Genomic DNA, 279,023 nt, shown 5'->3' with positions numbered 1-279,023 from the left:
CATTTTATTATTCTTAGTTTGTTAAATTTATTTCTAGTCTACATTTTAATTTTCCTTTTACTTTAAATTTTATCTTTATTATTATTTTATTTAAAATTATATCTAGTTTTATTCTATTTTACTTTTTACATTTTGTTAAGTGCCATAGTGTGTATATACTGTATATTGTACAATTATGTGCGCTATATAAATGCTAATAAACTTTAAACTTTATAGGTTCTCTCTCAAGACTTAGGGGTTATTGTTTTCTGCCAGAGGACCTTGAGTCACTGGTTTCAGACATGACACATGGAAGGTTGGGGAAATGTGGCAGTGAGGTGGAAGTTCCGGTTTGTAGGATACCTCACTGATGCGATGTAAGATTTTGTATGGGCTGATGTAACATGCCTGGAGTTTCTTGCAAGAATTCAGTTCCCTTAAGTCATGTGTGGAGACCCATACCCTGTTCCCAGGCAAAAACTCAGAATTTTTTCCATGGTGCTTGTCTGCATATTCTTTATACTTGGCATTTACTGCTTCAATTATTTGATGAACCTCCTCCCATATTGCTTGGCTTCTAGAAAACCAGTTCTTGACCAACTGTACCTGTGCAGGAGTGTCATCTCATGGGAACAGAGGTGGCTGGTAACCAAGTATGCACTGGAACGGTGTTAACTGGGTAACTGAGTGCTTGAGTGAGTTTTGTGCATGCTCTGCCCATGGGATGAAATGTGACCAGTCCCCCTAATTCCTCATGCAAAAGATTCTCAGGAAACAGTCGAGCTCCTGATTGGCCCACTCCACCTGGCCGTTGGACTGAGGGTGATAACCTGATGTGAGGCTTACTGAGATACCCAGACACTCCATAAAACAAGTCCATAACTGTGAACTGAACTGTGGACCATGGTCACTGACAATATCCTCCAGGATACTAAAGTACCTAAACACATACTGGAACAGGAGTTCTGCTGTCTGAAATGCAGTGGGAATGCCTGGTAAGGGAATGATCCTCAAAGCCTTGGAGAATTGGTTGACTGTCACCATGATGATTGTGTTATCCTGGGATGATGGTAAGTCGGTTATAAAATCTATGGCCAGGTGGGACCAAGGTCTCTGAGGTACAGAGAAGGGACATAGGTTACCAGAGGGAGGGGTTCATGGAACCTTTGCTTGGGCGCATTCAGAGCAAGAGGCGATAAAGTGATTGATCTCAGTTCTCAGGTTTTCCCACCAGTACTTACTTCTCGACATCTGATAAGTCCTTTGACTACAAAGATGTCCCGTAGGAGGAGATGCATGTGCCCATTTGATAAGTTTACCTCAAAGGGTTTTGGGGATGTATAGCAGTTCTGGTGGACAGTCCTCTGGGTGCCTTCAGGGTTGAGAGTTTCTGATCTCTTTATCTAGGTTCCAAGTGACAGACTGCATGAAGCATTCTGGTGCAAGAACAGGATGTGGTTCAGTGTTGTGAGGAGCAGATCTGGAGGTTCGGGATAGAGCATCAGCCTTTGTGTTCCTTGACCCTGGATGAAAAGAGATTGTGAAGTTGAATCTGGTGAAAAAGAGGGCCCATTGGGCCTGACATGGGTTCAACCTCTTTGCTTTCTTTAGGTATTGTAAGTTTTTGTGGTCCCAAAATCACAAAGGGGTGTGTAGCTCCCTCTAGCCAGTGCCTCCATTTCTCGAGGGCAAGCTTAATGGCTAGTAACTCAAATTCCCAACATCATAGTTCCTCTCCACAGATGAGAGCTTCTTTAATGCTACTGGGTGAAGCTTTGGTTTCTCGCTGAAACATTGAGATAGCACCCCTCCAACTCCTGTTTCTGAGGCATCCACCTCAATAGTGAACAGTTTGGCGGGGTCAGGATGTTGCAGGACGGAGGCTGACATGAACGCAGTCTTAAGTCGGCTGAAGGCTTCCTCCGCTGCTGGGTTTCAGAGGAGCCATTTTGTACTTTTTTTAAGCAGGGTGGTTAATGAAGAAGCGATGGTACTGAAACCCCTGATAAATCGTCTGTAGAAGTTTGCAAAACCTAGAAAGCATTGAAGTTCCTTAACTGATGTGGGTACAGGCCAAGACATGATAGTGGATACTTTGGAGGAGTCCATGTTGACTCCTTCTGCACTGATGATGTAACCCAGGAAAGAGATCTGATATAAATGGAACTCACATTTCTCAGCTTTGATGTAGAGATGATTCTTGAGTAGGCGTTTTAGCATGGATCGGATGTGTTCCAGGTGGCTTGATTCATCTGGGGAGTAGATCAGAATATTGTCACTGTAGGTAATAACAAACTTCCTCAGCATGTCCTGAAGCACATCATTGATCAGGCATTGGAAGACACTTGGGGCCAAAGAAAGGCCATAAGGCATGACCCGGTACTCAAAAGGGCTGGTGGTGGTGAGTTACTAGAATGTAGAGCTCCTACTTGGATGCTGTCTTCCATTCATTACCTTCTTGAATTTTGATCAGGTTGTATGCACTGTGCAGGTCAAGTTTTGAGAATATCTTTGCTGAACATAGTTGTTCTAACACTGAAGGGACAAGTGAAAGTGGATACGGATACTTTACACAGGGATCCCAGCAGTAATTGAAAAAAATAGAGGAATGTAAGAAACTATCAGCAGGGGTCAAGGGGGCTGCAAGCCCTTTGCAGGGTGCAGGGGCAGTGCCCCTGCTGGGGGTACAGGGGGTGAAGCCCCCTGAAGCTGTTGAGATTTTAACATTTAAAGATGCTATAGAACACATTTTTTACATAGATTTAACATAGAAAAGCAACAGAATTTAACAATAATGTGTATCTATTTGATGCCATATTTTGTAATCAATGATATAAGTGGCAAAAAAAAGGTTATTTATAAAAATTAGATGAAAATGTAGCTTTGAAGAATATACTTCTAACCCGGACACTGTTCCGCTATCTCTTTTATGGACGATATCTTTTTTCCATGACATATTCAGGGCTGTGAAATTGTAAATAAAAAATCCGAGGAAAAGGGGGGGTCTGGGGGGCACAGCCCCCCAGCATAAGCTGGGGGTCTGGGGCCCGCAGGGCTCCAGACACCAAGCCATTTTAGGTGTTATATGGTGTATTCTGAGCATTTCCTGCAAGTAAAAAATTGATCTCAACAAGTAAATATTTGACTAGTCTTGGTCTTCATTTTGCCATATAAAATACCTATCAACAGTTTTCTCTTTTAAAATGAAAGATCCATGTAAAATACCTTGAAATATCTAATAAGTGCCTATGTATTTTATCTCTTAATCAAAATAAAAGTTAAAAAAATGTGTAAATAACAATTTAAAGAAATGTTAATAAAAGAAAATTTTGATGGGCCTTTCAAAATGACTTTGTGAAAAATCATGCTCAATATTTAAGTGAGAGATACCTGTTGTCTTCCAAATTACACTTAATTCTTGTATTATGTCCTGGCTTTTTCCAAGAATCTGTCACAATGTCTCTTGTCTACAGAGCAAAAGTTTAAAAAAACTAATGTTTCTTATCTAATATATTATTTACATCTTTTCTTTTACTTCTGGCTCCTTCTATTCCTCTTTGCATCACTCCCAGCTATTTCTTTCAATTCATCTTTCAGTAAGGCTATTAGTTATTAGTTCTATAGTATTTGCATTCCTCTATTAAAGCTATTTACAAAATGTTCATAGTCTGTCAAACAGCATCTAATGAAAGTCTTTTAATTTTCTTTTCTTCAACACCATCTCTTTCAGTTTTGCAAACTTGTTCTTTTTCATCTTTTCCTTCAGTCTGTCTGTGTTCTTTTCTAGCCCTCTTTGCATCTCTCTCAAACACCTCCTTAGCTTTCCTTTTTGATAGCATCTTAACTATGTCTGATCTTACACCCTGTAAGTACAGAATTCACGTACGCGGTGCCAGGTCACGCAATAGCTATTTTTAGCTCTGTCATGCACTCCTGAGCAGTGTTGCCAGATACTGCTGATGTTTTCCAGCCCAAAATATGTTCAAAATCCACCAAAAGGCACTTGAAACCGCCCAATCTGGCAACACTGCTCCTGAGTCGCAGTCAAGACGTGTTCCACGCTCAGCTGGCATAAAACTCCGCGAGTCCGGCTGTATTGAGCCACCGGTCTCGTGCAAGGCGATTAAAACCGACTAGACCCCCCCAATGATTTTTAATGCAAAAATAGACGTTTTGTGAAGATAATATTTTTTGCGACAGAATCCGCGGAAATTTCACAGCCCTGCATATTGAATTAAGTTCAACGCATTAGAAACAAAAGCACGAACGGAGTTAAAACACATTTTCTAGCAAATGGGCGCAGCCATATTGTTTTCTCGTTCTATCGCGTACAGTCTCGCGGTATTTACATCAATTTAACTTCCGAGTGTTCCCAAATGTCAACGAGAACAAACGAAGCTGACAAAAACATCGCTAAACAAGCAAACCAAATCAGAACGTATTCTGCTGGTCATTTTACTTAAACAAACATATTTTTAACTGATATACAAGAGATTTAAAAAAAAAAACACCACCACTTTGGCTAGAAAAATAGCGGAATTCCGCTAAATAGCGGACGTCTGGGATCCCTGTTTACAGATACCTGATTGAGTCCTCTGTAATCTATGCATGGACAAAGACCCCCTCCTTTCTTCTCCACAAAGAAGAAGCCTGCAGAAGCAGGTGACTTGGAGGGATGAATATAACCTTGCTTGAGAGCCTCCTGAATGTACTCCTCCATTGCCGCTTGTTCTTTCTGGGAAAGTGGGTGGATGCAGCTGTGAGGAGGTGATGTACCTGGGAGAAGGTCAATGACACAATCGTAAGGGCAATGTGGAGGTAGGCCACAGGCCTTGCCCTTACTGAAGACCGCTTTTAGATCAGAGTAGCTCTCCGGCACATTGTCTAGGGAGTCAGGTTGAGGACTTTCTACTGAGGTCGAGGAGATGCATAATTGAGGATGTGACAAACAGTTCTGGAAGCATGTAGGGGACAATTAGAGGATTTCTTTGTGTTGCCATGAAATCAGAGAATCATGGAGCTGTAACCAAGGATAACCCAGGATGATGTCGTGATTGACCGTAGAAGTCACAAACAGTGAAATGAGTTCAGAATGTAGAGCTCCTACTTGGATGCAAATTGGAGTGGTTCTAGTTGTGATGAGACCATCTCCTATGGGTCCTCTGTCAATGGTCCTAATGCTGAGTGAACTTTGCAGAGGGGTTGTGGACAGGTTGAACTCCTGGATGATGGAGCTGTCAAGAAAGTTCCCCTCCACCCCTGAGTCAACAAATGCAGACAGTACATGGGTCGAAGCTGGCAGTTTCAACAAGACTTTGAATGATTGTAAGTTCAATTTCCTTGTAGAACTCACCGCGTCAGGAACAGGTTCAGGGTTATTGTGATTTCTAGTGGGACAGACGGGACACTGAGAAATGTGATGGTTGGAGCTCCCACAGTAAAAGCATAGACCCTCATGTCGTCATCTCTCTCATTCAGAGCACCTCATTCTGGTTTGGGAAACTGCCATGGGTGAGGACACATCCATAGACTGAGCTGGTCTGGTGTCCTCTTTGAGAGAAGGATGGCTGGAGAGTAGGTGATCCAGGCGAATCGTGAGATCTATGAGGGAGTCCAATGTGAGATGTTCATCTCTGCAAGCCATTTCACTCTGAATCTCAGGACAGAAACCTTGACGGAACACTGCTTTCAGTGCTGGCTCATTCCATCCACTAGCGGCTGCAAGAGTTCTGAAGTCAAGCACATATTCGGCTACTCCTCTTGTTCCTTATGTGATGGTGAGCAGGCTCTCACCAACTTCGATCCCCTCAGGTTCATAATCGAATACTCACTTGAACAATTCTAGAAAACATTCATATGAAGTGGTGTGCTCCTCTCCACTTTTCCATACCGCACTAGCCCACTGTAGTGCCTTACCAGTGAGAAAGGAGATAAATTTTGCAATTTTGCGTTCATCAGAAAGATTTGGCAAACCCTTTTTCTAACCCTTTTACTAAGTACATGGAGCATTGAAGCAGAAATCCCTTACAGTTGCGGGCATCACTGACATATTTTTTGGGAGTTGGAAGAAGTTGCACGGGAATAGAGGTAGTTTCAGAGTGCATTAGGAAGGCCTGCAACATTACAACAGTTAACTGTGTTGAGGTCAGCGAGCATCTGCTGATGTTCTCCTAAGAGGCATCCCTGAGCATTCAGAGCTGTTTGCTACACCTCCTCCGCTACATCCATAATGAGGCGAAGTATCCTGTCAGATTGCAGGCACTCAAGGATGTATGTGCAGGACAGAGCGGGGATGCAAACAGGAAGCATAGCCAACTCAGTGAGCAAACTCATAGTCAAAGCCAGGCAAGCATTAGCCGATTGACGAACGGAATATCAGAGAGAGGACAGAGGCAGATAATGGGAAAACGTAGCAAAAGTCAGAGATGGGGGGACTCGAGTCCATGACTTGACTCGAGTCTGACTCGAGTCGCCAGATTTGTGACTTGTGACTTACTTGATCAATATTAAGAAAAGACTTGACTTGACTTTGACTTGCTTTTCCTGACCTGCGACTTGACTTGACTTTTGTCATGTGACTTGACAAGTCACATTACAAAAACCTGTCTGGTTAAAACATGCCTTGTTAAACAAAACAAAACAAATAAATTATTAGATCGATATTGCTTAATTGTGCGCGGGTGTTCCTGGCCTGCTGCATATCAGCAAACCTGGCAACCCCACTCCTCCCAACGCAACGTGCAGGCATGAGCGATCAGATGGAGAGATGGCGAGCTCTTCGACCAACACCATCCCGAAAATTATACATTATGGATTCAAAGACTATTGGACAACACAAAATAAAAGAGGAGCGACATGCAACATCTGCGATGCTAAAGTTTCTGATACTGCAAGCACTACATCAAATTTCATCAGACATTTCAGGACAGCTCATAGAGAAAGGTAACGATGTGACTTTTGCTGCTTGGCTGCTAACATCTGAGACTTCTACAACAGAGACTACTAAGCTATAGTGGCTTGATACGTTAATATTTTAATATTAGCTAAAAAAACAAAACGTACCGTAGAATGCGAAATAGCTGCAAGCAGTGCTAACGTTATGACTAACGGTTAGTGCTAGCAGCGTCTGAAAACAATGTTCTGGTGTTACAGCTAACTTAGTTAGCACTAACGTTAGCGCTGTTTGCAACTATTTAGTCCACTACTTTGTGTTTTTTAGCTAATATTAAAATTTGGCAGTTTGGTGATTAAGCTCATTAATGTAAACACGTATGGTCAAAGAAAGAGCTAGTTGAGGCACGAGATTAAATTTAACATAACGTAAGGACAAGAGGGGAAGAAAAACAACTGCAAACAAAATTTGAACGATGCATTTGCACAGAGACGGTTGGACTTTGATTTGCATCCCTGAGCTTAAACACCAAAACTGGCTAGTCATGAATGTAGTCCTTTGCACAGGGAGCACTGGCGTGCACACGCGCGCTTACATTTCTCCAGTTGGAAACCTGCGAGCTCTTTCAGGGTGAAAAAAAAAAAAAAACAGCCCAGCACGCAGTTGCGCACTTCTTGTTCAGACAAATGATTTCGTTTTATCAGCAAACCCAGAGGATTTCACACACTGCTCAAATGTAACGAGTAACGACTGTATGGTACTTCAGTAACTAATGATGTTAAGTAAATTGGAACTGCAATGTGTTACGTTCCTATGTTCCATCCTGACAAAATGTTTAGATATGAAGAGTACCTCAAAGGTACTCCATCGGTCGCAACTCAGTGCAAGGGTTTTAACTAGTTTGGTTTTTTGCAAGTGTAATGGCCACTGGTAATGGCTCACAACTCAAGATATTCTGATGCTTTGTTACTGTAGGCTCACATTGTTTTTCACATTGCTCTCTCTCTCTATCTCACACACACACACACACACACTCTCTCACACACACACACACACACACACACACACACACACACACACACACACACACACACTTGTTGAATTAAGCACATTGTTCTTCAACTGTTCCTATGTTTCTTTTTATATACAGTATGTGATAATTGCCACAGATACCCGACCACAAAATGAGCAATCCAGTATTTCAGTGTGTGCACATTTAGCTACAGTGCTTCACTCATTCACACACACACACACACACACACACACACACACACACACACACACACACACACACACACACAGGGAAAAACAACTGTTGTCTTCTGACTCAGGATAACAGATTTTCATATTATTATTAATGTATTATCATACATTGTTTAATTTCACATACAGTAATGAGATTATTTCATGTGGTGTAAGTAATAAAAATCTGTTTTAGATTCATTCATTTTCAGCTGATTCATTAACTCGTTAGTGTGCATAAAAAAGATGGTTTTGGTTTGGTGAATACAGACATTTGAAAAACTAATGACTTGACTCGTGACTCGACTTGACTTGCTTGACTTAAGCTCTGCTTGGACTTGACTTACTTGATCCTCCTATAGAGATGACTTGGACTTACTTGAGACTTGAGGGCTAAGACTTGTGACTTACTTGAGACTTGCATGTATGGGACTTACTCCCATCTCTGGCAAAAGTTCAATAACAGGAAAGCCAGTAGGCTAGAAAGGCTTGGTATGACTGGAAAGACACAGAATGATACTTCGCACTGAAAGAGAGTGGGGGAGAGGCTTAAGTAGTGTTGCTGATGATTGTTAATGAAAGACAGCTGAAGTTAATAAGATGGAGACAGAAGGTGCTGTGAATCTTGGGTGTTGTAGTCTTGGGAAGCCATGTTTGTAGTTTGCTTTGTGTTCTGACTCACAACGCCATTACTGACACAAGCAAAGATGGGACAAGGATCAGTGCTTTGTAATAAAGTGTGGGCGAGTAGTCCAACAGTTTAAGAACAACATTTATTAATGTATAATTATACAAATCCATAATATCATCAAAAGATTCAGAGTATCCAGAGACATCTCTGCATGTAAGGGACAAGGCTGAAAACCAACATTGAATGCCCATAGTAGATTTTTCTAACCCTTTTACTCATCTTTACATGGCTACCAATAATCATGGAGGGCAGGGGTTGAGGGTTCTATGCAGTATCTTACCAGCTGTTCATGGGACTGCACTCTTCTGGAGAGAGACCTCAGATGTTGTACCTGGAATCTGCTGGAGCCACTCTCCCAGTCTGAGGATCACAGCCCCGAACACTCATCACCATTGGGACCACTTTGGACTTTACCTTCCACATCTCTTCCAGTTGTTCTTTCAGTCCCTGCTACTTCTCATGTTTCTCATGTTCCCTTTGCCTGATGTTACTGTCAGTTGGGTAATATGCTGTGTTATAAAATCTTCAACGTTGGTCTTAGGTTCAGGTAGAAGGTTCCCACATATGTTGCATGTAACCTGTAACACAGTTCTTGTCCATGTATATCTTGTTCCATTAGCCCATTTGTCATCAGCATGTCCTGGTCCCCTAACATCTGACACTGACCTTGTTGTGCTAAAAATATAATGAATTTCCTGGTTTCACAGTTGTACTTTGTGACTATATAGGACACATATAATCATGCTATCTGTTATCACCCAAATGAGGATGAGCTCTCTTTTGAGTTTGGTTTCTCTCAATGTTTCTTTTTCATGTCATCTAAGGGAGTTTTTCCTTACCACCGTCACCACAGGCTTGCTCATCAGGGATAAATAAATTTATTTGGGATTAAATTAGCTCATGTTTAAAGTCTTTAATTTTCTGTAAAGCTGCTTTGCAACAATGTCTGTTGTTAAAAGCAATATACAAATAAACTTGACTTGTTACTCCGGATGATGTCTGAACTGTTATAGCTTTTTTAGTTATATTTTATATTTAAATAATATTGGCTGGCTTTTTTCTTGGTATATCAGATATATTCCATAAGGCGCCATACCATAAATCCGGGGACCCGGGTTTGGTTCCGACCCAAGGTCATTTCCCGATCCCTCCCCGTCTCTCTCTCCCGCTCATTTCCTGTCTCTACGCTGTCCTATCCAAATAGAGGTGAAAAAAGCCCAAAAAAATCTAAAAAAAAAAAAATTGTGATAACCTCAATTGTCTTTTTGCACTACTGTGAATGCCACTGTTCAGCAAAAAGAGAAATCTATGTTGGCAGAATGAGGAATTGAAAATTGACTTAATTAAGAATTCTTAATAAAGATAACAGTTTTATCATAGTTTGGATTATCATGGGCACATCGTTGGCAAAACATAAAATTCTTAATGCAGACGGTTGCCTTGAAATTTCAAGTATTCTCAACTATTTTTTTTTACAGTGTGACCTGCTGTTCCACATACGTCCTTTCTGCTTTTGTCGATTCAGGGGCAGAGGGAAACTTTATCAGCAGTATGCTTGGTCAGATTTTCAACCTGCCTACCACCCCTCTGCACAGTGCACTCAGAATTAGGACCATCGATGGAGGACCCATAGGAGATAGTCTCGTCACCACACGTACCATCCCAATTCATATCCAAGGAGGAGCATTGCACAAAGAACTCATCTCTCTATTTGTGACTACAACTGTGGATCATGATATTATTCCTGGTTATCCCTGGCTACAACTGCATGACCCTTTGATCTCATGGCAAAATAAGGAAATTCTCCAATGGTCACCTGTTTTCAGAGTTGTCTCTCTCATCCCCAGGTCAATGTATCTTCCACCTCAGTGGAGAGTCCACAACCAGACTTCATGGACAATGTTCCTGACTGTTATTGGACCTTCAGCGTTTCTTGGGCTTTGCAAACTTCTAGCACTAGTTTATTCAGGGTTTCAGCACTATTGTGGCTTCCTTAAAGGTCCCATGGCATGAAATTTTCACTTTCTGAGGTTTTTTAACGTTAAAATGAGTTCCTCTGACCTTCTTAAGTCACCCCAGTGGCTAGAAATGTCATAATGTGTAAACCAAACTATGCCCACCCTTTGTCAACATTTGAGAATGGCGCGTCAAAATGGCGCATTGATAGGCTCTTCCCTTTACTATGTCAGCAAAGGGAGATGATCCCCACGCCCCCCCTCTGGATTCTCACCCACTGTATGGATTGCCCGCCCAGCTCAAAAGTTGCCACCATAGATACATCACTTCAATTTTGTAGTGAGGAGACCATAGAGGACACAACAACATGGCACCACCTAAGCGAGCGAAACATGGAAATTGCGCTGTACATGGATGTGACAACACAGAAAGGAGTCTGTTTTTACTGCCAACGGGAGAGCCCCTGAAGAAGCAGTGGCTTAATTTCATTTACTCCAATAATACGCCGTCGAGTCTACCTAAGATGGTGTATGTTTGTCGGAAGCATTTTCCTGATGAATGTTTCCACAACTTGGGACAGTACAGGGCAGGTTTTGCACATCAACTGTCACTGAAGCCTGGGTCCGTACCAAGCATCCCTGCCGCATCAGCCACAAACAGCGAACAAGTAAGTGTATAACTGTTAAGTCGTTTTGCCGTGTTTTGAAATCGGTGCGTTCGCCTTGCAATGGCTACATTAGCTGTGCAGCTAACCGCTTCCTGCAGTTAGCCAGGTACTCTGCGCTACAAAACCAAAAAGCATGCAGCATGCTCTGTTAAACTGAGTTTAGTCTGGAAATTGACTGTAACTTATGAGCTTATGTTTGACTATTGCTCCGCAATGCATGTCTTCTGTTGGATAAGCAATATGTTGCTGTAGTTGCTGCTTCTATCCTCTTTGGTTATGGAGTGCTTGTTCAAGCCTAGGGTATTATACATTCATAAACTACCACTCCGAACACTCTCACTCTCTGTTCTCTGTGTCACGTTGAGTTTACGAAAGGAGTCCGAGGGAGAACGGGGTTTTGTCTTAGCAGCGTGGCTACAGGCGCTGATAGCAGCGAGCATGTGTGTGCGCGGCTTGGTCAAGCCCCTCCCCCTCCCTCCATGGCCCGCCCCCACCCTCTACCCTTCCCCGCCGCCATGCTTCTCATTAGCAAAACGACGCACTGGGAAAAGGGCTGAAATGGGGCTTTCTCCCAGGAGGCTATATCTACGTGCCGAGGGTTCATTTCGAGAAAGGCTGCGGATATAACATCCAGAAACCTCCACGAGCCCATTTAAAGCATCAACAAACCACCATGCCATGGGTCCTTTAACAGCTTTGCTAAAGAAGGGACCCAAGCATCTCCAGTGGAACTCTGAGGCAGAAGAAGCTTTCAGTTGGCTCAAGCTAGCTTTCACCTCAGCCCCTATACTTCAGCATCCCGACCCAACCAAGCCTTTCATCTTAGAGGTTGACGTGTCTGATACAAGAGTGGGGGCAATCCTTTCTCAACGTTTTGGGGAGAAAGATAAGCTACACCCAGTAGCTTTCTTTTCGAAGAAACTATTTTCAGCAGAAAGGAATTATGATGTCAGTAACAGAGCTGCTCGCCATTAAACTAGCCCTCGAGGAGTGGCGACATTGGTTAGAGGGATCTACTCACCCCTTTGTAATTCTCACAGATCACAAAAACCTTGAATATCTCAAGAAAGCCAAGAGATTAAATCCACGTCAGGCCAGGTGGGCACTATTTTTCACCTGATTTAATTTCACAATTTAATTTTGTCTAGGCTCCAAGAATACTAAGGCAGATGCCCTATCCTGAACCTTCAGTCCATCTCACCAAGATTCAGTTATCCATCCCATCCTCCCACCACAGTGTTTTGTATGATCTATCACAGAGGTGGGCAAACTACGGCCCGCGGGCCACATCCGGCCTGTTGGCGTTTTTAATCCAGCCCGCAGAAGACAATCATATAAACGCGATTGAGCAGATCTATAAACTATAAGCTTCAGTGTTATCACGTAGACAGGTGTTCTAGAGATCCGTCTTTCCAGTCAGTCGTATTCACGCGAGATTACATTTGCAGAGTGGTGCAGCGCGTGCCATGGAAGTCATTCTGGCGCCTGTGCCACTGATGATCTCGAGAACGCAGGATAAAGCTTTACAATGAGTGGTCCTAAAAAAAGAAAAGTGGACAGTGAGTGCAGGGTGTTCAATAAAGAATGGACAACTAAATATTTTTTTGCTGAAGTCCGATCAAAGGCTGTATGTCTTATTTGCAAAGAAACCGTTGCAGTTTTATAACATCAAACGGCACTTTTCCTCCAAGCATGCTAATTATGCTAACAACCAGTCAGCGCAAGCACGGACGAATACAGCTCAGCAGTTGCTGAGTGAATGTGAGTATTAACACTTTCTCTTTTTAAAAATATGTTGGAGCTGTAATAAGATGGTAGTCACATGTTTACAGACATAATAATATAAAAAGAATAACTCTTAGTAATTTTGGTTGTCGTGGGTGGCTGCTGTAGTGCTGGTGTTTGTTTTTAAAGCCTAGGTCACAACCAGCCGTACATGCTCCTACAGCCGGTCTACGTGCAAAAAACCAAGAAACGCACGGAGGGTGCGCGTGTGACGTGCTGATTTTCGAGCCGTAGACTGGCCGCAGACTGGCTGCAGAGGTTCTTTGTCATGTCAAACAAACTCTATGGGCGCTTACATTTTTTTCAGGTTGCAAGACAAACTTACAGCCAACGCGCGTTTTTCTCCACGAACAAAAAAAATCGCACGCCCAAAAAATCGTATGTCCGGTTGTGACCTAGGCTTAAGTACCATGTGCTTTTGGGTGTCTGCTCCGCCCCTCATTTATGTCCCTGTCTATTATGAGCAGCTGACCTTGCTTCTGCTTATATCTGTTCCTGGACTTTTGCCTGTGGAGGTTATTCTGATCTATGAGTGGCCTTTTGGAATATGAAAACCTGTTTGGAACCTGTGTTTTGATTTTTTGAGGACTGGAAATATTTCAGTGAGTGACTTTGAACCTGAAAACCAGTTTGGAGTTTTTTGCTTTCTTGAGCTGTTTTGTTTGATTTTGTGGGCTGGATGGATCCAGTGCCAAACCATTGAATTGCAAACATTTTGGAATGGTGTGGTACCTCTCCTACTAATGGTGGTTGGTTGTACTGGCAGGCTGGAAGTGGATGGTTAAAAAAAACACTCAGGTGTAAATCTACGAGTTCAGTGAAATGTACAAAAATGATATGTACTGATATGTAATTTAGTTCAATTTAATGATATGCAATTTAGTTGTATGTATAAAATGATACAAATATACAAATACACTGGCATCCTACTCATCCTGGCAGCTCAAAGATGTAATTTAAGAATTAAGTGTGCTACTTTTCTTACTGTCACGTGTGTGTGTGTGTGTGTGTGTGTGTGTGTGTGTGTGTGTGTGTTACTTTTCTGGATGGATCCAGTGCCAATCTATTGAACTGCAAACATTTTTCTGCTCTGCCTTTGTTGACTGAGAACTAAAATAAATGTCAATCTGATCTGCATTTGGGTCTCTGTCAGTGAAGGCCTTACAATAACACTAAAGCTTTTCCGGTTTATGTTCGATATGTATGAATTTGGTGCTGGCCCGGCCCGCCTGGCAAATTTCAAAAGTCAATGTGACCCCTGAGTCAAAAAGTTTGCCCACCCCTGATCTATCACCTGGGATCTGGACAGAGAAATAAGGAGATCACAACCACAAACCAGTCCCATTCATCTCCCACCTGGTCTTCTCTACATGCCTAAGCATCTTCACAGCAAACTCATCACCTGCACCCACACATCTCTGGCCATGGGGCACCCTGGCAGTCAGCGCACTCACTAATTTAGCTAATTTAACCCCCCACTGGCTAATTGTGCCCTCTCCCTATTCCTCAGAGACCCTGGTCCCACATAGCCATTGACTTTATCACAGATTTCCCTCCCTCACAAGGCAACACCACAATAATGGTAACTATCGACTGATTTTCAAAAGCAATTAAACTCATCCCATTTACCTGGCATCCCCACAGCTTCTCAAACCGCAGAATTACTGTTTCACCAAATCTTCGGTTACTATGGTATTCCTGAAGACATAGTCAGTGACTGGGGCTCTCAATTTATTTCATGTTTTTGGACAAGCTTCATGGAAAGTTTAGGGGTATCATTTAGTCTCACATCGGGCTACCATTCCCAGTCTAATGGCCAAATAGAGAGCACTAACCAGGAAATCAGCTGTTTTCTGAGGATCTACTGCATGCATAACCAGGGGGACTGGGCACGCTTCCTTCTGTGGGCCGAGTATGCACAGAACTCGCTCAAACACTCTCTGCAACCCAGTTAACATCATTTCAGTGCATACTCAGCTACCAACTGCCCCTGTTCCCCTGGAACGACACACCTAGCCAGGTACAAGCCATAAATAACTGGTTTGCATGGAGTCAGACAATCTGGGAGGAGATACATCAATGTCTAGAGTCAGTCAACACCAAGTATAAGACATATGTGGATAAACATAGAGGAGATACTCCAAACTTTTCCCCAGGCAACAGAGTATGGGTGGCCACCAAAAACCTGAGAGAACCCAACGCCTGTAGAAAACTCCAACCATGTTACATTGGGCCATTCAAGGTATTGTGTTGTATCAGTGAGGTCTCATACCATCTTGAACGTCCCCCTCACAGCCAAATATCCCCAACTTTCCATGTATCCAATCTGAAACCTGCCATCCCAGGTCCTCTTGCTGGAAACATGCCGGTCCAGGAGCACCCAGTCCTCAACTTAGAGGGTAAGCCCATCTACCAGGTAAATAAGATCCTCGACTCAAGACGAAGAAGAGGCCAAGTCGAATACCTGGTAGACTGGGAAGGATATGGACCCGAGGAACAAAGTTGTGTCATGGCTAAAGACATTCTAGACCCGGTCCTCAAACAAGAACTTCATGCCCTATATCCCGACAAACCAACACCGAGAGGTAGGGGTCATCCCAGAAGGAATGTAGCTCCCAGAGGTAGCTCCTTGGGGTGGGGTTCTGTCAGTAAAACTGTTGAAAACAAACAAACTACAAACATGGACATCTTGAACTACAGTTCCCAAGAATCTCCGCGCCCCTGTCACCAGCCTATTGAAATTAGCTGTCACTCGTCTCCCTAGTTACCTGTCTCCCTATTTAAGCTTCCCTCTCACACCACTCCACTGTGAAGTATCATTCTGCTTTCTCAGTTCATACCAAGCTTTGTATTTTTCTGACTGCCTCTCATACCGTATTTCTGACCCTTTGCTATTTCTCTCACATTTTTGCTTTTTGTCTTCCCTTTACTAGGTTGTTCACCCATTGCCCGACCCTCGCTAGTTTACCAACTCCAATTCCAGTCTCACGTCTTGGCTTTGTTTACAGTTTGCATCTGGCTCTCCTCTGCACATACATCCATAAGTGCCTGCATTCCGACACCAAGCACAATTCCAGTTCAAAAGTCTTTTCTCAGTGCTACTGTTCCTCAGAACAAATGAATCATAGTTTGACTGTGGTTGTCTGGGCTATTATTTAAATAGGATATTTGCACATCATATCACATTTAGCTGACTAGAAAATATTTTCTGCTGGCATAAGTAAATTCATTTATATGGCCTCATTTTTACAATATAAATGCAGATGCAAATGTTACACATGGAGCCCCAACTCATGTTTAAACATTAATTTGTCATGTGATTTCATTGATTTTTTTTTTTTAAGTTGTGAAGATAGAACATTTACAGGTGCTTGCTTCTTAACCTTTTTAAGATGAAGTGTATCATGTGTACAAGTCATGAATCAGTTTTAGCTTTGAGTGCCTCTCACAATACAGGATATTAATTGCACAATAGTCTTACAGAAAAAATATGTTCACATGCAACTTATTTTCAGAACCTTCTATATGTTAAATATCAACAACTTGGCACAATCTTATGTTGCACAACAATGTATCAAACTTTCACATGAATGCTCTGTATGCCATGTTCTGCATCAAAGTAATTTAACCAAGCTATCCTCTACCAATACACTATTTGAATAAAATAAATATGAATAATAAATAAATACAAACAACAAATACTTTTACGTCTTCTTTTTTTCCCATTTCAGGCATAAAATTTTGGCTTTGCACAACATGTGGTTAGTCAAGTCAAGTCAAGTTTATTTGTATAGCACTTTTAACAATAAGCATTGTCGCAAAGCAGCTTTACAGAATTTGAATGACTTTAAACATGAGCTAATTTTATCCCTAATCTACAGTATCCCCAGTGAGCAAGCCTGTGGCAACAGTGGCAAGGAAAAACTCCCTCAGACGACATGAGGAAGAAACCTCGAGAGGAACCAGACTCAAAAGGGAACCCATCCTCATTTGGGCAACAACAGACAACATGACTATAACATTAACAGTTTTAACATGAAGTCAGTTTCGTTTATGTTATAAACTCTTCATTGATGGAAACTTGAATGCAAAACTGTTCATGACAACTGCAGTCCTAAAGTTAGCAAGTCAACTGCAGTCCTCAGCCATAAAAGCATTACTGTAAGAGTCCAGAGCGTCCTCCTGTCCACATGGGGCCGTCCTCCACAGGAGCGATGCGATGAGACTCCAATCAGACACAGGGCACCAGGATGGATCAGGCAGGTTAGTCACATGGTATCGCACTATAGTAACATGGGTATTGTCAAAACACAAAACATCTGCATATTTTCAGAATTTGCAGGTTAAGCTAAAATTATCACATTTTGAAAATACCTGTTACTGTAGCACATGACTCTTTTGTATTTGCAGAGAAGTGGACAAATTTCATGAGTGAGATACGCCTAATCATCTGTTGTGAAAAGCACAAACTTTAGTGGGCAATGCTCAATATGTTAAGAAAGAGCTAAAATTATCCATTATACATGTAGCCCTTCCCATCATGTGGTAAATGATAAGTGGACTGGTGTTGGGTTCAGTAACCTAGACTAATAAATAAATATAAACTGTATCTGAATCCTAATAGCTTCTATCCCAGCAGTGAGTGGCAAATATCAAGCAGAAAATATATCTCAATAAAGTATTTATTGACAATACCCAAAATATTGATGCTGTCCCAAAAATTAACTAAGAAGTGCCTAGCACCGTGAATTTTAAACTAATAAACAAACCAAATATATACATATATATACATAAATTCTTTTAGCAGAAAGTTGGTCCTATCCAACCACTCATTAAAAAACAAAAAACACTGCCCCAAACCAAAAAGATCAAAATAGGCAACACTCAGACTGTGGTTAATAATAACTGGACAGTAACGATTCAACAATGATCAACATACCCCACTAATATTACCTGTGCAGCCACACTCAGAATCCTGAACTTAGTTTACTTGCCATGGCATACCCCACTTAAATATCCAGCAGCCAGCATAATGATAAATAAAAACCAAAAAACAAACAAACAAACAAACAAACAAATAAAACGTTGCAGGCCTGTTCAAAATTCTGGTTACTACTCACAACTCCATTGTCAATAGTCTTTCAGTCGAGCCAGAAAAAAAACGACGGAAAAGATGTGTCAGTCTACTGCACAAAATGGCCGCTCCCCTGATTGTTACCTGTGCTCCCTCGTAGCTGGAGGAACCACTGACTTTCCCGGGTCACCAGTGGCGCTATCCGGGTAGTGTAGTTCCCACGTCGGCCTACTCAGTGGAACCACCAGCGTCCCGGAAGCCAGTGGCGCTAACTGAGCAGCAAATACAAGTGCAACAAACATCTGTGAATTTCTGAATGCGAAGATCATCCAGCAAACAACTGCTTAATACCAGCAGTATTGCAGTTACGAGATAGACTATCACATTAAAATGAGAGTCGGCTACCCACTCCGTACATGGATAACTTTACGAATAGCCCACCTAATCGTAGGTTAAACAAAACAGCGGTGTTCTCCCGCTTACTACAGACAACTAGTCCGGAGTTTTCCTTCTTCTATAATTAACTAAAACATGACTAAAGGCCAATTTATGCTGACAACCCAGTCCTCGCAGATGGCGTCGCAGATGGCATCTGCGAAGCCCCCCCCTTCGCAGACGCTCTGAGCGCACCGCCCAAAAATTGTGACCACTGCAGACAGCCTCGCAGACAGCATCGCAGACAAGAGGGCTCTGATTGGTCCACTCTGCATCCGCTGTACACGCACTTCCGCTTCCCTACTTTCCTGGTTTGTTTTGTTTTCACGACCGCCATTTTTAAAAACACGAGCGAAGATGGAGCAGCACGAAGAGCGGTTGATCGAGGAAGTGAGGAAGTACGTACATCTATACGATTCCAGTTCTAGTCTTATAAGTAACTGGAGGATAAACACGCCACTAACCACACCCACCAACTACTCCTAGTGATTTCGCGACTTTGCGCCCCCTTGCGTTGTGGCAGTGAATAACATCACACACTCCTATTACTCCCCGCTCAACGATAAATTACAACTGTCTGTGAAAAGCTCTCTGCGAAAGCCTTGTCACAAGAGCATGCAGAGGCCTTTAGGCTACAGCGCTGTATGAATTGTTGGCCTACTCGTTGACCCAACATTCAATCTCCTTTCGCCATATAGACTTCTCCCTTTCTCTTTAGAACTGCACAATTCCTTCCTCTCTCGTTCCCCACTTCCCCCCTGCATCAAAGGTACTCATTGTCGGCAACTTCACTCTTAAACCAATGATCCAGCGGTTAGCCAGAAAATAAATAAAAAATAAGTTGGTGTGATGTCTACATCTTAAAATTTTAAACTAAATGTAGATTTATGCCAACACTAGAGAACTTTGTGGCATGTTGTACTATTTTAGCGTAAGACTTAATAAAATATTATTGAGTCAAAACACTAAAATATGCTGATAAAAATTAAAAAAAGGAAAACAAATACTAAGTAACCTCTGGGTTACATACAGTATATTAATCTTATTCAACTAGCATATTGGTCGAGGCTAGCTTGGTTAAATAACACTGGTGCAGAATGTGGCGTTAAGTGACGTTGCGATGCAGCATATGCTTGTACCAGAAAACTGAAATCCAACATATTGAAGTTGCTGCAGATAAGCTGCATGTGAACACTTTTTCTGTGAGACTGGGTTCAGAATTTTTTTTGATTAATTGTTTGATTAATATGTTAATAATACTAAAATGTCCAAGAGAAAGCCATTGAACAATGTCAACCTCTGTACATGGTTTTTGTAGACTTCTCAAAACCTTTGACACCATTGACCAAGAGATGCTTTGGAAGATACTACACTGTAAACCCAGATATCAAATGTACTTTTAAAAATTAATTAAAATGCACTTAAAAATATAAGTTTGATGACATTACTGGGAAATACAGTACTAAGTATTGTCAACTTATTTGTGGAAATAGTCGTTTAGATGAATACATTTAAGTTGAATGGATTAAATTCATAAGTTTTGTTTATGACCACACCTCTTTTTCTTTAGACTGCGTCAACTGGCCTCTACCCAGAGGTGGGCAGTAACGAAGTACATTTACTATACTGTACTTAAGTACAGTTTTGGAGTAGCCTATTTGTACTTTACTTGAGTTTATTTCTTAAAAAATACTTTAACTTTCACTTCACTACATCTGAATGACAAATACCATACTTTTCACTTCACTACATTTCTGTTAAGGCTCTCATTACTCGTTACTTTTCTCAGATATCAGGCACACGCACACACACTTAAGTATGACCATTAAGGTGTATTTCACTTCACTCCAGTATATTTAAGAATATATATATTTAAGAATATACTCCAGTATATTTATTTCGTGGCTCAGATGGCTAAGGCACCATACCATAAATCCGGGGACCCGGGTTCGATTCCGACCCAAGGTCATTTCCCGATCCCTCCCCGTCTTTCTCTCCCACTCATTTCCTGTCTCTCTACACTGTCCTATCCAGAAAAAAAAAACAACCCGAATAGTAAACAATAAACATGGAGTCGTTAGTGTTGCTGGTCTTGGTTCTGTGGCTTGTTGACAACGCCAACAGATACTGGCAAGAGCGTATATATGAGGCGAGGCGCATAAGGCTTCAGAAATTCTTGTAATTATTCTTCTTCCGGGTTTACGGTGTGTTTTGCTTCGATACAAGTGTTGCCTCAACCAAATGTTCCAAGTTTAGTTCAACCCAAACGGACACTCAGAGTCCTAAAAAGAATGTTGCGGCAACAACAGCAGAGAGGTTGTTTTTAGACCTTTTGTTTTGTGCAAAATGGTAAAATAAAAATGCAATTTTGATATTTTAATTTCCTGTTGTTTTTCTTCTACTTTTCTAGCTAATCGGTTACAGAGATGGAAGTTAAACATAAAGATAACATAACTAGAACAACAACAATGGTTTTCCCTTTTAAGGTGTTAAAAGGTTAGGTGCCTTGCTCAAGGGCATTCAGCTATGGATTTTTCTTGCCGATCCAGGGAATTGAACCAGCGACCGTTTGGGCCCACGGCTCCATCTCTAACCTTTATCCCATGACTTCCCCAGCTAAATTTGCCCTCTAGTTTTGCTAACTAGTTTTCTTGGTAATATTTACCAACTATAGTTTTGTGTTCTGCGGCACAGTGGTGTAGTGGTTAGCGCTGTCGCCTCACAGCAAGAAGGTCCTGGGTTCGAGCCCCGGGGCTGGCGAGGGCCTTTCTGTGTGGAGTTTGCATGTTGTCTGCGTGGGTTTCCTCTGGGTGCTCTGGTTTCCCCCACAGTCCAAAGACATGCAGGTTAGGTTAACTGGTGACTCTAAATTGACCGTGAGTGTGAATGGTTGTCTGTGTCTATGTGTCAGCCCTGTGATGACCTGGCGACTTGTCCAGGGTGTACCCCGCCTTTCGCCTGTAGTCAGCTGGGATAGGCTCCAGCTTGCCTGCGACCCTGTAGAAGGATAAAGCGGCTAGAGACGATGAGATGAGGTGTTAAAAGGACTAGGGAAGACAGTAATGTTGTAAGTGGTTTCGAGTTCAGTCAACTTGGAATTTAGTGAATGTAACTTAATATTTTATGTGTAATAACTATATATAACAGTTGATCTTACGAAAGATTTTTAGTTTGATCAACTTGGGATTTAGTACATTTAACTTAAAATTTTACATACAATAACTATATATAACAGTTGATCTTACAGAAGATTGTAAGTTTAAGGTACTCAATTCAATCATTAATAATTACTTATTTTTTTTAAGGCAACCACTTTCCTCAATTTTTTTAAGTAAACTCAACTTATTCGGGTTTACAGTGTAGAAGTGTATGGACGTCTGGAAAGACTGATACAGCTCATTAAGCTCTTCCATGAGAACATGTCTGGGAAGGTTTCGATTGGAGGAGACATTAGTGAAGCTTTTCCGGTAACACTTTACATTACGGATCGCTAATAAGGTGGTAATTCTATGGTAATTTTGATGTAATTTCATGGTAGTATTGCCTTTGTAACCGCTTATATCGAGTAATTTCCATGCAATTTCCAGTGCAATTACTCTGCAGTTTCTAGGTAATAGCAATGTAAACAGCTTTCATTTCAAGTATAATAAAATGGTAATTATTTGAAATTAATCTGTAGTTATTGAAATGATGAGTCCAGGATTTACTTGTTGTTTTTGTTTACTTACCTGAAAAACAAGGAGGTAATTTCCAGGAGAATACACAGCATCAGGGCCGTAATATGCATTATCACTTGTTTCCACTCAATTACTTAGTTATTACCAAGAAAGAGACAAATCAAGTCATTGTAGTAGTAAGATGGTAAAAAAATACATTATTTGCCTGTAACTACACTGGAACAAGTTTAGTAATTTCATGGAAACTACATGGTATCAGAGCTGTAAAATGCACTATTGCCTCTTCCTACTTAATTACCTAGCTGTGTTGATAAACCCATCAATTATCTCATTCATCTCATTATCTCTAGCCGCTTTATCCTTCTACAGGGTCGCAGGCAAGCTGGAGCCTATCCCAGCTGACTACGGGCGAAAGCCATCAATTATCCTTATGACATTTTTAGTGTTGTTTTTGTTTAATTACCTGAAAAAACAAGGAGGTAATTTCCAGGAAAATACACAGCATCAGGGCCATAAAATGCATTATCACTTATTTCCACTCAATTACTTAGTTATTACACCTCTGATCTGAAATAGTTACCGTGCACTGACATCCAAAACACAAACACATTTTGAGCACAACCTTTATTACTTTATTAATAGTAAGTAATTGAACATTTTAAAATGTTTAGTGTAAACCTACCAAAACATTAATTATAGCCCTATCAGTCTAAACCAGTACTTGTGAGAAATACATATGGGACACATTAGGATCTTGCTGGAGTCCAGTAGCAAGCATGGATCACACCACATACTGATAGATTGCTGCAGCTGCATAAAATATATTTGTAACCCATATAACTTTATACACAGCAACACACACACACACACACACACACACACACACACACACACACACACACACGCGTGTATGCCTGAACACATACGCAACCCTTTTACTCAAATTTTGAAATATAACACACACACACACACACACACACACACACACACACACACCCGCGCACGCGCACACACACACACACACACACACACACACACACACACACACACACACACACACACACACAGTTGCCAAATTGTCTTTCAGGAAACCTGTCCCAATTACACAAACAGGTACATGGGTGACTTGTTACAGATGAAATTAGCCCTGGTGGACCTGTAATACAAACATTTAGACGTGGTAAAAAAAAAATAAAATCAAAAGAAAGTACAGAAGGTAATACTGATACACTCTCTGATTCACACTCTATATGTGTATCTAATGTCTTCGATGAGCTGGCCAAGAGCTCCATTTTTGTTTTTCTTGGCCAACCAATAATCCCACTCAATAAACGGCAAACATTCTTTAAGTTTCTGCTCAGTCATGTTGGCCCTGAAGTGATACACATCATTTTTTATATTTCGCCATGCTCTTTCAATGTGTTGTGTGTGTGCACCTGTTGTGGGATGTATGAAAAAACGGCGGTGGTTCACTTGATAGTGAATGTATCCATTTTGTTGAAGTTGTCTATATGCAGGCCAAGAATCTGAAAGGACGTCGCTCCCAGGTCTCACATAACGTTGAATAATAGGCATGAGGCGATGCTGTGTTCTGCGTTTCACAAACTTCAACACAGGGCATCTACGCTGGCCTTTCACCTCCAGTAAGCCAAACACCCATCCGCGCCTCCTCCAGCTTGCACCAAAGCGTCCACGTCCATACTAGAAATTTGGAAACACACTGTTACAAAAGTCTAGATATTACAATATTTTAAATACATACTGTACCTAAAGGTAATACAATAAGATGTTTAATTAGTATGTACCATTACACATTTGAACTGAATGATACAGTATTTACCCCTACTCTTACCTTTCTCTTGTGGCAGAATTTACTTTCATCAATAACAATGAAACTATTTCGTCCTCCAATTCTCCTACCAGTCCTCCTTTCTAAACGCCTAACTGAACTGGTGCACACGCCTCTCAGTTTTGCTGACATCTTTGTCAGACTACGGCTACTGAGGGCAACATTTTCATCAATCAGATCAATCTGCCGTTGTCTGAGGCCCTGTGAAAATCTAAAAAAAAGCCAAAAAGCCAAAGTCAGCTTCAAGACATATTTAGCACAAATACCCTTTTTTCATTTTTATTGTAGGCTGCATATTTCGCAAGGAATCAAAGCCCATGTACCCTTTAAGCCCACTTTCAACTTTGAGGTCAATTTAAAAAGGGTCCATTACTTCATCCAATTAAATGGTTTGCTTACTGCCACAATGATTTTTATTGCATACAAATAACTTTTTTTTATAGATGATTTTTACTGTATGAGCTAGCACATAGGCTACTTAAATGTCTAAAACCCCACTGAACACTTCTGGGGCATCCTCAATAGAATAGAATAGAATGCCTTTTATTGCCACTATTCACATGTAGGCTACAATTTACACGATACACATTCAACACAGTGGGCTATTTACAAAAAGGTATATAGCCTATATATATAACAAAAGGTGTGTATATATATATATATATATATATATATATATATATATATATATATATATATATATATATATATATATATATATATATATGAGAGTTGATCAGTATAGAAGAATAGCTGATAAACTTACTTTTTCTACTTTAAAACTATGATAACAACATGTTTAGATCCTAACAGCCAGATTAACAACCACACATTGCAAATCTAATATTGGAGGGGCTGGTAAGACACTTATAGGTGACCTCAGTGGCTGCACTCCTCATCTCTGTGAAGGGTGTTTTCACCCAGGTTGTCTTCCTGATGTAATTACTTGGCTTTCCTACAATGTATATGATTAACAATAAAACCATTTAATGTAATATTTCACTTAAATATGTTTAAGACCTAATTGTGCAAAAAAAAAAAAACATGCTTACAACAGCACCAGGACCATTTTTTCCCCCCTTTTTGGCAATGGGGGAATGGGAAGGGGTTGGAAAAAATATGGTTATGATCACATATTTGTTGCAATACCTAGATATAGGGGGTGTTTCACATTACTACACCCCCCCCCCCACACACACACACTGACTCCTTTTGATTGTACCAAAGAGTCAAATCTTCGGTGCTGTCCCATGAAAAGATATAATTTAGCCTAATATCTAAGGGTTTACTTTTCTGAGAGGTAGGGCTCAATATTGAGTGATTCCCTGCTTGGCTTGTGCTTTGAAACTTTAAAGGATCACTTACCTGAGCATGAATGTTAGCCAAGCAGATAATTTCATGTGTGATCTTGAGAAGATGGATTTGTCTCTCACTGATTTCGAGATGAATTTCTTATGTCTTCGACATACCCTAGGCACACAAAAAAGTTGTAAACAGCCTTACTGTAATGCAGTAAAACGTACGCCTACCTAAATCAGGCTGTAATGCAATAGTAACCTTAAGTCTTACCATTTACAGTATATCCGTCTTTGACGTTACTCCTTTTCAGTTTCAGTTTCCGTCCACACAAATGGCATCGTTTTTTTCTGGCTAATAATTTCTGTTTCTGCATCCAGCGAATAATTTTTTTATTGCTCTTTCTAAGAACGTCCACGAGCCTTCTGGTGAGGGACATTGTCACTCTTGCCAAAGTTTGGTTTTCTACCATGCACTGGTCATTCGACGAGCAAACAAAGAACCACAGAGCGTGCGCAGGAAGCAAGTCGGCACCACTTCAGTGAAGTTCCGAGAAGGTAAGGAGGAAAACTTTCTATGAAATACGGATGTAATGAAGCCACGTTTCGAATTCGACTCAATAATTCTGTTTGTATTCTGCCTTAGAACAATTGAAGGATCCGAAACCCATGTAAAATGTCTTGTTAAAAAAGCATTTTGTGCTAACAACCAAAAAACAGACAATAAGATGGTCACCAATAATGTAACCAATAATGGTTAGCCAGCCTGTTCAAGTTAGCTATATCAACCTAGCGGACTTAGCTAGCAGTAGCAGCTATGTAAGCATACAGTAAACCAATGTGTTAAAGATACTAGTCACATTTCATACAATTTCAGTATCTTGTCACAGTATATTCATTTAATTGTACAACTAATGAGTAATTGCCGCCCCCCCTTCATGTTTTCATTAGCTTCACCGTGTATAACCAAGAAGCTATGTCTACTATTTACAGATTTTGACTTGGTCATTTTATTGAAGGGTATTGTTTTGTGTGTTACTGTATTACAGCCATGGCACCATGCGTCCAAAACGCAAAAGAGCTGAAGCAGCAGTACCTCTTGATGAACCTGAGGATCTTACACAAGGTAGTGCATATATGGGACAAAATACAGGTTTTTACTTGGCGAGGGAGCATGCACAGCTGAATTAGGTAAGGGATAACGGCCGGCGGGGTGTCTGGTTAGATGAAGTTAATGGCAATGGTGAGGTGGGGGCTCTAGATCAGAACTCCAGAGACAAGACATTAACCATCTAACCGGTCGACCTCGCTGGCCATTATCCCGCTTATCTCCCATGAATGTAGTGTAATTTTATCTATTATATGTAGCACAACATGCAAGACTAAAAGACAGAAATTGGGAAAACAATAGAAATATGTATTCAGATAATACTGTACTTTTTGTTTTCATTACACAGGAGATGTTGAAACTCAAGTGGATGCTCCAACAGCCCAAACCAAACTCAAGAAACTCCAGGAAGAGGTCAATGCGCTGAAGGAAGAGCAAGATTTTTTGAGGGAACAACTGAAGGCTGCATTGCAGCACCCCAGTACCTCTTCACACAGTTCTCCTGGTAAGTGGAACTTTAATATCATTAATATACTTGGATTTCAAGAGGCATTAGGCAACATTTTCGAGTTAATTAATCACTGTCACAAATTGCTGTAATGAGTCAGTATACGGTAGATGACTTGCTTCCGCTGTCTATGGGCAGAAAACCCCAGTTGCAAAACATGGTCTGACATCCCTAGAGGAACATTGCAACAGGGAGGATTGCCTTACAAAAATAAACTTGCCCTAAGTAACTTTGCTATTGTGTACCATAGTATGTATGATCACATTTGTATTTGCCAATGTTCTGATCAGCTAGGTTGAAAAACATATCGAACTGTGATGGAGAAGGGCAAACATTTATTTTCATGAATGAGTTGTTTTGGGAAACCACAAGGAGTCCACGTTGCCTAGCGCCCCTTTAGATGGTTTTCACTGTATGTTGTCTAAATATGCTGTATTCCTGTTGCTTGTGGTGTTTACACCAATCTATATTACTATACTGAATTACATGTATCCCATTATGCATACAGTATGTAGTGGTAATTGCTGTTCTTATTATCCATATAGCTGCACACCCAGGCCTAGGAAGAGCCTCGTCTCCTCGAGCCCGTTCTTCTTCTTCTTCCTCCTCCTCCTCCTCTTCCTCCTCCTCTGAGCGAGGAAAAAAGAGGAAGAAGAAGAAGACGTCTAAGAAGAAGAGGACCACTGCAAAATTTGGGAAAAGAAGTAAGTGTTACTGGCTACAATGTAAAAAATGGAGTGGCTATATTCCAGAGTAAACTTATATTCAGACAGAGTATTTACAACACTGTGCAGAGTCAAATTACTCTAACAGTTGCAAAAGTCAGTGTAAAGTTCTGCAGACGGCCAGTCTAAATTCAACTCTAAATCTGTTAAGCTATTTTACACAATATTGAGTAGAATTAACTCTGGAAATGTTACACTGACCAAAGAGTAAAATTAATATTATTTTTGAGTGGGATCAAATGTTATCTGAAATGGGGTTAATTTCAATAATTTTTATATTAACACTGGTATTTTTACTCTGTAATGCAATGTTTGTTCATTATTGTTGAAGACTGTACTTACCTTTTTTTTCTTTGCGGTGAAAACACCAGAAGATGTACTCCATAGGTACAGGGCCCTATTAAAAACCTTCGCAAAGACCAGAAGTCTGGGCAACAGCTGCCAGCGACACGACGTGGACAGAAATACAATCGCCCTGACAGCTGTAATAGCTGAGGTCCTCATTGCTGTGGGTGAGGAGGAGAGAATGCCCAAGTTTACAGGGCAAACATTGAAGCAATTTGCAAAAGAATGCAAAGAATTTGTCGATAACGAGCCAGGGCTAATGGAAAACATTTAAAAAATGAAAGAAAAAGGAGAATTGTTGCCGTTGACCTATAAAACCCAAACTGAAAGAGATCAGTGGGTTTGAATGTTTAGTGTTATGTTTTTCCTTAAACATAACCATGTTAAAAATTAATGTTTGATAATTAAAGAAAATATTTTCATTTATTATTTGTATTATATTATTTCAGAATTTAATTATGCTGTTTAATTGCAGTTGTTGCAAATGTTAAACACAGGGCCGGTTCTTGTCAGTTTGGTGCCCTAGGCGAGCACCCCCTTCAGCACAGCTGATCTAGTACCTATACATACACATACGTGTATACTGAGGGCCCATGAATAATCATTGTCAATGTAAAGGTTAATGTTTTATTTTGCTTAACGTTCTAATTCTGTGGGACTTATGAGCGTTACTGGCGCCCCCAAGACATTTGGCGCCCTAGGCGACTGCCTTGTCTGCCTATGCCTAGCATCAGCCCTGTGTGAAAACAATGTTTTTTTGTTTGTTTTTTAAAAAACAAAGTAATAAAGGTTGTGCTCAAAATGTGTTTGTGTTTTGGATGTCAGTGCACGGTAACTATTTCAGATCAGAGGTGTAATAACTAAGTAATTGAATGGAAATAAGTGATAATGCATTTTACGGCCCTGATTAGGGATCGACCGATATGTTTTTTTCAGGGCCGATACCGATACTGATTATTATGGAATTGGGATGCCGATAACCAATATGTGCAACCAATAAATGTAAACATTATAATTCACATGAAATTAAACATAGCACACACTGAACACAGACCTTCATATCCATGAAATGTATGTTTAATTGTAAAATTGAACATGAAAGCTTGTGCAGCAGGGATCCCAGACATCCGCTATTTAGCAGAATTCCACTATTTTCTAGCGAAAGTGTTTTTTTTTTTTAATCTCTTGTATATCCATTAAAAATATGTTTACGTAAAATGACCAGCAGAATACGTTTTGATTTGGTTTGCTTGTTTAGCGATGTTTTCGTCGGCTTCGTTTGTTCTCGTTGACATTCGGGAACACTCGGAAGTTAAATTGATGTAAATACCGCGAGCAGTGTTGCCAGATTGTGCGGTTCTCCGCCCAGTTGGGGAGTTTCAAGTGCATTTTGGCGGGTTTTGAACATATTTTGGGCTGGAAAACGTCAGGAGTATCTGGCAACACTGACCGCGAGACTGTATGCGATAGAACAAGAAAACAATATGGCTGCGCCCATTTGCTAGAAAACATGTTTTAACTCCGTTCGTGCTTTTGTTTCTAATGCGTTGAACTTAATTCAGAGCACTGCAGGAACATCAGAAAAGCAGAAGGAAAGATCAGAGAAACAAAAGCAGAGAAAACTGGAGGAAAGACAGAATGCACCCCAGAAAAGAGCATTAAATTCCTTTGCAGTGAAACCTTTCAAAAAGAGAGGTTTAAATCAAATATCTCCAGTATTTGCTGTACATATGTATATATCTAATATTACTGAATCATTGATTTCTGCTCATATTCATGATTTTTGAAAAATGAATGTGGCTTATATTAGACTAGCTTTGACATTAACTTGAAAAAAAAAATAAACAAATGAGATGAACTATGGATACTATTGTTATAACAAAATCAGTGGAATATTTAGGCAAGTATATTTTTCAAAGCTACATTTTCGTCTAATTTTTATAAAAAAAATTTTGCCACTTATGTCATTGATTACAAAATATGGCATCAAATAGATACACATTATGCTTAAATTCTGTTGCTTTTCTATGTTAAATCTATGTAAAAAATGTGTTCTATAGCATCTTTAAATGTTAAAATCTCAACAGCTTCAGGCAGCCCCCTTGACCCCTGCTGATAGTTTCTCATCTCATCTCATTATCTCTAGCCGCTTTATCCTTCTACAGGGTCGCAGGCAAGCTGGAGCCTATCCCAGCTGACTACGGGCAAAAGGCGGGGTACACCCTAGACAAGTCACCAGGTCATCACAGGGCTACTGTGATGACCTGGTGACCTGTAAATAGACACAGACAACCATTCACACTCACATTCACACCTACGGTCAATTTAGAGTCACCAGTTAACCTAACCTGCATGTCTTTGGACTGTGGGGGAAACCGGAGCACCCGGAGGAAACCCACGCGGACACGGGGAGAACATGCAAACTCCACACAGAAAGGCCCTTGCCGGCCACGGGGCTCGAACCCGGACCTTCTTGCTGTGAGGCGACAGCGCTAACCACTAGCCTACACCACCGTGCCGCCCGGTGATAGTTTCTTACATTCCTCTATTTTTTTCAATTACTGCTGGGATCCCTGGTGCAGGGAGATGCCAGCAGCATCTGTACAATAAAGTCAAACATTAGTTAGAATAAAATGAGAAATAAAATAAATATTCACCAATAAAAAAAAAAAAATCACTCCCTACTATATTACAGCTCACCATTTTCAGTGGAAAATAAATGAAAATACACTCTGGATTCTTTTACACTAAGAACTAAGTAAGACTTACCAACTTCAAGTAGTTTTTAAATAACAAATCAAGTGTAGGGAGCTGCCTGCAGCATTTTTTAAAAAGTAAAATCAAACATAAAGTAGGCTATCACTCCCTATTATGTAACAACTTAACAAGTAACCATTTACATTCTAATCCTTTTAATGCCCAAGCCTAATATTCCCAATTTAGGATTATATTGTAGTGAAGGAAGCACAGTTGCTCTGCATGTTAAAAGCTCTGGTTAAAAGTAGCGGCTGCTCCTTTAAGAGTACATCGCTTTCCGAATCAGAAGCGCTAGCGAGGAGAATCACTTGCGCAAGAATTATAAATACTAGTGGAGTACATTACAGCGCAATGTGAAGTAGCATAAGAACATTTAAGTCAAGAGTTTAATTGATGTATTTCGTTCATTACCGTTTATCCAAGCAAGTATGCATCCACGACACAATTAATTACTGAGCCCATAACAAGCGTCCTGACAAACTCCCTACAGTATTACACAGCCTACTAGCGCCATATCACACCTGGCTTGTTTAAATGTTCAAATAGCGCTTTATACAAGTGCAATGCGCTTTCTGAGCACGAGTCACGTCATGAAGTTTACTCATCACCATAACAAATAGCCAGTAGGCTTGCGCTAGCCTACAGAACACAAACACTACGTTTTATTTGGTCTTCCCTTGACCACCTCTCTGTATGGCTGTCATTCTACTGTTCGAGTAGAACTACGGACACATTCACAACGTTTCCAGACGGGGATTTAAAAATGACTGCAGCCTATATTATGCTGGGGACTGCTTACTATGGACAACATTACATGTAGTTTCAGCGAGACTAGTTGGTTGTAGGCTAATTCAAGTGCTTCCTTCCGTAAGCTAAGTTTGCCTGGCTACACAGATGCAAATGGACAATTTTAACGAGTAGTAGATGAAGAATGTAAACATATAATGATGTTGTGCTTTTGCAACTTGTGTGTTTGTGACTTATTGCGGCAAAAGTAGCGTGTCCTTACCTTGAAGTGGGATCTGCTTCTGCCCGAGTGCCCATACGGCCGCCTTGAAACAGTTCACAGCGTTTAGCTACGCGTGTTGATTGGCTACATCTCTTGTGCCAAACAAATCAGATGTTGTGGTTGGCGGGACCATGTTCTTGAACTCAGAGAGGCGAGTGCAGGAAAGGACGTGCAGTGACAGTTGCGTTAGGAACGAAATGGCTGCAAAAAGGCATGTTATCGACATATCGGTGGAAATTATGGCCGATACCGATAACCCTAAAAATGCAGAATATCGGCCCGATATATCGGCCAGGCCGATTATCGGTCGACCCCTAGCCCTGATGCTGTGTATTTTCCTGGAAATTACCTCCTTGTTTTTTCAGGTAATTAAACAAAAACAACACTAAAAATGTCATAAGGATAATTGATGGGTTTATCAACACAGCTAGGTAATTAAGTAGGAAGAGGCAATAGTGCATTTTACAGCTCTGATACCATGTAGTTTCCATGAAATTACTAAACTTGTTCCAGTGTAGTTACAGGCAAATAATGTATTTTTTTAACCATCTTACTACTACAATGACTTGATTTGTCTCTTTCTTGATAATAACTAAGTAATTGAGTGGAAACAAGTGATAATGCATATTACGGCCCTGATGCTGTGTATTTTCCTGGAAATTACCTCCTTGTTTTTCAGGTAAGTAAACAAAAACAACAAGTAAATCCTGGACTCATCATTTCAATAACTACAGATTAATTTCAAATAATTACCATTTTATTATACTTGAAATGAAAGCTGTTTACATTGCTATTACCTAGAAACTGCAGAGTAATTGCACTGGAAATTGCATGGAAATTACTCGATATAAGCAGTTACAAAGAATATTACCATGAAATTACATCAAAATTACCATAGAAATTACCACCTTAATGAAAGCTGTTTGCATCGCTATTACCTAGAAACTGCAGAGTAATTACACTGGAAATTGCATGGAAATTACCTGTAATAAGGGGTTACAAAGGTAATATTACCATGAAATTACATCAAAATTACCATAGAATTACCACCTTATTAGCGATCCGTAATGTAAAGTGTTACCGCTTTTCCTGTCAATCATGGTGTCAAACAGGGATGTGTTCTTGCCCCGGCATTATTTACAGTCTCCCTTACAGCAGTCCTAGAGACTATGGGCATTAACCTAGATAAAGGAGTCTACATCAGGAGTCAATCAGAAGGCAAACTCTTCAATCTTGCCAGACTCAAGTCCTCAACCAAAACTCGGTAAATTTGTGTGCGAGAACTGCTGTACACGGATGACTCTGCATTTGTAGCAACAGATTTGGATGACATGCAAAAAATCATTGATCACATTACCACAGCTGCAACCCTCTTTGGATTGAAAATCAATACCATAAAAACAGAACTCCTGTACCAACCCTCACCTGAGCCACAGGCAATGCCAAACAATATTGTTTTGGTCAATGGAATGCCTCTTAGGAGTTCTGAGAGTTTCATCTACTTAGGGAGTGCAGTTACCAACACAAACTCATCAGACTTAGAGGTAGACTGCCGGATTCAAGTTGCCACCAAAGTTTTTGGTGCATTACAAAAGCAACTATGGTCTCACCATAACATCAAGAGAACCATCAAGTTGAAAGTATACAACACCACAGTCTTACCATCTCTGCTTTATGCCACTGAATGCATGACGATCTACCATAAACATATTTCAAGAAACTGACCAGGCTACAACTCCGACACCTGCATCAAATCCTCAAAATTAGATGGCAGGACCGATATGATAAGCATGGAAGCCCTGATCACAGCCTCCCAACTTCGTTAGGCTGGACACATCTGGCGCATGCCTGACACGCGGCTACCAAAACTGTTTTCTACGGAGAACTGAGCCAAGGAAAGAGGAGACAAGGAGGACAGAAATTGAGGTACAAAGACGTCTTGAAGAGGAACATGAAGAATGACGGAATTATTGATCAGATGTGGGAAAGGGATGCCTCGGATGGAGAAACATGGTGAAGCATAGTTAAAAGCTCAGTGTCCACAATTGAAGACAAGCATCAAAGGGAGTATATGAAAGCTCCTGAAGCCAGACATTCCATAATAGCTCAACCAGGCCATTCATGCCACTGCTGCAGATGACTCTGTCGCTCTGGTGTGGGCCCATCTGCGTTTCTATGCATCATAATGAAGTAGTCATCATCGCTAGCGATGGAGAGCTGACGATGATGACGAATATGTTAATAATACTAAAATGTCACGTCAAATATTTGGTATCGCATACATTTTTTTTTTTAACACATGCATTCAGTGAATCAATAATTATAACAATATAGACCCCAAACATCCTGCGTATGCTCTTGCTCTTGTGAAATGCTCCAGTCATCTGACGGAATGAATCACTTTAAAGTAAGTTCTTTAATTATAATGCTGCATTCACTGTGAAACTGAGATTAAAGAAAGCGTTGCAATTTTCAGTCATTGGCGTGGAATGGTGTGGATTCTTTCTGTGATGCAGACTGAACTGCTAATTCAGCACTTTCTACATTATGCAAGTCTTTGGAAATGGGAAGTAACAGCACATGTTTTATCAACATTTCCTGTGAAAGACCTTTTGACATGTTTTATCACCATTTCCTCTGAAAGACCTTTTGACATAAGCTTTGGTTAATGTTGCAGACTGATTTTTTTTATTAGATTTTTTTAATAATAGAATTTTTTTATTATTATTTGGAACCCCTCTGAAATATTTTCCAGTTCCAAAGGCTTAATTTGTGACTATAAAAATCTGTAAAACACTCTGAATTGTGCTATAATGATGTTCATAAAAAGTAAGAGTGATTGTTATGATTCCATATTTATCTGCTCCAAATATCAAATGAATATGTCTGTTTGCTTAATCACATTTTATCAACTACCAGCTTCTATGCTGAAAACACCCTGGAGTCTTCCTCCTGAAAGAAGCCCCCAGCAACCATAAATATCATTGCTCATGGCATGGATAAATGTAATATTGAATGTTTCTTATCAGGTGATTTATTTATTTTTTAATGAAATGATTAGCAAACTCTATTCTTAAAAAAGAAAAAAAAACAATATAAATCTCTCTTTCACATCTTGACATGACAGTAAATTTATTTTCTTTGTTTTTTGTACTTATTTTCCTTTTTATACTCACTTTTTTAAATTTTGTTTGTATTCATTCTATTTACAGATCCACTGCAACCATAGACATACAGAAGATTTCATCTGAAGTTTGAAATGCAGAATATATAGAATTTACAAGCAAAACCATAATTCAAGCAATATCCAAAAATGAATCATTGTGATTTGTCATATTCCCTGAAATCCAGTGGCTTTATGATGAAATCAGTCACGGGTTAAAAAGAAATACATGTGTCATAAGATGTGTGCCCTGCTAGAAAAACAGCCACCAGTGCCAAAGTGACATACAGTAGTGCAACTTGGACAAAGGCAGGTTTGACACAGGATTTGGCTTGTTGTAAGGCAGAAAAAAAGATGATGAAAAGCACAGCAGTTTTTGTGCTTTTGTGTATGATAACATACTGCTTTGCTCATCTAGGTAAGTTGCCTATTTATTTACGTTATAATCACACTGCTCTAAAATGAAGCATTTCAGAGAAATTAATAAATGAAGCCTTTTAGACACATAAAGAAAATGCATAGAAACTATGGTTATTAAAGAAAATAAATAGTAGTTTCACAGTTCTCTATTTAAAATGGCATGATCATAATTTATTAACAGCAATAAGACAATAGCACAAAAATAGTATGCAAACAGTTCAAAATGTGAAGTTATATTGTTCTAGTTTTTATGCAGTGCATGATAAATTATTTTTATAGATGGAAATTTTTTGATCTACAATGCACATAAGAACAGATGCCTGACGGACACCCTGCGATGGTTAGAGCTGTGTAACCCTCTCAACATAAAACAGCAGTTTCGCTGGACATCTGAGGACCGAATCTTTAATGTTGCCCTGAAGAAATGCCTTGGCGTAGGGGCCAAGAAGGAGGGCAATAAACTGCAGTGGTACATCTGCAATGCTAGACATAGCCTCCAAAAGTGGGAATGCAAGAACAATTCACAGTTTAGCCTGAAGAATGAATCACTGTACTTGTCCCTTGAGGGAGAATCTAATGCTCTAACACTATCCAGAAAGCAGGAAGACAAGAGCCAGTGGACAATACATGGAACAACAGACAACATTTGCTCTCAACCATATGAAGGTATTTATGAAAAATAATAATTAAAAAAATAAAAAAGATCAGTAATTCAGTAAATATGACAAAACAAGTCTGTGCAAGAAATATTAATTTCTTTTCTTTTAATTCTGTACTAAATTAATTAATGTATGTGTTTTAAACCCAATGTGTATATTATTTTGCTTACTTTACTAGGTTAAATTTGCTATCCTTTCCAAGTGCTTACAAAACTAGAAAATAATGTTTACTTGAACAGGTTTCATACAAAAATGGAGGCGTGGTTTTTGAACTCGATTTGCATGTGTTCACAGAACTTTAACCTGATTTGATTTTGAGGATTATGGATGAGTTGTTTTCAGTATTTCTGGTTTTGTGTCCACTTTAAGGCCCAACACTCTTACATTATGAAATGTTTTGAAAGATCAAGTGTTTCAGTAAAGTTTTCTTGGTTCACCCTGTACAGTGGTGTAGTGGTTAGCACGGTCGCCTCACAGCAAGAAGGTTCTGGGTTCAAACCCAGTGGCTGGTGAGGGCCTTTTTGTGTGGAGTTTGCATGTTTTCCTCATGTCTGCGTGGGTTTCCTCCAGGTGCTGCGGTTTCCCCCACAATCCAAAGACATGTGGTTAGGTTAATATGGGACGGCCTTGTGCTGAGGTGCCCTTGAGCGAGGCACCTAACTCCCAACTGCTCCCCGGGTGCTGTTAGCATGGCTGCCCACTGCTCTGGGTATGTGCGTGTGCTCATTGCTCACGTGTGTGTGCATGTGTGTGTTCACTGCTTCAGATGGGTTAAATGCAGAGAGGAAATTTCACAAGTGTGTGATGAATAAAATTGTGCTTTCTTTCGTTTCTTTCTTTCTTTGTGTTTCACATCCACAACTTAATTGATTATCTTAGGTTCTGCTTGTGTAGACTTTCTGAAGGCTGATGTAACTGCATTTACTTATTGGCATGCTACTTTTGTTTCAAACTATTAAGTGACCATTCAGCAGTGTTGGAGTCGAGTCACTAAACCTCAAGTCCGAGTCTAGTCTCAAGTTCCCAGTGTTCAAGTCCAAGTCAAGTCCAAGTCATTAAAAAAAATTTTTGAGTTGAGTCCACTATTGATCCTAGTCAAGTCTGAGAACAAGACTCCAACCGCACCATTTGACGGTGGCTGTTTTAGCACCATTAACATTAGTTTGTTCCTGAACATGACGTATGAACAGGTGAATGTGGATTCTCTTTGTCAGGGAGTGTGAAGTATTCTGTCAGAGATGGTTGGGAGATGGATGTAAGTGCAGAAGGTGCATTTATTAATACAAGTGAAGACAGGTAAACAATCCAGAACAGCAGGCAAAATCATAAAATAGTGAAACAGGCAATAGGCCGAGTGAGGCACAAACAGGCTATCATGGACTTAGCAGAATCAAAGACGAGAAATGGGAAATCAGGGATCAGGAAACCCAACAAGGAAATAAGGCTCAGTAATGTGTCAGCAACACAACTCAATACTTCGCAAAGTAAGTGTGTTTTCACAGTTGTTATATAGGCATACTGATTGCACCTTAATCCTGTGCAGGTGTGAGTTATTTACAGCGCACACAAGAGTCTGCTTGGTGCATGCGCTGTCTGGAGTGCGCCCGAGAGTCTATCTGATGCACGCACCAAGGCACACAGGTGTGACATGCTTGCATGAAATTAGTACAAAAATTCATCATCTTGGTTGTCCATCATTTTCGATAATGACGCTTTGTGTTTACACAATTCATCTGTTGTGGACTCTCATGTGGCTGTGGAGTCCAATTCTTGAGCGGCATGAGCATTCCCAGTGTGGGCAAGTGAACTGCCCTGGCTCAGCTGGTGCAGCAGCAGCAGCCTTCCGTCATGCTCGGGCATCAGCAAGGCTTGTTCGCCAGGCTTCCTCAAAGCTGTTGTGGGCTTGTCTTGTCAGGGCACACCAACAAACTCTGTCTTGTGCACACTGCTCCAGCTGCTTTGGAGTGATCTTGGCATGGGCGATATTGGCCTTCACACAGTCTTTGAATCGCTTGCGAGGCCTGCCTCGGTTTTGCTTGTCAGTGGAGAGCTCGCCGTACAGCAGCTGCTTTGGCATCCATGAATCATCCATGCGGATGATGTGGCCGGTCCATCGAAGCTGGTTTTTCAGAATCATGGCTGAGATGCTTGTGATCTCTGCTCTATCCAGGACCTCCAAGTTTGTGACCTTGTCCTGCCATCAAATGCCAAGAATTGACCGCAGGCTATGCATGTGGAACTATTCCAGCAGTTTCAGGTACCTTCTGTACAGTGTCCACGTCTCACTTCCATTTAGAAGACTGGAGAGATCAATGGCGTTGTACACCTTGAGTTTCGTGGACTGCCTGATGTTGTGCTGGTTCAACACACATGAGTGCAAATGACCTAGTGCTTGGCTGGCTTTGCAGATCCTGGCATTGATTTCCTTGTCCAGGGTTTTGTTGCTGGAGAAGACACTGCCAAGGTACTTGAAGGCCTCCAGTGACTTGAGCTCTGTTCCTTCAATGGAGATTGAGGGAGGACGAGCAGTAGAAGCTGGGGCATGCTGCACCAGAACCTCCGTCTTGTCCAGGCTGATGGTGAGACCAAAGAGACGAGAAGCTTCAGCAAATTTGTTGACGATGAGCTGGAGGTCTGACTCCTTGTGTGCCATAAGGGCACAGTCATCAGCAAATAGTGCTTCTAGGATCTTCTTTTCTATCGTCTTGGTCTTTGCACTCAGGCGACGAAGGTCAAATACAGATCCGTCCAGCCTGTACCGAAGGTACACTCCCTGATCCAGTTCACGGATGGCATGGCTCAGCACACAGGTGAAGAAGAGGTTGAAGAGAACGGGAGCCAGCACACATCCTTGCTTCACACCATTGGTGATGTCAAACGGCTCCGACGCTTCTCCACCAGAGCTTACTAGACCAGTCATGTCGTCATGGAACAGGCGAATCAGGTTCACAAACCACCTTGGACATCCAAACTTTGACAGGATGATTAATTAATGTAGATATAAATGTAGATAAATGTAGATATTTAATGTAGATATAAATATCTTATGCAAAATTATTATGGCATGTTACAAAAAATAAAGAAAACAATCCAAGTCCTCATCTCCAGTTTACAAGTCTGAATGCAGTTAATGCATGAATCCAAGTCCAAGTCATCAATGCTCAAGTCCAAGTCAAGTCAGGAGTCCTTAAAATTAGGGCACAAGTCGGATTCGAGTCCAAGTACTGGACTCGAGTACTACAAGCCTGCCATTAAATAGTAATGATAATGTGTAGGTGATATGTACTTTTATAGCGTTAAGCTTTCTGTAGTTCATTTAACTCAAATTTTAATAAAATTTACTTATAAAGCAAAACAACTGCTTATTAAATATACTTATTTTTATAAAAGAAAATAATCCTTGGTGCCATGTAAACCTTGCTGAAAATATGGTTAGTTAAATTTACTAAGATGTGTTTGTAGGGAAATTGTTACCATGCTTTTTTTGCGCAAATTTCACTACAGTATTTTTTACTTCATGCATTTGTCCCTATAAAATATGTTTTTTGTGTCTACTATGTATTACATTGTATTACTATGTCATATTAAGGCTGAATAAGCAATACTCCAAACTTATAATCAGATTATATAGAATTTGCTGCAAACTGCATTGAGACTCCATACACCTTATGAAATTGTAAAGTTACAGTAAGTACAAGAATAACATCTTTTCTGTATGTTCACAGAATTATATTCACTTAGAGGAAATGGCTTTGGACGTCCATGCGCTTTCCCATTCAGGTACAAAAATAAATGGTATGCAGACTGCATGAAAGAAGACTCCCAGCACCTGTGGTGTGCAACTGAAAGTATATATGAAGATAATCAGATCTGGGGTTATTGCCCGACAGGTCAAATAGGTACAGTTATATTACTTTAGACAGTTGTGTAATTAAAAAAAAAGTTAATAATGAAATAAAATAAAATATAACAATTAAAAGTGCTTATTTATAGATTTATTTTCTTTGCAGAAAATTTCTGGACCAAGAACCCTCTCACAGGGAGGTATTATCAGATAAACAAAGATTCTGCACTTACCTGGTATCAGGCAAGGAAAAGCTGTCAGCAGCAGGGGGGGGATCTGTCAAGCATCACTGAGTCCCATGAGCAAACCCTCATATCAGGTACTATTTGAATATATAAAATATGTGTTGCAATAAAACCAGATTAAATGTTTCGATATAGTAAATATACACATCAAAAATAACAGAAAAGAAAAAGTAATATTCATATGTTAGCCATTTGTCCTGTCATAGAAAAGTATTGGCTTTGTTTACATAGGTTTGAGTCAGGGGAAGGGTCCAGAATTATGGACAGGTTTAAACAGTTTAGATTCCTCAAGTGGATGGCACTGGATCAATGGACAACCTTTACGTTATTTAAACTGGCTCACTGGTGAGTATTTAGCTGTACTATACAGTCCCTGCTGAAGTAAACCAGGAATACTGCTAGTATTCAGTTTGCCATAATACAGCAACATTTATCTAATCTCCGAATTCATTCATTCACTTCTTCAATCTTTTGCTTTGGAAAAGGGCAACCGTCTTTTCAACCAGACCGTAATTGTGGAACGATAAGTCAGCAAGATGATTCCAAATGGTCCACTGATGTTTGTAGTGCAAGACATGGATACGTCTGCCAAAAATCCCTCTCCACTCCCACTATTCCACCAGGTAAACGGTGTCTTCATTATCAAATTAATTATGTCGCAAAACATAGCTTGTCTTTGCTTGACCTATCATTTTAAATGTCATTTTGTGTCATGTCTTGTCCAGTGGTGCACACAGGTTCTTGCCCAAGACCATGGATACCTTATTTAGGTCACTGCTACTTACTTAACCGTGCCAAAAAAACATGGTCAGAGGCAAAAGACGCATGTCGGCGTGATGGTGGAGACCTGCTGAGCATTCTCAGTATTGAGGAACAAAGCTTTGCCATCTCGCAACTTGGCTACTGTGAGTTCCCACGCAGACACTTCCCAATATTTCTCAAAATTAAATAATTTTGTGTGAGCCATGTAAGGTATGAAGAAACTGAGAGTTACACATAAGAAAAAAAAAATGTGTTTGGACACTAGAATATTGTGCATTATCCAATTTCACTTGTCTATTCAATTAAACTATGCTTTTGGTTCAACTAATTAATAATTTTAAAATACTTTGAAAATAATAGTATTTAAATTAATGAATTAAAGCCAGTTATAAATAATGAAGTTTACATCGCTTGATCCCCTGACTTTAAGTTAATTAGTTTAATATAAATAAAAAGAAATGACCAAATGTAACTAACAATGTATGTGTGTGATTGTAGACAAATTCATTTCATGAATCTACTTTCAAAAAAAAAAAAAAAAATTAGTGAACCAGAATCATGAAAAAACAGAACAGGAAAAAAAAAAAGAGGAAGCTTTCAGTTTCTGCAAATAAATGTGGGTGATTCATTCAAGCAAATAATCTAGCAAGAATTTCAAGGGCATTCCAAGGTATATTACAATATTTTTTTCTTAGAAATAACTAAGTCAATGTACTGACATTGCACCTTAGAAATCAGTGGCAGCTGGTGGTTTTTAAAATAGGGGAAGCACATGTGTCTGTTATACATTGATGAGCCATAACATTATGACCACTGACCGGTGAAGTGAATAACATTGATTATCTCATTACAATGGCACCTGTCAGTGGGTGGAATATATTAGGCAGCAAGAGAACAATCAATTCTTGAAGTTGATGTGTTGGAAGCAGGAAAGCTGGGCAAGTGTAAGGATCTGAGTGACTTTAACAAGGGCCAGATTATGATGGTTAGATGACTGGGTCTGAGCATCTCCAAAACAGTACATCTAGTGGGGTGTTCCTGGTATGCAGTGGTTAGTACCTACCAAAAGTGGTCCAAGGAAGGACAACCGGTGAACTGGCGACAGGGTCATGGGTGTTGAAAGCTCATTGATTTGCATGGGGTACAAAGGCCAGCTCATATAGTCCAATCCCACAGAAGAGCTACTGTCGAACAAACTGCTGAAAAAGTTAATGCTGGCTAAAACAGAAAGGTTTTAGCATTAACTTTTTCAGATAATCAATGTCATTCACTTCACCTATCAGTGGTCATAACGTTGTTGCTGATCGATGTATATGTGTCTCAGTGATTAGTAGTTGGTTAACAGGTTCTACTCCTTTAAGAAGAGCCATGTGTCTAGGCAGGACAAGTGAACAGTGCCCTGTCCAATAAACCTATTGATAATTATCTTGCCTGCGATGGAGTCAGCAGGACGGGGTATTGTAATCAGTGTGGTTTGTTTGTTTGTTTGTGTCTGTCTGTTAACAAAGTTGTGTCTAGACGGTTGCACTGATTGACTTCAAATTTTCAGGGTAGGTGGGCAATGATCCATAGATTACCTGATTAAATTTTGGGGGTAATCAGGTCAAGGTGAAGGTCAAGGTCACTGGAAAGATCAACCTTTCATTCAAAACAACATATTTTCCATTATAACTCAAACAGTTGCCGATAGACAAATGTTTACTATTATGAGCATATAGGGACTCCCATATTGCCTTTCATTTAGCACCATGATCTTTGACCTTGAGTGACCCTGAAAGGTCAAACTCAAGGTCACAGATTTTCAGAGGGCTGTAACTTGAAAACGATTGATGGTAGACAGATATTTATCATTATCAACTTATAGCAAGTGCCATATGGGCTTTCATTTGCCATCAGGATCTTTGACCTTGAATGACTCTGAAATGTCAAACTCAAGGTCATGGATTTTCATGGGACTATAACCTGACAGCTGATGATTGAGAAATATTACCATTATCAACATATAAGTATAAAATAAGTGCTGCCGGGCAAGGTTTGTTTTGCCTGGCAACACTTGTTTAAGTATTTTCTTCTATTGAAAAAAAAAAACCTGCCCACAAATTCACCCACAGAGAAGACACTGAAAACAGTTTGTGTAAAATAGAATGAACAAGGTGATACTGCAGTGAGACAGTTGATCATTTGATTTGCTAAAATATTGAATTTCACCAACATAGACACATTTAAAGTAGTAACATTTCCTTACGACGTTTTAATGGAATTTCAGGAGATGCTAGACTTCTCATGTCATCTTAAAGCAATTGCCTCTGTTAGAAATGATGCAGAATAGTGCCATGATGCTTTGTCATTTGTTTCAATCAAATTAAACAGTAAAGACGGACGAGTTGTGGATTGGCTTTAATGACCTCAAGACTGCACAGTTATTTGAGTGGAGTGACCAGTCTAGTGTCCCATTCGTCTCATGGGAGAAGAATGAACCAAGCCACGATGCTAACAATAAAGAGGACTGCGTTTTAATAAGAGGAGAGGTATATTCACTGCTTACTCCGAGCCATCAGTAGTTCTGTGAAGAATAGAGATATTCTTATGTAATATATAATAAAGAATATAATATAAACATGCGTAATGTTAGGAGGTATGATGGCTCATTCAAATGCATTTTTTTTTTCCTAGGAGGGCAAGTGGGCTGATGAAATCTGTAAAAATAAGTATGGATTCATCTGTAAGAAAGATACCAATTCAAGTCCATCCACGAATGATACAGTTGTCACAAGTCCTGGCTGCAAGCCTGTAAGTGTTTGGTTTAGTTTTGGAATTGTCAGTTTTGTTTTAGTATTTTATTTTCTGTCACATTCTTGCAGAAGGAAATTGTGACTTTACTATCACATTATAAATGAAGCTATAATTAAATGTCTGATTTTAATAATAAGTATTTTAATAATTAAGGGTTGGACCAGATATGGGTACTACTGCTACTTCATAGGAACCGAAACTAAAACCTTTGAAGAGGCCAAACAAATGTGTGTGAAAACTGAATCTTATTTGGTGGACATCACAAGCAGGTCAGAACATTTTTGTAATGGAAAGTGCCAGTTTTGGCCATGAATATGTAATAAATATAATGTAATTCATAAAACTTTTTAAAACCTGTAGGTCAGACTTTTTTTCATTCTTTATTTCTGTATCTATTTCTTGTCCTATCAGAGTTGAAAATGCTTTCCTGGTCAGCTTGGTAGGTATGCAACCAGAAAAGCACTTCTGGATTGGGCTCTCTAATAACAAGGATCGGCATAATTTTGAGTGGACGAATAGCAAAACGGTTTCGTACACTCACTTCAATGCTGGAATGCCAGGTAAATACTAAATATGAAATGTGATTCTACTGTCAATAACATTGTTCCAGGACACATTGCAAACTTTACAAACCTGTTAATACTTGTGTAGTCAGTGCTATAGAGCTAAACATGCATGCAATAACTGTCTTCAAACCACAGGAGGGAAACAAGGCTGTGTCGCCATTACCACAGGGACACTTGCTGGATTGTGGGATGTGCTAAGTTGTACTAACAAGGAAAAATATATCTGTAAACAGATGGCTGAGGGTTTTGTCACTACTCCAGCCCCCATAACTACCCCTGCTCCCAACTGCAGCCATGAATGGTATCCAATTACAAACAGAGACTTCTGTTTCAAGGTACATTGGAGATGTATGACCATGCGGCAATTGTGTAGGGTTAGAATTTAAAAATATATATTAGATTTTTTTTTAATTCTCAAAATAAAGAATGCTCAGAGAAATTCAGACTGAAAATCACCAGGGGAAAATTCTCTAGGGATATTTTACCAACATGTTTCAATATGTTGATGGGTTTCAGTAGAACACTTTCTGGTGCACACATTTAATAATGTACATACTCAGATGTAACTGGATGCTGGCCAATGAAACCCTTTGCTTTTGTTCAGCTATTTGGAGTGGAAGATGAAGAAAAGAAGACTTGGTCCGAAGCTCTCAATTTCTGCCGGGAACTTGGTGGTGACCTGCTGAGTATCCACAGTGATTTTGATTTGCTCCAAAATGTCAATACCTAGTAAGATTGCATATATATTTATATATCATCTCATTATCTCTAGCTGCTTTATCCTGTTCTACAGGGTCGCAGGCAAGCTGGAGCCTATCCCAGCTGACTACGGGCAAAAGGCGGGGTACACCCTGGACAAGTCGCCAGGTCATCACAGGGCTGACACATAGACACAGACAACCATTCACACCTACAGTCAATTTAGAGTCACCAGTTAACCTAACCTGCATGTCTTTGGACTGTGGGGGAAACCGGAGCACCCGGAGGAAACCCACGTGGACACGGGGAGAACATGCAAACTCCACACAGAAAGGCCCTCGCCGGCCACGGGGCTCGAACCCAGATCTTCTTGCTGTATGCAAACAAGATCTTATTATTATGGTTAACATATTAGAGTAGTGTATACAGGTATGTTGGAAAGAGAAGAACATATGTCAAGTTTTGTTATGGTGAGCACCGTTACATGCAGAAATTCTGTCCACATACAGCATATTGCTGGATTTCCCGTGATGTCACATCCGCCTCATTAGTTATTCAAAACTTTAGCTGGTGGTCTACCAAAGCGTTTGTACAGAGAAGGTACATTGCTTGCATGAAAAATGCCTTACGCTTGCATTGTTTTAGGTTGTTTGAATCGATCAAACCGTGAAACTGATAAAAGTTTCTTCAGGGTTCCCCATGAACTAATAAAAAAGTGTGAACAAGCACAGGATTTCACAAAAAGACATCGAGAAAGGTGGCTTTTGAACCTCTCGCTGAAATCGAAGGGAGCCAAGTCGAAGCATGCTCGAGTTTGCAGTGATCACTTGGTGAAAGGTTTGTATCTCCCTCTCAGCTGTCCTTAGTGTTTTCCAAGTACTTTTCTTGCTATGTGTCATTATTTTCCTGTACTTTTTTTAGTCACAAAGCACTTAAGTCTCCAGCTGTTTCTTTATTTACTCCTCACAAAGTCCATATGCGTGAAGGTCGTGGCAAAATTCTTCCCCAGCCATACAGTTACAATGCACCGTGATCACTTCTCCATCTTGTTTAACTAAGATCCAGGTCTTTAAAGGGGTTTCTGATGATCTTTGTGAATGATTTACCTGAGAGATAAGAGCCAACACAAGTGAGAATCAAGCGAACTGTTGTTTGTTTACACTTCAACTTGCAGCGCTTCATTGTAAAGATGCGAACAGAAAGCTTAAAAAAAACATACTTACATGGGCAAAAACAAAACAGGATTCATTGGGCAGTGACTTGATACCAAGCTCCTTTACCCAGCCACATACAAAAAAGTTGTAAGCCTCCATACTCTTCCACGCTTTCATCTGTTTTGCGGTGTAGAAGGACGTCTGCAACACCAGATAGTTCGAGATGTCAGGGAACTCGACTGAAGGGTAGTTTTTGGGATCGTATGACAAATCCGTCTTTCCCAGACTGTACGGGTCAATTCCGTTGCACATAGCAATCTTCTGAATAGATCTAAAGCCAGCAGTGGCGTCTGGATTACGAGCGTACTCTGATAACTTACCGCTAGCTGTTCACACTACGGCAGCCATTTAGACCATCAGCTATTTCACTTCCAGTAAAACCGCTAAGAAAAGTCATGTGACTGAAACCCAGCAATAGAAGAACAGAAAATCAAAATACACAGAATAATATAGAAAGACTTTTTTGTTTAAATTAAGGTTGCATACTGTTAAATTTGATCATAAATTATATCTGAATGTTTTAGCTCACATTTAGATAACATTTTGGTCACCTTTAGATTGCATGTAAAAACAAACAAACAAACAAACAAACAAACAAACAAAAACTTGATTTCTGGCTTTAAATTAAAAAAATCAGTGTCACCAGTAATTATAATGAGTAGGCTTCAGTATGAAGAGTAGGATAATAACAAAAAAGTTGGATAACCCTTGTATGCAGTAATGCAATTTAGTGGCCTTGTGTAGCTTGTAGAATGTAAAGACATTAATTATTTAAAATTACCGACATCTCTGTTTCACTGAGCCATTACTCTGTCTCAGGTCTCTGAGGTCTTTAGATCAGTTCTCATTGCTTGTTCCATGTAGACCGAAGGCTAAGGGGGCAGTACCTTCGCAGTGGCTGTGCCAAGACTGCAGAACAACCTCCTATTGGACATCTGTAACAGTTTTAAATTGAGACTAAAAACATGTAATTTCATATCCCCCATCACCAAACTCAACCTTTGGCTTCCAATGGCAGTAATTCCCTTGAGCTATAAGCTAGAGCTCTCTGTCCCTCTGCGATATCACTGCAGTGACATGGCCACTCTGATGGCTTTCCTTCCAGCCATCAAATTTTCTAGGGAAGAATTACAGTAGTGGTTTTCCATTGCCTTCTACTGGATTATTATAGAGTTTTTTTCCTTTCAACCATTCACCTATGGGCAATTTAGAATAGCGAGTTAATCTAACTGCATGTCTTTGGACAGTGGGGGCAAACCAGAGCACCTGGAGGCAACTAACACAGACACATGTCATGCAAATATGCAAATTCCACAAAGAAAGGTCATGAGGTTCAAACCTGGAACCTTCTTCCCGTGAGGCAACGGTGCTAACCACTGCACCATCATGCCACCCAAGCAGGAGCTCTAAGCTTTTAAAAGTGAATTATCAGCCTACAGATGAACCCCATACTTGACAAACATAAACATATTCTTGTCTTAGCAAGGGGTGCCCAGGCTTTTGCTTTCTGGAGAGGAAAGACCTTTCTAACAAAAGGGCTCTTGAGTAGTGTAGGTATTTATTCATCACAGATGCTTCCCAGTGTTTGGAGAACAGTGTGGTTCCACATGAGCACAGGGGGCATGTGGCCCCCCAGTGTAAGATTAGAACACATCAGCCAAGTGGAATTGAGGGTGGTCCATCTGTTCATTTTTATCGGCTCTGAGATGTTGGCACATATTGCTTGCTAAGGGCATATTTTTTAAATAAAGCATAATTCTTTGACATTCCAAACCAGTTTGGACCTGCACCAGTTTTATCAAACCTAATGATACTTTGTTAACCTAGGCCTGTTCTAAATACAGTGGTGCTTGAAAGTTTGTGAACCCTTTAGAATTTTCTATATTTCTGCATAAATATGACCTAAAACATCAGATTTTCACACAAGTCCTAAAAGTAGATAAAGAGAACCCAGTTAAACAAATGAGACAAAAATATGATACTTGGTCATTTATTTATTGAGGAAAATGATCCAATATTACATATCAGTGAGTGGCAAAAGTATGTGAACCTTTACTTTCAGTATCTGGTGTGACCCCCTTGTGCAGCAATAACTGCAATTAAACGTCCTGCACACCTGCTTGGAGGAATTTTAGCTCATTCCTCCGTACAGAACAGCTTCAACTCTGGGATGTTGGTGGGTTTCCTCACATGAACTGATCGCTTCAGGTCCTTCCACAACATTTCGATTGGATTAAGGTCAGAACTTTGACTTGGCCATTCCAAAACATTCACTTTATTCTTCTTTAACCATTCTTTGGTAGAACAACTTGTGTGCTTAGGGTCGTTGTCTTGCTGCATGATCCACCTTCGCTTGAGATTCAGTTAATGGACAGATGTCCAAGACATTTTCCTTTAGAATTCACTGGTATAAACCAGAATTCATTGTTCTATCAATGATGGCAAGCCGTCCTGGCCCAGATGCAGCAAAACAGGCCCAAACCATGATACTACCACCACCATGTTTTACAGATGGGATAAGGTTCTTATGATGGAATGGAGTGTTTTCCTTTCTCCAAACATAACGCTTCTCATTTAAACCAAAAAGTTCTATTTTGGTCTCATCCGTACACAAAACATTTTTCCAATAGCCTTCTGGCTTGTCCACGTGATCTTTAACAAACTGCAGACAAACAGCAATGTTCTTTTTGGAGAGCAGTGGCTTTCTCCTTGCAACCTTGCCATGCACACCATTGTTGTTCAGTGTTCTCCTGATGGTGGACTCATGAACATTAACATTAGCCAATGTGAGAGAGGCCTTCAGTTGCTTAGAAGTTACCCTGGGTTCCTTTGTGACCTTGCCGACAATTACGCGCCTTGCTCTTGGAGTGATCTTTGTTGGTCGACCACTCCTAGGGAGGGTAACAATGGTCTTGATTCCCTCCATTTGTGCACAATCTGTCTGACTGTGGATTGGTGGAGTCCAAATTCTTTAGAGATGGTTTTGTAACCTTTTCCAGCCTGATGAGCATCAACAACGCTTTTTCTGAGGTCCTCAGAAATCTCCTTTGTTCATGCCATGATACACTTCCACAAACATGTGTTGTGAAGATTAGACTTTGATAGATCCCTGTTCTTTAAATAAAACAGGGTGCCCACTCACACCTGATTGTCATCCCGTTGATTGAAAACACCTGACTCTAATTTCACCTTCAAATTAACTGCTAATCCTAGAGGTTCACATACTTTTGCCACTCACAGATATGTAATATTGGATCATTTTCCTCAATAAATAAATGACCAAGTATAATATTTTTGTCTCATTTGTTTAACTGGGTTCTCTTTATCTACTTTTAGGACTTGTGTGAAAATCTGATGATGTTTTAGGTCATATTTATGCAGAAATATAGAAAATTCTAAAGGGTTCACAAACTTTCAAGCACCACCGTATGTTCCTAAAATGAGGTATTGGCCATTGTTCAAAAAGACATCAAGCTAGCTCTGCAGTTTGGCCCTAATCCAGTAATCCAGTGTGAAGAAGGTACAAGCATTATGTACATATTTATATTTGCAGCACCTCAGGAGCATGGATTGGATACAGTATCCAGGATCCCACTGTTGGTTATGTATGGAGTGATGGATCCTCTGTAAGTATTTTTTTTTAATCTTCAACCTATTACTGAATCTTAAATTGATAGAAGAGTATAGGCTTGTATGGACTGTATGTTCAGTTTCAATTTTGTCTTTCATTCAGACATCTTATGTAAACTGGCAAGAAGATGAACCAAACAATTACAACAATGTGGAAAACTGTGTCGAGATAAAATTTTGGTGGTATGAAAGAAAAGGAGAATGGAATGATGTGCAATGTCAAGACAGAAAGGATTGGTTTTGTGAGATTCGAAAAGGTAAAAAGACTATTAAAAGTCACATACACACATACAAAAAAAACTCACACCAAAAGATTTTTTAAACTCCAGCATACTTTACTGAACTTTTGCAAACATTATTCAATTAGAACTTAACAAGACCATATTATTGTATATGATTAGATCCATTTATATCAATGATTTCAAGTCAGAGATTTCTCAGACTGTTAAACAACAGGATTAGCTGAGGTAACTTGGTAGTGCTGTAATATGTCAGTTTCTTCTGGGGCTGTAAGCAGACAAGAATGCATGTAATTAAAGACTGTTTAATAGAGAGCAGTCCCAGAGAAACTAAAACTGTCTAAAGCTCATATTGTACCTTTTTATGCAAAATAATGTATAATAGAGGCTTTTCATGGCAAAATAAGAAATGGGGCACAACATCAGACTTATGCACAAGCTACCCTGGGCTGGGGTGCCCAAATTGATCAAAATATACTGTCTGAATAAATATCTCGGTTTTCAGAAATATTGGTACTTGTATGTTCCAATTTGCTTATGTTTATTGGCTTAGGTTTTAGACAATGGGAGGAAAAGCAGGTGCAATTGTGTGCTTTTAATATTAGCTAGCTGACTGTCATAATATCAGATAATAAAATATATATAATAGATTTTGCTGAGGTGGATTTTTCATGAACTTTGTTACAAACCCTGATGACATAACATAAAAGGTAAGGGCTGTCTTTGTACTTTATTTTATGGATTCAATCTGGACTACACTGTAAAAAAAAAAAAAAAGGCATGTCTAGGGTATTTACCTGAAACACCGGGGTATTTAAATAATAGTTCAGTGTCTTCTAGGAAGACATGGGTGTATATAGAGGATGCAAGAAAACATGCATGTCTAGTATAAAGACAGCAGCATCTATCAGTAGACACAAGACATGTCTTCCAGGCATTGCTACTGTAAATACCCTAGATATGTCTTCCAAGTATTTTTAATACCCAAGAAATGTCTTTATTATTATTATTATTATTATTATTATTATTATTATTATTAACTAAATGTGAGTGTGAATGGTTGTCTGTGTCTATGTGTCAGCCCTGTGATGACCTGGCGACTTGTCCAGGGTGTACCCCGCCTTTCGCCCGTAGTCAGCTGGGATAGGCTCCAGCTTGCCTGCGACCCTGTAGAACAGGATAAAGCGGCTACAGATAATGAGATGAGATGAGACATTTAGCGATATTTTAAATAAGACATGTCTAAGCCCTTTTTATTTACAGTGTATTTTTGTCATGGCTTTTGTTATGGATCATAGCTGGCTGAAGAAATAGAAAGAAGACTAACAAAAATGAAATAGACATAAAGTCTGCCTTATACAGTATTTTGCTTGTTACTTTCACAGGTTTATAATGTTGATATTGAATTTTATTCAGTTTTCAAAAATTATTTTTTGTCATGTTTTAATTTTTGTAAACCATCACAAAATATGATTGTGATCTGTGAAGAAATATGTGCTCTGCTTTCCTCTAGGAGTTACACCAAATGAAGTGGAAATTACAAAAAAATGTAAATATTCTACAAAATCTGCAATGTACTTTACACTTTAATTTTTGTATAACCATTGATTACTGAAAAGATTTTCCTAAATTCTGTCTATTCTGGTACATTTGCAGCATATAATAAAACAGATGATGGCTGGATTATATACAATGATAATCAGTATTATTTCAGTGAATACATGCATGTCTCTATGGAAGAAGCAAGAGGGTTCTGTAAACATAGGCATGGTGATCTTGTGACCATCAGTGATGAGAATGAAAGAATATTTGTGTGGCATCAGGTAATTTTCCTAATAAAGAGCTGCAACACACACACACACACCTATATCTATCTATCTATCTATCTATCTATCTATCTATCTATCTATCTATCTATCTATCTATCTATCTATCTACACACACACACACACACACACACATATATATATATATATATATATATATATATATATATATATATATATATTCATATTCCTGTAAACTGTGTTTATTGTGTAACTTCTGTTTTGCATTGTTTTGTGGTTTCTGTGTCTTCATTACATATTTATTATTTGTTCATTTTAGGCAAACCGATATATTGGTTTTTATATTGGCATGATAGTTGATCTAGATAAGTCTTTCACGTAAGTTGTTAAGTTAAATCCTCTGATATTAAAGCACATTAAATATATTACCAAACAAAAATAAATTATTCATTACATGTATGCACTACAAGGTGGATGGATGGGTCTCCAGTTGTATTCCAGGCATGGCAAAAAAACCAGCCCTCTCTTCTGAACAATGAGGAGCGTTGTGTACAGATGACTTATTCTCAAGGTAAGTCAATCATCTAAATTCATAAATAAAAGTAAAAGTACATATACTGCATATAATGCATCAAAGCTGTGTGGACACCTGACCATCACGTTATAGCATTAGGAATTTTCCTTTACTGGAACAAAGGGGCCTAAACTTGTTCCAGCATGACAGTATTTATGTGCCCAAAGTGAGGTCCATGGTATGGTTTGCCAAGGTTGTTGTGGAAGAATTTGCACAGAGCCCTGACCTCAACCTCAATGAACACTTTTGGGATGAATTAAAATGCTGACTGCATCTCAGTCCTTTTCACCTGACCTCACTAATGCTCTTGTGGCTGAATGAGCAAATTCCCACAGCCATACTCCAAAATCTAGTGGAAAGCCTTCCCAGAAAAGTGGAGATTATTATAACAGAAAGGTAGACTAAATCTGTAATGGGATGTTCATAAAGCACACATGGGTGTGACTGGTCAGGTGGCCATATTGGTGTTATATCTGGTATTATTCTAGTATAAATCATATTGGTTGTAAAGAAATCTTGGAAATTCTACAACTACAATAACAGACTCATGTCTTCTCAAGGGCTCTGGGAGAGTATAAATTGTGGTGAACAACTCAATTTTATCTGTAAACGAAGTGGCTCTGTCAAAGTCAATTCAACTGCTGCCCCCACTGAGGCCCCTAGAGGAGGCTGTGCTCCTGACTGGGTGAAGTTTCAAGGAAAGGTAAATGAGACTTTGCATTAAATACATTTTTCGCTAGTATATATGATAAATTATATCATATTATGGTAGTAGTAACTGGACTACAAACATTGTGCAAGCTCAGGGGTGGGTTTCCCAAAAGCATCGTAGCACAAAGATCATTGTTAAATGGTAGAATGACCATAGTAGTAAAATAGACAATTTGATTTGTCTTCTTTTTTTTCGGGGGGCAGGTTAAAGGCAAGTGCTTTTTTAAGGCAAAGATTTAGACACTAATAAAAAAAAAACACCACGTAATTGAACTCTGAATATGAATAACTTCCAACCCCCCTTTGAATATTGCTGCAGCTTTTGGGCTCCAGTTCTAAATACAGCTCTAAGAAGTTATAATGTTAGCATGTAAAAATGGAGTTATGCTAACATGAATAACGTTATCTGAAGTCCTTTCAGAAATATGTTTCAGCATAATCTTGCCAAATAAACAGACTGTAGAAATCTTTCTGTTCTAGTAACGTTAGCTACCCAATATGATTTCGAGTTTGAAAAGAGTTTGCTAGCATGTCAGGTGGCGCTTCACTGACTAGCTAGCTTAACGTTAAACCACCATGATGGCACAGCATGCGTTCATTTTGTGAATTCACATTTCTGTCTTTGGTAATGGCATTAGGTTTTGTAAGCGTTGTGGCAATAATACAACAATGTGTTGACAGAAAATGTACTTTTAATATTTAAGTATTTTTAAAAGCAAGTACTTCAGTGCTTTAACTTAAGTAAAAATTTGACTGGACAACTATCACTTGTATCAGAGTAACATTTGACCAGTGGGATCTGTACTTTGGTACTTTGTCCACCTCTGGCACTGGCTGAAGTGCCCAATTTGGGTAACCACAACCCTTAAGGGCCTGTTGGACATGCTTTACCTCCTTAGTCCTTTATTTAGAGTCGGCCACCACCATCTTAGCCCTATGAAAAAGGGTTCTAACCACCCCTAACGTTACTTAGCATATTTTATCGGGCATGTGCACTGCATGCTCGAAGGAATGACATCACTTCCCATCCCTGATGAAGGCTCCTGAAGGAGTTGAAAGCTTGGGTATGTCCAAGAATTTTGTGCAGTAAAAAGTTTTAAACCTTTCTATGGAATTGATTGCTGTATAGATGAAAATCTTCAATGTAATTTAATGTTGTTGTTTTAATATTGAAGACTTGTGTCATTTTCTGTTAATTTCCCCATTATTATTGCTCATTATTTGATTGTTCATAGACCACCCAAAAAGTATGAAATCTACAAATATGTTTATTTGTAATGTTGACCTTTAATATTGACCTGCATAAATAAGTACTGCATGAAAAAGTCTAGAAATCAAATAATTACTGATACTGAATGGCCATTTACTTAGAAACACAGTGGCGGTCAAAGTAATGAAGGTATGTGCATAACAACTCTGCTTGTTTACTGACAGTGTTACAAAATAGGACTGGAGCTGAAAACATGGACAGAAGCCAGATCATACTGTAGACATCTTGGAGGAGATCTTGCTTCTATTTTTAGCAGACTTCAGCAAGGTCAGGTCTAATTTCTGTAATCATATTATGAAATAATCATACTTAGTTTTACTGCTTTAATTAATTAAAAGTTTTGGTAGTCTGGTGACTGAACAGATAAAGTAGGACCCTACAGAAGTACCTGGAGGATTTGATCAACATTCTATTTCTCTTAATTCCAGAATGTTTGGAAAATATAAATGTCTTACTACTGTTTGGGAGATATGCATTTTATGTCACACTAGTAGAATTAAGCATACTTACAAATATGAGTCTAATTTTCTGATAAATACAGCAAATAATTTAATAATTGACTACCATGGTGGCGTAAGTGGATAGCACGGTTGCCTCACAGCAAGAAGGTTCTGGGTTTGAGCCCAACAGCCGGCGGGGGCCTTTCTGTGTGGAGTTTGCATGGTCTCCCTGTGGCTGCGTGGGTTTGCTCCGGGTGCTCTGGTTTCCACAGTTCAAAGACATGCAGTTACGTTAATATGGGACGGCCTTGGGCTGAGGTGCCCTTGAGCGAGTCACCTAACTCCCAACTGCTCCCGGGCACTGTTAGCATGACTGCCCACTATTCTGGGTATGTGTGTGTGCTCATTGCCCACGTGTGTGTGTGTGCATGTGTGTGTTCACTGCTTCAGATGGGTTAAATGCAGAGAGGAATTTCACAAGCATGTGATGAATAAAGTTGTTGTTCTTCTTCTTCTTCTTCTTTTTCTTCACCCCTGGTAGATGGGGAGGGAAATAAGGACAAGGGAGGCAGGCTCCAGAAAGAGCAGTGTTTTTTTTTTTTTTTTGGGGGGGGGGGGGGTTAAGTTATTTTTATGTACTGCTTGACAGTAGTGATCTAATGAGCAAGAGTGAGCTACTGAATATGTGTGCTATTGAATATGTTGTCATGCACAAGGACAGAGCGGTGCAGACAGATAGGGATGTGAATGCTTTATCTGACATTACTTAGCAAACAAGTCCAAATCAGCAGGCAGAGTACGTTAACATTAAACTGGCACAAGATATGTCAATCAGCAAACAGCAACCTAGGATGGAATCCAAACTTGTGGCCAAGGGCAAAACAGGTTTCACAGGGGTGAGCTGGATGCTCAAGGACCTGAGATGACCGGCTTTAGCAGTGACACATGGAAGGATGGGTTCAGCTGACAGTGCTTGGGCAGGTCCAGCTTCTAAGTGATTGGGTTGATCTGGCGCAGGATTCTGTAGGGGCCAACATAGCAGGCACTGAGCTTTCTGCAACTATAGAAAGGCCTCAGATATGCTTCGTGGCTAACCTTACCCAATGAAATTTTTATTTAAAAACAAAAAAGAATGTTAATGCCCTCAAATCAGAGGGGGGCAGTCCCCCTCTCCCAACCCTCACCTTTGAATGGAAGTCTGTGAAACCATGCTCATTTTGAGATATATAGATTGAGACTCGCTGAGCAACTCCTGCCTCACACATCCACACCTTTTTTGTGTATAGCCTTTCTAACCTTATTGATGGATGATCATGACACTGAAGATTTATGGATTGGCTTCAGTAACTTGGCAAACAGAGGATTTAAATGGACAGATGGGACTGTCATCCATTATACAGGCTGGGCCAAAGGACAACCATCATCAAGCGAATATGTGGTAAGATGACAAATTCCTTTTTTTTTCCAAAAAGTAAAATCCGGACACTGTTCTGCTTAATAATTTTGCCTATGCACTTTTACACACTGGATGTCCATTAGAACATTAGACCTTGTCAAAATTACACCCTCAAATTTCAGGATGACTTTTACAGGTACTGATTCATGTAGTGATGTATCACAAGGCCATTACGGGTAATCACATTTTATGATATGGTATATTGCTACCACACAAAACACACACACACACACACACACACACACACACACACACAGTATATATATATATATATATATATATATATATATATATATATATATATATATATATACACACACACACATACACACACACATATTATATATATATATAATAGAGAGAGAGAGAGATATGAGTTAGTTAGTTAGTTAGTTAGTTAGTTAGTTAGTTAGTTAGTTAGTTAACAATCATTCCTCAAAACCGAGTCGTACATGAGCTGATAGCCGATGAGGCGCATAGCACCGAGTTGGCTATAAGTCATGTACGACAAGATTGAGTGGAATAATTGTTCTATTTCCTTTCTCCTGACCGCCAGAGGCGGTGCTTTAAGCACCCGGATGTCCATCACATGCGCATGCAGTTCGAGTGTGTATACCAACAAAGTCGCTTGCGACAGGGGTGACGGATGTCATTGCACCGGTACTTAAGGTGCGTTCACCCCGGAAGCGTTCTCTTGCATCTTCTCGTGCAGAGCAGGTTTTCGAGTTATATTATTGTTCTAAGAGCAATCGCTGGAGTCTTGCAAACCCTTAACGGGTTGGAGCTGCGGTTTTTTTCGCCCTCTTAAGACTGCGATTTGCCATTTGGTTAAGGTAAGAAACCATTTATGAGTAAGTTCGCTGACTTCGGCAGCTAGCAACTTCTAATTATAAATTTCAGTTTCACTGTGATCATAGGGGTGTTTTCTCGCCTTGTAGCGATCTAATAAGAATTGTTTTGTTGCAAATATGACACTTATTTGGTGCTTGTGTGCGCTTCTGATTCGCACTGTAGCTTGTTTACTTCAGCTGATTGCTGAGTGAGTTTGCTCTGACTTCGGCAGATAGCAACTTCTAATTATAAGTTTCAGTTTCACCGCGATCATAGGGGTGTTTTCTCGCCTTGTAGCGATCTAATAAGTATCGTTTTGTTGCAAGTATGATACTTAATTGGTGCTTGTGTGCGCTTCTGATTCGCACTGTAGCTTGTTTACTTCAGCTGATTGCTGATTACCTAAACGCGGCTGGGTGAGTGTGTCCGCTCCTGACTCCGCCACGGATATTTCATTTTGGTTGCTTGGCTCTGTATTGGTACTTCGACACTGCTTGTTGCCGTCACCTAATCCATATTTAGGTAAGTAGAATAAACAGCGGTCATGTTTATGTGCTGATTGTTTCAAAGCTTTAAGGTAAGTAAAGTATTTTCAACTAAATCAGTTGAGTGACTTCGCTCGGACTTCGGCAGCCAGCAGCTTCTAATTATAAGTTTCAGTTTCACCGCGATCATATGGGTATTTTCTCTCCTTGTAGCGATCTAATAAGTATCGTTTGGTTGCAAGTGTGGTACTTATTTGGTATTTTTGTGCGCTTTTGATTCGCGCTGTAGCCTGTTTATTTCAGCTTTGATTGCTGATTACCTGAACGCGGTTGGATGAGTATGTTCGCTCCTGACTCCGCCGCGGATATTTCGTTTTGTTTGCTTGACGCACTGCTAGGCTTGCTCAGCTGGAAAGCAGTTTGGGCTCTCGACTGCCCCCAGCACTGAGCGACTACGCTCGGCCTCCTAAGTCTAGGAAGCGCCCTAAGCAGCCGTCACGGGAGGCTCCCTGTAGGCCCAAGTACCAGAAGGTGGACCCCTTGGCGCAACAAGTGGGCACCTTGGCTTCTTTTGTATTGTATTGATTTATTTCGCAATAAAAACATATATATAACATGTAAACATATAAGATAAATATTGCGGAGGATAACACAAAAAGTAAAAATACTTATTTCCACTGTGGTCCTTCAGAGCTTGCTGAGATTAAGGCTTTGCTCTATAACCTACAACTGCCTGAAGCACAGCCTGCTGATGCTCTCACCTCAGCTGCTTCATTTACTCCTCCTGAGCCACAGCCTCCGGTGCTGTCCCCGGCCGCGGAGCTTCAAGAGGAGGACGTGCTTTCCACTATGGTCAAGCCTGCGATAAAAATGGCGCTAGCCCGCCTGGGGTTGGACACGGCGCCATCTGAAGTACGGATGCAGAGTGCCTTTTTTAGACTCCCCCTCTGCTGTTTTCACTGTTCCACCTTCAGCCCCCTTTATTGAGGAGCTGTAGAGATACAGGATGCATCCAGTCAGGGTCTGGTCAGCATGCCAACAATCGAACGGCCCTTGTGGCCCTGATCCTTTTGCCGAATGAGGCGTTGAGACCCGACGCTCGCTGTCCACGGCCACAGTGTCATTTGACCGATGACTTCATCGGAAAGAGCTATGACGCTGCAGCACGGGCTGCACGCATAGGCAATTCGTTATCTCACCTGATCCTGGCCCAGTCTCAGTCTTCTGGAGCAGACCCATCACTGCAAAACCTAAGCGAGGCCTTGCTGCAGGCATTTGCTTTCATGTCCAGGGAGCTGGGCAGACTAATGCCGTCTTTAACTCTCGCCAGGCGTCAGGTATGGTTGGCTCAGTCACCACTCTCAGAGCCCTGCAGGAGGGCCCTCCGCACTCTCCCAGTGATTCTGGGACAGCTCTTTGGTGCCGCCGCACAGGCACGTCGGGGTACAATTCCCACTCCCCCCCAGGGGCCGTAGGGGGCGTGGAGGCAGATGTTGACTACTCCACTCTGGCGGTCGGACACTTCACCAGTCAACAACTTGCCTACTGGGAAGTGGTAACATTGGACTCTTGGGTTATATCCACCCTCTCTCAGGGTTACAGCATACAATTCAGATGCCGACAGCCGAGAGTTCAAGGGGTCAAAATGACTATAGTAAAAGACCAGGCCAAAGCTCTGGCAATATGCCAGGAGGTCTTGACCCTCCTGAAAAAGGGTGCCATCGAGCCATTAGATCCACCTTCACAAAACAGTGGGCTTTATTCCACCTAATTCATCATCCCAAAAAAAAGGGGGTGGGCTTCGCCCCATACTGGATCTGAGACATTTGAACGACCACCTCAAGGTCTTCAAATTCTGTATGCTGCGCACATCCGATGTCTTAAACAGCATCAGACGGGACGATTGGTTCACAACCATCGATCTGAAGGATGCATACTTCCCAGAATCTTTATGAGATTCGTCACGGCAGCACTGTCCCTCCTTCAGAGCAGGGGAACGTGTATCCTCCCCTACCTGGATGACTGGTTGATTTGTTCTCAGTCAAGGGTAGACGCGCTCAGCGACCCAGCCGTGCTGGTTTCTCACATCACCAAACTTGGGCTCAGGGTGAACCACGCCAAGAGCTCCCTCACACCCAGCCAGAAGACTGTTTTTCTTGGCCTTCAGCTGGATTCTCAGCTGTTGAGGGCAACCCTGTCTCAGCGACGGGTGAGCGATATTGTCCGACGGTTACATCGCGTCAGGAAGGGACGAACCCTGACCTTCAGGTCTTTCCAGACACTACTAGGTATGCTCACCGTGGCCTCGTCAGTAGTTCCGTTGGGCCTCCTCACACTCAGGCCTCTACAAATCTGGATGAATAGCCTTGGGTTACATCCACAACATCACAGGCACAGGCCAGTCAGAATCGCGCCCAGTTGCTCCTCATGTCTACACCCATGGAGAGAGCGCTCTTTTCTAATGCGGGGGGTCCCCATGGGGTCCATACCCTCTCGCAGAGAAGTAGTCGCCACCGATGCATCACTGATCGGCTGGGGTGCAGTGTGGCAGTACAGGACTGCCCGGGGCGTATGGGCCCCACAACAGTGGGGACAACACATCAATGTGTTAGAGCTGCGGGCCGTCTTCCTCGCCCTGAAACATTTCCTTCCGGTTTTAGCGGGTCGGCATGTCCTTATAAAGACCGACAATACATCTGTGGTCTATCATATAAACCACCAGGGCGGCACCAGGTCACTACCTTCCCTGAAAGCTCACTCGGCACCTGCTGACATGGGCTTACCCTCGTCTGGTGAATCTGAGGGCAATGCATTTACCAGGAGTGAGGAACACTGCTGCGGATCTTCTGTCACGACAGAACCCCGACCCGGGTGAGTGGAAGCCGCACCCAGAAGTGGTGCAGAGTATTTGGCTGCGATACGGCAGGGCAGAGGTGGACCTTTTCACCTCCCAGGCCATGACACATTGTCCCCTGTGGTTTACACTGAAAGAAACGTCAAGCCCCTTGGGCCAAGACGCACTGGCACACAAGTGGCCACAGCAGCTCCTGTATGCTTTCCCACCACTCCCGCTAATTCTGCCCACTCTCGAGAGGATCCTCAAGGAGGGCCACAGGGTGCTGTTGATAGCCCCCTATTGGCCAGGGAGAGTCTGGTTCCCTACCCTGTACGGGTTGCTGTACAAGGAGCCTTGGTGTCTCCCTGCACGGATGGACCTCATCTCACAGATGGGGGGTCAAATTTGGCATCTGAACCCAGCACGGTTGCGGCTGTGGGTGTGAAGGGCCTGACCCACTGCTAGCAGAATGTGAGTCGACCGTTGTGCGGACCATCCAGTGTTCCCACGCACCTTCCACCAATGTGCTCTATGCCAATAGGTGGAAGCTCTTTGTGAGTTGGTGCCAAGCACACCATTAGGAACCGGCATGTTGCCCGATACCGGTGATTCTCAGCTTTTTACAGTCTCGTCTGGATGAGGGCCTTGCACCTTCCACCATCAAGGTGTATGTAGCGGCTATATCCGCAATGCACAACAGGGTAGACAGGCTGACTGTGGGATCCCACACACTGGTGAGCCGCTTTCTTAAAGGTGCTCAGCGCATAAGACCCCCTCAACGCAGTCCAAGACCAGCTTGGGACTTGCCTCTGGTTTTAAGTGCACTGTGTAAACCTCCATTTGAACCCCTACAGGGGACGGAGCTCAAATGGCTATCTTTAAAAACAGCATTCCTTTTAGCTATGGCGTCGGCTAAGAGAGTGAGTGAACTACACGCCCTGTCTATTGGCCGGGAGTACTTACAATGGAGCCCCGATGGCACGGGTGTAACATTGTGGCCTAATCCTTCGTTTATGCCCAAGAACTTCTCCTCTTCGTACACCAATCAGCCCCTCAGCCTAGAAGCCTTCAGACCACCGCCTGAGGAGAATGAGCAGGGCCAAGGTCACGTCCTTCTTTGCCCAGTTCGAGCACTGAGGGCATACATTGAAGCGACTGCTACATTTCGGCAGTTGGACGTACTGTTTGTGGGTCACACTGGACATAGGCGCGGCCATGCGTTGTCCAAACAGAGACTGTCGAACTGGACTGTGGAGGCCATTAGCAGCAGCCTCCCGGTCCCTCCCCACATCCGAGGCCACTCCACTCGGAGTGTGGCTGCATCATGGGCGGCTCTACGTGGAGTTCCACTCTCTGATATCTGCGCCGCTGCCTCATGGGTCTCAACTTGCACGTTTGCAAGGTTTTATAGGGTTAATGTGGCCATGCACAATCCACTGGCCACAGCCACCCTTTTCAGCCATTCGTAGGGTAAATAGGTCTTCCTCGTGACCCTGTTGGTATTAGTCATCCGGGTGCTTAAAGCACCGCCTCTGGCGGTCAGGAGAAATGAAATAGAATGATGGTTACGTATGTAACCGCGGTTCTATGAATTTCGGATGACCGCCAGAGCTTGGCTGTCACTTGGAAGGCTGACGAGAAGACTGCCAAGAGAACGCTTCCGGGGTGAACGCACCTTAAGTACCGGTGCAATGACATCCGTCACCCCTGTCACAAGCGACTTTGTTGGTATACACACTCGAACTGCATGCACATGTGATGGACATCCGGGTGCTTAAAGCACCGCCTCTGGCGGTCATCCAAAATTCATAGAACCGCAGTTACATACGTAACCATCGTTTTATTTTATCCATATTCACTGGATTTTGTGAAACAGGGCAGTTTTATTTTTATTTTTTGCAAATTTGAATAAACAAACCAACAAAATGACAGGAGCAATTTGTGAAAAATGCTATCATAGCAATTCTTGGGAAAAAAAGATATGTTCTTAACATCAAATACTTTTATTCCATATTTTGCTGCTTTTTTTTGTATTTTTTGGGGTTTTGTTTTTGAGCAGAGTTTTTATTTCAAGTTTTTCATGCTCGGTTGGTTCAGCAAAATGCTCCACCATTTTGTTTTTCTCTACTCATGGTATATGAGCTGATATCCTAGTAGTAGAGTAGCCAGTCAGAGTGTGCGATTGCTCATATCTAGTGAATATGGATAAAATATTTTATAAACACACACACACACACACACACACACACACACACACACACATATTATATATATAGGGATTAACTTAATACAAGTCACTAGCCCAGGCATTCAGGACAAGCAGGCTATTCAGTTTTTAATTGTAGTTGCATGGCAGACAAGAAGGTTCAAAACCAGAGAAAGTAAACAAAGTTTTCATTTGGTATGTAGGTTTAAAAATAATATAATTACTATGACAAAGCTTGATGATGCTTGTCCTGAATCCCACTGATTGATGCACTACACATCAGTCATGATCTGGCTGACAACTGAATGATTCTAGGTGTAATATGTAGTGTTAGTGTAAGCAGGGTGGTCCCTCTATTTCACCTGAAGGATGCGGTGTCTATGATTTCCAAAAAGAATTTCAAAGTCCATCATAAAAGAGCTCGGGCCCAGAGAAGGTGGCGGTGTTTCTAGATATTGTTTAAATATGGTTTTCACTTGCATTTTTGGATGTAGTGACAAACTGTGTTCACAGACAGTGGTTTTCGGAAGTGTTCCTGGGTCCATGTAATGATTTCCACTATAGATTTGCATCTGTTTTTAATGCAGTGCTGCCTGAGGGCCTGACAATCATGGGCATCCATTATTGGTTTTCAGCCTTGTCTCTTGCATACAGAGATTTCTCCAGATTCTCTGAATCTTTTAATGATATTATGTACTGTAGATGATGTGATCCCCAAATTCTTTGCAATTTTACATTGAGGAATGTTATTCTTAAATTGTTGCACTCTTTGCCTATGTAGTCTTTCACAGAGCAGTGAACCCCTCCCCATCTCTACTTCTGAGAGACTCCGCCTCTCTGGGATGCTCTTTTCATACCCAATCATATTACTGCCAATTAATCGAATTAGGTTTTTTTTTTTTTAGTATTACATAACTTTTTGAGTCTTTTGTTGCCCTGGTTCCAACATTTTTTTTAATGTGTTCCTGGCAATAAATTCAAAATGAGCATATATTTAAAACAGCAAATAAAAAAGTACAATTTCTCAGTTTCAACATTATTACTGTTTCTAGAATAGTTTATGTAGAAAGTAGTTTCCTTATTTTTGAGGGCATCTTTCCTTTACAACATTTCTTTGCATGTGCCTAACAGCAATCCTCTTTCTGTTTTTATTACAGTGGATGTGGGAACATACGGTATTTATTTATTTACTTACTTACTCACTTATGTATATGAAACATTTATGTGACATTTATATGTGACATTTATTCTTCGAGCCATATTTTTTCTCTTTCAGGAACCATCTTGTGTTGCAATGGGAAATGTGCAAAGACCTGAGAGGGGCAAGTGGTTAACAAAAAACTGTAATGATACCAGTGGATTTATTTGCAGTCGTGCTATTGGTAAATCTACAAATGAGTCTTAATTTTTTTTTTCTATAAGCATTTTTCCATTACTAAATAGCAGATATTACAGTTTGAAATTCAAGTTCTAAGTCTTTTATGTTTCTGTTCAGATCACTTTATTGAACCAAGCCCAACAAAGTTATCCACAACTTTCATCCAGCTTGGAAATGATTCTTATATGGTCTTGCAAAAAAACTTGACCTGGAATGAAGCAAAGAAACAGTGTGAGTTAGAGGGTGCACATCTGGCTAGTATTCGGGACTTGCGTGCTCAGTCTTACATTGAGCTGCAGACCTCAAAACTTGGACAGCCCTTATGGATTGGTCTTAACAGCAAAGAGGTATGGCAGAAGAAAATGAACCACGAAAGACTTATCAGTCTTTTCTGGCAATGTCCTGTAAATACATCAAAAACAAAAAGAAAATAGGTTTATTATTATTGTGATTATTGTGTGCAGACAAATGGGTACTTTTTATGGATTGATAACTGGCAGCTGAATATGGAGAGGTGGGCCTACAGGGAACCAAGGAGGAGCCAACCCTGTGTTTATGTGGATGTGGATGGACAATGGAAAACTGCCTACTGCAATCAAACTTCATACAGCATGTGTAAGAAATCACCAGGTGAGCTATTCTCAACAGCAAATGAGCATAACATAAATGAATGATATTAATATGGCAAAACAGTCCATACTATATAACAGTCCATACCTACTGTATTACTGCAGTCCTCCTTTTCCAAATCATAATGTGAGCATCAGTGTGCAGAAATAGATCATGCAGTCTTGAAAGCAAACGGATGATTGCATTCTCTTTTTTTATTGATTTATTTTTTCACAGACATTGCCCCAACTCCACCAGTGCAGTACCCTGGTGTGTGCCCTGACATAAATGAAGCTGAACCACACATGACATGGCTGCCTTTTCGAGGGCACTGCTATGCATTTGTGACTGAAAGCTATTCATGGAGCAGAGCTTCTCAGATCTGTTTGTCAAGAGGTGAGAAAAGGTTATTATTATTATTATTATTAAATTGTATATACATTTTGTCCATACTAAGATTTTTTTTTTTTTATCAGGTGCCAGTCTTGTCAGCATTGAAGATACAGAAGAGGCCAAGTTTATAGAGTACTACATCAGTTTTCTTGGGAATGATAATACCAAGTTCTCAATAGGCCTTTTTAAGACACATTTAGGTAATACTATTTGTATATTACTGCTGCTCACCTAAATAAGCTTAGTGGCAGAAACTCATCTCATCTCATTATCTCTAGCCTCTTTATCCTGTTCTACAGGGTCGCAGGCAAGCTGGAGCCTATCCCAGCTGACTATGGGTGAGAGGCGGGGTACACCCTGGACAAGTTGCCAGGTCATCACAGGGCTGACACATAGACACAGACAACCATTCACACCTACGGTCAACTTAGAGTCACCAGTTAACCTAACCTGCATGTCTTTGGACTGTGGGGGAAACCGGAGCACCCGGAGGAAACCCACGCGGACACGGGGAGAACATGCAAACTCCGCACAGAAAGGCCAGCGCTCGAACCCGGGTCTTCTTGCTGTGAGGCGACAGCACTAACCACTACACCACCATGCCACCCTGGCAGAAACTTATATACATATAACCATTGTGGCAGTTTGTAGGAGTGGGAGGATCACAGAAGACGGCAGGCCAGAATTGAGTTTCGTAACTCTTTTTTATTTTGACACTTTTCAGTTGTCTCTTGCACACTCTCGTACACACACAGACACGCACACACACATCAGGTGTCTGTTTGGGGAGAGAGCTCCTCCTCTGCTCTCGCTCTCTCTTTAAATAGGGCACAGTCACTGGGGAAGACACACAAACACACATTAATCAACATCAGGTGTAGTGAGTCTGCCACTTACCTTCCCTGACTCCGCCCTCCGGTCACAGACCACCGCTTGACCACGCCCTCGCTGCCACATACCCCCACCGCCCGACTCAGGCCGGGCAGCCATCCGGCCTGCAGCCAACTCCCCCCCCCCCTTGACGGGAGAGGAAGTCCGCCACGACCATCTGTGCCCCCGGCCTGTGGATCACCTTGAAGTTAAAGGGTTGGAGTGCCAGATACCAACGGGTGATCTGCGCGTTGGCATCCTTCATGCGGTGGAGCCACTGGAGGGGCATGTGGTCTGAACGGAGGGTGAAAGGGTGTCCCAGCAGGTAGTAACGGAGGGCGAGGACCACCCACTTGATCGCCAGGCACTCTTTTTCAATGGTGCTGTAGCGCCCCTCATGCACTGACAGCTTCCTACTGATGTACAGCACTGGGAGGTCCTCCTCCTCCACCTCCTGGGACAAAACAGCCCCCAGCCCTCTGTCCGATGTATCCGTCTGTAACATAAAGGGGAGAGAAAAGTCAGGGGAGTGTAACAGTGGCCCCCCCACACAGTGCAGCCTCCACCTCAGAGAAAGCCCGCTGGCATTGCTTCGTCCACTGGACCGGATCTGGTGCCCCCTTTTTAGTGAGATCAGTCAGCGGGCTGGTGATGTCCGAATAATTAGGTATAAACCTACAATAGTAGCCAGCCAGCCCCAGGAATTGTCTCACCCCCTTTTTGGTCTTGGGCCTCGGGCAGGCCACAATTGCTGCTGTCTTGTTAATTTGGGGATGCACCTGCCCGTTGCCCAAGTTGAAGCCCAGATACCGTACTTCCACCCGCCCAATTGCACAATTCTTCGGGTTGGCTGTGAGACCCGCTTGCCTCAGCGACCTAAGGACGGCCCTCAGATGTTGTAGGTGCTGCGGCCACTTATTACTATAGATAATTATGTCATCTAAGTATGTGGCCACGTAGGTGGCGTGGGGGCGGAGGACCCTATCCATCAGCCGCTGGAACGTAGTGGGTGCCCCAAACAGCCCAAAAGGAAGTGTGACAAATTGGTGTAAGCCAAACGGTGTGGAAAAGGCCATTTTTTCTTGGGATAATGGAGTCAAGGGGATCTGCCAATAACCCTTTGTCAAATCCAGTGTCGACTAAAAGCGAGCCGTGCCTAGTCGATTGAGCAACTCATCAATACAAGGCATTGGGTACTCGTCGAATTTAGACACTGCGTTGACTTTTCTATAGTCTACACAGAACCGGACCGACCCATCGGCCTTGGGTACCAAGACCACCGGGCTGCTCCAGTCACTGTGGGACTCCTCGACGATGCCCATTTCGAGCATAGCCTCGAGCTCTTCCCGAACCACTTTTTTCTTGTGTTTGGGTAGCCAGTAAGGGCGGCTGCACACTACCACCCCGGGGGGTGTCTCAATGTGGTGCTCTATGAGGTCAGTGCGGCTGGGCAGGGACGAGAACACGTCTGAAAATTCGGTCTGCAACTGGGCAACCTCCGCAAGTTGGGTCGGGGAGAGGTGGTCTCCACAGGGGACTGGAGAGGTACGCGATGCCAATGTTCCCTTTTGATCCTCCGGCCCCAGCTCTGCCTTCTCCGGAACCACCGACACCAACGCCATGGAGACCTCCTCATTCCAGAGTTTGAGTAGATTGAGGTGGTAAATCTGTAGCGCCCCACCCCTGTCCGTTCGCCTCATCTCATAGTCGACGTCCCCGACTCGCCGTGTGACCTCAAAGGGTCCTTGCCACTTGGCAATTAATTTGGAGCTCGATGTGGGCAACAGTATGAGTACTTTATCTCCCGGTGCGAACTCCCTAAGACGCGTACCCTTGTCATACAGGCGGGTTTGCTGTTCTTGAGCCTGCCACAAATTCTCCTGGGTTAGGTGGGTGAGTGTGTGGAGTTTTGTGCACAGGTCAATAATGTATTGAATCTCATTTTTACTTGGTGAAAGTCCCTCCTCCCAATTTTCTCGCAGCACGTCTAAAATGCTGCGCGGCTTATGCCCATATAACAATTCGAACGGGGAGAACCCTGTGGAGGCTTGTGGGACCTCTCGCACTGCAAATAACAAGGGTTTGAGCCATTTATCCCAATTACATGCGTCCTTGCTTACGAATTTCTTAATTAAATTTTTGAGGATGCGATTGAATTGTTTGACTGAACCGTCCATTTGTGGGTGATAAACGCTGGTGCGGATCAGCTTAATTCCTAATAACCCATACAGTTCGTTCAGTGTTCATGACATAAATGAGGTGCCTTGATCAGTCAGAATCTCTTTGGGGAGTCCAACTCAGGAGATGACACGGAAGAGCGCTTCCGCAACACTGCGTGCTGAGATATTGCGAAGAGGCACTGCTTCTGGGTATCGCATTGCATAGTCCACTAGAACTAATATAAAACGATACCCTCATTTTGACCCTCAAATCCCGGCCAATCAGTCCCCAAAATCATAGAGTGGGTAAGGCGAGGATTAACCGACGCCTTTACTCTAAATTTTTCCCCTCGAAAAAGAATGTGGACCAACACTAAAGGGTAGTTGTGAACATCCCCGTGCACACACAACACCTTCACCAATTGTGCTCCCCCCAATGCCTCATTTTGCACCAGGCTTTGGTGGCTTGAGGTCTGATTACACCCGGAGTCCACCAACGCCTGATATGTATCCCCTTGGACACTCACCAGTATGCGATATGCTCCGGCCCGATCAAGGGCAGCTCCTGGCGCATCAGGGATCCGAACCACCGCGCCCACCTCCATTGCCGAGCACTGCTGTTGGAGGTGGCCCAGCTCCCCGCAGCGCCAGCAAACCGGCCCAGGCTTCCTCTCTGCACTGGTGCTCTGGGGCTCACTCACCTGAGGGGGGGGAGAGACAGACACAGAAGACAGAAATGGGAGGGCACCGCGGATGCAGTGGGCCAGCTGTAGTGGCGCCGGCCCCCGCCTCCGCGGTGGGGGAACGGGGCAAGGACGAGACACAGGAGGGGGAAGAGAGAGCGAGAGAGAGAGAGAGAGAGAGAGAAAGAGAGGAGAGGGAAGAAGAGGTTGTCTGCTGTCCTGCCTTCGGGACAGCCGCCAAATGGTCCTCCGCCAGCTCGATGGCCTGATCCAGCAATGCCGGGCAGTGGCACTGGACCCACTCTGCGGTTCCTGCTGGTAGGTGAGCGATGAACTGCTCCAGTACCACCTGATCGATGATTCCCTTGGTGTCGCGGTTGTCGGCCCTTAACCACCGCCAGCAGGCGTCCCGGAGTTGCTGGCCAAACGCGAACTGCCGGCCGACTTCCTCCAAGCGCAGAGCGCAGAAGCGCTGTCACTGCTGTTCAGGGGCGTGCCCCACATGCTGGAGGACGGCCTGGTGGAGGTCCGCATAGACCAGCCAGCGGTCGGCGGGGAGCTGTAGCGCGGCCAGCTGCGCCTTGCCTGTTAGCAGGGGGAGGAGGCGCGCCGCGTGCTGTTCCACCGGCCAGCCCGAGGCCTCTGCTACCTGCTCGAAGAGTGTGAGGAAGGCCTCAGGGTCGTCATGTGGGCCCATCTTCGTTAGGGTGGGGGGGAAGGGCCTGTGGCGGTGGAGGTGGTGGACCCCGCCAACGCGAGGAGGTGCCGGAACGCCTGTCGATCTTCCTGCTGTGCCAACACCAGGGCCTCGAACCGTTGCTCTTGCTCCTTCCGGAGAGCGACTAGCGCCTGGTGCTGGCTCTGCTGGGCCGTGGCGAGGGCGTGGACCAGGCCGGCGAACGGGGAGGACTCCATGGGGCTGTTCTTCTTCTGCGCTCCAGTTCCCGGGTTTCAGCACCACTGTGGCAGTTTGTAGGAGTGGGAGGATCACAGAAGACGGCAGGCCAGAACTGAGTTTCGTAACTCTTTTTTATTTTGACACTTTTCAGTTGTCTCTTGCACACTCTCGTACACACACAGACACGCGCACACACATCAGGTGTCTGGTTGGGGAGAGAGCTCCTCCTCTGCTCTCGCTCTCTCCTTAAATAGGGCACGGTCACTGGGGAAGACACACAAACACACATTAATCAACATCAGGTGCAGTGATTCTGCCACTTACCTTCCCTGACTCCGCCCTCCGGTCACAGACCGACGCTTGACCACACCCCCGCTGCCACAATCATATTTCTAAATTTAGCATGTGAAAGTTTTTTTTAGTGTGTGAAACAATAAAGTCAAGAGGATTTTTACAATTACATGTTTCATCCTGATTTCATTACATTACAAATTGTATTCTGCTGTCTGGATTGCACATTTGTTTTACATGGTATGTTGAAGGGATTGACACTGTCGGTTTTTTGTTTGTGTTTGAACCACACAGACCACTGGCTGTGGCTGGACAGAAGTGTCGTGGACTACACTAATTGGGAGCAATCTGCAGAGGATGAGGAGTATAATGATTATAACCATGACTGTGCATTTATCTCCACCACAACTAAACAATGGCAAAAACAACACTGCTTATATGATCGTTCACCATTCATCTGCAAAACAGTCAAGGGTAAGTCAAGTCAGAGCCATGTGTTGCATGTAAAATGTTGTTCAAAATGAATCTTTGTCTCATAAACATTTTTATTGCTTTTAATTACTTCAAATTACTTCAGTTTCACAGTTTGTTAAGCAAGGATAATGCCACTCTAATGAGTCCCTACATACCTCTGATGCTATGACTATGAATGGAGAACTTTCATTTCCTTTGGAGCTGGTACACTAGTATAATAGTTTTCTCATTTTATTGCTTACTACAAACAGTTAAGCCATATGATGTGATCATGATCTCTTACCCTATCACTGACCTCTCATATCAACCAGAGTGAGTCCTCCAGCAGGTCGTCCATTCAGTCATGGAACCATGGTTGCATTCATAACACCCCCCCTCCTTTTTTTATTTTAATTTGTTCTGGACTGTTTTCTTCATGAGTAGTGGAGGCAGTATCAGAGGTATCATGAGAGTTCTTAATATAGCCTGATAAAGCACCTCATCATCACAGACAGCTCAGAAGTAGTGCTGATACCACTGCGAATGAGAATCAGTCTGGTCATACTGTTGATAGTGCTGCAATTGTTCATTCTTGAGGATTAGATTCACTCACAGATCTGATCGAAATAATTATGATCCTCAAAGAAGGACAATCACTGAAGGTGCTGATTCTGTACTCTATTGAGGATGAGCAGGGGCAGCTCATATAAATGGGCTAGATGGACAAAGCCACTTATGTCTTTTCAAAGATTAAAAAAAGGTTTCATTTTTTTGGCATCCACATCATCTTTGTAGTTAGTAAATATTTTAAAGATTTAGGATATTTGCGAAACTGAGTACAACAGTAATAATTTAAAAAAAAGCAGGCTCAACATAGCCTACACTACTTGTCAATTGGTGATAATTAGGGGGCAAAATAGGACAATTGTACATGATATCATAAACCATATAGTAAACAACACACCATCACCAATGACATTACTCTTACTGCCACCTGAAAGCACATGTCAAACGGCAAGTAAAGTAAGAAGGCACCGCTTGACCTGCATTCAAGGCATTTCATTACCCAATTTATTAAGCTGTCTTCCAAAGCAAATCCACTTTATGGTGCTCCCAACAGCAAACAAATGGCTGGTTACTTGCACATAATTCATGATATCCCTGACAAGACACAGGATTGATCTGGGCATGTTCTCATTTGCAATAGCAGATGGGTTGGTTGGTTAAGTATTGCCCTGTGCCCTATTATATTTGGGAGAAAATTTGGGTTTGGCTTTATATCCTCCCTCCCACTGGTTAATATGACAACTTTGCACTAACCAAGCCTATCACCAAGTCCAGGTCCCGCAGTGGGACCACTGTTCCACATGTCTAAGAAAAGTTTTACTGTAACTAGTTTATGTACTCTCAGTGGCGACCCGTCAATCAGTTCACATTGCACACATAATGCTGCCATGTACACTTTTAAGTTAAACCCAGAAAGAGATGCCTCTAGCTGACTTTGTTAAAGAATGGTTAAATTGACAGTTTGATCTCTTTTTTTTTCCTTCAAATGCTGCCCACCCAGCATTTCTGGGAGGTATCTTGTTACAATTTCCCTCTTTGCATGGAGAGGGCATGGTAGTGTAGTGATTAGCACTGTTGCCTCACAGCAAGAAGGTTCTGAGTTTGAGTCCAGTGGCCGACGGGGGTCTTTCTGTGTGGAGTTTGCATGTTGTCTGCGTGGGTTTCCTCCAGGTGCTCCGGATTCCGCCACAGTCCAAAGATATAGGGTAAATCATATCCCAGGCAGACATATAAAGTTAGAGTGAGCTCTTAGTAGCCTATGTATTATTTACCTCTTACCCTCGTCTAGTTTATACCTGTTTACTGATCATTTGCTTGGCTCATTTTTCTGAGTATTGCCAAGGCCCTTTGCTTATCTGACATTGGCTTTAACAAAAACAGAAAACCTGCAATCCAGGTTGTGTTTTCTGAAATTTGAACGAGGTGATGATCTAGTGCTTCCCAGGCCATTCCATGTAATAGCAGCAAGTGATAGTTTTTTTTTTTAAACCAGGGTCTGACAATGGTCTGTGAGCCAGCCAACTTGCCTTCTCATATACAGTACATATGAGTGATCTGTAATGTTCCCAACTGCTTGTTTGGAATGTTGCCAGTAGGGGGTTTGTACCTATTAAGCCTGCAGTTATGGGTATTGTCTTTTAAAGAGCCAAGAGCAACTGTACTTCATAGAGACACTACCCACATTTGTCATAGCATTGTAAGCTTGTTCAGCTGCATGCCATATGTGAAAATCTTAAGAGGAGATATATATATATATATATATATATATATATATATATATATATATATATATATACACAGTGGGGCAAAAAAGCATTTAGTCAGCCACCAATTGTGCAAGTCCTCCCACTTAAAAAGATGAGCAAGGCCTGTAATTTTCATCATAGGTACACTTCAACTATGAGAGACAGAATGGGGGGAAAGAATCCAGGAAATCACATTGTAGGTTTTTTAATGAATTAATTGGTAAATTCCTCGGTAAAATAAGTATTTGGTCACCTACAAACAAGCAAGATTTCTGGCTCTCACAGACCTGTAACTTCTTCTTTAAGAGGCTCCTCTGTCCTCCACTCGTTACCTGTATTATTGGCACCTGTTTGAACTTGTTATCAGTATAAAAGACACCTGTCCACACCCTCAAACAGTCACACTCCAAACTCCACTATGGCCAAGACCAAAGAGCTGTCAAAGGACACCAGAAACAAAATTGTAGACCTGCACCAGGCTGGGAAGACTGAATCTGCAATAGGTAAGCAGCTTGGTGTGAAGAAATCAACTGTGGGAGCAATTATTAGAAAATGGAAGACATACAAGACCACTGATAATCTCCCCCGATCTGGGGCTCCACGCAAGATCTCACACCGTGGGGTCAAAATGATCACAAGAACGGTGAGCAAAAATCCCAGAACCACACGGGGGGACCTAGTGAATGACCTGCAGAGAGCTGGGACCAAAATAACAAAGGCTACCATCAGTAACACACTACGCCGGCAGGGACTCAAATCCTGCAGTGCCCCCTGCTTAAGCCAGTACATGTCCAGGCCCATCTGAAGTTTGCTAGAGAGCATTTGGATGATCCAGAAGAGGATTGGGAGAATGTCATATGGTCAGATGAAACCAAAATAGAACTTTTTGGTAAAAACTCAACTTGTCGTGTTTGGAGGAGAAAGAATGCTGAGTTGCATCCAAAGAACACCATACCTACTGTGAAGCATGGGGGTGGAAACATCATGCTTTGGGGCTGTTTTTCTGCAAAGGGACCAGGATGACTAATCTGTGTAAAGGAAAGAATGAATGGGGCCATGTATCGTGAGATTTTGAGTGAAAACCTCCTTCCATCAGCAAGGGCACTGAAGATGAAACGTGGCTGGGTCTTTCAGCATGACAATGATCCCAAACACACCGCCTGGGCAATGAAGGAGTGGCTTCGTAAGAAGCGTTTCAAGGTCCTGGAGTGGCCTAGCCAGTCTCCAGATCTCAACCCCATAGAAAATCTTTGGAGGGAGTTGAAAGTCCATGTTGCCCAGTGACAGCCCCAAAACATCACTGCTCTAGAGGAGATCTGCATGGAGGAATGGGCCAAAATACCAGCAACAGTGTGTGAAAAGCTTGTGAAGACTTACAGAAAACGTTTGACCTCTGTCATTGCCAACAAAGGGTATATAACAAAGTATTGAGATGAACTTTTGTTATTGACCAAATACTTATTTTCCACCATAATTTGCAAATAAATTATTTAAAAATCAGACAATGTGATTTTCTGGATTTTTTTTTCTCATTTTGTCTCTCATAGTTGAGGTATACCTATGATGAAAATTACAGGCCTCTCTCATCTTTTTAAGTGGGAGAACCTGCACAATTGGTGACTGACTAAATACTTTTTTGCCCCACTGTGTGTGTGTGTGTGTGTGTATATATATATATATATATATGGGCGGCACGGTGGTGTAGTGGTTAGCGCTGTCGCCTCGCAGCAAGAAGGTCCTGGGTTCGAGCCCCGGGGCCGGCGAGGGCCTTTCTGTGTGGAGTTTGCATGTTCTCCCCGTGTCCGCGTGGGTTTCCTCCGGGTGCTCCGGTTTCCCCCAAAGACAATTTAGAGTCACCGGTTAGGTCAACCGGTGACTCTAAATTGACCGTAGGTGTGAGTGTGAATGGTTGTCTGTGTCTATGTGTCAGCCCTGCGATGACCTGGCGACTTGTCCAGGGTGTACCCCGCCTTTCGCCCATAGTCAGCTGGGATAGGCTCCAGCTTGCCTGCGACCCTGTAGAAGGATAAAGTGGCTAGAGATAATGAGATGATATATATATATATATATATATAATTACCCAGCTTGTTTAAGGACACTGCAATGATTGCAAGCTGTATTTGCTGCCATGGTTCACTTTCTCACTGGAAGCCTTGTAATGCTGCTGCTTCCACTTATGCATTTGTAAACATGTCCATTAGACATGATTAGACATCAAGCTTTGTATACAGAAGTTACAAATTTAAGTCATAAAAATTATGAAATTGTTATACATCCTCAGTGCCCATGCTGATGCACACTGACAAACAATTGGCCATGTGTCTGTTTTATGGACACAGTGAACCATAGTAAATATCCATCCATCCATTATCCGTAACCACTTATCCTGTGCAGGGTCGTGGGCAAGCTGGAGCCTATCCCAGCTGACAATGGGCAAGAGGCAGGGTACAACCTGGTCAAGTCGCCAGGTCATCGCAGGGCTGATACACAGAGACACACAACCATTCACACTCACATTCACACCTACGGGCAATTTAGAGCCTCCAATTAGCCTAACCTGCATGTCTTTGGACTGTGGGGGAAACCGGAGCACCCTAAGGAAACCTATGCAGACACGGGGAGAACATGCAAACTTGCTGTGAGGTGACAGTGCTAACCACTACACCACCATGCCACCCTTTGACTGAAAATATTAACAATAATATAATCAGCTAGACAGGATAGAGCACGATATCTCATCTCATCTCATTATCTCTAGCCGCTTTATCCTGTTCTACAGGGTCGCAGGCAAGCTGGAGCCTATCCCAGCTGACTACAGGCGAAAGGCAGGGTACACCCTGGACAAGTCGCCAGGTCATCACAGGGCTGACACATAGACACAGACAACCATTCACACTCACATTCACACCTACGCTCAATTTAGAGCCTCCAATTAGCCTAACCTGCATGTCTTTGGACTGTGGGGGAAACCGGAGCACCCTAAGGAAACCTATGCAGACACAAGGAGAACATGCAAACTTGCTGTGAGGTGACAGTGCTAACCACTACACCACCATGCCACCCTTTGACTGAAAATATTAACAATAATATAATCAGCTAGACAGGATAGAGCACGATATATATATTTGAATCTATTTCCTCAACTCATTGTAAGATGAGAATGCTAAAGGGGATTACTGTAATATAGTAGGGACTTTTTATAGGCTACCCATGTGAGGTGACAAGGTGATGATTTTGCGATTTGTATTTGGCAAGGAAACAATGATACTCCACTAGTACCACCCACAAGGAGCCTGGAAGTAGAACTAGGGAAGTAGAAACACATGTCTAACGCATTGGTCTTTTAATGCTATTTTAAATGCTGTTGTGTAATAATGATGGATATATACAGAGGATTTCCTAAGCACTGGAAACCTGTGTTCATTCATGTTTGACCTGAACACATTTTTCCTTTTCCTATTTTTACTGCAGTTCCAAAGCCAACCACTTCATCAATTCATTCTACAGGTAATAGCCCAGCTAAATCAATGAAAATACGTAGTATGTGCTCAATTTCATGGTATAAAGGGTATGAATAATTTTTCATTTTATACCACCATTCATTACATTTATTACACAAAGATGCTTCCTGAATTTTGAATTTAGTTATAATGCTGAATCTTGTGTCTCAATGTTGTATTCTCTCATTTCTCCATAGGTGAGACTGTAACACATAAGAGCCTTGCTGGTGTGATTGTGGTTGTGGTGTTGGCAGTGCTGTTTGTGCTGGCTGGATTGGCTTACATCTACCACAGAAGAACCAGCAGTTGGGATGCTGCACCTTCATATGAGAACCCAATGTATTACACTACAGAAGCCCCCATGTCAGAGGACAAAGATAACAAAATATTAGTGGACCACATGGAGAATAATGAATAAGTTTCATAAATGTGTTTTTATTAGTTCTTTCTTATATTAATCATTTTATTCTGTACATTAAATATTAACTAGCCTGAATGTTGAATAATGCTTCCAGTTTTGTGGTGTTAAGCAAGTGGTTTTGAAATTATATCAATGCTTTGGGGCACAAATGTTTATCTGAAACTGTAAACTGGTCTATTTCACTATAAGGTGCCCAACACTTTATAAAGGATGCCCCCCCCCCCCATTAATTATGATTTAGCTGGTTAGTTTGGCTACATTCTTGCAGCACTGAACACACAATTTTTTTTTAATTTTAAATTAAAAAAGGTATTTTAAGTTTAAAGAATGCTAAAAACATTTTCTGCAAATGCTGAAAAAAAATTAGCACTTTGTGCTGACAGACTTAAGTTCAAAACTGTGTTAAAGAATGTAAAGTCAGAAACCAGTCCATAGTCTAAAACATAATTTGCTACACATTAACTGTAATTTTAAAATCCACTGGGGGGGGGGGGGGGGGGGAGATTTGTTGTTTTAACTTAAAGTTAGTAACCAGGCTGCTTTAAATTTTTGAGTTCATTGAAACTCGTATCATAAGTCAGCACAATGAGACAATCAATTAGCATTGTGCTAACTTACTGAATGAGATTCAACCCAAAATTTTAAGGCAGCCTTTTTGGTTACTAACGATAATCAGTTACTAATTGGCTACTAACGATTTTTTAAGTTAAAACAACAAACAATTTTTACAGTGTATGCAATTTGACTGTTAAATCATATGCAGATGTATTATCAAAAAATAATATAATGAAATATATAATTAAAACACATCATACATGTATATAATACTGTAGCTGAAATGCTGATCATTAACCATGCATTCAATGTATAGAAAATAGCTGTAAAATTCCCATGTGAATTCTATAATAATAATAATAATAATAATAATAATATCAGTATTTTAATCTACAATTTATAAAACACAGTATTTTAATAACTATATTAAAAGTGTGTAATCATAAAACTAAAAGTGCATGGTGTTGGGATCTATGGGATCAATGCTGTAGCCCAAAAATGGCTTAAAAAATAATGAAATTAAATGTTTCATTGTTAAAATAAAACCTACTATAAATAGCAGTAAACCATAATGAATGAAACAAAGTCAATATTTGGTGTGAGACGACCCTTTGCTTAAAAAAAAATAGTAGTCTTAGGTACAGTAAGTGCAGTTTTATAAGGAAATGAGCTGTAGGTTTTACAGAGCATCTTGCAGAAGCAACCACAGTTCTTCTGGACACTTTGTGACACTCGTTTCTTAATTTTGCAGCAAAACCCAGTAGCCTTCATTATGTTTTCTTTTTTAATCTGAAAAGTGCTCGCTTATGTCATATGCTGCTTAGATGCAAATCTTTTTTTCCCCTGTAACATTTAATTTTGTGCTGGAAAATGGAAGTTTGGAACTCTAAATGTTTTTGTACTGACTCAGTAATGTAGAAGTCATAAAATAAAAATCTATAACAAAGTTTCTATGAATAAATACAGTGGATATAAAAAGTGGACACATCCCGTTAAAATGATAGGTTTTTCTGATGTAAAAAAAAATGAGATCAAGATAAATAATTTCAAAACTTTTCCCACCTTTAATGTGACCTGTAACCTGTACAATTCAATTGAAAATCAAACACATCTGTTAGGGGGGAAAACATAAAAAAAAAAGTACAATAAGCTGGTTGCATGAGTGTGCACACCCTTAAACTAATACTTCTTTGAAGCACCTTTTGATTTAATTCCAGCATTCAGTCTTTTTGGGTTCACACCTGCCATCAATTAAACTGACTCTGATTAACCCCAAATAAAGTTCAGACATTTACTCAGTTGCATCCTCCAGCAAAAGCCAGGGTTCACAGAGAGCTTACAAAGCATCAAAGGGATCTCATTGGTGAAAGGTATCAGTCAGGAGAAGGGTACAAAAACATTTCCATGGCATTAGATATACCATGGAGCACAGTGAAGACAGTCATCAAAAAGTGGAGAAAATATGGAACAACAGTGACATTACTGAGAACTGGACATCCCTCCAAAATTGATGAAAAGACAAGATGAAAACTGGTCAGGGAGACTGCCAAGAGGCCTACAGAAACACTGAAGGAGCTGCAGGAACTTCTGGCAAGTACTGGTTGTGTACTACATGTGACAACAATCTCCCGTATTCTCCATATGTCTGAACTATGGAGTAGGGTCACAAGACCAGAAGCCTTTTCTTACAAAGAAAAACATTCAGGCCTGGCTAAATTTTGCAAAAAAAAAAAATCATCAACTCTCCCAAGTTGAACTTTTTAGCCACAATTCCAAAAGCTATGTTTGGCGTAAAAACAACACTGTGCATCACCAAAAGAACACCATACCCACGGTGAAGCATGGTGGTGGCAGCATCATGTTTTGGGGTTGTTTTTCTTCAGCTGGAACAGGGGCTTTAGTCAAGGTGGGGAGAATTATGAACAGTTCTAAATACCAGTCAATTTTAGCAGACCTTCAGGTGTCTGCTAGAAAGATGAAGATGAAGAGGAATTTCATCTTTCAGCATGACAATGACCCCAAGCATACATTGAAATCAACAAAAGAATGGCTTCACCAGAAGAAAATTAAAGTTTTGGAATTGCCCAGCCAGAGCCCAGACCTAAATCCAACTGAAAATCTGTGGGGTGACCTGAAGAGGGCTGTGCACAAGAGATGCCCTCGCAATCTGACAGATTTGGAGCGCTTTTGCAAAGAAGAGTGGGCAAATATTGCCAAGTCTAGATGTGTCAGGCTGATAGACTCCGACCCCAAAAAAACTGAATTCTGTAATTAAATCAAAAGGTGCTTCAACAAAGTATTAGTTTAAGGGTGTGCACACTTATGCAACCAGCTTATTGTACATTTTTTATTTTTTATGTTTTCCCCCCTAACAGATTTGTTTGTTTTTCAATTGAATTGTACAGATTATAGGTCACATTAAAGGTGGGAAAAGTCTTGAAATTATTTATCATGGTTTCATTTTTTTTACATCAGAAAAACTATCATTATAATGGGGTGTGTACATTTTTTATATCCACTGTATATATTAAGATAATGTATCAATATATAAAATGAGTAATAAATTTAAAGATAATAAATAAGCAAACCATTCTAGCAAGTTTATTCTGATAAATAGTACAGTATATTACAGCACATACTAACCTCTATTCATTATCAGTCCAAATCTACCAAGGCATTAATGAGGTATACACAAATGCATAGAAATTATCAAAAATTTATGCATAGAGTAATTATATTCTCTACAGGCCTGAAAACAAGAACAGTACTTCAAGTTGTGTCAAAAATCTTGTAATTTGAGATGAATTATAAAATTGGGATGGCTGTAAAAACCAAGAAATAAACCAGAGTGTGCTATTGGAGTCTGTTGACATCAAAAGGAAAATGGGGCACACTAAAGTATGACAATCATATTTCATTGGCTATACGTGTTAACTTTTTTTCTACACAAACCGAGGCTGTGAACAAAGCTGTGTGCTAACATACTATCATCGGCTTATGATCATATTATGTTTGTGTTAAGATCACCTTTATTAGATCTGAAGAATGGTCTGTTATAATTTGAGAATTAAAAAAATAATTACCAGATTAAGGCAAAGAAAAAATAAACAACTTTTGTCATCTGTGTCAGGGGAGTAAAGGTTATGCCCTGGGACAATACTGAAAGTCTGTAAATCATTCGATCATTATCAGAAATCAATATTAGTGCAAAATCTTGTAATAAAATGAGAGGATTTCCAGGGCAAAATTCAGAGCTACTGTACCAGTCCTTATTTATGATTTTTTAAAACAGTATCACAGACAGTTTGATTAAAAAAAAAAAGTGCAATATTATGGTGCATGCATACAGAATTTGAGAAGTATGCAGTGCCACTGTATTCCTCGAAATGATCAGAAACATGTATTTTCAGAACTGGTAACTGCTATATGATCAGCCTCAGATAGCATGAGGGGCTGGGAATGACTAAATAAAAGAATAAAGGTGAAAGAATGAATGACATATAAGTGAGGAATGGAAAGAGAAAGCAAACAAAGTGCATACTGTAATACCAACAGCTGTACTATGCCAAAAGTCCCATCAAGATCCTCTGAGCCACTTTTTATGTGCAATTTCATTTAATTTTTAGCTTCAAGTATGATTAGCCTACCAGTAAAAAGTTTCTTAAGGCAAACTAAGGAAGCAAAAGCTAGTTTAATTTTGTTATTTCACATTTGTTTTATGAGATTACATGCCTATTAGATGGGAGAAACAGAATAATTCTGTAAAATGGCTCAAATGAAAACAGCAGGTAGCTATAATTAAAACGACACTTACTTTGCTCATGACTGGTTGGCCTTGCATTTAACAATTAACTTTAAACCATTCTGGTAAGAAAATTAAATAGATTGGCATGTAAAATATTGAGATTAATTAGCTGTAGTAAATGGTTTTAAAATACCAGTACATTTTTGAAAATAATTAGGTAACCTGCATTTGCAACTACATTCGAAGCATATACGGTAGTTTTACATTGTGCATGCTTTTGGTGAGACCTTTGAACAGTACAAGTATTGGTATTACAATTATCTTTCACACAGCAGTAACAGCACACTGCAAATCCACATCAGTCAGTGAATATACATATCTCTGTTCCAGTTTCTAGCCTCATCATGTCTGTTGCTTTCCCTCTCTTTGGTCCTGACTCTGTCTCGCTCTCGGCTACGGTAGTGGTATTGGTGTTCAGAGCTGTAGTGCTGTTCATGTTCAGCTGATTCATAGTGGTCTAACAGCAGTCTCTGTTCATGAAGAGAGCGGAGCATTTGTTCATTAGAGGGGCGTAGCTGTCTCTGATGACCATGCTGCCTGTTGCGCTGATTGTGCTTCAGCTTATAGTCAGGTCCATAGTCATTGGGAATGTCTGTGGTCTTACGGTGGTGATGGTGGTGGTGATGGTGGTGGTTTTGGTCTTTATGAATTGTAATCTGAGTTGAGTGTTTGGTCTCAGTTTGATCCAATCCTTCATCGAGCATCAGATGATGGCTCTGAGGCTCTGAGTTCTTATTGGTCACATAATCTATGTCCATGTTTTGTAAGTGGGCAGGGTGGTGGTTGTGCTGTTCAGCGTGGTCTGTGCTGGTGCGATGGTGGTGGTGATGATGATGGTGACGGTGGTGATGGTGGCCATGTTGGGGTCTCTTTGGTTCATTCTTCAGGAGGTGCTCCTCCTCAGCTGCCTCTTCCTCTCTCACTTCTTCTTTTTCACCCTCGTTCTGCTCCTCATTCTGGGGATGGTCCAGTTGGTTCTCCAGAGATCCCTTTCTCTTAGTAGCCACCGTCCTCTTGCTTTTCGAGTCATCCTAATGTTACAGATTAGAATAATGAAGGTAAATGAATATACCATATCATTCTTAAAATATCTTGAGTTACTCAAGATGATTTTATCAAAATTAGTTTTTGGACAAAACTATCTGTCCAAGCAAGTTGTTGACCAACTTAGCTCATTCAAATTCCTTTTTTTATTTCATATTATTGTGCAGAATTAAAGTGCACCTCTTCATTATATGTATGCAGAGGGCTTATTCTGAGAACTGGAATGATACATTTTCTGACATGTTTTTGAAAGGTAGATAAATATCATGGACAAAAATCAGTTCATAAGCTGATTGATGACATTTCTAAATTGGACTATCCAAAAAAGTATTGCCAATTAGGATTCATAAAATTCAGTACCCCATGATGATTTAGACATGTTTAAGTATGATGTATATTTTAAAGTCTTCTTTTAAGTATCCATTTAGATGGTGGAGGCAGGCTTGTAGTACTTGAGTCCAGGACTTGGACTCGAGTCCGACTTGTGCCCTAATTTTAAGGACCCGTGACTTGACTTGGACTTGAGCACTGATGACTCGGACTTGGACTTGGACTTGTGCATTAACTGCATTCGGACTCATAAACTGGAGATGAGGACTCGGATTTTTTCTTTATTTTTTGTAACATGCCATAATAATTTGGCATAAGATATTTATATCTACATTAATTTTTGTACGAATTTCGTGCAAGAGTGTCACACCTGCATGCCTTGGTGTGTGCATCAGATAGACTCTTGGGTGCGCTCTGGACAGCGCATGCACTGAGCAGACTCTCGCGTGTGTGTGCTGTAAACGACTCGCACCTGCACAGGATTAACGCGTAATCAGCTCGCCTATATAAAAACTATGAAAATGCACTTACTTTGCGAAGTATTGAGTTGCATTGCTGACACATTATTGAGCCTTATTTCCTTGTTTGGTTTCCTGATCCCTGATTTCCTGTTTCTCGTCTTTGATTCTGCCAAGTCTACGATAGCCTGTTTGTGCCTCACTCGACCTATTGCCTGTTTCACTGTTTTACAATTTTCCCTGCCATTCTGGATTGTTTACCTGTCTTCACTTGTATTAATAAACACACCTTTTGCACTTACATCCATCTCCCAACCATCTCTGACAGAATACGTCGCACTCCCTGACAAAGAGAAGCACATTCACCTGTTCATATGTCATGTTCAGGAACAAACTAATGTTAATGGCGCTGAAACAGCCGCCGTCAAATGGTGCGGTTGGAGTCTTGTTCTCGGACTCGACTCAGATCAACAGTGGACTCGACTCAAAATTTTTTTTTAATGACTTGGACTTGAACACTGAGGACTCGAGACTGGACTTGGACTTGAGGTTTAGTGACTCAACTACAACACTGGGGGGAGGCATTTCATCCAATAGAATATATACTTGTTATTTATTGTCATATGTAGCAGGTTATAGAAGAGTGATCAGATCATTTTAAGAAGGATGCTTTGAAGATGCTTATTAAAGAGAGTCCTGGTCTGGAGAGCTGACAGGAGGTGGATATAGGCATACCAATCTGGCATACAAATTTAAAGCCATACATGCATTAGCTTTTATTTATTTTGTCAGGTTTATGCATACAAATTAAAAGTATATTCTTGGTGGTTTAAAATGTCTTATTGTCCTTAATACTGGAGAAGAGGAAACCCTTTCTAGCACTATTGAAACTAAACAAACTACTGTTGTTTAACAAAACATCCAACTATATGAAAACTATATAAAGACTAAGCTACTTCCTAAAAAAGGATTATACTCTCTTATAATCTATTTAAATCCAGCATATGCCATATCACTCACCAGAGTTTCTTCTACCTCATATCTGTCTTCTTTAAATAGTTTTAGTTGATGGAGGGGAAAAAAGAGTTACAAATGACAGCACACATAATAGTAAAAGTGTCCTTCTCAACTACTGTACTTAAGTAAAGAATGGAACAGAAAATTGAATGAACCCTCCACTGCTTTTTGGCATGCATGTGTACCTTAGCAGGTGTGGGGCTGCTGGGGAGTGTGCTCTCTGTGGGCTCCAGCGCAGGCTTGGCTGTCTCCGTCTCTGGGGGGTGAGTGGCTCGCCAATAAGACTCCAGGTACTCAGATATATGCTCACAGGCATCTGACAGCTGGTTCTCATCTAAGATGACATCAAATATCTCCTAAAAGATGAAGAAGCTGAGGGTGAGAATTAAACTTGTAGGAATCCATTTAACCCCTTCGGACACAAGGAAAAATGCTGTGGAGCTTCATGTGTACAATTGTACACATTATGTCTGAAGGGGTTAATATATATTCACTGAATATATATTATCATAGGTATCTTGTACTGAAGAAGGAAAAAAAATAAAGCTGGACAATCCATTGAAACACGTATAATATAAGCCAAAGGGCAGTTGCTAAAATGCACCAGTAAACATTTAAAATACACAATTATATAATGCAAATTTAAAATGAAATAATTAGACTAAAATGAATCTTCAATTTAAAGTACATTTTGTCTTCATTTAATAGCTTAATTTATTAGTTGTGCATAGGGAAACAAAGAAAAGTAAACCTCTGAATATCCAAATCCCAATTTAAAAAAAAAAAAGAAAAAGTGTCTGAATTATTCCAACAAACTAGTTTCTGATTAAGCCCTCAAGCAAAACTCAGATAGAGTCGCATGCAAGAAAACATATTTAACATGCATTTCTAATTGCGATATTTCATTTACCAAGAAATGTAAAAGAATTAGCAAGTCATGCACAATGTTAATAACACACAGGTAAAGTATTTTGTGTGTTTGTTTGGTTTGTTTCACAAACATAGTGGAGCATACAGTGTCTTGCAAAAGTATTCATTGCTTTTGGTGTTTGTCTTGTTTTGTTGCATTACAAGCTGGAATTAAAATGGAATTTTAGGGGGTTAGCACCATTTTTACACAACATGCCTCCCACTTTAAAGGTACTTTTTTATTGTGACACAAACAATAATTAAGATTTAAAAACAGAAATGTGGAGTGTGCATAGGTATTCACCCCCTTTCATATGAAACCCCTAAATAAGAGCTGGGCCAACCAATTCACTTCATAAGTCACATCATTAATTGATTAAGATCCACCTGTGTCCAATCAAAGTGTCACATGATCTGTCACATAATGTCTGTATAAAGCAACCTGTTCTGGAAGGACCCTGACTCTGCAACACTACTAAGCAAGCAACATGAAAACCAAGGAGCCTCCAAACAGGTCAGAGACAAAGTTGTGAAGAAGTATGGATCAGGGTTGGGTTATAAAAAATATATCCCATATCCCAGGGAGCACCATTAAATCCATTCTAGCAAAATGGAAAGAATATGGCACCACTACAAACCTGAAAAGAAAAGGCCGCCCACCAAAACTCACAGACTGGGCCAGGAGGGCATTAATCAGAGATGCAAAAAAGACACCAAAGATAACACTGAAGGAGCTTCAAAGAGCCATACACTCCACAGAGTGGGGCTTTCTGGAAGAGTGGCCAGAAAAACAAACACAAAAACATTGCTTAAAGAAAAAATAAGAAAACACATTTGGAGTTTGTTGAACTGCATGTGTCAGACTCCCCAAACACATGGAAGAAGATTCTCTGGTCAGATGAGACTAAAATTGAACTTATTGGTCATCATGGGAAACACCATGTGTTGGCACAAACCCAACACTTCCCATCACCCTGAGAACACCATTCCTACAGTGAAACATGGTGGTGGCAGCATCATGCTGTGGGGATGTTTTTCGTCTGCAGGGACAGTAAACTTGGTCAGGCTTGAAGGAAAGATGGATGGCACTAAATACATGGCAGTTCTGGAGAAAAACCTGTTTGAGTCAGCCAGAGATTTGAGACTGGGACAAAGGTTCATGTTCCAGCAGGAAAATGACTCTAAACATACTGCTAAAGCTACACTGGAGTGGTTTAAAGGGAAACATTTAAATGTCTTGGAATGGCCTAGTCCAGGGGTGTCAAACCTGATCCATAAAGGGCCGTGTGGCTGCAGGTTTTCATTCCAGCCATGCAGCAGCACACCTGACTTGGCTCATTCAATCAACTGAACTGTCTTCACACAGTCAAATACTTGCAGCCACACCCACCCTTGATTAAAGGGTGGGTGTGTCAGTTGATTGAATAAGCCAAATCAGGGTGCTGCTGCATGGCTGGAATGAAAACCTGCAGCCACACGGCCCTTTATGGATCAGGTTTGACACCCCTGGCCTAGTCAAAGCCCAGACCTCAGTCCAATTGAGAATCTGTGGCATAACTTGAAGATTGCTGTACACCAACACAATCCATCTAACTTGAAGGAGTTGGAGCAGTTTTGCCTTGAGGAATGGGTAAAAATCACAACTTTTCCAGTCTTTTGTTGCCCCTGTGCCAACTTTTTTTGAAATGTGGAGCTGGCAATAAATTCAAAATGAGCATATATTTTTTACCAAAACAATGAAATTCCTCAGTTTCAACATTTGATATGTTGTCTTTGTATGGTTTTCAATGAAATATAGGGTTTGCAATCATCACATTCTATTTTTATTTAACTTTTAGTCAGTATCATTACTCTAGTGATTCATATTCTGAAATAAGATGCTAAAATTGAAAACTTTCCATTCAAAAGGGAAACTTACATTGGGACATTGAGCAAGTTTATCTGCAGCCACCATCTGAACATTGAGGTGTTTGGTCTGGGACTTTCCCCTGGTCTTTATCAACCTGGCAAGAACCTGAAGCATCAGAGAAAAGAAAAACAAAGAAATGAAAAATGAACAGGACCTGGGTGGAATAAAATGGAGATATTTTGCCCCATATTCTCTCAGATTTCATTTAGTGGCTTGTGGTCAATTATAGTAGTTTTGTAACTGTAGCTCTTGTTCTATTTCACCCATTAGAATCACCAGAACCAGTAATAATATACTGAACACTAAGACCTGCAACAAAGCCAGAAAGTGGCACAGTATTTGAAATTTAAAAAAAAGTCATATAAACATTAGACCACATGCACCGAAAAAAAGAAAAAAAATCCAACCTTTAATAGAAAAAAAATTCATCAGAGAAAAACAAATCTCTCATCAAGAAATAATTATTTTCAACAAAAACACATGTACCCCTATTATTGGCACCCCTGAATTCTAGTGAACACAATGTAACTGAAGCATGTTTCCCATTTAAATTGTACATTTCTAAGTTGATTGGAGTGAGTAGGAACTTTCAAGCTGTAATCCATGACTTCCTGATAAACTGGGGTACAAATATGAGGTAACACAGAGGCCAAATTCCCTTAGTCATCCATTAACATGGGAAAGATAAGAGAACACACAAACCAAATGAGGGAGAAGTGTGTTGACCTTAATAAGTCAGGAAATGGTTATAAAAAAATAGCTACTCTCCTGAAAATGTCCATTTCTATTGTTAAGGCAATAATTTTTAAAAAAGTGGCAATAAAAGCATTCTATTCTATTCTACATGACTTATAGCTGACTTGGCACTATGCGCCTCGTTGGCTATCGGCTCATGTACAACTTGATTTCGTGGAATAACTGTTAAATATACATATACAGTGCTGAGCGTAAATGAGTGCACCCCCTTTGAAAAGTAACATTTTAAACAGTATCTCAATGAACACAAACAATTTCCAAAATGTTGACAAGACAAAGTTTAATATAACATCTGTTTAACTTATAACGTGAAAGTAAGGTTAATAATATAACTTAGATTACACATTTTTTCAGTTTTACTCAAATTAGGGTGGCGCAAAAATGAGTACACCCCACAACAAAAACTACAACATCTAGTACTGAAGATACAAGTTGAGGATCACTCTCCATCCAGCATCCAGTCACTAAAAGAGGTCATTGTTGAAGAATGGAAAAAGATTGATGATGCAAAATGTCGCCAACTTGTTCATTCTATGCCTAGAAGACTTGGTGCTGTCATTAAAAATCATGGAGGCTATACAAAGTACTAGATGTAGTAGTTTTTGTTGTGGGATGTACTCATTTTTGCACCACCCTAATTTGAGTAAAACTGAAAAAATGTGTAATCTAAGTTATATTATTAACCTTACTTTCACGTTATAAGTTAAACAGATGTTATATTAAACTTTGTCTTGTCAACATTTTGGAAATTGTTTGTGTTCACTGAGATATTGTTTAAAATGTTACTTTTCAAAGGGGGTGTACTCATTTATGCTGAGCACTGTATATGAAGGGTCCTATGCCTATCCTATGCAGGGTCACGGGCAAGCTGGAGCCTATCCCAGCTGACTTTGGGCGAGAGGTGGGGTACACCCTGGACAAGTTGCCAGGTCATTGCAGGGCTGACACATAGAGACAAATAAAAATTCACATTCACTGTCGATTTAGAGTCACCAATTAACCTAACCTGCATGTCTTTGGGGGAAACCAGAGCACTTGGCGGAAACCCATGCAGACACAGGTAGAACATGCAAACTCCACACAGAAAGGCCGCTGTTGGCCACTGGGCTTGAAGCCAGAACCTTCTTGCTGTGAGGGGGCAGTGCTAACCACTACACCACACGCACACACGTGTGTGTGTGTGTGTGTGTGTGTGTGTGTGTGTGTATACATATAGGATATTACACGGTGGTGTGAAGATGTGAAGTTTATTATTATAGGTCCTGCCCTGGGTATAGCACACTGGGAGCATGCTTGTCTGGATTTCTCTCACCATATTATGCACTGTTTCACATTTTCATCTGGATTTCTGTTACCATTGAAATCTGAGGCTGGATGACTTGCTCAGTCTGAGATGTGTCCTTGTCTCAGCAAGAGGCACAAGCTTTAGTGTGTTGAAGGTACAGGATTTTATAAAGAAAGTCGACTTGGGAGTGGTGCCCCATTGGTGAGAGAGAGTCATTAGGTATGCTTCACTTGCTCGCTGTGGACCAGTGCAGTGCTCACAAGGGTGACATTATAACATATCAACTGTCTGTAATTGAGGGCAGTCTAACAAGTTTTCATATTTTTCTTATGGTTCTAAGTCATCATCCCTGACAGCCTCCTCCACAAGCAGATCTGATCAAATGGATAAATAGGACAAAATACTTTCCTTTAGGTACTTCTAGACAGCAGTAAAATCATCCATGTCTCTAAGATGCTCAGTATAGGATCCCCTTCTTGTAAACCTCCTTATGACACTATGCTAGATGAATCTGACATTGAAAACTGCCTTTCTGTTATTGACCACTTCAGCAGAAAGAGCGAGGGAACCACATACTCTGGCGATAAGCTCACCTTGCATGCGTTGTTGGCCAGATGACTGTGGGGTGACCATGTATTTGAAGTTAGTATTTCTGCCCAAGGTCATCTCGCCCTATTTTTAAATCAATCAATTGACCTTGCAGTGTTCCATGAAGCTGAGCCTGCAGAGCATTCATTGTTGTGATCTACAGTACTTCTTTGACCAACCGACAGCCATCCAATTCTCAGCCCAACTGTTTGTATGTTCAAGAGGAAAGACACCTGGGGCTCCTTATCTTGTCAGAAACTGGCACACTGGACGGTGGACATCATAACCAAGACATAGAGATGGGCCGGATACCATGACATGATAGTCTACCACCATGCACTTTGTTCAGGTGGTTCTACAAGACTAACATCATCCCTTCCAGTGGTATGAGTGTGGCAGGCATCTCCAAACACCTTCCCAGTTATTCCTAAGATGTGTCAGTTCATCATAACATTGTGAACTACATTATCTATGCAGTTCTCACTAATCCTGCAGGTTAAAAGTGGTGAAATGAAATGCTAGATAAATATGTAGCTGTCATTCGATGAACCCCAGGTAAACAACAGGGTTTCCTGTCATTCAGAACCAATACCAACCTGGTAAGAACCTAAGGAGAAGGTACCAGGAAAAGATAGTTGTATGACAGCTGTATTTTGTTGTAACTACAGGGTGATCCATCACTTTGTGACTTTGTTGAAGGTACTGGCATCCAAGTGATTCCTGGCAAATATCTGTATATCAAAGAACCACAGTTACAAACCTACAGTAACTAGAATGACTATGAACTTAAACCTTGGGAGAAGAAATCTTGACATAGACGAGAATTGGAGCCAGGGACGTCTTGCTGAGTTGGAGTGGGTGGTTTATAGTGTCTGCATCCAGAACCACCAGCTGCAGGCTACGTGCAAGCTCAAAGATCCTCTCAATCTCTCCCTGTATCTGAGCTACAGGCACACAAAGAGATATTTTATATTAAACCAGCAAACCCTAATATAAGGAGTGTTTATGCAAAGCTTTTAACACCCGATTCTAGTCAGACCATGAAAATGAGCAAGATGAGTTCCATTGAAACACAATAACCTTACGGTCATCTTAATAGTCACAAACTCTATTCAAAGAAAACAAAAGTCTATAGTTTATCCATTACCAGACTGTATATTCTATTTCTATTTATTTTAATCTAAAATATCATAATTGCTCATAAAGACAACTCATAATTTGATTTGTATTGTTATTAATACAAATAGGCATGTCATACTACTGTGTACTATTAATGCAGAAAAAAACCTATTCAGCCACAATATACATAATACAAGATAATTCATGTAATAAAACTTCATGTATTCTGCATTTTATATTTTGCAGAAGGCTACCATATTAAAACTAATTGTAAAAATAACACAGTATCTCCAAAATACAAAAACAACAACAACAACAACAACATGAAAAGCCATGACATATTCTATATACTTCTGTATATACTTCTTGCATATAGAATTCTATATACTATAATAATTCTATATACTTCTTGTTTTATTATTACTGGTGATCATGAAAACCAAAGTAACAATACATACCAGCAGCATCTGAGGCAATATGTGGAAGAGAGTGAAAGGAACCAATTTATATTCCCCTATATAATGTTGGTACTTCACATCTGTCATCTGTGTTACCTCACAGTGTCACTGTTTAGTAGACAAAGGATTCTATGCAATTCCAAAGCACATATTGTAAACCTCTGTAGTTGTGTGTAAAAATGAGGTCGTACTATAACAAGAAAACTATAGAAATTAATGAAAATAATAAAATGAAATGACTGTGTTTCTTTGAAAGGCTTTCTTAATACTCTAATAATTGGTTTAGTCAGTACACTGGGCATAGTGGATATCTTACCAAGGCTAGAGCGTGTGTTGGAGCGATCCATTATAGCATGTTTGCTAGGGTTGTTTAGGATTGACCGCTTAGCAAGAGCAATGTCTGCTGTCACTCGAGTGATGGTTATTCTAACAAAGGAAAAAAGAGAGAGATTTACTACCATAAAGATTTCATACCTGACAACATAATTTACAATTGACAATAAATGACAATAAACTAACTAAAAAACTGATGAATTCTTGTTCTTAGTGACACTTAGACAATAAAAGAACAACAAAATTCAACCCCAAATCAGAAAAAGTTGGGAAATGGTATCCAATCCATTATCTGTAATTGCTTGTCCTGTGCAGGGATGCAGGCAAGCTGGAGCCTATCCCAGCTGACAATGGGCAAGAGGCGGGGTACACCCTGGACAAGTTGCCAGATCATCGCAGGGCTGACACAGAGACAAACAACCATTCACACTCACATTCACACCTACGGTCAATTTAGAGCCACCAGTTATCCTAACCGGGCGGCACGGTGGTGTAGTGGTTAGCGCTGTTGCCTCACAGCAAGAAGGTCCTGGGTTCGAGCCCCGGAGCCGGCGAGTGCCTTTCTGTGCGGAGTTTGCATGTTCTCCCCGTGTCCGCGTGGGTTTCCTCCGGGTGCTCCGGTTTCCCCCACAGTCCAAAGACATGCAGGTTAGGTTAACTGGTGACTCTAAATTGACCGTAGGTGTGAATGTGAGTGTGAATGGTTGTCTGTGTCTATGTATCAGCCCTGTGATGACCTGGCGACTTGTCCAGGGTGTACCCCGCCTTTCGCCCATAGTCAGCTGGGATAGGCTCCAGCTTGCCTGCGACCCTGTAGAAGGATAAAGCGGCTAGAGATGAGTTATCCTAACCTGCATGTCTTTGGACTGTGGGGGAAACCGGAGCACCCGGAGGAAACCCATGCAGACACGGGGAGAACATGCAAACACAGAAAGGCCCCCATCAGCCACTGGGGTTGAACCCAGAACCTTCTTGCTGTGAGGCAACAGTGCTAACCACTACACTACCATGCCACCCAGAAATGGTATGGAAAATGCAAATTAAAATAAAAAAAAAAGAAATTAGTGATTTCTAAATTTACTTTTACTTGTATTTCATTGCAGACAGTATGAACCCAAGATATTTCATGTTTTGTCTGGTCAACTTCATTTCATTTGTTAATATACATCTATTCCTGTGTTTCAGGCCTGCAACACATTCTAAAAAAAAAAAAGTTGGGATGGGGGGATTTAGGGTTAGAAATGAAGTAAAAACAATTAAATAATGAGATTATTTGAAACAGGTGATGTCAACAGGTGACTCTAATCATGATTTGGGACAAAATCAGTATCCAGAAAAGGCCTAGCTAGCAATAAGTCCAAAAGCCAGGGTCTGTCATGGTATGGGGTTGTGTCACTGCCCCTGGCAAAGGTAACTTACATTTCTGTGATGGCAGCATTAATGCATAAAAGTCCACTGAAACTTTGGAGCAAAATATTCTGCCTTCAAGACCACATTCTGCACACGTTACAAAGGCATGGCTGTGGAAGAAGAGGGTGTCTGTCCCCTTTGCCCCCAATAGAGAACATGTGGTGAATTTAGAAACAAATATTGCACTACTTAAGACCTGTTTGCAGGAAGAATGGGACAAAATAACACCTGAAACACTTCATCGCTTGGTGTCTTCAGTCCTTAAACATATTTTAAGTGTTGTGAGAAGAAATGGCAACAATCAAAATTGAAACAAGTGTTTATTTTGAAAAAAAAAATCGGGAGGTAAAACATCAAAAAATGTGCTGTTATGTTTTGAGTGCAATATAGGTCAAATATTATTTACAAATCATTGTTTTCAGTTTTAATTTCAATTTCAACATACCATCCTGACTTTTTCTGATTTGGGCTTGTAATTACTCCACAAATAATTATTCTACTAGCATGAAATAACTACATACCTGCCTTCAAATCTGCGTTTTAAAAAATCAAAGAGGGCCTTCTGCATCATGTCTGTAACCTGCAAAAGACACAGCTGATTTATTCATTTATTTTTAATCACCACATCATCTGTTCATGTTCAATCCTAAGAAAGTAGACTGCAAAATGCAGGTTGTACAGCAGAGGGTGCAGTAACCCCTGTTTATAAAACAAACTTTGCGCAACACACTTGATCATGAAAAGGTATATCTTATTCTTTCAAATTGCATTTATTATGGCTTGCTTGGGTATAATGATACAGTAATTTCAGCTGATACATCCAAAAGGAGTGACTAGATTTAAGGAGCTTCATCAGTTCAGAATGCATGGATACAATTTTGAAATGATGAATAACTTCTGCTAGACATCTCATAATAACCTGAATGCCAAAAACATAGATATATTCAGCCATGAATGCCATTTTAAAAAAAATTGTGCAAAGACAAGGCCAAACAAAGGGTCTGTCAGTAAAAGACATTAAGTCACCTCATAACCCTTGAGTGATGGCCCCATCAGCACGACAGGACGCATGGAAGGCACAACATCATATGCAGCCAGTTGTTCCCCCTACCAATGTCATTAAAAAAGTATGTTTTAGATGTAATGATTTAAGACATAAGTGCAGTTATTTAGGATGACAGTTCATTGATTGACAGGCAGAGTGAAGCCAATGGGTGGTACGAGGGAGGCACATCAATAACAATGCAACAGTTTAAGGAAATGGAAATAAGCATTGCTAATTCTGGAAAATAGAGTATTTCACTCTGGAGGTTCAATACCAGAGCTGCATACTTACTGACTTTTTCTTCACTTGCTGAACTGTAGTGTAAGATATAGAGAACACAAATTACATTCAGTGCAAATATGGAAACAACAAACATTTACCATTTAAGAATTTACCATTTACTCACTTCTCAAAATTAATAATGTGTACAGTTTAATGGAGTTAGTCTTGTTAGACATTCTGCTAGACAGAATCCAGCATAGTCATGTACTGTATGCTGTAACCTAATTGGAATGCTACTAAATAAAGGAGGAGACTAAAACACTGCAGGCACTGATCAGCAAGTTAAAGCAGATACGCAGAACCTTTATTTTTAAATAAATTTCTGAGTGGATAGTATCTCCATCCTTGACTCTTGTATGCTGCATAAATGGGAATTAATATATATATATATATATATATATATATATATATATATATATATATATATATATATATATATATATATATATATATGTGTGTGTATATTTTTGAGAGTTAAAATCAACCGCAAAATTGGCATTCAAGCTGCCCCACTGAGCCAGCCAGCCCTGAGTGTGTGATGTCACTACAGTAACCGGTTTTAAGGCCGAGGCCTTTTACAGCTATAGACCAAAGTCATATAAATAAAAATTTACGGCGAAAGTAAGAAATACCGTGACTGATTTGACTTCACTGATTTTGGGTTGACTCTCATTAAAACAGGATAGGTGTTAAAACTTATTTAACATACATGCATTTTCACTGATAAAACATAAAAGGCTAATTAAATAATCAGATGAACTGAGATAATCACATTCTGAAGCAAATTAAATAATCTTATACCGGTAACTTAAACACACAATACAAGTTACATGTATTAATCTACATGCAGGTAAACAACGTGTTGTTTTTGTTGTTGTTTTTTATTCAAATGAGAGTCGGAGCTTACCTGTCTGTGTTCTTGCTTCTTGAAGGCTGATCTTGCGGCCGATTGTTTTGAAACAATCTGACTTTCAGTTGTTCGTTCAGTTCTCCGTTCATTCACTTCTTCCACGTAAGGACGAGATGGCAGCAATATCCAGTTTAGAAATAAGAGGGCTGCTACACTCATTCTCTATTTTGTCCATACAGAGTACTCCGCCATTACTGCTCAGCTCAGGCAATTACTAAAACCCGGGACAGAACGGGACATCACTGGTTTTAGCAATAACCGCGGGGAGGTCACTGCCCGAGCGATATGTCACGTCCTGTTCCATCCTGAGTTTCAGCAACAACCCTTGGCTCACCCCGGGAGGACTGGTGCAATTCAACTTTGCTTTTTTAAAAAATAAATAAATAAATAAATAAAATAAATACTTTCTTTTTCTTGCAGTTTTCTTTTCCTTTAATTGTCGATACTGCACCCTCTTTCAATACGGGCTTATAGCCAACACTCCTCAACAGATCAGAGGTTTCGTACGAGTCTTCAGTAAAATGTGCAGAGCAGAGGAGAGACCACTTCATAGGCGCCCAATGTGCCCGTGAACGTCTCGCAAAACGCGTCCAAATCTTTGCAGTTTGAACATTCTTGGACCATGAATGCAACATAAATCCACCTTCTGTCATGTTGCTGGTGGGTGCAGCAACACATCTACGTGGCACGGCGATAAATTAGCTCAAAATGGAGGATCGGAGTTGCAGTCAGCTCTGTGTTTTAGTATAGTGGAAATGCCAATGAGACCGATAGACTTCCTGCTGGGACGTTACGGATGTCAAGGTAATTTATTCAGAGCGCTACCTATATAAATCACTTTAATCATAAAAATTACTATATTAGATTCATTGTTAACACTTAAAACTATTCCTGTGCCATTCTTGAGGTCTCAAGGCATTTATAAATGAAAGTAATGCCATGGCTCTGCATATATGCTTTAACCTTGCCTACTGATTCATCTGAGCTCACCTGTTGGAGGAGGAGTGACTTTCTTCGAGTTTATGTCATCTTTAGCAGAACTTGCTGCTTTGCTGAAGTGACAAGCAGGTAAAAGGATAATTTGTAGAAACCTTCAATATGTCTAAAATTGTTACACTGCTATGTGAAAGGTTTTCAGCTGCTGACAATATAAAAGGTGCTTGACATATGTGAATAGGAATGAGTAATAGTGATATACTTGGCTAGAGCTTTGGCGGCCTTCCTGGCTTGCACCTCTCTCCGAATGAGAATAGTCTCCAGATTGACTGGGCTAGGGATGAAACCCACTTCTCCACCTTCTTTCACCAGCCGCCCAATCCACCAGTCATTATTGAATTTCTGTAAAACAGTAAGGTGAACATGCAGCATAATCACGTAATAATTTCAATGTTGCTAAAATGTAGGTGGTTTATGGGGCAGTGTCTAGTGCTCCCCCACCTCTTTGACATGCAGGAAGTCTTTAGCCTCAAAGGCAACTCCATGTCCTGGGATAGGAACATTGTCATCATCAGCAGGGGTGTAGGTGTAGTTTGTGCGTACAGCAAACGCAACAGGTTTAGACTGCCAACAAGAAACAGGCAAGACAACTGAAATTGTATGCAGTATGTTATTAGGTAACATTTCTAAAACATAAATGGATATTCTGTTCATCTGCTTGTTTTAGATAAACAGAACTTTAAAATTTACATAAATTAGAAGCAAAAATTATTAAGATATGGGTCATTCCATGCCAAATCAACAAGAGGTTATGCTCGACCAGCTCAGATTTCAATGAAATTTGGAGGGCTCAGAGATACTATTAAAAGAAGTTAATCCCCAAAACTTGAGCTTCCTGTCATCAGTAGTTTCAGAGATACAGGCATCTTGAATTTTTCGATTTTTTTGTTTTTTGCTCAAAACATACATATTTCAAAGTGCAATATAATCTTTATTATGCAAGATAGAAACCTAAAATGTTGCACAGAGAGACTCAATGTCTTGTACTACAAGCTTCAACTTAGAATTTCAATGGTCATTGTATATTAGATGGTGATTTTAACAAGGAAATTAAAAAGACAAATTTGCATTTTTTGCATTTTTAACTCATTCTGGAAGCTTGCCTGTGGCAGTAATGCTTAAACTAAGAATGTTATTCAAATCTACACAGAAATATCTACCAATTTCAGTTTTACCAAGTCTCCACTATTCCTAGTTTGTCTGTAATAGAGTTTTGAAATTTGCCGATTTCTAAAACATGCCATTTTTAGTAGCAAGAAATCCAATGTGGGATAGCAATTAGGAACTTGTAAATTTTTTTCAGTAATCCCCAAGACCCATATTTTATATTTCCAAATTTTTGTTCTGTGTCTCTCAAGTATTTTTAAACTACAGGGGTTTAAAAAATCCATTTTCACCAAATTAGAATTTTTGATATATTTTCATATAACATATTTGAGGGTTAATAAATGCTTCAATAAGGCTCAAGTAGGTTAGGAGACATGTTTCTTCCTCAATTTTAAATAAAATTTCAATTAATGCTCAGTATTAATTATTTGTAAATTGATTTTAATCTAAGACTGTGTAACATTAGCAATCAATGACCAGCTATTGTGTACCAGTCAACAGCCAGCCTTATCAATATCAACACAGCACAATAGGTGACCTTTGATACCAGAACAGGTGGCTCATATCTTATAGTTTTAGAGTCTGTAAACTGCATACTTGTTCAGATAACATTATATTGCTTGGATTATATTAAATACATTGTAATACAGAGCACTGAGAAAATTTACCAATGTTATTAACTGAATGTGTTTCTTTGCAAGGATTGGATATTTTGAATAGTTGACTAGGGAATTTAATTGTAGTTGCTTTCAATTTGAGATCAGAATAAATGAGTTTGTTCTTAAGGCCAATTTATGCTGACAACCCAGTCCTCGCAGATAACGTCGCAGATGGTGTCTGCGTAGCCCCCCCACCTTCGCAGACGCTCTGCGCACACCTCCCAAAAATTGTGACCACTGCAGAAGCCTCGCAGACAGCATCACAGACAAGAGGGCTCTGATTGGTCCACTCTACATCCGCTGTATACGCACTTCCGCTTCCCTACTTTCCCGGTTTGGTTTGTTTTCACGACCGGCATTTTTAAACACACGAGTGAAGATGGAGCAGCATGAAGAGCAGTTGATTGAGGAAGTACGTACATCTATACGACTCCAGTTCTAGTCATTATAAAAAAAAAAGTTCTAGTCATTATAAGTAACCGGAGGATAAACACTCCACTAACCACACCCACCAACTACTCCTAGCGACTTCGCGCCCCCTTGCGTTGTGCCGGTGAATAACAACGCGCACGCCTATTACTCCCCGCTCAACGATAAATTACAACTGTCTGCGAAAAGCTATCTGCGAAAGCCTTGTCGCAAGAGCATGCAGAGGCCTTTAGACAGCTAGAAATGGCTGAACTTCCTCCCTGTTCTATAGGAATTGGACTAAAGAAAGATTCTGACTGCCATAAACTAACATACAACAGAAATTGTAAGTTAAGTGATTTATATGAAAAATGACTGACTTCTTTAGTTTTTATAGATATATTTACTGAAAAATGTGAAATGTTCATATATTATTTAGCTTATTTCAAAATGATAATATTTTTAAAACCATATTTCTGTGACATGAACACAAGTAAAATGTTTCCTTATCTATACAAATCATTTAGTTGTATTTATCAGTCCTTAATCATCAATAAAATGGAAATAATATCAAAAATTCGAATTTGGAAAAAATGGATTTTTTAAACACCTGTAGCTCAGAAATACTTGAGAGACACAGAACAAAAACTTGGAAATATAAAATATGGTGTGGCAGTCCATGTAGGTGGGTGGAGCACAGAAGGACGGCAGGACAGAACTGCTTTAACAAAACTCTCTTTTATTTGCACATTTCAGTTGCAAACACACACTCAGACACACGCACACACATCAGCCGTCTGGTTGTGGAGAGAGTCCCTCTGCTCTCACTCTCTCTCCTTAAGAAGGGCGCGGTCACTGGGAAGACACACAAACACATCAATTAACAACAGGTGTAGTGATTCTGCCACTTAACTTCCCCGACTCCGCCCTCCTGCCACATACCCCCACCGCCCGACTCAGGCCAGGCAGCTGTCCGGCCCGCAGCCGACTCCCCCCCTTGACGGGAGAGGAAGTCCGCCACGACCATCTGCGCCCCCGGCCTGTGGATAACCTTGAAGTTAAAGAGTTGGAGTGCCAGATACCAACGGGTGATCCACGCATTGGCATCCTTCATGCGGTGGAGCCACTGGAGGGGCGCATGGTCCGAACAGAGGGTGAAAGGGCGTCCCAGCAGGTAGTACCGGAGGGCGAGGACCGCCCGCTTGATCGCCAGGCACTCCTTCTCGATGGTACTGTAGCGCCCCTCACGCACTGACAGCTTGCGGCTAATGTACAAGACGGGGCGATCCTCCCCCTCCACCTGCTGGGACAAAACGGCCCCCAGCCCTCTGTCCGATGCATCCGTCTGCAACATAAAGGGGAGAGAAAAGTCAGGGGAGTGTAAAAGTGGCCCCCCACACAGTGCAGCCTTAACCTTAGAAAAAGCCCGCTGGCATTGCTCCGTCCACTGGACTGGATCTGGTGCCCCCTTTTTAGTCAGATCAGTCAGCGGGCTGGTGACGTCCGAATAATTAGGTATAAACCTACGATAATAGCCAGCCAGCCCCAGGAACTGTCTCACCCCCTTTTTGGTCTTGGGCCTCGGGCAGGCCGCAATCGCTGCAGTCTTGTTAATTTGGGGACGCACCTGCCCGTTGCCCAAGTGGAAGCCCAGATATCGTACTTCCACCCACCCAATTGCACACTTCTTCGGGTTGGCCGTGAGACCTGCCCGCCTCAGCGACCTAAGGACGGCCCTCAGGTGTTGTAGGTGCCGCGGCCAGTCATTACTATAAATAATGATATCATCTAAGTACGTGGCCGCATAGGTGGCGTGGGGGTGGAGGACCCTGTCCATCAGCCGCTGAAACGTAGCAGGTGCCCCAAACAGCCCAAAAGTAAGTGTGACGAATTGGTGTAAGCCGAACTGTGTGGAAAAGGCCGTTTTTTCACGGGATAATGGAGTCAAGGGGATCTGCCAATAACCCTTTGTTAAATCCAGTGTCGAGTAAAAACGAGCCGTGCCTAGCCGATCGAGCAACTTATCAATACGAGGCATTGGGTACGCATCGAATTTAGACACCGCGTTGACTTTTCTATAGTCCACACAGAACCAGACCAACCCATCAGCCTTGGGTACCAAGACCACCGGGCTGCTCCAGTCACTGTGGGACTCCTCGACGATGCCCATTTCGAGCATGGCCTCGAGTTCTTCCCAAACCACCTTTTTCTTGTGTTCGGGTAACCTATAAGGGCGGCTACGCACTACCACCCCCGGGGGCGTCTCAATGTGGTGCTCTATGAGGTTAGTGCGGCCGGGCAGGGGTGAGAACACGTCCGAAAACTTGGTCTGCAACTGGGCAACCTCCGCGAGTTGGGTCGGGAAGAGGTGGTCTCCACAGGGGACCGGAGAGGGACGTGATGCTAATGTTCCTTTTTGAACCTCCGGCCCCAGCTCCGCCTTCTCCGGAACCACCGACACCAACACCATGGGGACCTCTTCGTTCCAGAGTTTGAGTAGGTTGAGGTGGTAAATCTGTAGCGCCCTACCCCTGTCCGTTTGCTTCACCTTATAGTCGACGTCCCCGACTGGCCGTGTGACCTCAAAGGGTCCTTGCCACCTGGCGACTAATTTAGAGCTCGATGTGGGCAACAGTACGAGTACTTTCTCTCCCAGTGCAAACTCTCTAAGGTGCGTACCCTTGTCGTACAGGCGGGTTTGCCGTTCTTGGGCCTGCCGCAAATTCTCCTGGGTTAGTTGTGTGAGTGTGTGGAGTTTTGCGTGCAGGTCAATAATGTATTGAATTTCATTTTTGCTTGGTGAAGGTCCCTCCTCCCAATTTTCTCGCAGCACGTCTAAAATGCCGCGCGGCTTACGCCCATATAATAATTCAAATGGGGAGAACCCCATGGAGACTTGGGGGACCTCTCGCACTGCAAAGAGCAAGGGTTCGAGCCATTTTTCCCAGTTACGTGCGTCCTCACTTACAAATTTCTTAATTATGTTTTTAAGGGTGCGATTAAACCGTTCCACTAAGCCGTCCGTTTGTGGGTGATAAACGCTGGTGCGGATCGGCTTAATACCTAATAACCCATACAGTTCATTCAGTGTTCGTGACATAAACGAGGTGCCTTGATCAGTCAGAATTTCTTTCGGGATTCCAACTCGGGAGATGACGCGGAAGAGTGCCTCCACAATACTGCGTGCTGAGATATTGTGAAGAGGCACTGCTTCCAGGTATCGCGTTGCATAGTCCACCAGAACTAATATAAAGCGGTACCCTCGTGTTGACCGATCTAATGGCCCGACGAGATCCATCCCAATTCTTTTGAACGGGGTCTCGATTAACGGTAGAGGGCGCAAATGCGCTTTTGGAATGGCCGCTGGATTTACTAACTGGCATTCGCGGCATGCCGTACACCACCTACGGACATTGCCGCAAATCCCCGGCCAATAGAATCGGGCCATTATTCGGGCTAGTGTTTTATCCTGCCCTAAGTGTCCAGCCATGGGATTAAAGTGAGCCGCCTGGAATACCAATTCCCGGCGGCGCTTCGGAATTAAAAGCTGCATGACTCGCTCTTTAGTTTGAGTGTCCTGCGTCACTCGGTATAATCTATCCTTCATAATCGTGAAGTAGGGGAAGGACGGGGTGGCGTTCGGCTGGAGCGTTTGACCATCGATTACTCTCACTTGGTCAAAAGCATGCCGCAGAGTCTCGTCTCGCGATTGCTCTAATGGGAAATCCGAGAGGGATTCCCCAATAGAGAGAGGAGGAGCCGGCGGCTCCTCACTCTGGCGCGGAGATGACGTAGATGGCTCTGTGACAGCTGCTCCTGCCAAAGCGACACCGGGACCTCCCCCTGTCAAATGGCAGGACCCACTCTTGACTAAGTGTGTCATTAAACCCTGAAATCCCGGCCAATCAGTCCCCAAAATTAAAGAGTGGGTAAGGCGAGGATTAACCGCCGCCTTCACTATAAATTTTTCCCCTCTGAAAATAATGTGGACCGACACTAAAGGGTAGCGGTGAACATCCCCGTGCACACACAACACCTTCACCAATTGTGCTCCCCCCAATGCCTCGTCTTGCACCAGGTTTTGGTGGATTGAGGTCTGATTACAGCCAGAATCCACCAACGCCTGATATGTATCCCCTTGGATACTCACCAGTAGGCGATACGCTCCGGCCCGATCGAGGGCGGCTCCTGGTGCGTTGGGGATCCGAACCACCGCGCCCACCTCCATTATCGAGCACTGCTGTTGGAGGTGGCCCGGTTCCCTGCAGCGCCAGCAAACCAGCCCGGGCTTCCTCTCTGCACTAGTGCTCTGGGGCTCACTCACCTGAGGGGGGGGAGAGACAGACACAGAAGGGAGACACGGAAGGGCACCGCGGGTGCGGCAGGCCAGCTGAGGTGGCGCCAGCCCCCGTCTCCGCGGTGGGGGAATTGGGCAAGGAGAAGACACAGGAGGAGGGGAGAGAGAGAGAGAGGAGAGAAGAGAAGAGGTCGTCTGCTGTCCTGCTGTCAGGACAGCTGCCAGATGATCCTCCGCCAGCTCGATTGCCTGATCCAGCGACGCCGGGCGGTGGCACTGGACCCACTCTGCGGTTCCCACTGGTAGACGCACGACGAACTGTTCCAGTACCACCTGATCGATGAGTCCCTCGGCGTTGCAGCTGTCGGCCCTCAACCACTGCCAGCAGGCGTCCCGGAGTTGCTGGCCAAACGCGAACGGCCGGCCGAATTCCTCCAAGCGCAGAGCGCGGAAACGCTGATGTTGTTGCTCCGGGGTGCGTCCCACCCACTGGAGGACAGCCCGGCGAAGGTCCGCGTAGGCCAGCCGGCGGTCGGCGGGGAGCTGTAGCGCGGCCAGCTGCACCTCTCCCGTTAGCAGGGGGAGGAGGCGCGCCGCGCGCTGCTCCACCGGCCACCCCGAGGTCTCTGCTACTTGCTCAAAGAGTGTGAAGAATGCCTCGGGGTCGTCCTGCGGGCCCATCTTCGTGAGGGTGAGGGGGGAAGGGCCCGCGGCGGTGGAGTTGGTGGACCCCGCCGACACAAGGAGGTGCCAGAACGCCCGATGATCTTCCTGTTGAGCCAGCACCAGGGCCTCGAACCGTTGTTCTTGCTCCTTTCGGAGGGCGAGCAGCGCCTGGTGCTGGCTCTGTTGGGCTGTGGCGAGGGCATGGATCAGGTCAGCGAAGGTGGAGGACTCCATGGGGCTGTTGTCTTCTGTGCTCGGGTCCCGGGTTTCGGCACCACTGTGGCAGTCCATGTAGGTGGGTGGAGCACAGAAGGACGGCAGGACAGAACTGTTTTAACAAAACTCTCTTTTATTTGCACTTTTCAGTTGCAAAGACACACTCAGACACATGCACACACATCAGCCGTCAGGTTGTGGAGAGAGCCCCTCTGCTCTCACTCTCTCTCCTTAAGAAGGGCGCGGTCACTGGGAAGACACACAAACACATCAATTAACAACAGGTGTAGTGATTCTGCCACTTAACTTCCCCGACTCCGCCCTCCTGTCACAGACCGATGCTAGACCACGCCCCCGCTGCCACATATGGGTCTAGGAGATTACTGAAAAAAATTTACAAGTTCCTAACTGCTATCCCACATTGGAATCCATGCTACTGAAAATGGCATGTTTTAGAAATCGGCGAATTTCAAAACCCTATTACAGACAAACTAGGAATAGTGGAGACTTGGTAAAACTGAAATTGGTAGATATTTCTGTGTAGATTTGAATAACATTCTTAGTTTAAGCATTACTGCCACAGGCAAGCTTCCAGAATGAATTAAAAATGCAAAAAATGCAAATTTGTCTTTTTAATTTCCATGTTAAAATCACCATCTAATATACAATGACCATTGAAATTCTAAGTTGAAGCTTGTAGTACAAGACATTGAGTCTCTCTCTGCAAAATTTTAGGTTTCTATCTTGCATAATAAAGATTATATTACACTTTGAAATATGTATGTTTTGAGCAGGCGGCACGGTGGTGTAGTGGTTAGCGCTGTCGCCTCACAGCAAGAAGGTCCGGGTTCAAGCCCCGTGGCCGGCGAGGGCCTTTCTGTGTGGAGTTTGCATGTTCTCCCCGTGTCCACGTGGGTTTCCTCCGGGTGCTCTGGTTTCCCCCACAGTCCAAAGACATGCAGGTTAGGTTAACTGGTGACTCTAAATTGACCGTAGGTGTGAATGTGAGTGTGAATGGTTGTCTGTGTCTATGTGTCAGCCCTGTGATGACCTGGCGACTTGTCCAGGGTGTACCCTGCCTTTCGCCCGTAGTCATCTGGGATAGGCTCCAGCTCGCCTGCGACCCTGTAGAACAGGATAAAGCGGCTAGAGATAATGAGATGAGATGAGATGTTTTGAGCAAAATGCAAAAAATAAAATTCAAATGCCTGTATCTCTGAAACCGTTGGAGATAGGAAGCTCAAATTTTGGGGATTAACTTCTTTTAATAGTATATTTGAGCCCTCCAAATTTCATTGAAATCTGAGATGGTCAAGCATAAATTTGTCAGATATTTGTTGATTTGGCATGGAATGACCCATATGCAAATGTCTGTTATGAATTGTGAGAACTGGCAAGGGTGGGTGGTATAAATAGGCTTGAGGGTCTAAGCCTTCCCTGTGTTTCAAACATAAAACCACATTAAGGTTTCATTTTTTCATTCCCATTAAATTATTTGCTGTTAACACATTCTCTGGACTATCTTTCATGTATGTAGAACCATGCTACAGAAAGGTATAAAGAAGTGAGGCTGGGGATAATTTCTTTCTAGACCAGACTATAGATTCATGTAGCCTATCAGTGACAGTTGTGTCAGGTGATAAGAGAATGACAAATTATTTGATCTCAATTTGGGATGATATTTTTCAGCTTATGTCACTAACACATGTAAAACATGTCATCAGCTGTGATTGAGAAGGTGGATGTGAAACAAGGTGAATTAATCTCATCTCATCATCTCTAGCCGCTTTATCCTTCTACAGGGTCGCAGGCAAGCTGGAGCCCATCCCAGCTGACCATGGGCGAAAGGCGGGGTACACCCTGGACAAGTCGCCAGGTCATCACAGGGCTGACACATAGACACAGACAACCATTCACACTCACATTCACACCTACGCTCAATTTAGAGTCACCAGTTAACCTAACCTGCATGTCTTTGGACTGTGGGGGAAACCGGAGCACCCGGAGGAAACCCACAGGGACACGGGGAGAACATGCAAACTCCACACAGAAAGGCCCTCGCCGGCCCCGGGGCTCGAACCCAGGACCTTCTTGCTGTGAGGCGACAGCGCTAACCACTACACCACCGTGCCGCCCTACAAGGTGAATTATCTACTTAATCATCAATGAGACCTTGTGATTTAATACAGTGCCCGACCCTAATCATTTAATTGTGAAGCTACTGATAGATATTAAAACACCTAGTGTTTTATGACCTAGAAAAGGCCTTTGATACTGTGCCAAGACCTGCCATGTGGATGGTACTGAAAGTTTTGGCTGCCTGGACATTTCGTCGCTCTCATCCAGACCACATGACAGTATGCTTGGTCAAGTATCACATCAGAACAACTTGTTTGAGGAATTCCTGTTCAACAATGGCCTAAAGCAAGAATGTGTACTTGCCCCAACACTCTTCTCACTGTATCTCGCAGCCATGTTACACGAAATTCCACCAGAAAACCCTGGAGTAGAGCTCAAATACCATTATGATGGTGGACTTTTCAATCTGTCTAGACTCCTCTCCAAGAAGCACATGAATACCACCTGCATCACAGAGATGCAGTACACTGATGACAGTGCCACACTGACTGAAACACCTGAAGACACACAAATATCGGTTGACAACTTCAAGAATGCATATACTTGCTTCGGGCCTCGCCATCAACATAGGCAAGACCAAAGTGCTCGCACAACCAGCACCCAGGACTACACTCCCAGACTTCATCATCACAGTCGAGGTGGAGACTGTGGATTCCTACAAGTACCTTGGGCTGTGGCTGGACAGCAAGCTGGACTGGACTTGCAATCTGTGCTTGGTTGAAGAGAGCAACTGGACTTGCTTGAAGATTCTTGAAAACGTTTTGCCTCTCATCCTAAAGACATCCTCAGTTCTGTCTGACTAATAGGGAGTATCCAGTATTTATCCTCTCATGGATCATCATAGAATCCGAATCAGAATGCTGATGGCTGCATTGTAGGTGGCTGATAAAAGATGTCATAGACACCCACCTCTGTTCAATGATGGTCATTCCAGGTTGACAAAAATGAACGATCCTCTCTGGCTAAGATGTCTGCCAGTTTTCTGGAAGTCCTCTCATACTCCCACACCAGTTGAAGGGATCTCATCCCAAAGTGCGTAGAAACATATCTGTGACGAATCTTAGTCATCCAGGTACATAGTAATCTGTGGTTGGTTGAAGAGAGCAACTGGACTTGCAACACCAATCACTTATACAGGAAGGGACAGAGCAGGCTATACTTCCTGAGGAGGCTGAGGTCCTTTAACATCTGCAGGAAACTCCTGTGGATGTTCTATCAGTCTGTGGTCGCCAGTGTCCTGTTTTACACCATAGTGTGCTGGGGGGACAGCACATCCAAGAAGGACACATCCAGGTTGGACAAACTGATCAGGCGGGCTGGCTCTGTGGTCGGCATGAAGCTGGACTCTCTGGTGATGGTGGCAGAGAAGAGGACTATGGACAAACTACTGAGCATCATGGACAATGCCAGTCACCCTCTGCACACTGTCATCAGCAACTAGAGGAGCCTGTTCAGTGACAGAATGCTCCTTCCCAAGTGCAGGATGAACAGACTTAAAAACTCCTTTGTCCCTCACACCATCAGACTGTACAACTCCTCTCTGGGGGGGAGTAGGGGTAACAGGAGGACAGAGGATAGGAAGGAGCAGTAGCCTAGCCTAACAATAAGCAATACTGGACGATGTGCAATACAAAGTGCAATATCTCTCCTGCCGCCGCCCCTTCCTCTCTTCCCCATATCTTATTCTTTTTATATTTGTATATGTAAATATTTAATTTAATTTATCTAGAAGTTTTTTCTCTATTTTCTATTCTCTGTTTATCCTGTAATGATGCTGCTGGAATCTTAATTTCCCTGAGGGAACCCTCCCAAAGGGATCAATAAAATCTAATCTAATCTAATCTAATCTAATCTAATCTAATCTAATCTAATCTAATCTAATCTAATCTAATCTAATCTAATCTAATCTAATCTAATCTAATCTAATCTAATCTAATCTAATCTAATCTAAGCCCAACCATGACCACCACCAACTTTACAGTGCCATGTATGCAGTCGTATGTTCATGTGAGGATCAGCCTCATCAGTTACCAATGCTATAAACACAACAGATAAGAGGGAAGAAACTGAATACAGGTACAGTGGTGCTTGAAAGTTTGTGAACCCTTTAGAATTTTCTATATTTCTGCATAAATATGACCTAAAACATCATCAGATTTTCACACAAGTCCTAAAAGTAGACAAAGAGAACCCAGTGAAACAAATGAGACAAAAATATTATACTTGGTCATTTATTTATTGAGGAAAATGATCCAATATTACATATCTGTGAGTGGCAAAAGTATGTGAACCTCTAGGATTAGCAGTTAATTTGAAGGTGAAATTAGAGTCAGGCATTTTCAATCAATGGGATGACAATCAGGTGTGAGTGGGCACCCTGTTTTATTTAAAGAACAGGGATCTATCAAACTCTGATCTTTACAACACATGTTTGTGGAAGTGTATCATGGCACAAACAAAGGAGATTTCTAAGGACCTCAGAAAAAGCGTTGTTGATGCTCATCAGGCTGGAAAAGGTTACAAAACCATCTCTAAAGAGTTTGGACCCCACCAATCCACTGTCAGACAGATTGTATACAAATGGAGGAAATTCAAGACCATTATTACCCTCCCCAGGGGTGGTCGACCAACAAAGATCACTCCAAGAGCAAGGCGTGTAATAGTTGGCGAGGTCACAAAGGACCCCAGGGTAACTTCTAAGCAACTGAAGGCCTCTCTCACATTGGCTAATGTTAATGTTCATGAGGAGAACACTGAGCAACAATGGTGTGCATGGCAGGGTTGTAAGGAGAAAGCCACTGCTCTCCAAAAATAACACTGCTGCTCATCTGCAGTTTGCTAAAGATCACATGGACAAGCCAGAAGGCTATTGGAAAAATGTTTTGTGAACGGATGAGACCAAAATAGAACTTTTTGGTTTAAATGAGAAGCGTTATGTTTGGAGAAAGGAAAACACTGCATTCCAGCATAAGAACCTTATCCCATCTGTGAAACATGGTGGTGGTAGTATCATGGTTTGGGCCTGTTTTGCTGCATCTGGGTCAGGACAACTTGCCATCATTGATGGAACAATGAATTCTGAATTATACCAGCAAATTCTAAAGGAAAATGTCAGGACATCTGTCCATGAACTGAACCTCAAGAGAAGGTGGGTCATGCAGCAAGACAACGACCCTAAGCACACAAGTCGTTCTACCAAAGAATGGTTAAAGAAGAATAAAGTTAATGTTTTGGAATGGCCAAGTCAAAGTCCTGACCTTAATCCAATCGAAGTGTTGTGGAAGGACCTGAAGCGAGCAGTTCAAGTGAGGAAACCCACCAACATCCCAGAGCTGAAGCTGTTCTGTATGGAGGAATGGGCTAAAATTCTTCCAAGCCAGTGTGCAGGACTGATGAACAGTTACCGGAAATGTTTATTTGCAGTTATTGCTGCACAAGGGGGTCACACCAGATACTGAAAGCAAAGGTTCACATACTTTTGCCACTCACAGATATGTAATATTGGATCATTTTCCTCAATAAATAAATGACCAAGTATAATATTTTTGTCTTGTTTGTTTAACTGGGTTCTCTTTATCTACTTTTAGGACTTGTGTGAAAATCTGATGTTGTTTTAGGTCATATTTATGCAGAAATATAGAAAATTCTAAAGGGTTCACAAACTTTCAAGCACCACTGTAGTCGTCAACTTACGACTGCGTTTGGTTACGACTGACCGGTCATAAACCGATCTGGTCATAAGTTGGCCTATGTTAAATGAATGTAAGTATATTGTGATGTGTAATGATATTGTAATCATCTTAAAGTCTTATTTTATCAACATTTTCTTATTTCGTTACCTTGGCTCATTATTTGGTTTAAGTCAAACACTGCATACTACACTGCATACAGTACAATTCGTTTAATATGTGCAAAACAAAAAATACGAAATACAGGTGTGAAAAATAGAAAGCATTTTAGTTTGAAACATACCAAAATACAAATGTAAAACATAGCAAAATACAAAACTTAGTGACTGCTGGCATCACTGGTGCTTGGCTGTGGGTCATCTATGTCATCATCAGCTGTTGCAGCGCTTGGGCTGGCGGGAGGATTTGTTTGTTTCATAAACCAGGAGCTGGGGCGGAAACTGTTGTACGCAACGAGAGGCTGGATGCTGGGTGGAGCCAGGAGCTGGGGCGGAAACTGTCGTACGCTCAGCTGGGAAACACTTGCCAGTCATAACCAGACGGTCGTAAAGTCGATCGGTCATAAGTTGCATAGGTCGTAAGTCGATGACTACCTGTACTGAAATGAGTAAATGCCTACTACTACTGTTAGCCCTCTCATGTAATATGATGACCAGTTATAACTGAGAACTGGTAGCAGTCATCAACTGGTTTCAGAATTTTAATTCATGAGTTTGATTATTTTGAGATAGCACAATGGTGCATCGGGTAGCATTGTTGCCTCAGAGGTAACCAGGATCCCTGGGTTTGATCCTGAACTTGGGTTACTGTCTGTAAAGAGTTCTGTACATGTTCTCTGTGTCGGTTTCCTCCAGGTTCTCCGGTTGCTTCCTACCTCCCAAAAAGGTGGCACTAGGTGAATTGGCTAAGACAAATTGTCCCTCGGTGTGTTTGAGTATGCAAATGTTTGTGTCATGTGATGGACTGGTGTTTCATCCATGGTGTATTCCCATGTCATACCCAGTGATCCCAGAATAGTCTCTGGATTCACTGTGACCCTGACCAGGCTAAAGCAGAGTGAGTAAAATTGGAGTAAAATTACACTATCACTCATAGTAATGCAGTCAAACTGGAGCAGAACTTCAGGAGAACATTTGTTCAGGTATCAGCATGTGTGTCATGATCCGCCCCAGACTTCCACTATGGAGATTTACTATCTCCCAGTTCAGTGCAATCCGGATCCGGGACGGGACTTCCATCTTGCCGGCATTCACTTCCTGGTGTGCTCTGCTGTGTATAAATAGGCCATTCTCAGAAGGGGATCTTGCCAGAATGTCTTGTCTGTTTCTCATGTCGTCTCTGTGCCATTTTTTGCTTCCTGGATTTTTTATCTCTGTTTTGCGTAGTCTTAGCCACAGTTTTTTGCACTCACATTTTGTCAGTTTTTCATGTTTTTTGCACTTTGCTTTTTTTGTCTCCAGTTTTTGTCAGAACTATTTTTCATGTTTTTTTTTATATTAGCTCTTTGTCTACCTCATTGTTGTCTGGATTATTTTTGTTCATTAACTCTTTTTGGACTTTAATTAAATCATTTTTTATTCATTGAATTTTCTGGTTTGTGTTCCGCTATTGGAGCCTAATTCACCACATCTCACCACCCTTAACAGTACATTCTGGCCAACATGGATCCAGCGGAACTTAACCATCTGAGAATGGCTATGCAGCAGCAAGGAGCCCTCCTCAGGACCCACCAACAGGAACTTGGGTAGATCACTCAGAACCTGGCCACCCTGTCCGACTCACTCAACCTTCTAGCCACACAACTCCAGCACTCACAAGCCATGCCTACCCCTGCCCAGCCGTCTCTTTCTTCACCTCTTGCCACCTCCGCTTTCCACGAACCAAGACTCCCTTCACCTCAACCCTACAGTGGAGAACCAGGTACCTGCAGATCTTTTTTGTCACAGTGTTCGTTGATCTTGGATCTTCAACCTCTGGCTTTCCCCACAGAACACTCCTGGGTAGCCTCTACCATCACGCTCCTCACCAGCAAGGCCAGGGAATGGGGGACGGCGGTCTGGGACACTGACACGCCCTGTTGTTCCAGCTTCAAGGAATTCTCTGAGGAAATGAGGCGAACATTCGACTGCTCTCTGCCCGGCCAGGAGGCGGCAAGAGAGCTCATGGAGCTGCGGCAGGGGTCCCAATCTACCTCGGATTATGCCATTGAGTTCCGGACGTTGGCAGCATCATGCGGTTGGAACGAGAGTGCCCTGGTCGACGTATTCCTACATGGCTTATCCAACGCCATCAAGGATGAACTTGTCTCGCAGGAACTGCCATCGGACCTCTCCAGCTTGATGGACCTTGCCAATCATATTGATGCACAGGTACAACAACGGAGGAGGGAGAGGAGCTGCCGCAACTTCAACCCCTCTCCACCACCTGCCTCATCCATCAAACCCATGCAGGTAGATTGGGTATGGGTGTCAGCGGAGGAATGACTGCTCTGACAGAGCATGGGGGCTTGTTTCTACTGCGGTCAGCAGGGACACATCTGCCGAGCCTGCCTGCTAAAAGCACGAGCCCACCAGTGAATCCAGGGGCCCTGGTGGGCAATGCTCGGAACCAGTCCCCTGCTGACCAACCGTTGCTCCCCATCATCACTCTCAACAATCGGCATCACCATCTTCAGGCGCTCATCGACTCGGGGGCGGACAGGAACCTGATCTGCTCCACCACCGCCAAGGATCTCGGAATCCCGTTACTCGCCCTCGAGGTCCCTCTCACTGTCCTGACACTCAATGGCACTGGCTTGACCACCATCACTCACCTCACCACCCCGCTCACCCTAAGGATTTCAGGCAATCACTCTGAAACTATACAACTTCACGTCATGAACAACCCTCTTGTTCCTGTTATTCTTGGATTACCCTGGTTGATGCAGCACAATCCCCACTTAAACTGGACTGACCACACCATCTTAGGCTGGAGTCCTTCCTGCCTGGCCTCCTGCCTGAATTCTGCTCTGCCTCCCACCAAACCACCTCAGCCAGCAAGCTTTCCGACCTTTCTCATGTGCCTCCAGAATATCTGGACCTCAAGCCTGTCTTCAGTAAAACCTGAGCAATGTCCCTTCCCCCTCATAGGCCCTATGACTGCAGTATTGACCTCCTGCCAGGGACAGCACCAACCAAGGGACATCTCTACTCTCTTTCCCCCGCCGAGAGACAAGCCATGGAGAAATACATCACTGAGTCTCTGGCAGCTGGGATCATCTGCCCTTCCTCCTCCCCAGCAGGGGTGGGATTCTTCTTCATGGAGAAGAAAGACAAGTCACTCCGCCCCTGCATTGACTATCGAGGTCTCAGCACCATCACAGTCAAGAACCACTACCCACTACTGCTCATGACTGTAGCCTTCGAACTACTCCAGGGAGCTAAGGTGTTCACTAAACTGGACTTACGCAATGCCTATCACCTAGTTAGGATCAGGGAAAGGGACAAGTAGAAGACGGCCTTCAACACCACCACAGGCCACTATGAGTACCTCATAGTCCCTTTCGGCCTGACTAATGCGCTCGCGGTATTCCAGGTGTTGGTTAATGATGTCTTGAGGGACTTTCTTAACACCTTTGTCTTTTTTTACCTGGATGATATCTTGATTTTCTCTTGCTCCCTGGAGGAACATTGGGGTCATGTCCGGCAGGTTCTTCAGCACCTGCTGGAGAATAAGCTGTTCGTTAAGGCAGAGAACAGCAAGTTCCACCAAGGCTCTGTCTCATTCCTGGGGTTCATCATTTCACCAGCCAAAATCCAGATGGACCCCCTCAAGCTGGAGGTAGTCACTGACTGGCCCACCCCATCTTCAAGACGAGAGCTCCAGCACTTCCTGGGGTTCACCAACTTTTACAGGCATTTCATCCGCAACTTCAGCACGGTGGCCAGACCACTCTCAGCCCTGACCTCGAACAAGACCAAGTTCAAGTGGGGGGAGGAAGCAGAGAAAGCCTTTTCCAGTCTCAAGCACAGGTTTACCACCGCACCCATTCTCACCATACCTGATTCTACCGAGCAGTTTATCGTCAAGGCCGATGCCTCTGAGTCAGGGGTTAGAGCCATCCTATCCCAGAGGGCCAATGACAACAAGGTCCACCCATGCTCCTTCTCCCACCGGCTATCCTCAGCCGAACGAAACTACAACATTGGCGACCGAGAACTACTGACTGTGAAACTAGCCTTGGAGGAGTGGAGGCACTGGCTTGAGGGGTCTAACCTCCCGTTCCTAGTCTGGACCAACCATAAAAACCTGGAGTACCTCAAGTCTGCCAAACATCTCAACTCTTGTCAAGCCCGTTGGTCTCCTCTTCTCCCGATTCAACTTCACACTCTCCTACCGCCCAGGCTCCAAGAACGGCAAACCCAATGCCCTGTCCAGGATGTTCTCTTTCCACCAAGAGGAGTCCAAGCCACCCGAGACTATCCTTCCTCCACACTGCCTGGTGGGAGCCACTATTCTAGAAGTCGAGATGCTCGTGCAGAAGGCCCTGGAACAGGACCCCAGTGAAGGTAACTCCAACAATATTCCTCGTAACCATCTGTTTGTTCCCTGATGTGTGAACTCAGGTGTTGCAGTGGGGTCACGGTTCCAAGCTGGCCTGTCATCCGGGAGCCGCCCGACCCCTGGCTCTCATCCAGCAGCGCTTTTGGTGGCCATCCATCAAGGAGGATGTCCAGGAGTTCATGGCAGCCTGCGATACATGTTCCCAGAACAAGACAGCCAACTGACTCCCTGCCGGCTTACTAAGACCCCTTCCCACTCCGCATCAACCTTGGTCTCACATCGCCCTGGACTTCATCACAGGACTCCCCAACTCAGGTGGCAATACATGCATCCTCACTGTCATTGACCATTTTTCTAAGACAGTCCATTTCATTCCTCTGCCCAAGCTCCCCTCAGACAAAGAGACCGCAGAACTACTCATCCATTATGTTTTCCGCCTACATGGTTTGCCTACCGATCAGTGTTTTCGTTAACGATGATGAAATGATTTCGTTAATGCACTTTTTTTCATGACTAAAATGAGACAGTGACGAGATAAACATAACTCTTTGATCACGAAAATATGACGAGACATATCTGTTTTCGTTGACGAGACGAGACGAAAATGTTATTGGGTTGGCTATAGGACTATTAAAATGCATGGCGTTTCCTACAATGGTGCGTGCAACCTGTCTGCCAAATGCTGAAAATGTCAGCAATGCACCTGCATCCGGTCCTTGTTTGGTCACGCCCACCACCAGGCATGTTTGGGCACAGTGCACAGTTCATGGACCATGGCGGCGGCGGCAACGCCAGCACAAGGGCTTGGTGGGCGGAAAAGACGTGATGATTTATAGACATACTTTACACATAATCCAGCAGAAAATAAAAGGAATGCCTTGTAGTGGGAGACAGAGGTACACACTGTGGCTATAAACTACGTGGCAAGAATACAACCAACCTCAAGAGGCATCTAAAGGCTCACCATGCTGCTATTTCTGCAACGGTAAGTTAACATTACAAGAAGTCCTGTTAACAGATCATGTATACATTTGCTAGCTTTGGTTAATGTCACTCAACAATTGGTCTGTGATGAATTTCCTATGAAGTTTTCCAAAACACCGTGACCTGGCAAAAATGAATGGGACCGCTAGCTTCATGCTAAAGTTGGCTTCGTTAAGCTAACTTAAATTCAATTAACATGTCATGAGTAAAACTTGTCCTGCAGGGATTTTTGGTGGGACAGCAACTGAATGCTTTGTCATATATTGACCCATATTTGAGTTACTGTGAAACATATGGGGGGAAATGTAGCTTTGCAGACCTGTTGCTGTGCCTTAATATGTCTAAATGAGCAGCAGCACACCTGGCTACTCTAACGTTAGCAGCATGTTTAGCCATCATATTTACATTAACGGACAGCATGGTCATCTTCTAGTTGTGTTTTCATCATGACATGTTTGTGCTCTATCAGCACATTGCGACATGTTAAACGGAGACAGAAACACGAGTCTGTGAACAATGGAGCATACACACAAGCAGACATCCCAACCTGCAGAAACTCATTTCAGGGAGGTGTCGTGATGCATGACTTTTTTTCCCATCAGCAGGGGGGGTGTCACAACACCTCCCTGAAATGAGTTTGGATGTCTGTAAACCAATCAGGATGCTCTTTGTCTAGCATGCGCTACATGAACAGGCACACGCGCAGTCTCTCTCGTGCTCCCTCGCTCACTCCGTCATATGCGCGATGCAGACATTGATGTTTCGCGTGCACGCTCTTGCTCGCTTGCTCTAGATTCTGGGAGATATTCTCCAATTTGCGGGCATCAGGGAGTCACTATCAATATGCGGGAGACTCCCGGAACTTCCGGGAGACTTGGGATGTCTGTACTAGACAGTCTAGAGAGCATACACACTTCAATAAATCAATCAATCTTTTATTTCAATTACATATAAACATAATAGACTACACGAGTCTGCAAATAGCGCACTGCTAATCAAGGCAGACTCATGTTTACAAAGAAAAAAATATTTTATATGAATTAATATAATACTTAAATATGTATGAAAAAGATAATAAAACATACTTCATAAATTAACAACTATTTGGTAACAACTCTTTTGGTAAAATTTTTTTGAGATGCACTTATATATATATATTATTAGTGCATCTCAAAAAATTTGAATACCATGAAAAAGTTCCTTTTTTTCATAATTTAACTCAAAAAGGTAAACTTTCATATATTCTATATTCATTACATGTAAAGTGAAATATTTAAAGCCTTTTTTGTTTTAATTTTGATGATTATGGCTTATAGATTATGAAAATCAGAAATCCAGTATCTCAAATTATTAAAATATTCCATAAGATCAATCAAAAAAGGATTTACAATACAGAAATGTCCAACTTCTGAAAAGTATATTAATTTATACACTCAATACTTGGTTGGGGCTCCTTTACCATGAATTACTGTATCAATGCGGTGTGGCATGGAGGTGATCAGTCTGTGGCACTGCTGAGGTGTTAATTGAAGCCCAGGTTGCTTTGATGGTGGCCTTCAGTGTATCTGTATTTTTGGGTTGGGTGTTTCTCATCTTCCTCTTGACAATACCCCATAGATTCTCTATGGGGTTCAGGTCAGGCAAGTTGGCTGACCAACCAAACACAGTAATATCATGGGCAGCAAACCATTTGGTAGTAGTTTTGGCACTGTGGGTAGGTGCTAAGTCCTGCTGGAAAAGGAAATCAGCATCTCCAAAAAGCTCGTCAGCAGATGGAAGCATGAAGTGCTCTAAAATCTCCTGGTAGATGGCTGTGTTGACTTTGGACTTGATAAAATACAGTGGACCAACACCAGCAGATGACATGGCACCCCAAATCATCACAGACTGTGGAAACTTCACACTGGGCTTCAAACACCTTGATTCTGTGCCTCTCCACTCTTCCTCCAGATTCTAGAACCGTGATTTCCAAATTAAATGCAAAATGTACTTTCATCTGAAAAGAGGACTTTGGACCACTGAGCAACAGTCAATTTCTTTCTCTCCTTAGCCCAGATAAGACACTTCTGACATTGTCTCTGGCTCAGGAGTAGCTTGATATTAGGAATGCGAAAGTTGTATCCCCTTTCTTGAAGATGTCTGTTCGTGATGGGTCTTGATGCACTGACACCAGCCTCAGTCCACTCCTTGTGAAGCTCTCCCAAGTTCTTGAATCAACTTTTCTTGACAATCCTCTCAAGACTGCAGCCATCCCTGTTGCTTGTGCACCTTTTCCAGCCACCCTTTTCAGCAATGACCTTTTGTGGCTTACCCTCCTTGTGGAAGGCATCAGTGATCATCTTCTGGACAACAGTCAAGTCAGCAGTCTTCCCCATGATTGTGGTTGTGTGTACTGAACTAGATCGAGAGATACTGTGTTCATACTGTTTTACTCAAACTTGAAATGAGCTCCACCACCATATAATTAGAGATGTAACCATCTGATGGTGGAAGACTGGTAACAAGTCTATGAATAACTCTTATAGATAGAGGAACCAAGTTTTCAGAGGGGACCAAGAAATAGCTAGGTGTCTTTTAGCAGAGTAAGCCTAGTACAGTAGCCTTGCTCATCCTATAGTGGGCATGCTATTCGGAGCATGTAGTTGTAGCTGGTAATCATTAGCCTGTGCTCTGCACACCTCCATGTTCCTTTGCCCCACAGGACCAATATGCAGCATTCTGGAAAGACTCCAAATCCAACTTCCAACACAACTCTAAATTCCATCAATTTCAAGTTCAAGTGAGTTTAATTGTGATTCCTATATAAAGCATGTATATATTGGAATGAAATGTCATTTCTCTAAGACCATGGTGTAATACATAACAATACAGTGGCACAGGACTACATGAAGCACAAATACAAAAGAGTGGTAGATGAGTGTAGTGAATAAAAAAACTCTGGAAAATACACAGGACAATTAATACACAGGACAGTACCCACTGACTATATGGGACAACAGAACCAGATGTAGGGCAGTTCTGCATCCAACTACATCTCTGATGCCACTTAAAAATCACATTCTAAGATAGTTGATTGATAATTATCTATACATTAAATCCCCATAAGTTAACATGGTCACTAGCTGTCCCTCAGGCAAAGAATGGCACTGCTGGGGCTTTCTGGTTAGGCAGATGGCATTGAGAGTCCAAAAGAGGTCTGTCCATCCTTCTCTCTAACTCCATAACTCCAGAAGTGTGGGTATTCAAGAGGACCCATTCTCAAATCATGGCAACCAAAGGGCAGAATTTTCAGGGACTGTTAAGACATTTGTAGGTAAGGCCTGCACTAACAAGAAAAGTTGTAAGATTTGTGCATCACTCACTGTGGAGTCATTTCCATGTCCTGGAGTTGCTGCTCCAGAACAGAAAGATTCAAGAAGTGGGGAAGTTAAACATGAAACCCCACCTTGATACCATTCAGAATTGTGCCCGTGGTCTATTAGTCCAGTGGGGGGTCACAGTCTCTTAAGAGATTAAAGATCTTCTGGCTCATCATTATCCCATAACTGGATATTTACATCAGATAAAGGCACTGAACCATTGTATGGCCAACTTCTATTGGCAAGGCATTTGCATGAGTTACACAGATGGATTTTATCTAAATTAACCCCCAGCCATCCCAAAATTCCCATTGTACACCCCCAACTAAGGCCCCCTCCCTAAGCATTGGGCCGTTGGATAGAAATGCACAAGAAGACTGCTTTTACTGTTTAGCATTAGTTCTACCAGTGCCTCTACTCAATATCTCAGCATATAGTATTGCAGAAACGCTCCCCAAATAATCTACAAAGCTGGAATCCCAAAAGAGATTCTGGCAGATCAGGACACCATTTTTCATGTAGTGTCGCACACAGTACAAACTGTTCTAATTACTGAGAAATTTTCATCAGTATTTACCATCCCCAGAAGGAAAGACTGATTGAATGATTTAATTAGTCAGTCAAAAATATGATGTTTTCGCAAGGAGGCTAGAAACTGGGCTAATTGACTAGAACCTGTTGTTTGCAGCATGAGAATATAACAGAACCTACTCATTACATTTGGCATAAATATAGATAACACCATCATGCCTTTGGCATAAATACAAAAAACATAACCCACAGAAGTCAATCAAGTGACTAAATACTTAAAATCAGTTTCACTTCATGCTAGATAGTTTTGCCTCATTTAAAAGAAGAGTATGCTGGTATAATGATCACATGAACATTAAAACAGGAACAGACTACTTGATTGTTGATATATCTGCTAAATAAACTGGCAGCCTTCCAAATTCTTTTTACTAGACCAGCAGCCCTGAAAGGAGTGGGGTTAACTGGAATTTTAGAATTACTCATCAGTAACTGTCTTTACTCCTTTGATGGCGATCATCGGCAAATAATACTTATCATCCAAGATGACCACCAGCTCAATCCTGTGTTCATGTGTGTGTTTTACACTGTTAATTAGTCAAGGGTTGTGATCCCTTTACATTTTTTCTTCCAAGAAATTTTTCAAGAGATGCACTTTGAATTATTTTTGAATTCTTCCAGTAACTTAAAAGGGAGGTAATTTTATTATTGCTGCTGAAACTTCTGAAAATAGCACTCCTCAAGCTGTAGCTTTGGCTTATTTGCCTGCTACAGCTCAACCTCTTCAGCTAGAGCTAGCTCCTATTTGGGCCTCTTCAACCTTTTACAGCCTGGGTGTAGGTGTATTCAGCTAGAGTGCTAGTTTCACCCTTCTCTTCTGCTCAGCTGTAGCCTGGGCCTTTCAGCTTGCCACATTCTAGGTTTTTGCCAGTATAACCTGGGCTATTTTGCTAGTGGCAGTTCGACCTTCTCTGCTAGTTGAAGAGGCCCAGGCTACAACCTCTTACAACCTGCCTCTTCAGCTAGCTACAGCCTGGCCTGCTACACTTTACTCCCCTGTGGTAGTTGTAGCTTGGGCCGCCTTAGCATGTGTTCCCTCAGTTTGCTTCAGCCTGGGCCTCTTCTATCGGTACCCTTATTCTCACTGCAGTGGTTTGTCTACTGGTTAATCATTAATCCAAGTCAGGTACTCCTTTCTCCACCTAGCTCCACACCTGCATATCAGTAACATTTTTTTGGGTTCTATTAGACTGGATATGTCTGGCTCACTAAAACGCTGTCTTCTTGCTTTGAATGTTTTCTATTTATTGTTACACGTTGGCACAATCAATCTGCTTTCTCAGTGGGTATACAATCCAGCCTGCCATCAGTTCTAATGGTGGTGGTACACTGGATTTATTTATTTATTTTATTTTATTTTTTTTAAACCAAGGAAAAACTTTTATCTTTCTGGATGACTAAGACCCCGTCCACACGTAGCCGGGCATCTGCTAAATCGAAGATATTTTTCTACGTTTTGGCCTGTCATCCACATGAAAACACATCAAAAACGAATATTTAAAAAACTCCGGGCAAAGTGAAGATTTTTGAAAACTCCGTGTATGCCTTTTCGTGTAGACAGAGATAACCGGAGTTTTGAGTCTTAGAACGTCACAGTCTGCGCCAAAAAAATGACAACAAATGCCCTGACGTCAAACGTGCGACCTTTGTTTACTGCAGAAGCCAGATTAAGCATGGACTTAAGCTAGCCGCACACCACAGCGATCCACGCGGTACCGAACTGACCCATTTCAGAGCCGACTCCCAACAGGGCACGCACATATCCCCCGACTGTTGACGAGTGCAGTCGCGATTGAAGCGACACGTGACAACTTAATAGCTTTGTGATTGGCTATTGGATGTAGTTACTGTTAAATCCAACACTTGAAGATGCTACAGGCTGAATTACAAATGACACAACATGGAATATGTAGCGCACTATCTAGGCTGCATGAGCTATTATTCCCAACCTTAAGTAGTGTACTTATATAGGGGAGTTAAAGCGATTTGGAATTCAGCCACACAACTTGAGCAGAGTGGCTTTCCAGCCCACTGTGTCTATGGATAAAGCTTCAGTCTATGGAATTACAGTATATACCTGCATTAGGTGCTACCAACACGTAGTTCTCGCGCTAGAAATTGTGTTTAATGATGTCACGTGTTATATGCGAAAGATATGATTGGCTGTTGCTAGCGACTCTCGCCGATCAGTCTGGCTCCCGATTAGTTTTTCGAATCGGCTGTGAGATGAGTCGGTACCATCGAAAACTAGTCTTTACGCCTGACTCGCGACTTCAGTTGGCTCGGTACGCTGAAAATCGGCGTAGTGTGCGGCTAGCTAAAGAGTAATGGATCGGAGTAGTGCCTTGAAAGCGTTAATTATTGTGCAGGTGCTATTTACATGTTTAATTTTAGAAGCCCAACTACTGCTCCAAGAGCACAGGCGATGTGATTAGGGGGTAGGATTTGGGGAAATAATGCCATCTACAGGTTTGGAATGCTTATGAATGTGATTGAAAACGCAGATGTTCGGTTATGTGTGGAAGGGATTTTTTTCGAAGACGAGGTGGTGTGGATAAAACATTTTTATAAACGGAGGGGGGGAAATGTTCGGTTTTAAAAATACCCGGCTACGTGTGTACATGGCATAAGACTTTTTGACTTCGTACTCAGTGTGTAACAAATTATTACTTTGTACCCTTACATGTTATTGCAGCAGTTATACAATTCCCTCTTTTAATTTTGATTAATCTCACTGTGAATGAGAAACAAATGGAATGTTTTGGCACTTTGTTCAGACGTGTGGTAATCGTTCTTTTGTTGCTTCTCTGGCAGTGTTCACCCAAACCCAGGGCCTGCTATTTTTGGACCCGCTGTTTCTAATCTGTCATTTAATGATTTTTGCAAATGCAAATTATTTATATATATATATATATATATATATATATATATATATATATATATAAATAAAATATATATAAAAAATATATTTTTAGTTAGTTATTTTAACCCACATCAATATTTGTAGTCTGTTGCTAGAACTTCATTATTTGAAATCTTGGGTGCACACTGCTAATTCTGATATTCTGGCTGTCTCTGAATAATGGCTTAAGAAAAGTATTTCAAATTTTGAAATATAGTGATTTACAATGTTTTTCATCAGGATTGATCCACCAAGGGAGGTGGTGTGGCCATCTTTGTAAAGGACCAGTTGCAATGTTTGGTAATTCTGTCTAGTTTAGTCCCCAAACAATTTTAATTGTTATTGTTGAAACTTAAACTGTCCAAAAAAAAAAACCTTCACTCTTTCGTTGCTGTATGTCACCTTCTGCTCCAATGTGCACACTATGTTGGCATGGAGGAAGCCAGTTGAGACCAAAAGGTCATCGGATCGATTCCCTGGACCAGCAGGAATGGCTGAAGTGCCCTTGAGCAAGGCACCAATTGCTCCCTGGGCTGCCCACTGCTGTGGGTATGTCAGGGTCCTGTTGTATGTCGCTCTGGATAAGAACATCTGATAAATGTCTGTTATGGAATGTAACATATAACTGACAGCTCTAATTGAACTTCAGGCCTCTCATATCTCCTCTGAGTTTGAGTCCGATTTGTGCCCTAATTTTAAGGACTTGTGAATCAACTTGGACTTGAGCACTGATGACTTGGACTCAGATTCATGCATTAACTGCATTCGGACTTGCAAATTGGAGATGAGGACTCAGATTTTTTTCTTTATTTTTTTGTAACATGCCATAATAATTTGGCATAAGATATTTATCTCTGCATTAATTTTTGTACTAATTTCGTGCAGGAGTGTGACACCTGTGCACCTTGGCACATGCATCAGATAGACTCTCAGGTGCACTCTGGACAGCACACACGCCAAGTGGACTCTTGTGCATGGCATAAACAACTTGCACCCGCATAGGATTAAGGTGCAATCAGCGCGCCTATATAAAAACTGTGAAAACACACTTTGTGAAGTATTGAGTTGCGCTGTTGACACGTTACTGAGCCTTATTTCCTTGTTTGGTTTCCTGATCCCTGATTTCCTGTTTCTTGTCTTTGATTTTGCCAAATCTACGATAGCCTGTTTGTGCCTTGCTCGACCTATTGCCTGTTTCACTGTTTTATGATTTTGCCTGCCATTCTGGATTGTTTACCTGTCTTCACTTGTACTAATAAACACACCTTCTGAACTTGCATCCATCTCCCAACTATCCCTGACCAAATACTTCACACTCCCTGTCAAAGAGAATGCACATTCACCTGTTCATACGTCATGTTCTTTTTTTTTTTTTTAATGACTTGAACACTGGGGACTTGAGATTGGACTCAGACTCGAGGTTTAGTGACTTGACTACAACACTGCCTGCTGGGGAATCTAAACTGGGATATGATCAACCCCCCAGATGTAGTTGTACAGAAATCTGGTTCTTTAAATCTCTCTTTCAAATGGTATCTGAGCCAACTAGATACAATTTTTTTTTAAATCACTCTCTTCTGCCACACTGATATTATTCTCATCAATACTTCTTCAATCTACCAATCTGGAGTTTTCAGTCAGGACTTGAGTGACCACTGTGCGATTGCTTGTGTTCGCTCAGGCCTGTCTGTTAAATGCCCACCAATAATTGTGACCAAGCGGTCACTGAATTATGAGGATCAGGCCTTCTTACATGATGTTACTGATGTGAACTGGGAAAGAATCAACCTTATTCCCTCCCTCTTTAGTTTTATCACTGATAAACATGCCCCATTAAATTCTGGACCAGGAACCACTACAGTCCCTGGTTTACTCACAACTCGGTTGTTTTGATCCAACTAAAAAAAATGCCTTATGGTGGAAAGCGAGGTTATCTAAGTCTTCTGCTGCCTAGCTGGCCCTCAGACAATGTAGAAACAAAATCACACCGGCAATGAGGAATGCTAAAATCAATTATTTTACTGAAGAAATTTTAACCTGTGGTTCCAATGCTGAGTTCTGGAAAACAGTCAAGCAAATGGAGAACAAATTTGCTCTTCCCCATTTATCTACAGGTATCTATCAAATTCGGTGACATTCAGTTAAAGACATGCAGTTAGGTTAACATGGGGTAGCCATGGCCTGAGGTTGGGCTGAAGTGCCCTTGAGCAAGGGCACCTAACCCACAACTGCTTCCCAGGCGCTGTAGCAGAGCTTCCCACTGCTCTGGGTATGTGTGTCTCATTGCTGACTTTTGTGTGCATGGGTGTATTCACTGCTTCAGATGGGTTAAATGCAGAGGTTAAATTTCACTGTGTGCTTAAAGTGCTGATGACATGAACATGACTCTATGCAATTTCTTAAATAAACTATACAACATGGCAAACATGTTAGATTTCTGTTATAATTACGTGAAAAGAAGCTGTTGTTACGCGAATATCCAACTTTTAATTGCACAGCGCAAGAAAACTGGGTCCGTGGCTCGCGGCCATGTGACGTCAGCGGAAGAACACGCTGCGGTTCACTGGCTGTTCTACTCAATGGAAATGGCGCATGAAAACGCCGGTGAACTCTCTAGTGCTAGCTCTTCAACAACCAAATACTGGTAATTTAAGCAGTGATCATGATGGCATGATTTTATCTGATTTTAAATAAATGAGACTGATAATAATGTGAATGTTCACAACTAGTACATACAAACTCTGCAGCTTCTGATTCAGCAGCTGCGTCATACTCCGCAAAAACATCAGCAAGAACCTACAATATAAATGGAAATGCAATACACTAAGCTCAAATGACTTTTGGAAAGTATAATTTCTAAATTTTTTCTACATATTCTTGAAGTCAGTCATCGGGGTACTTGCTACCATTCCCTAACAATGCATGGCAAAGGGTAAAGTGTAGTGTTGCTATGAGTACTTGCTAAAGCCTCCGGTGGAAGATCCTCAATGTGCTGATAAGACATACAGTTCTATATAACACACAAGTGTCACGATAATCACAAAACAGATGCACGCTGTTAAAATACCTAATTTTTAAGCAATCATGTATTGATCTCTTCCGAATAGAATCTATGATAGCCTACCCTCTTTACCCTTTGCCTCTCGTTGCTAGGCGGCAGTTACATGAAAGCCGCAAGCTTTCACAAGCAAATACATGACTGATATCATGCCGACTTTATGATTACATTTATGATTATCATGAATGTGTACTCTATGATGTGTACTCTATGAGCGCTCTGGAGCGAGTGGCTTCCAAGATGGCCGTGCAGACCGCATGGTTACTATTTTTAGCATCATGTCGGAGCACTCTATAGCTCTACGTACCTTTATCTTATGTCATTTCTCAACACATGTTCTGACAGGAGGACTGTCTTTGGAGGAGTTGCCTTGTCCCAGGCGACTGCTGGATCCGGCATAGCTACTAGTAGACCCCCTCCGGAATACTGTAGGCACTGCTGATGGTAGCAACACACGTTTGTGCTGAACTGAACACCCAAGAGATTCTTTTAAGCTGGGAAGGGTGTCAAAACAATCCAAATCGAAGTGTTCAGAGCACAGGACGGATGTTGGTGAGGGCTCCCACTTGTCACGAGTGCGCCTGACTTGCTTCACCCACTTCGCATGCAGCTCGGGATCTCTGGGAAACTTGAATAAACTTACCCCATCCTTGTGGGTTTTGGAGCAAAAGCCGGCAACACAATGCGAAGGCATAATAACTAATATATATATATATATATATATATATATATATATGTCTAATAGGGCGGCACGGTGGTGTAGTGGTTAGCGCTGTCGCCTCACAGCAAGAAGGTCCTGGGTTCGAGCCCCGGGGCCGGCGAGGGCCTTTCTGTGTGGAGTTTGCATGTTCTCCCCGTGTCCGCGTGGGTTTCCTCCGGGTGCTCCGGTTTCCCCCACAGTCCAAAGACATGCAGGTTAGGTTAACTGGTGACTCTAAATTGACCGTAGGTGTGAGTGTGAATGGTTGTCTGTGTCTATGTGTCAGCCCTGTGATGACCTGGCGACTTGTCCAGGGTGTACCCCGCCTTTCGCCCGTAGTCAGCTGGGATAGGCTCCAGCTTGCCTGCGACCCTGTAGAAGGATAAAGCGGCTAGAGATAATGAGATGAGATATATAAAATATGTCTAATAGGGCGGCACGGTGGTGTAGTGGTTAGCACTGTCGCCTCACAGCAAGAAGGTCCTGGGTTCGAGCCCCGGGGCCGGCGAGGGCCTTTCTGTGTGGAGTTTGCATGTTCTCCCCGTGTCCACGTGGGTTTCCTCCGGGTGCTCCGGTTTCCCCCACAGTCCAAAGACATGCAGGTTAGGTTAACTGATGACTCTAAATTGACCGTAGGTGTGAGTGTGAATGGTTGTCTGTGTCTATGTGTCAGCCCTGTGATGACCTGGCGACTTGTCCAGGGTGTACCCCGCCTTTCGCCCGTAGTCAGCTGGGATAGGCTCCAGCTTGCCTGCGACCCTGTAGAAGGATAAAGCGGCTAGAGATAATGAGATGAGATAATGAGATGAGATAATGTCTAATAAAAATACTAATAATGATAAACTGAGCACCTGCTGCATCAACAACAAACTGGTAAGTGAGAAGGAAGGTTCTTTCGCTGACGTCATATAGCCCCTCCTCCTCATTCGTCTCCTGGGTGCTGCAGCTCCGTCAAATTTGCCCAAATAGCCGCGTTTTTTATCATAACTTGTAAAATAGGCGCCTTCGTGAATTAATATATGGATCATCGGGAATTACTTATGTTATAAAACATCGCCAAAGATGTCAAAAACATGTCATCAGCACTTTAAGGCTGTGCTTGAGCATACATATGACAAATAACAGCGGCTTCTCTTCTCTGATAAACAACATTGTCAGACCTCGCACAGTTCCTGGGGATCATCACTAGGTGGAGACATTCTGCTTGAACAATTTTAGCTGAGCATCTCATTTTACCTGATACTTCGTTTACACGTAGCCGGGTATTTATGAAAACGGGTATCTTCTCCTCCCCATACTAGAAAATAATTCCGTTTACACAATGCTTAAAAACAGCCAGGGAAGGCTGTCAAAAACATGTCAAACAAATAGAAAGCCAACCAGAGATCTGAAAGCCAAGGAGGAGGGACCGTCAGATCACAATGCTAAAACTCCGTTTTCCCCATAACACGGAGAAAACTCAGTTTTCCACTATTTACACACAGGCATGAAAACTGAGTTTTCACAAATCTCCACTTTGCCCGGAGTTTTCGAAAGCAGCCGCTTTCAGTGACTGAAACCTCCGTTTACGTGTAAATGATGGGTGCAACCACATAAATAAATATCCGTTTTTATAGATTCCCAGCTACGTGTAAACGGGGTCTGAGAGTCTATGAGTGGATACACCTGGTGGTCACATGACTCATTTGCTGAGTATTTAAACTGAGCTGAGACTAGCCTCAGTGCCCAGTCATGATCTTCCTGTGTATTGTCAAGCTCTGGCTGCTCAGCTGAACTTCCCTGTGGGTTACTTTTGTTTGTTTGCTTTTTATAAGGGGGCTTCTTTCTTTGTGGCTATTCCTCTTGTGGGCTATATTCTCTGAACCCTCACTGTTTGTGGATTAACCTGAAAGCCTTGGATCTTTGTTTATAGACTGCACTCTCGTTTAGCAACTGTCAACTTTTTGGATTCTCTTGTGATTTCTTCCCTGTGCTGTATGAACTTTGTAAACGTTGAATCTTAAGCCCAGCCTCTTGTGAACTGCCTATTCCTTTTACTGTTTACTCTGAGCATGTTGCCCTGGGCCTATGTGTTGGATTTCAGACAGCATAGTCAGATAATTCAATCTCTGTATCTGTGGTCAAAACCACATCCTACCAAATGTATGGCCATGCTTTTCAATTACCGCTTTATGAAGTCTTCTCATATGTACTTCAATATGCTTGTGATGGCAATAAAATTTAAGATAAACTTTTAAAAACCCAACTTTTTTTTTTTGGACATGTTTTAGTATATCTTATGCCATCTTCAGTTTAATGAAGAATGACTAGTCTTGCATCACATGACAATATATCATGAACCAATTAAGATAAAATCATAGGGGTGAGGAAAATGTTAAGGTGTTGACTTTGTTTATTCAATTCAGGATTAATCTGTAATATAAATTCTTATACTCCTCCTTCATCTAATGCTAATAGTTTCTCCCTGCAACCCATTATGGTTTCAGAAGTTTTGGATGAACTTATGTTAGACTGACAAATCAGCTGGATCTGATGGGCTTGACCCTGTGCTTTCAAAAATTGCTGCTTATGTTATTGCTGCCCCCATTACAGACATGTTTAACCTGTCAATTGAACAGTCTGGGTTTTTTTCCCCCTCAACTGGAAATCTGCCATGATTCTCATTCTCCTCACAGGAGGCTCTGGCACAGACCCAAACTGATACAGACCAATTTCCATTTTGCCCTGTTTGGCAGAAGTTTTAGAGATGTGGTTCATAAACAATGAACTCACTACTTGGACTCTAATCATATTCTGTCTGACCTGCAGTCTGGGTTTAGGACTGGTCACTGATGTACTACTGTTACACTAAAGGCCCTTGACCCTGTTACTGCCATGGACAACAAACAGGTCTGTGTACCTGGGTTTTTTTTTAGACTTAGCTAAGGCTTTTGACTCAGTCAGCCATAATATTCTCCTGCAAAGACTTACCAGAATTGGCCTGTCCAGTAGATGCTGTAACTGGTTTGCCAGTTATCTTGCTAAACTTGTCTAGCAGGTGAAAACTGAAAATATTGTCAGAACTACTTGCCATATCAAAAGGGGTGCCTCAAGGCTCCATCTTAGACCCTACCTTGTTCTCCATCTACATTAACAATGTGCCCAAGGCCATTGGTGACTCTTGGATACATCTGTATGCTGACAGTACTATCATATATTCAGATGGCCCTGCTCTTCACTCTGCTGCAAACACTCATCAATGCCTAACTTCTGTCCTGCAGCTTCTTTCCAACCTTCACCTGAATCTCAAAATTAAAAACAAAAACCTAAATGGATGTGGTTTGGAAAAACCACAACATCCTCAACTCTCCCAAGATATTCAGGCAGATGGCTCGGTACTGGAGTTTGTCAGCTCTTATATGTTGGTTTCTGGTTGGATTTTATCTCTCTCTCATTTATCATGCAAATTGACAACCTTCAGTCAAAAATTAAAACTAGACTTGGCTTTTTGTATTGGAATAAGGCTTCTTTCATGCATTCCACCAAACAGGCTCTCGTAAAAATGACCATTCTCTTGCTGTTCTATTTCGGTGATACGGTTTATCAAGTGGCATTAACGAGCAAACTGGACATACTAAATCACTTGCACCTGTGACAAAGCAGATTGTACCCTTCACCACTGACCATTGTGAGCTCTCTAAAATGGTGGATTGGCTCTCCTTCTGTATCAGGCAGCTTCAACACAGATTGCAACTGGTTTACAAAACAATATTGGGAACGACACCAGACTACCTCTCAAATCTCTTGCATATTTCCAAAAACAAATATTTAAGATCCAGCAATTTTATTATGCTCACCATTCCAATGGTCTGTACTGTTTTTGGCTGTAATTCCTTCTATTTTACTGCTGCAATTGATTGGAATTCACTATAAAATGTACTCAAACTCTCAGGTCCTATATCACTTAACGTCTTTAAACAAAACCACAGCAAATCATAACTGACTGTTGTACTTACTAATTACTTTTTTCTTTTATTGTGTCATTGACTGTTGTACTGTATGTGTCATTTTGTGAAGACAGATTATTTATGCATTTGCTGACTCCTTGGCCAGGTTATCATTCTAAATGAAAACTGGTTCTCAAGTGATTTTACCTGGTTAAATAAACCTGTCTCAAATTCCTCCTCAGTGCATGGCATGTTTCCCAGCATGGTTGTTGCTGCATATGCCTTTGTTTTTTGGGGGGGTCACTCATCCTGCATTCATCCCTGTCCCATCACTGGTCTGTTCCTTAATGTGTGCTTCTGGTTTCACTTCAGCCCTTAATTAATTTAGTTATTTATACACTCTGATTCCTTTGTCTCTATGAAACACTATTGTTTGTTTCTAATTCTTATTCCCTATCACGGTGTTTTCTACTTTGTGTCTGCCCTTTTGTTTCGATCATGAATCTGTCTCACATGAGATTGCCTTCCTATTTTTTTCACCAGTTATTAACTTTGATGACCTTTTGAATGGCTATAATAAATCTACTGAATTTATGAACTTGCATATGGCTACTGACTGCTTATTACAAATCGCTGCAATTTAATATAAAAAAATTTATATAATTTATTATATTTGCAGTTTAATAGTAATAATTGTTTATTAATCATTACTTTGTTTGGCTGCACATGAAGTGTTCACAGTGTAATGCATTAGTATAAGCAGTACAAACATTTGTTGTGGCCTGGATTGTAAGAAATGTAGTGTACCTTGGCCTTCTCCAACTGGACCTGAGCATTCTTCTCCTTCTCCTCAGTGGCCCCTGAGTCCTGACGGTCCGCCGAACCCTGACAGGAAAAATTAAAAACAAAAGATGAATCCAAAATCTTTCTATACACACATTTCCCAGCACAAAGGCCTCTCTCCATGAACAGCCATGTTTCCTGATACTATTCTTTGTGTTCGGGTCAACAATACACACAATAGCATGCAAAAATACACCAATGCCATTAAATAAAAATGCAGAAAACAGTCTGGTACCCATCTAAATGATGATACATATGCTACTGACATAAAGTGACATAATTGAAAATGGGTCATGGGTTAGAGTAATTAACAGAAGGTGTGTTCTGTCAAAAGGTCATGATATCAAATGATGTCAAATTCCTTCAACAACCAAAAATGGGAAGGGCTGTGCAGTTTTCATAATACCATGACTGAATTTCACTTAGATTTCAGGCCAATATTTTATTGGTGAAAAGAATCTGCAGGTTGACAACTCACAAATGACTTTTCTGTTTTCATTGTCACGGAGTATGTTTTGCTGTTAGTGTTGCAAATGCAAAAATCCTTTTATTTTGAATGCCAGTAGCTCAAAATCCATGATCTCACAATCTCCAAGAAGTCAGTGTTACCAATATCAAGTTAATTTAGACATCCAAAGGCATTAACAATAAAACAGTTTAAAGGTCAATGATGCCTATGGACACAGTAACAGTAAAGCTCACTAATGCCTTCTTTTCTTCTGTCATCTTATACTATTTATTGAGGTTTTTATTCATGTGTTAACACTCCCAAACACAGCTTTTTCGTCATTCGTTCATTTTCTATATTGCTGATCCATTGCAGGTTGTGGGTAATCTGGGGCCCCCTGTTGCATTTGTGGTGACTTTGGGCAAGAGGCAGGGTATGCGCTGGACAGGTCACTAGTCTATCGTAGGGCAAACGCAGAGAAACAGACAACCATTCACACTCGCATTCACACCTGTGGGCAATTTAGAGTTGTCAGTTGACCACAGCTATGGAGAGGACATGCAAACACTATACAGATACCTACCTAGGTTCAGACCTAGAACCTGCTTGCTGTAAGGAGACAGTTCTAACCACTGCACTGCCATGCCACCCAGGACACAGCATTTATATCATTTATTGTCTGCTTTGTTGGATATTTGATGTGTATGTGTTGTGCCATGGGATTTTTGTATCAGATGCTCTGTTTACAGAATGCATAGAAGTGATGTTGAAAAGTGCATGACATTTTGCACCATTTTCGCTGGCTGATCCAGTAACTATCAATGAATAATTACCTCAATGGCCTTTATACTAGTGCATCTCAAAAAATTAGAATATCGTGAAAAAGTTCAATATTTTCCATCAGTTATTTAAGAAAGTGAAAATTTAATATATTCTAGACTGCTTACGCAAATGTTTCAAGCATTTTTTTTATTTTAATAATTATGGCCTACAGCATAAAACACCACCTCAAAGTATTAAAATATTTCATTTCAAGTTTGAGAAAAACAGTATAAATACTATATATCTCTCAGTCTAGTTCAGTAAACGCAACCACAATTATGGGGAAAACTGCTAACTTGAAAGTTGTTCAGAAAATGATCATTGACACCCTCCACAAGGAGGGTAAGCCACAGAAGGTCATTGCTGAAAAGGCTGGCTGAAAAAGGTGCACAAGCAACTGGGATGACTGCAGCCTTGAGCGTATTGTCAAGAAAAGTCAATTCAAGAACTTTGGGGAGCTTCACAAGGAGTGGACTGAGGCTGGTGTCAGTGCATCAATAGCCACCATGCACAGACAGCTTCAGTAAAGGGGCTACAACTGTCACATTCCTAATATCAAGCCACTCCTGAACCAGAGACAACATCAGAAGAATCTTACCTGGGCTAAGGAGAAAAAGAACTGAATTGTTGCTCAGTGATCCAAAGTCCTCTTTCAGATGAAAGTAAATTTTGCATTTCATTTGGAAATCAAGGTCCTAGAGTCTGGAGGAAGAGTGGAGAAGCACAGAATCCAAGGTGTTTGAAGTCCAGTATGAAGTTACCACAGTCTGTGATAATTTGGGGTGCCACATCATCTACTGGTGTTGGTTCACTGTGTTTTATCAAGTCCAAAGTCAATGCACCCGTCTACCAGGAGATTAAGAACACTTCATGCTTCCATCTGCTGACAAGCTTTATGGAGATGCTGATTTCCTTTTTCAGCAGGACTTAGCACCTGCCCACAGTGGCAACACTACTACCAAATGGTTTGCTGACTATATTACTGTGCTTGATTGGCCAGCCAACTCACCTGACCTGAACCCCATAGAGAATCTATGGGTTACTGTCAGGAGGAAGATGAGAAACACCCAACCCAAAAATACAGACGAGCTGAAGGCCTCTATCAAAGCAATCTGGGCTTCAATAACACCTCAGCAGTGCCACAGGCTGATCACCTCCATGCCATGCCACAGTGATGCAGTAATTTGTGGTAAAGGAGCCCCAACGAAGTACTGAGTGTATAAATGAACATACTTTTCACAAGTTGGATATTTTCTGCCTTGTAAATCCTTTTTGATTGATCTTAGGAAATATTCTAATAGTTTGAGATTTTGGATTTCTGATTTTCATGAACTATAATCATCAAAATTAAAACAAAAATGCTTGAAATATTTCACTTTACATGTAGTGAATGTAGAATATATGAAAGTTTACCTTTTTGAATTAAATTATGAAAAAAAACTTTTTCATGGTATTCTAATTTTTGAGATGCACTAGTAGAAAGTTTTTACCTAATTTTTCAGATGTCACAAGACTGACCTCACTAAAAAGGGGGTAACAGGCGACAAAGGGGTTTCGTCTGGGAGCTCTCTGTTGCATTCACCTGACTTTGCTCTCCCTTTCTTTGACAGACTGATGCATCAGACAGAGGGCTGGGGACCATGTTTTCCGAGGTGGTCAAGAGGGAGGAGTGTCCTCTGTTGTACATCAGCCGTAAACTCTTGGTGAGAGAGGCAAAATACAGCACAATAGAGAAGGATTGCCTAGCTATTAAGTGGGTGCTCTTCATCCTCTGATATTACCTGATGGGGAGCCCTTTCACCCTCTGTTATAATCACCAGTGAGCAAATCACTCGCTGACATCTGCCACAGGTTCGAGGTGGTCCACAAGCTGGGGCATGGATGATGGTGGCAAATTACCTCTCCCACCAGGTAGATGGCTCTCTGGCCTGAGTCGGCTGGTGGGGATGTGTGGCAGCGGTTGAGCACCAGCAGTGGATGGAGAGGAGGTAGTTTGAACCAGCAGGTAATTCATGATGACTTTCCCTATGTCTAATCACCAGAAAATTTATGTATGTGTCTGTGTATTTTCAGGAGACAGAAGCCAGTAACCAGAGAGAGAGAGAGAGAAAGTTGAGAAACCCAACACTGTCTGTGTGCTTGTATGTGTGCAGAGTGAATTAAGAGTGTTGAAAAGCATGAGTAAAAGTAAAATAAATGCATATTTGAGTTGTTGCAAGCCTGCCTCTTATTTCCCCTGAACCATGAGAGTGGAACAAAGAGTTGAAGGTAGACTGCCGTTCAGATTTTTCAAGTTTAGGTCATAAAAAGAATTTTCCCTAACACCCAGTTATTTTTGTTTAGTGGACCAAAAGCTACGGAATTTGAATCACAGGCTTCCAATTTTATGAGGGTTTTTTTTAATAGAACAATTAATGAATTTAGGGCCACATGGCCCTAAATTCTCAGCTATTTTTTCCTGCTTCAACATGACCCAATTCAGGATACTACATCAGGCATCATGTCATTCACTTTCCCCGTTCGTGCAAGGCATTGTGGGATACAATTTGAAACAGGAGAAAAAATGGAGGACCTGAGTGCGCGAATGAAACATGAAAGACTGACTACAGTAACGGAAAGCGAGAAGAAAAGACGTTATGTTGTGAAGGAAAGGAAACGCAGGACCAAACTAAGAAATATTGGCGGTCAGTGAGCACCTCGGTGTGATCAGCTGTTCATTTAGCAACAAGATGATGTAACTGCCAGTGCATGGTCAAGGTAAACCTGTGCATGTGCATATGGACTTCCTCTGTCTGCTTGACTGTGCGAAGCGAGTGATTTCATGCACATTATTTGCTCAGGAATCCCCTCAAATTAAATAACTTCCCAGCCACAGAATGACCTGATATTTTGTGAGATATTACAGAAATAAACATATCACAATGACCAAATTTCAGAGGGAACTAAATTTCACCGATTTTATGAAATCAAAAGGCCAGCTCTCTTTAATAGCAAATTAACTCTGTCACAACATTTTTGGGAATATGTTGCAGGCCAGAAATGCAGCAATGGATATATATATATATATGAAATGAAGTTGACCAGACAAATCGTGAAATATCTTGGGTTCATTCTGTTGGCAATGAAATACAAGTCAAAGTAAATGTAGAAATCACTGCTTTCTTTTTTCTTTTTAAATATGCATTTTTCATACCATCCAAGAGTTTTCTGATCTGGGGTTGCCAATCAGCAAGTTATATTTGTCGTGCACAAAATCTGCAATATAGCTCATGTATCTACGGTAGGACAAAATTTTTTAGCTGTACATTTTCTGGATTTTCAGACCAGATTATATAAAACAGACTAGCAAGAACAGATCTGGGCTGAAAATCATATTCCTGATGTGAAAATTTATCTGAAATCCCTGTATTAAAAATCTCTTCGTGAGCTGTGATGCACTGTATGACCTGTATATACTGGTAGACACCTGACCATCACATCCATATGTGCTTGTTGAACGCCCCATTCCAAATGTAGCCTGCTTCTTTGCTGGGATTAAGGATGTGTTAGTTTCAGCCATTGTGTACTGTGTGATTATCCTTCTGGAATCATCACAAATTTATTGCTGGGAAGAATGTCAGATGTCAGATAAAAGAGGTAGATGCAAGTGCAGGCAGTTTATTGAAGAAAACACATAAAACGAACAAAATAGGAATAAGAACATTAAACATAAGCTGTGAGCATGAGGCAAGGAACATATACATAAGACAACTTACAGTAGGCTACACACAACAAAAGCTGAGCAAGGAAACAGGACTTAGGAATAGGGCTACTAATTGGTGACAACACAAAACAGGTGCAAGTCATTAAAGAGCATGTTGTTTGAGAGGATGCTCGAGACCTTGTCAGTCATTTTGTGGCTGAAACCAGTGCTGACATGATGTCAGGTAATAACTCAAGGTGAAGCAATGCAGATTCCTGACCTCCTGACATAATATGCAGTATGTAGTTGGTGCAAGCTGGTACCACAAGCTGGTCTAGTGGTTAGTGTGTCCGCCTCTCGACCAGGAGATCGCAAGTTCTACTCATTGTCGGGTCATACCAAAGACCCTCATAAAAATGGTACGTACTGCCGTCTGGCAAGGCACGCTGCAATACAGATGCAAGTGGGGAGTCAAACTCTCATGGTTACCAGAGGACTGGCCCCCCCCCCACTGTAACCCTAGCTGTATAGGCAAGAGACCAAGGGTTATAGAAGCAGAGATCGGCACCGCCCAATGTGCATCAAGGGCTTGGCTACTACTGGGACAGGAGACTGCCTGGGAAGACCAGGTCCTGGCATGGGATGGACTTTGACTTTTGAGTTTGTGCAAGGTAGTGGCATAACTAATTTTTTTTTGGGGGGACCCCATACAAGCATTACATTTAAAGGCTACTCAATTATGTATGTATGAATTAATTAATACTTACCTACCTACCTACCTACCTACCTACCTACCTACCAACCAACCCTTATTATTTTATAAACAGTTAGTAACATGGTAGCACTGTTATGGCCAGTATTACAGCATTTTTGTTCAAAGCTTTAAAAATCATGCTGTATGCAAATGCTGGCACTGTGCAAAGTCTGTTAGGTTACTCATTAATATGATAGCAATTCAGTCACTTTAGCAAATAGTGGCCTTTAGATACACTGCACCAAGCAGACCATTCATTCACTCTTCTTCAGTAACTGCTGTCTCCTAGACAGGGTCTCAGTGTTTCCAGAGCCTATCCCAGGAAAAATGGAGGGGCACAAGGAGGGAATAAGCCCAAGATAGGATGCCAGCCCACCACAGAACACCATACACATACGTTCACACACTCATTCACTCCTAGGAGCAATTTAGGAGTAGTCAATTCACCTACTGGCTTTTTTTTTTGGGGGGGGGTGACCCAGAGGAAACCTGCAGAGACCCAGGGAAAGCAAGTAAGACTGCTTTCAGACTGGACTTCAAACACTTTGAATTCTGTGCTTCTCCACTCTTCCTCCAGACTCTAGGACCTTGATTTCCAAATGAAATGAAAAATTTACTTTCATCTGAAAAGAGGACTTTGGATCACTGAGCAACAATCCAGTTCTTTCTCTCTTACGCCCAGGTAAAACAGGGAAAGAAAGTAACCAAGGCCCAGAACTTAACCTGGGACCCTGCAGCTGTTAACTAAGAAACCTAGCTATGATAGTTTATCACTTACCAGTCTGTGTTTGTTATCAAGTCATGATTTAATAATTAATTGTCTGTAAATTAATTCCATATTAGCATGAAACTAAACAACAAAAGGTGATGATATAAAATGAGCACAAAAAGGGCTGTTGTTTTTTAAACGCTTGTTTTCCATAGGCATCTGTTCGCCCAGCATCACACTTCCTGCTACTCAATGTCAAGCCGAGCACAGTACAAAACATTGCTGAATTATTAAACAACACTATAAGCTGCTCAGCCCTGCTAAAAGGCTATGCTACTTATTCTATTCCATTCAGTAGATCATGGCATGGAAATTTCATGCAAATGGGCAACAGGAAGGCATGCATGCAAATAAATAAATAAACAAACAAATAAGTTTTAAAGCACCACCGTAAATATAGAAGTTCTCATCTCATCTCATTATCTGTAGCCGCTTTATCCTTCTACAGGGTCGCAGGCAAGCTGGAGCCTATCCCAGCTGACTACGGGCAAAAGGCAGGGTACACCCTGGACAAGTCACCAGGTCATCACAGGGCTGACACATAGACACAGACAACCATTCACACTCGCGGTCAATTTAGAGTCACCAGTTAACCTAACCTGCATGTCTTTGGACTGTGGGGGAAACCGGAGCACCCGGAGGAAACCCACATGGACACGGGGAGAACATGCAAACTCCGCACAGAAAGGCCCTCGCCGGCCAAGGGGCTCGAACCCGGATCTTCTTGCTGTGAGGCGACAGCGCTAACCACTACACCACCGTGCCGCCCTAATATAGAAGTTATAAAATATATACTACAAAAAGCATCTACATTCAGCTATTTTACTGCTTGCATATTACACATTAGCACATTGATGAAGGTTCATTTTCACCAGTTTTATAAGTTACAAGTTATAACAATGATCTTCTTCAGGCTCATGCGCATGTTGATAAATACCAATCACCCATAAATTACCAAAGCACACTTATGGTACAGCTGATTTACATTTAGTGATGTTCACAAAACGTCATAAAAGGCAAAGTTCACTGAGAGCCCAGATGATGGCTAAATGGGGAATGAGCACCTCCTAAAAGTGGAAATATTCCAGTTATGCTACCATTATTCTTCCCCTTGTTATATTGTGATATTTCTTTTATCCCAATTGAAAATCTCATTTTTCTTCATTTATGATTTTCTTTTGGATCGCTTTCTTCCATATATGGGAATTTACTCAAAAGTAGGAGCTCTTATAGGATGCAAACGTTTTATTTCCAAACTAGCTGTATTTTCATGAACATCACAGTTCTTGTGTAAATGTTCCTACACATGATTTACAAATAAATTTGTTTGATCCAGTTTGATCAATGAGGCCCTCCATTGGCAAAGTATTTAATATTTTTGCTTGATTTAACATTGATTCACTGATAACTGATGATTAACAAGTCACAAGAATTTTCCATAATTTCCATAAGTATAAGTTGCTTTTGATGGGTTAGTGTGCTGGGATATTCTGCTTAAGTTTGACCTTATACATCACAGATGAAAAATGCTGCCTGCCTCTAGGAGCTCAGTACATCCTAATGTAAAACACCTCAGTAAACTAATTTAGACTAAGTTCCTGCCTGTAACTAACTGACCACTGGCAGTTTGCCTGCATATTCATTTACTCTCTTGTTGCAGCAGTGTCAAATGTGAAAATCACTGTTCCAGTTATACATAACGGGACTGCTGCTAGTCAGTAGTAACTTGTTATTAACTCATTATTACCTTATTACCTTGTTAGTAATGTAATGTCACCACAGGATGCTTCCAGAATGAAGCATTGGGGCTCCTTACTAGAATGAGAAGTTTTGATCATATTCCTCCTATCTTATCCACACTGCATTGGCTCCCAGTAAAATTTTGCATAGATTATAAAATATTACTAATGACCTAAGGCGACACGGTGGTATAGTGGTTAGCGCTGTCGCCTCACAGCAAGAAGGTCCGGGTTCGAGCCCCGTGGCCGGCGAGGGCCTTTCTGTGCGGAGTTTGCATGTTCTCCCCGTGTCCGCGTGGGTTTCCTCCGGGTGCTCCGGTTTCCCCCACAATCCAAAGACATGCAGGTTAGGTTAACTGGTGACTCTAAATTGACCGTAGGTGTGAATGTGAGTGTGAATGGTTGTCTGTGTCTATGTGTCAGCCCTGTGATGACCTGGCGACTTGTCCAGGGTGTACCCCGCCTTTCGCCCGTAGTCAGCTGGGATAGGCTCCAGCTTGCCTGCGACCCTGTAGAACAGGATAAAGCAGCTAGAGATAATGAGATGAGATGAGACTAATGACCTATAAATCACTGAATGGTCTCATCCCATGATACCTGAGTGACCTTTTGAGCTATTATGATCTGTCACACCTGCTGTGATCAAAAGGTGCAGCTTATTTATTAGTACTCCAATGAAGAATATGGCAAGGGGCAGAGGTGGGTTGTTTGTTTGTTTGTTTGTTTGTTTGTTTGTTTGTTTGTTTGTTTGTTTGTTTGTTTGTTTTTTGTCCATATAAAGCCTCCCTGCTGTGGAACTGCTTCTACTGTGTGCTTGAAATAATCTAGGCAAAGTGTAGGCTGAAAACCTATTTCTTGAGTCAAGCTTTTTTGTTAAACAGATTTTCTTTTTGGTAAATGTCTGGGAGTTCATAGGCATACAGACTTTTAGTAAACTGGGATATTTTGATGGTGTCATTCCCCAACCACCACACACATTCACTCAGGCTTGTGTATGGTGGAATGGCAGGACACTTTGTGTCCCAGGGTGCCCTAATGCATGTGTTAATGTCTGTGACCAACCCAAGCTGTGTACTGTCTAGCCTGGGGTTAGCTGTTTGAGTTCTCTATTTAGTTGGATTTTATATGGTTGGTTTGTTTCCTTGGCTGTTTGAGTATGTTACACAGAATATTACACTAAGTATTGTTGTCACTTGTTCAGTTGGCACTAGAACTTTCTTGTCTTGAAGTTCAGCAATTTGTGTACCTGACTTTTGCACTCATTGTACTTCGCTCTGGATAAGAGCATCTGCTAAATGCCATGTAATGTAATGTAATGGTTTCCCTCTTACCTTATTAGTTCTGCTGTTGTAACTAGTCCTGCTGGATTCCCTGCTTACACTCTGATTGCAATGTACATCCCTTTCTCTCTGTCAAGCCACAATATAAGTGTACTCCTGCTGCCTCATGGTGATGTCCAATCCTGAATCCCTCTGCCTGCCGGATCTGCCTGGCCCATCCTGATGCTTTACTTCTACTTACAGCTTCATTTTCATGGGAATCACTCAGTGTTGCTGAGAATGGCTCTACATGATAGCCTTAAGATTGCATCACACCCAATGTTCCCAGGATAGTATCAAGATCCACGGCAACCCTGACCAGGACAAAGTGGTTACTACAGAAGAATTAGTTAGTTAGTTAGTTAGTTAGTTAGTTAGTTAGTTAGTTAGTTAGTTAGTTAGTTAAATAAATAAATAAATAAATAAATAAATGTAAATGTCATGCAAGTGAGTGGTGTGACAGAAAGACCAGAATGAGCGACATTGCTAGATCGGTTCTTTATCTCTGCTTTGCTGTTGTCATGATTGCTTCTCTGTAAGAAGATTAAGATCACATAGGTCACTCCAGGATTTAGAAAGACAGAGGGAGAGGCAAATGTAAAATCCTCTTGGTCAAGCAACCTTACAAGACTGCAAATAGGAAGTAGCATAAAAAGGAGGAACCTTTCCATTAAATCTGGAAAAGAATGGTGATTTTCTTTCATTCAAACATGTTGCTTTGTATGAAACAACAGTGTGTATGTAATTAAAAACCTAACAGAACCAGTATTTGTGACGTTCTGTCTTCCAGGGCAACCAAATGTTCTGCTTAGAAATGCAGCATATTATATTGTTTCTCAGGCGTTGCTTACTTAAGCCTACAATAATCATGTCCGTACTCACCAAGTAAATGCAAAAACTGGTATATTTTTGGTAACTAGCTCAAATAACCAAGGGTTGCAAAATACATTGTTTGTGAAGTTATAAAGTTATGGACAAAGGTAATAGGAGGCAAGTTTTGACAGCATTTAGTGCTGCCTCCTCACAGTTTCACTGTCCCTGGTTCCATCATTAGCTTGGATTACTGTCTATGTGGAGTTTCTCTCCCTTTGTCTGTCTGGGTTTCTTCCAGGTCCTCTGGTTTTCTTCCACCTCCCATACAGTGGTGCTTGAAAGTTTGTGAACCCTTTAGAATTTTCTATATTTCTGCATAAATATGATCTAAAACATCATCAGATTTTCACACAAGTCCTAAAAGTAGATAAAGAGAACCCAGTTAAACAAATGAGACAAAAATATGATACTTGGTCATTTATTTATTGAGGAAAATGATACAATATTATATATCTGTGACTGGCAAAAGTATGTGAACCTTTACTTTCAGTATCTGGTGTGACCCCCTTGAGCAGCAATAACTGCAACTAAATGTTTCCGGTAACTGGTGATCGGTCCTGCACACCAGCTTGAAGGAATTTTAGCCCATTCCTCCGTACAGAACAGCTTCAACTCTGGGATGTTGGTGGGGTTCCTCACATGAACTGATCGCTTCAAGTCCTTCCACAACATTTCGATTGGATTAAGGTCAGGACTTTGACTTGGCCATTCCAAAACATTAACTTTATTCTTCTTTAACCATTCTTTGGTAGAACAACTTGTGTGCTTAGGGTCGTTGTCTTGCTGTATGACCCACCTTCTCTTGAGATTCAGTTCATGGACAGATGTCCTGACATTTTCCTTTAGAATTTGCTGATATAATTCAGAATTCATTGTTCCATCAATGATGGCAGCTGTCCTGGCCCAGATGCAGCAAAACAGGCCCAAACCATGATACTACCACCACCATGTTTCACAGATGGGATAAGGTTCTTATGCTGGAATGTAGTGTTTTCCTTTCTCCAAACATAACGCTTCTTGTTTAAACCAAAAAGTTCTATTTTGGTCTCATCCGTCCACAAAACATTTTTCCAATAGCCTTCTAGCTTGTCCACGTGATCTTTAGCAAACTGCAGATGAGCAGCAATGTTCTTTTTGGAGAGCAGTGGCTTTCTCCTTGCAACCCTGCCATGCACACCATTGTTGTTCAGTGTTCTCCTGATGGTGGACTCATGAACATTAACATTAGCCAATGTGAGAGAGGCCTTCAGTTGCTTAGAAGTTACCCTGGGGTCCTTTGTGACCTTGCCGACTATTACACGCCTTGCTCTTGGAGTGATCTTTGTTGGTCGACCACTCCTGGGGAGGGTAATAATGGTCTTGAATTTCCTCCCTTTGTACACAATCTGTCTGACTGTGGATTGGTGGAGTCCAAACTCTTTAGTGATGATTTTGTAACCTTGTCCAGCCTGATGAGCATCAACAACGCTTTTTCTGAGGTTCTCAGAACTCTCCTTTGTTTGTGCCATGATACACTTCCACAAACATGTATTGTGAAGATCAGACTTTGATAGATCCCTGTTCTTTAAATAAAACAGGGTGCCCACTCACACCTGATTGTCATCCAGTTGATTGAAAACACCTGACTCTAATTCCACCTTCAAATTAACTGCTAATCCTAGAGGTTCACATACTTTTGCCACTCACAGATATGTAATATTGGATCATTTTTCTCAATAACTAAATGACCAAGTATAATATTTTTGTCTCATTTGTTTAACTGGGTTCTCTTTATCTACTTTTAGGACTTGTGTGAAAATCTGATGTTGTTTTAGGTGTTTTAGGTCATATTTATGCAGAAATATAGAAAATTCTAAAGGGTTCATAAACTTTCAAGTACCACTGTAGGTGGATTGACTATGCAAAATTGCATGCACACTAAGTGTGTGTGTGTGTGTGTGTGTGTGTGTGTGTGTGTGTGTGTGTGTGTGTGTGTGTGCCTGGTGCTCTACAATGGACTGGGATCCAGTGTATTCCTAGCTGTATTTCTGCCCAGTGCTCCTGCGGTGTTCTCCAGATCCACCACAAGCCTAATCAGGATAACGTGGTTACCAAAGATGAATGAATGAATGATATTGTGCAGCCCTAGAAATATGAAATGATACTGTAATTGTTATACAATATAAATATATAATATAAATATACAATACTATATACAGTACCATCTTAATCTCAGTACACAAAAACTAAAAGTAGTGAAGAGAATACACTCAGGCTCACATGGATTATGGCTGAATGCAACAGATGGTCCTCCTCAGATGGCACTTTCAAATATAGCCTACCTCATCATCCATCTCTCTCTCTTGAACACACACACACACACACACACACACACACACACACACACACACACACACACATTACTTAAATGGGATGCATGTTACCTTTTTCTTGGGTGGCATACCGACCACACTTGTTTGTTGCTTGTCCCTCCACGACTACTGCACAAGTGAACTGTTTGCAATCTCACCCAGGAAAGTACATGAGATCCCCTTTAATCCACTCCTTTATAAAACAGATGACTAATTTCTTAAATGTACATGATAAAGCAAGGCTAGCGTTTTATGTATGTTGATCATTGCTTCCTGCTGCTGTATCACAAATATCAAATAAAAGAAAAAAAATGAAAAAAGGAGCGTCTGTCCAGCAACACTGAAGGCTTGTGTGCATCTCATACTCTGCCTGTGTGTGTGTGTGTGTGTGTGTGTGTGTGTGTGTGTGTGTGTGTGTGTGTGGGAGGGGGGGACTCAGCAGCTTTGAGGGCTTATTTCTCGAGCGTGGCATCTGTTGCTTTCTCCCTGCATCCTTCTATGACCTGAACTCCAGCAATTGACTCTAAGCCTGATTCACTCAAAGTAAGGTATCTAGCAAATAAAATTGAACAAATAACAAATAATTCAAATTTTGAAACAAATAAAACAAATTATCTCTACATGAGGTGTGAAAATTGTGCCAGTAAAAGTATTGAGATGAACTATCATGTATAAGCTACTGTGTTATGTGTATGGTATATATCAATATGAATGTTAAGCAGATCATAAGTAAATTTTCACAAAGTCAGCAAAATAATCTGAATGTCACAATAACACCAGAATCAACATTGCTTTACACAGAGCCGCCTACAAACATGGCCACAGGCTACAGTTCCCAGCCTACAAGCATGGGAGCTGAAGACTACAACATCAAACAGCCATCATGAACTCTATCATGCTTATATTCACCCTCCTACTGATTACACACACATGGACACATTTACACAATCACACCACCACCACATGGCAAAATATACACTTACTGTTTCTTACCTGTCAAAAGAAAGCCTTAATGCAATAGTGTTTTCTTATTACAATTTTGATCCTGGTGAATTAATTTATGTCTTTGTCTTTTGCCCTGGTTACTCAGATTGCATATTGCCTAACTGCGGCCTATTTCCTGATTTTGATCTTGTCTTACATTTTGGATTTGTTTGCTTGTTGTTTTAATAAAACTCTGAACCTGTAACTGTCACTGTCTACTCTACCTGACAGAATACTTTGCCAGTACATGGACAAAGCAGGATTTCAAGAGTGGCGATAGGCCTTGGCCTCCTAAGGCCGCCACATTGGCAAGCAGCAGTAGCAGCTTGCCATGAGCAATGCCCAGCTAGTGCTACTCTCCAGCATACCAGCACCCACACAGGATACTATAGCAGCACCCTCTCAATCTGCTCCATCGCTGATCACTTGCCCCAACAGGTGATCCTGCTTCATGTAAAGGTTTGATGCTTCAATGTTCCTTGTATTTTTCTGGTCAAGAGGGAGTGATGGAGAAGACTCACTCAGTTCATCTACTTGCTTGCAGATAAGGTCCTCACCTAGGTTACTGCCATCTGGACCCAATAAGGAGGGGCACACCACCTCCTATGAGTGCTTCCCGGAGCTCTTTTGGCAAGTTTTTGACCATTCTCAAGAGGGAAAGGAAGTAGGAAAGCAAATCCTCACACTCCGACAAGGCACCCAGAGTGGCACCGAGTTCACATTAGAATTCTGCACCCTAGCCTCTTACAGTGGCTGGAATGAGCCCACACTAAAGGCAGCCTATTGTCAAGGACTGGTTTGTTGTGATGATCATCCCTCGACTCACTCATCGATTGCTTCATCTGTCTCGACCACTTACTTAAGAACCAGAGGGGTAAACCACAGATAACTTCTATGATGGAAATCTACGAGCCTGAACACATGCAACTTGGACAAGCAAAGTTGACAGATGTGGAATGTCAAAAGCATCACAAACTCAAGTTGTGCTTTTACTGTGGCAGTCATAATCACTCAGTGTCTTTATGCCCAGCCCGACTCAAACCCGACCTTCTTCAAACTGCACAGATTTAAAAAACTAGCATTCTGGCTCCAATACAGTGAGCTGTAGTGTTACTCACCAAAAAAGAAATTGGTGAGTAACACTATTACTCACCAAAATGTTTCTGTACCTCTACAGATAGGCTACTCAGGGTTTTTTTTTTTTACTGTTTCTGCAGTGATTGACTCTGGAGCAGCTGGCAATTTTATTGATGTCAGTAATGGTGCCAGTAATCCGAGTTTAGAGCAGCCTCCAAACATGCCCACCACGGACTACAATCCCCAAGCGCCACAACACCCTTCCTCTCCTGAATATTAAAGACACACTTGTTTCCCATTTCCTGGTAATCAGCTTCCCTATTTAAGGACAGCAAACACACATGCATTTGGAAAGTATCGCTCAGTGTTTCATACCTGCCAAGCTGTTGTTCCTAGTTCCTGACTTTCCATGACTTTGACCCAGTTTTCTGTTTATTTCTGACTTTGAACTTTCACCTGATCTCTGACATACTGTCTGCATGTCGACCGACCTTTGCTTGACCCTGAGCTCATCATTCATCTCGTGATTTGGATGTGTTTGCAGTGCACCTGCTCTCCTCTGCGCTTGCATCCATAAGTGCCTGCATCCTGACAGGATACTTCGCTACCATGGATGCAGCAGAAGAAGTGAAGCAAACTGCTTTTAATATGCAGGGACAATTGTTGGGAGAACACCAGCAGGTGTTAAGTGAATTAAACACTTGTATGTCACAACTAACAGCTGTTGTCTTGCAGGCCTTCCTGACATGCCCTCCACGAGTGCTGCTGTGATGGTTCCTTAACCTGAGAAGTTCTCCGGAGAGGTATCTGAGTTGCAAGGGTTTCCTCCTACAATGCTCACCATACTTCATGACCCTCACAGGTGCCATGGAAGAACAGAAGACAGTGCAGTTCATCAATCTCCTCACTGGCAAGGCAATGAAGTGGGCTAGTGCCATGTGGGAGCATGGTGGTGAGCACACAGCATCCTATGATCATTTTGGGGAGCTATTCAAATGAGTGTTTGATCATCAGCCTGAGGGTGTTGAAGTAGGAGAGAGGCTACTCACGATCCGGCAGGGAGAGAGGAGAGTGGCTGAGTATGCCTTTGAGTTCTGCACACTAGCAGCAGGCAGTGGGTGGAACAAACCAGCACTAAAGGCAACTTTCTGCCAGGGATTATGCCAAGATATTCTGATGGAGCTGGCATGTCGGGACAAACAACTCATACTAGACTCCCTCATTGATCTAGCCATCAGACTGGATCATCTTCTCTGTAACAGGCCTTTCTTCCAGCACTCTCCCATTCTTCTACAATTTCCCCAATCTCTTATGCCTATGGAGCTCTCCAATACATGTGTGCCCCATTCTGAGAAGGAGAGAAGACACTGTGAGGGGTTGTGTTTCTACTGCGTAAAACATGGCCATCTATTGGCAAAATATCCCATCTGACCACCCAATCCCAGAAAACAAGGTCACCTCCACCACCCACCTCCACTGAACCCAGCTCCACCAGCCCGGTGAGTCACAAACCCCCTTCACCACAATGCTTTCTTCAGCTCCATGTATTGTTAAAACTCCCAGACTTGACCCATGTTCTTTCTGTCCTCATAGACTCAGGGGCAGAGGGCAATTTTATTGACCTTGAGGTTGTCCAGAGGCTCAACCTGCCCATGGAGGGGCTCCAACAACCAGTGAGCCTGAAGGCCATAGATGGTGGACCCACTGGGGAGGGGTTCATCACCACTTGCACCACACCCATTGAAATTCAGGTTGGGGCACTTCATAAGGAATGCATGTCTTTGTTCATCACCCATACTGCACATCAAGCAGTTCTGAGTTTCCCCTGGTTACAACTCCATGACCCTCTTATTTCCAGGCAGCATCAAGAAATGTTATGATGGTCTCCCTTGTGTCTTCATGAACGCTTGCAACTTCCACAGATCACACTGGTTTCCATTTCCATGGAAAGCCCCTCACCAGAGGGTGTCAAACATGTTCCCGCCTGCTACCATGAGCTCAAGGAAGTATTCAGCAAAGATAAAGCCAGTGGTCTGCCCCCTCACCGATCGTACGACTGTGCCATCAATCTCCTCCAGGGCCCTACACCTCCATGTAACTGTATATACCCGCTATCCATCGCTGAGCAAGCCACCATGGAGGAGTATGTTCAGGAAGCACTGCAACAGGAATATATCCATCCATCCACATCCCCAGCACCAGCAAACTTCTTTTTCATGGAGAAGAAAGGAGGGGATCTCCACTCCTGCATCGATGACTGAGGGCTAAACCAAATTACAGTTAAGTATCCCTACTTGCTTTCACTTGTGACATCTGCTCTAGAACAGCTAAGAACTGCTTGCATATTCACTAAACTGGACCTTAGGAGTGTATGCAACCTGGTGAAAATTTGTGAGGTGGGTGAATGGAAAACTGCTTTTAGTACTACTTCAGGCCACTTTGAATATTGTGTGATGCTATATGGACTTTCCTGCCCGCCCAGTGTCTTCCAATGTCTCATCAATGATGTCTTGAGTGATATGCTGGGATGCTATGTTATTGCATATATTAATAATAATACATCTGTTTTGTATAGCACTTTTCATGGTACTCAAAGACGCTTCACAGGAAGTTCAAACACACACACACACACACACACACACACACACACACACACACACACAGATACAGCAACAGATAAATAGTAGACAAAGAAAGAAAAAAAATAATAAATAAATAAATAAAAAGTAAAAAGTCCACCAAGTAGGGGTCAGAATGTAATTCCTGTGGTGTAGCAGCCACAGTTCCACCAAAAGGCACACGAAAACAAGTCCCACATCTCCAGCACTGCCGCCATGACGCCGTCAGCAACATCACTCGAACACCATGCCATGGATCCACAAAGCGAGCAGAGAAACTCCGCCACGCAGAACGCTGGTGTGTCCCAAACCGCCTGCACAGCCGCCGCGACACCACCGAGCAACATCGCTCGGAACATCACGCCAAGCGTTAGCGCAGAGCGCTGGACAACCATGAAGTAAAATAAGCAACGAGCTCATTGCAGTCCACAGCTGGGAGCGCAGGCATCGCCCACAGCCAACCAAGGCCTGGAGGGAGCCGACGCCCAAAACTAGGTCTGGAGCTACACCACAACCGGCGGACAAAACTAGGTCTGGAGCTACCCCACAACCGGTGGAGAAAACACTCAAACAAACATCAAACTACACAAACACACAGAAAAAAAATAGAAATAGAAAAAAAAAAGCTCCGGTGAGAAGCAGCAGCCAGAATGCGCACGACGTACTCTCAACAAGTAGACATCTTGATCTACTCCCCAGATGAAGTCACTCACTGCCAGCATGTTAAGTCAGTACTAACCCAGCTCCTAGAAAACCAATTCTATGGCAAAGTGGAAAAATGTGAATTCCACGCAACTCGGATTTTGTTCCTTGGATACATCATCAGTATTGAGCATGGATGCAAGCAAGGTCTCTGCAGTTACTACCTGGCCCACACCTACAACAGGCAATGAACTACAAAATTTCCTAGGATTTGCCCATTTTTATCACCAGTTCATCAGAGGGTTCAGTGCCATTGCTTCTCCTCTCACTGCTCTGCTCAAAAAAGGTCCCAAATGCCTCCATTGGAACCAGGCTGTGGAGGAGGTCTTTGAACAGCTCAAAGCAGCCTTCACATCAGCACCCATCCTCAGACATCCAGATCCTGCCATACCCTTCACTGTGGAAGTAGACGCTTCCAAAACTGGAGTGGGAGAGATGTTGTCACAGTGCCTTGGGGAGAAGCCCAAGCCCTATACACCATAGCCTTTTTTTCCAAAGAAACTCTCACCAGCTGAACAGAATTACAACATCGGAAGATGGGAACTTCTCACCATAAAGCTTGCCCTTGAGGAGTGGAGACATTGGCTAGAGGGGGCCACACATCCATTTGTAATTCTCACTGATCACAAGAATCTTGAATACCTTGAAGTTGAAAGACAGCAAAATGGCTGAATCCACATCAAGCTAGGTGGGCACTCTTCTTCACCCAATTCCAATTCTCCATCTCTTATCGTCCAAGTTTCAAAAACATTAGAGCTCTCCAGAATTCACACAGCCACAAACCCCAACCAAGAACATACTCCTATCCTGCCACCAAAATGCTTTGTCAATGCTATTACATGGGAAATAGACAAAGAAATAGCTCAAGCCCAGCCTCGTGACCCTCCAGAAACCTGTCCTCCCAGTCTCATGTACATTCCTCCATAGTTCCAAGGCCGGCTCATTACCTGGGCTCACTCATCCCCTGCCACCGGACATCCCAGTAGCCAACGCACTTATCAGCTAATCCAAAACAAGTATTGGTTGGAAAACATGTCTGAGATTAACAGGTTCCTTTCCTCCTGCTCTGCCTGTGCCCAAGCCAAGGTACCCTGTGCACCACCCATGGGCAAGCTCTGTCCACTGCCTACACCCCTAAGACCCTGGTCCCATCTGGCCATAGATTTCATCACAGAGGAACCCAAGTCTCAGAACAATATAGTAATCATTGTGGTAATTGATCAATTTTCTAAGGTGCTAAGACTTATTCCCCTGCCCGGCATGCCCACAGCATTTGAAACCACTGAATTCCTCTTCCCACATGTCTTCTGGTACTACAGGATCCCGGAGGACATTGTAAGTGACCAGGGCCCTCAGTTCACTTCCAGGGTGTGGACCAAGCTCATTGACAAACTAGGGGTTTCGGTGAGTCTAACCTCAGGACATCATCCACAATCCAATGGCCAAGTGGAACGCGCCAATCAGGAGATCGGATGCTTCCTGAGGGTGTTTTGTATGGAGAACGACATGAACTGATCATAATTCCTCTCTTGGGCCAAGTAGGCCATATTGTTATCAATTGTGACCTGCCCCACCAAAATCTATAGTCATGAACCTCTACTGGTAATTATTTAGCTTAAATTATATTAATTATAATTCAGTCACATGCATACAAGCCAAAGCAATGTTAATGCCAGGCATGGCTTGTACATATGCCATTAATCACATCTCCACTTTTATGATTGTGCCCCTCAACCTCCACCACACTCTCTCACTCTCTCTCACACACACACACACACACACACACACACACACACACACACACACACACACACACACACACACAGAGTATCTGTCTGTAAGCCTCTTAGTGCATGGTGTGTCCGAGTAAAGTGGTGCCCAGTGATAAGCAGTGGACAGGACATGGTCATGCACACATCACCTTAAAAATACCAGCCAAATAAATTGAAGTCCATTAGCTTTATGCAGTGCTGTTCATACAGCCAGGAAATAAATATGCATTATGCAATACACAGGGCAGCAATTACTCTGAGCCCTGGACCAGAACCAAATGTTTCTACGGATTTTTATGATCTACTTTGTTGTCCTCATGCTACATAATATATTTAATTGTCTCACTAAAATCCTAGGAGAGCACTTAAATTTCTTTTCCACCATAATCCCTGCTGGTAACCATATTCTATATCCCACCAGGTCACTTACTTGATTTCTGTTAAAAAATGAAATGAAAGTTTTACCTGAATGTAAAATTTAAAATTTTTTTAACTTCTAACATTTACATTTATTCATCAGTTTTCATCCAAAGCAATTCACAGGCGGTGGCAGAATATAATTCAAATATAAAATTACTGACAGTTTTTATGAAAATGAATATATAAAATGAACAATACCTGATTTTTTTTTACCTCCCTCACCATCTTTATTTCTGATCCGAGGCTTTTACTTTTAAAATATTTTAAGATACCAGTTATTTTGTCATATGTTTGAGAGATTCATTCATTCATTCATTCATTCAACCAGTTGCTTTATATTATTGCCATTATTTTTTGTTGTTGAAACAATAGTGAGCCAACATAAATCCATAAATTAAGACATCTAAAATGAATAATTCAATTATCTTAACCCAGTCACTTACTTTTAAGAGACTTTACCTATCTTTAAGGGACAGAAAATGAAGACTGAAGAATTAAATAGTGGTTTGTTTGTTTGTTTGTTTGTTTGTTTGTTTGTTTTGATATTGCTATCAAGTGTAATATGAAATAACATAGCTTGCCTGCGAACCTGGAGAACAGGATAAAGCGGCTAGAGATAATGAGATGAGATGAGATAAAGACTACAATTTAAAGTGTGGGCGACACGATTTTTGTTTTTCCCTTAAATAAATATTTGGATATGCTACTGTTTAGTACTGAAATAATCGGGATGAATTAAGTATTCACCCCGCAATGATTTTTCAGGATACCAATTGTGTATTGCCATGTTATGATGTCATTATGGTAACCGGCTTGTAAACAAGACCATTGGCAATCAGCATGTATTTGTTTGAGGAAGAGGAAGAATTGAGTGATTTTAGCATCAATCTGATTGATATTGAAGAAGAAGGTAAAGATTTAGATTTGGGAAAGGAAGGGGAAAGTATTACAACCCAAAAAAATGAACTGGAACCATATAAGTTTGAGCCATATCTATCTGATGAAGAAGTGGTAGATATATTGCACAGCAAGGAAAGCGACAATGACCTCAACAATGTATGACAGTGTCTACAGAACACCGAATGAGACAGATCATTGAAAAATATATATGAAGAAACAAACACCACTGAAGCTGTAAGCTGGTAGATACATATATGTTATTTACCAGCTGGGAGGTCTGTATCGTGAAATACCGTGACCGAGGTCTTGAAAGTACTGAGCGAAGCCCTTTGGGCCGAGGTCAGTATTCAAGGCCGAGGTCACGGTATTTCACCATATGGACCGACCTTAAGCTGGTAAATAATATATTTATTTTTTTCTTTACCAAATTCTAACAGAAAACGAAAGCACCCAAAAGGGAAAACTGAGCCGAGCCAAGCCACCATTTTGAATCCTCATTCACGGCTGTAATGCAAATGACTTCCTCCTCTGTATACAAGTGCACTTCCATAGCAGGAAAAAAGCTACATTTTGCCACCTCTGTAGTCCCCTATTTATACAAAATTGAGTAATTCAGGATTCAGCCATGTTTTTGCTTGGCATTAGCAACAGTTACAGGTTTTTAGCTTTCTCCTGAAATGTTTTATTTTATTTCTTCTTCCTCAGGGTAGTAAAACTCGCTTTTGCTGTGAACACTGTCGTTATCACTATCCATGCTGTAAAATTAATGCTATTATACTGAGAAATGCTGGCAAAAATTTATAAGATTTTTGATAATCTTATAAATAAATCTTATGAAAAAAAGATAAATGTTGACAAAAAAATGCTACTACGTTTGTTGTTGTTGTGAACGAGCGAGTCGCCAGAGGTCCATAACTGGGGTCAGTAACTGGGGTCCGTATCGTAGGATACGGACCCGCTCGCCAGCCAATCAGACCACAGGATTTGATGGAAACCGGACCGCAAAAAAAAGAAATATATATTATTTACCAGCTAGGAGGTCCATATCGTGAAATACCATGACTGAGGTCTTGAAATTACTGACCGAGGTCCTCTGGGCCGAGGTCAGTATTCAAGGCCGAGGTCACAGTATTTCAAGATTCAAGATGTTTATTTGTCATATGCACAATAACAGACACAGCGGTTTATTATTGGGTAATGAAATTCTTATTTTGCAACTACCCGACCAAACTATGCTTACTAATATAAAAAGAAATATATATAAAATACGAAATATAAAATATAAAGTGCATATTATGCAATGCAAAATATAAAAGTAGAATGAAAATAAACGAAGATAAAATAATAAAAAAAGGCAATCAAACAATATGCAAACATAGAGGTAGATATACTGTGCAATGTCTTGTGCAAAATTGCAAATATAGAAGTAGATGGTGATTATAATCCATGGTTCAAAAGCCTGATGAAAATATAGAGGTAGATGGTGATTATAATCCGTGGTTCAAAAGCCTGATGGAAATATAGAGGTAGATGGTGATTATAATCCGTGGTTCAAAAGCCTGATGGAAATATAGAGGTAGATGGTGATTATAATCCGTGGTTCAAAAGCCTGATGGCCTGGGGGTAAAAACTGTTTGTCAGTCTAGTAGTCCTTGCTTTCACACTCCTGTAGCGTCTGTCAGATGGTAGGAGTGTGAGTAGTCTGTGTTGTGGGTGTGTTTGGTCCCTGATGATGCTCTGTGCCCTTTTTGTGACCCGGGTGTTGTAAATGTCCTGTAGTGGGGGGAGGACAGCTCCAAAGATGAACTGTGCCATTTTAATGACACGCTGGAGAGCCTTTCTGTCCTGAGTTGTGCAGTACCTGTACCACACAGTGATGGAATTTGTCAGGACACTCTCCACTGTGCACCTGTTGCTGAGGAGTTTGGTGGACAGTCCAAATTTCCTCAGCTTCCTCAGGAAGAAGAGTCTCTGTTGAGCCTTCTTGATGGTCTGCTGTGTGTTGTGTGTCCAGGTGAGATCCTCACTGATGTGAGTTCCGAGGAATTTAAATGTTTTCACCCTCTCCATCTGTGTCCTGTCGATGTGCAGCGAGGCGTGCTGGTCTCCCCTCCTCTTCCTCGGGTCAATAATCATCTCCTTGGTCTTCTCAGCATTCAAGGAGAGGTTATTTTCCCAGCACCAGGAGACCAGCCGAGCCACCTCCACCCTGTAAGCTCTCTCATCTCTGCCGGTGATCAGCCCAATGACAGTGGTGTCGTCAGCAAACTTGATGATAGGAGTGTTACTCTGGGAGGGGGTGCAGTCGTAGGTGAAGAGGGTGTACAGGAGTGGACTGAGCACACAGCCTTGGGGGGTCCCTGTGCTCACTGTCTTGGTGCTGGATGTTCTGGTACTGACTCTGACAGCCTGGGGTCTGTTTGTGAGAAAGTCTAGGACCCAGCAGCAGAGGGAGGATGTCAGTCCAAGGGTGGAGAGCTTCTCAGTCAGTCTGCTGGGGATGACAGTGTTGAAGGCTGAAATGTAGTCCACAAACAGCATTCGAACATAGGTGTCCCTGTGTTCCAGGTGTGACGAGGCTGTGTGGCTGGCTGCATTGATGGCATCATCAGTTGAATGGTTTTGATGATATGCAAATTGAAGGGGGTCTATTGTATCTGGGATGTCCTTTTTGATGTGTGACATGACTATCCTCTCAAAACACTTCATTACAACTGAAGTGAGTGCAATTGGGCGATAGTCATTCAGGCATGTTATATTGTTTTTCTTTGGGAGGGGCACTATGGTGGTGGTCTTGAAGCATGTAGGCACAGACGACATGGAGAGGGACAGGTTGAAAATGTCTGTGAAGACCTCTGCTAACTGTGTGGAGCAGGCCCTCAAAGCACAGCCGGGGATGTTGTCAGGGCCGGCTGCCTTTCGGGGGTTAGTCCTCCTGAAGACCTTGCTCACCTCGGTTATGGTCACAGCAGGTGAAGAGCTCTGTGCTGCCTCTGCTGGTAGAATCCCTCTGCGTTGGTTGGTGTTGAGGGTGTCAAAGCGAGCATAGAACTCATTCAGCTCATCTGGTGATGTGTTGTGGTTGGCTGTGACCCTGCTGTTCTTCTGCTGGAAATTGGTGATATGTTGCAGGCCCTGCCACATGCATCTGGAGTCTGAGGTGTTGTAATATCCTTCCAGCTTCAGTCTGTACTGCCTCTTGGCTTCCCTGATGGATCTGCGTAGGTCATATCTGGCCTTTTTATATCCATCTACATCACCAGAGGCAAAAGCGGTGGAGCGTGCATATAGCATGGAGCGTACTTCACTGTTAATCCAAGGTTTTTGGTTTGGATATATTTTGCAGCACTTGGTGGGGACAGTGTCATTAATGCACATGCTGATGTAGCTGGTGACCACAGATGCATATTCCTCTAAATCCACAGAACAGTCTTCTCTCAAAGCAGCAGTCTTAAACACATCCCAGTTTGTAGAACTGAAGCAGTCCTGGAGCACCAGATCAGTCCCTTCATTCCAAACTTTAACAGTTTTATTCACTGGGGGGACTTGTTTGAGAAGGGCCTTGTAAGCTGGGTAGAGGAACACAGAGATGTGGTCAGACTGTCCAAAGTGGGGGCGGGGCACAGCCTTGAAGCCATTTCTCACATTACTGTAGACATGGTCCAGGATGTTGTTGTCCCTTGTCGGAAAGCTCACGTGTTGATGGCACTTTGGTAGCACACGGACTGACATTAAGCTGGTAAATAATATATATTTTTTTTTTCTTTACCAAATTCTAACAGAAAACGAGAACGCCCGAAAGGGAAACCTGAGCCGAGCCGCCATTTTGAATCCTCATTCACGGCTGTCATGCAAATGGCTTCCTCTTCTGTATACAAGTGCACTTCCATGGCAGAAAAAAAAAAAATTTGCCACCTCTGTAGTCCCCTATTTATACAAAATTGAGTCATTCAGGATTCAGCCATGTTTTTGCTCGGTGTTAGCAAGTTAGAGAGGTTTTTAGCTTTCTCCTGAAATGTTTTCTTTAATTTTGTCTTCCTCAGGGTAGTAAAACTCGCTTTCACTGTGAAGACTATCGTTATCACTATCCACGATGTAAAATTAATGCTATTTTGAATCCTCATTCATGGCTGTAATGCAAATGGCTTCCTCCTCGGTATACAAGTGTACTTCCATGGCAGGAAAATAACTACATTTTGCCGCCTATGTAGTCCCCTATTTATACAAAATTGAGTCATTCAGGATTCAGCCATGTTTTTGCTCGGTGTTAGCAAATTACAGGTTTTTAGCTTTCTCCTGAAATGTTTTCTTTTATTTCTTCTTCCTCAGGGTAGTAAAGCTCACTTTCGCTGTGAACACTGTCGTTATCACTATCCATGCTGTAAAATTAATGCTATTCTCCTGAGAAATGCTGGCAAAAGTTTATAAGATTTTTGATAATCTTATAAATAAATCTTATAAAAAAAAGATAAATGTTGACAAAAAAATTCTACTATGTTTGTTGTTGTTGTGAACGAGCGAGTTGCCAGAGGTCCGTAACCGGGGTTCGTAACTGGGGTCCGTACCGTAGGATACGGACCCGCTCGCCAGCCAATCAGAGTGCAAGATTTGGACTGCGAAAAAAATAAAACATCTTATGTTCCCAATCTTAAAGTTCCTACCACTATATTAGTAGGCCTACAAATCTGGCATTTAATATGACTGCATAACAGTATATTTGAATGAAGATCTAACAGAAATATGATAAAATCCCAAAGGAAACACTCCAGGTGTGTAGTCTATACTTTAAAAAAATTATTGAATGAAAACAAATGCTTGTTCAACAAATGCATTTTTAAAAATTTTCAGAAAGTGCCTTATCACATAACATGAGACAAACCAAACATTTTTCCACACATCAATAACAAGCTATTTCTGATATTTACAGGTTTAATTTACATAGATGCAGCTTAGATTATTTCAGGTGTACAGGTGTATCTCATCACTATGTGACAATGCTTTGGAAGAAAGCCATTGCTGTCAAGAAATACCAGAAGGTCAGTGGTGGGTTTTCTGATAACGTTGCACTTTAGGGCTAAAGAATGAGTTCAAAGATGCTCTTAAGTAATGAACGTTGTTTCTGTACGTGGTTTTCCCGAAGACACTCATAAGAAGGAGTCTTAAGAGCAACCTTGCTAAGCATGTCTTTGCATTGCGCGTCCTCAATATAGGCATTAGTAATTGCTAAAGGCATTCGTATCCTAGTTACTAAAGGCATTAGTAGTTGCTAAATCCAGTCGATGAGGTTACATGGCATTCGTTTTTAACCAAAAACCAATGAAACATAAAGTGTTAAAATATGTAAATATATTGTATTTTCATTAAGCATTACATATATAATGTGGTAATTAATAATTGAAACTATTTTACATTTTTGGACAATAACATTTTTATTCCAAGTGTGTTTTTTTTAATCAAATGAACAAATGTTCACATGAAAGAATGAGCAAATAATAAGCAAAATAATTAAGTAAACTGTTTTCCCTGTGCCTGCTCATTTCATTGTTACCCAATCAAGAGCTTAATGAAGAGTGCAGGAGAAGTAAGGAGAAAGTGGCAAGACTTCTCCAGCCAAGTAAAGAGGAGGGGAGCAGAAGTGAGGAGAGAGAGGGAAAAGGTGACCGGTGGTGGCATGTCCACTGTGGCTCCCCTGACCCCAGAGGAAGAACGGGTCCTTGCAATACTTGAGCAAACAGCCACAGAGGGCATACCTGGAGGCATTGATGTTATCAGTGTCATCACCTGCCCCCCTCCCCAGACTGCAGTCCCCCCCCCCATGGCCCTGCTCCCTCCTCATCCCCTGGACCCTCTCATCTGAGCATTTCCCCAGCTACAGGCAGTCAGAATCTGGCTGGCCTGGGGTGTCAGTGCAACCGGGAGCTGCTCACCATTGAGAAGGAGTGGCCGCAGTTACTCTGAGACCTGCATGACCAAAGGGAACAGCACCATCAAGAGCGGATGGGCCTTAAACAGGCAAAACTTGACCTGCTGGCCAGACAGTTGGAGCTTCTGAGTGGATTCACTGGAGTGCAGCTATGATTATTTCAACTGTTCTTCACAATGCCAAGTTGGCAATGTTTTGCCCTTATATATACACAGTGTTACAGGTGCAGTAATTTGTCACATTTCTAACACTAAATTAGATAATCACTTGCCTAATAGAGTTAAATATGATTAAAATGTGGTGATATCACTGTGACATTACGATATCCATACATAATTCCATAACATATTGAAACATATTCATAATGTTTTGCATACATTTTTTTAATAATTAACTTGACATAATTGCAATGTACAACAACATGAACACCAGCAGCACCCATTGATTGTAAGAGTCCCTCGGAGGCACATGCGCATTCTGTGTATTCGGTTGTGAGTGAGACATTCTTTATTGTGAAAGAGTGATCCAGGTCAACTGTAAGTTCAGAGCACCCTTTAGCTATGACATTGTTTGGGAGAACCACATTAGCTTAATGATGGATCTTAAGAGGCAGTTAAAGACGCTCTTAGCCTTAAGAGGCTTTCAGGAAACCCACCCCTGAAAGACATTTTTTTAAATGACAGTGAAATATACATGACAGAGCTCGACAGTTTTGAAGCTTTCTGCCTTAACCAAGATGTGTTAACATATACTGTATCTACTTGCATACATTGACAATCATGGATAGCTTCCTGTTTCGATAATGTTCCACATCAGAGCAAAGAAAAGAGGTACAGCAGTAGGTGATCCAGATCTCTCCTCTGATGGCATCTTGACAGGACTTTGGCAATGATTGGTTGTGCATACTCTATAAAAAGAAATGTTATTGTAAATCACCTTACATCCTGTGCCATGTGCAATGCTTCATATAATTCTCAAAATGTCCTAGAACTATTAATAAAATAATATATTTGCATACCAAATGTTGGATCTTCAAGTATCTTGTGGACTGTGATCCCTCCTTTCTTCCACTTTGGAAAAAACTGGCTGTATTGTGGTTGTCCACTTTTGCTGCTTTTCTGTTGTCTTTGAACATTTTCATTGAAGTGGAGTATGGCCACAAGTGTTCTCTTCAGAAATTAAAAGAAAATAAATTGCGTGCTCAATCCATGATTGGTAGTATGTTGTCGTTATGTTGTAGTTAGGTTTGTAATTTCATCATCATGGTTTTTTATAACTGACAATGATCATTTACCTGTACAAGCTGCATGTCTATAATGACATTGTGGGTCAGTTCCATTACTGTATATGAGCCAAATTTGGCAGAATGACCAGTACTATCTGAATGTCCATCAACATCAAGTACGAAGTCATGTTGCTTGGCCTGTAGAGATGAAATGAGCTATGTTTGTTGATCAGTCCAAATGCTTCTTACAGTAGGCAAAATGAACTGTCTCTGATGTCGATAAAAGGCCATTATAGTAACTGTTGCTAGTTTCATTTTGTCCAAGACCCTCAGCACCTGTCCAGCAATCATACTCGTGGCTAATGTAGCCATGAACAATAATATGTTTCCAGTAGTTGTTTCACCAACATAGCCTTGACTGTTCTATTTCTACTGATGCTCACACTGACGGCATGTGGTGTGTTGAATTGTGTTGCAAGTGGGAATGCAGGTGCAGTAGAGCCAACAGGCTAGACCATGACATGAGGAGCCTCAAGGAGCCTGTCTGTTTCTTTGTTCTAGTTTCTGATGTTCCACTAGAACCATTTGGGCATGAATTTTGAGAACATTCTGATGAGTAATATTCCTTGTCATTATGCACTGGCACAACAAGACTGCTGGCTGGGACATCTGACATTCCTCCGCTCAGAGATGGCTGCTGTACATTATACCTGTGATCACATGCTGGGCAATAATGGGATCCATCAGAGTTTCTGCACCCTCAAGCTTGACAGTGGGCCAAACCTGAACACCTGGGGAAAAGACAAAATTCATTATTTACATTTCAGCAAACCATCAGTTAGTGGGAACTCTCCTTGATTCCATTCATATGCCACATATTACCTTTGTCTTTCATTGTGGCAGTCTTGTTTTTCATTCCAACTCACACACGAACTGATCTTTGTGATCCTGTGATTGTGTTTGGGTGCTGCAAGATTCCTAAAAATATAATTTATAACAAGTAAATGTGTTTAACAATTTTCTGGTTATTACATGAATAATGGACTCCAAAGGTATAGAAGATTCAAGCAGTGATCTGTATCTACCATCAGAAGGGACGTTTCCCCAAATGTAGATGATTGATGGTGACTCCTACTTCATGCAAAAAATGATTGCAATCAAGGCAGGCTTCAGTATTCGTCTGTGTTGAAGCTTGAATCCATGTGCTTCTTTCATCGCAGGCCTTGAGTCAAAACAATTCTCTGTAAAGTGGTCACTGCACAGCACAGACGGTGGTGTCGGTAATTGTGAACATCCAGCAGCTATGCATTGAGAATGCATAGTGGATTGTATAAGAGAAATTATCCTTTTCTGCAAACTTTTATTCTTGCTTCCAATTGTTTACACACGGATATAGAACTATGCTTACTGTGATGACGTCACGCATGATAACTGGATCGCAGGCTAAAATCATGTCACAGGTTGAGCACAGCTTATACAAACATGGAATTGTGTCTGCATTTTATTCTTTTTCTTCACAACACTTGCACAGAATTCCCAATTGTAATGTTCAAAATTTATAAACATCCATCCCATGTCAGATTACATAAAATTTCAAAATTATGTTACCCACACTTTAAAAATTACATGATGATATATAAATGAGAAGATTACAAGCATTAAAACAAACATCTAAGAGGAATCTAGTAGCTTATAAAAGTAGGTTATCTACAGCTTATAAAATAACACTTGATCTAGAATGTCTATTATTTTACATTTTAATTTTTTAATATTGTGCTTCAAGATTTATGACTGCACACAAGATCTAAATCATTGTTGCAGAATCTTAAGCTGCGCATAAGATATGTTATTTTGTTATGCTTCAGTTCCCTATTTTGATTTACTGAATTAATAAATAATGCCAGACTTTTTTTTTGTTCATTCAATGAGCTCGCCTTTGAAAGAAATATGCTATGGTTTGAAAGACAAACTGACAGAGACTCATCTACTACACTTAAACAACACTTTAAGGGTTAGTCACAATTTTATCCTGAAAGAAATCCATCCTATAGATAAGCAAGGGTTCAGATAAAGATGTCAGCCCCTCGCTCCTCTGATTTCCTCCGTGTGAGAAAATAAAACCTTTTATTTCACCAAAGTGGTTGCAAACCATGGGTGTCTCAGGAGGATAGACAGAATATTTTGGCCCAACAAGATCTCCAACAAAGACCTGCTCCAGCTTAGCCAGACCATACACTGTAAAAAAAATATTTGTTGTTTTAACTTAAAAAAGTTAGTGCAAGGGCTGCCTTAAAATTTTGAGTTCACTGGAATTCACATAGTAAGTTAAATTGTTGTGAACTTACTATATTAATTTCAGTGAACTCAAAATTTTAAGGCAGCCCTTAAGGCAACCCTTGCACTAACTTTAAGTTAAAACAACAAATCATTTTTTACAGTGTATGCATCGCCAGTGAAATACAGCATAGACTACTTTGATGGCTAGGACATGTGCTGAGAATGCCACAGACAAGTATTGCTAGGGTTGCACTGCGATGGACCCCACAAGGCAAGAGACCAAGGGGCAGGCCAAGGAACACCTGGCGAAGGACAGTTGAAGCAGAACTTAAGCAAATTAGGATCACCTGGAGTGAGGCTGAGACCAAGGCAAAAGACCGTGCTGGATGGAGGGATCTTGTGGAGACATTATGCTCCAGTGGGAGCGAAGAGGATAAGTAAGTAAGTATTATATTATAAACTGTCAGACAGTGACCCTGGACTTATTGCTCCTCACATGAAGCAATATCACTCAGGAATAATGCCTTTAAATTCAGGGTCAGAATTGTGTCTAAGTGAGACTCCATTTTAAACTAATTCTGCCCTACATGTGAAACACCTGTAACTTCTGGATACTGCTTAAGTCTGTAATTACAGCTGAGGTCTCACTACTGATATGTGCAATTTTGGTTTTCAAACTCACTGTGTCTGTGTAACTCAACTGTGAATATGGCCCTTAGATTTTTGACGCATTCTCTCTGTCTCCTTTATGTCACACAAAGCATCAAAGATCTGTACAATATCACCAAGTCCACTGGCACACTGCTAGAGTATTTTAAGGAAATTATGTGCACAAAATCCCCAGTGTTGAATTAACTTTTTCAGAGTTCATTTGAGTTCAATTGGACATGAATAAACACTGTAGGTGTTAATTCAACACTGGATTTTACTGCGTGGTTGACTGTTCCCAGCCAAAGCCATAAAAGAAGAGAGTGACCAGGGATTGACAGAGGACTGGTGTTGCGCATATAGAGTGTATGGCACCATGTCAAATAAAACAGTATCATAATCCTGCTGGCGCTTTTTCATTTATATAATATGGCATATCGGAGTGCCAAAAACAGGTCTTAATGGAAGCATGTCCTTCACCTGGTGCTCTGTGCATATGCACACACACACACACACACACACACAGAGAGAGAGAGAGAGAGAGAGAGAGAGAGAGCGCATCACAGCAGACAGGGGTTAGACAGCCAGACGAACACTTAATATAATTCAACTTCTCTCAGTGCCAACAAAAGTGTGAGGTTGGGAAAGGAGAGTGTTGAATGAGGGCCAATGAACTGGACCTTGAAGTGAGCATACTGTAGAAGTCTGTTTTCTTCATGGTGTCTTTGGTTAATTCACTAATGTGGCAATTTATTTGCAAAGCAAAAGGATTTGGTGTATGAAAGTAATCATTTGTAGCCTTCAATTTTCTGTACCAAATTTTAGCTTAGCCCTAAAGGAAATCTGTCTATAAATTGATCGGTGTGGGCAGCATGGCAGTGTAGTGGTTAGCATTGTTGCCTCACAGCAAGAAGATCCTGGGTTTGAGCCCAGCGGCCGACGGGGGCCTTTCTGTATGGAGTTTGCATGTTCTCCCCGTGTCTGTGTGGGTTCCTTCTGGGTGCTCCGGTTTCCCCCACAGCCTAAAGACATGCCGGTTAGGGTAACTGGTGGGTCTAAATTGACCGTAGATGTGAATATGAGTGTGAATGGTTGCTTTTCTCTATGCGTCAGCTCTGCAATGACCTGGCAACTTGTTTAGGGTGTACCCTGCCTCTCGCCCATAGTCAGCTGGGATAGGCTCCAGCTTGCCCGCGACCCTGTACAGGATAAGTGCTTACAAATAATGGATGTATGGATGGATCGATTGGTGCATGATGAAAGTATGTTTATTAGAAAAACACATTTGTTAACTTATGCCGTGCACTGCAAAAAAATGAAACCCGAGAAAATGACTATAGATAAGTTTCTGTAATATTTCTTCATACAAGATTATTATAAAATACTTACAAGTATATTTGCTGTTCATATAAAGTCTATTTTTTGATGCATTCATAAATCTCAAACTTGAAAAATTTATTATTCCATTGACAAGTAATTTTGTTTCCTTCTAAAACAAAGAAGCATATATATAAAAAAGCCAAATTGTCTGCCAACAAAACAAGACTACAACAAACTTGAAATTTGATATCTAGAAATAAGTTTACATTATAAGCATAATCTTCTAATCTAATCTAATATAATAATTATTCCATAATAATATAAAAAAAGTCTTCTCGTGTGGCTTCTTTGACAATACAAACAAGAAGACAGAGTCATCTATATCCCCTGCCCTATATACCAACTATATACCAAGTTGCAATATATTATTTGTCACAATTTTCAAGTTCTGCTGCAGGAAACCAACCATACCTCTTTACACTGACCTCAGCAGCCCATGGCATAAACCCACCGGATCTTTGGTCCAGGTGAGCTAAAAATTAAAATTTCTCACATTTCTTAGTATCAAAAGGCACATATACATTGCTTAATCAACACATATACCAACTTTCAAGACCATACCACTCATAGTTTTCAAGTTCTGCTCCGGAAACAAAACCTACACCTAAGATTAACCTGAGAGACTAAATCTGAAATTGTTTCCATGGAAACATGAAAATTTTAAATTTCTCAAATTTCTTAGTATGAAAAGGCATATTTACATCACCTTGTTAACATGTATACCAAGTTTCAAATCCATATCATGAATAGTTTTGGATATATGCTCTGGAAACGAACATTGCTCTTAGAAACTAAGTCAAAACCTATTTTTTATGTAAAATTTTGAAAAAAATGTTTGTTTTTTTTAAAAATCCAAAATAGCAAAGGGCACCAGTTGTTCCTTGATACAAAGTTTCATGAATATATCTTCAATAGTTTTAAAGATATGGCCCGGAAACAAAAACGTGACCGGACAGACAGATGGATGGATGGAACCTGTTTCTATATTACATTGCAGAACCTAAAGCTGGGAACCTAAAGTGTAATAAACATTACACTTTTTACATTATTAGTAACAGACCACCTCAAAACTGGAGCACAGAGTTGTTTCAGGCAAATCAGTGTCACTATAATAATCCTGAGTAACCCTTTAAAATACTATCCCACAGTTAATATATAACTATGCAGCAACTATGCAGGAATGAATGAATAGTGCTTCTTTAACACTGACCTCACTATTATTCACTACCAAGAAATAATATTTAATGAATCACTAATAAGTTAAGCTATAATAAGTTTACACAAAACTTATTATAGCTTATTATATGTCATGTACACAAAATGTCAGGGACAGTTGTGCATGAAAATGTTTGTAATTGGTATAGTTCAATAACTAAGCAGTAATTACTAAGGTTTATATTTCTCATGACCAAACACTACCTAACATTGGCTGTTTGATCATAACTACTGATTAATTTGAGTATCTCTTTGCGGAGTAAGACCTGATCCATCTCCTCCTACCTGGGCAGATTCTAACCAAAAGTCCAAGGGGTGGAGACAACTCAGTGTGTTTCAGGCTGGATAAGTGCATTATTAGGTGTATTATTCTGTATTTTGGAACATATTGTGGGTTACAGAGTTATAGGAGTTGGATCAGGTCCAAATCCACCTCCCAACTTTAGGTTCTGCAGGTATTATTATCTTACCAAGCACATAAATTAATTACCAATCACATCGCCTTTAATTCCAAGTCTAAGCTTCTTCCTGGAGATATTTATCTTTTCAAATGTCATACAATTTTTTTTTATTGTTGAAGACCTTTGTGTGATTCACCAACAATAACAATAATGAATGGTAATGATGGGAAAATCACACAGTGGTCTTCAACATTAAAAACTGTATGAAATCTGTAAACTATTTTATTTCTAATATTGAACTTTAATATCAACCTGCATAAATCAGTACTGAAATGCAATTCATGAACTGAATATCCATTTAATTGAAAACAAAAGGGTGCTCTCTGACTTTTGCCAAGTACAGTATCTTCTTCTTTTGGTGTGCTTGTAGTGGTTAGCAGGCCCGCCGACAGGGGGGGACAAACGGGTATGTTGTCCCGGGCCCAGGAATGGGGGGGGGGGGGGGGGGGGGGCAGAACTGGGCTCTCATGAAGTTGCGATTATTTTATTTCATTTCAAAATGTGTTGATTTGGGGGAGAAATGTGCTATATTTGCATTCAATAAATGATTTCTAGATCTTTTGCCTTTATTGTCTTTGAAAATGCATCAAGAACCCCCTACCACCCCTAATGCAAAAATGGTTTGGTCTGACTCTTTGATTAAGGGGAAAAAAACGACATCGTTCAATCATAGCGCTTCGACAATCAGCGTGCGTGCCATTTGCCAATATGCACAAGTCAGGAGCACAGAAAAGAAAAGAGAAAAAGAGAGGAAGAAACCAAGAGACTCAGGGGCTCACTGCATAAATATTTTAAAAAAGATTCGGATGATGCAGTATAGCAAAGGCAGTGGGGCAGCTGAGCCAGGTAAGACCAGTGTTGGGCACGTTACTTTCAAAAAGTAATTAGTTATAGTTACTAGTTACTTTTCCCAAAAAGTAACTGAGTTAGTAACGGAGTTACTTTGTCATAAAAGTAACTAATTACCAGGGAAAGTAATTATTCCGTTACATTTTGTTCCCCCTCAAAAAAAAAATCTAATTCAATTAGTGTAATCATAATAAAAGTGAATGTTAAATGTGTTTAATGACTGAAATGGACACTTAACAGAACCAGTTAGTAATGTTATCTACACTATATTAATATTTTTGTGGGACAATGTGAGATAAGACATCTATCAAATGTAATATATTTTTGTAGTTATTAAAATTATGTTACTAATTATTGGCCACTGACGAGGACAAACGCTTTGTTCCTCGACATAATGTGCATTGCACGTAAACACTCTTGCCTTTTATTTCAAGTAATGAAAAGTAATGGCTGTATTTCCAATGTGAAAGCGCAGTGCTGGGCTGACCGCTCGCCATCGCTGGGTCTTCCGATTGAAAGTGCGCAGTAGTGCAGTAGGCGTGGCCTACCTACGTATGTTGTCCAAATCTACTCTGATTAGCTTACTGTGCCGTTGTCACGTGTCTCCCCGCCCCACACTAAAGCAGAGTAAAGAAAGGCTGAGCGAGCAGCGTGCCAGATGAGAACAGCTTTAATAAAGTAACGCATAGTATTTTATTGTAAGTAACGGGAACGGTGTTATAACGATGTAAAAAGTAATTAGTTAGATTACTCGTTACTAAAAAAAGTAACGCCGTTTATTTCTAACGCCGTTATTCCCATCACTGGGTAAGACACAGCCAACTTTTTCCAGCCCCGTAAAGTAACCCCAACCAAGGCACGCGCGGCACGCAATTCATGTTACAAACGAGGGGAGAGCAAGTCACACTGAACACCATATCAAACGCACAGGGCATTGAATAATTTCATAACCACAACGGCTTAATAACATTGTGTTTCATATATCTGATTGAAGCTAAGAATATTCACATTAGCCCGCAATCATATCCCGCCGTTTCTCGAGCGGTGTGTTCTCTGCTTTTCACATTGGACAGTACGCACGCATGCACAACAAAAGTCCGGCGCATTGCATTTCGCACCTGAATAATTGCAGACTAAGGAAATGTTAAAATGTTAAAACTGTAAAAATGTTGAAATGCTAAAATGAAATGTTTGTTGACCGGTTGAATGGTTTTTGAATACCTGTCATTTAAGGGTTGGAGTGAGTAGAGACTGGGATAAGAGAGGTGGGGGTGTGTGTGGGTTGGCCCGGGGGGGGGCCCATTCAGAGCATTTTGTCCCGGGCCCAGCCAAAGCTGTCAGCGGCCCTGGTGGTTAGCACTGTCGCCTCACAGCAAGAAGGCTCTAGGTTTGAGCCCAGCAGCCAACGGGGGCCTTTCTGTGTGGAGTTTGCATGTTATCCTCATGTCTGCGTGGGTTTCCTCTGGGTGCTCTGGTTTACCCCACAGTCCAAAGACATGCAGGTTAGGGTAATTAGTGACTCTAAATTGACCGTAGGTGTGAATGTGAGTGTGAATGGTTGTTTGTCTCAATGTGTCAGCCCTGCGATGACCTGGTGACTAGACACTTCTCAGATCTATCCATCCATCCATTATCTGTAACCGCTTATCCTGTGCAGGGGCGCGGGCAAGCTGGAGCCTATCCCAGCTGACTATGGGTGAGAGGTGGGGTACACCCTGGACATGACTGCCTTTTTCACCACTGGGGCACTGTGAATACTTGGTGATGGTTTATGAACTGGTAAATGCCTCTGTATTCCAGGCATCTATAATGTTTTCTATGACTTGCTAGATAAACAGTTAATAGTGTAAACTAATAATATCTTAATACTATATGTTTGAACATATCCAGAATTTTTGTAAGGTTTTGAGATGATTGAGAAGATAGCATGGGAGCAATATGTTCCCAACGGCATGGGCGCCGCCAGGGGGGGAAAGGTTAGAACAATTCTAGGGGCCCAGCACTGCCATGGGGCCCTTTAAGGGGCTGATAATATGCTTTTAATGATTTTAATAAGACTTTTGAAATAACAACAATGCAATATTCCATCTGGTAAAATGAGCTAATTGAACAAGGTTGTCTATTTATTTATTATTTTTAAGTTCATTTCTTAGACAAGGATTTTAAGATCGTTACCTTGTTAACAGTTTCAGCGTGAATCTTCCGCCTTCCTCAGAACTGTCACCAGATGTCAGGTGTCTAAGAAACGAACTTAAAAATGCTTAAACAGTCAGACATAATGAACTTCCACTACATATAAGGTTGTCTATTTCTTGAGTTCTTCAACATATTGTCATTTAACCCTCCCCCTTTTGCGAAATGGTACGGTCCAGTTCTGGTAGAAGCGCGATGCGTTAAATCTGTATGCTGATCAGTGCAACGCTACTTGCTGCTGTGTTGCGGTGCAGCAGCCAGCCAGCAGTGGAGTGCGTACAGTCTATGATCACTAAATATGAAGAGTGGCTGTCAAAAACGTAAAGAAAGGCAGCTGAAAGCTGAGAGGGAATGGAGAGGCAGGCTACTGGTCCCTCAGTTTTTCCCAAAGAAAGGTAGCTATCGCTCACATGTGTGTTCAAAATATTAGCGAATGGTAAATGAACAGTATGAACGTGGTTGGATTAGCCTATCAAAAGAACACTTTTACAGTTTGTACAGTGACATTTTTTCCATTTTAATAACTGAACTGACTTGTGTGGTAAACAAGATGAAATATTACGTTATACTGGTGCTAATAACTAGTGCTAATAACCAGTTTCATAACTAATGGGGTGCCCTAAATATGCACAGATTCAGCCTCAGGGGGACCTCCGCCCTACCAAACCACTGAACCCCCCTTTGGAGAAGGAGGTAAGCAGCAATACAACCCATAAATGCTTTAGGATTGAAGTTTTTAATGAGCAAGCACCATATACAGTTTGCTAGATTAAAGTGTTGCTAATAACAGACACCAGTCAAGTGTTTGACATGGTTACGTGTGTGGAATGTTCACACGTTCTAAACCATTGGTTTCAAATTGAGGAGCTGGAGAAAGCGCAGCACACATAAAAGAGGGATAGAGGTTACAACATATGAAGAAATACGTACGTAATTGATCAAACATATTCCCTTTTTGCAGAACAGTACACACAGCTTTCTACCTAACACATAACAATCCATGGGATTTCCATAGGTATTTTGATGCTGGGTAGAAAACTTTTTCTATGATTTATTAGCAGTCACATCACACATTTCACTACCAATTGTCCTAGCACAAGAAGGCATGTGGCAAAATCTTGAATTTCCATTTGTGATTGTAAATGCACCAGAATTAGTCACTGACCAGTTTTCATCTAGTCCCTGGTAGGTTAATACATAAAATGTAATAACAAAGTCACAAACTCAAGGTCCATGGGCTATCAAAAGTCAAATAATGACAATAGTGCAATTGTGACGAGGGTGGGCAAAGTTGAGGGGCCCAAAATTCTAATCTTTCATGGGGCCCAAAATTTCTGGCGGCGCCCCTGCCCAACGGCAAGGTAATCCTATAAAGTTGTTTGCTTCTGCCTACCTTCGCCAGAGAAAAGCTATGATGGAGGAGGCTGTTGATCATTAAACTGGAATTGGAAGAGTGGAGGCACTTGACCATATCTTTGAGCAGTGAAGACAACAATAAATACATTTGGGTTGCTTAGAGGCTTAATTAATAATGAGGCATTTGGCATTGTTCTTCTCCGGAATCAACTTTGCTATCTCAACATCCCAGAAAATATAGTCACAGACTGTGGTTGACAGTTGACCTTTACAATGTACCAAGGATTTATGGAGAAACTAGGTGTAATGGTGAGCCTAACATCAGAATATTACTAACCAAAAGCTGGAGAGATTGTCATGAAGGAATGGTCACAACTGACAACTGGTATCACTGGTGTAACATGTTCACTCACCTGGTCATGTCTTGACACTTTCGGCTGCATATAACCTCAGAAATGTCCTGTTACCATCGTAGACACATTCCACCTTATCTACAGTAGTCATTTTCTTCAGGTGAAAAATGTGCGTTCTTTGAGCTTAGATTAGGTTGTCTGTGAAGATGGCTAACTGGATAAATTGATTGAATGATAGAGTCGTCACAACATGCAAGTTTGTTTTACAGTATTTCATGAAAACCCTGGCAAAAGATTGTTTTAAGTGCTGGTTCATTCCATCTGATTTCCACTGTGAGCATGCGAAAGTTCAATGCAAAATCTGCAGTTGATTGTTTTCTTTGTGTTAATGGACTCTCATCTGCATCGTTTCTTTTTGTGGGATGATCAAATATCACCCAGGATTCCTGTTTGAATTCTATGATTGTTTGTTGTAGTGTTGTCTGATCAAACATGGCAGTGGCCCAGGCAAGCACTTTAACAGTGACTAGAGAGAAGACTTGGTTCACGCCGAGTCCTTTTTCCCACGAGTGCCGGCGTTAATTACTAATCCTTTTTTAACTTTTTTTCTACAAATAAATTTCCATTATCCTCTTCATTTTTATTGTACTATTGCTTTCATTTTTATTGTACTATCGCTTTCATTTTTGTACTTTTCACTTTCGCTTTCCTTTTTCCGTTTTTTTTCCCGTTTTTTTCACTTTCTTTTTTCGGAAGAACGCCGAGACCGGAAGCTTTCTTTTTCTCTCCTCCTGTGTAAAGTCCACAAGCAGAGGCCATCCACATCTGATCTGCTTCAATATCAACAGATCTTCATTTAAGGTACGTGAATCTTTTTATCATGGCACACCTTCAGTCTGTTCAGTGTGCTGAGTGCAGGATGTTTAGTCATTCTTCCTCCGTCACTAGCGATAGCTCTATTAGCTTTACTTGTGATAAGTGCAGATTAGTTAGCTCTCTGACGGAGAAGATTACAGTGCTAGAAGCGCGTGTCCAGGCTTTAGAGCAGGTTAGTGAGCGTGAGAACAGTGTAGTTTCTGTTAGGGAAAGTCTGGACGCCCTAGGTGGAGTTAGCAATCCCCCAACTCCGGCATTAGAGCCCTTACAGCAGGGCGAATGGGTGACGGCTCGGCGGCATAAGCGTAGAGCCAAAGCTGCCGCTGAGGCTCGCCCACGGGAGCACCACTCCTCTCCGCGTCACGTGTCGAACAGGTTTGCTCTCCTTAGTGATGCACCCACTGAGAAACCTGAAAGAGCTCTGGTTATAGGGGACTCTATCATACGGCACATGAAATTAGCTCAGCCTTTAGGGGCACCAGCAGCTTTAGTCAGGTGTATACCGGGAGCCAGGGCGCCGGACATAGCAGGTAATCTTAGGGTCCTAGGCAAGCACAGGTTCTCAAAGATAGTTATCCATGCAGGAGCTAATGATATACGCCTTCGTCAGTCTGAGGTTACTAAGAGTAACTTTGTAGAGGTGTTTAAATTAGCGAAGGCGATGTCCGATGCTGTAGTATGCTCTGGCCCCATCCCAATGCGGCATGGCGATGCAGCTTACAGCAGGTTATGGTTGCTGAACTGCTGGCTGTCCAGGTGGTGCTCTGAAAACAGTGTGGGCTTTATAGATAATTGGGCTAATTTTGAGGGCACTGCTGGCCTGTTAGGGCGGGACGGTATCCATCCCACTCGGGAAGGTGCTGCTCTCATTTCCTGCAGCATAGGTCATAGTCTCAGAACAGGCCTAGTTAATTTCTGACAATCCAGAGCCAAGGCCAGGGAGCAGACGAACAGGCTAAACCGACTGTCTGCTAGCTGCACAGAGTCGTCACTCAGGGCCCACTACATCGAGACTGTGTCTGTTCCCCGAGCTCAACAAAAAGGTAGAAATTTTCAGAGAGTTTGTTCCAGTAACCTAATCAATATAAAATTAGATCATACTGACTGTACAGCTGCTGCCAGCACCTTTGATCTAAAGGTGGGGCTATTAAATATTAGATCTCTTACATCTAAAGTGCTAATGGTTAATGAACTCATTACTGATCAGGAGTTTAATGTACTGCGTTTAACAGAAACATGGATTAAGCCAAATGAATATATAGCATTAAATGAAGCGAGTCCTGGATACAGTTATATACACCAGCCTCGTCTAACTGGCAGAGGAGGAGGCGTCGCGGTTATTTATAACGATTATCTAGGTGTAACACACAAACCTGGTTATAAATTTAATACATTTGAAGTTCTTCATACTCATATAATGTATGTAGCCTCGAAAAATAAGTCTACCCAGTTAATTCCATTGCTTATTATTTACAGGCCCCCGGGGCCATATTCTGAGTTTCTTTCTGAATTTGCAGATTTTATCTCAGATCTGGTTATTTCCTTAGACAAAGCTTTAGTTGTAGGAGATTTTAATATTCACTTCAATAACCCAGAAGACCCTTTAAAAACAGCGTTTGTGTCCATCTTAGATTCAGTCGGGATTAAGCAGAATGTCATAGGACCGACCCATAATGGTGGTCACACCCTTGATCTAATACTAACATTCAGATTAAACGTAGACAATATAGTCATACTTCCACAGTCTGAAGTTATCTCAGATCATTGTCTCATCTCATTCAAAATATGTCTGAGTAATAATATATGCACCTCACCACGCTACTGTATTAAATGTACTTTCACGTCAACTACTGCACAGAGCTTTATAAATTATCTCCCAGAGCTGTCAACTTTGATTGGGTCACTGTCAGCCCCTGCAGAACTTGATCAGGCAACTGAATGCTTAGAGTCAACATTCTGCCATACTTTAGATAATGTAGCTCCTCTAAAAAGGAAAATGGTCAGAGACAAAAAATTAGCACCCTGGTATAATGATGACACTCGCACATTAAAACAGACCACTCAAAAATTGGAACGTAAATGGCGTCAAACAAAATTGGTAGTGTTCAAATTAGCTTGGAAGGAGAGCTTCCTGAAGTATAGAAAAGCTCTTAGTGCTGCAAGATCAACATATTTCTCCTCCCTAATAGAAGATAACAAAAATAATCCTAGATTCCTATTTAATACTGTAGCAAAATTAACCAGGAATAAGTCCACTATCAACACATGCACACCTGCAGTATGTAGTAGCAACAACTTCATGAATTTTTTTAATGACAAAATTGAGAATATCCGACAAAAAATTCAAACTACTAATTTAAGGTTAGACAATGAAAGTGACCTTGTAGTTAACAATATAACTGTATCAGATCATCAGTTAGAATGTTTTACTCCTCTAAAAGAAACTGAATTACTTTCATTAATCTCTACATCAAAAGCCTCAACTTGCGTACTAGATCCCTTACTGACACATCTATTTAAACAGATAATGCCTGGAGTAATTGAACCGCTTCTAAAAATAATAAATTCTTCTCTTATGATTGGCTATGTACCCAAATCTTTTAAACTAGCAGTTATCAAACCCCTGATTAAAAAACCTGACCTTGATCCCTGTCAGCTGTCCACTTATCGGCCAATATCAAACCTCCCCTTTATCTCCAAGATCCTTGAAAAAGCTGTGGCACAGCAGTTATGCTCATATTTACATAGGAATAACATCCATGAAATGTATCAGTCAGGATTTAGACCTCATCATAGCACAGAGACAGCACTGGTTAAAGTAGTAAACGACCTACTGTTGGCGTCTGATCAGCGCTGTGTCTGGCTACTTGTGTTGCTTGACCTTAGTGCAGCATTTGATACCATTGATCATTCCATTCTTCTGGATAGACTAGAAAATGTTGTGGGAGTTAAGGGAATGGCCCTCTCCTGGCTCAGGTCTTATCTAACTGATCGTTATCAGTATGTTGATATAAATGGTGATATTTCTAGACGTACCGAGGTAAAGTTTGGTGTTCCACAAGGTTCTGTCTTGGGTCCACCGCTTTTTTCTCTATATATGTTACCTCTGGGCGATATTATTCGTAAACATTGTATTAGTTTCCACTGTTATGCTGATGACACACAGTTGTATGTCTCTGCAAAACCTGATGAGAGACACCAGTTTAATAGAATTGAGGAATGTGTTAAGGACATTAGACACTGGATGCTTATTAATTTCCTTCTGCTTAACTCTGACAAGACTGAAGTACTTGTGCTAGGACCACATACAGCTAGAAGTAAGTTTTCTGATTACACAGTAACTCTGGATGGCCTTTCTGTTTCTTCACGTGCAGCAGTAAAAGACCTCGGAGTGATTATTGACCCCAGTCTTTCATTCGAAACTCACATTGATAACATCACCCGGATAGCTTTCTTTCATCTCAGAAATATTGCAAAGATAAGAAATTCAATGTCATTGCATGATGCAGAAAAACTATTCCATGCTTTCGTTACCTCCAGGTTGGATTATTGTAATGCCTTACTGTCTGGATGTTCCAATAAGTGCATAAACAAGCTCCAGTTAGTTCAAAATGCAGCAGCAAGAGTCCTTACTAGAACTAGAAAATATGACCACATCACTCCTGTCTTATCCACACTGCATTGGCTCCCAATCAAATTTTGTATTGATTATAAAATACTACTATTTACCTTTAAAGCACTAAATGGTCTCGCACCACAGTACCTGAGTGAACTTCTGCTCCTCTATGACCCGCCACGCCTACTTAGATCAAAAGGTGCAGGCTATCTGCTGGTACCTCGTATAGTGAAGGCTACATCAGGGGGCAGAGCCTTTTCTTACAAAGCCCCACTGTTATGGAACAGCCTTCCAAGTAATGTTCGGGAATCAGACACAGTCTCAGCATTTAAGTCTAGGCTGAAAACATATCTGTTTAGTCAAGCCTTTTGTTAATGGTGTTTATGAGGTAAAGGAGTAGATCTGGAGGGTCCTCAGACATAGAGTGTTTTGGTAAACTGGGATGTATGGATGCTGTCAGTCCCCACTCGCTTGCTCACTCGAGTTTGTTGACGGTGTAGTGGCTGGCTGCTTTATGTCCCAGGGCTCCCTCATGCCTGTGTTACCTTCTGGCTCTCTCCTTTTAGTTATGCTGTCATAGTTAGTTGCCGGAGTCCCTACTTGTACTCGGTGCAATATGTATACTATTCCTACTTATTCAGGTGACATTGAGCATACCTAACCACCTGTGTTTTCTTTCCCTCCCCCCCACCCCAAATCTGTCCCTCTGAGTTACATGGAGTCAACAGGAAATCTTTTGGTGGAGAGGGTGGAGACCTCGACTGGCTATCGTACACTGTAAAAAAAGAATAGTCGAGAATACTTGAAATTTCAAGGCAACAGTCTGCATTAAGAATTTTATGTTTTGCCAACGATGTATGCCCATGATAATCCAAACTATGATAACACTGTTATCTTTATTAAGAATTCTTAATTAAGTCAATTTTCAATTCCTCATTCTGCCAACATAGATTTCTCTTTTTGCTGAACAGTGGCATTCACAGTAGTACAAAAAGGCAATTGAGGTTCTCACAATTTTTGGGGGGGCTTTTTTTACCTTTATTTGGATAGGACAGTGTAGAGACAGGAAATGAGCAGGAGAGAGAAACGGAGAGAGATCGGGAAATGACCTCAGGTCGGAATCGAACCCGGGTCCCCGGACTTATGGTATGGCGCCTTATCCACCTGAGCCACGACAACATGATCGTCAACTGGAGAGCGAACCACATTGCCCAGCCCTTGCATTTGGGAGAGGAAACCCCGTGTCTTAGTCATTAAGAGCATGTGCTGAATAAACACCTGTGGCAATTATGTATTTTCAATTCAGATTATTCACTATTGCATATTTACACATCATTGAGGTGCACCCTATCAGTTTGATGTGGATTTTTCTGTTCGTTAATAATTATTCATATTTTCTTGTCCATTCAATTGTGAATATGGAATTACTTGAACAAAGCATAATTCTATTTTTTAGAATTATCCACATCAAGAAAAATCCACATCAAACGGATAGGGTGCACCTCAATGATGTGTAAATATACAATAGTGAATAATCTGAATTGAAAATACATAATTGTCACAGGTGTTTATTCAGCGCATGCTCTGAATGACCAAGACACGTGGTTTCCTCTCCCAAATGCAAGGGCTGGGCAATGTGGTTCTCTCTCCGATTGAAGTTCATGTTGTCGTAGCTCAGGTGGATAAGGCGCCATACCATAAATCCGGGAGCCTGGGTTTGATTCCAACCTGAGGTCATTTCCTGATCTCTCTCTCTCCTGCTCATTTCCTGTCTCTACACTGTCCTATCCAAATAAAGGTGAAAAAAGCCCCCAAAGAAATTGTGATAACCTCAATTGCCTTTTTGTACTACCGTGAATGCCACTGTTCAGCAAAAAGAGAAATCTATGTTGGCAGAATGAGGAATTGAAAATTGACTTAATTAAGAATTCTTAATAAAGATAACAGTGTTATCATAGTTTGGATTATCATGGGCACATCGTTGGCAAAACATAAAATTATTAATGCAGACTGTTGCCTTGAAATTTCAAGTATTCTCAACTATTCTTTTTTACAGTGTAGCCTGCAGGGAATCGGCCATCAGACATTCTGTCACATGTCCCAGACCCGGTGAAGTGTAACTGAATTGTCTTGGCCAGCCCTAAGGGTCCCATCTGCATCTCATCATTGCTGAGGAGTGTGCTCCCATCACCCAATCAAGCATCCAGCCAGAGCAGGTCATGATATATTTTACCATATTAACATGCCATTGTTGTGTGTTATGCCTGATGTAAAGACTCTCGTCTCTGCGAGCCTACCACACAGATTTAATACTTGTCATTTTTAGGGCATACCTAACAGCATGTTTTCTTTCTCTCTCTCTTCCCCCCCTCCCCCCCCAATCTGTCCCTCTGAGTTACATGTTGATCCTGGGATTGAGATGCTGGCCTCTTCTGCCCCTCGGACCTGCTTGATCTGTCCTGGTGCCCTGTGTCTGGTCGGAGTTTTATCGCACCGCTCCTGTGGAGGATGGCCCCATGAGGACAGTTGAGGGTTATACCTGTTAAAACTGTTAATATTATAGTCAGGCTGTCTGTTGTTGCCCAAATGAGGATGGGTTCCCTTTTGAGTCTGGTTCCTCTCGAGGTTTCTTCCTCATGTCGTCTGAGGGAGTTTTTCCTTGCCACCATCGCCACAGGCTTGCTCATTGGGGGTAGATTAGGGATAAAATAAGCTCATGTTTTAAGTCGTTCAAATTCTGTAAAGCTGCTTTGCGACAATGTTTATTGTTAAAAGCACTATACAAATAAACTTGATTTGATTTGGCAAAATTTATCAACGTCTCTCAGAAAAGCAGAACAGGGAACTAGCAAACTGCATAAGAAAATCCTTGCATAAACCTGGCAAGCTGTCATATTTTTCTGGTTGAACAAGACAGGATGAAGTGGTTCACTTCCAGATTCAGGAAGGGTTACTCATGATGTGACCCAGAATTGCTGGGTTTCATCTGACGTCACATCCGCCTCATTAGTTATTCAAAACTTTAGCTGGTGGTCTACCAAAGCTCAGTTGACAAAGCGTTTGTACGGAGAAGGTGCATTGCTTGCATGAAAAATGCCTTACGCTTGCATTGTTTTAAGTTGTTCGAATCAATCAAACGTGAAACTGATAAAAGTTTCTTCATGATTCCCCATGAGCTAATAAAAAAGGGTGAACGAACACAGGATTTCACAAAAAGTCATCAAGAAAGGTGACTTTTGAACCTCTTGCTGAAATTGAAGGGAGCTGAATCGAAGCATGCTCGAGTTTGCAGTGATCACTTCGTGAAAGGTTTGGATATCCTTCTCAGCTGTCGTTAGTGTTTTCCAAGTACTTTTCTTGCTATGCGTCATTATTTTATGGCACTTTTTTTAGTCACAAAGTGCTAAAGTCCCCAGCTGTTTTTGTTTACTCCTCACTCCTCTCAAAGTCCATATGCATGAAGGTCACAACAAAATTCTGACCCAGTCATACAGTTACAATGTGCCATGATCACTTCTCCATCTTGTTTAACTAAGATCCAGGTCTTTAAAGGGGTTTCTGATGATCTTTGTGAAAGATTTACCTGAGAGATAAGAGCCAACACAAGTGAGAATCAAGCGAACTGTTGTTTGTTTACACTTCAACTTGCAGCGCTTCGTTGTAAAGACGTGAATGAAAAGCTTAAAAAAACATACACAGGCAAAAACAATACAGGATTAATTTGGCAAAGACTTGATACTGAGGTCCTTTACCCAGCCACATATAAAAAAGTTGTAAGCCTCCATACTCTTCTACGCTTTCATCTGTTTTGCGGTGTAGAAGGACGTCTGCAACACCAGATAGTTTGAGATGTCGGGGAACTTGACTGAAGGGTAGTTTTCAAGATCGTATGACAAATCCTTCTTTCCCAGACTGTATGGGTCTATTCCATTGCACATAGCAATCTTCTGAATATATCTAAAGCGAGCAGCGGCTTTTAGATTACGAGCATACTCTGATAAGTTATCACTAGTTGTTTGCACTATGGCAGCCTTTAGACTACCAGCTATTTCACTTCCGGTAAAACCGCTAAGGAAAGTCACGTGACTGAAACCCAGCAACTGGGAGAGTTGTAGCTTATGATTTTGGTGGAGTTGCTCAGCCAGTAGATGTCCCTGTGATGCTATGGCTAAACAGGGTCCCTCTGGTTGTGTGGTGGTGGTGAACTGTCCTGAACAGACATGACATCAAGGCTACATTCATATTACAAGCCTCATTGTTCAATTCCAATTTTTTGCTCAGATCAGATTTGCCTATCATGATGGTTCACATTCATAATTACAGGTGACCTGTATCTAACCATAATGTGAACACATCTGTCCTCCGAAGGGGCACACATGTGGACAATAATACGTTTTTGCATGAGTCATATGTTTTTCCAACAACAAAACACACCATATTTGTGAAATGGCTCATGGTATCAAAACTGACTAAATGAATATGCTAGTAGCTAATATATGCATTCGTCAACTGTGCATGGTTGAGAAGGCAAGAAAAAATGCTACCTGACTAGCTTTTGCTGTTTTCACACTTATTGTAGTTCTCTTCCATTGTTGTTATGCCGTGCTGTCGGTGCTGTCTGATGAAGACAGCACTCAGAGAACATGTATATGCAAAAATCTGCACAAATTCCGATCTTCCAACTGTTCTCATTCATGTCACATGGTCACCCATGTACCATTTAGGACCTCATATGAAAGTGAGTGACCCAAATCAGATTTGAAAGGATTGTCCACAAAGCCCTGAAAACATCAGATCTGTGTCACATTAAGGCAAAAAATCAGATTTTAGTTACAACCCCGATTCCAAAAAAGTTGGGACAAAGTACAAATTGTAAATAAAAACGGAATGCAATAATTTACAAATCTCAAAAACTGATACTGTATTCACAATAGAACATAGACAACATATCAAATGTCGAAAGTGAGACATTTTGAAATTTCATGCCAAATATTGGCTCATTTGAAATTTCATAACAGCAACACATCTCAAAAAAGTTGGGACGGGGCAATAAGAGGCTGGAAAAGTTAAAGGTACAAAAAAGGAACAGCTGGAGGACCAAATTGCAACTCATTAAGTCAATTGGCAATAGGTCATTAACATGACTGGGTATAAAAAGAGCATCTTGAAGTGGCAGCGGCTCTCAGAAGTAAAGATGGGAAGAGGATCACCAATCCCCCTAATTCTGTGCCAACAAATAGTGGAGCAATATCAGAAAGGAGTTCGACAGTGTAAAATTGCAAAGAGTTTGAACATATCATCATTGACAGTGCATAATATCATCAAAAGATTCAGAGAATCTGGAAGAATCTCTGTGCGTAAGGGTCAAGGCCGGAAAACCATACTGGGTGCCCGTGATCTTTGGGCCCTTAGACGGCACTGCATCACATACAAGCATGCTTCTGTATTGGAAATCACAAAATGGGCTCAGGAATATTTCCAGAGAACATTATCTGTGAACACAATTCACCGTGCCATCTGCCGTTGCCAGCTAAAACTCTATAGTTCAAAGAAGAAGCCGTATCTAAACATGATCCAGAAGGGCAGACATCTTCTCTGGGCCAAGGCTCATTTAAAACAGACTGTGGCAAAGTGGAAAACTGTTCTGTGGTCAGACGAATCAAAATTTGAAGTTCTTTATGGAAATCAGGGACGCCGTGTCATTCGGACTAAAGAGGAGAAGGACGACCCAAGTTGTTATCAGCGCTCAGTTCAGAAGCCTGCATCTCTGATGGTATGGGGTTGCATTAGTGCGTGTGGCATGGGCAGCTTACACATCTGGAAAGACACCATCAATGCTGAAAGGTATATCCAGGTTCTAGAGCAACATATGCTCCCATCCAGACGACGTCTCTTTCAGGGAAGACCTTGCATTTTCCAACATGACAATGCCAAACCACATACTGCATCAATTACAGCATCATGGTTGCGTAGAAGAAGGGTCCAGGTACTGAACTGGCCAGCCTGCAGTCCAGATCTTTCACCCATAGAAAACATTTGGCGCATCATAAAACGTAAGATACGACAAAAAAGACCTAAGACAGTTGAGCAACTAGAATTCTACATTAGACAAGAATGGGTTAACATTCCTATCCCTAAACTTGAGCAACTTGTCTCCTCAGTCCCCAGACGTTTACAGACTGTTGTAAAGAGAAAAGGGGATGTCTCACAGTGGTAAACATGGCCTTGTCCCAACTTTTTTGAGATGTGTTGTTGTCATGAAATTTAAAATCACCTAATTTTTCTCTTTAATTGATAAATTTTCTCAGTTTAAACATTTGATATGTCATCTATGTTCTATTCTGAATAAAATATGGAATTTTGAAACTTCCACATAATTGCATTCCGTTTTTATTTACAATTTGTACTTTGTCCCAACTTTTTTGGAATCGGGGTTGTATTTAGCCTGGTAATGTGAACATAGCTGTAAACTTTTGACAGGAAACTGCTTTATTTTGATTGGCTCTCGCAATTAAATTTTTTAAAAAATTTGCACATATCGCCTTTTAAATGGCTTACATCCATCCATCCACCCATTAGCTGTAACTGCTTATCCTGTGCAGGGCCACGGGCAAACTGGAGCCTATCCCAGCTGACTATGGGCGGGAGACAGGGTACACCCTGGGCAAGTCGCCAGATCATTACAGGGCTGACACATAGACAAACAACCATTCACACTCACACCTACGGTCAATTTAGAGCCACCAATTTGCCTAACCTGCATGTCTTTGGACTGTGGGGGAAACCAGAGCACCCAGAGGAAACCCATGCAGACACGGGGAGAACATGCAAATGCCACACAGAAAGGCCCCCGTTGGCCACTGGGCTCAAACCCAAAAAGTTCTTGCTGTGAGACGACAGTGCTAACCACTACACCACCATGCCACCCTTTTATGGTAAGTGGCTTACAGTCTTCTTAAATTAAAAGCAGTTATTATCCCCTGCTGGCTGAAAGGCCCGAAGGGGGATTATGTTGTGGTGATGTCCGTCCTTCTGTCCATCCATCCATCCCAGGAAAGGATACTCACCTTCTGAAATCAACTCCTCTCACAAGTTTTGGAGGAATTTCACAAAATATGGCAGGATTCTTTGTTATATATCAGTAATATGGATAATATAATTTTGTTCAATTCGGTCACATGTTACCAGAGTTACAGCCCCTGAGTAACAAAATTATAATTTGACAATTTCATGAGAACATGTTCTCATCTCATCTCATTATCTCTAGCCGCTTTATCCTGTTCTACAGGGTCACAGGCAAGCTGGAGCCTATCCCAGCTGACTACGGGTGAGAGGTGGGGTACACCCTGGACAAGTCGCCAGGCTGACACATAGACACAGACAACCATTCACACTCACGGTCAATTTAGAGTCACCAGTTAACCTAACCTGCATGTCTTTGGACTGTGGGGGAAACCGGAGCACCTGGAGGAAACCCACGCGGACATGGGGAGAACATGCAAACTCCGCACAGAAAGGCCCTTGCCGGCCATGGGGCTCGAACCCGGACCTTCTTGCTGTGAGGCGACAGCACTAACCACTACATCATCGTGCTGCCCTGAGAGCATGTTTTCCTTCTGAAATCAATTTCTCTCACAATTGTTGGAGGAATTTCACCAAACTTAGCAAAAGGCATTGTTATATTTCAGTAGTATGCATATTGTTCAATTCAGTCACATTTTACCAGAGGCGTGGCCCCTGATTAACAACCTTGTACTTTCACAATTTCATGAAGGTGTGCTTGCCTTCTGACATCAACTATTCTCACAATTTTTGGATGAATTTCTCAAAGCTTGGCAAAAAGCCTTCTTATATGACATTAATATGCATATTGTGATTTAATTTTGTTCGTGAAAATTTTACCAGAGTTTTGGCCCTTGATTAAATAACTTGTACTTTGACAGTTTCATGAGGGTGTACGTTACGTTTCATTTCATGAGGGTGTACGTTTCAAATTAAATTTCATTTAATTTGGGCAAATTTTTACCAGAGTTATGCCCTTCATTATTAACAAACTTGTACTTTGGCAATTTCATCAAGGTGTGCTTGCTTTCTGAAATCAACTTCCCTCACAATTTTTATCCCCCGCTGGCCAAAAGGCCTGAAGGGGGATTATGTCATGGCAATGTCTGTCCATCTGTCTCAGGAAGGGTATTCACCTTCTGAAATCAACTCCTCTCACAATTTTTGGAAGAATTTCATGAAACTTGACCAGATTCTTTGTTATATGTCAGTAATACGCATATTGTAATTTCGTTCAATTCAGTCATATTTTACCAGAGTTATGGCATCGTTGCCAGCGAGGGATATTGTGCTCTCAGAGCACTCTTGTTTACTCTGGAATGGTGATCAAAAATAAGTATTGGAAATATTTTATTTAAAAAAGTACTATGGTTTATTTATACTCAAAGTACAGAACTATTACAGTGAACCATGCACTCGAGTACTGTAACGATAGCACATGTAGTTTGTTACATTCCACCCCTGCTTAAGCCTCACTCACAACCCGCCATAAGTGTTTTGGACACGGACGGGTCACAGGGTTTGGTAGCTCTCAGCCATGTCGCAGGGTCGCGGTGAACCCAGGGGAAAGTTTGGGGGAGGAGTATGGGCAAAGTACTTGACAAGTACAGGTTGCACACCTGACTTCCTCGAGGTGTGGGGAAAAATTGCGCTGTTAGCCCGTGGAAAGCGTATATCTGATGCACGTGATCAGTGTGTGTTCAGTGAGTGTGGAGTGCGTGTGACTTGCATTTTACCAGTTTCCTGCACTACGAGTTCGGGCTGCACTTGTGAAGCATGTGTGATGCATGCGATTAGCATGTTACAATCACTCATAACTTGCATGTGATGCAAGCCAGGAGTGGGTATAAAACCAACGTGTCTGCAACATTCTGCATCTGTCTTTCAACTGAAGAACATTGGATATTTTGTGGGAAAATTTTTAAAACTTTCAGTTTAAAGTTTAGAAAATGGGACCCAAGAAGAAGTGAGCAAAAGTGAAGTAACCCAGCCTGAAACAGCAGAGGGGGAGGAGGAGGAAGAATTTGATGATGATGGTAGCAGCATCAGCGAGCCCTGCACGGACAGGGAGAAGTATGCCTTCAAGCCGGCAGAAGGCACAGCACCCCGCCAGAGGGATTTTCAAAGGTAAATACGCATGCTTTAAACATTCATTTCAGTATCTATATGCTTATGTAATTAATTTTATATATGCTGATTTTCATGTATGTTTCAGCTAATGACGCCCAGAAGTGAGGACAGCGCAATCCCATCATCGCTGTCAGGCCATTGTGCCATGCTCAGTGATAAGGACAAGGACATCCCGGCATCCCGTCCCACCACCCAGCAGGAGTAGGAGCAGGGCAGTAGCTCGGAGTCAAAGTGTGTTTCAGTGCTCAAACTGTTGGGCTATTTAGTTGGGATTTTTTACAATGTAATAAAATGCATTATTCCCTTATACTCATGTTTTATTCTTTGACATTTGCATGGTAAATTAAACATACACTCAAATAAAAACAGCAAATGAGGTGGTCTTCTTCCTTTCTACAATGCTACACGCTACATGATCGGTTCCTTGGTTCCTCCCCAATATGTATACCCAGAGTCTTGCCCCTCGTGTCACGTGCAGGTCACGTGCGCTGTATGCAGGTCACGTGCGCTGCATGCACACCACACATGGGGTAGAAAGTGAGATGTACTTCTGTCTTGCGGGCCACACAAATAGCAAGTGTGGAATACTTGTGTAGTACTTCTGAGGCACCTCACTCATACAATGACCGTGCATCACTCATGCATCTTACTGTCATCGCAAAAAGCCCCTACTAGCCATGCTGCTGACTTGGTTCAGGCGTACAAAAGGAGTACGGGTCCCATACATAGTGTATGCATTCTTGATTTGTCGCAAGACCCGTAGAATTTGCATGTGCAGGACCAAAAGTCTCCACGAGCAGTCTGCGACCTTCTACGGCGTGGAACACACGCAAGTGTTGCGCAAGTCTCAAGCACGGTTTTGCCAAATTTTTTACCGTAGACCACCCATAGCAGCCCGTACGGCAGGTTGTGAGCGAGGCTTTAAGTATTAATGAAGCACAATTACATTTTTTTCCTGTTTAATGTCACTTTACTATACTATCTACACAGACAGCACAGACTAGTACTCATTTTGCCAACATCACAACATTGTGCACAAATTGCATCTCAGTGCATGCAGGTTAATTGCGAATAGGGTAGACATCATCACAATGTCATTTAGGGTTACAGGTGATTGATGTTCTTACTATTCTGCTTTCTGTCTTACTGACTAAATAACACCCCCAAAATGTAGATAATGTTGATTTATCACTGAAGGAAACCTGCTTGTAGAGAACTTGAGATGAAGCTTTTTATCACAGAGTGCAGAGACTTAATAAATCATCATGAAGACAGAGTGCTGCCATGTGCAAGTTGGCATGTTGAATTGAACAGCAGTAACAAATGTACTGAGCGACCCGGTAAACTACTATGCTACAAAGAACATGCAATGAAGGTGTTTATGAGACACAAACAAAAATGGTGTGATGTATAGAGGACATGACATTCATACCTATTTTCTTTTGTTGTCACATCAAAGGCACATCAGTGGCATCTTCATTTTTTTCTGAATTATTTTTAAGTATTTTGTATACAAAATATATATTCTTGGTGAATTTCACATCACAGACTGCCTGACACATCTACAAGGGTCCAAACAGCCAAAATGATGTGATGAAATACAGACACACCCCTTTATGTGCCTAGTTTGTCTTCTGCAGTGCCATCTCATCTCATCTCATCATCTCTAGCCGCTTTATCCTGTTCTAAAGGGTCGCAGGCAAGCTGGAGCCTATCCCAGCTGACTACGGGCGAAAGGCGGGGTACACCCTGGACAAGTCGCCAGGTCATCACAGGGCTGACACATAGACACAGACAACCACTCACACTCACACCTACGGTCAATTTAGAGTCACCAGTTAACCTAACCTGCATGTCTTTGGACTGTGAGGGAAACCGGAGCACCAGGAGGAAACCCACGCGGACACGGGGAGAACATGCAAACTCCGCACAGAAAGGCCCTCTCCGGCCACGGGGCTCGAACCCGGACCTTCTTGCTGTGAGGCGACAGCGCTAACCACTACACCACCGTGCCGCCCCCTTCTGCAGTGCCATGCACATATAAAATTTTCAAAACTAAATGTAATGTGGTGCAATTATCAGAACAGAGTGTTTTGAAAAACAACTTGTTGCTGATGTTCATACAGACACTTACATGAATCATTTCAAGTAGACCATGCAGATAAAGGGCAGCACGGTGGTGTAGTGGTTAGCACTGTTGCCTCACAGCAAGAAGGTTCTGGGTTCAAGCCCAGTGGCTGACAGGGGCCTTTCTGTGCGGAGTTTGCATGTTCTCCTCGTGTCTGTGTGGGTTTCCTCCGGGTGCTTCAGTTTCCCCCACAGTCCAAAGACATGCAGGTTAGGCTAATTGGTGGCTCTAAATTGACTGTAGGTGTGAATGGAAGTGTGAATAGTTGTTTGTCTCCATGTGTCAGCCCTGCGATAACCTGGCGACTTGTCCAGGGTGTACCCCGCCTCTCACCCATAGTCAGCTGGGATAGGCTCCAGCTTGCCTGTGACCCTGTAGAACAGGATAAGCGGCTACAGATAATGGATGGAGTGCTTTGAAAAACAACTTGTTGCTGATGTTCAAACAGGCACTTGCACGCATCATTTCAAGTACACCATGCAGATAAAGTGCGGCACGAGGGTGTCATGGTTAGCATCATCACTTCACAGCAAGAAGGTTCTGGGTTTAAGCCCAGCAGCCGACAGGGGCCTATCTGTATAGAGTTTGCATGTTCTCCCTGTGTCTGCGTGGTTTTCCTCCGGGTGCTCCGATTTCCCCCACAATCCAATGACATTCAGGTTAGGTTAATTGGTGGCTCTAAATTGACCGTAGGTGTGAATGGTTGTGTGTGTCTATGTGTTAGCCCTGCGATGACCTGACGACTTGTCCAGGGTGTACCCCGGCTTTCGCCCGTAGTCAGCTGGGATAGGCTCCAGCTTGCCTGTAACCCTGCACAGGGTAAGTGGTTACAGATAATGGATGGATGGATGGATGTAGATAAAAACAGTGAATCACTGTTATTGTGAGGTGTAGCCCAATTGTTTTATTATATTTTTTTTCTTTTTTTTGTGAATAGTGCACATAGAAGAACTGCTGAGTGGGTTAAACTTTAGTAGCTAAGGTTGCTGTCTTTATTAATTGAACACAGAGACAAACAATTTCTATGGAATTTAGCATTTGCCATGCACAGGAGGATTTAGCAAAACAGCTCATTGGCTCACTTTTGTGTCTTATACTGCAGTTTAAGAGGATGTTGATGAAACTACCAAAATATGGAACTATATACACTTGTAGCAGTTCTGCTAGAGATAGATGGCAGGGGCTCGGCTGGACAAATCAGAAAGAGTCATGCAGAGAGGAGCGCTTTGCTACCCTGACCATCTGGCTCTATAAGAACAGGTTGGTATTTTTCCATTCAAAAAAAAAAAATCCTTAAAATCTTATTTCAGCCAAATGTACAATGTTTGAATACAACTTTGAAAAATGCAGTATAACATTACCAGATGTTCTTGGTGTCCCCAAATCTACAACATCCATATGTGCACTTTTTTCACTCAAGCTAATTCATTATATGTTGTTACACTGCTACGGAAACCTTCTCTCTGTTTCAGCTTCATTTCTCACCAACATAGATCAAATCAAGCACAATTTACTCACATAGGTGGACTGTACTCTCCGCCAGTGTCCCAGACCACAGCAAAGCATCAAGAGCACATCCAGAGGTCAAGATGAGGCAACATCCAAAGCGAAGCACCGGTCACTTCACAGCTCCCATAGAGCTATTAATTTCCCAAAAGGGAGATCCATTAGATTTGTCCTGAGAGAATGTTGTCCATATAGACACTGGTCATATCTGCAGCACAGATACAAGAGCCGAGAAACTCCAGCCTAGCTCTGATGAATGAGTTGAACCAACAGATTGAGTGTTACATTCAAAAACAAAGATTCTAATATTCCCCAGCCTAGGATTCCATAGGCATGCACTTCAGGTGTGTGTGTGTTTCATCCTTCTTGTGACCATCCCTATGATACCTCTGATGTGAGTCTGCTTTATTTATTTATACACACGCGCACACACACACACACGCACGTACACACACGCATACACACGCACACACACACACAACCGGCTCAGAGTTTAAGGATTGATTCACGGTAGCGTAAATGTCATTTTCCATCTGACTTTCCCTGCGTCAATCTCTCCCTCCCACTCCAGCCAATGAGAACACAGAGCAGTGCCGCGTCTCTGTGAGCGTCTCTGTCTCCAGTCCGTTTAGGCAGAGGCTTGAGCTAAAACTCCCTCCCTTTCTCTCTACTTTTTTTTGCCAGTCCTTTACCTAAACAACTCCTCACAAATGTCTCTCCCCAGAGTGTTCTCTCTCTCTATGCCTTATTCTTCTCACAGTAATTCCTTTACAACTTCTCATTATTATCTCTCCCCAGAGCCCTCTCTCTCTATCTGTCTCTCGTTCAGTTCCCCCAGTCCCCTGATACCCACACAACTGTATTGTGACTTGCAGATACTTACTTATTTCTCGGTTTTTAGCTGTCCATCCATGTTGCTAAAAGACATGCCAGAGTAGGTAGCGCATGAGACACACTGCCTGAATTCAAATGTGGCTCAGCACTGTACAGTGCTCCACTCCTCTCCTGTTAGCCAATCAGAACATTTCGTCTCTCCTCATCATTCCTATTTTATCAGATTCTTTTACATGTATACTGTATCAGCATGTTTTTTTCTTTCTCTCTGTTCTCTTTCTCGATGTTTTTGATTACTCACAAGAAGAACGAGAGCATGCATAATTGAATATACATTTAAATTTTATAATTTAGAATTACACCTCTTATATACAGTGATAGAGGGTACTGGAATAGTTCCATCCTGTTCAGAGGCTGGTTTATTGTTTTATCTCATAGCAAAAAAGATTTAAATTATTCATTATAGCTATCAGTTAAGAAACAAAGGAATGAGCTCTGTAGTGTGGTTTTCAATCTTTTTGCTCTGTTTAGTATTTTTGATGAAATTCTTTGTAGGGCTGTAACTAACATCCATCCATCCATTATCTGTAGCCGCTTATCCTGTGTAGGGTCACAGGCAAGCTGGAGCCTATCCCAGCTGACTATGGGTGAGAGGTGGGGTACACCCTGGACAAGTCGCCAGGTCATCGCAGGGCTGACACATAGGGACAAACAACCATTCACACTCACAGTCACAGTCAATTTAGAGCCACCAATTAGCCTAACCTGCATGTCTTTGGACTGTGGGGGAAACCGGAGCACCCGGAGGAAATCCATGCAGACACGGGGAGAACATGCAAACTCTCTACAGAAAGGTCCTCGTCGGCTGCTAGGCTCAAACCCAGGACCTTCTTGCTGTGAGGCAACAGTGCTAACCACTACACCACCATGTCACCCTGTAACTAACATTTATTTTGATAATAGAGTATTTTTATATGACTCTGTTAGATGACTTGGTTTAAAAAGTATTTTAAAATATATATTTACAATTAATGCTGCTACTCTTAACTAGGCTTAATTAATAAACAGGTCACTACCTGTGTCAGGAATCAGTCAGTAAGCAGATGCAATTGATCAGGGATGGGTTTCCCAAAAGCATTGTCGCACAAAAATCATTGTTAAATGATAGAGCGAGTATCACAATGAACAATCTCTCTCCTAGTTAAGATCCCCTTAGTGTTAAGAGGCTTTTGGGAAACCCATCCCAGACAGATTCAAAAACACGCGACAAAATTGCAGTCACAATACAGGCAATGTTCAGGTAATCAGCAAACAAATTCAAGAGAATATAGAATATCACAAAAGTTGAAAAATCCAATACCCAAGAAACAGAACAAAGTCAAAACCAGAATGTCAACATGGAATAAACAGGCTTGGTAAGTCAGTTCAGGCACACTGAACGTGTGTGTGTGTGTGTGTGTGTGTGTGTGTGTGTGTGTGTGTGTAGTCCATGTGGAACTCTTTCTGGTCTGAGCCCTGGGGCCAGGGACTGGCTTTTCAGGGTGTTTAGCATGAAAGTCCTGACACAACATTGACTCAAGCATGTCATGTGACAGAACCTAGCATTGTTCTTCTGGGCCATACTTTTCCCACTCTACTTGATACTCCAACCTTCATCTTATGTGCAGACTCAGTACATGAAGAGACATGGCAGAGTATGTCGGTTACCATGTTGGACCACCAATACTTAGCCTTAAACAAATTGTAGGTGCACTGGGTGTGTGGGCACCAGGGTGAGCAGTAGTTGGGGATATGTGTGTCCAAGTAATGCTCTTATCCCTAAGGTGCTGCAGGACATAAATCTATCCCAGGGAGCAACAGGATAGGAATTTGGTGATTAGGTAACTTTGCAATGTCAGTCTATCTCCCAGGTTATGGCTCAGACAAAACAAGACAGAGGGAATATGGTGCCATAGTCAAACTTCGAGTTATTAGTGGGGTGAATACATGGCAAAAAGTCATCCTTTGCATTTTTTAACCAGGTCTGTAGGAAAGCATGACATGGAATCAAAGAAGAGGGCTCATCTACATAGTTTGACAAGGATTGAGACATTTAGCCATCTTCAGATGTTCTGTATTTTTGTGATCTTTGAAAATGGTGAATGGATGTGCTGAGCCCTCAAGCCAGTGTTGGTGGTGAAAGCCTCTCTGAGCTTATTGAATGCCTACATGGCAGCTTGGTTCCACTTCAGATGTTTTGGACCTCCCATAAGGAGGGTCATAAGTGGCATGGCAATGAAGCAGAAGCCACAAAAGAACCGCTGGTAAAAGTTGGTAAAGTGGAGAAAATGCTGGCGCTCCTTAACTGCCTTAGGTGTGGGTCACTCCATTATGGCATCCACCTTTGCTTTCTACATAGAAAATCCCTCCTGACCTAGGAGTGAGATTGTGGGAACATGAAATTCACATTTCTTGCCTTTGACATACAACCCTGTTTCTAAAAAAGTTGTGATGCTTTGTATACATAAAACTAGAATGCAATGATTTGCAAATCATGGAAACCCTGAATTTTATTGAAAACAGTACAAAGACAGCATATCAAATGTTGAAGCTGTGAAATTGTATTGTTTGAAAAATATATGCTCATTTTGAATTTGATGCCAGCAACATATTTCAAAAAAAGTTGGGACAGGGGCATGTTTACCACTGTGTTGCATCCCCTCTTTTTTTAATGACACCCTGTCAACATTTGAGAACTGAGGAGAGTTGATTCTTGAGATGAGACAATACTTGTTTCACATGGTTCACATAACTCTTGAGGGAAGTATGAATGTAAAGCTGGATGTCATCAATGCATGTGATTAAAATCTTCCCTAGCATATCTCTCAGTATGTCATTTATCAAACACTGGAAGACTGAGGGAGCACAAAACAGCCCATATGGCATGACACAGTACTCAAAGTAGCCAGACGTGGCACTAAATGCCATTTCCCACTCATCACCCTGTGTACAAGGTTGTAAGCACTGTGGCATTCTAGTTTGTTAAAAATTGTGGCTGAGCAAAGTTGTTCCAAAGCTGAGGGGACCAGATAGGGATAGTTTAGTGATGTTTGATTTAGGTGTGCAAGGTGATTGTGCCAGCTCTGACGGACCTGCCATCAGTTGCTTTGGTGGTGAGTGGATGCTGCAGGGGATGAATGAAGATCTTGAGGCTCTTTACAGTGTCCTGGTTAATGAAATTGGAGCTGTTCAAGAGTCAATCAGAGTTGAGAGGGCAGAGATAGAGCCTAAGTGTTTTATCTGAACACAGAAAGCAAAATAATGGTCAGATACAAATTGTGAAAGTCTCACAGAGGGAGCTCCAGGAGAAGTGATGGTCCTCTCAACCTGAGCCCTGGACTGGGCGCTTCTTCCCTGGGTGGGACATTGTGATAAGGCAGGGGTGTCAAACCTGATCCATAAAGGGCCGTGTGGCTGCAGGTTTTCATTCCAGCCATGCAGCAGCACCCTGATTTGGCTTATTCAATCAACTGACACACCCACCCTTTAATCAAGGGTGGGTGTGGCTGCAAGTATTTGACTGTGTGAAGACAGTTCAGTTGATTGAATGAGCCAAGTCAGGTGTGCTGCTGCATGGCTGGAATGAAAACCTGCAGCCACAAGGCCCTTTATGGATCAGGTTTGACACCCCTGTGATAAGGCATGATTGGGGGCACCACAGTAAAATATGAGCCTTTCCCTCCTTTGATTGTGCTCAGTAGGACTGAGCTTAGTTCTTGCTATTTGCATGGGTTTCTGATCATCAGTCGGGGATGTGGGGTTGACTTTTACTTGGCAAGCTTGGTGATTGCAGATCAGGTTGTTTAGGTGAATTACCATGTCTATGAGGGAATTGAGTGACACTTGGCCATCTCTACAAGTCAGCTCTCTGAGCACCTCAGTGTTGAGACCCTGATGAAACACAGCTTTAAGCACAGGTTCGTTTCACCCATGTCCTGCTGCGAGAGTGCAAAATTCCAGTGCATTCCTTTCCTGTTTGATCGCCAACAACTGCTCTCTGATTTCTTTGTCTTCATGTGAATGATCAAAGACTCATTTGATGAGCTCTATGAAGTGGGCATAGGATGACAACAATTCACTGCCCTGCTCCCAGACAGCAGTAACCCACTTGAGACCCTTCTCATTGAGGAGAGGGATGAATTGGGTGATCCTTTGATGTTTGGAAACACCCTCTTGACCTTGCTTACTTACTTGCTTAAGGATGTCCGTCGCATCTGATGATAACAATCCTGCCTCTGCTACTTGTGAGTTCTCATGTGACTATAAAGTCCAATCCATGAGCCACACTGCCTGCCGCAGACAGAACAGTTAAGGGCACTGACTGGGGGTATGGGTGTGGAACTGGCTTCATGTCTCTTCAAGCGTCTCCTGATCTGTCAGTCTCCTTGGTCCTCCTCGAGCTTCTGCACCCCTTGCTGACAGAGCTGCCACCAGATGGAGCGTTGGGTGGCAATTTCCTCCAGCTGGCTTGGGTTCATACCACATTTTTTCATAGTCATCTTCAGTTGGTCTTTGTAATGTTTTTTCTGGCCCCCTGCCAGGCGGCTGGCCATACAGCACCTTGCAAGGTAGGTGTTCCTTCGGCATCCTGATGACGTGACCAAGCCAGCGAAGTTGGTGCTGGGTGATGATGGCCTCCATACTGACGCAGTTGGTCTTGCGGAGGATTTCAGTATGGGGCACTCGGTCACTCCAGGTTATTCCCAGGATGCATTGGAGGCATCTGATATGGAAAGCCTCAAGCATCTTGAGGTGGTGACTGTACAGGGTCCACCTCACAGGTGTAGAGGAGAGTTGTGATGATGACTGCCAGATAGACTGATATTTTGGTGTGGAGTTTGAGGTCTTTATTTTGGAAGACCCTTTTTCTGAGTATGCCAAAGGAAGATGACGCATGTTTAATCTGGTTTTGTATCTCTCTGTCGATGCTGGAGTCATCAGAGAGGAAACTGCCCAGGTATTTGAAGGATTCCACTATTGTAAGTGGTTTGTCAGAGACGGTGAAGGTTGGTGAGTGGAGTGGAGGAGTAGAGGCCCACTGGCATATTACTTCAGTCTTGGCCACATTTATGGAAAGCCCCATCCTGCCATATGCCTTTGCAGCAGCTGCAAGGGTGACTTGCAGTGCTTCTGGTGTATGGGCCACGACTGCACAGCCATCGGCATACTGTAGCTCAATGATGTGCTTAGATGTTGGTTTTGTGACCGCTTGGAGCCTTCGGATGTTAAACAGATTCCCGTCAAGTCTGAAGTCCAAGGTAATTCCACTGTCTCTCTCGATGTCCTTGTGGAGAAGTAGTCTAACACATAGGAGGAACATGTTAAAAAGGACTGGAGCAAGGATGCACCCCTGACGTACACCAGTGCAGACCCTGAATGGCTCGGATTCCTGGCCTCCGATGGTCACATGTGCCATCATGCCTTCATGCAGTTAGGTTGACGTGGGGTGGCCTTGGGCTAAGGTGCCCTTGAGCAAGGTACCTAACCCCTGACTGCTCCCTGGGCACTCTGGTGTGGCTGCCCACTGCTCTGAGTGTGTGTGCATGCATGTGTTCACTGCTTCAGATGGGTTAAATACAGAGGATGAATTTCACTGTGCTTGAACTGTGCATGTGACAAATAAAGGTTTCTTTTACTTCTTCTTCTTAAATTGCTGGAGGATGTTAGCAAACCTTTGTGGGCAGCCAAACTTCAGAAGGATTTTCCATAGGATCTCCCTGTTGACTGTGTCGAAGGCCTTTGACAGGTCAATGAAGGCTATGAAGAGGTCTCGATGTTGCTCCCTACACTTCTCCTGGAGTTGCCGTGCTGTGAATACCATGCCCACAGTACTCCTGTTTCTCCTGAACCCACACTGAGACTCAGGCAGCAGCTCCTCTGAGATGTTTTTCACCAACCTCTGTAGCATAACTTTGGCCAAGACTTTTCCAGCAGCAGCCAGGAGTGATATGCCATGGCTGTTGCCACAGAGGGACTTGTCTCCTTTGTCTTTGTATACGGGGATGATGTTAGCATCCTTCCACTGCTGGGGGACGGTTTCGGTCTTCCATACGTATGAGATAAAGAGGAAAAGTGCACGGGTGCAGAGGTAGCCTCCCTGTCTGAAGATCTCCGCAGGGATGTTGCCAGGGCCAGGGGTCTTGTTGTTCTTTAGCGACCTTACTGCACGATGAACCTCTTCAAGGGTTGGTAAATGGTCAACGTCTTGGATGGTGGGGCGGACAGGTAGTTCATCCAGGACTGAGGGATCTGCTGGGGAGAGCTGGTTCAGCAGAGCTTGGAAGTGCTCTGCCCACCTTTTTGAGATCAGGTTCTGGTCCTTTATGAGGGTGGTACCATTGCCAGACTTCAGGGTGGAGATGGAGCAGTTTCTTGGGCCATAGATCGTTTTCACTGCATCATAAAAGTTGTGCATATCGTTTCTGTCGGCATGAGATTGTATTTAATTTGCCTTTGATATCCACCACTCATTCTGCAGGGCACGCAATCTTGACTGCACCTCTCTCCTGGATTCTTGCCATTTTTGCCGGAGAGCAGTTGATGTAGGATTTGTGAGGACAGCACTATGTGCTTTGTGCATGCCTTTCAGTATGGAAGTTATTGTGCCCATGTTTCACTGAACCAGTCCTGTTGCTTTCTGCCCTTGTACCTGATGGATTGGGAAGCTGCCTCATAGAGCCTATAGCTCACAGAAGACCACTTCTCATCTATGAAGTCATCTGTGCTCAGGAGAAGCTCAATGTCTTCCAGGTTTTTAGCCAGAGCGAGATGGAGGCTGTTCTGGATCTCCGCCTTTTCTAGCTGGATACAGTCCAGCTTCTTCTTTCTTGGCTTCTGGAGATGGACACCAGGGCGTACTTTCACCAGGAGCCTGGTCATGATGAGCCGATGATCTGTCCAGCACTCAGTGCCTCTCATTGCACGAGTGAGTAAGGCGTCTTTTATCTCAGACCATTTCACGATGATGTAGTCCAGCAGGTGCCAATGTTTGGAGCATGGGTGCATCCAGGATGTTTTGTGTTTAATTTTGAGCTGGAAGAGTGTGTTTGTGATGGTCAGGCCATGCTCAGCACAGAGGCTTAGACCGTTTGCATTGACATGACCAGTGCCATGCCTACCAATGACACCACTCCATACCTTGTTGTCTTTCCCCACTCTAGCATTGAAATTGCCCAGAAAAAGGATCTTGTCTGCCTTGGGTATACGACGGAGAGCCTCATCTAGTGATTGATAGAAGCGGTCCTTTACATCATCCCCTGATGATAGTGTTGGTGCATAGGCACTTAGGAGGGTAGCATAGCGTTTCTTAGTCAGAGGGATCCTGAGTGACATGAGCCTTTTGCTTATGCCAATCGGTGTTTCAGTGAGTCTTGGTAGGAGGCTATTTTTTATTGCAAGTCCTACACCATGCTGGTGTTGTCCTCCTGCAAGGTATCCCTTCCAGAAGAAGGTGTAGGTATCCTCCTTCAGGGAGCCTTCATCCAGGAACCTTGTCCCACTCAGAGCAGCAATGTCAATGTTGTAGCGGTTGAGTTCCGCTGCAATGAGTGCAGTTCTTCGCTGAGGCCTTTCGTCATTGGCATCCAGCAGGGTTCAAATGTTCCATGTTGCCAGTTTAAGAGGGACAGTTTTATTGCATTTATTTTGACCACAGAGTGGAATGTCCCGATAGGTGCGGTAGCCTATCCAGGATACTCTGAGTGGGCAATGTTTAGGCCACCTTTTCTAGGCCCCTCCCTGCTTGGGGTGAGCAGTGTGGCTCCTAAATAGGGCTGCTTAGTCACACAGGGGTCTGCCGAGAGCAGCTGCCACTCAGCCCAGCTGCTGGCGACCATAAATAGCCCTGTACCACTGGCATGCAGGGATCTGACTAGGAGCTCCCAGTGCATTCAAACCTGCTCCCGTCACCAGACACCCTATCGCCGCCAGACTTTGTTTCTGGTTGCTGGTCTCACCAAGGCAGAGGTGGATACCTGCACAGAGACATTGTTTAGAGTGCTGTTGAGGGTGCACATGTCCCAGCAGCACTTCTTCACTGTGAGAGGGTGGGACCTGGTGGCAAGGGAAAGCCCAAAATGACCAGCACTCTTCCACAGCTGCAGGAGGCTGCTGGAACTCCAGTCTTTCGGAGAACTGCCTGTCGCACACCACCACACACGTTGCTTTTCTCTCAGGGTGTGCTCCCCTAGCCTTTGTCATCCTTGACTTACCCACAAGGCAGCGGGACAGTGGTTGGCCAATGCAGGGTGTGTCACTCCATGTGAGCCTGTGCATTTGACCTCTGGGGACCACTGTAGCTCCGAAACCCTCTTGAGCAGAGAAGTTAAGAGAGCACTGGAATTAAAACCCCTTGCACTGGGAAGTCTATCCTGAAAACTTTTCTGGATGGGAAAAGAGTGAACTTGGAGGCACAGTGGGAGCTTGGTGGGACATAAAGGCAGTCTTGGAGCACTGATTAATTTTGTTGTCCAATTCATTCATGTGTTGTGGGTGCTTTCTCATTCATCGTCCCTGAGCTGACACTGCACCTCGGCAGCTGTCTTCTCCTGTTACCTCCATGAAATGGGTAAAGTAATATGTCAGGAATCAGTCGGTAAGTGGGTGAAATTGCAATAAAGAAGTTGTATAAAATGGGCAGACAGATGCAAAAACATGGAGCAAAATTGGAATCGCAAGACAGGCAATATTCAGGTGATCAACAAACAACTTCACAAGAGCAGAATCCAATATCACAAAATCCAAGAAACAAAGTCAAAACTAGAATATCAACATGAAGTAAACAGGCTTGATAAGTCAGATATAGCACACTGAGCATTATTTTGTGGTGTGTGTGTGTGTGTGAGACTGAAGTCTGAAGTGTGTGACTTGTATGCTGTGTGGTGGTGGTTATGTGAGATGAGGAACAGATGTGCTAGGTTAAAAGTCTGGTGAACTCGAATGTGACAATGAGCTGTGGGTGTTTCTCAGTGTCAAGGACACTTCCTTTGCAGGATTGGTCCTTCCAAGCCAGGTCCTTCACAGGCTTGGCAAGAACAGTCTGGTGAGTGTGCAGGTGTGCATCTCCTTCTGTTGAATTTATTGACATTTCGCAATCTTAATGTATTACTGCTGTCTACAGGGTATCTGTGAATACTTCTGGGAAGATGAATGCTTTCAATAAAAATAAATAAATAAATAATACTGTATTTGCAAGACCATTATAAATGTCAAAACAGCTTTAGTTGTGGAGTGTGTCCCAGGTACTAAACTCAGCACAGTATTTCATATCAACCCACATTTTGCTACTTTAGCTTGGGTCTCCTTTTTTTTTTTTGCAAATTCCCTGCATTAAAAAAATAAACTTCCCCACAGTATAAACATGCCCTATACCAAAGGAGACACCCAAACTAAGATAAGGTATGGTATTCTGTAATTCTTTTATTGGTTCAACACATTTTTTGCAACTATACAGTGTCTTGTAAAAGTATTCATCTTACACAGATTGTTCCAGCTAGTATTTCTATTGCAAACAATATGTTCTTAAAAGTAAATTTTCAAAGTAAAAATTCATTTTTTGTTAGCAGACCCATAAAAAAATTGAAAATTGAAAAATGCTGCTTGCATAAGTATTCAACCAATTCAGACTAATACTTGGTAGAACCATCCTTTGCTGCATTAAGTCTCTTGGGGTAAATTCCTACTAGCTTTGCACACCAGTAGTAATTTTCAGCCATTTTTTCAAGATAGAGTTGCTTCAAGTTGGTTGGATATTGTTTGTTGACGTTTTGGTTTTAATCTGTTCTATGTTGCTTTGGCCTTGTGTTTAGGACCATTGTCCCTTTGAAAGGTAAAGTTTCTCCCAAGCCTTTTTTTCAAGCAGACTGAAACAAGTTTTCTTCTAATTGCTCCTGTATTTTACTCCATCTGTTCCATCTTCAATTTTGAAAAGAAGGTTCTGAGGATGAAAAGGATCTCCAGAGCATGCTGCTGCCGCCACCATATTTCACTTCACTTCAGCAGCTTTACAGGCATACATCAATTCTGGATATAAATATTATCCATATGAATTTATAAATTTATCCTTAATGATCAAGGCTGAGGTGACAGTGGCAAAGGAAAACTCCCTCAGGCGACATGAGGAAGAAATCTTGAGAGGAACCAGACTCAAAAAGGAGCCTATCCTCATTTGGGTGATAACATATAGCATGATTATAAATAATATGCTTCTGTAACTGTGTCCTATATAGTCACAAAGTACAATTTTGTAACCAGGAAATTCATTATAGTTTTATCATGAAGTCTGCTTTGTTGAAGTTATCAACTGTTCATTGATGGAGACTTGAGTGCAAAACTGCTCATCATAACTGCAGTCCTAAAGTTATCGTGGCAATTGTGGTCCTCAGCCATCATAGCAAAACTGTAAGTGTCCAGCGCCATCTTCTAAGTGCATCTTTTGACTGTCCATATGGGGCCATCCTTCAGAGGCATGATGTCATGAGACTCCAGCCAGAAGTAGGGCATCAGGATGGATCAGGCAGGTCCAAAGAGCAGGAAAGGCCAGCATCACTGGTATCTCAGGATTGACGTGTAGCTTGACAGAGAGAGACAGACAGAGAAAGAGACAGAGAGAGAGGGAGAGACAGAGAGAAAACACAGGGTGTTAGGTATGCTCACTGTCACCTAATGGTTAAGAACAGTGTATATCATGCGCTGAGTGCAAGCAGAGGTTTGATAACTACTGTGATCTAGCAGCACTACGAGCTTTTCTATAGTTCAAGATGCTCTCCTTCCATGCTAAATGGAATACTACCAATTTACATTCTAATATTCAAATGGTCTGTTTTAAGGTATGTGTGTGATCATTATCCCAGGGTGCTTGTCTTTTTCTCTCTAATTATTTTTCTTTAAAGTGGAGCTACGAGTACATTATCAAGGGTACAGCATAATATTGACTCTAAGCATTCAGTTGCCTGATCAAGTTATGTGGGGTCTGACGGCTGATCCAATCAAAGTTGATAACTGGAAGACTATTGATAAGACTCTGTGCAGTAGCTGACATGAATGTATATTTGTGTAGACTCATTTTTTGTTATTTTTGTTATGATAGTATAAAGGACTTCAAATGCAATGAATTTATGTCCAGGTTTTTGTGTGATGCCTAGATTATCCTTATAAATATCTGTGAGGCCATCTCCTCTGCCACTTAGACAGGGCTAATGTATAACTGTATCCAGAAGGACTAGCTTCAGTTATTGCTAGAGACTCATTTGGTTTGATCCACATTTCTGTTCAACACAGTACATCCTGATTAGTAATAATTTCATTAACAATAAGCACTTTAGATGTAAGAGAACTGATATTTAAGTCCTTGCTTTAAATCAAATGTGTTGGCTGTACATTCAGTATGATCTAATTTTATGTTAATTAGGTTACTAAAACAAACTCTTTACATTTTTTTTTATTGCTCAAGGAACACAGTCTCAATATGGTAGAACCTGAGTGATGACTCAAGGCAGTAAGCAGACGTTCAGTTTAGCCAGTTTGTCTGCATCCTGGTCTTGGCTCTGGATGATCACAGATTAACTCGACTTATTCTGACACTATGAGCTATGCTGCAAAAAATAAGAACAGCATCTTCCTGAGTGAAATGGATACTGTCCTGTTTTAACAGGCTAGCCTTGCCCTCAAAATCACTCCAATTTTCTATAAAGCCTATATGTTTTTTTCTGAGCACTACCTGGACATCCAGCAGTTCAGTGACCCTAATCTGCCGTAAACTACATCGCCATGCTGTGTAGGGTATATTACTGCATAGAGCATATTAATGCATCAGACATTGCCTTTGCTAATTTACACACCTTTACAAAGTCACTCTTAATAACATGTGACTAACGAAGGCATATATTATGAATACCTTATATATTCATATATTTGATGTATATCTTTGAAAACCTATGCTTGCCTAAGACCCTAAGATTATCTGCTATGGCTGGCTCCCTGGTATACACCTAACTAAAGCTGCTGGTGCCCCTAAAGGTCTAGCTAATTTCATGTGCCATAAAATAGTTTCTTATAACCAGAGCTCTCAGCAGGTTTCCTTGAGAAGCGCAAACCTGTTAGACCATGAAGCAGAGAGAAGTGGTGCTCCCGTGGGCAAGCTTTAGCGTCTGTGATTATGCCACTGAGTCATCACCCATTCACCCCCCCTGTGAGTGCTCTAATGCCAGATAGTTCTCTCCACCTAAGGCATCCAGATTTTCCCCTACAGAAACTATGCTGCTCTCAGTGCATGGTATATTAGATTTATATCCCTCATCAAAAAATTCCAAATGAAAAGTGTTAAGATTGAATCTTGGCATAAACTCACTGGAGGCAGCTATGTTTGTTGTTTACATCGGAGCAACCTTCAATCTGCACATGTGCAATGTACCATGCTATCACCTGGCTCACTAGGCATGATCATGATGCATCGAGCTACACACACAGGAATGCTCATGGGGTCACAGCTGTGGCTCGAGTCAGTCGTATCGCTTGAAATTGTAATGTCAGTTCATGGTATATCCAGGATATACCATGACTAACTCATACCATATCTTTTTTTTTAATGACATAACGAGATACTACATTGGTTAATCAATGGTGGAACTATTTTATGTCATGTGAGCCATCCTTGGCCAATCCCTGCACAGGAATTTTTTGATGGGGGACATAAAATATTTTGTGCAGATCCATGACACATAAAAAAATAAAGTTGATCTGAGGTCCAGATGGGCGGCACGGTGGTGTAGTGGTTAGCACCGTCGCCTCACAGCAAGAAGGTCCTGGGTTCGAGCCCCGGGGCCGGCGAGGGCCTTTCTGTGCGGAGTTTGCATGTTCTCCCCATGTCCGCGTGGGTTTCCTCCGGGTGCTCCGGTTTCCCCCACAGTCCAAAGACATGCAGGTTAGGTTAACTGGTGACTCTAAATTGACCGTAGGTGTGAATGAGAGTGTGAATGGTTGTCTGTGTCTATGTGTCAGCCCTGTGATGACCTGGCGACTTGTCCAGGGTGTACCCCGCCTTTCGCCCATAGTCAGCTGGGATAGGCTCCAGCTTGCCTGCGACCCTGTAGAAGGATAAAGCGGCTAGAGATAATGAGATGAGATGAGATGAGGTCCAGATTGCAGCATTACAAAATGTGGGAAAGTCCATATTGAAATGTCTGTATTCAACAAGATGAATACTTATGCAAAGCATTATAAGAAGTTTAAATTATATAAAATAATGTTGGGTTGCTGGCCACAGCCACACTGGGTAATATCATCCTACATTCTACCTTTGCACCTTATTCGTTTGCTGCACAGTCTATCATTTACAGTCATCTATACACTCATATTCAAGTAATTGACACAACACAGTTTGTTTGATTTACAGTTTATTTGCTTTAACCTTACATTGTTATATATGGAGTACACACATTTTAACACTGTAGGGTTGCGAAAGCTATGTTTGTTTGTCACTAATCATGCGTTTCTTTGTTTGAGCTTTTTTCTTTTAGTTACCTTGAGTGTTGGGGTAGTCCCTTCCTGGTTGGGCAAAAGGCCTGGCTGAAGACTGAGGAAACCTAAATCTTGGAGTCTGCTCATTAGGCCGTACCACATCTCACCCTGTGCCCGAAGGGGATTTTGGCTTTAGTTAGTTTTGCTTTGTATCTGTTTGTAGTCAGTGTTTATTTGTTGTTTACCCCTTCTGTGTTATTTGGTTTGGCCAAGCTACTGTATATGTTCCCTTTTGTTTCATTGTGTCAGGTCAGTTTTGTTCAGTTAACATTGTGTCAGATGGTTGTGTCTCAAGTCAGGTCAAGTTAAGTCGACCTCTTTTATAGGCCTAGTTATTATTAATTTTGGTCTTTATAAACTTTCTTAATATTTTTGGGTAAATAAAACCCTGCCTTTTGAACCAGAAACTTCTGTGTCCTCTTGGTTCCCAACAGTCACAGTTAATGGCTTGCAACTCCTCAGTTCTCTTTATTTCTATTTGTGTTCCAACTATATGTCCCTGCTTAGGTGGAAAAGTATTCCCAGAGAAAGTAAAGGTGTTAGAACTGTGTTAGTTGTAGAGATTGTAAGATGATTGAAGCTTCAGTGTTTATCTTGTGTGTTGATATACATAATGGCCATAAGGATTTACTTCATGTGTGTTGGTTGATCTGACTGAACATCATGTACATTATTACTACCAGCAATATAATGCCTTATAGCACCTGTAGACCACTTTTACCACACAAGAGTGTGTTCAATGCTACTAGTAGTTGCTAATATCCACCCTACACATTTCTTTACCCAAAGCGGTCCTCAATATCTTCCCCTCCGGAGGTCTCAGAACATGCTTCCTCTGTCAAATACCTTCAGCTTGGTCAGGAAGTGAAAGTAAACATAAGTCAGACATGTGAGCAGATTCTTCATTACGTAGAGTATCGGAGTCACATAACCAAAGGCATTCACCAGGCAGATCCGTAAAACCAAGAAAGGCAGGTCCTGTGCTACCACTCCTAAAGAAGCTAGCATTGGATGTTTAGGAGTTAAAACCACTCGCAGAATGGAGCAAAAGCTTAGGATGTAGATGGGGAAGACCCAGTTTGAGTTGTAGACCTCCTGAACTCCAGCTACTCTGATCATCTCCACTGTGTCCAGCCAGAACACAAAAGTCTCCGGGAAGAGCTCATGGCGAGGGTCTCGAACCCAAATGAAGTTAAGACAGCCTGAGTCAGAGTGGGAGGAGTACAAGTAGGCCATACTTGAAGAAGGTGAGATACCATCCATGTCTGCCTGATGTCCTGATGGTGATGTGGTCATGACTTCTGACCTCAGTGCCAAGCCATTTGCACCTCTGTTAGCCTGCAGTTGTGATGACACAGTGGACATCTGCTTCAGGTGAGTCAGAACAGGCCCAGGAACCTCAAAGTCCAGACTATCTACTTCATGAGACAAAAGCATTTAAAACTCATTTAAAATGAATTAATTTAATTTCAATGCTTTAGTAGTAATTAGTAAATAATTTGCAATTTACATTTGAAGAGCATACAGTCACTTGACCCTTTAATATGAACAACCATACATCCACTCACTGATTCAATTATCCTATCAGTCAATCATGTAGGAGCAGCACAACGCATAAAATCATGAAGATATAGGTCACTTGCTTCATGTTAAACATTCACATCAAAATGCAAAAAAGAAAAAAACATGATCTCAATGATTTTGACCATGGTGTAGTTATTAGTGTGAGACAGTCTGTTATGAGTGTTTTGAAAACTCTGAAACATGGATGGAACTCTCCTGGAATTTTCATGCACTACAGTTCACATGGGAACCAATTTTGTTGATGATAAAGGTCAGGGAGAATGGCCAGCTGGTGTGAGGGTGATTTTTTTTTTCATCCTGACACCCTATAGGCCAATTAGCCTGTCAGTTGCCAGCCTCTTATGAGGCTGTCTGCATCTATTGAGAGCACACACATACTTAATATACTGCTGGTTTGCTAGGCCTGTCACAGCTTCACAACCATTCACACATACGTCAATTTAGAGCCACCAATTAACCTAACCTGCATGTCTTTGGACTGTGGGGGAAACCGGAGCACCCAGAGGAAGCCCACACAGACACGGGGAGAACATGCAAACTCCACACAGAAAAGGCTCCCATCAGCCGCTGGGCTCGAACCCAGAACCTTCTTGCTGTGAGGCAACAGTGCTAACCACTACACCACCGTGCCACCCTATGAGGGCGATGGTAACTCAAATATCCACTCTTTACAACTGCAATGAACAGAAATGCATCTCCGAATATATCGGGTTAGTCAAAATTATGTTAACACTAATGGATTATTTTTTCTCCTGAATGTGTGGTGCACCATGACCGCTGCTGGCGTAATTGGGACCTACTTTTTTGACACCCCAACAGTGACATCAGACGTCTACTTACAGATGGTGCAGCAGTGCACCATTGATGAACTTCCACTACAGATCCGATTGGTGAGGTATTTCCAACAGGATGGCGCACCGCCACATTTTGGCCGTGCTGTTCGTGCTTATCTCGACCACACATTTCCAGGTCGATGAATATGTCGCAGTGGATCATTGCTATGGTCTCCACACTCCCCTGATTTGACGCCCAGTGATTTCTGGTTACAGGGTATGGTGAAGGAGCACATGTATAGCAGGAAAGTTCATGATCAATGACCTCAGGGACAGAATAAGGACTGTGATATCATCTATTCCCTGTGAAATGTGTGTCCGGGCTTTAAATGGTACTGTTGCTCACTGGTTTTTGTGTGTTGAACACGATGGCAAACAGGTTCAGACCGTCCTGTAAATCATCTTGCACATATGGTGTATGTTTTGTGAATAAATGGTTTCTACCATTTAAGTGTTAACATAATTTTGACTAACCCTGTATAACATGCCAAATCTTGAGGTAGGTGGGCTTCAACAGCCAAAGAATTGAGGTTCCATTTCTGTCAGTCAACAACAGGAATTTGATACTGACATAGCAATAGCCATGTCTTTTTACAATTTTTCACTGTCCAGTTTTGGTGATCCATTGCCCATAGCCTCAGATTCATTAAGATCACATTTCCCTCATTCTGATTTTTTTTTTTTTTTTGGATGTGTACATTACTTAAAGATCTTGATATGCACCTGTATGATTTTATGCACCGTACTGCTGCCATATGATTAGCTGATTGCATTATTTGCTTGAATGAAGAGGTGTACAGGTGTATTAAAGTGGACAATGAGTGTATATTTGTATTGCAACTTTGTATTAAACTTTTTTAGGATACATTGAATACAGTATTATTTTATTTCAGCTCAGTAACTCCAGTAAGCCATACCTTGCCCTCTCAGGCGATATGGACGAATTCTTTCTACAATGTCCACGCTGATGAGGGCAAAGAGCACCAGTGAGACAGGAAGCTCACTAAAGTGGTCATATAAGATTCCTTTGTCCAACTGAACCTGCCAGGATGTAAAGAGGAGTCAGGAGAGCAGTTCAACACTACCTGTAAGAAAATCTGAAAAATAATTGTCAATCTGTCATATTGTCAAAAGTATTTAGATAGATAGATAGATAGATAGATAGATAGATAGATAGATAGATAGATAGATAGATAGATAGATAGATAGATAGATAGATAGATAGATAGATGTGCTTATTGTTCTGCAGTGTATAAGGCATATTTCATCAAGGAAGTTATGCTTGTCAGCCACATACTCATAAACCTAAACAATCCTAATCAAAGCTTTCTGTTGGTTGTAATATAAAACCATTGACATTCCACAGGTACGGCTCGAGTTAATGATAAAACTGTTGTTTTTAGTGTGGCTTACTGAATTCCACACACAAGACCTTTTACCTTTCATTCAAAGCCCTAGAAGAAATACCTTACTGAAAAAAGCACAACACATTTGCCTCAAATTATATTGCTTTGTTTAAGAACACTAACGCTATGTCCTTCACAGTCACCAAATCTCAATCAAATGGCTATAACTACAGATTTCTTTCTATTATTTGGGGTATGCAAAAGAGTTTCATAAAATTGATTTGTCATCTTAGTGCATTGGGACATCAACATACAGTTAGTTTAGGGCTAACTCTGTTGTTACCTACATTAGCCTTCTGGCCCCTTGGCAAAGCTAGAGAAGCAGAATATCAAACTTGTCTTGGCCTATTACCTACGTTTAAGGTAAGTAAAAAAAAAAATCTCGATAAACTCAAGTGAACATTTGTTTCCCCTCAAGAAGTTATTTTCAGCTGGGTTAGCTTTCAGCACCACCTCACAAGCTGCCACGTGCTTTGTAAAGAATTAAAGACTTCCAGTAACATTTGAATTTGGAATCTGCCAACGATTAAATGTTGAACAAGATGTTAAGTGGAAGTAATACCCGATCATGATATTACCTTTGAGCTGGCAATGAGAATGGCAAAACATGGTAGCGTGCAGAGAAGGGCATGAGCAAGAGTCACAGGTCTCCTGTGAAAGCACAGATTTCCATATTAACATGTTCCATTTCATGAAGATACACATCAACTATGCAGAGAAAACTCCTTGGATAGGTAAAGCTATAGGCATTTATGTTGTAATTCTATGATAACAGAAATCATTTTAATTCAGGGTGGCACGGTGGTGTAGTGGTTAGCGCTGTTGCCTCACAGCAAGAAGGTCCGGGTTCGAGCCCTGTGGTTGGCGAGGGCCTTTCTGTGTGGAGTTTGCATGTTCTCCCCATGTCCGCGTGGGTTTCCTCCGGGTGCTCCGGTTTCCCCCACAGTCCAAAGACATGCAGGTTAGGTTAACTGGTGACTCTAAATTGACCGTAGGTGTGAATGTGAGTGTGAATGGTTGTCTGTGTCTATGTGTCAGCCCTGTGATGACCTGGCAACTTGTCCAGGGTGTACCCCGCCTTTCACCCGTAGTCAGCTGGGATAGGCTCCAGCTTGCCTGCGACCCTGTAGAACAGGATAAAGCGGCTAGAGATAATGAGATGAGATTAGATTTTAATTCAAACACAAGGAAGACATCACTAGCACAGACTGAACATCATTTATAGACTATATTTTATGTTTTGGGTAAAAATAAATAAATAAATAAACAGCCCATTTTACTTTTTTTTTTTAAGTAGAACAAAGCTAGATTTTTAGAACATTACTTCATGTGCATGATAGAGCTTCTTACATTTTTCAAAAATCATACTTCTATTATGGTGGTGAAGTGGATAGTGCTGCTAGCTCACAGTTCCAGCATCCCCAAGTTAATTCTGAGCTTGGGTGACTGCCTTTGTGGAGTTTCTCTTGTTCTCACCATGTCTGTGTGGGTTTCCTCAAAGTTCTCCAGTTTTCTCCCACTTCTCAGCCGTTACTGTTAACTGGACTGGCTATGCTAAATTAAACTTTAGATGTGAATGAGTGAATGTATGATGCTCTGTGATGGACTGGCATCTTATCCAGGGCATATCCCAAGATAGACTGTGGATTCACTGTGACCGTGACCAGGATAAAATGATTATTGAAGATGAATGAATGAATTTTAGCAAAATGAGTAGCAAAATTGGGTAAATGTTCAGATTCCTTTTCTCGAGATGATGATTTTGTCCATGTAACATTTCCCAGTCTTATCAGGAGGATTCCTAAGCATATAAAGAGATTTTGTGTGTGTATTTCTGCAGAAATTGATTATAATTCTAATATGTGACATGAAGTTAAGATACACTGAAGGCAGTGAACAGAACATAAGAGTTAATGGTCATTGAGGGTCATTATGTACAAAAGCAATAAACCCTTACCAGCTAGTGACTTCTTTAAAGAATCCTCTGGACTTCAGGATGAAGTACTTCAGTGGCACCCAGACAAAAAGGGACACAGAGGTCACATAGGCTATGGATGCTGCCACCACCAACCAGTAAGCCGTAGTGTTGTTGAATTTCACAAAGCTTATAAGTGAAGCAAATCGCTCCAGGACCACAAACACAGGCACACACAGGCATGCAAACTCTAACACCTCATACAGGATAAGTCTGACTATCCTTCCAGAAAGCATCCTGGCTTAGTGTTTCTGCGTAAAAATAGTCCAGAAGTAACCTGTCAGATTGAGAGCTGAGTCAGGTGCATCACCTAACCCCACTGACACACACACTTGCTCACACGCAGCTAAGTGACTGCTGCTATGGACTCTGGACACTGCTTCTGCTTACACTGCACTTCTAGTCCTATTCATTTTCATTGTCATAAGGATGAAGTCACGCTTCTCTTTTTATAGGGGTCACAAAAAATGTGGCCAAATTAAAACTATACTTTGTGTATTTTTGGCTTTGATGTGAGCATGAGACTGTGGAGAGGTGACGGATATGTAAAAATACACTTATTATTACCTCACCCGGGACAGAGTCCACCAGGGGGGCGAGGTATTGTTTTCGGTGGGGTTTCTTTGTTAGCAACATTACAGGAAAACAGCTAAACCAATCTTCATTAAACTTTCAAGCTAGATAGGCATTGGTCTCAAATAGAACCTCCAACATTTTGAGGGTCATCCGTTCAAGGTCACCAAAAAGGTCGAAATATTTTTTTACACGATATCTTCCTTTATATTCATCATATTTACTTCTAACCAAATCCAAAATATTCATATTTCAATTCTGCTTCCAGTGATATGCTACATGATGGGGTATCTCTCATAGTTTTCTTAGCGGTTGGGGGTCAAATGTCAGGGGTCAAGGTCACGGGTTTTCAGAGGCTCATAAGTGGGAAACGGTTGAAGATAGATAATATTATCGGTGTATAGGAAGTCATATATGGGCTTTCATTTGGCACCATGACCTTTGACCTTGAGTGACCTTGAAAGGTCATATGCAGGGTCACAGATTTTCAGAGGCTCATAACTGAAACGGTTCAAGATAGACAGATAATATTATCAGCATACAGGAAGTCATATATGGACTCTCATTTGGCACCATGACCTTTGACCATGAAAGGTCAAACTCAAGGCCAAGGGTTTTCAGAGGCTCATAACCTTAAAATGATTAATGATAGACAGATGTTTACTATTATCAACATATAAAAAGTCTCATATGGGCTTTCAGTTGCCACCATGACCTTTGACCTTGAATGACTTTGAAATGTCAAACTCAAGGTCATGGATTTTTATAGGACTATAACCTGACAGCTGATGATTGAGAAATATTACCATTATCAACATATAGGTAGACCCATATGGGCTTTCATTTAGCACCATGAATGTTGACCTTGAGTGACCTTGAAATGTCAAACTGAAGGTCATGGATTCACCTTGTATGGTGAATAGGCCAGACTGCCAGGTGAGGTTTGTTTTGCCCGGCAACACTTGTTGACCACTTTAATAGGAACATCTGTACATTTGCCCATTCATTTAATTATCAAACCAGCCAATACTGTGGCAGCAGCACAATACATAAAATCAGACGCATACAGATCAAGAGATTCAGTTAATGCTAAAATCAAACATCACAGTGGGAAAAATTGTGATCTCAATATCTTGGTTTGAATATTTTGAAATTGATGATATCCTAAGATTTTCACACAACAGCATGGTGTGAAAAACAATAAACATCCAGTAAATGGCAATTTTGTGGGCAAAAACATCTTGGATGAGAGAGCGCAGAGGACAGTGACTAGACTGGTTTATGGTCTATGTATTTTGCGGCTGCCACATGATTGGCTGATTGCACTTTGTAATTGCATGAATTATTAGGAATTCCTAATAAAGTCACTGGTGGGTATATATAAACTGCATGCAAACTTCAATCCAAATCTGCTTCAAAAACAGATTTCCCTCTAGTGAACAAAAAAAATGACAAATGTCATCTATATACAAATATTTTCCCCTCATATTGACCTGCACACCGTGAGCTGGTCTAGTGCTTAGCGTGTCCACCTCTTGACCAGGAGATTGTTAAGTTCTACTTGCAGTTGGGTCATACCAAATACCATCATAACAAGAAGTCATGGTCATCACTATCCCCTACCACAAGCATTTTATGAAGACCTTTTAACATTTACACCCTTATAAGCCCATTGCTTTAATATTGACTTATGATGTCGTAACTGGGGCGGTACGGCGGTGTAGTGGTTAGCGCTGTTGCCTCACAGCAAGAAGGTCTGGGTTCAAGCCCAGTGGCCAGCAAGGGCCTTTCTGTGTGGAGTTTGCATGTCCTCCCCGTGTCCGCATGGGTTTCCTCCGGGTGCTCCGGTTTCCCCCACAGTCCAAAGACATGCAGGTTAGGCTAACTGGTGACTCTAAATTGACCGTAGGTGTGAATGTGAGTGTGAATGGTTGTCTGTGTCTATGTGTCAGCCCTGTGATGACCTGGCAACTTGTCCAGGGTGTACCCCACCTTTCGCCCGTAGTCAGCTGGGATAGGCTCCAGCTTGCCTGTGACCCTGTAGAACAGGATAAAATGGCTAGAGATGATGAGATGAGATGTTGTAACTGCTATGACACCTTCATAAAACACTACCTCGCTTTTTTCAGTAGTATGAGCATGCAAAGTTTCATTGATGTAGCTTATGTAGTTTCTGAGAAAACTTGTCCAGATTGAGTCCACTTGAACAAAGTCCAATAATGAAAATCAAGGGCCATAAATCTGAAAATAATTTCTTGTAAATGATTTTTGAACTCAACTTAGATCATGAATAGTAATATGAACATGCAAAGTTTCATTGATATAGCTTATATAGTTTCTGAGAAAACTTGTCCAGATTGAAACAAACAGACAGAAGGACGGATGGACACCATTCCTATACCCCCTTGCACACTTCGTGGCGGGGGATAAAAAATGGTACCTACTGCTATCTGGTGAGGCACGCCGCAATACAGATGTGAGTAGGGAGTCAAACTCTTGTGGTTACCAGAGGACTGGACCCCCAATGTAACCCTAACTATGTAATAGGCGAGAGGCAGAGAGTTATAGAAACAGAAACTGGCACTGCCCAATGTCCTTTAAGTGCCTGGTTAGTACTGGGATGGGAGACTGCCTGGGAAGACCAGGTCCTGGCATGGAAGGGACTTTGATATTGATCTGTAAAATTCAGGATTTCTACACTTCACAGTCTTTTATTCCCCAGCCATGGACACAGACTCACTGAAACTGGTCAGCTGAAGACTAGGCTTTTTTTTTTAATACTCTTCAGCTGTACAGTTTTTGTGAATCTGTGCCTATGATAGTTTCAGATTTCTGTTCTTGGCTGACAGGAGTGGAATCTGATGTGGCCTTCTGCTGTTGTAGTCCATCCACCTCACGGTTTGATGTTTTGTGCATGCTGAAATGCTTTTCTGCTCACTACTGTTGCAGAGATTATTATGAGTTACTCTACTGGCCATTTTCCTCCGATCTCTCATCAACAAATTAAGCCACAGAACTGTCTGTCTTAATTTGTCTCTCTGTCGGTCCCTCTGAGTTACATGTCAATCCTGAGACCGACATGCTGACCTCTTCTGCTCCTCGGACCTGCCTGATCCATCCCGATGCCCTATGTCTGGCTGGAGTTGTAGTGTATTTGCACACTAGTGAACTGTTTAAGCAGACAACTGGAAGAAAACGAAGGCAGATATGCAAGAGAACATGAACTGGAGTTTATTGTTAACCAAAGCCACTGTACATAGTCAGCTCTACCTATCCACGGCAGGTGCAAGAGAGGGGCGCCCTAGTGGCGCAGTACCTTTTGTACCTCAGAGAACAGCCATTGAGAACTCATCTTTCACCAGTACCAAAATAAAAGTAAACCTCACCAAATAAAAGTATTATATTTCTGTGTTGGAACACCACAGCTCCTCCCTTGTAAATCATAACCTCATCTTCTTTTACTTTTCAATACCTCATACCTTTTGAATCCTTAACAAGGCACCTTTGTTCTTGAACTCATAACATATATGAAAATCATACAGTACATACTCGGTACATCAGTTTTCTTTTCCACTTTTTTTCACAACAACTTCTGCAGTTACAAGTTCAGTCTGTCAGGAGGACGCCTGTTTCTCACAGGACGTGTACGGCGCTCCACCACTGGCACTGGTGAAGGTACTGTGGTTTGGTCAGCCACTGGCATAGGCTGTTCCATGTCAGTCTGTATCAGACTCCTCAAAGTCCAAAACTGCACAAGAATCATCTTGTGTCAACTGAGCAGGGTTTGCCTTAGTACTCAACATTTGGTTTACATGTCGTTTCACACATTTCCCATTTACTTCAACATTGTAAGTCACAGGACCCAACACTTCACGTATGACACCATTCGACCATTTCTCCCCTCCCCTGTAATTCTTTACCAAGACCTGCTGACCAACAGTAAAAAACCTAACACGAGGAAGGTTTGGTTCTGTCTCAGTTTGCATTCTTTGGGAAAACTCAGGTTTAATAAGAGATTACCTGGTTCGCACCTGCCTCCTTAGAAACAGCTCAGATGGCATCTTGCCTGTGGTTGTGTGGGGTGTGTTTCTGTAATCAAACACAAAATTAGCTACACAATGCTCCAATGTCATACCACCAATTGCTCTGTTCTTTGCAAGTGATTTCTTAAGATTCTGTACTAGTCTCTCAGCTAAACCATTACTTGCAGGGTGATATGCAGGTGAAGTTATGTGTTTCACTCCATTCTTAGCAAGAAAAGACTCAAATTCTTGTGACACGAACTGAGGTCTGTTGTCTGTAACTACTTCTTTTGGTAACCCATAAGCTGAAAACAAGGTTCTCAGTGCCTCAATTGTTTTCGCTGATGTAGTGGTGTGCATGGGGATAATCTCAGGCCATCTAGCATAAGCATCCATCACTACTAAGAACATCTGCTTGTGGTCCTCAGCAAAATCAAGGTGTATTCTCTCCCAGGGACTAGAAGACCATTTCCAAGTATGTACACGTGTAGTGGCAGGCATGCTACGCTGTTGCTGGCAAACACTACACTGACTCACCACTTGTTCAATGCACTCATCTAATGTAGGCCACCAGAAGAGACTTCTGGCAAGGAATTTCATTTTAACTATTCCCCAGTGGTGTTCATGAAGCTCAGACATTAGTCTATCCCTCAGTTTTTCTGGCACAACCACTCGTAATCCCCACAATAGACAATCATCCTCAACAGTTAGCTCATACTTTCTCTGAAAATAAGGCTTCAGTGCTTCATCTTGTACATGCTTAGGCCATCCTGTTAAAACCAGTTGCTTAACTACCTTCAGCACAGGGTCTTTATCGGTCTCTTTAGCTATCTCTCTAGCTGTGACGGGCAAATCTTCAAGATATGCAACTCTGTACACGGGATTAGATGCAACATCCACACTAGGCTTCACAGGTAACCTTGACAACGCATCAGCATTGCTATGCTGCTCTGACCTCTTGTATTGGATTTCATAGGTATACGCGGCTAAGATTAGAGCCCACCTTTGCATCCTCGTTGCGGCTAGAGTAGGAACTCCAGTTTTTGGTCCTAAGATTTTTAACAAAGGCTTATGATCCGTCAGTAACAGGAATTTCCTACCATAAACAAATCAAGAGGTCAGAGCAGCATAGCAATGCTGATGCGTTGTCAAGGTTACCTGTGAAGCCTAGTGTGGATGTTGCATCTAATCCCATGTACAGAGTTGCATATCTTGAAGATTTGCCCGTCACAGCTAGAGAGATAGCTAAAGAGACCGATAAAGACCCTGTGCTGAAGGTAGTTAAGCAACTGGTTTTAACAGGATGGCCTAAGCATGTACAAGATGAAGCGGTAAATCAGGGTCATAATGTACTAACAACTTGTCTGACTGAAGAGATTGCTTTGCACTTTCAAATGCTCTTTGACATTTCTCTGACCATCGCCAATCAACATCTTTGTGCAGTAGCACTGTCATGGGCTGAATCAAAGTAGACAGATTAGGAATAAACTTCCCATAGTAGTTTAGCAGTGCTAAAAACGACCTGAGCTCAGTCACATTTTTCGGAACTGCAGCTTTCTGAATAGCATCTGTCTTTTCCTTCATTGGATGAATGCCCATTGCATCAATGACATGTCCTAAGTATGACACGCTGCTCTTCATGAATTCACACTTCTCTTGTTTCACTCTGAGATTGTAAGATTCTAGTCTCTTAAGAACCTCTTCCAAGTTAGCCAAGTGACTGTCTGTATCCTTTCCAGTTACCAATATGTCATCTAAATAGCAGATAACACCATCCATGCCCTGAAGTACTTGATCCATTATCTTTTGGAAAATCGCAGGTGCGCTGGCGACACCATATGGTAGCCTGTTGTAATGGTACAACCCCTTGTGCGTATTAATCGTGAGGTAACGTCTTGAGTTTTCCTCTAACTGCACTTGCTGATATGCTTGCGATAAGTCGAGTTTAGTAAATTGCTGACCTCCAGCTAATTTGGCAAATAGATCTTGGGTTCTGGGTAGTGGGTACTGTTCCACATTCAACCAAGGATTAATCGTAACTTTGTAGTCCCCACATATACGTACACTGTCATCCTTTTTTGGTACACAGACTATGGGAGCTGCCCATTCACTGTAGTTAGTAGGTGAAATTACCCCTTCAGCTTCTAATTTTGCCAATTCTCTCTCCACAGCTTCTCGGAGTGTGTAAGGCACATTTCTTGGCTTACAGAATTTGGGCACAGCCTTCTCAGTTACTTGTAACTTTGCTTCAATGCCCTTGAGCTTTCCTAACCCAGGTTTAAATACAGCCGCATGTCTGGCACATACGCTGTCCACTGTTTCAGGAGCTACTCTGTTGACTTTTGACCAGTCTAGCTTTAACTGGCTAATCCAGTCTCGTCCCATCAAGGCAGGACCTTTTCCTTTCACCACTAGCAATTCTAGCTTTTTGGTGACATCCTTACATTTCACCTTAGCTGTGAATTTGCCCATCAATTTCAGTGACTCTTGACTGTACATTTTAAGTACACAATTAGCTGGGCTAAGTTTCACTGACTTAAACCTGCGCTGGTACAGACCTTCAGATATCACTGACACAGCTGCGCCAGTGTCAACCTCCATTTTCACTCTGGCACCATTAACACTCACATACACATTATATGGTTTCACAATGTCACCTGCAGTTGCGTCCATTGCAAACAAATTGACACCTCCACCATCAAAAGTCAGACCAGTGTCGATGCTCGGCTCCTCCACCATGCACCTGGATGGCGCAGAGACGTCCTCTGTGTCGTCTCGGAGCTGCAGCTTGGCACAGCCACCACCTGTCTGTAGATGATGGTCACTGCTGCGCTGCTGGGGAGCGTTGGAAACGGGATCTCTCGCGCGCTGGGGAGCGTTGGAAATGGGATCTCTCGCGCGCTGGGGAGCGTTGCAACCGTGGCCTGCCTGCTGCTTGTGAGCACTGACACCATGGCATGTCTCGTGCTTGAGAGCATTGCACTGTGCCTGGTTCACCAAATGTGTGGCTTGGCACGTCGCGTGCTTGAGAGCGTTGCACTGTCCCTTGTTCGCCCATTTTCCTCCTGGCTTGCGTGAGCGGCATGCTTTCGCAATGTGCCCCTTTTTGTTACACTCGTGGCACTCCACATCCTTGAATTTACAGTCATCTGGTCTATGCCCCTTACCACTGCAACAATAGCATGGCCTCCCGCTAGCTGTAGGCTTTTCCGTAGCCTCTCTCTGCTTTGTTTTGACTTTCTTATCCACAACATTTGCCTTGTAGGTTTTCTGCGAACACTTCTGCGCACTGTCCTTTGTGACTTCAAATGCAAGTGCCCTTTCGACTGCAAGCGCCAATATTAATTCTTTATCTTTGTTGTGAGCTGTGCTGAGCAAGCGATCTCTCAATTCAGTGCTCCTAACACCACACATGAATCTGTCACGTAATGCTTCATTTAAAAATGCTCCAAACTTGCATGTGGCAGCTAACTTCCTTAAACTAGCAATGTACTCACTTATGGTTTCGTTTTCCTTTTGGTTTCTTCCGTGGAATTTGCATCTTTCGGCGATGAAATTGGTTTCGGGAACGTAGTGTTTCTCTAACAGTCCCACCAATTCTTCATAAGTTTTCTCAGACGGCTTTGCTGGAGCACATAAATCCATTAGCAAGCTATGCGCCCTTTTCCCTACCACCGTAAGAAAAAAACACCTTGGTCTTCTCTGCTTTGGTGTCTAGGCCATTAGCTGCAAAGTACTGCTCTAGCCTCTGACGATAACTATCAAAACTTTCCTCACTTTCCTCGAAGTGGAAATCTTCTGGCTTTCCGAATGCCATTTTCGCTTCGACGGTCCTTTCACTCGCCGAACGTCTCTGTGGCTCTACTGGTGGTGGTTGATTTTCCGCGTGCACCACCCGTGCTTCTTGTTCTGCAGAGTTTCCCTCTGCCTCGCTGTCACTGCTGGACATGCTAATGTGTCTTCCAACTTAAACATCCCATCCTCATCACCAAACTGTAGTGTATTTGCACACTAGTGAACTGTTTAAGCAGACAACTAGAAGAACACAAAGGCAGATACTCCTATGCAAGAGAACACGAACTGGAGTTTACTGTTAACCAAAGCCACTGTACATAGTCAGCTCTACCTATCCACGGCACGTGCAAGAGGGGGACGCCCTAGTGGCGCAGTACCTTTTGTACCTCAGAGAACAGCCATTGAGAACTCATCTTTCACCAGTACCAAAATAAAAGTAAACCTCACCAAATAATAGTATTATATTTCTGTGTTGGAACACCACAGAAGTCTCATCACATCACTCCTGTGGAGGATGGCCCCATATGGACAGTTGAAAGTCACACTTGACAAATGCTCTGGATACTTTAGTAATGCTTTTATGGCTGAGGACTACAATTGACTTGCTAACTTTAGGACTGCAGTTGTCATGAACAGTTTTGCTCTCAAGTTTCCATCAATGAAGAGTTTATAACATCAACGAAACTGTCTTCATGTTAAAACTGTTAAAAAATGTTATAATCACGTTGTCTGTTATCACCCAAATGGGGATGGGTTCCCTTTTGAGTCTGGTTCTTCTCGAGGTTTCTTCCTCATGTTGTCTGAGGGAGTTTTTCCTTGCCACCGTCGCCACAGGCTTGCTCATTGGGGATAGATTAGGGATAAAATTAGCTCATGTTTAAAGTCATTAAAATTCTGTAAAGCTGCTTTGAGACAGTGTCCATTGTTAAAATCGCTATAAAAATAAACTTGACTTGAACCGTCACTCACTCTGTGTCTTTTGTTTTCCGCCCCATTTTGTATAAACTCTAGACTGCTGTGTGAAAAGTCCAGGAGAAGTTTCTAAAATACTCAAACTAGCCAGAGTTTGGGGTAGCACGGTTGCCTCACAGCAAGAAGGTTCTGGGTTTGAACCCAGCGGCCGGCAAGGGCCTTTCTGTGTGGAGTTTGCATGTTCTCCCTGTGTCTGTGTAGGTTTCCTCCGGGTGCTCCGGTTTCCCCCACAGTCCAAAGACATGCAGTTAGGTTGATGTGGGGCGGCCTTGGGCTGAGGTGCCCGCATGTGTTCACTGCTTCAGGTGGGTTAAATGCAGAGGATGAATTTCACTGTGCTTGAAGTGTACATGTAACAAATAAAGGTTTCTTCTTCTTCAAACTGGTGCAAATATGCATGCCATGATCAAAGTCACAGAAATCACACTTTCCCTTCATTCTGATGTTTGATGTGAACATCAACTGGAGCGCTCGACCCGTAGTTGCATTTTATGCATTGTGCTACTGCCAGATGATTGAGTGATTAGACATCTGCGTGAATGTGTGTGTTACTAACAAAGTGGACAGTGAGTAGAAATGCTACTGTTAACATCTCAATCGATAAAATTGTTAAATATATAAACTGGTATTTTATATTCACCATATACCGATGGTATATATTATTGCAATAACGTTATATTTTATGTGCAGTTTAGTTGCAATCGTCATACTTTTAACCAGTGAGCTAAGATAATTTTACACCCAACCAGAACCACATTGTGCACTCAAAGTAAATAATCAATAGACCTAATGTTCATTTACGGTTTATTTTTCTTTAAAGCTAAATGTTTATGTAAGTGTATTAAGCATTAATGTTTCCCTTATTATTTTGTCACTATAATAACCCCCCAACACACACAAAGTACATTTGGGCTAATTTTATTGTGAATACTAATCATTCAGATGATTAAAATAGTACATAAACAACTAGGTACATTTAACGAAACGGATACATCAAGAACCTTTAAAACATGGAAATGGTCATTCTCCTTCTGAATAAAAGTTTATAACCAGGATCACAGCTGTGTGTAAAAAGCGGCAGACCATGTCAGAACTGGCTCATTGTCCCCAGGTCAAGATCTTTCAGCAACATTCTAATATTTAAAGATTCCACTTACACAGATGATACCAGGGCAAAGAGGATATAAACTCTGATCCCAATAACACATCCTAATGAACTCACTCACTTCCAGTCTCCGCCAGCTCCCAAAATGTTAAAAAATAAAATAAAATAAAATGTAGTGACATTAAGACGGACTACACTCATTCCCATAAACATCATACACAACTGGTTTCTCGATGCAGGGGAATCAGACATCAAAAACATACAAGGCAATTTTTAGTGAGTTGAAATCTTAAAATTCCCAGTGCCTAATATTTGATTTTTCCAGTTAGCCGCTTTAGTCCTTCTGTGGTTAAAATGTTTTAGAGTTTGAGGCGAGCTGAAACTTGAGACTGAGTCCAAATCAAAAGTGCATAACATCACTGAGTAATATTACTACATGCCTTTCAGTTTCACAGTGCTCCTTCAACAGAAAGAGCACCTGCTGTAACACAATTCTCATATATACACATCTACAGTTTTAAGTAGAATATTGTCCTTCTTCTCATATCAAAGTACAGTGCATTTAAAATGACAATCAAAATAAATAAAGACATACTACAATTAAGAAATCAATTTAACACTGTGTTAAAGAAATGCTTCAAGACCATCGGAAGATGGGCTGTGCCATCCTGCTGAGAACTGCGGGGATTGCTGTACAGACTGCGCCACTCTGTTAAGGACCATGCTGGTGCTGTGCTACACGGTCCCTCAGGAGAGGTGAAATGGCTGCGATGCTTTCGGAAAACTAACGGCACACGGAGGCCATACGCTCATGTACGCAGACTGACCTCTATATACACACACACACACACACACACACACACACACGCGTGCGTACACAGGAAAATAAAAATTTCTCCTATGAACTCCTGTAGCAACAAACACCTCCGACTGTTAGAGGTTCCATAACGGAAGGGAAAATTATGTACATGTGCATGCTTCGTTTGTGTTTCAGTTTGTAGTCTTTAGTAGCCAGCAGAGTGGCACCAATTCAAATGAAATAACTTAAGAGTGAGTGAAAGACAGAGAACTTGACACAGAGACAGATGAAGAAAGAAAGATAGAGAGCGAGCGTGACGGTTGGAGACAGTGAGACAAAAACGGTAGGATGGAGATAGCGAGTCAGACAGATAGCAAGGTAGGAGATATAGTATGAGAAAAAGAAAAACAGCAGGATAGAGAGAGATATGGATAAAGAGAGTGACTCCTCTGTCTGCCTTTCTTCAAATTGCATAATGTAAATCAGTCAGTAGTAAATCAATATTCGGTGTCTTTTACTTGGTAAGACTGAGTGTTTCTGTGGTTTCTACTGCCTGGGTGCAGTACTGAGAGGGACTAGTGTGTACGGACATAAAACAATTACAGTGAACTAGGAGCACGGCTCACTCTGCACCTGTGCCCTGTTGAGCGTCAGCTTGCACCTCTTTGTTCATAAGAAGGGTGTGTACGTATACTGTGGATGAGAGACGGCAGCCATGTATGTGGGTCCTATAAGAGGGCTTTTTCCGGGTAAGGGCTCTGTTGGGGGTCTGTGGGATTGGCACAGCTGTAGCTGGGAGTTTGGGTCAGGCCTGCCTGTCCACTGGCGGTGTTCGGGTACGCCTGCTGCACTTCAACAGGAGCCATGCTGCCCGCAGGAGCGCTGTACACAGGCGCCTGGCCTATGTACATGTGCACATCACTGGTAAAGACACACGTTGAATGGTTTCAATTAATGGACTACAAGGAATTAGATAATATCCAAGGCTTGAAATTAACATGTAAATTATTACTGCCCCAAATACAACCGTGCATGTCAAATTCATTGACATGACGAACGCTTTAATGAATTCATTAATTCTGAGGAATTCTCGATTCAGACTGGTCAGAAGGTGTGGATTAATTATCTACAGTAACAGCTCTGACAGTAGTATTAAACACTATTCAAATCATAGGTTTATGTCAATGAGCTGAATTTAACGTTTGCTCATCGAATCCTTTCAATAGTAAAAAAAAAAAAAAAAAAAAATTATATATATATATATATATATATATATATATATATATATATATATATAGAGAGAGAGAGAGAGAGAGAGAGAGAGAGAGAGAATCTTGCAAAAGTATTCATCCCCCTTGGTTAGAGATGAAAGTGGAGCAAAGAAAAAAAATCCTGAACTTTTGAAAGTCAAACTAAGATGGGGCGCAACGTCCCCCGAAAAAATGTTAATAACACGCAAAACCCTGCATTCTAGTGCATTTTAGTATTTATTTTCACTAAAACAAGTTATAACTTTTAAGCCTTTTTATTTCATGTACATTAGTGATTAACATGTCAAAAATATCAAATTTAATTCCCCGAGTTAACGAGTAATTTTCAGGAGTGCATTTAGAAAACACGGTGATTTTCCTGCTACACAGTTCATTACTTTGAAAAAAATCAGACAGTTGAAGGTAAACTCGGCAAAATCCCAAAACAGTGCTGTTAAAAAGTAAAAGGTCTGTTAGAGTTTCTAAAGCTTTCAGGTTTCAGTGTTGGGGACATTGAGCCTCGTTTATCAATCTTTTAGTAGAGTTGCGCGTTTGCAGAAGCTAAAGTGAACTAAACATTTCCAATTCATATTTATGCGAGTTGAAGCCAATTGTTTACATTAGTTCGTATTGTCTGTAAATTTAAACACCAATGAATACCAAATTTCTTATGTAAATCAGGGGCGTAGCTAGAATTTTTCAGGGTGTGTGTGTGTGTCACACACTGACTGGCAGCCTGAATACATTATGTAACAAAAAATAAATTACCATTGCTAGTTTTAGGCAGCTTAGAAACCAGCTCTTCCATTATTGCTGTTTCTTCCATGTTTTCTTGATGTGTTCTCGAAACGGCACTAAAACTTAGCTTCGAAACCACAAAATGCAACTTTGATGGAAAAAAAAAATATATAAAATAAATTGCTTACCTCTCTTCATGTCGAAAGAAGGAGGAAAGCTTCACTTGTTTTGACACAGCGAATTATTAACACGAGGAAATACTCGTAATTCGCAACTAAAGAGACTGCAGCTACACTGGCAGCTTGACCATGCTTTCTAGTGCGATTGTGTTGCGCTTGCGCAGAACTGTGTCAGTCCTGCACGCCTTAGCTCATGCACCTGAAGGCACGCCTTGGGCGTGCGCGCCTAACGAGCTCCAGCACGCGCGCCGTTAACAAAGAACACCTGTCTTTAATCAATGAACTATGCTTAGGCTATTTAAGGACCGTGCCCATGCAAGGACAATGCGAAGTATTACGCCACGTCTAGGAACGAGAAAAATCCGAACAATAAATTTCGGCATTCGGGAAACCGGAGATTTTCAAGAGTTATATCAAATTTCCGGATTTCCGGATCTATACTTGGTGTTTGTCCTGTTTTGTCGCATTACAAGCTGGAATTAAAATAGATTTCTGGCAGGTTAGCACCATTTGATTTACACAACATGCCTACCACTCTAAAGGTGCAAATTGTTGGTTTATTGTGACAAATAATAAGATGAAAAAACAGAAATCTGAAGTGTGCATAAGTATTCACCCCCTTTCATATGAAGCCCCTAAATAAGAGCTGATCCAACTAATTCACTTCATAAGTCACATAATTACTTAAGAGTCACATGTCTGTATAAATCAACCTGTCCTGGAAGGACCCTGAATCTGCAACACTACTAAGCAAGCAACATGAAAACCAAGGAGCCTCCAAACAGGTCAGAGACAAAAGTTATGAAGTATAGATCAAGGTTGGGTTATAAAAAAATATATATATCCCAAACTTTGAATATCCCAGGGAGCGCCATTAAATCCATTATAGCAAAAATGAAAAGAATATGGCACCACTACAAACCTGACAAGAGAAGGCCAGCCACTAAAACTCACAGACCGGGCAAGGAGGGCATTAATCAGAGATGCAACAAAGACCCCAAAGATAACACTGAAGGAGCTGCAAAGATCCACAGCGGAGATGGGAGTATCTGTCCATAGGACCACTTCAAGACGTACACTCCACAGAGCGGGGCTTTATGGAAGAGTGGCCAGAAAAAAAAAAAGTCATTGCTAAAGAAAACACATTCAGAGTTTGCCCAACAGCATGTGGCAGACTCCCCAAACACATGGAAGATTCTCTGGTCAAATGAGACTAAAATTGATCTTTTTGGCCATCATGGGAAATGCCATGTGTGGCGCAAACCCATAACCCTGAGAATATCATTCTACAATGAAGCATGGTGGTGGCAGCATCATGCTGTGGGGATGTTTTTCATCTGCAGGGACAGGAAAGCTGGTCAGGACTGAAGGAAAGATGGATGACACTAAATACAGGGCAATTCTGGAGGAAAACCTGTGAGTCAGCCAGAGGTTTGAGACCTCAATCCAATTGAAAATCTGTGGCATAACTTGAAGATTGCTGTACACCAACACAACCCATCTAACTTTTTTCTTCATCTTAATTAGTTTGTCATAATAAAAACAACAATTTGCACCTTTAAAAGTTGTAGACACATTGTGTAAATCAAATCAAATGGTGCTAACCCCCTGAAAATCCATTCTAATTCCAGCTTCTAATGCAACAAAACAGGATGAACACCAAGAGGGATGAATACTTTTGCAAGACACTGTACATTCACAGGGACGGAGGACGCTCCATATGATGAGTCATTCTAAAATAAAAATTATAAAAATCATTAGCCAACTGCTGGGGTACAAGAGGGACAAAACGTTATAGAAAAATAATCAACATCAGGGTAGTAACTGAAAACATCAACCTCTGAATTATTTTCCTACAACAAGTCCTGTAGTGTTTTATTCCATACTTATTAAATTTGTTGCATGCCACAATAACATGTTTCTCACTTTGTTACGGTCTTAAGAGAACAATAGCTTATTAGTGGCATCATACAAAAGGTTTTGTATGGGAATCAGTTTATCTATCTAGCTACAAAAGTCAAACTAAGTGGAAAAACCATGCATGTGCAAGGACACATTTATAATTTGCAGTATGATAAGGTGCCAACATTTGTACCGGAGAGATGGATGGATGTTAATTTCAAGCCCTGATAATATTTATATAATTTATGCTTTTTTTTCTGAGTGAGCAGTAGTGATCAGTCGTTACCTGGGCGCTGGTTGGCCTGGTAAAGGAGCAGGTACCTGGTTCATGGCAGGAATCTGCTCCACAGGAACACTGTAACCCTGCACCCCTGTAGCAGCGACTGCATACTGTCCTGCAGCTGTCTGCCCTGGGTACACCTACAGGTGAGATGGAGTCCCAAAATCAGGGGCAAAATATTTGTGTCTTATCGTTTCGAGTCATCCAAAGATGACTGCTGTACCAGGTTTGTTTTTGATCTCGTCAGAGGAAAGTTAAGTTGAGAGAGCTGCTCACCTGCTGTGAGGTGCCGGGCTGCTGCATGTAGTACTGCTGGCTCTGCAGTTTGGCATACATGGCATACACGGGATCTTCATTCATCAGCTTGGCGTACAAAGAGAGTGCCTCCATCACCTTCACATTAAGCTCAGACAGCTCCGAGTGCTTCCTGAAAGGCATTTTCATTCATCAATGCTAACCACTGCACCATCGTGCCACCCCATGAAGAACATGACAGTAGGCCATTTGCAGGAACTGGTCACGTGTCAGTTTTCCCCATAGCAACAAGCCCGTGGTGGGCAAGCTAACTTGACATTCCTTGCCAACCATAAGAGTTTGACTGGCGTTGCGAAGCAATCCATTTCTATAATAGCTGTTTTTACCTTTTCTACTGTCTTTTTTGACCCGAATTTTCGTGTGAACTTGGAAAAAGTTTGTGGTTTTAATTTCTGTCTTAAGTTAAAGCGAATCATTGGCCGTAAAAGAGAGAGAGTTTTTTGGAGTCAAGTTGGTCGCCGCCGAAAGAAATTCACATGCGAAATAGCGGATGTATCTGTATTTATTTTCAAGAATCTTCACACATTAAGCAAATGATAAAAGGTAGAAAAGGAGAAATTATAAAAAGTTATAAACATACCTGAGAAATCCGCCATTTCGCACGTGAATTTCTTTCAGTGGCGACCAACTTGAGACCAAAAAAAAACCTTTTTTACAGCCAATGATTCGCTTTAACTTAAAACAGAAGTTAAAACCACAAACTTTTTCCAAGTACACACGAAAATTCGGGTTTAAAAAAAAAAAAAAAAAAAAGACAGTAGAAAAGGTAAAAACAGCTATTATAGAAATGGATTGCTTCGCATCGCCAGTCAAACTCTTATGGTTGTCAACGAATGTCAAGTTAGCTTGCCCACCACGGGCTTGTTGCTATGGGGAAAATTGACACGTGACCAATTCCTGCAAATGGCCTACTGTAAATGGGGGATTTTTTTTTAAAAGGTTTATTAAAAAAAAAAATACCTGTCAATTTCTTCCAGTTTTTGATCAATGAGTGGACCCATTTGGTTGCAGGCACCTGAACAGAAAAAGGGGAAAAAATTAAAAACACACAGATTCAAATAAAATATGAAAGAGGAAGTCCTTTTGTAGTATATCGCATGCATAGCCAAGAAAAGGCCCTGTGCCCTACCCTCCAGCTGGAGCAGCTCACATGCGTCTGACTCATTATCTGTTGGATCTGCACTCTGGATCATCTGGAGCAACTGGTCCATTTTTTCCTGTGCGCATTACATCACCACAGAATTATGCCATATGAAGGGTCCATTAGTGCTACTATAAATGACGGCAAGTACCTTTTATCGACTTTATACAGCTACTGATCAAGCACGATCCATTTACAAAACATAATACACAGGAACTAAAACTATTGAGAGCATAACTCTGAGGAGTGCAGCCCAAATTAACACTGTAAAGGGAAATTATTGTGTAAAATAATTTCTCTATAGAAAGAATCCTCACTTCATCTATGTAGACAGGCTCAGGCTCCGGTTCGATGGTCTCCACCTGGATGTCCTCACTGAACTGCACTGTTTTTTTCTCTGTTTTCACTGGGCAAACAGAGTGAGATCTGCGTGAACTCAGCTCTAGTAGCATATGATAAAAACGCAAGAACATCATGAAATGTGAAATGCAAAGATAGATGAATATAGTGGGAGAAAATTAGTCAAATGACACTGAAATAACTAAATGAAGCTCTTTTTAAAAAAAAAAAAGCCACACACATGCTGATTAGTAGTGACAACAGGCAAAAGATGACAAAGACGATGCCTATACTCACTCATCTCTGGCTCCGCTGTCAGGTCTGCTGTGACAAAGTTGGATGGAAAAAGGCCCACACCCTGATACGTCTCACCTTTCCACCAGTTGGGGTCACTGTAATAAATAAATAAAATCATTCATTATCAGACCAAATGAGCATACCCTACTGACATTAAGCAGGACATATCAAGTATGCTCAGATTCATCAAAAAGCCAGATCAAGTTTCAATTCCAGCGTTGTTCTAAGGTAGACGGTGACCTGTCATCTAAGATGGTGATGATCTCTCCAGATTTGAAGGTCAGCTCATTGTCCTCTGCTGCCTCGAAATCGTAAATAGCCCGAACTTTCCTTCCGTCGGCTTTGTGGGAGGTGACAACGTTGCTAATGCTCGGGTAAAGCCCAGAGAATGAGGTCTGGTTCTGCAGCCGCTGCTCCTTCAAGGACAATTCAATGGCTGCACAGAGGAGACAAAAACAAAGTCAACCTTCTACACTTTCAGCACAATTACAGTACAGTGTGGTAAAGCATGGCACTGAAACAAACCCTTTATTCCATATTGTGCTTTATTTCCAAATGACTCATACCAACCCAAGTGCCCATGATTTTACAGAACATATACAATGGGACCAAAAAAAATAAATAAATAAAAGGCCAGGTTTTTTTTTTTTTTGTTTTTTTTGCATAAAAGTGTTGCTGAGTGCTCAAAGTTAGAACCCAGCTTCTTAAAAGCCCGTCTGCCTTCTGGGGACAGATCTGAATGGAACAGTACAGAGATGTGTGTGTAAAAAGCTTTCGGTAGGTTTATCACAAAGACTTAATTATTAGGAAAAACTCTAAAGGAAAAGCTTCTGTTGCACATTGCTTCTTTCCTTACTTGTCTGTTCATTTTTTTTAAATTGCTAAATTAAATATACTAATACCCTGTCCACACTAGGGATTTTGTACCGATACGAAACTACTTTCGTACTGCAACACCTGTCCACACTAGCAACTATAGACCCTTTTCAGTCACGTGACCTTCGTAAACGCGACTGCCATTTTGGACATGTAGTGGACTTCGGCTCGAATCAGTTTGAATGCGAGGAAGGCGACAAACGAAAAACAAAAGAAAAAGGAGCGAGATGCAGAAAGCACCTTCACTATCCAGCGACGTAGGGCATTTACAGGGCGAGGTATTTGCAAAAATTGAGGTTAGCAGGCTTAGGGAACGACGTTTACCTGCTTCCACCAGGATTGTTCACTGACGTAGGGAAGTACACGAAGCCCTCGTCTTTACCTGACTTCAGCCCACATGATCTGTATACCCATGTCGTTAAAAACCCATCGCCATACACATACACGCCAACGTCCGAGGTTCAGGAGCGCGCTCCGGCTTGCTCCAGGAGTGCTCCGGCCGAGGTTCCCCTCAAATTAAGCCGGAGCGCGCTCCATAACCTTGGCCGGAGCACTCCTGGAGCAAGCCGGCGCGCGCTGCTTAATTTGAGGGGAACCTCGGCCGGAGCACTCTGGGAGCAAGCCGGCGCGCGCTGCTTAATTTGAAGGGGAGCAAGCCGGAGCACGCTCCGGAACCTCGGACATTGGCTCCGGCAGCTATTTATACTGGATCCGGTGTAAATAGCTGCCGGATCATAATTACAGTAAACTAGTAAATACAGTAAAGGAAAAACTTGAGACTGAAAGGTTTTAAGTCATCCAAATGACTGAACGTAAACATTGCTACAGTAACATACCAGCTACTATGTTGACATTAGCTAGTCAACAATAGCTACTACAGAAGAACAAAGAGGTTACAATGGGTTATTTTAGCCTATTTGGTTACACACTCGCCGCCACAGAATGTTAACAGCAATGTAATGCCTTTTCTGGCTAATTTTATTCATCTTTCCTCCAACAAAGTGGTCACTACACAAGTGGTGGTATGCCGAGGGCTGCCAATCTGTTAATGGCCGCTATCCATCTTCTCCGTCGGGATCCGATAAAATGATAACCCTTGCCTTGTTTGTTGATGGTTACTACATCCAGGTGCACAACAATATAGTGGCATGATGGAAGTCTTGCTGAAAGTAAAAACTTTCTTTGCTGCCGTTCCTCAATGTTGGCTGTGGTAAACTACTGGTAGTACATGTCCAAAATGGCGGCCGCGTTTGTCGTGACGTCACGTGAAAAGGGTCCATACCGGTACTGTAGCGCAGGGCTTTTCAAAGTGTGGGGCGCGCCTCCCCTGGGGGGGCGCCAGAGTTCTTCAGGGGGGGCCCAACGTGAGGAAACATAAACCAGAATAAGTTACTATTGTGGACATTTAGCGAACTTCAGCTAGCCTTTACCAGAGACAAAATAGATCGATTTTTAGTACCTAAAGCTACAGTGAGTGAGGAGCCAGAGTCTGGGCCAAACAAAAAAACAGACCCTCCAGGATTTCGCGATGTTGCGATTCAACCAATCCCCGCGAATTCAGGGCGGTGTTGCAATTATATCCAATCACCGCAACCTTCCCGCAAATTTGACCAATCGTTGGCGTCGTCTTGGGGTGACGTCGACAAACTACCTTCCGCCTTACTTCCGTGTATACGTTCAAGAGAAGCCGCATGCGCGCAGTGTTGCCAGATTGGGTGGTTTTAAGTGCATTTTGGCGGATTTTGAACATATTTTGGACTGGAAAACGTCAGCAGTATCTGGCAACACTGCATGTGCGAGACAATGTTTCTGTAGGCTTAAATTCTGTTACTGAAAGTGTGTAATGTTTACAGTGAAGGACTGTGTGCACTTTATTTATTTTTTTTTTTTTACTTAATACAAGAAATTAATGGATGCCAACATTTTTGCCAAAATGGTATTTTATTTTCCATTGTTTAGGCAGCTTCAGCATCATACTGTGAGATTCTGTTCAAATTGTTTTTTTTTTCTTCTATGAAGCCTGAGCCGTTTATTTTATTAGTTTATAATTATTGTTTAATTTAGTCTTCAGGAGAGACTGCCTGCACACAGTACTAGTATTAGTTTTTTTTTTTCTTACATGAAAGCTGAGGCATTTATATTATATTTTAAGGTAACTTCATGTTGTGCTGTGAGGTTCTCTGCACTTTAACTTTTGAACCAACAGAAGCATTTGGATAAGTAAAGCCTATTTTTCTGCATTTTTGTAGTCCTGGTAATCTTTTATATTGGTAAAGTTGTTTATAGGACCATTTCTCAGTGTCTTTTTTTTTAAATCAACAGTTTTTCAGTAATAACTTAATATTTAACATATCACTCAATTTTAATCACAAAAAGAGAAAATCGCAACAATTTCTCGCAACTTTCACTTCCTCCCGCAATGTAATCGCAATAAAAACCTAAAAAACACCGCAACCTTCATCGTAATTTTTTTGGAAACCCCCGCAACAGACATTTTAGCCAGCTACAATCACAAAAAAGGCCCGCAGAATCCTGGGGGACTGAAAAAAAGAAGGAAGTCTGACCACGATTATTTAAAGTTTGGATTTTCATGGACTGGATCTGAAGATGCTCCACTGCCACAGTGTGTTGTCTGCCAAGAGGTGCTAGCTAACGATGCTATGAGATGCTTAAAATGTGTAAAACAAGATGTTTTAAAAAGAAAAGCACAGATGTTTAAAATGTGTAAAAAAAAAGATGTTTTAAAAAGCACAGATGTTTCAAATGTGTAAAAGAAAAAATAAAAATGTGTACAACAACCTTTTTTTTTTTTTAAATACGAATGGAACATTAAGTATAGCAACAACAAAAATTGTGTGTGTGTGTGTGTGTGTGTGTGTGTGGGGGGGGGGGGGGGGGGGGGCGCTGTTGTTTATTTGCTCTCTGAGGGGGGGGCTGACTCTCCCACATTTTGAAAACCCCTGCTGCAGCGGTATAACTGTATCAGTACAAAACCCACAAATGTATGGGTTTCGTATCGGTACTGTAGCGCTTCGCTGTAGTGTGGACAGATGAAGCAGCTCTGTATCGATACAAATATCATGCGCAAAGTCACACACCTCAATCGATGTCTTCGCTGAATAAAATCGTGAAGAACGGAGATTCGTTTTCTTTGTTTCTTTCTCAACTGCCTCGCGCGTTTTATACGATTCGACTGAATAAATGACCACCAGAAATACAGACTGTACACTGACAACAAAAAGCACACACGCATTGTTTCATCCGCCATATTCTCGGAAGGAAGTTACTCGGTAACCACGGAAACATTTCGCGCACGTGCATTTCAACTACCGTGAAAGAAAACCACAAACATTTCTCGCTAGTGTGGACAGATGCACTAAACTGTACCGGTATACTTTGTATCGATACAGTTATACCACTATCGTACCGGAATATATGTGAACACAGCATAATTCTAAGCACATATTTGCCTGCTGCATTTTTTGCTCCAGAATGTAAAAATATATTTATCTTCAACGGTGAATGTATATTTCACGAATGAGTGACATGAACGAGAAGATACACTTCATATCACAATGTAATGTTCTTTATATTCTATGGACACATCCACAAAAAAATAATATGCACAAGTTAATCAAAAGAATTTTAATTTTGAACCGGTTCGCCATTTTGATAACACATACACCAAGTCAGCGGGAAAACACTGGGAGTGACATCATCCGAGTGAAATATCAGGAATTATTATACATACAGGACGCTTTTTCAATAGAATAAAAACGTGCTCTATTCCCTTCTAGCAGGTTTCATTCATTTGGTTTGATAGCATGCAATATTGTTAGCATATCGCTTATTCTACGTGTATTACGTTACTCTACCCAATGGAGAATGAGCGCTGAATATGGTTTACAATATTGCATGGCTGTCAAGACAACAAGACATCACAAGTCTGAGCTGATGTGAATATTCAATGAGAAAAGTTTTCTGCTGTGCATGTGCAGAAGCATTTCTTTGTTTGCTGGCGGCGTCCGCAATAACCTGTTGCAGTGAACTGCAAATGCCATAAGATACGTATTACACGTAAAGCTTCCGCACTAGCAAGCCACTGTGACAATCTGTAAACAAACATGGCCGCCAAGTTTGCGTCGTTAAATATGGAAGATTTTGAGAGAATTTTGAAAGAAAAAGACGCGTTGAACACCCAGAAGGTAGGATACGCGATATGCTAAGAATATTGCATGCTATCAAACCAAATGAACGAAACCCGCTAGAAGGGAACAGAACACGTTTTTATTCTATTGAAAAAGTGTCCTGTATGTATAATAATTGCTCCATCGAATGTGTATGTATAATAATAATGGCTTTTTTTCGTGGTATATTAGATATATTCCATTCAGCTAGCATGATAATGAACTCATCTTTGACTCGTTCAATATCACGCTAGCTGAATGGAATATATCTGATACACCACTCAACGCCAGCCAATATTATTTCAATATTTCACTCAGATCTGCGATATATTTTGTATGAAAAAAATGCAAGTTTTTCAACATAAGAAGATAAACTTCATATCTTCAAGTCAACGTGTGATTTTCTTTTTATTATATCGACACATTCACAAACAAAAAGTACCCAAATTTATCAAAACAACTCATCGATTTCCTCACGAGTGACATACAGAGATTTAGGTCACGGTTTTGGTTCTCCATGTCCCGGATGTAGCTCGTATGAAAATACTGTACGAGTGGTGTATTTCCCAGTAAAACCCTCGTGTGTACGAGATTATATATATTTTTTTTACCAGCTGGGAGGTCTGTATCGTGAAATACCGTGACTGAGGTCTTGAAAATACAGTATTTTCAAGGCCGAGGTCATGGTATTTCATGATACGGACCAACCTTAAGCTGGTCTCATCTCATCTCATTATCTGTAGCTGCTTTATCCTGTTCTACAGGGTCGCAGGCAAGCTGGAGCCTATCCCAGCTGACTACGGGCGAAAGGCGGGGTACACCCTGGACAAGTCGCCAGGTCATCACAGGGCTGACACATAGACACAGACAACCATTCACACCTACGGTCAATTTAGAGTCACCAGTTAACCTAACCTGCATGTCTTTGGACTGTGGGGGAAACTGGAGCACCCGGAGGAAACCCACGCGGACACGGGGAGAACATGCAAACTCCGCACAGAAAGGCCCTCGCCGGCCACGGGGCTCGAACCCGGACCTTCTTGCTGTGAGGCAACAGCGCTAACCACTACACCACCGTGCCGCCCCTTAAGCTGGTAAATAACATTTATTTTTTTCTTTACCAAATTCTAACAGAAAACGAGAGCGGCCGAAAGGGAAACCATATTTAGAACAAACCTGCCACAAGCTCATCAAAAACCTGTTTGACAAGCTACGTCAGCTCGGAATTTTCCAAAAATAAAACTCGCTTTCGCCGTGAACACTGTCGTCATCGCCATCCATGCTGTAAAATTAATGCTATTATACTGAGAAATGCGAAAATAAATGTTGACAAAAAAAATCGCTACCATGTTTTTTGTTGTTGTGAACAAGCGAGTCGCCAAAGGTCCGTAACCAGGGTCCGTATCATAGGATTCCGGACCGCTCGCGAGCCAAGTCAGCGTGCACGATTTGATGGAAACCGGACCACGAAAAAAATAAAACATGTCGTCACTATGGCAGTACTGTCTGAGAGACACACCTTTAGCCAAGTCCTCTTCCTCTTTCTTGGTTGTGGATGTTGCTGGGTCTTTGGCCACTAAAGCAGGGCTGGCTTTAGCTTGCTCTGCTGCCTGCAAAACAACATACAAGTTATTGATCTAACTAACTTGCACATTCCTAACATTTAAACCACAGTTTAGATATCTGTCCAGTAAGTTTATGTTTTGAGAGGGAGAAAAGCAGGAATGAACAGAAGGATAGATATCTTGGTTTTTGTTTTACTCCGCCCATTTCTTCCCAAATTTGGTCAGGTTCCCACCCACCAGCCAAGTCTCCTCAATCATACAGAAACTACAAACAGAACAGTAATGGCTAGTTGCATCTTTTTAAACTGCAGCTCATGTTGTGTCACAGGGCAGCTTAACACACTCGGAGGAAAGAGCTATCCGCTGCCTTCTGCATACAAAAGTTCACAGACACCCACAACTACCTAACGTCATTGTGACTGATTGTAGAGAGAGGGTATGCCTCCAATCACACCCAGACAGCATGTCCAATTTTGCTCTCTTGGACTGCCAAAATTCACTGAACTCATGATCTTCAGTTATTCGGGTCATTCCGAATGTCACTGTGCTTAGTACTACTAGGTACTGTTTACTGAAATTGTCCAGCAGCTGCATGCCAAGAAAGTGTAAACAGCATTTTGGTACCAACCTGGGAGCCGACAGCGGGAAAGGTGACACCCTGCTCTCTCAGGTTCTTGATCATAGCCGATATGAGACTGAGCTGGGGGTCGTTTCGGAAGTCCTCAGCCCATTCCACCATGAGGGCCTTGAGCTTCTCACAAACCTTTGGGTGACCCTGATTAAAACAACAACAACGAATTCTCAGTCTCTGTGCTGGCTAAAAATGAACAGAAGGACGACACTCTCAAACCAGTGTTTAATCATACCTTGTTTAAGACGTTGCTAACTTCACTGGCAAACTCTCGCGAGCAGACCTCCAAATGGAAGATTTTCCCACAGTTTGAAACACAAGCCCCTAATAACTGTACGGGGGGGGGGGGGGGGGGGGGGGGGAGATGCTCAGTAGGAAAAGTACAGACTCCGTTATACTGTACTCAGATACAGGACTTAAAAACAAACATGTTCTGTATGACAGGACAACAGCATGCAGTCTTGTCTGAAAGTACTGGAACAGCAAGGGCAAGTCTGTTGGGGTTTTTTTTTCCTATACACTGAATACATTTGGGTTTGAGACCAAAAGATTAATATGAGCTGTCAGAACCAAATTTCAGCTATTCATTGTTTAAACAATCAATCTGGAGACACCTGGGTAACAAGAAACACCCGTCAATCACATGCTCCAATATTTTTGATCACTTGAAAAAGTGGGTGGGTTCAAACAAAAGGTGCCATGGTCTAAGTTGTTTAGCACATCTAGATGTAATTATTCTATCCACATTCACTGGATATGAGCAATTGCGCACTCTGATTGGCTACCCTACTACTAGGCTATCAGCTCATATACCGTGAGTAGAGAAAAACAAAATGGCAGTGTGTTTTGCTGAACCAACTGAGGACGAAATTAAAACTACTTGAAAACAAGATCCCCAAAAATACAAAAAGCAACAAAATATGGAATAAAAGTATTTGATCGTAAGAACATCTTCCCCCCCCCCCTCAAGAATTATTATTATAGTATTTTTCACAAATTGCTCCTGTCATTTCGCTGGTTTGTTTACATTCTAAGCGGAAATTATTTTGTCAGATGTTTTGAAAAGTTTTTATTTATCGAATTTGCAAAAAATAAAAATGCTCCGTTTCTCAAAATCCAGGGAATGTGGATAGAATAAAACAGTTATTCCACTCAATCTCGTCGTACATGGCTTATAGCAACTTGGTGCTACACGCCTCATCGACTATCAGCTCATGTACGACTCGATTCCATGGAATAACTGTTAAATATCAGGAAATTAAAGAAATTCTGATGCATCATCTCACCAAACTGTCTTCAGTGTATTGCAAAAACAATAGAAGAGCCAACCTTGCCATTCCAATACTTTCAGAGTGAAACCAAAACCACTTCACACGACTCGAGAGGCTAAAAGATGAACAAACTTACTGTCAGAGCCTGCATGGCTACATGGGGATCCTTGTGGTTGACTCGCCTCATAATGGAGCGAAGGCATTCTTTAGGTCTACAAGAAACTAACCATTAACCCTCATTTGCGCTGATGTACATCAGCCAGAAGATCAATAGGACTTAAGACGAGACAGGAGGCTGATCTGACTCACCCAGTGCGTGACTGTCCTATCTTATCACATATGTCAAGTATGAGGCCCCAGTCCTCAGCCGTGTTCATCTCACTGGTTGCTTTCTCTGCAGTGCGATACAAAAAAATATATATATTTAAAAAAAAATTAAAAATACTGAAGATATCATGTGTCAGACTTACACAAGCTTTCATTACTCAAGACAGCACGTTAAAATAATTTGTACTGACTTATTATTGTCGATATAAAATGAAAATATACCTGAAACTGCTTGTTCGTCAGATTTTTTTTTAAATGGGTCAAATATACAGTACTGCTCAAAAGTTTGTACACCCCACTCACTCATAGCCCATGTTTACATTAGACCGTATCAGCGGATCATCAGATTAACGTTTTTAAAACTATTAGTGTGCACACAGCAACACCAATACACGATTTGCGTGCACACAGCAACACCAATACACGGATACGCTCGGCTCCGCAGGCATCCTGCGCTCCAAATCACTCCGCCCTGAACAGCGAGTGCCCTCTGGAGGGTGCGCACTCCGGCCCTGTACAGCTCACACAGCGCGCGAGTGAAGTGAACAAGCTGTGATTCGGGACTGAGCCGCTGTGTGTGTGATCCCAGCGCTACCACTTGCAAGTGGAAGGATGGCAAGCCTAAAGACAATCATAACTACACAATGGGCAGTATTTGCATGAGTATTTGCAGTATTTTCATACTTTTATACTCTTTAATGAAAGGTGATACAAGGCGGAAGTCCACGCCGTTTTTCAGCAGTCGCGTCACGTGACCAACGCCAGCGAATCAGGAAGGTGGATGTCACAGTGACGTTGTCCAATGAGACGCCAGCTAGAGCTCAGCACAGCGTATCCGCGTATTCTCAATGTTTACACAGCACCGGAGCTGACACGATCTGGATTGAATACGTGGACGCTGGCGGATTCCCGTTTCCAGGCGGTTTAATGTAGACGGACAGTGCATCCACGAAGAAAACGAGACAGATATGGTCTAATGTAAACGTAGCCATAGTTTTTTCTGTATTTTGACTATTTTCTACATTGTAGAACAAACCTGAAGACCTCAAAACTATGAAATAACATCTGGAACATATATGGAATTGTGGTAAACAAAAACCAAACAAGTTTCATATTGTAGAGTCTTCAAAATAGCCAGCGTTTACCTTGATGACGCTTTACACACTATTGGCGTTATCTTAACCAGCTTCATGAGGTAGTCACCTGGAATGTTTTTCAATTAACAGGTGCCTCGTCAAAAGTTAATTAGTGTAATTTCTTGCCTTCTTAATGCGTTCGAGATCAAGTAATAAATAATAACACAGTAAATAGCCCTATTCCACAACTGTAGTAATCCATATGTCAAGAACCGCTCGACTAAGTAAAGAGAAACGACATCCATCATTGCTTTAAGACATGAAGTGACTTTTAATTAATAAAAATAAAGAAAAAACACTGAATTAGACGAAGGTGTGTCCAAACTTTTGACTGGTACTGTATCTGAAAATTGATATGCATATTTTATGAAGGCTTCCGAGTGTCGTTATATATTTCTGCCATGTAGGTCAGTCCGTACTGTCTTAAAAACTATTCCATGAGACATTTTCACCAGTAAATAATAGTAGCAGTTACGAGTTAAATTGTCTTATCCCATAAACTTATGGTATTGCCATACATGCTTTTATACACATCATGTGATTCTTTGATGACTAACTTAAAATAGCTTAAAGCCTAGGTCACAACCGGACGTACGATTTTTTGGCCGTGCGATTTTTGGCGTTTCCCAAATCGCTGCGTTTTTTTTGTTCGTGGAGAAAGACGCACGTTGGCCGTAAGTTTGTCTTGCAACCTGAAAAAAACATAAGCGCCCATAGAGTTTGTTTGACATGACAAAGAACCTCTGTGGCCGGTCTGCGGCTAGTCTATGGCTCGAAAATCAGCACGTCACACGCGCGCCCTCCATGCGTTTCACGAGTTTTTTGCACGTAGACCGGCCGTGGGAGCACGTACGGCCGGTTGTGACCGAGGCTTATAGCTGTACTGCCTTTCAGATTTTTCAAGTTTAGGTCATAAAAAGAATTTTCCCTGACACCCAATTATTTTTGTTTAGTGGACCAAAAGCTACTGAATTCGAATCACAGACTTGCAATTTTATTAGGTTTTTTTTTTCCTAATAGAACAATTAATGAATGTAGGACCACATGGCCCTAAATTCTCCGCTATGTTTCCCTGCTTCACCATGTCACAAAACAAGATCACCACATCATGCATCACGTGGTGGGCTTTCCCTGTTTGCGCAAGGTATTGTGGGATACAAATTTGTAACAGAAGAGAAAAATGGACGACGCGAGTGTGCGAATGAAACGTAAAAGACCGACTACAGTAACGGAAAGCAAGAATAAAGACATTCCGTGTCCAAAATCACTCACTTGTTCACTACTCCCTACTCACTATGTAGGGAATTCTATATAGAGGACTATACAGTGAGCCCATTGTTAAAATGTAAAGACACTTTCGGACACTACTTCACCGCACCGTTATTTAAGTCATTGCTGTCACACAAAACATGCCAGATCTGGTGAGGTTTCAAAATAATAAATACACGCATGTATTTTTGTGATAAATCCATATTATACGGAGTGTATTTCCAACATTAAGAAATACAAAGTACTTTGTGTCTGCTGTATCTTTCAGTTCTTTTAAATCAAAGCTGAATACTTACTACTTTGCATTTTATTAAATCAAATTTGAGGCTTTTTTGATTCAATCAAATTTGATGATTCAACAGCAGTGAATCATCTGATCGATTCGGTCCGTTCCTCGCTCTGCACTGTCACTTTTATTCTTGTATTTTATCCGTCTTATTCTATTTTAGCTTATTTTCTATTCTCTTACCATTTTTAATTGTACTTGAATGTCTGTTTATAATGTGTTTCTTCCTCCGTCCATTCATCCCAACACACTTTTTTTTTTTTTTTTTTCCTTTCAGCGCGACCGCAGTGCATGATAGGATATATTGCTTGGTTAGTGACCATCGATTGAACACTACTTTTCATGATGCATTGTGGGATACTTTGAGTGCACTATATCGGGCGTAATAATTCTCGCTATACATTTGAACAGCACTACAAAACAGTGAACTCACTATATAGTCCATTATATCGTGAGTGATTTCGGACACAGGGATTATGCTGCCAAGGCAACGCAGGACCAAACTAATAAATATCGGCAGTCAGTGAGCACCTCAGTGTGATCAGCTGTTCGTTTAGCGACAGAATGATGTGTCAGTGCACGGTCAAAGTAAGGGCCAATTTATGCTGACAACCCAGTCCTTGCAGACGGCGTCACAGATGGCATCTGCGAAGCCCCCCCCTTCGCAGACGCTCTGCGCGCACCTCCCAAAAATTGTGACCACCGCAGAAGCCTCGCAGACAGCGTCGCAGACAAGAGGGCTCTGATTGGTCCACTCTACATCCGCTGTACACGCACTTCCGCTTCCCTACTTCCCCGGTTTGGTTTGTTTTCACGACCGCCATTTTTAAAAACACGAACGAATATGGAGCAGCACAAAGAGCGGTTGATCAAGGAAGTGAGGAAGTACGGACATCTATACGACTCCAGTTCTAGTCATTATATCTCGATCAAAGTGCAGACTCGTCCAGTCGCCATTGTTGTTGGTGTCGAATGACCTGTTGCTCAGTAACCGGAGGATAAACACTCCACTAACCACACCCACCAACTACTCCTAGCGATTTCGCGACTTCGTGCCCTCTTGCGTTGTGGCGGTGAATAACATCGCGCACGCCTATTACTCCCCGCTCAACGATAAATTACAGCTGTCTGCGAAAAGCTATCTGCGAAAGCCTTGTCGCAAGAGCATGCAGAGGCCCTAAACCTGCACATGCGCACACGGACTTCCTCTGTCTGCTAGACTGTGCGAAGCGAGTGATTTCATGCACATTATTTGCTCAGGAATCCTCATCTCATCTCATTATCTCTAGCCACTTTATCCTGTTCTACAGGGTCACAGGCAAGCTGGAGCCTATCCCAGCTGACTACGGGTGAAAGGCGAGGTACACCCTGGACAAGTCGCCAGGTCATCACAGGGCTGACACATAAGCCCTGTTCACACGGCACATATTTGCATCGATGCTGCACCGATGTATTTTGTTGCGATATATCTTACACCGGTGTAAATTTTGTGGAGCGTTCACACGTCACAACCCTGCTTACTAGAGAGAAGCGTGTTAGCACCGGTGCAGCCCCACTTGCGGTCACACGGCAGTTTCTGCGACCGTGCAATAGTAGCAAAAACTTTATAATTTCCTTTGATAGTAATAAAGTTTTGATATCATTTCCTTTTATTATTATCATTTCCTATCATTATTACTATCATTTCCGATAGTAATAATGCGGAAATGAAATATGCGCATGCGTGAAAATGTACTTCCTTTTCCCGGTTATCATGGCATCATCAAGCGCCGGGAAAACAACGTGGATGAAGACACCAGTGTTGCCAGATATTGCTGACTTTTTCCAGCCCAAAATATGTTCAAATCCACCAAAATGCACTTAAAACTGACAATCTGGCAACACTGGAAGACACGCAGTTCTGTTGTTGTTGATATTCGCCATTTTGGAAGCGCAAAATACCAGGATGCAAATTATGCAATGCCCGTATGTAATCAACTCTCCTCACGCGTAGCGAGTCTACCCCTGTAGCGTTCAGACGTCCCATTTTATATCGGTGCTGCCCCGCAAACTAGCATTTACTCCGGAGTAAATTTCTTAAACCACCTCCCGAGCAGGGTTAGATTTGCACCGGTTTAAGCAGCTTTCAGGGGCTACACCGGTGTAACTTTGTACCGTGTGAACGCTCTACCGGGGCAGCCCCGGTGCTACACCGGAGTAAAAGTTGCCGTGTGAACACCCCTATAGACACAGACAACCATTCACACTCACATTCACACCTACGGTCAATTTAGAGTCACCAGTTAACCTAACCTGCATGTCTTTGGACTGTGGGGGAAACCGGAGCACCCGGAGGAAACCCACGCGGACACGGGGAGAACATGCAAACTCCACACAGAAAGGCCCTCGCCGGCCACGGGGCTCGAACCCGGACCCTCTTGCTGTGAGGCGACAGCGCTAACCACTACACCACCGTGCCGCCTGTTCAGGAATCCTCTCAAATTAAATAACTTCCCAGCCACAGAATGGCCTGGGGTTTTGCCCCCCCCAAGATATTACAGAAATAAACATATCACAAGGACCAAATTTCAAAGAGAATTAAATTTCACCCATTTTATGAAATCGAAAGGCCGTCTACTTTTAATGCTTTTTCCTGGGGGGGGGGGGGGGGGGGGAGAGAGAGAGAGAGAGAGAGAGAGAGAGAGATAAGTGAATAAGTATAGCACTGTGGAAATGTCATGCACTTTAGTATAGAACAGAGACGCATGACTCCAGCAGTAGGGTGCAGCAAAGATAGTCCTATTTGAACACGCCACGAAACTGAGGGATTAACTGGCTGAATATTTGAGCAAAGAGAAATCTTTAAAGCATGCCAGAATCTGGACATCAGAGACAGTGGATCAAGAAGCTTAGTATACCTCATCTTATTCTGACAACTGAATATCCACAATTTTTTTCCCCCAAATATTTGCTGAATTTTCCAAGTCTAGAAAGGAGTGCCAGGAAATTCCACAGTTCTGTGCAAAAACCATGGGATCACACTGAGATACTCCTGTAACAAACTCACAACTATGAATCTAATGATGAACCAGAAAGCAGCTCGTAACTTCATACATGTTGCCATATCATGAGATCTGACCCATTATTAGGACTCAATTCAAGCTTTTCAAGGATTACAGTGCGAGTCAGTGTATGTAATAAATGGATGGACATGTTTGACCAAAGCCACCTTCTTTCTAACAGAAGTTATAATCTAGACTTATCACCTCTAACAGCTCAGTTACAGGGACTTGCCTGGTGAATGAGCCACATAAACTAAGCCTAATATTAAATAGGTTAAGAATTTTTTTTTTTCACGGTCCGGTTTCCATCAAATCCTGCGCTCTGACTGGCTGGCACGCGGGTCTGTATCCTACAATACGGACCCCAGTTACGGACCTCTGGCGACTCGCTCGTTCACACCAACAACAAACATAGGAGCATTTTTTGTCAACATTTATCTTTTTTTTAAGATTTATTTATAAGATTATCAAAAATCTTGTACATTTTTGCCAGCATTTCTCAGGAGAATAGCATTAATTTTACAGCATGGATAGCGATAACGACAGTGTTCACAGCGAAAGTGAGTTTTACTACCCTGAGGAAGAAGAAATTAAAGAAAACATTTCAGGAGAAAGCTAAAAACCTCTAACTGTTGCTAACGCCAAGCAAAAACATGGCTGAATCCTGAATAACTCCTAGCTGTATAAATAGGGGACTACATAGGCAGCAAAATGTAGTTTTTTCCCTGCCATGGAAGTGCACTTGTATACCGAGGAGGAAGCCATTTGCATTACAGCCGTGAATGAGGATTCAAAATGGTGACTCAGCTCAGTTTTCCCTTTCGGGCGCTCTCGTTTTCTGTTAGAATTTGGTAAAGAAAAAAAAAATCAATATATTATTTACCAGCTTAAGGTCAGCCCATATGGTGAAATACCGTGACCTCGGCCTTGAATACTGACCTCGGCCCAAAGGGCCTCGCTCAGTACTTTCAAGACTTCGGTCACGGTATTTCACCATACGGACCTCCCAGCTGGTAAATAAAATTTTTTTCACGGTCTGGTTTCCATCAAATCCTGCGCTCTGATTGGCTGGCGAGCGGGGCCGTATCCTACAACACAGACCCCAGTTACGGACCTCTGGCGACTCGCTCGTTCACAACAACAAACATAGTAGAATTTTTTGTCAACATTTATCTTTTTTTTTTTATAAGATTTATTTATAAGATTATCAAAAATCTTATAAATTTTTGCCAGCATTTCTCAGGAGAATAGCATTAATTTTACAGCATGGATAGTGATAACGACAGTGTTCACAGTGAAAGCGAGTTTTACTACCCTGAGGAAGAATAAAAGAAAACATTTCAGGAGAAAGCTAAAAACCTCTAACTGTTGCTAACGTCGAGCAAAAACATGGCTGAATCCTGAATGACTCAATTTTGTATAAATAGGGGACTACATAGGCGGCAAAATGTAGTTTTTTTCCTGCCATGGAAGTGCACTTGTATACCGAGGAGGAAGCCATTTGCATTACAGCCGTGAATGAGGATTCAAAATGGCGGCTCGGTTTTCCCTTTCGGGCGCTCTCGTTTTCTGTTAGAATTTGGTAAAGAAAAATATAAATTATTTACCAGTTTAAGGTCGGTCCGTATGGTGAAATACCGTGACCTTGGCCTTGAATACTGACCTCGGCCTAGAGGGCCTCGCTCAGTACTTTCAAGACCTCGGTCACGGTATTTCACCATACAGACCTCCCAGCTGGTAAATAACATTTATCATATAAGAAAGAAAAATACCTGTACTCATTGACATGGTGAAGCTTTCTAGAAAGAGATTTTTAACATGTAGGAAAGGAGTCTGGGGTGTCAGCACTTTGTAACACTCACTGGATATGAGCAATTGCGCACTCTGATTGGCTACTCTACGACTAGGCTATCAGCTCATATACCGTGAGTAGAGAAAAACAAACCGGTGGAGTGTGTTGCTGAACCAACAGAAGATGAAATAAAAACTCTACTCAAAAACAAAATCCCCCAAAATACAAAGCAACAAAGTATGGAATAAAGGTATTTGATGGCAAGAATGTCCCTCTTATTTTTCAAGAATTATTATCGCATTTTTCACAAATTGCTCGTCATTTCACTGGCTTGTTTACATTATTCATCTTTAAGCATTAAAAATTTGTTGAATTTTTTTTAGACTGGTTCAAAAGCTCAAAGTTGTTTGAAAAATCGCATAACTGAAATTTTCAAGGACGAATTAAGTAAATGTCTCAAGCTCTTCTATACCTTGGCACGGCAGCAAGGTGGCACTTTCTACAAGAAAACAACACTAAAGTCAGTTTGTGCAGCCATCGATAGGTTAAGAAGTCTGCCTAAGCGGAAATGACTGACATTTTGCATAAAATTTATCAAATTTGCCACAAAAAAAAAAAAAAAAACTTCGTTTCTCAAAATCCTATGAATGTGGACAGAATAAAACATTTACTCCACTCAACCTAGCCGTACATGGCTTATAGCCGACTCGGTGCTATGCTATCAGCTCGTGTACGACTCAATTTTATGGAATAACTGTTAAATAGCTGCTCTAATGTTAGTGATAATAGGACACACCTTGTCTCATTAAAAAGCACAACATATCATTCATTAATGAATTATAATCTGTGAAAGGTATCACCTCACAGCAAGAAGGTTCCAAGTTCAAGCCCCGTAGCCGACTGGGGCCTTTCTGTGTGGAGTTTGCATGTTCTCCTCATGCCTGTGTGGGTTCCCTCCCACAGTCCAAAGTCATGCGGATTAGTTCAAAGGGCTACTCTAAACTGCTAATGGGTGTGTACGTGAGTGTGACTGACTGCCAATCCCTCCGAGGGTCTAATTCGTGCCGTGACGGCACTTTTTTCCCACTAGTTCCATATCATGCGAATTCCCTTTACTGTCTATCTGCGCATCTCAGAATGACACAGGACAATGGGCGAACTAGATTTTTTTTTTCCCCCAGCCACGGTACGCCAGAAATCCGGCGCGGCGCCGGAACGCTATCACCCCTGGCTCTTGCACCTGGACAATGGCAACACATACACCAGAATGCTGTTCATAGCCTTTAGTTCAGCATTTAACACTGTCATCCCCTCTAAGCTCATCACCAAACTCGCAGATCTGGGCATCAGTGCTCCCATCTGCAACTGGTTGTTGGATTTTCTAACCAACAGGCCCCAACATGTTCGTTTAGACCAGCCTTTCTCAACCGGGGTGCCGTCAAAAAATTATATATTCTAACATTGAAATAAATAAAATGAATTAAAATACCAAATAACGATAGTTACACTAATGCAGATCATCGCCGCCTTATGCATCATCAAAATTTGTCTCACAGCCCCCTTTCCCATGTCACAACGTCACTGCTGGGGTCAGCGTATGGTCAGCGTGACTGCGTATATTTTATATGGGGGTGCCTTGAGAATTTGCATACTTCTGAAGGGTGCCGTGACTGAAAAAAGGTTGAGAAACGCTGGTTTAGACCATCACTGCTCCTCCACCCTCATCCTAAACACCGGCGTACCACAAGGCTGTGTGATGAGCCCGTTCGTCTACTCCCTTTTTACTCATGACTGCAGACCTGTACATTACACTAACACCATCATCAAGTTTGCGGATGACACCACAGTGATGGGCCTCATCAAGGACAACGATGAGTCAGCCTACAAGGAGGAGGTGGACCGCCTGGCTGTGTGGTGCAGCGAGAACAACCTGCTGCTCAAAATCAATAAGACCAAGGAGCTCATCGTGGACTTCAGGAGGAATGCTGACACACGCACCCATCCACATCAATGGTGCAGCATGTGACCAGCTTCAAATTCCTGAGGATCCACATCTCGCAGGACCTCACCTGGACAACCAACTGCTCCAACTTGGTCAAGAAGGCTCACCAGCATCTCTTTTTCTTGAGGACTCTGAAGAAAAACCACCTCTCTTCAAACATCCTGGTGAACTTCTACCGCTGTCCCATCGAGAGCATCCTAACCAACTGTATTACAGTCTGGTATGGGAACTGCTCTGTCTCGGACCGGAAAGCACCGCAGAGGGTGGTGAAGATCGCCCAGCGTGTCGTGGGAGCCTCACTTCCTGCTATCGAGGACCTCTACAGGAAGCGATGCCTCAAGAGAGCCATAAACATCAACAAAGACTCCTGCCATCCAGCACACACACTGTTCACTCTCCTGCCCTCTGGAAGGCGCTACAGGAGCCTTCGGACCAAAACCACCAAGTTCAGGAACAGTTTTTTTCCTTCAGCTGTCTCACTGCTGAACTCTGCCCCCCCGAACAAAACTGAACTGACTTCACTGCACGATCACCATTTGCATTACTGTTTATTCATAAGGTGTTTTGTACCTGGGTCCGTCTCAGAAACTGGTCTCTCATTTGGGACATTATGGTCAAAAAAATTAATTTTCTAATTTTACTATTTTTTTTTGCATTTACCAAACACTCAATGTTTCTTTTGTCATGTTTAATAAGAATAAAGATAGCATCTTGCTTTATCTGGCCTCCACTGTGGGAAATTTGTTTTGATTACAATTCAAATGCTTTTGTAAAATTGATTTCCATATAAAATAACTCCATCATGAAGAATTAAAGCCCCTCCTTCACAGATGAGTGAAAATATTGAATAAATTTCCTCTTTTTGATTGCTTGGGTTAAAAATGCCAAATTATGATGACTGAATTGATTATTCACTTAAATATGAATAATATGATGCATTTTGGGGATTTGATATGGCGAAATGGGACACAATGGAAAAATCAAGAACACACCGGAAAGATGAGAATAACGGCGCTGGTAAAAGAAGAGCGACTGTACCGGCTGAAGGTAGGATATTAGGCAGAAAAAGAAATTTACCAGTCAAAAATGATATTTTATATAATCCTGATAAGCGCCGCAGGTGCGAAGACGAGCGCCGCAGGCGCGAAGACGAGCGCCGCAGGCGCGAAGTCCCTCTAGGGGGGTCTGGGGGCATGCCCCCCCAGAAAATTTTTGAAATTTAGACTTCATTTCCTGCATTCTAGGACATTTTCAGGGTGAAATGGCGTGTAATTTTTGATCAGAAATATTGCATATTTTTACTTTGTATTTTTTTCAGTTTCACTCCTGAATGTATCAGATGTATGTATGGTGTTTGATTTGGTAACAAAAGTGAAAAGAAAATAAACAACAATGAATTGTATATAATCTTTTGATCTAGTTACAGTATTTAATAAAAAAAATAACCCAACAGTATTCTATTTTACCATACCCCAATGAACCCCCCTTGTTAATCAATGTATCACACATACCTTTTCTGTCTTTTTGTGGAAAAACGAATCAGTTTTTGTCACATTCAATTTGGGGCGTTTGTTGGGATTCATCTTGATCCAGAAGAGTGAGTCAGCAAAAAAAAATGCGGTTCTCCCGCCAAGAAAGAGGAAACTACAACGCAGGGTGTTTGGCAATTTTCGACCAATCAGAATTCGCGATTTATTCAGTCCGCATGTTACAAGATTCAGTGCGGGCCAAAATGGCGGAAACGATGAAATATTCTGATTTTTCATTTCAAGTTTTCAGTATTTTTCGTATTAAACTGTGTTTCTTACGATTTGTAAATGATGGCGGAACCACACACGGACTGGTCATCGGGAGTAGCGGGAGTTTTCCCAGTGGGCCGGTGGTTCAGTGTGGGCCAGCGGAGAAAAAAAAAAAAAAAAAAAAACAGTTGCGCGCTGGCCTTTAATATGATAAGCAATGTTAACAGTTTCTTTAACAAACTGTTAACATTGCTTATCATATTAAAGGCCAGCGCGCAACTGTAATAAGCAATGTTAACAGTTTGTTAAAGAAACTGTTAACATTGCTTATCATATTAAAGGCCAGCGCGCAACTGTTTTTTTTTTTTTTTTTCTCCGCCGGCCCACGCTGAACCACCGGCCCACTGGGAAAACTCCCGCTACTCCCGATGGCCAGTCCGTGTGTGGGCGGAACATAACTGGATTTATCGGATGACATGTGGGAGTATTCATGTGCGAAAATTTTCGGCATTATCGTCCGTTTCAGTATCCGTCTGTGTGTATACTTGCCCGTTGAAATCGGCAATTGCCCGTCAAATTTACGGGTGGACGGGTCTCTGCCTAATACCTTAGCTGAAGGTCGCGCGGGTCTCTGCTGCGGTGCGCGAGCAACGGGACATCACTACCACACCGGACGGAGCGTGAGGCGGGGGCGGGGCAAAATGACTGGCCGTAGATTCTATCAAAAGTTCGATCTAAATTGACCATGGTTGTAAAATACTGGCCAAAAATACGCAAACACTACGAAATATGAAAAAGAAACATTCTATTGCCTTATACTGCAAGACTAAAAACAAAAAACTGTCAAAACTCACCATTTCAGTGATAACGTCCGAACAGATCACTCGCGTAACAAAAAGACCGCAAATGGAAGCACGATCAACTTCTAACTGTTGGAGTGGAAAATTCCATTCTACACATGCAAATTGTTAATGTGTGTCCTTCCCCGCACACAAATAACACGCTACGGTAAAAAATAGACCACAACTCATTTTATAGCTCAAATTCATACAAGACCAGCTACCATCGTAACATATTCTGTAAGAAACATATTCTATACCTAACTTTCAGCTTCTGTTTTAAAAAACAAAATCGCAGATCTATAACTAAATGTTTATATGGCGTAGTGATTTTAAAAGTTCCTACTTTTGGTGAGGTAGTGACCTTGACCCCGAGGCTTTCCGTTTAGATCAAAACACGCGATCGTATTGGTTTTGGGTCTGCGGAAAATGGAGTTACGGCGGTGATCAAATATTTTGCATGATGTTTTATTACGGTTATGATTATTCTGTGAGCGCACCAATCCTTAGGTGTATAAAGTTACAACTTAAAATACAATTAGTGATAACTGTAGACTTTTCAGTGGACTACAACCTTTTTAAGGGAATGTGATGGAGTCAACCATTTATCATGTCCCAGATCAAGCCACCATTTTTCCACAAATTTGCAGAATTTTGGCCAAATTCTGAATAGAGTATTCACATCAAAGATTTAGTTTTATCTGTATTATTTCTTTCATCATTTTATTTCAAATTAAAAACATCACCACCATTCAAAACCGTATAGTTTATTGACAGAGTATATTTAGTGGGGGACCCCCACAGTACCCAGTTTCTGAGACAGACCCATATACTGCAAATATCTATATATCATATCATTATTCCATTCCATACCCTGTAATTCCTGTACATTTATATTTGAATATTACACTTATGTTATTTACTGCTATGCACTTCTGGTTAGATGCAATCTGCATTTCGTTGCCTTGTACCTGTAACATGTGCAATGACAAAGTTGAATCTAATCTAATCTAATAACTGTGGACAAAGGTGTCAATACTTGTGGAACAGTGTCACGTGACAAGGATCGAGTGGACTTCAGTGGCGACTATGATATTGAATTAATTCAACAAAGTGTAAGTGCAGGACAAATGTGTTGTATGTGTTGCAGTAGTACACAAGTCCACTCGATCCTTGTTTACCGTCAATGGATCGGTCACTCGTCAAACAGTCCGCCAGAATCCGAGTAGGGAATGGCTGAGCGTAGCTGTCAGTCAAACACAAGTTAGCCAATGGGAATGCATTCCTGGACAGCCCCACCCACACGTGAAGTTTGTGCCAAAACTGCAAGCAAAAAGTCAGGGAGCGCAAACGAGAAAGCTGGAATCGCAACCAAAATAAATTACGTCAAACAAAACTGAGAAAGACGCGGAACAAAAATAAAAGGTTTCTGAAGAGTAACACTACGTTCAGACTGCAACCTGAAACGACCCATATCCGATTTGTTGTGAAATCCGATTTTTTTGTTAGGCCGTTCACATTACCAATTATATGAGACTTGTATGCGATCTCCAATATGAACGGAAAACGACCCAAAAGTGTCCCGCATGCGCAAATTGACACGTAATAAGCACATCTACATAATACATAAACAAAAAAAAAAAAAAGCACACTCTTCAAGTTTGCAAGTAAAGCATGGAGATGAGGCGAGACCTGGCAATGTGGTTTTTGTGGCGGCGGCAGAACTCACACAACAACCTGATTAATGTGGGCAGCAGACTAATGAGACCGAAGGTGTCAAATTACTGGAAATTTCCAGAACAATCTTATAATCTTGTAATACAGGATGGTTTAACATCCAGGTCCCGACCAAATCCACCATTAGCTTGATCAATTCTATAAAAGTCTATTTAAATTCTGAAAACTGTACAAATGCTGTCGTTTTCCACCAAAGAGGTGGGATTAGCCAACGCAGAATAGTGACGTTTGTCTCTTGTTGATGACGTGTAGGTTGCATGAATGCGACCTGTCCGGTCAGACTGCAGTCGCATGTGAAAATATCGGATATGCATCGGAATTAGGACCACATATCCAAGCAGCCTGGGTCGCATGTGAAAAAATCGGATCTGTGTCGTTCAGATTGTCAATAACAAATCGGATACAGGTCGCATATGGGCAAAAAAATCAGATATGGGTCGTTTCAGGGCGCAGTCTGAACGTAGTCTAAGGCCAAGTTTACATTAGACCGTATCTGTCTCATTTTCTTCGCGGATGCACTGTCCGTTTACATTAAACCGCCTGGAAACGCCGGGAAACGGGAATCCGCCAGCGTCCACGTATTCAATCCAGATCGTGTCAGCTCCGGTGCTGTGTAAACATTGAGATACACGGATACGCTGTGCTGAGCTCTAGCTGGCGTCGTCATTGGACAACGTCACTGTGACATCCACCTTCCTGATTCGCTGGCGTTGGTCATGTGACACGACTGCTGAAAAACGGTGCGGACTTCCGCCTTGTATCACCTTTCATTAAAGGGTATAAAAGTATGAAAATACTGATGCAAATACTGCCCATTGTGTAGTTATGATTGTCTTTAGGCTTGCCATCCTTCCACTTGCAAGTGGTAAGTGATATGCGCTGGGATCACACACACAGCGGCTCAGTCCCGAATCGTGGCTCGTGCGCTTCACTCGCGCGCTCTGTGAGCTGTGCAGGGCCGGAGTGCGCACCCTCCAGAGGGCACTCGCTGTTCAGGGCGGAGTGATTTGGAGCGCAGGATGCCTGCGGAGCCGAGCGTATCCGTGTATTGGTGTTGCTGTGTGCACGCGAATCGTGTATTGGCGTTGCTGTGTGCACGCGAATCGTTTTAAAAACGTTAATCTGATGATCCGCTGATACGGTCTAATGTAAACATGGGCTTAAGCTAGCCGCACACTACACCGATCCACGCGGTACCGAACCGACCCATTTCAGAGCCGACTCCCGACAGGGCACGCACATATCCCTGACTAACTCACGACTGAAAGAAAGCAGAGGTTAATATCTTGGGCCATTATTAAAAAATGTTCTGTTTCCGGTCCACCGGCCGGGTGAGTACCGTTTGTGTGGGTGAAATTTTTTTAATGCCGTTTTTTCGACATTTTTTTCGGGTTTGTAAATCTAAAATCGAGCTTGACATTTCTGCATTCCCAGGGCTTTCCACTAAGGCTCATACTAGCCAGCCATGACAAATAAGTAGCCAGCCGGGGAGAGTAAACACAAAATAAACTCCTGTGCACGCAGTTCCCAGGATTAAGTGTATTTTCCACAGACCATTTATTTATTCACTTTACTCAAATACAAAGTAAAACGGCAGTAAATCTTCTTTCTTTTCTTGCGTATTGCATCATGAGGCGTTCCTGGCTTGTAAATCTCTTATTTTCGGTAAATGACACATTCACGCAACTGAGCATGCGTGCGCGCGCACACCGCATGTCGGGGCGCGGATCTCCCTTGATCAACGGTTCAGTTAGACATTATTGTCAGTCCGTTCATTTTTCGAAAAGATAGAAGTCACATGATCACGAAATATCACGTGTTAAGCTAGCCGCACACTACGGTGATCCACGCGGTACCGAACCGACCCATTTCAGAGCCGACTCCCGACAGGGCACGCACATATCCCCCGACTGTTGACGAGTGCAGTCGCGATTGAAGCGACACGTGACAACTTAATAGCTTTGTGATTGGCTATTGGATATAGTTACTGTTAAATCCAACACTTGAAGATGCTACAGGCTGAATTACAAATGACAACATGGAATATGTAGCGCACTATCTAGGCTGCATGAGCTATTATTTCCAACCTTAAATAGTGCACTTATATAGGGGAGTTAAAGCGATTTGGAATTCAGCCACACAACTTGAGCAGAGTGGCTTTCCAGCCCACTGTGTCTATGGATAAAGCTTCAGTCTATGGCAGGGCTTTTCAAAGTGTGGGGCGTGCCCCCCCCGGGGGGCGCCAGAGTTCTTCAGGGGGGGCGCAACGTGAGGAGCCTTTACCAGAGACAAAATGGATCGATTTTTAGTACCTAAAGCTACAGTGAGTGAGGAGACAGAGTCTGGGCCAAGCAAAAAAAAACCAGAGCCTCCAGGATGTTGCGATTTGCAACTTCAGCGCAAATTCAACCAATCCCCGCGAATTCAGGGCGGTGTTGCAATTATATCCAATCACTGCAACTTTCCCGCAAATTTGACCAATCGTTGGCATCGTCTTGAGGTGACGTCGACAAACTACCTTCCGCCTTACTTCCGTGTTTACGTTCAAGAGAAGCAGTATGCGCGCAGTGTTGCCAGATTGGTTTTAAGTGCATTTTGGCGGGTTTTGAACATATTTTGGACTGGAAAACGTCAGCAGTATCTGGCAACATTGCATGATGTGCGAGTCAGTGTTATGTCGGCTTAAATTCTGTTACTGAAAGTGTGTTGTGTTTACAGTGAAGCACTGTGTGCACTTTATTTTTTTTTTTTACTTAATACAAGAAATTAATGGATGCCAACATTTTTGCCAAAATGGTATTTTATTTTCCATTGTTTAGGCAGCATCAGCATCATACTGTGAGATTCTGTTCAAATTGTTTTTTCTTTCTTATATGAAGCCTGAGCCATTTATTTTATTAGTTTATAATTATTGTTTAATTTAGTCTTCAGGAGAGACTGCCTGCACACGGTACTAGTATTAATAGTTTTTTTTCTTACATGAAAGCTGAGGCATTTATATTATATTTTAAGGGAACTTCATGTTGTGCTGTGAGGTTCTCTGCACTTTAACTTTTGAACCAACAGGTGCATTTGGATAAGTAAAGCCTATTTTTCTGCGTTTTTGTAGTCCTGGTAATCTTTTATATTGGTAAAGTTGTTTATAGGACCATTTCTCAGTGTCTTTGTTTTTTAATCAATAGTTTTTCAGTAATAACTTAATATTTAACATATCACTCAATTTTAATCACAAAAAGAGAAAATCGCAACAATTTCTCGCAACTTTCACTTCCTCCCACAATGTAATCGCAACAAAAACCTAAAAAACACCGCAACTTTCATCGCAATTTTTTTGGAAAACCTTCGCAACATCAGACATTTTAGCCCGCAACAATCACAAAAAAGGCCCGTGGAATCCTGGGGGACTGGAAAAAGAAGGAAGTCTGACCACGATTATTTAAAGTTTGGATTTTCATGGACTGGATCTGAAGATGCTTAAAAATACGAATGGAACATTAAGTATAGCAACAACAAAAATTGGGGGGGGGGGCACTGTTGTTTATTTGCTCTCCGAGGGGGAGCGGACTCTCCCACACTTTGAAAACCCCTGGTCTATGGAATTACAGTATATACCTGCATTAGGTGCTACCAACACGTAGTTCTCGCGCTAGAAATTGTGTTTAATGATGTCACGTGTTATATGCGAAAGATATGATTGGCTATTGCTAGCGACTCTCGCCGATCAGTCTGGCTCCCGATTAGTTTTTCGAATCGGCTGTGAGATGAGTCGGTACCATCGAAAACTAGTCTTTACGCCTGACTCGCGACTTCAGTTGGCTCGGTACGCTGAAAATCGGCGTAGTGTGCGGCTAGCTTAATAGACTGATATTTTGCACGATTACACGAATAATTTGTTTGGCAGTCTAAAAAAATTCGACTTTTTTTGAATTTTGATTTATCGTTTTTGTTTGATATTTCAAAATTATTGTACGAACATTTTGGCACAAAATTGATTCCATAGCTTTGTAGTAATAATAATAATCTATTCTGCAGTCAGAAAACCTTCAAGTCACATGGCCTGATATGCAAATAAGAATAAATATCTCATGAATATTCGAATAAGCATGTGACCTCAGATTTGGAAGCACCGCCTTTAACCTGATAGCGGTGCGACCACAAAACCCTCTCTGGTGAAAATAAAGCCGGCTGGTTCCGTTAGCGAGCCGCTCCTTAGCATTTGCAGTGTCACTGTAGCTCCTGAGTAAAACCCAAAGACTCAAATCACAGCCCTGGCCGTGACAACTTCCACTCTGCTTTTCATTCCGAACCGAATCTCTGCTCTGACATTTTACAGATTTTGTGAGTGTGTACTCAAACACAGTGAAAATGACGTCCCAAGCTAGGTGCTAACATCGGATAGCTAACTATCTAAACGGCTAATCCGTTATATTCAATCCTCCTGCTATAAAACAAACACATATCTGCGGCACAAAGTGCTTGTTTTGGCTGTTGATATTTTTGTAACAAACTACACAGGCCAAAATAAATAAAATCATCAGGGAAATGTGGACAACTCTTAAGCTAACAACAATACAGCCCTACTTAGCCGGCCCGTGTGTGTGTTAGTGTTAGCTTACTCGCTAACAAGCTTTACGACATTTCTACAACTTACCAACATCTTGATCAAAAGGATTGGACGTGAAAAGAGGCATCGCCGGGATCTAAACAAGAACAACAGCAAGACAGCTCTTAGCTCGGTCCTCTTCTTTTCTCCTCTCTGTAACTACTTAGCTGTTTAATAAATGAACAGACATAATAATAAATATATATATATATATACAGCAGCTCTAACAGTTTAGACAGTCACTCCTGAACAGCCTACAGATGGTGCATTATGGGTAAAAAAAAAAAAAACAGCGGCTGAGGTAGCCTAGCAATGCTGCTTTATTTTACACCCGTATTACAACAAAGCCCACCTACTTTGCTTTTATACGCCAATCCTGCAAGAAAACCAGCGCTGTCAGTGACGACGGAGCACGGATTTTACCCAATCACTATTCACAGTGGGCGGGGTTTTTACAATACGGGTGGCAAACAAAATGAATAAATACAAGTTTTAATACAAGTTTCAGTCATATATTTCAGGGCAACTGCGTTGTAAATATATTTGTATACGTTGTAAACTGCGTCATGTACTTACTTGAATTTTTTAACATCGTGTTTTTATTAAAACAAAAGAGGGCACGGGAAAATGATTTAATCATATGATTTAATCACATGACTGACCTTTAGTACAATCCCACGTGCTACCTAAATGATATCAGCCCTGCCTCTCTGAGATTTCAGACTACTATTACTCATCTCATCTCATTATCTCTAGCCGCTTTATCCTCACATTATCTCTAGCCGCTTTATCCTTCTACAGGGTCGCAGGCAAGCTGGAGCCTATCCCAGCTGACTACGGGCGAAAGGCGGGGTACACCCTGGACAAGTCGCCAGGTCATCACAGGGCTGACACATAGACACAGACAACCATTCACACTCACATTCACACCTACGGTCAATTTAGAGTCACCAGTTAACCTAACCTGCATGTCTTTGGACTGTGGGGGAAACCGGAGCTCCCGGAGGAAACCCACGTGGACACGGGGAGAGCATGCAAACTCCGCACAGAAAGGCCCTCGCCGGCCACAGGGCTCGAACCCGGACCTTCTTGCTGTGAGGCGACATAGCTAACCACTACACCACCGTGCTGCCCTAATCAAATTTATATAGAGTTGAAAAACATGGTCATTGGCGTGGTTAATCATCCTTTCTTGCAGCTGAATTGCAAAGGACACAGCTCAACATGGCCGAGTCAAAGGCACCGCTGGCAGCCGCCATACTACTCAGGTCTGACCATGACAGAACACAGCTCTGTAGAATATTCCAGGAACTACATCAATAATAATAGGGAATGTAATAGTACAAAAAGGTTCCAAAGAAACAGGCTATTTCGGCCAAACTTTCTTTAACATATGCTGGCCTTTCCCAAACTGTTGCTACAAAGTTGAAAGCACACAATTGTATAGAATGTCTCTGTATGCTGTAGTATTACAGTTTCCTTTCACTGGAACTAAGGAGCCCAAACCTGTTCAAGCATGACAATGCACCCGTGCATAAAGGGAACACCATGATGACATGGTTTGCTAAGGTTGGAGTGGAAGAACTTGAGAGTCCTGCACAACACCCTGACCTCAAACCCACTGAGCAGCTTTGGGATGAACTGAAAAACAGACTGCACCCCACACCTCATCTGACATCAGTGCCTGACCTCACCAATGCTCTTGTGGCTGAATCTAGGGTAAAGCCTTCCTAGAAGAGCGAAGGTTATTATAACAGAAAAGGGGGACTAAATCTAGAATGAGATGTGCAACAAGCACATATGGGCATGATGGTTAGGTGTCCACATACTTTTAGCCATATCGTATACATTTTTATGAGACTTAAAGCACCTTTGCAGAGATTTGTCATGACAATTATTGATAATGCTAACTCTAATTTAAATATGGTGTAGAAAACAAAGCCATCACCTCTGGCCACCTCAGCTGCATGTAACTTTACTACCCTATCTGTGTTTTCAGTGTACTTTATGATCTAATCTGTCTGGTCACATTACAGCTCGTGATGCTTTGCAATGGGTTATCAGTGAAAATGAGGTGTTTTGATGATGATGCATGGCAATATACAGGTGAGCTAAAAGTTGTGGTTACATGTCAGGAGAACACTTGGCTGCCATACCTTCGTGCACTTGAGCCTGGTGCAGCTTGAGTGGCCGCACATGCTCACGGAGCGCGTTGTGCGTGCACTTGGGACCCAGTCGTTATGGGAAACACCTGATGCTGATTTGAGTACAATCAGCATGTGCATATAAGGACGCTGTTTTAACGGAGACTTTGTGAAGTATTCTCATTATCACTGCCACAATTGTTTCTAGCCATGTTTATCACGCTGGTTAAATAGTCTGCTTTATGTTTTGGTTTCGTTTGTGTTTTGTTACTCTGACCTTGCCTCATGTTTTGTTTTTGTAAACATCACGCCTGCTAATAAGCACTCTTCCTGCACTTAGATCCATCTACCGCCACATAACTGACACAATACTTCACAAAATCTCTGTGAAAACAGTGTCCTTATATGTGCGTGCTGATTGCACTCAAATCAGCATCAGGTGTTTACCATCACGAATGGGTCCCAAGCGCATGCACACCACGCTCTGAAGGATCCCCAAATGTAAATGCACTTTTTAAGTCTTGGTGAAGTTTAGGCTATGCGGAGCTGGTGTGTTTATGAAACTCCCACGAGCATCAGGACATGATTCAAGACAAATACAATACTCAAGAGGCTTAATGAAGGTTCCTCGAGCTTCAGGTAGTATTCCCAAACCCATCTGCGAATATTCGCTGCTTAGTTTGCCGACAAAAACATCGCCACCAAATTTCAATGCATGCACTGAAGTTTTTTCGTGATGTTTATGGTCACTCACGAGGCTACACACCAAAAAACAACTCACAAACCTTGGAGAACATTCGCCGTGCATCAAACAATTGGTGACAATTCTACCAATTTTTTTTATCGCCAAGTATTCACAAACCCATCACGAGCTGTAGTGTGACCAGGGCCTTAGATTAATGATCCACATTTCAGAATCAGTTGACCATTATGCACCATTCACTAGCTTTTCACCAGTTTATGGAACAAATAAATTCCTTACCTGTTCAGCAAGGGAAAAGCTAAAAATTCTGAACTCTATTTCTCTAATTTGGAAAGTCTGAGTTTTGAAACTCTGATTCTGACTCTAATTCTGAAAGTCTGAATTCCTTTTTCCTCTGATAGTATAATTTTGACTCACTCAGATTACTGTTTGTCATTTTTTTACTCTCTCTTACCTGATTGGCTGCTGACTCCAACCTATCACTCTGTAGTGTTTCATCCCTGAAGTGGGGTATAATTTGGGTACTGGTCCATTACAGTGTCTGTTTGTGGGTGGCACAGTGGTTAGCAAGAAGGTTCTGGATTCGAGCCTAGTGGCCAATGGGGGACTTTCTGTGTGGAATTTGCATGTTCTGCCTGTGTCTGTGTGGGTTTCCTCTGGGTGCTCTGGTTTTCCCCACAGTCCAAAGACATGCAGTTAGGCTAACTGGCTACTCTAAATAAGAGTACCCAGTTAGCCTAACTGCATGTCTTTGGACTGTGGTAATACAATTTTGTAAATTGTCCATTGATAAAGCTTGGAGAGGGATGGGCTCTGCCAAGTTTAAATGCCCTAGATACCAATAATGGACTGTTAAAATGTCATCAGTGGTGCCCCTATGGCTCTTGCCGGCTATGGGACAAAGAAGTGTTTGTTTCATGACAATTTGGCCCAGGTCAAATCCAATTCATTACCCTGACATTAAAGCTGAAGGATCAGCATTGCACCTCACTTTCAATTTTTGCTGCTTTAAGTGAATTCAACTAAGCAAGCTTTGATTAATTTGATTCACGACTCAGGATGGAATCCAGAAACAAACAATGCTGATGATTTCATACTACTACTTTTCTAGCAAAAATAATTTAAAAAAGAAATAACATTGATTTATGTTGTGATAATTGCACAAAGCCAAAGTTACTTTTTTTTGCAATTTTGTTTTCTAACTATCTGAGAGTCATGAAGCTGATTTAATGAACTAGCACTGTAAAAGGACAAATGGGAGTATCAGAAGTGAATCAAGAATCTTAAGATCATTCGTTAGCACATTTGGTCATATATGAAACCCAAAACTTTTGTTTCACTGTGTAGAAAAACACTTTTCAATTTGTTCACACTTGGAAATTGGATTATTCGTTTCACCTAAATGAGTCATTCAAGAAAAGTCAATGATTTGCCAATGGCCCAACACTATATCAAACCCTTCCAGGTTAGAACACATGCTGTGTTTGTTTATATCTGATTTATTGTATTGTACAGAGAAACACTTCAGAGTTTCCTTTGACATTTTTTATTCCATTTGTTGCAGACAATAAGGGTATACAGAGCAATAGGCTTGAAAATGTTTCATGATGTACATTCATTGCACATAAACACATATATTATAACCAAATGTCAATTAATCAGATTGAGGAAAAGGATCAACATTACAGTGAGTGCATTTGGCAGTGTACAATAAAGATTTACTTCAATTTGCTATGTGAAGATATGCACTAAAACAGTATAAATTGTTCATTACAAAATCTCTAAACTTACATTTTCTGTGACTAGAGATTTCTTTAATAAATTCAACATCTGTCATATACATGGAAACAAAGAAATAAGAAACAGGGCATTCATTTCTCTGTAGTATTTATGAATTCATTCAGCCATTATGTAAAAACTATTTCCATTTTCAGCCAAAACACGCTGTTTATAAAATCAACAATTATTATAAAAATACCCACTGTATTTTATTTCAGATACAAAATTAGGATGATTACATGTATACTGCAAGTTCAAATGTACCGTTCTATATATAACTAGATACTGTGTATATTTGTGAGAGATTCAATTATCATAAATATACCACTGACAATGTAGACACCGAAAAAAAATTACAAAAAAAATATAACCTAGTGGCCTTCATGTGAACTACAGTATATTCACAACTGAATAAACAACTTTTTTTCTTTCTTTTTCTTTTTTAAAATCTGTGTAGCTTATGGTATTAAGTGATTCTAGCTCGCTGCAATTAAAGTAGATAAAGTTTGCTATATTGCACTGGATAACTGGCATGAATTTTGTTTATTACATAAGTAGAAAGATTTCATAAAAGTTATTTACAATTATGTGCTTATAATACATTACAGCATTTCCACTTTTACATGAACATGACTGGCAATATTTAAGTTTAATAAATTGCTTATTATTTGTTTTCTTTCTTCTTTGTCCATCTAGTATCATATAAAATTGTCTTTTGGCAAAACCATGTTGCTCCTTGCTTTGGAAGGATGTCTTGTAATAGTGACCACCTGAGTATTCTCCATGACTGTCATGTCTATTCTTTTCTTTTCTCAGCAATGTATGCTATAAAACTGGAACTTGCACTGTAGGGATACCAAGAAAAAACATAATAAGCTGGTTAAAACTTTCATCCAGACTTTAAATACAGCATGAACACACAGTAGATCTAAAAATCTACACACCCCTGTTAAAATGGCAGGTTTTTGTGATATATATAATATAAAAATTAAACCAAGATAAATTATGTCAGATTTCTTTTCAACTTTATATAGCAACCAAAAAACAAAAAAGAGCACCTCATGCAGCCTAGCTAGACAACATTATTACATATAGCAGTGATTGGCTGCGGCACCTAGAAAACCTTAGGGTTGTCCTGGAGTCACTGAGGCATGCAGGGCTCACGGCTAACCTGAAAAAGTGTGCGATTGGGTGAGTGGAAGTACGGTATCTGGGTTTCCACTTGGTTCATGGGCAGGTGCGTCCCCAAATTAACAAGACTTCTGCAATTGTGGCCTGCCCGAGACCCAAGGCCAAAAAGGGAGTGAGACAGTTCCTGGGGCTGGCTGGCTACTATCGCAGGGTCATACCTAATTATTCAGACATCACCAGCCCGCTGACTGAGCTCACTAAAAAGGGGGCACCAGATCCGGTCCAGTGGGTGGAGCAGTGCCAACAGGCCTTCAGCAAGGTAAAAGCTGCACTATGTGGGGGGTTGCTTTTACACTCCCCTGACTTCTCGCTCCCTTTTATTTTACAGATGGACGCATCAGACAGAAGGCTGGGGGCTGTTCTGTCCCAGAAGGTGGAGGGCGAGAAACGTCCAGTGCTATACATCAGTCGCAAGCTCTCGATGCATGAAAGTAAGTACAGCACCATCGAGAAGGGGTGCCTGGCCATCAAGTGGGCAGTCCTCGCCCGCCGGTACTACCTGCTGGGTCACCCTTTCACCCTCTGTTTGAACCACATGCCACTCCAGTGGCTCCACCACATGAAAGATGCCAAGGCACAGATCACCCATTGGTATCTTGCCCTCCAGCCTTTTAAATTCGAGGTGATCCACAGGCTGGGGGCGCAGATAGTGGTGGCAGACTTTCTGTCCCATTGGGGGGGTCCACTGCAGGCCGGAGAGCTCCCTGGCCTGAGTTGGGCGGTGGGGGTATCTGTCAGCATGGGCGTGGCCAAGCATTTGTTTGTGAATGGAGGGCAGGGCCAGGGAAGGTGAGTGGCAAAGTCAGTACACCTTTTGTCAATTAATGTTTTGTGTGTGTGTGAGAGAGAGAGAGATGTGAATAAACAAAGTAGAGCTAAAAAGTTACAAAGAGAACAAGAATAAAGTCTGTGTTAACATTATTTCCCGCCTGCCGTGCTTCAGTATTCCACCCATATCAGGGACTTACTACAGTCAGGTACAAGAAGTGCTCATGCCAACTGTACAAGTGACAGAATAACACCTAGTGTAATATTCTGTTGAAGTAAGAACAATCAACAAACCAGCAAAGAAAACATTTCAACCATACAAATGATCTACGAGTAACAAAGTACAAATAAATAGAGAAAAATAAAACTCCAACAGCTAACCCCAGGCTAGACAGTACACAGCCTGGGCTGGTCAAGACCAATATGCAATTACACAGTGGACAGGGAAGCAGGGGAGAGGTACAGCCTGAAGAGGTGAGTCTCTTCTTCCTATTATATGGCAGAAAGTATTATGGTCTGATGAGACCAAGGTAGAACTTTTTAGGCATAATTCTAAGAGATATGCTTAAGGCCAAAAAAAAAACCCCCAGCTTACAGTGCCTTGCAAAAGTATTCATACCTCTTGAACTTTTTCACATTTTTCCACCTTACAACCACGAACTTAAAAGTTTTTTATTGAGATTTTATGTGATAGACCAACACAGAGTAGCACATAATTGTGAAGTGAAACGAAAATGATAAATGGTCTTCAAAATTTTAAACAAATAAAAATCTGAAAAATGTGGTGTGCATTAGTATTCAGCCCCCTGTACTCTGATACCTCTAAATATAATCCAGTGCAATCAATTGCCTTCAGAAGTCATCTAATTAGTTAATAGAGTCCTACTGTGTGTAATTTACTCTCAGCATAAATACACTTGTTCTGTGAAGGTCTCAGTGGTTTGTTAGAGAACACTGAAGAACAAACAGCATCATGAAGACCAAAGAACTCACCAGACAGGTCAGGGATAAAGTTCTGGAGAAGTTTAAAGCAGGGTTAGATTATAAAAAAATATCCCAAGCTCTGAACATCTCAAGAAGCACTGTTCAACCCATCATTCAAAAATGGAAAAAGTACAGCACAACTGCAAACCTACCAAGACATGGCCGTCCACCTAAACTGACAGAGCGAGCAAGGAGAGCGCTGGTCAGAGAAGCAGCCAAGAGGCCCATGATCACTCTGGAGGAGCTGCAGAAATCCACAGCTCAGGTGGGCGAATCTGTGCACAGGACAACTATAAGTCGTACACTCCACAAATCTGGCCTTTTTGGAAGAGTGGCAAGAAGAAAGCCATTGTTGAAAGACGGGCATAAGAAGCCATGTAGGGGACACAGCAAACATGTGGAAGAAGGTGCTTTGGTCAGATGAGACCAAAGTTGAACTTTTTGGCCTAAATGCAAAGCGCTATGTGTGGCGGAAAACTAACACTGCTCATCACCCTGCACACACCATCCCCACTGTGAAACATGGTGGTGGCAGCATCATGCTCTGGGGATGCTTTTCTTCAGCAGGGACAGGGAAGCTGGTCAGAGTTGATGGAAAGAGGGATGGAGCTAAATACAGGGCAATCCTGGAAGAAAACCTGTTGGAGGCTGCAAAAGACTTGAGACTGGGAAGGAGATTCACCTTCCAGCAAGACAATGACCCTAAACATCCAGCCAGAGCTACAATGGAATGGTTTAGATCAAAGAATATTCATGTGTTAGAATGGCCCAGTCAAAGTCCAGACCTAAATCCCATTGAGCATCTGTGGCAAGACTTGAAAATTGCTGTTCAGAGATGCTCTCCATCCAATCTGGCTGAGCTTGAGCTATTTTGCAAAGAAGAATGGGCAAAAATTTCAGTGTCTAGATGTGCAAAGCTGGTAGAGACATACCACAAAAGACTTGCAGCTGTAATTGCAGCAAAAGGTGGCTCTACAAAGTATTGATGCAGGGGGGCTGAATACTAATGCACATCACATTTTTCAGATTTTTATTTGTTTAAAATTTTGAAGACCATTTATCATTTTCATTTCACTTCACAATTATGTGCTACTCTGTGTTGGTCTATCACATAAAATCTCAATAAAAAACTTTTAAGTTCGTGGTTGTAAGGTGGAAAAATGTGAAAAAGTTCAAGGGGTATGAATACTTTTGCAAGGCACTGTATCGCTCAAAAAACACCATACCCCCAATGAAGCATGGTGGTGGCTGCATCATACAATGGGGCTGCTTCACTTCAGCTGAAACTGGGGCTGTAGTCAAGATAGAGAGAATCATGCATAGTTTCAAAATACTAATCGATTTTGGGACAAAACCTGCAACCCTCCTTTAGACATTGGTAAATGAAGAAAAGTTTTACCTTCCAGCATAATAATGACCCAAAGCACAAATCCAAGTTAACAAAGGAATGGCTTCAGGAGACGATCAATGATTTGGATTGGCCCAATCAAAGCCCAGATATAATCCCATCAAAAAGTGGAATGACTTGAAGAGGACTGTGTACAGGAGCTCCCATCACAATTTGATATATCTGGAGTATGTTTACAAAGAAAAATTGAATTAAATGGCCAAATGAAGATTTGCAACTTTGGTAACCCAAAAAGACAAGCAAAAGCTGCTTTATCAAAGTATTCATTCAGGGGTGTGCATACTTATGCAGCCAGATTTTTTTTGTCCTAAAATGTTTCTACAGTGGTGCTTGAAAGTTTGTGAACCCTTTAGAATGTTCTGTATTTCTGCATAAATATGACCTAAAACATCATCAGATTTTCACACAAGTCCTAAAAGTAGATAAAGAGAACCCAGTTAAACAAATGAGAGAAAAATATTATATTTGGTCATTTATTTATTGAGGAAAATGATCCAATATTGCATATCTCTGAGTGGCAAAAGTAGGTGAACCTTTACTTTCAGTATCTGGTGTGACCCCCTTGTGCAGCAATAACTGCAACCAAACGTTTCCAGTAACTGTTGATCAGTCCTGCACACCGGCTTGGAGGAATTTAAGCCCGTTCCTCCGTACAGAACAGCTTCAACTTTGGGATGTTGGTGGGTTTCCTCACATGAACTGCTCACTTCAGGTCCTTCCACAACATTTCGATTGGATTAAGGTCAGGACTTTGACTTGGCCATTCCAAAACATTATTCTTCTTTAACCATTCTTTGGTAGAACAACTTGTGTGCTTAGGGTCGTTGTCTTGCTGCATGACCCACCTTCTCTTGAGATTCAGTTCATGGACAGATGTCCTGACATTTTCCTTTCGAATTTGCTGGTATAATTCAGAATTCATTCTTCCATCAATGATGGCAGCTGTCCTGGACCAGATGCAGCAAAACAGGCCCAAACCGTGATACTACCACCACCATGTTTTACAGATGGGATTAGGTTCTTATGCTGGAATGCAGTGTTTTCCTTTCTCCAAACATAACGCTTCTTGTTAACCCTTTGGTGACTGACCCCTTGAAAATCGTTCCTCCAGGAACGATGACGTTTCAGTTGTCAAGACAACGGAAAAACTAAAATACAAAACAGAAAGATACGTCACAATGCTCTTGTGCACAAAACAAAATGCTCTTGTATTTTAGTTTTTCCGTTGTCTTGACAACTGAAACGTCATCGTTCTTGGAGGAACGATTTTCAAGGGGTCAGTCACCAAAGGGTTAAACCAAAAAGTTCTATTTTGGTCTCATCCGTCCACAAAACATTTTTCCAATAGCCTTCTAGCTTGTCCACATGATCTTTAGCAAACTGCAGATGAGCAGTAATGTTCTTTTTGGAGAGCAGTGGCTTTCTCCTTGCAACCCTGCCATGCACACCATTGTTGTTCAGTGTTCTCCTGATGGTGGACTCATGAACATTAACATTAGCCAATGTGAGAGAGGCCTTCAGTTGCTTAGAAGTTACCTTGGGGTCCTTTGTGGCCTCGCCAACTATTACACGCCTTGCTCTTGGAGTGATCTTTGTTGGTCGACCACTCCTGGGGAGGGTAACAATGGTCTTGAATTTCCTCCATTTGTACACAATCTGTCTGACTGTGGATTGGTGGAGTCCAAACTCTCTAGAGATGGTTTTGTAACCTTTTCCAGCCTGATGAGCATCAACAACACTTTTTCTGAAGTCCTCAGAAATCTCCTTTCTTCGTGCCATGATACACTTCCACAAACATGTGTTGTGAAGATCAGACTTTGATAGATCCCTGTTCTTTAACTAAAACAGGGTGCCCACTCACGCCTGATTGTCATCCCATTGATTGAAAACACCTGACTCTAATTTCACCTTCAAACGAACTGCTAATCTTAGAGGTTCACATACTTTTGCCATCACAGATATGTAATATTGGATCATTTTCCTCAATAAATAAATGACCAAGTATAATATTTTTGTCTCATTTGTTTAACTGGGTTCTCTTTATCTACTTTTAGGACTTGTGTGAAAATCTGATGTTTTAGGTCATATTTATGCAGAAATATAGAAAATTCTAAAGGGTTCGCAAACTTTCAAGCACCACTGTATTTATTGGTTGCTATACCACATTAAAGGTGCAAAAAGAGCTGACATTTTTTATATCACAAAAACCATGCAGTTTTAACAGGGGTGTGGAGACTTTTTATATCCACCATATACGAATATTTGTCGCAAGTGAAATTATTACTTACTTTCATTCAGACGTTGACAAATGTATCCAATGCGGTCTGTGCAGAAGAAGTCATTCCACTTGGCCTCATGTATGAGTCCTGCACAATCTTCTCCTTCTGTATGGCCATGGTTCCAGTTATCTGGTTGGCCTGGTTTCCAGTTCCTTGTGTAATGTGTGGATATGATAGATTTATTATATACTGTATGTAAAAGGCTCACAGGGAGGCTGATACACAAATATTTAAGGTAAATTTGTTCCTTTGTTTGTTATGTTGCAACAGATTTACTCACATATAGGAGGGGAGGGTCCCATCAACCCATCTCCAGACGTTTTCCTCTGCCACATCTGTAAGACCCAACCAGAAGTAACCCTTTCCAGCAATTTGCCTCCGAATCCAAATCTAAAACCAAAACACAGAGATACACAAATATACACATTTACATATGAACAAGTTTGTGTCATTTCTTCCAGTACATTAAAAAAAAGGAGTTTCATTCATTGCAGTTCCCTGTTCCTAAAAGATTAGATCGATTTTTAAGTTTTACTGACTTTCAGGAATCTAGCTGCTAACTGTTAAAGTTTAACATTAAGCAACTAAAACAAAATATGTAAATTGTACATACCTGTTCATCCTCATTATGGATGGTGAGCATAGTAGAATTCTTGTTTTTGCACATTTCCTTTGTTTCATCAAAACTCAGCCGTTCTGATAAAGCTGAAAAGTAGTAACACTTGTCTTTGTAGCTCCTCCAATGAGATGGGCATCCTAAAGAGTAAAAAAGTATAAATGAAGTGTTAATTATTTCTTATCTCTATTTCATGGTAAGTAAAATAAATAAAAGTAAAGTAAGTATGACAAAGTTGACAGAAAAAAAAGTTTCTTTACATTAGCACTGTGTTTCCATGAAACTACAATTGCCTCTGTTTTGCTGTTGTCTAATTTTTTTAAATTGAATTATGCTGCTGATATTTGCAGAAACTTGTCTGTCATACCAGATTTCTCAAAGGACTTAAGAAGCACCGCCTGTCACCCTGATAGAAAATTTTGTTCGGCCCACATCTGGTATAGACCATCCTTAAAATCTGGACCAGTTTAGTTGTGTACAATGGTCCAAACTCAGGCCTCATCATTTGGGTGTTGTGGATTAATTGTCATACTAGCAAATCATTTTAAAGGTGCAGATCTCAGCTAGCATGAATGCAGAAAATGTGGTGCATATTTTGTCAAATTCTCTTACTATGGGGCAGCTTATCTGCTATAGCATATAATGTTTGCTGAGAATACAAAACATTGCAGACCTGCAAGAACAGCTATACCAGCAAGATTTTGATGCAACAATGCACTGAGATATGGCCCATAGATGTATAGAATATAGCCTCATTTAATTGTGTCATTTTTAGTGAAATTTTACAGAAAGCCATGCTTCCTAGGCAGTCTTAAAGCAATTGTATGTTTTACCTTTCTGGGTAAAATAAATGGGCAGTCACTTTGTTGTACTTGTTCAACAATAAAAACACCTCAACTTTCCTTCAATAGGCATCCAGAAGGTTTTACCTGGTGTGCTGGTGGGAGGAGGTTCATAAACTTGACGGGACATTGAGCTTTGTGGTCCTATTGATCCCAAAGGTTTAGCCACTTGAGGAGGAGGTCCAGTTGGGCCAGGTGGTCCCTGTAAACCAATAGGGCCAGCAGGGCCAGGAGGTCCTTGTGGTCCTGCAGGTCCTGCTGGCCCTTGTAGCCCTGGGGGCCCCTGAGGCCCCTGAGGACCTGGTTGACCATCTCTGCCAGCAAGTCCAGGTAAACCAGGGTCACCCCTCTCCCCTGGAGGCCCAGCACGACCCCCTGATCCTCTTGAGCCCTTTGACCCAGGGTTTCCCCTTGGTCCAGGAGGACCTTTGAAGCCAGGGACCCCTGGAATGCCAGGAGGGCCTTTGTCTCCTTTAGGCCCTGGCACACCTGGAACACCTCTTTCTCCACTGTTACCTTTCTCACCTTGTTTTCCTGCAGGGCCCTGGGGTCCTCTATCACCCCGAGGACCTCTAGGACCAGGAGGACCTGTAAACAGAATAGTATTATTAAAATTCTATTAGTTCATACCTTTACAATCCCTCAAGCCTTCAATATTCAAACTTTTAACATATTTAACCATTACCTTGAAGGATAGTGAAGTTGGTTATGAGTTGGGAATGTTTGCTGTCCACTAGTTTCATTTCTTCCATGACTATTGAGAGGCTGCTCACTTCCTTGTCAAGCCTGGCAGCAAGCTCTTCTTGCTGGGTTTTGAGCTCAGTGCCATCTGCCCTGGCTTCCACAACGCTGTTGTTGAGAGCCAGCAGCAGGTCCGAGTGCCTTGTCACTGTCTCAGCACAAGTGCGAAGACCATTCAGGTCAGTGCTTATGGAGCCTAACAACTGTGTCGCAAAGCTCACATTCCCTGTGATGCGGTCCATGTCCTCCTCATTGTGATCCAGGCGTGCCTCCAAAGTGTCAAACCTGTTGGTGGTGGCATTGTCATGATCACGCTGCTGATCCATGAGGTCACGCAGATTCTGGTCATGATTATCTGTAATAGCTGAGGCATTCTGAAACTGCTCAGACAGTGAACTGAGCTGTGAAGCTATGTCCTCCAGTGCATCACTATTGGAATGGGTCAGTGCTGAATTGTTAGCAGTCAGCACCTGGAGGTTCTGCACCTTTTCTCTGAGCCAGTCAGCATCTGCCTTGGTCTGCCTGGCCACCTGCTGTAGGCTTTGGAAGTCACTCTTCAGCTTCTGAACTGCCTGGCTGGTATCCTCCACTGAACTCTGGAGTGTGCTGATCAGGCTTCTTTGTTGGCTCTGAGTGAAATTTAGAACATTGAGGCTGTGGGTGGAGTGACTATGCTCCCTTGTCTGTACCTGAAGATCTAATTGGAGCCGTTCTGTATCTGACTTCAGGCCACCAATCAGGTTATTATATGTGGTTAGTGTACGGTTGACAGTAAGCATGGTGTTGGTATTGCTCTCTAGAAGGTCTCTCAGTGATACATGGCCACTTTGTATATCCTCACCTACAACCCGTAGCTCATCCAAAGCTGCCCTATTGTTAGATGCACTCAGAGCAATGTTATTAATTTGGTTCTGCAATGTCTGGATTTCTGCCTTGAACGATAGGATTTCACTTGTGGCATTCTCTGACTTTTCTCCTGTTTGATCATCTGGACGGAAATATTAAATTCTGTTAAATCAAGTACACATTAATCACACTGAATAAAAGCACTTTAGAAACCAAGTTGCGGTGTGTTTGTAGATAGAACTCACCAAGCTTTTTCAAGTCTGTCTCTACAGCAATGATTTTGCCTTCATAGTTCTCCATCCCCTCAGTCACATCATCCATCCTCTGGACCACTGAGAAACACACACACACACACACACACACACACACACACACACACACACACACACACACAAAAAAAAAAAAAAAAAAAAAAAACACTAAGATATGAATTTAGACCAAACCAAAAGGACAGTAACAGAAAAATGTGCTAGAGATACATGTGCACTGTACAATTTTTTTTTTGTATGTATGGATATGTTGCAGGTTATTAGTGGGAGAATAGAGAATAAAATATTCATCCAACAGAGAAATACACTGATGCTTCTACACAGGGAGCAATTAAAAGAAAACAGAGGGGGGTGGGATTTTATTTAGAATTGTTACATTGGACGTTTAATGACACTGATATCGACATGGTGTTTGCTGCTAGACAGCTTCAAGAGAAATGTCAGGAACAAAACTTTGACCTGTACTCCACCTATGTTGATCTGACAAAGGCCTTTGATATTGTTAGCAGAAATGGCCTTTGGAGAATTATGGCAAAGTATGGCTGTCCTAGGAAAATTATTTCCATTGTACAACAATTATATGACTGCATAATGGCCAAAGTGCAAGACAATGGTGAGGCATCCACTCTGTTCTCTGTTTCCAATGGTATGAAGCAAGGAGGTGTCCTTGCTCCCACCCTGTTCAGTCTCATGTTTTCAGCTATGATGACATGCCTTCAAAGATGTGGAGCAGGGCTTTACGTTAACACCCGCCCACCCACCAAATGCGGGTAAAATTCGGCTTTGGCGGGTAATAACTTTAGTCCCACTAGCCACTTTGCCGGGTGGTTTATTCTGTGGTATGACAATATATTTTAATTGTAGTTTTCTCTGAAGGCATCTGATATAATAAACGCATTGCAATGTAATATTACGTGCCTACAACTCCCATGAGCACCTGCATAAACATTCTGACAACATGTTAGAATTGTTTAGAACGTTCGTTAACGGCTCAGATAAAATCAATGATACGGTAACCTGCGGTTAATGAACGAAGCAACAAAGTTGCTGATGGCTGACAAGCGCACTATGTGGCGGCATATAGCTGGAGTTTCAAACCCTGCTGCTCAGGGAAAAAGGGGCAGAGATGAGCAGGGCCGGAGGCAGCATTTTAAAATCACGAGGTCCGTGATGCGCAAAAGCGCGCGCTGAAAAATGTTCAACATATTTAAATGAGAGGGGTGAATTACACATCACACAAGAGATCTATTCCTGAAGTTACTTTTAATTGTGTTTGAACTGAATATCGTCAGTTTTGAAAAAAAAAAATCATGTATGTGGCAAGAGTAAGAATAATTTAAGCTTGTTTAATGGTTTGATCTGGCCCAAGCAATGAGGACAAAAGATACCCTAACCATGCAGCCTAAGTAACTAAGATACATTAACAATCTGGCATCCATTACACCTACACAAAAACAAAAAAAATTCTGGGAAAAAAATCAGTATACACCACCATGTTTTAGGCAAAGTTATCCAAGGCAAACATAAGTTGAAACTTTCCACTCTATTGCTTTGGCTTATCGAATTATTTATTTTTAAAATCACAAACAAAGTAGGCTACAACTGCGCTGCTTCGAAAATATAAATTGAACAGCTTCATGAAAATGCGCTGATGGTTACCATGAAAAAAAAAACGTGTCTCCTGCACTGCATTCCTCCCCAAAGTCGCACACCCATTCGTTTTTGTGTTCTTGGTCTCAGAGCCGCGCGCACGAAACAGACACAGAAGACAGATTCAACGTTTAACATAATTAACAATGCACTGTTTACGGAGATGTTTTAATGTTATTCTTTCTTTTTTTATCCAGTTGAATATTTAGCGTACAAATGTATTTTCAGCTCTTAAAAATGACCGAGGTCCGGACTGCTGTGGCCTCATAGCTGGCTATGGCCATGGAGATGAACAAGATGCTAATAGAAAGATAAGACAGTTCAATGACAAATGGAAGTTAGGGCAAGACTGGCTACTTCATAGCAAAACTGAAAATACCATGTACTGCGAAGACTGTAGAAAGTATGGCAAAGACAGGCACCAGTAATTTTAAACTTGAAACTATAAAGGACCACGAAAAGTCAAATGTCCCTGGCTGTCATGAAGTCGGCTGAGCTGGAGAGGATGGAGCTGCTGTTTAGAAACGTTCACGCGATTGGAAAGAAGTTTATCCCGCCTCAGCTATCAACTTATGGCCTGCTGGAAGCCTCAGGTCACGAAGACCATTTTCCATGGACCATTCAGACTCATCTGATGATGAATGTAATGAGGACATTTAATGTCTCTCTCTACAAATGTTCACACACACACACACACACTATTAATAGATGATACATAATATACATAATAATACTTGATAATACACATAATACTTGCATATCAAAACATCAAATGTTTTTCAATGATAAATGTTTTGAATTGGACTTTTAATATTAGAATCAGTTCAGTTGTACTGAATGCTCATCTCATTATCTCTAGCCGCTTTATCCTGTTCTCCAGGGTCGCAGGCAAGCTGGAGCCTATCCCAGCTGACTACAGGCGAAAGGCGGGGTACACCCTGGCCAAGTTGCCAGGTCATCGCAGGGCTGACACATAGACACAGACAACCATTCACACTCACATTCACACCTACGGTCAATTTAGAGTCACCAGTTAACCTAACCTGCATGCCTTTGGGGGAAACCGGAGCACCCGGAGGAAACCCACGCGGACACGGGGAGAACATGCAAACTCCGCACAGAAAGGCCCTCGCCGGCCACGGGGCTTGAACCCGGACCTTCTTGCTGTGAGGCGACAGCGCTAACCACTACACCACCATGCCACCCTGTACTGAATGTTATTTCATATTGTAAGGGGCTTGAATTTGAGTTCAATAAACAGAATACTCTGTTTATATTTTTGTCTGAATTGGTTGCATGTTTTCATATAGGGAGCTACCTTAACAGCACTGAATACTTGAGTGCTACTGAGTGATACATTATACGCTGCCATTCATAATTAAATCTAGATCTTCCGAACTTTAACGTATCATGGTGAAGAAAAAACTGCGATTTCCTGGCAACAAAATTGTGGCTAGTGAAAAGGCTGAATGGTTAGTGACTCGGGAAAACCACTAGCCACAGTGGCCGGTGAGCAAAAAAGTTCATGTAAAGCCCTGATGTGGAGGTAGGCATAGGTATCAGATACCGCTTTTATGGCTCACTCTTTAACCTCAGGAGGCTTCAGGCGAAAACCAAGGTCACGATAGGCACCATCAATGACTTCCTGTTTGCTGATGACTGTGCCCTCAATGCTGCTTCTGAAGCTGATATGCAACAGGCACAGATCGGCCTGATCACTCATCTATGCACCCACAGAGTTTGACTCCTACTCCAGGATGACTAGATGGTCCTCTTCACTCCAACGGATGAACACGATGAATGGCATTGTTATTCATATCAAACACATAGTCTATAATGTACAAACTGTAGCTTAAAATTACAGAAAATGTATTACATTTGTTCTAAATCAATTCAACAATTAACGGACACAGGAGGCATTACGCTTCAAACATTTCACCACAGATATGGAACAACTTTGAACATCAACCATCTTCTTGATAAATCCATATTAGGTCAGGATAGCTCACACACAGCTTTCACCAGTTAGTCTGTTCAGACTCTGGTGTGACTTCCTTTTTGGTGTGGTTCATTTAGGTGGGTGAAAACACAGCAGGATTAAACCAAGCAGTCTGGTTCTGAATCTCGCCCGGTTTGACTGCAGTGAGAATGTTCCTGAATCAATCCAACTGCAGGAAGTGAACAAACATCCTGTGTATTTTGGGTCGCTGACTTTTCATCTGCATTTTTTTACATCTACATTTTTCTGTCAATGTGAGCTGCTAAACTGAGCCCCAAGGCACAAACGGAGCCAAAAGACAGAGCTGGAGTACTGCAGAAATGCCATATTTTCAGATCAGTTTGACTGACAAAAAGAGAGGAAAACCCCCCTAGATTTTAATATAATTTAATACAATTATCTAGTGAGTGTCAGCTCCGTGTTCTCCACATGTAGGTGAATTTTTTTTCAATTCTATGTGCATTTGGCAAAGGTATGTTTACTTTTTTCAGTCACCGTGTTTCTGACCAATGAATGAATTGCTTTACAAGTGCATTCTCAGCCCTGCATACACAGTGATGAACAACAAACAATTACAGTGGTGCTTGAAAGTTTGTGAACCCTTTAGAATTGTCTATATTTCTGCATAAATATGACCTAAAACATCATCAGGTTTTCACACAAGTCCTAAAAGTAGATAAAGAGAACCCAGTTAAACAAATGAGACAAAAATATTATATTTGGTCATTTATTTATTGAGGAAAATGATCCATTATTACATATCTGTGATGGCAAAAGTATGTGAACCTCTAGGATTAGCAGTTGATTTGAAGGTGAAATTAGAGTCAGGTGTTTTCAATCAATGGGATGACAATCAGGTGTGAGTGGGCACCCTGTTTTATTTAAAGAACAGGGATCTATCAAAGTCTGAGCTTTACAACACACGTTTGTGGAAGTGTATCATGACACGAACAAAGGAGATTTCTGAGGACCTCAGAAAAAGCGTTGCTGATGCTCATCAGGCTGGAAAAGGTTACAAAACCATCTCTAAAGAGTTTGGACTCCACCAATCCACAGTCAGACAGACTGTGTACAAATGGAGGAAATTCAAGACCATTGTTACCCTCCCCAGGAGTGGTCGACCAACAAAGATCACTCCAAGAGCAAGGCGTGTAATAGTCAGCAAGGTCACAAAGGACCTGGTAACTTCTAAGCAACTGAAGGCCTTTCTCACATTGGCTAATGTTAATGTTCATGAGTCCACCATCAGGAGAACACTGAACAACAGTGGTGTGCATGGCAGGGTTGCAAAGAGAAAGCCACTGCTCTCCAAAAAGAACATTGCTGCTCTTCTGCAGTTTGCTAAAGATCATGTGGACAAGCCAGAAGGCTATTGGAAAAATGTTTTGTGGACAGATGAGGCCAAAATAGAACTTTTTGGTTTAACCCTTTGGTGACTGACCCCTTGAAAATGGTTCCTCCAGGAACGATGACGTTTCAGTTGTCAAGACAACGGAAAAACTAAAATACAAAAACAGAAAGATACGTCACAATGCTCTTGTGCACAAAACAAAATGCTCTTGTATTTGTATTTTAGTTTTTCCGTTGTCTTGACAACTGAAACGTCATGGTTCCTGGAGGAACCATTTTCAAGGGGTCAGTCACCAAAGGGTTAAATGAGAAGTGTTATGTTTGGAGAAAGGAAAACACTGCATTCCAGCATAAGAACCTTATCCCATCTGTGAAACATGGTGGTGGTAGTATCATGGTTTGGACCTGTTTTGCTGCATCTGGGCCAGGACGGCTTGCCATCATTGATGGAACAATGAATTCTTCTCATCTCATTATCTCTAGCCGCTTTATCCTGTTCTACAGGGTTGCAGACAAGCTGGAGCCTATCCCAGCTGACTACGGGCGAAAGGCGGGGTCATCACAGGGCTGACACATAGACACCATTCACATTCACACCTACAATTTAGAGTCGCCAGTTAACCTAACCTGCATGTCTTTGGACTGTGGGGGAAACCGGAGCACCTGGAGGAAACCCACATGGACACAGGGAGAACATGCAAACTTCGCACAGAAAGGCCCTTGCCGGCCACGGGGCTCGAACCCGGACTTTCTAGCTGTGAGGCGACAGCGCTAACCACTACACCACCTTGCCGCCCGAATTCTGAATTATACCAGCAAATTCTAAAGGAAAATGTCAGGATATCTATCCATGAACTGAATCTCAAGAGAAGGTGGGTCATGCAGCAAGACAATGACCCTAAGCACACAAGTCGTTCTACCAAAGAATGGTTAAAGAAGAATAAAGTTAATGTTTTGGAATGGCCAAGTCAAAGTCCTGACCTTAATCCAATCGAAATGTTGTGGAAGGACCTGAAGTGAGCAATTCATGTAAGGAAACCCACCAACATCCCAGAGTTGAAGCTGTTCTGTACAGAGGAATGGGCTAAAATTCCTCCAAGCTGGTGTGCAGGACTGATCAACAGTTACCGGAAACGTCTAGCTGCAGTTATTGCTGCACAAGGGGATCACACCAGATACTGAAAGCAAAGGTTCACATACTTTTGCCACTCACAGAGATATAATATTGGATCATTTTCCTCAATAAATAAATGACCAAGTACTAAAATATTTTTGTTTCATTTGTTTAACTGGGTTCTCTTTATCTACTTTTAGGACTTGTGTGAAAATCTGATGATGCTTCAGGTCATATTTATGCAGAAATATAGAAAATTCTAAAGGGTTCACAAACTTCCAAGCACCACTGTAACTAATAATAAACCAATAAAATATTCATCCAGTCCCTTAACGTTCCTTAGCCAACAATAATATTTGCGAGTTACAGTATGTCATCTTGGTTGTAAAAAATGGTTGACAGTGACAGCAACAAACTACGGAATTGGATTAATCTTGTCATTCAAAGCACAAGTTATTGTCATCCAACTGCACTGTAACGTACCGATTACTAGTCTTATTAAACTACACCATCTACTGCCAGGCAGAGGAAATGCATTTATTTAATTAATCTGACAGAGCAGGTATATAATGGAACCCCACCAGAGATAAAATGATTGACAGGACAATTCACACCCAGCTTCTATGTAGAAGTGTAGATTGTTTTGCCACAATAACTGCCAATCATGAAGCATACACAGTGGGAATGCATACCATATGCACAGTCACACAGGAAATGCATGACATTTAATTTCCTCTGGAATGTGGAGTAGCCACTAAGAGGTCATGCTCTGCATGTCTGTGTGTCTCCGGAACTGCACTGGTGTTCCCCATCAGTCTCTCCGGCACCACCCCTACTGTTTAAATCAGCATTGTTCTTTAAGCACTCATGTTTTTTCTTCTATTGAGTATTCCCCTACTACATAGACACACTGTCAGCATTTGTAGCATTTACTGTTATAAATTGGATTTCTCAATTTAATTAATTATTGTAAATTTACAGTACCATTCAAAAGTTTGGACACACCTTCTAATTCAATGTTTTTCTTTATTTTTTATTAATTAAAAGTCACTTCATGCCTTAAAGTAATGATGGATGTCGTTTCTCTTAGTTGAATGGTTCTTGACATAATATGGATGACTACAGTTGCGGAATAGGGCTATTTACTGTATTTTTATTATTTACTATTAACTGTTTGAACCTAGTAAATACTATTTTGAAAATAGTAAATACTATTATTATTTACTATTTACCATTTGAACTGCATTAAGACAAGAAATTACACTAACTTTTGACGAGGCACCTGTTAATTGAAAAGCATTCCAGGTGACTACCTCATGAAGTTGGTTAAGATAATCCCAATAGTGTGCAAAGCGTCATCAAGGTAAACGCTGGCTACTTTGAAGAATCTAAAATATGAAACACATTGTTGTTTTTTAAAGGTCCCATGGCATGAAATTTTCACTTTCAGAGGTTTTTTTAACGTTAAAATGAGTTCCTCTGACCTTCTTAAGTCACCCCAGTGGCTAGAAATTTCATAATGTGTAAACCAAACTATGCCCAACATTTGAGAATGGTGCGTCAAAATGGCGCGTTGATAAACTCTTCCCTTGCCTACGTCAGCAAGGGAGATGATCCCCACGCCCCCCCTCTGGATTCCCACCCACTGTATGGATTGCCCGCCCAACTCAAAAGTTGCTGTTTGTCCTACCAAGCCTACTGCGTATGCGCGAAGCCTACTGTGCATGCGCAGAACACATGACTACATTTTGCACTGTACATGGATGTGACAACACAGAAAGGAGTCTGTTTTTACTGCCGACGGGAGAGCCCCTGAAGACGCAGTGGCTTAATTTTATTTACTTCAATAATAGGCCGTCGAGTCTACCTAAGACGGTGTATGTTTGTCAGAAGCATTTTCCTGATGAATGTTTCCACAACTTGGGACAGTAGGGCAGGTTTTGCACATCAACTGTCACTGAAGCCTGGGTCTGTGCCAAGCATCCCTGCCGCATCAGCAACAAACACTGAACAAGTAAGTGTATAACTGGTCGTTTTGCCGTGTTTTAAAATCGGTGCGTTAGCCTAGCAATGGCTACAGTGGTGCTTGAAAGTTTGTGAACCCTTTAGAATTTTCTCTATTTCTGCATAAATATGACCTAAAACATCATCAGATTTTCACACAAGTCATAAAAGTAGATAAAGAGAACCCAGTTAAACAAACAAGACAAAAATATTATACTTGGTCATTTATTAATTGAGGAAAATGATCCAATATTACATATCTGTGAGTGGCAAAAGTATGTGAACCTCTAGGATTAGCAGTTAATTTGAAGGTGAAATTAGCGTCAGGTGTTTTCACTCAATGGGATGACAATCAGGTGTGAGTGGGCACCCTGTTTTATTTAAAGAACAGGGATCTATCAAAGTCTGATCTTCACAACACATGTTTGTGGAAGTGTATCATGGCACGAACAAAGGAGATTTCTGAGGACCTCAGAAAAAGCATTGTTGATGCTCATCAGGCTGGAAAAGGTTACAAAACCACCTCTAAAGAGTTTGGACTCCACCAATCCACAGTCAGACAGATTGTGTACAAATGGAGGAAATTCAAGACCATTGTTACCCTCCCCAGGAGTGGTCAACCAACAAAGATCACTTCAAGAACAAGGTGTGTCATAGTCGGTGAGGTCACAAAGGACCCCAGGGTAACTTCTAAGCAACTGAAGGCCTCTCTCACATTGACTAATGTTAATGTTCACGAGTCCACCATCAGGAGAACACTGAACAACAATGGTGTGCATGGCAGGGTTGCAAGGAGAAAGCCACTGCTCCCCAAAAAGAACATTGCTGCTCATCTGCAGTTTGCTAAAGATCATGTGGACAAGCCAGAAGGCTATTGGAAAAATGTTTTGTGGACGGATGAGACCAAAATAGAACTTTTTGGTTTAAATGAGAAGCGCTATGTTTGGAGAAAGGAAAACACTGCATTCCAGCATAAGAACCTTATCCCATTGGTGAAACATGGTGGTGGTAGTATCATGGTTTGGGCCTGTTTTGATGCATCTGGGCCAGGACAGCTTGCCATCATTGATGGAACAATTAATTCTGAATTATAACAGCAAATTCTAAAGGAAAATGTCAGGACATCTGTCCATGAACTGAATCTCAAGAGAAAGTGAGTCATGCTGAAAGACAACGACCCTAAGCACACAAGTCATTCTACCAAAGAATGGTTAAAAAAGAATAAAGTTCATGTTTTGGAATGGCCAAGTCAAAGTCCTGACCCCAATCCAATCGAAATGTTGTGGAAGGACCTGAAGCGAGCAGTTCATGTGAGGAAACCCACCAACAACCCAGAGTTGAAGCTGTTCTGTACGGAGGAATGGGCTGAAATTCCTCCAAGCTGGTGTGCAGGACTGATCAACAGTTACCGGAAACGTTTAGTTGCAGTTATTGCTGCACAAGGGGGTCACACCAGATACTGAAAGCAAAGGTTCACATACTTTTGCCACTCACAGATATGCAATATTGGATCATTTTCCTCAATAAATAAATGACCAAGTATAATATTTTTGTCTCATTTGTTTAACTGGGTTCTCTTTATCTACTTTTAGGACTTGTGTGAAAATCTGATGTTGTTTTAGGTCATATTTATGCAGAAATATAGAAAATTCTAAAGGGTTCACAAACTTTCAAGCACCACTGTACATTAGCTGTGCAGCTAACTGCTTCCTGCAGTTAGCCAGGTATACGGGCTCGAGTTGTACCATTTTTTTTAGACAGGGCGGACAGACCAGGGCGTTCGCCCGCCTGGCCGTGCCCGCCGAAGAGCGCTCTCGGCCGGCTTGGGAGGCAGACGGCAGCCCCTCCCCCTATGGCACGCCCCCACCGTCTACCCTTCCCCGCCTCCTGCTTTTCATTAGCAAAACGACGCACTGGGAAAAGCGCTGAAATGGGGCTTTCTCCCAGGAGGCTATATCTACGTACCGAGGGTTCATTTCGAGAAAGGCTGCGGATATAACATCCGGAAGTCTCCACGAGCCCATTTAAAGCATCAACAAACCACCATGCCATGGGCCCTTTAAAACATTTTTTTTTTTTGCTTACCACCTAACTCCATATATGTTCCATATGTGATTTCATAGATTTAATGTCTTCAGTATTGCTGTACAATGTAGAAAACAGTCAAAATACAGAAAAACCAATGAATGAGTAGCTGTGTCCAAACTTTTGACTGGTACTGTGTATCACAGCATGGCTGAATTCTCTAATCAGAAGGTGTTGATTAATGTTCTGTCCAACATGGCTCTGACATTAGTAATGGTAATTAGTAAAATATTAATGTGGGCGGCACGGTGGTGTAGTGGTTAGCGCTGCAAGAAGGTCCTGGGTTCGAGCCCCGGGGCCGGCGAGGGCCTTTCTGTGTGGAGTTTGCATGTTCTCCCCGTGTCCGTGTCTCTCCGTGGTGTCCGCTGTTCCCTCTTTTTTCAGCTCAAAATAGCTTGCAAAGACAGCTCTCTGGTCTTAATGTTGGTTTATCCTTTTTAACAACAAATGCAGTCTTCACAGGTGAAACCCAGGCCTCAAACCAAGAGTAGTCAGTCATTCAGAGCTATTAATTGTATGGACAATCAATCTAACAGGACATACCTGTCAGTTACATGTTCCAGTATTTTTCTTTTTCTTTTTAAATGTGGGGATTCAAATAAAAAGGTGCAATTTTCTAAGCTGTTTAATACATCTAGATGTAAATATCAGGAAATATCTTCAGTGTATGGGAAAAAGTAATAATAATAGGGCGGCACGGTGGTGTAGTGGTTAGCGCTGTTGCCTCACAGCAAGAAGGTCCGGGTTCGAGCCCCGTGGCCGGCGAGGGCCTTTCTGTGCGGAGTTTGCATGTTCTCCCCGTGTCCGCGTGGATTTCCTCCGGGTGCTCCGGTTTCCCCCACAGTCCAAAGACATGCAGGTTAGGTTAACTGGTGACTCTAAATTGACCGTAGGTGTGAATGTGAGTGTGAATGGTTGTCTGTGTCTATGTGTCAGCCCTGTGATGACCTGGCGACTTGTCCAGGGTGTACCCCGCCTTTCGCCCGTAGTCAGCTGGGATAGGCTCCAGCTTGCCTGCGACCCTGTAGAAGGATAAAGCGGCTAGAGATAATGAGATGATATTAATGTGCTCATTCCCATATGTAATTGTTTATGTCATAACAGCTGTTTCACAGGAACTCACATGGCAGATACTCCACATAATATAAGCTAATAATAAACAAATTTAAAACAAACACGTTCTTTTTTATGATTAAAAAATGTATAAATGTTGATGCTGTGAAGCTTTCTGTTCAGAGATGTTTATGTAACATTTTATCGAAGGAGTTTCAGGTGTTAATAAATTTCAAGAAACAAGACAGTTTTCTGGACAGAGGACTTTGTGCTTTCTGGTTTCTCAGCAGCTCGTACCAAGCTTTTTTTTTTTAGTCTTATTAATTTCAAGAGAGGATACAGGACAGGCTGATGAGTGTTTATAGCTGCCATATTGTAAGCAATAACAGGAACTAAGTTGTCTCTTGGATACTCCACAATGTTAAAGGTAATTATAAACAGTTAATAAGCATTTTTTAATTTGATAATTAATCGTCTCGTCTCGTCTTCTTCCGCTTATCCAGGACCGGGTCGCGGAGGCAGCAGTCTAAGCATGGAAGCCCAAACTTCCCTTTCCCCAGACACCTCGGCCAGCTCCTCGGGAAGAACACCGAGGCGTTCCCAGGCCAGCCGAGAGACATAGTCCCTCCAGCGTGTCCTGGGTCTTCCCCGGGGCCTCCTCCCGGGGGGACATGCCTGGAACACCTCCCCAGGGAGGCGTCCAGGAGGCATCCGAAAAAGATGCCCGAGCCACCTCAGCTGGTTCCTCTCGATGTGGAGGAGCAGCGGCTCTACTCCGAGCTCCTCCCGAGTGACTGTGCTTCTCACCCTATCTCTAAGGGAGCGCCCAGCCACCCTGCGAAGGAAACTCATTTCAGCCGCTTGTATCCGCGATCTTGTTCTTTCTGTCATTACCCAAAGCTCATGACCATAGGTGAGAGTCGGAACGTAGATCGACCGGTAAATTGAGAGCTTCGCCTTTTGGCTCAGCTCCTTCTTCACCACGACGGACCGGTAAAGCGACCGCATCACTGCGGAGGCTGCACCGATCCGCCTGTCGATCTCACGCTCCATCCTTCCCTCACTCGTGAACAAGATCCCGAGATACTTAAACTCCTCCACTTGAGGCAGGACTTCTCCACCAACCTGGAGAGGGCAAGCCACCCTTTTCCGGTCGAGAACCATGGCCTCGGACTTGGAGGTGCTGATTCTCATCCCAGCCGCTTCACACTCGACTGCAAACCGCCCCAGTGCATGCTGAAGGTCCTGGTTTGAAGAAGCCAACAGAACAACATCATCCGCAAAAAGCAGAGATGAAATCCTGTGGTTCCCAAACAGGATTCCTTCCGGCCCCTGGCTGCGCCTAGAAATTCTGTCCATAAAAATTATGAACAGAACCGGTGACAAAGGGCAGCCCTGACGGAGTCCAACATGCACTGGGAACAGGTCTGACTTACTGCCGGCAATGCGAACCAGACTCCTGCTCCGTTCGTACAGGGACCGGACAGCCCTTA

The 279,023-nt window shown here is 41.9% G+C and overlaps 5 protein-coding genes across 5 annotated transcripts in view; 2 read left to right on the top strand and 3 right to left on the bottom strand.

Annotated features, from left to right (window-relative positions):
- Window positions 1–35,450: 35,450 nt before the first annotated feature.
- mrc1b (mannose receptor, C type 1b) lies at window positions 35,451–76,866 on the top strand. The gene is made up of 31 exons (XM_060932154.1): window positions 35,451–35,575; window positions 35,857–36,243; window positions 39,962–40,135; window positions 40,247–40,399; window positions 40,557–40,670; window positions 40,811–40,948; window positions 41,051–41,230; window positions 43,458–43,615; window positions 43,761–43,877; window positions 44,034–44,149; window positions 44,292–44,440; window positions 44,582–44,781; window positions 45,051–45,175; window positions 49,913–49,985; window positions 50,093–50,246; window positions 51,742–51,777; window positions 51,885–52,051; window positions 52,335–52,393; window positions 52,486–52,586; window positions 53,150–53,292; window positions 54,735–54,837; window positions 56,297–56,448; window positions 63,982–63,999; window positions 64,101–64,206; window positions 64,320–64,549; window positions 64,667–64,832; window positions 65,049–65,207; window positions 65,288–65,404; window positions 70,400–70,579; window positions 76,342–76,377; window positions 76,568–76,866. The coding sequence occupies exons 1-31, from the start codon at window positions 35,512–35,514 to the stop codon at window positions 76,786–76,788; spliced, it is 4,296 nt and encodes a 1,431-aa protein (XP_060788137.1). The 5' UTR covers window positions 35,451–35,511; the 3' UTR covers window positions 76,789–76,866.
- Window positions 76,867–81,453: 4,587 nt separating this feature from the next.
- Window positions 81,454–145,745, bottom strand: cacnb2b (calcium channel, voltage-dependent, beta 2b). Its single transcript, XM_060919055.1, has 16 exons — window positions 145,685–145,745; window positions 144,255–144,396; window positions 136,245–136,278; window positions 130,048–130,125; window positions 96,442–96,564; window positions 96,203–96,342; window positions 95,995–96,056; window positions 94,104–94,126; window positions 93,794–93,874; window positions 93,289–93,347; window positions 91,341–91,450; window positions 91,025–91,033; window positions 90,240–90,391; window positions 86,828–86,923; window positions 84,186–84,356; window positions 81,454–82,182 (listed from the first exon to the last, which is right to left on the bottom strand). Exons 1-16 carry the CDS (start codon window positions 145,743–145,745, stop codon window positions 81,454–81,456), a joined length of 2,070 nt encoding a protein of 689 aa, XP_060775038.1.
- Window positions 145,746–151,253: 5,508 nt separating this feature from the next.
- LOC132884939 (uncharacterized) lies at window positions 151,254–170,961 on the top strand (the record flags this gene model as incomplete). The annotated part of the gene is made up of 2 exons (XM_060919040.1): window positions 151,254–151,323; window positions 170,408–170,961. Coding segments are annotated over exons 1-2 (624 nt in total), but the record flags the coding sequence as incomplete, so codon positions are not given.
- A 30,757-nt stretch (window positions 170,962–201,718) lies between these two features.
- On the bottom strand, window positions 201,719–206,933 carry tmem236 (transmembrane protein 236). Its single transcript, XM_060923031.1, has 4 exons — window positions 206,680–206,933; window positions 205,301–205,373; window positions 204,234–204,357; window positions 201,719–202,317 (listed from the first exon to the last, which is right to left on the bottom strand). Exons 1-4 carry the CDS (start codon window positions 206,931–206,933, stop codon window positions 201,719–201,721), a joined length of 1,050 nt encoding a protein of 349 aa, XP_060779014.1.
- A 10,028-nt stretch (window positions 206,934–216,961) lies between these two features.
- The window catches only part of LOC132884934 (collectin-12-like), a 158,756-nt gene continuing 96,694 nt past the window's right edge, over window positions 216,962–279,023 (bottom strand). Inside the window, exons 4-24 of the mRNA XM_060919027.1 lie at window positions 266,252–266,338; window positions 265,105–266,148; window positions 264,507–265,007; window positions 263,575–263,717; window positions 263,242–263,351; window positions 262,971–263,113; window positions 253,395–253,435; window positions 251,754–251,802; window positions 233,244–233,328; window positions 233,071–233,146; window positions 231,899–231,994; window positions 231,661–231,807; window positions 230,987–231,077; window positions 224,645–224,840; window positions 224,405–224,499; window positions 224,086–224,210; window positions 223,757–223,844; window positions 223,588–223,642; window positions 222,589–222,739; window positions 222,319–222,452; window positions 216,962–218,884 (exon numbers count right to left, since the gene is read on the bottom strand). Of these exons, the coding sequence (XP_060775010.1) occupies window positions 218,692–218,884; window positions 222,319–222,452; window positions 222,589–222,739; window positions 223,588–223,642; window positions 223,757–223,844; window positions 224,086–224,210; window positions 224,405–224,499; window positions 224,645–224,840; window positions 230,987–231,077; window positions 231,661–231,807; window positions 231,899–231,994; window positions 233,071–233,146; window positions 233,244–233,328; window positions 251,754–251,802; window positions 253,395–253,435; window positions 262,971–263,113; window positions 263,242–263,351; window positions 263,575–263,717; window positions 264,507–265,007; window positions 265,105–266,148; window positions 266,252–266,338 (3,650 nt within the window). The 3' untranslated portion in view covers window positions 216,962–218,691. The remainder of the gene's footprint in view (window positions 218,885–222,318; window positions 222,453–222,588; window positions 222,740–223,587; window positions 223,643–223,756; window positions 223,845–224,085; window positions 224,211–224,404; window positions 224,500–224,644; window positions 224,841–230,986; window positions 231,078–231,660; window positions 231,808–231,898; window positions 231,995–233,070; window positions 233,147–233,243; window positions 233,329–251,753; window positions 251,803–253,394; window positions 253,436–262,970; window positions 263,114–263,241; window positions 263,352–263,574; window positions 263,718–264,506; window positions 265,008–265,104; window positions 266,149–266,251; window positions 266,339–279,023) is intronic.

The sequence above is a fragment of the Neoarius graeffei genome, chromosome 1 (assembly GCF_027579695.1).
Source record: "Neoarius graeffei isolate fNeoGra1 chromosome 1, fNeoGra1.pri, whole genome shotgun sequence".
NCBI lineage: Eukaryota > Metazoa > Chordata > Actinopteri > Siluriformes > Ariidae > Neoarius > Neoarius graeffei.
Note: the sequence above shows the minus strand (reverse complement) of the source record. Positions and strands in the feature narration are given on the sequence as shown.

Bases quoted from the DNA above. Each gene is read 5' to 3' on its own strand.
- mrc1b (XM_060932154.1), top strand. From the start codon at position 35,512: ATGATGAAAAGCACAGCAGTTTTTGTGCTTTTGTGTATGATAACATAC. The intron at 44,150-44,291 runs GTCAGAACATTT...TTGTCCTATCAG, and splicing joins TTGGTGGACATCACAAGCAG to AGTTGAAAATGCTTTCCTGG. The intron at 44,782-45,050 runs GTACATTGGAGA...GCTTTTGTTCAG, and splicing joins ACAGAGACTTCTGTTTCAAG to CTATTTGGAGTGGAAGATGA.
- cacnb2b (XM_060919055.1), bottom strand. From the start codon at position 145,745: ATGGTGAGCATTGTAGGAGGAAACCCTTGCAACTCAGATACCTCTCCG. The intron at 144,397-145,684 runs GTTAAGGAACCA...TATTGGGTCCAG, and splicing joins CTCTCCGGAGAACTTCTCAG to ATGGCAGTAACCTAGGTGAG. The intron at 96,565-130,047 runs GTACACTACATT...TCTTGTTGGCAG, and splicing joins TCCAGTTGGAGAAGGCCAAG to TCTAAACCTGTTGCGTTTGC.
- tmem236 (XM_060923031.1), bottom strand. From the start codon at position 206,933: ATGCTTTCTGGAAGGATAGTCAGACTTATCCTGTATGAGGTGTTAGAG. The intron at 205,374-206,679 runs GTAAGGGTTTAT...GTGCTTTCACAG, and splicing joins TTTAAAGAAGTCACTAGCTG to GAGACCTGTGACTCTTGCTC. The intron at 202,318-204,233 runs GTATGGCTTACT...TGTCTCATGAAG, and splicing joins ATATCGCCTGAGAGGGCAAG to TAGATAGTCTGGACTTTGAG.